At 42.6% G+C, this 288,358-nt stretch overlaps 5 protein-coding genes and 1 pseudogene across 8 annotated transcripts; 3 read left to right on the top strand and 3 right to left on the bottom strand.

The window, feature by feature from the left end:
• Positions 1-93,838: 93,838 nt before the first annotated feature.
• LOC128583236 (leucine-rich repeat-containing protein 37B-like) lies at positions 93,839-169,688 on the bottom strand. Of its 2 annotated transcripts, XM_053587325.1 has the most exons (8): positions 169,526-169,688; positions 121,953-122,024; positions 121,179-121,259; positions 109,089-109,160; positions 108,282-108,356; positions 103,837-103,955; positions 101,900-101,997; positions 93,839-93,977 (listed from the first exon to the last, which is right to left on the bottom strand). In XM_053587325.1, exons 1-8 carry the CDS (start codon positions 169,663-169,665, stop codon positions 93,906-93,908), a joined length of 729 nt encoding a protein of 242 aa, XP_053443300.1. In that variant the 5' UTR covers positions 169,666-169,688; the 3' UTR covers positions 93,839-93,905. The 2 variants fall into 2 exon arrangements, with proteins under 2 accessions (XP_053443300.1, XP_053443301.1); XM_053587326.1 differs by lacking the exons at positions 121,179-121,259; positions 121,953-122,024.
• Positions 132,103-137,080, top strand: LOC128583238 (RAD52 motif-containing protein 1-like). 2 transcript variants are annotated; one of them, XM_053587331.1, is made up of 3 exons: positions 132,103-132,198; positions 133,140-133,238; positions 135,078-137,066. In XM_053587331.1, exons 1-3 carry the CDS (start codon positions 132,141-132,143, stop codon positions 135,167-135,169), a joined length of 249 nt encoding a protein of 82 aa, XP_053443306.1. In that variant the 5' UTR covers positions 132,103-132,140; the 3' UTR covers positions 135,170-137,066. The 2 variants fall into 2 exon arrangements, 1 of the variants encoding a protein (XP_053443306.1); XR_008379432.1 differs by lacking the exon at positions 132,103-132,198 and having other exon boundaries at positions 132,586-133,238; positions 133,895-137,080.
• On the bottom strand, positions 132,130-140,055 carry LOC128583235 (BEN domain-containing protein 6-like; annotated as a pseudogene).
• Positions 169,689-178,409: 8,721 nt separating the features above from the next.
• LOC128583237 (LHFPL tetraspan subfamily member 7 protein-like) lies at positions 178,410-184,537 on the top strand. Of its 2 annotated transcripts, none has more exons than XM_053587328.1 (3): positions 178,410-180,716; positions 181,589-181,727; positions 184,352-184,537. In XM_053587328.1, exons 1-3 carry the CDS (start codon positions 180,516-180,518, stop codon positions 184,504-184,506), a joined length of 495 nt encoding a protein of 164 aa, XP_053443303.1. In that variant the 5' UTR covers positions 178,410-180,515; the 3' UTR covers positions 184,507-184,537. The 2 variants fall into 2 exon arrangements, with proteins under 2 accessions (XP_053443303.1, XP_053443302.1); XM_053587327.1 differs by having other exon boundaries at positions 183,675-184,537.
• A 6,523-nt stretch (positions 184,538-191,060) lies between these two features.
• On the bottom strand, positions 191,061-200,316 carry LOC128584840 (small G protein signaling modulator 2-like). Its single transcript, XM_053590059.1, has 3 exons — positions 200,210-200,316; positions 197,429-197,525; positions 191,061-192,332 (listed from the first exon to the last, which is right to left on the bottom strand). The coding sequence occupies exons 1-3, from the start codon at positions 200,285-200,287 to the stop codon at positions 192,244-192,246; spliced, it is 264 nt and encodes an 87-aa protein (XP_053446034.1). The 5' UTR covers positions 200,288-200,316; the 3' UTR covers positions 191,061-192,243.
• A 13,999-nt stretch (positions 200,317-214,315) lies between these two features.
• LOC128584488 (tetratricopeptide repeat protein 28-like) lies at positions 214,316-260,073 on the top strand. The gene is given in 11 exon segments (XM_053589412.1): positions 214,316-214,361; positions 214,485-214,674; positions 230,246-230,390; positions 242,125-242,304; positions 245,149-245,869; positions 247,030-247,154; positions 249,423-249,654; positions 250,253-250,329; positions 252,683-252,812; positions 255,605-255,712; positions 256,683-260,073. Coding segments are annotated over 11 exon segments (3,585 nt in total). The 3' UTR covers positions 258,314-260,073.
• The last annotated feature ends 28,285 nt before the right edge of the window (positions 260,074-288,358 follow it).

The following is a 288,358-nucleotide window of genomic DNA, read 5'->3' as shown; positions in this document are numbered from 1 at the left end:
TATTTTGGAAAATACCCATGGATAGAGTACACTGGCAGTTCATTGAGAGTTACTCTCTGACTCTGCTGAATTTGGAAGTTGTTGTGAGTTCTTCTCGAAGTAGATTTGAAATATAAATTAACATTAATATTCTGTATAGTGTCCGATTACATCCACCTGTAGGATTGCAGCCTAAAGGACTGAAATGATATTCAAAGTGGTTAGTGACTGACTGTGCTTTCTATTTTTATTATAGAAAATTTTAAAACAACATATTATATAAAGAGCAAATAATAGTTAAATATCTTTGGAATATATATGCAAAGCAATGATTTTTAAGACTACATATTTGAATTGAGAACAGCGCCTGAGATAATGTCAGCTTAAAATACCATTACTGTCAAGCTGGAAAAACTATAGATACTTACAGATTTTGATACAGACATATAGATATAAATATGTAAAAATGTAGAATCAGGTATAGATATAGTATAGATATATATTTAGATCAGTGACAGGAAGAAAGTATATTAACAGATTTTTTTTCAGTAAGTCTATGGATAATTTCTATTTTTCTTTATACATTTTACATTTTCAGATGCCCTTGTATATGTATATTAATCTGGTGAAAAGTTAAGTAAGTTAAACCCTAATTTTTTATGGTATTTGTTTTTTTTTTTTTTTGTAGAGACAGGGTCTCACTTTATGGCCCTCGGTAGAGTGCCGTGGCCTCACACAGCTCACAGCAACCTCCAACTCCTGGGCTTAAGCGATTCTCTTGCCTCAGCCTCCCGAGTAGCTGGGACTACAGGCGCCCGCCATAACGTCCGGCTATTTTTTGGTTGCAGTTTGGCCAGGGCTGGGTTTGAACCCATCACCCTCAGTATATGGGGCCGGCGCCTTACTGACTGAGCCACAGGTGCCACCCAGGGTATTTGTTTTTTTAAATACCATCCACATTACAGCCTCACTATGTCTTCACACATTTGAGTGAATTCTATTTTAATTGTTTGGGTATTTGAAATATAGTTTTATTTTACGGGGTACAGCCAAGAACTTTAAAAGCTATGGTTATATACGAGGTCACAATAAACCTCCCAGTGGGGTTTATAATACAGAGTTGGACTCTGTTTTTGATTTTTGATCACTGATCACTTTCCTTGTCTCTATTTTTCTATATCTTTCCAAAACAATAATAATAATAAAAAAATAAGACACAACGAACAAGCAAAAGCCCATTAATTCCCTGAGCAGTAGCAGAAGGTTCAAAGCCTGTCGCCCCCCAGTTTACATAAAGGATAATTTTTTAAGACTTTTCCTCTAGCCACTGTGCATAAAGGCTCAACACATTCTCTCTCCTCAAGCCAAATAGATTGTTTTAAGTGCTTTTCCTTCCATCCTCAAATCCCTCTTTATGTGAATAAGAAATCCCCTCTTCAGGTGTATTTGTCTGAAAAATATCTGAATAAGTCCTCTAAGTAATGGCAAAATAAATATTTTTCTGCATGTAAATGTATCTAGACACACAAATACACACATAAATATACCCATATATAATTATATAGTACAAGATACATATGAACAATATATTATTTTGCATATAATAGGTCTAGCTATTTACATCTACCAAAATGTCATTTTACATATGGCAGTGCTTTATACCCAAAGTAGAAATGAGATTCAGGTAGGTTGGCAAATAAAATTAGATAATATTTTACGCCTTTAAATCTAGTAGCACTGAATGATTATTTCCATGGAATTTTGAATGGGAGTTTTGGAGCCTGTGATTACATACATATGAAGTTACCTCAGTTCAGAATTATCATTAATGGTATCTAATTTCTATCCACAGGCTGAGAAAAGCCCAGGGCATTCAGACTACAGAGAGCTGATAATAAATATAAATTTAAGTTTCAATTTAAACTTTTAGTCAGCTTAAAATATTAATATAAATCAATCAGATAAATCTAAATTACCCAAATGCAATAATTTTAGGGAAGTGACAAGCATCTAAATAGTATTATTTTAATCCCTGAATATAAATAGATATTTTTTACCATCTTTGATGTGGCAGAATTGGGGGACAAAAAATGTAATGACATGTTTGTACATTGCAAAATTTATTGTAGATGTAGCACAAACAAATGGCAATATATCCCTTAGCATCATGCTGAAAACAAACCCCACATGCTTGGAAACATTTACCTTTATGTAATCATCAATTTAGAACAGACAGTAATTATTTTACCTGACGTTAAATGGAAATACGTTGATATTTCAAATAACTTTTGTTTCTGATCATGAAAACACAATTAAATCCCAATTTATAGTAAATTTGACTATCATTTTATATTTATAAAATATTTTATATTTATAGAATTAACACTACCTTGTTCAATAATGTGACATTTTTATTGCTTTATCAATAAAACGCTATGTCCAATTCCTTATGTTCAACTCCATGACATTGGCGATATCTGTATCAATACCCAGCATATCTCCAACATTAAATCAATTCAGTTGGTTAAAAAACTCTATTAAATAGACTTCAAGGGGAAAAAAAAATAAAGGAAAAGCAAAATAAAGACACTAACCATCTACGTGGATTGTTTTCTTTTTCAATCTATGCTATGTAATCTTGTTAGGGGCTGCAATGCCGCCTGGAAATTCCTCTGTGGCTATTTTGCCACACCTTTCTCCTTTTCTTTAGAAAGGCAGTTATGTATATTTTCACTTCCCTTAAATCTACAGTTCTACTAAGACCACTGGTTACGTTCTGGAGATGACTTTATTATCTATAAACTTAAGACTAGGATTGCATATGCACTCTCCCCCCCAAATTCAACTACTGAATCTAAAAAATTACCTATGGTTTCTCTCATTCTCTTTTTACTCGCCCTTAAAATATAATATAAATGATTTTCTAACTCTAAAGGTAATTCTTTTACCACGCCACCAAAATCTGTCTTTTTACCCAGAGGGGTCATAGTCTATGTGCTTCTAATCTGCCTTCTGCATCTTCAACTTCTATTCTATAAACATTTAAATATACTCATATCTGTGATATTTGCATATTTTCTTGTAATTCTAGACCTTTCCAAATTTCTTCAAAATGTTGACTTTCCTTGTGCCCCTATTTCACTTCTACACATGCCACAGCTCACTGCGATCTGTCCTCTGTTCTTCTGATTTTTCTCATGAGACTAAGACTGTGATATTACAAACATCTTTACTTTTGACAAATGCAATGCGCACTTTTCTTTTTATTTCATAAATTCCCTAGGTCATTTGGCACTGAATCCTTCCTTCTTGAAATACTCTTACTAAGACTTCCAGAACATAATACACTCTGAGTTTCTCTCTTTTAACCCTGATCCATTTTATCAAGTGTTTCATGCAATCTTTTTTCTTCTCTTACATATGATAACCACTCAGGGTTTTTACATATCCTCTCCTCACTCGATTCCTGTCAATGCTGATGATTCCACCATCTAGACAGCAAAACACCACTTCTCTAATGAGGTTCAGATTCTTATGTCCAGCCGAATGCAATCAGCTTAAAAATTATGAGTCTGTACAATTAGAAAAAAGACCATTTTTTTTTTTGTTTGTTTTGGCGGGGGCTGGGTTTGAACCCACCACCTCTGGCATATGGGGCTGGCACCCTACTCCTTTGAGCCACAGGTGCCACCAAAGACCATTGTTTTTTATAAAAGGTTAAAACCTGGAGGGTGGCCACCCTGACATGCTGGGAAGTGGCCTCCAGCAGAAACTAAAAGGTGGGAAATTGATATGAGAAGAGGGTGGGATAGGAATTTATGCGGAATGGCTTGGTCAAACATGCATATTCCACAGTTTACAAGAGACGCTATGAATGTTCTTGAGATAGAGTCACAGATATGCATATGAGCAAACATGGATGTCACATGTGCCCCATGTCCACTTGGAGTGAAGACCTAACAATTAAATGTATGACAATTAATTTGTCAAAGGTGAGGCAGGGACACAGTGCCACTCAGGTACGCAGGCTCTGTTAACTGGCCAGAACCAGTCTATGGTCTTTCTACCAGATGAAAGTTACTGAAATCAATCTCATCAGAGCTGCAGTTAGGACTTGTGGAATTGGGGGACTAGGTCAGTTAGTGAGCAGCTGGTGGAGCATGAGGTGTGATTGTTTTAATTCTGTTCACCTCCAGACCAGCGTTTGTTTAGCTGTTAGAACAAAAGAAATTCCTGTGGCAGTTAGAACATAGCTTGTTCTTAAGGGTAGGGGTGTCTGACGTAATCAGGGCCTGGCAGGGGGCTGGGTCCTGTTTGTAATTTGTATCTCACTGTAACAAGGAGTCTGTTCCATCAGCCTTAAGACCTTTATTTTAACATTAATCCCGTCAATGGTTGTGTGTAAGCCACTGCAGGAAGTGGGTGTAATGAAATGTATCTCACTTCCGCTCACACCATAGTCAGGAACTCAAGTTTTTAAGGTTTTCCTGAGGTTGCTTTTTAGCCATGTACTCCATTTAGTTGGCTGGAAGGCTTAGTATTTTGTTTTTAGTTCTGACCGTTTTTAGTTTTAGCACATGTATTCACTAGGTTTCCATTTTTTTGCCTTCACAAAAATAAAAAAGGCTTAAAATTTAATAGCAATGTTAGATAAGGACTAGAAATAAAAACCTTGTAAAGAACGAACAAACATAAATGCAGTCAGAAAAGGAATCAATTGCTACATCGAAATATTATGCAATAATAATAATAATGATGATGATACAAAGAAACTAACACTCACGTTGTCAAATAAGAGTATGTCTATGACAGAATGCTTTGACTCTGAGATTCAGTCATCAGTATTTTCACGCTCTTAGAGAATACGGAATAGTGTAGTGTTTCCAACATATAAAGCGAGTTAAAATAAGTTTCTCAAAGCTGATTTGTCAAAATAGGAGTATCAGTTTCCTCCAGTTATAAGAGTGACCAAACTGCTTTGAATTGAGGAAAGAAAGGCAGTCATTCTTTGTGATGAAAACGTCTGTGAAGGAGGATGTCACCTCCTACATACAAGGGGAGGGGAGGGAAGCACATGGCTGACTGTCTACTCAGATCAGAGGGGAGTGATTGTCAGGAAGGTCGGCCCTGCCCTTTTATGGGCTTCACTATGTGCTAAGAAAGGGGATGTGTTGGCTTGTGTCATTGCTGAGGAAGGAATAGTCAGGCAGAGAAGTTGCAAGAATGAGCTCACTTTAGTTCCCAGTTCCTCTAAGGGAAAAGGATAAGCCTATTCAATTCCACAAGTCTCTAAATACAGAAAAACTTCTAGAAGAAGGGTATTTATTCCAGCATTTTATGTAAGAAATGGGTCACAGGCATCTTGGACTCTCAGGCCTACAAATTCCTCCTCTCTGGCCTCTGTAGTAGCTGACAGCACCATCCTTTCAGCTGGTATGGCCAAAACCTTGCGGTTACTCTTTTCTGCTCTTTTTCACTTACACTGTTCTCGTTCATCAGCAAAGCCCTCAGTCTTAACTTCAATAGATTAACCTGATTTCCCCCGTATTTTTCACCACTAATATACCAGGTCACGTTCCTCTGAGCTCCCTCCATTATGCATGGAACAAGGTCAATGCTTAGGGAATATTTCTTAAATGATAAATTGAAAATTATACATGCACATATTCATAGAAAGATTACATTAAAATGCTTCTATTTCACTTCCAATTAAAAAATAATTTAAAAGGGCCCATTACTTACCTGAACTTAAGGGCTCTTTTAACTGTATAGGTTTCCCCTCTTGACAACTCTTATTTCTGGCAGTAGAATTTTGTTTATTCTTCTTGGCTTCTTTAAAATATTATCTTTTCTAAGAAGTGTACTTATATTCTTTCAAGAAAATGCTATTTCTCCCTTCTTAAATTTCGTGTACAATCCAGCTTTATTTCTCTGTGGAGCTTAAAATATTTTTTCCTGACATTTGAGTTATTGTTCCAAATATGTATTTTTCCCCTATCAGATTATACACTCCTTGAAGACATCTCCTTTTAAATATTAAGACACAGTAGGTTCTGCTATTGTCATAAAACAATCCTTAGTCTACCCTGCCATTGAGTTAATGTGCTTATAATGTGATGGTTTTAACAAAACAATTATTGCACATATGAACTATATGTGTAGCATTTATGTCATATTTAATTTCCACTTTTATCCCCAATTGGTATTTTATATAAATGAATGAAAAATTAAACATATAAATAAAAGAAATAGTAATTCAATGAAAAGTGAAGCATTTCTGACTCAGTAAACAATAGGACAATAACATGAGATTTTTCATGTTAAAGAAGATGCATTTTAAACATTCACATTTAGAAAAAGAGAAAATACAAGATTTAGCTTCATATCCTAATGCTGATATTTCATTACCTGTGCAACTATAATTGGCTTATTTAAAGAAACCACATTATAATCACATTAACTCACTTCAGGGGGTTTAATATAACAATACCCTTCCCTGCTGTGTCTTATTGCTTAAGTGAAGTTGCAATTTGGTTTTCCTGCTGACTGTTCAATTGTATTTTCTTGACAAAGATAGATAGTAACTTACATCAAATTATACTTGTTTATCTAAGAAGAACATTGATCAATACCATATGATCTGAGGCCAGCTACCTCTTTTTCCCTAGTCACACTGCATTTGAGGAAGAACAAAGATATCTGGCACTTTTTTTACTGGCTCAATTCAATTTGCCACATATTAGGGAGCTCTGAGGAGCTGCGCTTCCTGCATCATGTGAGATTTTAAACATGCTCTCTTGATGGGCAATGATATTTGCCTCCAAGTTTGCATATTGGAAAAGAGATGACATTCATTAGTCATAATGAATAACTAGGTAAGGAGGTAGGGAATGTGGTGTTAATTGTCATTTATAGTTTTAGATATTACATTCTAGAGAGTAAGACTCTCATTGGGCTGTTTCAACAAAGAACTCCACATTTTGTGCTATATAATGTGACATTATGCCCCCAAATTACAACATTATATCTGATTTCTTGGTCACCTCACCAGCCAAACCAATTTCTCTATGTGAATAAAGCACTCTCCACTTTACCCCAGTTTCATAATTTCTTGATAATAATTTAATGCCGTATTCCCCATCTTATTGTTCTGAATGATAAAATCCTTGAAATCCAGAAGCTCAACGCTGTCCATGTACAGAATTTCTTTCCTGACAGGTCTTTTATTTCATGAATTGTCCTCTGGCTGATCTCTGCACCAAGGCCTCACCTTCCTGTACTCTGATTACACACCTCTCACAAGAGGATGCCACACAACTCGCTTCAGTCACTCCCTAGCTGAAAGGAGCAGTCCATTTTCCCTTCTGCCATGTTGTGCCCCTGGCCTGCAATGCTCTTCTCCACGGCAGTGTAATGTTCTCACCATGTGGGGGAGACCTGTGGGTCCATCTCACTTTGGATCATCATTCGGCCTCCACGCTGTCCGACACGCCTCATCATAAACCTGGGGATATCTTGGGCACCCTTCTCCGTGGTTCCCCAAACTCACCTGACTCCCAGGTTTTCTCTTTCCACCCATTCGGAAGATGACTTAGTGATTTTATTCCAGAGAGAACGGGGGTGAGGGCACTGGCCCTCTCCCTTCCCTCCCAGCCCTGGCTGCGGTTTTCTTTGCAGCCCGGTTTGACTTACTCTATTCATTTTCCCGCCTAAGTCAATGGTGTCTCTTCATCTTACTGAAAATAAAGTTTTCACCTGCACGACAATTGATTTCATTTTTGTGCATCCCCTGAAAGATTTGGTTTCATTTATTAACTATTTTTTACCAGCACCTGCAAATTCACCCATCATATTGACTTTTAAAATGTGTACCAGCATGTACATATTCTGAAGGATTTTTAGTGTTTAAACCAAACCCTCTCGTTCTACGTATGCTTTCTTGTCTCTCCCCTTTCTTCTTCATTTCCTTCTACCCCCAACGTGTCTTCTCTTCACACTGCCACTCATTCCTGGAGGCAGCCTGTTGTCCAGGATGTTTTCCCTGGAAAGCCTGAGAGCTCAGGCTCTTTAATTCCGATTTCACCCTGGTTGGCATCAGCGTTGCTCACTAACTGGCGTCAGGTCTTCCTCCTTCTGTACCGTGGGACATTGAACTTGCTCGCCTCTTTAAATGTAGGTGTATTTTGTCCGGCCACAGAGATGCACCCCATAACCATCAGTGATCACCTGTCCTTATCACTAGGAACTCTGCGCCATTTGCACTAAGTCTCATGGGTTTCCTCTGCTGAAATCCAGACCTGTGACTCTTTGGGGGTGACTAGAGTCACCTCCACCAAATGCTGAAATTTTACATCACATTGAAACTCTTAAAAAAAAAAATAACAAGACTCTGGACATGTAACATGGACAACATGGAGGAGTCATCAGGTTCTGTGTCCTCAGGTCAGGACAGTTTTCAGGGTTCCCTTGCCCAGCTCCAGAGTTGCCCTGAGGCTAGAGACAGAATTTCCCTTTAGGGAATTTTTCTTTATATTGTAACCCTGCATGGCTTTCTTTTTTTTTTTTTTTAATTTTTTAGTTCCACTTCCCCACTTTCCTACCCTGCCCAGTGCACACATTTAGTATTGAGGTCACTTTCATATAACCTGTCAGTGCAAAGACTACTTCTGAGAAACCTAAACTAAAATAAATAGTGTGGAATTACTGTGTGTCACACCCAGCTGAGGAAGCTCAGCTCATTTGTATTATGTCACCTACTATCTTCCTCTGCCCTGGCAACTGGCAATATTCCAGATACCGACTGTACTGTTGGCCTGAGGCCAGGAGTGTGGGCATGGTGGATCGTGGAGTGTGGGGATGGTGGATGGTGGAGTGTGGGGATGGTGGATGGTGGAGTGTGAGGATGGTGGATCGTGGAGTGTGGGCATGGTGGATCGTGGAGTGTGGGGATGGTGGATCGTAGAGTGTGGGGATGGTGGATCGTGGAGTGTGGGGATGGTGCAGTGTGGCCCACAGTGCAGTCGTGAGAACAAAATGAAACTTTGATTTTTAAAAGTGCCAAGTTAGCAGTGTTAGTACAGCTGATCTAGCCTGTCTTTTTTCCGTGAACATGAATTCACACTCAGTTTATATCAGCGTGTACAGGAACAGGATAGGTTATGTTATGCTGTGGCAATAGTTTCCAAACCCCAATGGATTTCAATGGAAGAGGTTCACTTTTGCACTGTGTGGGTCTCTTCACTCCTGCATTTACCCCGTGAGAGGAGCGAAACATGAAATTTGCTTGTGGCTCTGGCAGAGAGAAGCTCCAGAGACTATAACAAATACTTTACAGTAAATACAATAGTTATTTATTGACAATACATTTGTTAAATGAATGCATATTGAGCCTTGAAGAGGTAGGTGTGACTAATCGTCAGGACTCATTGGGCAAAACTATCCACTTGGCTCCACTGACGACAGTGAGGGGAGGAAGTTCAGTCCAACTATGACCCAGTGAGACTGAGAGAGAGAATTATCCAAAGATTAGCACTTGGATGGTATAGTTTCCAACTTATCAACATCTAGGTTCTATCCAAACTGCTCCTTGGACCTGTGATCACTTCAGACTTAACACTTACATCTTTTGTATGAATAATGACACAAAAAATTAAAAATAAAAGCAAAATCATATATTGAAAAGAAATATCTGTCACCCATATACTGGACAAAGGGTTTGTAACAGTAATACATAGAAAGCTTGAATAATTAAGTAGGATTAAAAAAAAAAAATGGCCCGATGAGAAATGAGACAAAGTTATATAAAACACACAAGCCTCAGAAAAGGAAATCTGAATCTCAAAATTCACTCATGAAAATAAATTGAATATACACAGCCTCCTGAGTGATCAGGGAAGTCCAACTTAACCCCATAATAAAATGTGAATTTTATAGCCATCAAAATAAAAAATACAACTACATCCAATAAATTCAAATGTTAGGAAACAAGAACTTGTAACTTTGCTGGTGAGTTCACAAATCAGTTTAACTGTTTGAAAAGCAGTTTTGTCATAGCTAATGAATGTGAAGTTGTGTGTACTTTATATGTCCAGATCATCTGTGCAAAGAGAATACTTAGAAGCACATCTATGGCCACACTGTATGTGATAGAGTATGTGGTAAAAAATAATATGCCTTACTAGGGGCATATATAAGTGGCTTATTCATTCAATAAAATATTATAGAGCAAGCAAGTTACATCAGCTAGATTACCCATATCACCGCCAATGTTGAATATGGATGTAACTCACGCACGCAATGTTGACAGAAGAAAACAGGTACCAGATGGAGACATATGTATATATACAACGTATATACATATACGTGCCTATATAATAAAACTTTTAAAAATAAAAAAGTGTTATTTATGAAATTGCCAATTTAAGGTAAAAGTATAGAAGTTGTCTATAATATGATTTTCCTACTTCAGGATGGTGGTTACTGAGGCTGGAGAGAGGGTGCGTGAAGCAGGACAGTGGAGCAGCCTCTGAAAGAGCTGAGGATCTTGCCTTCTAATATTTCTTGCATCTTGTAATTACTCTCCTTAAATATGACTGGGTCTACCCAGAAAATGATGGCCACTTCCATCTCGAGTTCCTCTCACTGTCCCATTTGCTTGTCCCGAGTAATCAGGGGGCACCTTGTGAACTGTCCTATGCCAAGGAATTAATGAGGCCTCAAAGCCTGCAAGGCTGATTGTCAGGCATTAGCCTTTGAGAAACTGAATCCTCAGGACAAGTGCAAGTGTGAGCCTGGAAGCCAGTCTTCCCTGAGTTGGGTCATCAGAAAAGACCACAGCCCCAACTGGCACCGTGAAGTTGGCTTGGAAAGGATGGGGGTGGGAGAGGGGAGCCAAGGCACATCTGTGCAGATCCCTGCTCCACAGAAACTCTGAAACAATGAATGTCTCTTGTCTTCAAACACTACATTTGAGGGTAACTTGTAAGCAGCAAATGCTAACTAAGAGGAAGGGTGGATGAATAACTGAAAATGTCTGCAGCTTGAAAACATCAGCAGATGTCAACCACGGCGCTAGCTTAATTCTGTTTCTTCATTTGATTTTCCCGGACTCTGTGGATGTGCCCCAAGCTGGTAGCAAGATGGCTAAGACAGCTGCGGCCTCACCGTGCGTGACTCACGTCCAGCCAGACCTGTCCAGGGAAATACAACAGCAGCTGCACAGGCAATCAGAAAGGTGTCAGACTTTGAAAAAATCAATTGTACCAGATGAAATTAATCTTAATAATGTTTGTTTAACTCAATGTATTTAAAATACTATTATCCCAGCATGTAATGGACATAAATTACTGAGCTATTTTATATCTCCTTTTGTATGCTAAATGCACACATACATAAGTACATATTTTCAAAATTCAACACTTGTGAAAATACAATCACATATCAAATACTGTATATTTGATGTTTTTTTCAATGGTGAAATTGGTTAGAGGGGTATCAGGTTTCTAATTTAAATTATTACTAATTAAAATTAAGTTAAAATAGACGTTTTTATTTTTTAGCTTTACTACCCACATTGAAAGTACATAATAAGTCCATGTAGCCAGTGTCCATCACTCCAGACAGTCTGAGTTCAGAGAATATTTCTTCTGAGATAGATAGAACTTTTGTATTCATTCCTCCAAGTTCAGTTCCAGAAATTTCTCTTCGTGTTTTTGTTTGTTTTGTTTTGTTTCGTTTTTGAGAATTTGGTTCTTATATCCTTTTCTAAACCTATCTTTATAAAGGAGGAAGACATTTTACTTTAGAAAAACTGTTCTCAACCATCTCTGCATATTAGATTGACCTGGAGAGTGTTTTTTTTTTAAATATTCCCGTGTTTCATTCTCAAACTCAGATGTTATGATGGAGTTGATTGGTGCTAAGTCCTAAACAGGAATTTTTAAGGGCTCCTGGAAAAAGAGGGATTAGAAATATAAGATTTATAATTAAAACATAATTTCTGAAATGAGTTCTGGGCTTTGCATTTTTTTTTTTTTATTTCCACACGATTCTAATGCAAAGTCAATGAAGGGAATAGTGGTGAGAATAAAACAGCAGCCCTGAAGACTGTGCTCGGGAGACTTCCCCGAGCCACAGAGCTTTGTGGGGAGGAGAGATAAATTGCTAAGACAGAAGATACAACTCCGCTAGAAGGGAGAAAGGAATTCTGTATGGACAACCTTCTCCACTACCCTGTCTGGGGTTTCTTTCTAGCGCTAAGGTTTGTCTTTTGTCTCTCTTGTAGCTGTGACATTGCTGACCCCTTCCATGGTGTGACTCTCTGGGTTCTGTTTAGCCGCCAGCTTCTTCTGTAACTGTCACTTTACTCCACCCTTCACCATCTTATGTGTGACTTCCATCTACCACTCCTGTCTCCAAAAAGCATGATCTGTAATACTCTACCTCCTGCATTTTAGAAGAATACTTGGTAATAATCTTGATTCATTGTATTTCATCTGCTGTACTTGTTTTTCACATGAATTTTTGCTACTCGGTGTTAATATAAAATTTTTATTGCATTTGTGCTATAGAAGTTACTGTATATTGTAACAGACTAATTTATATTCAACAGTATTGTTATGATATTTAGCTACTCAAAGAAATATTTCCTTTGTTTCTTTTTAAATCCAGAGCTGTGAAATTTACTCCTGACTATAATGGTGCCACTTTAATGTACTTAAATGATAAATACAAAACCACAGTGCCTGAAAACCTATTAGGGTTTAAGGGGAAAAAAAGTGGTCTTTTGTTCTTAATGTACTAGAATTCAGGAGTTTTGGGGTTTGGGTTTTTTGTTGTTTTTTTTTTTTTTTTTTTTTTTTTGTTTGCTTGTTTGGTTTTTGCAGTTTTTGGCCAGGGCGGGTTTGAACCCGCCACCTCCAGTGTATGGGGCCAACACTCTACTCCTCTGAGCCACTGGCACCGCCCACGGGTTTATTTATTTATTTTTTTAATTATAACTGATGAAATTGTTAATGGCCAAAAACCCCACAGTGGGAGGCGCCTGGGGCTCAGTGAGTAGGGCGCTGGCCCCATATACCGAGTGTAGCGGGTTCAAACCTGGCCTTGGCCAAACTGCAATAACAACAACAAAAATAGCCAGGCATTGTGGTGGATGCCTGTAGTCCCAGCTACTCGGGAGGCTGAAGCAAGAGGATCACCTAAGCCTAAGAGCTGGGGTGGTTGTTGTGAGCCGTGTGACCCCCATGGCACTCTACCTAGGGCAGTAAAGTGAGACTCTGTCTCTACAAAAAAATAAATTAATTAATTAAATAAAATCCAGTTTTGTTTCATGAACTGATCTCTCTTTTCTGAAATAGTCTCTGATGAGATAGAAAGACTTTAAAGGAATTTGTGAAAAAAATACTTAGCTGTCAGTGAAACAGAGAGTAAATGTTCGTAGAATTTTGTCAGAAGGATTTGACAGAGTGAATGGTGTAAATTTTCCAGAATGGGAGATATTATTTGTTAACTCACTAGATTATTTAAAATAACATTCTGTAAGATCACTCTCTCTTAAAATTATTTACATTTCATTATTCATTAATTTGACTTCTAGCATTAGTCTGATGAAATAAGCAAAAATACAGTAAAACCGTTATGCCCCAAGATATTATTTAGAATAGTCCCTATAGTGAGCTTTAGAAACATTCTGCATTTCCACCAATAAAGACTATTTATGTATGACGGATTATTGTACAAATGTTCAACTTATGTTTCTGAAAAATTGTAAACAAAAATATTTTTGTTACATTATTAAGTGAAAAAATAAAATTATGAAACATGCCAAAGATAATCAATCTAAAATTATTAATCTTTTTATAAAGAATTTAAGAAATATCTTTTTACAATTTTTTTTTTTTACTGAACTATCTGACAAGAAGAAAAGGTATCCTTTGCTTGTGTCTAAGACCTCAGTTGGCTTAGAATATAAAGTATTGTAACTCATAAGCCATCTCTGAGGTATCTTTGATCATTATTTTGGGGTATAAGACAAAGGAATGAAAAAGGTGGGCCAGGGAGGAGGCAGACTTGATTCTACTGGCTGCTGCTGCTAAAGAGTTTCTGTTTCTTCTGAATTATCTTTTATTTTGTGCAATGCTTGGTCTGGAACAGCCAGTTATAGTGTAAACATACAAAGCCCTACCACAGATGGGATGTAAAAATGGATATTTGATAACAACCAATATTTTAGACTATTTTTATATGTATTTACTTTGAGAAACGTTGGATTTGGCAACAGAAAAGGTAAGGAAGTTTGTAGAGCAGATTTGAAGGGTATGTACATTTTCCTAGCCGACATATATATTTGGCTAGACATATGGTTCTCAAGAGGAACCGTAGGAATGGAAACTGCAAAGATAGTTCAATGCCGTACTTCAGAATAGCCTAAATGTAACACTTACATTCAGATGGATGGATCCCTGAACGATTTGTACTGATAAACAGGGATTCATCAGTATGTAATATGTACCTCGTCATATATGTAGTTTATAGCGTTTAGTACAATAGACTACTGTGGAAGGCTGACACCACAGCATCTATTTTGTAGGCCAAGTGCTATTTCCGGTACTAACAGACTTAAGTTTCTATTTCCCTGCAAACGCCAGGCCTCTTCTCGTAAATCACATGAGCGAAACTTGGAAACTTGCCGTTGGGAACTTATCTCCACCAAGGCCAGGTTGCTTGGATACCTGGTGTAAACCTCCTCCTTCACCTACCCTTATATACCCTGGAAGAACTCTGCAATAAACGAGACTTGATCAGACTCCTGTCTTGTCTCCATTCTTCGCGCCCCTTGTCCGTTTTTCATTCTCACCCCCTCCTCCAGGTATCCCTGTCGACTGACCCGCAGGCCCGGTCAGACTACTATCATAGTAGTGACAGAAATGAAGGAATAAGATCAGGAGGACTTGTCAAGTAATTGTTACCAAGTGCTAAAATGTAAAGAGAAGAATAAAGTTGCAAAACTTTCACTTGTGTGATTGCTATTTCCAGGAGGAGTCAACAGGGAAGAACAGTCTGGGAGCAAGAAACTGACGTGAAATTGCTGAGTACATTAAGAGTTTTTCATTAAACATTCGGGGGCCTGCTAAATTAGGCACTTCTTGGAAAATAGAGTAAGGGACAAAGTGATTCATCTTAATAATGGTTATTGTAGTTTGTTTGTTTTGTAGAGACATGAGTCTCACTGTACCGCCCTCGGGTAGAGTGCCATGGCATTACACGGCTCACAGCAACCTCTAACTCTTGGGCTTACGCGATTCTCTTGCCTCAGCCTCCCAAGCAGCTGGGACTACAGGTGCCCGCCACAACGCCCGGCTATCTTTTTTTGTTGTTGCAATTTGGCCGGGGCTGGGTTTGAACCCGCCACCCTCGGCATATGGGGCCAGCGCCCTACTCACTGAGCCACAGGCACCGCCCAATAATGGTAATTGTAAAAAGGTCAAGTTACAAGGCTTAAATCACTCAGAGTTTAGCATTTTTAAGAACCATAATATGTAGTCTAAGTAAGTATTTTGCATTTGTTTACTTTGGAATCTATAATGAGTGTTTATGTTTATTTTTTTATCATTCCAAAAGTTGTTAAAAAATATATTTCTTTGAGAAATGCAAATGCTATAAAAGCAATACTTATTTGAGGTAAAATAGCAGATTTGTTCTTAAAACATCTACACATATAAATTGTAATGAATAAAGATAATACCCACAGTACATAATTTAATATTCAAAAACTAATGTAAATATCTAATGATTTACTGAAAATAAGAATAAAGCTCAAAAAGCCTGACAAATAACCCCATTAGAAATGGACAATGGGCGTGAACGAACATTTTTTTAAAGGAGACATGCAAACAGCTATAAAGTGTATTAAAACTGGTCAATGTCACTAACCATCAAAAATGAAAATTAAAGCCATGATGAGGTATCATCTTACACCAGTCAAAAAGGCTATTTTAAAATGACAAAAAATTACAGATGTTGATGAAGTTGTGCAGAAGAGGGAATGCTTATACACTCTTGGTAGGAATGTAAATTAGTACAACCTCTATGGAAAACATTATTGAGATTTCTCAAAGAATTAAAAATTGACTTACCATTCCATCCAGAAATGCCACTAGTGGGTATCTAACCAAAGAAAAAGAAATATTTATGCCAAAGCCTACTCAAATGTTGTAGCAGCACTGTTCACAGTAGTAAAAATATGAAATCAATTTGTACCTATCAATGAATTCATGATTGGAGAGAGAAAATGCGTAATTTAACTCTGGTGCTTAACACCTGCAATCCTGGTGCTATACACCTGCAATCCCAGCACTTTGGGAGGCGGAGGTGAGAAGAATACTGTGACCAGGAGTTTGAGACCAGCCTGGGCAACATAGAAAGAGGATGCATCTTTACATTTTTTTTTTTAAATGGCTGTGTCAGAAAAATTGATCATGACTTCCAGGTTTAAAAAATAAATGTGGTATGTGTATACATGTGTGTATAGACACACACACACACACAGAAACACACACAGTGGAAGACTGTTCAGCCATGAAGAAGAATGAGATCTTATCTTTTACAGCAACATCAATGGAACTGAAGGCAATTCTAATAAGTGAAACAACTCAGAATAAAAAAGTCAAACACTGCATATGTATGTGAGAGCTAAATAATGTGTACATTTGGACATAGGGTGTGGGATGGTGAACCTTTGAGGCTTGGAGGGGTGGGACAGCGGGAAAGAGGAAGAGGGATAAGAAATTACTTAATGGGTACAATGGACATTATTTGGGTGATGGCTACACAAAAACCTCAGACATGACCACTGCACAATATAACCATATAACAAAACTACCCTTGTAACAATTAAATTTACACAAATAAAAAATAAAACAAAAGGTCAAAAAATGTAGTATATTCATGCAATAGCACACTATTCAGCAAGAAAACGAAGAAATTCTTGACATATATAACAATAAGGATGAATTTCAGAATAATCATGCTTAGTGAAAGATGCATCTTAAAATAGGGTAGATAGTGTGGGATTCCATTCATATAAAATCCTGGAAAGTACATGGTGGAAGGACATAGACAAGTGGTTGACATGTGAATCACTATCAGCGGAAGCAGATAAGCCTCGGGGTATTAGCTCAGGGAGGGAGGCAGAATTATAAATACGCATACATAAACGTTCGTGGGTAATAGACATGTTAGTATCACAATCATCATATTTTATAGGTGTATGATAAATAAGTCGCAACCTATCAGACTCTATGTTTTAGCTATGAGCAGTTAATTATATGTCAATTTCATTTCAGTAGAGCAGTTAGAAAGTCATAAAACATATGTACTTAAATTCATGGTATTTGGAACAGTTTACAGAGTGACTGTGTATAATTCTATTCTATGAAGAAAAACTAACATGACAACTTGATAGGATTGGAAGAAAATAACATGGCCTAACATGGAATGAGGTCAAGGGTACAGTCAGTGTAGAAAATCTGTACATCAAGCCCTGTATTCCTTCTCCAGGAATTAAACACTTGAGAGGCTCTTTGTGCATATGTGCATATACAGTCAACACAAAAATGAATTGTTTACAATAAATCCAATATTCCTTGTAGGGCGCTTTTAGACACTTGATTCCAATAGTTTGTAAAAAATAAAAATAAAAAAAGGAGATACTATGTGATGTATTTTACTGCCAGTAATAGCTTAATTACTATAAGATACATGATATAATATATATATATTATGTATAGTATTTACAACATCTTTTAGCACAGGTTAAAGGCATGAATTCCAGAGATGATTCTACAATGAACTTAAAGATACAAGTACACACAGTTTACATCCACACTGAGCTCTGACAGAGGAGAGAAGCTTCGAGGAATATAAGATTCAGTATATTTCAGGGAATAGTTCTAGTACTTTATTACTTTATATATATATATATCTTTCAATAAAAATTATATGTCATATAAATCAAGGTTATAAGTGGCCATACAAATATTCTCAGTAAAGTACCTCTCAAATGCAAATTTAAGGCCATGTAAGTTTACCAAGTTACCAAGATAAAGTCTTGCAAAATATGCATATGTAAATAATGAAATCATTTGGTTTGCTAGAGTTTTGATAATTACAAGTGAATTAAATTACTGTCATTTCTTGTTCTAAAATGAAATTTGTATCTGGTTTTATTTTTGTGTTGTCCTTATTAAATTATTATTTCTTGCTATCACCAGGTAATTATGAAATCATATTAATTTGTTATTATTTTTCTAAATTCACATTAGTCACAGTTAGAAGACGAAGACATGTTTAGATTTGTTTTTGGTAGTTGTACTACTAATTCATTCTACTAAAACTGTCTTTTAAAATTAAAAAATAAGCATATTTAAAGGAAATTAAATTAAAAAATAATCCAAAACACTGACATTCCATTTTTACTGATTTTGATTCACAATATTTATATACATATTTTTCCCTGGATCAGTAACAAGCCATCTATAAGGAATTCATGCAATTTAGACTATCAAATCCACAAGGTAAAACAGGGAGACAAATAATTAAAATCATAAACTATATGTTTGTCCTTAACTAATGTATGCAGCAAATGATTGAGAATATAACCCTGGTGAATTGTTGATGACCATACCTGTAACTTGACAGATTTCCATATAAAAAGTAGCTCTGATACTTTAGTTTTTACTAAGCTCATCAATAGGTACTTTAAGAAAAATTTGAGAGTACATATTTAATTGTAAGATTGATACAATCTATATTTTGTTTGAAAAATACTGGCATTATAAAATTTAAAAAGATAAATCACCTGAATCTATTTATAAGGTGTTCCTACGGAAATTAACTTCAACACTGTTTTTTGTTGTTTTTGTTTGTTTGTTTTTGTTGTTTTCTGTTTCTCTGGGACAGAGTTTGTGGATAATAAAATGAGTATAACCAGGGAGAAAATGCTATGATATATCAAAGGCCAGGCACCTCCAGAACTCAGGAGACCCATGGTGACAGCCAGCTCAGGGTCCCTGAAGAGGACAATCAAGCTTGTACAATTTTCTAAGTACCCTGACAGCACACTCTGTGTCTATGTATGTTCAGGGTCTCTGAGGTAAGAACAAAGAACTAATTCTGACAACAGGGAGATTCAAAGCGAAACTCTTCTGCTCTTCTTAATCTGGTTCTTCGCTTTTAGCCAAATAAATATTAACTTGGTACTTACCATTTGCACAGCTCTCAAAAATCCCAGATTAAAAGTACAGAACAATGGAATTCTCAAAACTTCATAAGCATAAATGAAATAGTTGATAGTTATTTAAACTAAATATTTTTCGTCCAAATGCTTGTTTTGAATTAAAAGCCTTAGATTCATTCACCTTTGGACGCACATCCATAATATTAAGTTACCAGTGTAGGAATTCGCACAAAGTGTTAGTTTTACACCAAATTTCCTATTTCACTTCAAATTCCATTTTATTTAAAATGGAGGAATTTTAATTTGTTCATTTAAAATAGATAAAATTAGAAAATTTGTTTATATTCTCTACTTAATTTGGCTTTGAACCCTTTAAATACTTTTAAGTTTCTCATTAGATTGTGAGCAAATTCACCATCAATGCTACTGTAGATAATAAGTTCATCTATGAATAACATGTCTCACTGTGCTGGGATCCTGTCACGTTTAATACTAACCTAAATATATTGGGGCTCTGACCTTCAATGTTCTTGCAGCATTTAGAAAACTTGCAAATTTCCTACACCATGGCTAACTAACAAGATGGATCCAAAGAACAAAAGGAATAGGGAAGCCAGTCACTTTCATCTTCATGCAAATTTTCCTATTTGCACAAAATTTAACCAGGATTAGCAACAACACTGATTCTCAATTAACACTGGAAAATGATGTCTGGAAAAGAAGTTAAACAGAAAGAGAAGAATAAAAAAGAAATAATATGATATTTTTTTCACATAGAAAAATTATTCAGATCCTACAACTGGAGGAGATACTTTGTTTCCAGAAATAAAGAGTATAATAGGCTTTGTTTTAAACCATGAAATTGCATTCTAAACCATTTCTTTTACTTGAAGTAATGAAACTTTTGTTGTTGAATGGTTATCAGATATGTGGGGTGTCACATTTTGGAACACTACTCACTGATTGGTTTATACATGCATTTTATATCCTTTACTGTATTACAGACACATCATGGAAAAACATCACATCTCTTACATTTTTATTATCCCAGCCCCAGTGTGCCTGATGGGAGCATAATGCCTCCTGCACTGTAGCTACTCCAGGCCTCATCAATAGTCCCCCTGAAGTTGAACTTTGATTGCTTTGATTTCAATACTTTCAAACTTTGGATGAGGTAAGGAAAGACCATCCCTTAACTTTTGAGAACTGGGTAAGGTCCATGCCTTTTCCCACCAATAAACTATAGGCAGGTAATGAAAACAGGTGAAAGCAGCCTGAGTCCACAGTTGGGTTCCTTGACAAATCTGTCATCTGCCTGAAGTGACCCAGCAGAAAACTAGTTATACACAGGGTGTTAGTGGACTGGGTCCTCAAGGAGCCTGTGTAAGCAATTTGGAATCCAGGAGCTCTGCCAATAGGCACCTTCAATTACGTCCAGGGGAGTTAGCCTTTGTGATATCTCTTTAAGGCAAGCCTGGGCTGTTTCCAAAGTTAAAATATGCTTGTAATTGATTTCTCTGTGGCTGCATAGCAGAGTTTGGGAGGGACGTGGAGAAGTCTGCAAACAAGGAGAAAAAGGAAGTGACCACAGAAAATTGGGATCCTGACACTCCGCTAAGAAACTTAAATGCTGGGCAGCACCTGTGGCTCAGTGAGTAGGGCGCCAGCCCCATATGCTGAGGGTGGTGGGTTCAAACCCAGCCCTGCCCAAACTGCAACCAAAAATAGCTGGGCGTTGTGGTGGGTGCCTGTAGTCCCAGGTGCTTGGGAGGCTGAGGCAAGAGAATCACGTAAGCCCAAGAGTTAGAGGTTGTGATGCCACAGCACTCTACCCGAGGGCGGTACAGTGAGACTCGGTCTCTACAAAAAAAAAAAAAAAAAAAAGAAACTTAAATGCTCCTTATTACCTAATGGATAATGGCTACCTTTTCCACTCACTTGAAGAGCCATGTATGTTTCTCGCCAATTCCACTATATGGATACAGTCAAGTGGAAGAGAATTAGTGTCCCTAACACTAATTAAGTATTGTCACATATTTATATAGATGCTGCATTCTCATATATGAACTTTGGTACAATAATTGGGTGAACCACATGTCATATTTACACACAACCTCAGAATATTCTTTTTTAACAATAGTTCTGACAAAATTAAACACCTCTAGCCTTTCATTTACCCCCATAGAAAGTACTATATGCATAGTAGATGAGTTAATTTACTGTAAATATGTAGATGCCTAGGATATTAAGAAAATCATCCCATAGAAACTCAGAAGAGAGATGTGAATTCAAACTAAATTTCATCCAACTTGAGCATCCGTTCTCAAAAATAGAAGAGAAGTCCAATGTCCGTCCCCTTGACTGGCCTTTAAGCCTACACAGGAAACTCTTTGTAGGGTTTACCACATATGGTCACCGAGGCTGCATTTTTCCTTGATGCTGAAGCTTCATATTTTTATTTTGGTGTGGTTTTGATTATTGATAAGGACTCCATGTGAGATGAGCTCTCAACAATTTTTGTATTGTGTATACAATATTTCTGACTACAGGCAAATGATGATAGCAGATCTCTAGAATGCAAACACCTTGTGAATCTGAAACTTTACACCCATTGAACAACAACTCCCCATTTCCTCCTCTCTTCATTTCCAGGAAACCAGCATTTAACTCTCTTTCCATGAATTTTATTTTTTTAGATGTATTTATTAGTGGAATCATGCAGTGTTAGTCCTTCTGTGATAAACCCAAATAACAAAGTGGGCAAAGAACTTGAATAGAATGAAAGTTCTTCCTAAGAAGATTTACAAATTACCAACATGTTTATGAAAATATATTTGACATTAATAATAATCAGGAAGATCAAATCAAAGCCACATTAAAAATAGTTACACATCTGTTTGGATGGCGATTTTTTTTTTTTTTTTTTTTTTTTTAGAATTAAAGGTGGGAGGTCAGGGCTCCATTGCCCATTTGTGGGATTCTGAAAATGGCACCAAGTGTTTGTTCCACTCTGCTTTTATTGGAGTCTATTTGCCCAGAAGGTAAGATGAGGGAGGGAACAAAGACACCAGCAGTTTCTCTGAGTGAGCCTATCAGCTCCTATTGTTATTATTTAAGGGTCTGAGTAGCCTTGAGAAATCTGAAATCTGAGCCTTGTATTGGGAGAGCCTCCTACTTGAGATCACACACACAGATTTCTAGGGAGGGGTTAAACTCCACTAGTTCCTTGTGGAGTAAAACACCACTGGCATTAATCCGTGAGGAATTGGTGAGAGGGAGGCATTTTTCTGCCATCATCACCATAGAGGATCTTCCTCTGCAATAAGGGATATAAGTTTTTCTGCCCATATCTCAGGGCTCAAGCTACTCCCTTCATCTCTGCCCCAGGCAAATGCAAATCTCCACAATGGGTATCTGCTTTGCCTACTTACTAGGTAGGAAATAGCCCAGTTCTTTCTAGGTCTTTACCATAGCCTCTTCTAAGGCCATTTTTTCCTCAGAGTGCTCACAGACCCAGCAGGGGTGTTTGTAAGCTGTATCCCCAACAGGCTAGAACTTCAGAGAAGGCAGGAAGCCTGCTAGCAACGGCTAGATTAAAGGTAAACTAGCTGATTCACCCAGCTTAGTTTGTAATTTTCCTCTTTTTCTGGGGGTAGGATGGTGATCTCATCTATAGGTATTTATGTACTGGTAAGGATGTGGGGAAGTTGGAGGCCTTATTTACTATAAGTGGGAATGTAAAGTGGAGTAGCCATTATGAAAAATACTGTGGAAGTTCCTCCAAAAATTAAAAATAGAACCAAGACATGACCCAACAATCCTATCTCTAGGTCGTTATCCATAAGAATAAACAGAATCTGAAAGAGATATCTGTTCTCCCATGTTCACTGAAGCATTATTCACAAGGCCACATATCAAAACAACCTAAATGCCAAATGATAGATGAATGAATGAAGAAAACGTGTTTTATACATGCAGTAAAATATTATTCAGACTTAAATAAAATCTTGCCATTTGTGAGAACATAGGTAAGCCTGGGGATATAAGTCAGTCGCTGAAATGGATTTTAAGTCCTGTCTTTGCAGCCTCAGCCAGCAGGCTATGCTGGTCCTGAGTTGCCTCCTTCCCAAGTTCACCCACAAGTAACCTTTCCTATCTCTCTAGGGCATGGGCCTTACCCATCATCCACCACAGGGGCATCCTTGTCCATCCCCTTAAATGTCCTGCCACCTGCATGGAAGTGCTCCCTTCCATAAACTTGAGCTCCTTAGTTACTTTCAGTCCTACAGAGTTCAGTATGAAAGGAGAGTCAAGTTTCTTCCACTTTTTCATCAAAAAGCCTTATTTCTCTCCTTGTCTCCAGCAAGTAAGTGGTTTTATTCCCTCAATGAGCCTGGATTCTAAAATCAGTAAGGTTTATTTAAAAGCTGTCTTCAGGATGACTCACCAGGCACTCACTTTATTCCTTCTGGCTCTGAATCATAAAAGTTCTTTATTCCTAGAGAGGAATAGCAAAGCTCTTCAACTTGAGCAGGTGTGTCCTGCAGGATAGTATGGGGTGGGCTCTCTGTTTTATGCCTCATATGATTTTGCACACAGAAAAATGCCCCAATATTCTGTGTGGAACGAACATACAGGAAATTGTTAAATACTTGTGATGTCCGAAATAAGGTTCAGAGCTAAACTATTCCTTTAATCCACCATGCTGGCCCTAGGGGAATTGTGGAGTATCTCATTGAAAGCACCTTTTTATCACTGTCCTTCAGAATGCTGGCTGATCCCTGCTAGATTCTATCTTAATCGGCTAACACCAAATATGCTGCTCATTATTTTCCCTTTGTTTTCACATCACTTCCTATTTGTGAAGCTTGATTCTATTTTCCGTGCTGTATTATTTATGACAGTTTATAAAATCGTTCTTGTATCCCAGGTTTCCTCCAGTAAGCATCCTTTCTGGTTTGTTCACTGGGGCCATTTCTTCTTGGCATTCACTTCTTAAGCAGCCTGTCTCCAGATTTATCCTCGACAGTGAATGTTAAGGTTCAATCATTTGGACTCTGCTTATTCTCTCCTGTATATCAGTGTCATGTTAATTCTTGCCACAGATATGTTTAGCTCATTTGTATTTGATAGAAACAAACTTTTTCCCAACTCCAAAAGCCATAACTCAAATTTTAGTTTTAAGTACTTTTTCCTTAAACAGCTAATTCAACCTAACATTAAGATAAAGTAAACAATCTGACAAATTGGTCAGTCCAAGGACTTGCAGAGGAGTTTCAGGCTGGCTGTGTGTAGAGCGAGGCAGAACTGAGGTGTTGCATGACAACAAAAGCTCATGACTTTCAAGGAAGCACTGGGACCAAGAAATGCCTTCCACAGGATTAAAGCAAATTGCCTCAGCTTCAGATATCGTGGTCTCCAGCTATTTCACCCAATTTCCATGCGTACTGATCTTCAGTTTCTACTCATGATATGTTAACCTGTCAGGGCTGCCATAGCAAAATAACGCCATAGACTTAAAAAAACAGTTAAATATCTTAAATGACAGAAATGTTCTTCCTCCAATTTCTGAGGCTGAGCAGTCCATGACAAAGGTGTTGGCTGATAGAGTCTCTGGGGAAGCTCTTCTTCCTATCTTGCAGACTGTCCCCGCCTCACTGTGTCCCTACATGACACAAAGAGACATCTGTCTCTTCCTGTTAAAGGGGCATCATTTCCACTGGAACAGGCTCCATCCTTACTTCATCCTAATCACCTTCTTGAAGGTCCTGTCTCCATTATAGCCACACAAGAGGATTAGATTTCAACCTATAAATTTTGGAGGGAAATGATGGAGGCCAAAGCACTTGGCTAGCTCTCTGACACATTCCCTAATCAGCTGGTAAAACTTCTCAGTGAACTGCCGATTCTCATTATGAGCTGCTTTCCACATCTTCCATTCTGAATCAGACAAGTAACCCCAGGTTTTTTCTTTTTTTATTTTTTTTTATTCACATATCACTCGTGTTTGTATAACTAGAATGTGATTCTTCTAAACCTTGTGTTGCACTAGGCGTGCCAGTTAAGGCAACATAGATTATCCATAGGGATCCTTATATTTAAGGAAGAAAAATTCAGATTGTGGGATATAGGCCATGTCATCAATCTGTCTCTTCATCAACCAAAAAGAAGGAAAACTAAACTATTTTATTTAATTTATTATCAAGGTGAGGTTAGATGTAAAGGAGAAAAAATGTTTATGGAGTATATTTATGCTTCAAGAAATTCTGTGTATGTTGAATGGAGCCAAATATAGCTGTGGTTTTGAGGCATGATATCTGATTTTGAGAGAGAGACGACTACTTACGCAGTTGAGTATAGATGTACTGATTTATTTCGTTCTGTATGCCTATTTTTGTTTCAATAGCATACTCTCTCAATTACTGTAGCTTCATAATACATATTGAAATAGAAAATGTGATGCTTCAGCTCACCTCTTCTTTCTCGAGATCCCTTTGGGTATTTGAGGTTCTTTCATAGCTCCATACAAATTTTATGATTTTTTTTTCTATTTCTGTAAAAACTGTCACTGGGAATTTGATAGGGATTGCATTGAATTTGTAGGTCACTGTGGGAGGTATGGACATGTTTAAGATATTAATTTATCCAATCTGTGAATAGAGATTCTTTTCCATTTATCTATTTATTTAACATTCTTCATCAATGTTGTAAAATTTCTGGATTCAAGTCTTTATCCTCTTTGGTTAAATTTAGTCCTAAGTATTTTAGTCTTTTTGTTGCTATTTTGAATGAGATTTTATTTTTACATTTCCTTTTTGAAAAGTTTAAGTACAATAATATGGTTGATTTTTGTATGTTAATTTTGGATCCTAAAGCTTTATTGAATTTACTTAATAATTTCTACATTTCTGTCTTAGGTCTTTGGTTTTCTATGTACATAATCACACAATATGCGAACAGAGGTAATTACACTTCTTTCTTTCAACCTTAGATGACTTTTATTCTTTTTTCTTTCTGTCTAAGTGCTCTGACTGGGACTTCTAGAGTTATGTTGAAAAAAATTAGCCAGAGTGAGCGTTCTTGCCTTGTACTAGATCTCAGAGGAAAGCTTTCAGTTTTTCTCTATCAATTATGTTAGCTTCTGGGCTTTTCATATATAACCTTTATCATGTGGAGGTACAATCCCTTTATAAGTATTTTGTTGAGAGTTTTAATTTTGAATGGGTGTTGAACTTTGTTAACTTTTTGTGGCTATTGAGATGACCTTTTTTTTTTTTTCATTTAATTGACATGTTGTATTTCATTGATTAATTTACCTGTTGGGAACTCCTTCACATCTTTCACAAAATTTCTGCTTGGTCAGGGTGTGGGCTATTCAATCTGTTTAATAACATTTTAGAAGAGATTTTTGCTTCTATGTTTATCAGGATAAACCTGTATTTTTCTTTTCTCTAATATCTTTGCCTGATTTTCGATGTCAGGGTAATGCTGGCTTCATACAGTAAATTTGGGATTGTTCTCTCTTCTATTTTTTTAGAGGAGTTTTAGAAGTATTGGCATTAATTCTTACTAAATGTTTGGTAGATTTACCTGTGAAGTCAGGGTCTTACACTTTTCCTTAATGAGACAGGTTTGATTTCTCCTTTATTGTTATTGTGTGTCCAGGCTTTCTATTTGTTTCTGATTTAAATTTGGTAGGTTGCATATTTCTAAGAATTTATCCATTTTTCTATGTTATCCAATTTATTGAGATATATTTTTTCATAATAGTCTTATAATCCTTTTTCTGCCTTTATTTATTTGAGTCTTCTCTTTCTTAATCTAGCTAAGAGGTTATTAATTTTTTCTTTCAAAAATATATCTTTATTTTGTGAATTTTTTTACTTGTTCTTGATTTGATTTGCTTATCCTCTAAGTCTTATTATTTCTTCCCTTTTGCTTATTTTTGGTTCAGTTTATTGCTCTTTTTCTAGTTCCCTGAGGTATAAACTTGGGTTGCTTATTTGAGATCTTCATTCTTTCTCTTTTAATACAGGTTCTGGCATGTTGTGTTTCCATTTTTGTTTATTTTGAGGTACTTTGTAATTCCTTTTTGATTTTCCATTTGATTCAATGGTTGCTCAAAAACGTGTTGTTTGATGGATGCATACTTATTACCATCTTTTATTTTCTTGCTGTTAAAATCGATCTTGTTGTATTGCTGTAGGGAAGGATACTTGAAATGGTTTCTATCTTGCTAAATTTATTAAGTCTTGTTTTGTGGACTAACATATGATCTATCCTAGATAATGTTCTGTGCGTGCTTGAGAAAAAAGTATATTATATTCTTTTGTTAAGTAGATAGTTCTATATATATGAATGTCTCCAAAATTTCCATACATTGGGAAAATGGGAAATTGTAGCCAAATGTATGTGTATTTACAAAATATTCACTGAAAAATTTTACATTATATTTACAAGATATTCTCTACATGATGGCCACATCTTTATAAAAATGTGGCCTTTAGTGTTGTGGAAGTAAGTTGTTTATTGATTTTCTGTAACCATAAACGAGGACATGGTAAATTCTACCAATTACATTTTATGGCTTAAACCTGCAAGTGCAAGGCTTGCACACTAAATCTCAGAAATGTTTGGTAGAATTTTCTACTCTCAGCCACAGACACTGGGCTGGCAGCCCTTGGTCACTAGGAAATGAATTGTTGATTCCTTATGAGGCAGTTTAAAAGTTTCACACCCATCAGTTGAGGATTGTCTCCTGAGTCCAATATTTGGCTCTTCAGAGAGTTGTGCGTTAGCCATATTGGGATAGGTAATTGTGAGATTTGTACACTGTTTACTGATTCTTTTTCTGTGTGTTTTCTCCAATGAACCCGGTTCTATCCGGACTGGTGAAATGTGTCTTGTTTGGACACTGCTATCGTTTTTGTAACAAAGCCTAGTATCCACCACCAGGTTGGGAAATAAATCATTATAAGTATTTTAGAGCTAAATGAGATCATTCTATTTTGTTGGCTTTTTTTTTTTTGTCAAATCTGATTTGTTGCCTCTGGTGTCATACTTTTTATCTCCTTTAGTTTTTAAAATGTTATTTTAAAATGTTTCTATTACAAATAGAAAAATCTTGTGTCTAATTTTGATATGAGATTCTGAGCTTTTTCTATCTTTTCTCTGTTAGCTTTAAAATGTGGTGCACGGTTTCATGGAATGTTTGAAGAAATTGAATGGGGGCTACCCATTTTTCTTACAACTTTGTGGGAAAATTTTTATAAGAATTTTGAAGGGTGGCTTTTTTGGAGAGTAATTACCTTTGTTGCTGCTACTTGGTGAGCATTTTAAATCAGAACCTTTGATGTTTTCAGACCAATGTAGTTAGTGATTAGTGAGGATTTGAAAGAAAACCTTTCGAAATGTTGATTTTTTTGTTTGAAGATTCCCAGGGAATGTGCATTAATAGTATCTTCCCTCATTAATTCAATACCAAGTTCATGACAGATTATTGTTTTTCAAAATTGAGTTTATTTCCCATTTATCCTTACACTGACTGAGACGGTAACCCTTCAAGGTCCTAAATTTATGCAAGTACTTAGCCTTATGCTGGGGCATTTTATTAGATTTCATTTTTTTTTCCTTTTTCTATGTCACCCTTGGTAGAGTGCTGTGCTATCACAGCTCATAGCAACCTCAAACTCTTGGGCTTTAGAGATTCTCTTGCCTCAGCCTCCCTAGTAGCTGGGACTACAGACACCTGCCACAACACCCGGCTATTTTTTGGCTGTAGTTGTCCTTGTCATTTTTAGCAGGCCTGGGCTGGGTTTGAACCCACCAGCCCCAGTGTACGTGGCCGGCACCCTGACCACTGACCTACGGGCACTGAGTCTTTCTAATATTGACAAAACTCTAGGCTCTAGATTCTGTTCTTAATATCCTGTGAAATTCTTGAATTAGATGCTTAAGGTGTTTAGGTTTTGACCCAAACATGGCTTTGGCTTCTGTAGGAGACCGAGCCCCAGGCTGTAAGCTGCCACCGGTTCTTGAGGGAGGCACTGGAAAGGAGGTGATCTCCCAGCCTGCATGGAGATGTTTTGCTGCCGGGAGACAAGTCCTCCTGCAGCTGTAGGTGTTAATGAGATAAGATCTGTCAATCGTTAGCAAGTATGTGTTATATTTTGAACACTTGGTGCACAGGGTGGGAGTCAAGCTGGGGGTGGGGGGAGAGCTCGTAGCAATTACTAACATGATCCTAAAGGCCACAGCAGCAATGACTCGGGGCTTTCCTAGAAATAGGGGAAGTCTACCTCTTGCAGGCATGCACCTTCAATCCGTGTCCTGGCTATTTTATTTGAGTGGTGACGGATAGGAATTAGGAATCTAAACGATTCCTAAATTTCCTATAGTCACTTTTTTCTGGGTTCTATGGACTCATTATTGTGAATGTTCAACAATTCACTTAATTACAAATACATGTATACTTATATATCTACATATATTTATATATTTTAATTATTTCAGATTTGTCAATAAGAATAATTCATATATTTGTTCAACTATACTTCTGTAAATATGTCATACAAATATCATACCTAAATGTTTCAAACATTTTCAAAATGGTTTCTTTCTACAGATGAAACACAATGCTTATTTATTTTGTCTACTAATTCAGATATCACCTTTCGTAATCTGAAATTTACTGACTTTTAGATTACTTCTTTAAAAGTGTCACTAGATTTTCTAAATTCTATACAATTGAAAATATGCATTTCAATTCTGCCAATAGTATAATAATAAATACCATAGATTGTTAAGAAGCATAAAATCCTAACTTCACAGTGGGAGTGTGATGAGTGTGAAATATGAACCCTAATGTCTCAGAATAACATCTGCTTTTCTCTCCTCACATGTTTGGCCTACAATAAAATAAGGAAAATTAATAGTAAGCTCTGCAATAAAATTTAATTAATTATTCACGTCACACTTCTTTAAATTATGTAAAATTTTAAATGTGTTATAGCAAAGTTAATGTTTATGTCTATAGTTTATAAAATAAAGTAGTAATAGGGGAAAAACGTGAAGCAGTAACAGTGTCCTGTTTAGATTACTGCTATTTAGATTGTTCACATACATTTAAAATGTGTAGTTTAACTCAAAATTCTTGAAAGAATTAAGTACAAAGAATTTTTTAAAAATTAAGTAAACGGTGTCACAGTGTCTTACGCTGTGAGGAAATCCTTCACTGAACTCTGGGGAGTCCAGGAATGGAATAAATAGGACTATTGTCACATTGACCCCTGTTTTTCTTCAAATAAAATGGCTGACACTATTTATATCATGGTAATTACGCTTTATATGATGACATTAGTATTTTGTTTCATCTTTTGTGAGTCATCTTCAAAATGACAGAGCCATTTATCACTTTTACTAGGTAGGCATAAAGTTTGAAAATCACTCTGCCTGAAGATGAGTAAAGTGAAAAGGGAGATAGATTTTAGGAACTCTTGTGAGAGAGTTTTGGAATTCCAAGTGCTTATTTGTTGTGTAGGGTTTGCCCATAGTCAAATCTGGAAAAGACTGCTGGGAAGGCACATGAGTGAAATGTTAGCGCTTTATATATAAACAACAACAACAGAAAGGGAGCTGCAACAGGCAGAATGTGTCACCAGAAGGTCAACACGTTGTGATATCATATTAAGTGCGTGTGGTTGGGTGGAGAGGTATGTCTACTGGTACAGGGAGAAAAACTTGAGAATCTAAAGGCAGGAGATTTTAAACTTCAAAGAAGCAAGCATGCAGGCAATGCCATTTGGAAATTATTATATCTCAGCTCAAATTCAGGGAGGGGCTCCCGTCTCTGAAGGAAAAGATAGAACTGATATCAGGTCTAGGGTAGACGTGCACAACACAGGTTACCGTGGTGGAGATGTGTGGTCAGGGATACAGAACCATGTCCAGTGAACCACTGTGCACGGTGGGGATTACGGGAAAGGGCAAAAGTTTAATAATTAGAATTGGGACATAAAGACAGAACTGCAGTAACGTTACCTATGTGAATACTAACATATTAATCTATCTGATTGCTGATTTTTATCATTAGTGTCTAATCATTAGAGTGTAGCAATGCTGTTACAACATAGAGAAGAAAGGGCAATATATCCGAGTGACAGGCCAGATACAGGGTGGAGCAGCGTGCAGGAGAACCAGGGAACAGCCCAGCTCCTGCCTGTGGGGAGGAGGCAGCTCTTACTCCACTTCAGGAGATTGTTTGCATGTAGGCTGCATGGATCCACTGATATTTATTTTCTCACTTTCTGAAGAAGATAGATATCTTTATTTTTTGTTTTGTTTTTCATAACTCTTAAAACAATCTAATTTTGGAAATCAATTTTTGCTATTTTTTTCCATGTTAAATTTTCTTCCACCCAGTCCCCATTTCTTTTACTCTAACCTAGAGGTCATTACCTTGCTTTTATTTAAGGTTAGGGATGTTTCACTGATGGCAGGTATAAGAAAAGGGTCTTATTCCACAAATGGGAGACAAGTGGACATAGATGTGGGCAATGCAGCATCCTCTGTGATTTCCTGCACACCGGCCTCAGGCCTTACAAAGACAGGCAGAGGAAGAGCCCGCCTATGTCATGCTTTATTGGGATGCTATTCCTGTGAACAGCAAAAACTCTTAAACTGGCTTAAATAACAAGGAGTCCTCTTGGCCAATCACAGCTCTGACTCCAACTCGCTGAGATTCTCTTTCCTCCTTATTTCGGCTTCATCATCAGTCAGCTTTCTCTGTGGTTGTAAGATGACTATTCAGGGCAGTTCAGACAACATGACCCCCCACATTCACATCTTAGAGGAAAGAGGAATTGGGAGTCTCAGATGTCACCAAGGCTGCACTGGCAAAAGTCTTTACATCATTTGTTGACTGAACATGGCTTAAATCAGTAAAAAGCTAAGCCAAACACAGGTGAGAGGAATGAATAGACTAGTCAAGCTACACTGTGTAGAACAAAAGTTAATTCCCGAAATCTCCCTGCCTGCAATGCCGGGCATGTGGAGAGGTTGGGATGTTTCTTCAATAGATACAGCAGGTCCATGCTGTATGAAGCAGGTGACACATGGCTGACTTTTACAGCCCTTGTTCAGCTGTAAACATAGTGACTACTTGATAAAGGTGATATTTTCTGTATCTCAGAAGTCTTTGAAGCCTTGAAGCTATCCCAGAACTCAGGAGGCTTTCTTCTGTGCTCTCAGGCCCCATGTGACCTGGACTCCATTAAGTGCTTTCTGGTTAGACTCACTGAAAATCCATCAGCTCTTCTGGACTTCCAGTAACCAGGTCAAAGAGTTGCTCCCTTGTCCTATTTGTGAAGAAACAGACCTCAATTTCCATGTCAGGAAGAAAGCAGTTTAAGAAGATAACCATGAGATTAAATTTAACAAAACTGAGTAACTTCTGAGTCTCCAACATATTGTTTCAGCACCAGGTAATGACATCCATCATAATGACTCTGGACCCTATATTTGTGCTGTATTAATATATATTACACATGTTGACTGATTGCTCCATAATAATTTCTTTGTATTTCATTTTTATTTTTTTTTTGTACTTGTGTTTGTAAATTTTTATCTTTCAACCTAGACTTAAGCAGGTTTGGAGAATAGTTGTTTCCTCATCAATTTCCTTCACAGAGGACTCTTCCTTTGGTAAAGATGCAACAATCTTGGTGCACAGAATAGCAGCATATGTGATTGGTGCTATATTTAAAAAATGGGGTTCAGTCTGAGAATCACCCAGAAAGCATCTTCCCTTCCTGCTCTAACCTTTAACCTTCCAACATGTGAAGCTTGAACCAAGAGCCGTTTATGTCAACATCAGTATTTTTTTCTCTCTACATATAATGTGATCTTTTTAATTTTCCTTCAAGAGTTGGATAAGAGTGCATTTTGTGTTGTTGTGTTTGTTTTTGTTTTTTGTTTGTTTGGGAGTTTTTTGCAGTTTTTGGCCGGGCGGGTTTGAACCTGCCACATGGAGCTGGCGCCCTACTCCTTTGAGCCACAGACGCCACCCCATTTTGTGTATTATAAGTGTAAGAGTCTTTGTTGCCATTTTTTTCTCCTACACTTAACCTAGGACAGGAAGAAACAGAACCATGAGATTTTATTTAGTATTATTCCGTTTCAGCATTACTAATGGCAGAGATTTTAAATCTTCAGAAAGAGAATGTGCAAACCTAAATTTTTTTGTTTTATTTTGTTTTAGTGGAAGTGGGAGGTTATAATTTTTCTAAAAAGTGCAAATTTTTCTAAAAATTATTCACTTTATCTTAAAACAATACATGAGTAAAGAAGCTTGCAGACACTTGAAGCCTAATAAGCTAATTCCCTTGTTTACAGTTTGACTTGGAGGCTCCGAAATGCATAACAACAGTGATGTTGGATACAGAAATAATGTCAGGACTTTCTCTATGATGTCTAAGTTAATTTATATTTCATAGGTCTAAAAAGACAAATAAAAGTTTATACACTAAAGAAGATTTTAAAAGCCCAAAATAATAGCACACTTCATCAGTTCAGAACTGCCCTGCTGTGGTTTTAAATGAATTATTCTTTCACTTTGCCTTTAATCGCATAAAATTTGAATCGGTAAATAAACCACCATCAGAAATAATATATATTTGTTAACAAATATAATTCAAAAATGTCAGATGCTTTGTAAGATTAAATAAAATGCTAAGGAAATATGAAATAGATTTATTTCCCCCAGCAGAAATGGGAATAACTAATACAAATCACTAATAGGAATTTTTCAGCTTTCCTGAGCAAGGTATTAAAGTAGGCGTTTTACAGAAATTATCTACTTTTATTCTCTCCACAAGATCACGAAGCAGGTAGGATTCCTCCATAGCCCTGTTTAGGCATATTTATTTTCTGGGGAGACACATTTTATTTTATACAGAGACATTCTTTGTGGAGTTAACAATATGATAAACCACTAAGGGTAGAGTCACAAATAAGATCTTTGACCGTTAACACATTGCAGTATGATAAATATTTGATGGAATGGTGACCTCTATACTTTTTCATGGCTGATTAGGGTACGGAAATAAAGGGTAATAATTAATTACATTAATCAATTCATAGGATAATTTTAGTGTCTGTGGTGGTACAGAGAGGAGACAAGCAGCTTACAGAGAAAAGACCTTATTGGAGAAGAAGCAGCGGTAAGATGGGAATCTGATGAATCTTTTGCTCTGTGGGGTCTAACAAGAAACTTCATCCTGTACCATCACAAGATCCTCACTACGCTGTGCAATTTTTTTGTTAAGGCCTGAGGGTATTGAATCTATTTGCTGGGTAGAACATTAACAACAGAGATTGAGCAAATTCGTATTCTAAACCAAATCTATGTTTACATTTACTGCCCTCTGTTTTTACCGGCACCATGGATCTCCCCACTATAGATGAGGAAAGTGGTTCTTTGAGAGGTTTCACCATTTGCTCCAGGTTATTGAGTTGCTGAATGGTAGAGGGGTGATTTTCATGAAGGTCCTGTGACTCCTCTTAATTATCAGGTGATGCTGTCATTGGGAGTCTGGACTGAGATCAAAGTCTCCTCATGTGATTCCCTCCAGGCTGGTAGTTTTTTTTTTTTTTTTTTTTTTTTTACAGATGATGAAACTGAATCTTAACGAGGTTAAATAACTAGCACAAAGTGACTTAGTAAATGTAGGTAAGGCTGAGAATTCGAGTCATATCTGCCCAATTACAAAGCCTCTGAACTTTCCTGTGTCCATATTCATACAGACATGCTCAGGCTTTTCTTAATGATCCCGCAGTTTTTCTCCCTGAGGGGGTGTTCCTTGTAATTTTGATCTGAATGATTTGCTTTGGCGACTTAAAAATTAGACCCAACTTACTGCTTTTTTAGTAGGATTTGGAGAGTGCAATGAATTTAAATATGTGCCTTTATTCTGTCTTCTTTAACTGGAAAGACCTTTATTAAGTTTTTTAGTAACAATAACTATTAAGTATGTTTTTTTAAATTTTGATATTCTCTTAATCACTGTTGCTTATGAATCTAAACAACATTTTTTAAACATAGAAAATGTTAAAAACAGAGGGTCCAAAATGTATACTCATTTTTCTAAGACAGGAAAAAACTGTAGTAAAATTGTAATATTTGATTATACTAATGACAAAAGAGCATTTGATTACCTCTTTGTAATTGCAGAAGTCAAATGTGCCTTGAGTATTACCATGTTAACACAGTTTTCTCCTTTCTTAAAACGTGTTTACATTTTTCAGCACCCAATGTATAAGCAATTTGCTTATATTTGATAATAAGAGAAGGGAAATAAAATTGCTTAATATGAGACATGCAAGTGCTCTTTTTGACAAGTTGTTTTCTTATTTGGATTAGTAATGGCCATAATAAGATACATTCTTTTAGAATCCTATTTACATTTTAATATAAATATTTAATCATTTGGTTGAATTAGAAGAGGTATGAACTGCTCTAACCTAAATTAAGAAAAATCCCTCATAATCTTTCAAATTTCCGAATGATGCAATATTTTTTGAAGAGTAAAAATAGCTCATGGATGAAAATAACCACTGTCATCCGTTCTCTTGTCTACACATGGTTTATGAGACATTAGAGAGAAAGCACTCGAGGTGGCCACAGTCTGTTTTGTTTTCCCCTTCCTCCTCCCCACCACTTCTCCCTCTATATCTCTTTGTACCATTTTGTTTTTTAGATATATATTTTCACATCTGAATGTGAGTGCATGTAAAATGTAAGAAGAAACTTAATGTTACAGGGATTTTAAACTTCTTGACAAAAAACAGCTGTTCATGTTGGAAGATATTTTATTGCAAAAACAACATTCAAAAGCAGCAGCAGGCACCCAATAGTTTTAAAGCTGGCAGGACAGTACTGTGAGCATATTTAACAGCTGTGGTCAATGTCAATTATATAAATGGTAAAAGGATACACTTGAAATTTACATAGGCCAAACTGACCTCATGGTGGGGGAAAATGACATAAATAATTGCTTATGGGATTTTTGATTTCTTATATGAAATGCTCTGGAAAATTCTTAATGTAAAGACAAAGCATTTTCCATCAGAGTATAATTAATAGAGATGGAATAGAAATTGAGAATTTGACACTAAAGAAGCCGATAATGGAATTGCCATTTCCTGAACACAAAGTGATATTATAAGTCTGACACACAATTTCCCCTAAGTCACCTGAAAATGAAAGCTGAAAATCTGTGTTTATAATGCTAACCATATTGATGAAAATTAAAAACTTCAGTTGACATTCTGAGTGTTTGTAAATATTTTGGGACTTTTTATGGAGCAAATGGGACCCATTACTTGTAAATTTTTCTTTAAGTTTTAAATTTTCATCTGAGTCTACTCTAAAACATTTCATTAAATTATTAAAAAGTTAATCATTCAGCTTTCTAAAACATACATACATAACATAGCCCCAGTCTCTTATTTAGCCTCAGAATTAGTCATATTTCCTTAATGGGTATAATAAACAAAAACGTGTTTTTCAAGGATATACTCAGTTTATAGGCAAAGGCGTTTTCAAACTAAAAAGTCGCCCATCTCCAGAGACTGATAAATATTATATCCGGACATATTTAGACCCGTTTCCCAAAGCCTTCCTGCCTCCTGCCATCTTTAGCCGGGCTGCAGCGAACTCATTAGAGCAATGGAAAATTGTCCTTGGTGGCGGGGAGGGGTGAGAGGGAGAAGTTGTATATTAATGCTTTAGGGTTAATTTAAATCCTACAGGCTTGTTAGGTAAACAAATGATGATTATGCTCAAAACAGCATTAGACTGTTCAGATGTATTAATCAATTGCCAGAGCAAAGGTTGATTGTCAAGCTTTATTAGAACAAAAGAATTTTAAAGAATTCTTAGTATTTTTAGCAAGCAAATGATTTCAGACTTTCAGGTTTTATGTAGTTAATTGCACTTTAAAAAGATTTAGAGCTTAAAAATGATAGAGTAACATGAAAGAAATCTGAGAGTTTCACAGGAAATTCATTTTTTTTTTTTTTTTTTGAGAAAAAGTCTCAATCTGTTGCCCAGGCTAGAATGCCCCTGGTGTCAAGGGGCTCACAGCAACCTCAAACTTTGGATTCAAGTAATCCTTCTGCCTCAGCTTCCTGAGTAGCTAAGACTTTGGGTGCCCGCTATAATGCATAGCTATGTTTTTTTTTTCTATTTTTAGTGGAGTCAGGGTCTCATTCTTGCTCAGGCTGGTCTTGAGCTCCTGAGCTCAAGGGATCCTCCTGCCTCCACCTCCCAGAGTGCTAGGTTTATAGGTGTGAGCCACTGCACCTGGCTAAAATGAAATATTTTCAGATGAGAAAAATGAGTCACTAGTCTACACAATATTAGCCCGGATTGATTGAGTGCTACCAGGCTTTTCTTCTGAAAATCTTCTGTTTATGTCTTTTGCATACTTTTAATGGGGTAACTGGATTTTTCCTTGCTGATTTGTTTGAGATCTTTGTAGATTCTGGATATTCGCCTGTTATCAGATGCATAGCTTGCCAATATTTTTCTCCCATTCTGTAGGTTGTCTATTTGCTCTGTTGATTATTTTTAGCTCTGCAGAAGCTTTTTAATTCAATCAAGTCCCACTTAATTTTTGTGTTGCTGTAATTACCACCAAGATGTTTGCCCAGAAGAGTTTTTCTAATATTTTCTTCTAGAGTTCTTATGGTTTTATGCTTTACATTTAAATCTTTTATCTATCTTGAATTATTATGAGTCATGAGGGATATGAATCCTGTTTCAATCTTCTGCATGTGGATATATAATTTTCCAAGGATCATTTATTAAATGGAGATTCTTTTCCCCAGTGTATATTGTGGTGTGCTTGGTCAAAGATCAGTTGGCTGTATGTGGAAGGCTTTATTCCTGGGTTCTCTGTTCTATTCCATTGACCTAGATCTCATTTTTGTGACACTATCAGGTTGCTTTGGTTACCACAGCCTTGGAGTACAGTTTGAAGTCTGGTAATACGATGCATCAAGATTTGCTCCTTTGTTTAAGATTAATTTGGCTATTCAGGTTACTTTCTAGTTTTGAACAAAGCACATGTATTTTTTTCTAGATATGTGATATATAATGTTGGTATTTAATGGGGACTGCATTAAATATGTAAATCATGCTAGGTCATAAAGAAATTTTAACAATACTGGTTCTACCAAACTGTGAGTATGATATATTTTTTATTTGTTTGTGTTGTCTGCAATTTCTCTCAGTGTTCCATAGATCTGTTTGTAAAGATCTTTCACCTCATTTTCAAGTTCTTTTATCCACTTGCCCTGTTAGCATTTGCCTTCAGCCTCTCACAAACACTTACCCTTGCCTGATTTTCTAATTCACTTATGATCAACTTACAATAGAAAGCATTATATATCAATGCCTTAGACTCCCATGCGACAAGGCTGGCATTAAAAAAAATGTTAACTACTTTATCAGGAATGAGATCTGGTAACCAATGATACTTTCTTTTTTTTTTTTTTTTTTTTTTTTGTAGAGACAGAGTCTCACTTTATGGCCCTTGGTAGAGTGCCGTGGCCTCATACAGCTCACAGCAACCTCCAACTCCTGGGCTTAAGCGATTCTCTTGCCTCAGCCTCCCGAGTAGCTGTGGTAACCAATGATACTTTCACATCTCAATTGTCTCTAAAAAATTATCTTCTAATATTATTTCTTGAATACTTCCCCAAAAGGTTTTTTTTTCCAGAAAATCCATACACATCCTCACATATTTGTAATTGGATATCTAAAAAGCTATCCCCATTGCAAGTTGAAATAATACGAAAGTATGTAATTTTATATCTTATATAAATATTGTCATTTTATATTAATATTATTATTATTATCGAGACTAAATCTCACTCTGTTGCCCTGATTAGAGTGCCGTGGTGTCATTGTAGCTCATGGCAACTTCAAGCTCTTGGGTTCAAGCAATCTTTTTGCCTTAGCCTCCCTAGCAGCTGGGACTACAGGCATGTGCCACCAGCCCCAGATAGTTTTTTTCTATTTTTAGTAGAGACGGGATCTCACTCTTGCTTAGGCTGCTCTTAAATTCCTGTGCTTGGCCAATCTGCCCACCACAGCTTTCCAGAATGTTAAAATTGTAGGTGTGAGCTACTGTGCCCAACTTATTTTTATTATTATTATTAGCAACAGAGTCTCATTCTGCAACCAAGGTTGACATGCAGTGAGAAGACCATAGCTCACTGCAACCTCGAATGGACACCTGGGCTTAGGCAATCTTCTTCTCACCGCAGCAGCTTGAGTACAGGTGCACTCTACCAGGTCTGGCTAATTTTTTAATTTTTATTGAGAAAGGCTGGTCTTCAGCATCTAATGACCTCAGGTAATTCTCCTGTCTCCTCTCAAATTTCTGGGATTACAGGGGTGACCCACTGTGCTTGGCCAATACTGCCATTTTAAAAAGAAACCATTAGGTCACTCTTGTATGCTAAGATTCCATTGGAACTGAGACACCATATTGATCTGATGCCAGTCATCCATTTGAAAATATAAATAAGCAAGATAACAAATTTGCCATCATTTCCTTTTCTCCTAAACACACATGTTCATTCCATTCTCTGCATTCAGAATTTACTCAATATATTATATATTTATGCTTGAGAATGTTGTTTGATCATCTTACCATACTTGCTTGCATTAACAATACGTGTATTTAAATTTAAATAATTTTTAAAACTTCACCCTACAATGGGGTCAATGTATTAAAGACAGTAAATTGCATTTTTGTTACAATTATTATTAATTCATTTTTTATTATTACAACATAAATATGCAGGGGTTTCCATTTATAATTATTACATATAAAGCAAATTTAGAAGACAGGCAATCCATCCCGAAATGTTAAGCATTTTGGCTTAATTTTTAGTGAGATTATATACCTAAAAGGGAATATTACCATTAAATAAAAAATTAAGTGGTATCATTTCTGTTTCTATTTTTGTTTTACAGACATAAGTTTGGGGAAAATAAATTTTCACAGAGCAAATTGATGTAAACTGAAGAAATTTTGAAACAGCAATACTACAAATTCCTTGAACTCCTACAGAGTTATAGTCTAAATACCATTTTGTGATATAACATTGAAAAGTATTTTTATTGATCTATTCATATACAACTCACTTATTTTTCCTTCATATTTAAAAGCAAAAGATTTTGAATCTACTAGATTTGCAAACTAATGTGTTGTCCATTTCCCTTCTTAATGATTTAAAAGATGCCGAAGTGTTTGAGTCCCATCGAATGACTATTATCTTTTTAATTAAAGTAACCAAAAGTTCTGGAGGTATAGAAGTTTCATTAATATACTGAGTGCAGTATTTTTTGATAAAATGCTTTTATCTTAACATGTGCTTTATATATACTTTTGAATATATTTAAACATTTGATTATTGATATATTTTATCTGCAACTTTGGTTGATTTTGTTAAACAATGTCTGTTTCATAACTTAAATAGCAAAGATTTTCTCCTTGGCAAACACTCTGCTAAATTAGAGTAGGTTTCCACCAAGAAAAATATGACTTCACATTTCAATACAAATATATTTTTGAGTTATATTGACTTTTTAGTTTTATTGCTGCCATGGATGAATGAAAGACTAGCTCAATAAAATCAAGGAGTCTTACCATGAATTTGCAGCCCGAATGGAAAGAAGTAATGCTTTTATCACTATTTCTTACCAATGCTTGGCTTTGCTGTCCTAAGTCTCCACAATGATGCACTTTTTTGACAGTAACTGGAGAGGGCTGGCATGGGGTGGGGAGACGAGAGGGACAAATGAACATTTTCATAATCCATAGGTTACACCCTACAAGATATTTGAATTCATAAAATCCAAATACTAGCCAAATTACATCATTTCTAAAATTGTTTCAAATTATTATTATTATATATATTTAGCCAGTGTCTCACTCTGTTGCCCTGGGTAGAATGCCATGGCATCATTGCTCACAGAAATCTCAAAGTCTTGGGGTCAAGTGATCCTCTTGCCTTCGCCTCCCATGTAGCTAGGACTATAGGCACCTGCCAAAACACCCATCTAGTTTTTCTATTTTTAGTAGAGATGGGTCTCACTCTTGCTGAAGATGGTCTTGAACTCCTCAGCTCAAGCAATCCACTGGCCTCAGCCTCCCAGAGTTCTAGGATTATAGGCAAGGGCCAGTGCACCCAGCCCATTTCAGAATTTTAAATAATTTTCCAATTATTAAAATTGGGAAATATATAAAGCCAAATATATGATTTGTTTTAGTTTTATATAGCTTATATTGCTAATACTAATACTAATACTATGGATTTTTCTATAGTTTGTTGATCTACAGGATTTAATATCCTGGGACAATAAAATTTAGTAAGATTTGAAATTCGTGAGAGGTAGGGATGGAGACTTGTGACAGGAAATGTTGCTAAGAAGAATATGTCTGCTCCTTCTACCAAAAATCTTCTCAGGAAGGCAAGTTTCAGGAAAATGTCTATATGTGCTCAATATTTGAAATTTGATTCTCGTAAAACCATCCATATCCATGTATATGCTGGAAAATGTTTGTGAGCCCTGCGGATTATATATCTCATCTTGAAGACTGCTGTTTCACACTACAGATTACACATGTCAATCTATCTAGGAACCAGACAGGTAACAAAATCGTATTAAGCAGATGAAAGAGGGGCTCTGATGAATTCAAAAGGACTTTCCTTAGCAAAAAAGTGCATACCATTGCTATTCAGGAAGGCGAACCCAATGTTGGAATTGGATTTTTCAGGATAAGGTCGAATTTCAGGGTTTTCCCCCTTAATATTAAATGTTCTAATTTATATTGTTGGGAATGTGCCCAGTATTTGCTTGACACACTAAGTAGGTTAAATGAAACACATCTGCACGCCAGGGCTACCTCAGCGTCATCAGTTGGTCTGCCCTGATCTTGTTATCTCCATGTTTTCTGCTGTCTGCTTCGGTTTGTACCTTCATTTTGGTATTAATATTCCAATACTTTGCTGAGACTGGTCCTGTTAGGGCTGTAAGACCTTGTTTATTCTTCACACTTCTCTCTGAGGTTGAAATACCTCGACTCTCCTTCACCTTTATTGAAATCTAAGCATAAATGGATAGATCCTTGGGATAATGAAGTTTGTAAATGTTTGTATTCAGGGTAATATATTATGTGAGATCCTCCTCTAATTTCTATCATCTATTAAGTTGAAATACTTGTTTCTCCTTAATGGCACATGAAGACGTTCTAAGTAATGCCTGAGCTTGCCTTGCCTTTGCACTTACTGTGAGTGCTCAGAAATGGCCCAGCTTCCACAGGCACGTTGCCTTTTTTAGAACTGGCCATCATTACCCTTTTATTTTTTCTGTGTCCATCTGGCCAATGTTGCTGTGGACGTCAAAAGCAACATCTTAAAAGATAAGACGTTAACTTATCTCTTAAGTTACCTCTCATTTAGACGTTCTTTATTAATTCAGATGTCTCTCCTGTGTCCCATGCATTTTATTTAATTATTGTCAACTATGCATTTGTATTTTAGATTCCCCTTAAAATAACTGTTGTATTTTTATTACTTGTCAACCTTATGCTTATTTTCCAATACTATATTTCAACCTACATATTTACTGTATAGTCTATTTTTTTCCATTTTGTTTCTCTTCTTTTCTTCCTTTATTCCTTTTGAATATTTGTTTCCTAATTCTTTTTTTTTTTTTTTTTTTGGCCGGGGCAGGGTTTGAACCCACCACCTCTGGCATATGGGACCGGTGCCCTACTGCTTGAGCCACAGGCGCCGCCCTGTTTCCTAATTCAAGCTCTCCCTTTCCTGAAAACCTATATCATGAAGTTTATATTGAAAAATTGGTTGTATTTTTAAATTATTATTGATTGCTTTTTGTGCTTTTTGTTCAACTAGGTTTTAAATATTCTGTAACAAAAGCCCGTTACAAAATTTGACTATCAATTTGCCTTAGAAATTGTCAGTGACTGGCCCATTGTTTGAGTCATTCTGGCATCACAAATAGATGTAAAAGGAGTAAACATTATCTATTAAGTGACAGAGTAGGGACTTAATGCTTGCTTTACAAAGCTATTTCAGTGCAGAAATCTTGTGAGAGTAATTAGAATTGATTTATTAACTAATTGACTTCTAAGTTACTTCTCTTTAATTTGTGACATATTTTCTTCTCATCCTTCTTTGAATAGTTTTTGGAATATCTGGTCTTTTTCAATATCATTTACATCCTGTAAATCACATTCTAAATACTATTTAAAAACTGGGGAAGTAAAAATAAAGCTAACTCATGACTTAGGAGAGATGAAATGGTCTATAAAATGGTCAAAGAAGAAAAAAGTAGCAATCTTTAAATCTCTAATATTTAACAATTCTACAAAAGTCTCTTTTCAGAAAAGAAGCTTTCATAAAAAAAAAAAAAAAGTGAATCAGAAAAGTAAGCTTTGGTTCCTTCAGTGTTAGGTAGAGATAAGTTTCAGTATGTTTTGGAATAAATTTCATCTAATCTGTGATCCTTTATGCACTTTTCTTTTTTTTTTTTTTTTTTGTAGAGACAGAGTCTCACTTTATGGCCCTCGGTAGAGTGCCGTGGCCTCACACAGCTCACAGCAACCTCCAACTCCTGGGCTTAAGTAATTCTCTTGCCTCAGCCTCCCGAGCAGCTGGGACTACAGGTGCCTGCCACAACGCCCGGCTATGCACTTTTCTTTTTTAAACTATCAAATATCTACCGGGATCCTCACTAATATGTTTGTACTCATGTTGATAATGTCAGTGAAATTTTTCTAACTTTGTATTCTTTTTTTTGAAAATTCACAGCCAATACATCTTTAGGGAACAGTGATGACAGGCATGATCTTTAAACTTGTTTTACCCTAATTTACACTTAAAAACAAACCCCTTGTTTAGATCCACCGAGGTGTCCATTCAACTGCATAATCGCACAGGGCACTTAGAAGGCAGCACACAGAAAGTAATCTGCTTTTATATTCGTCCTACAATTAAATTCCCACTTAAGATTCAAGTTTTATAAAGTAACTACAAAATTTGATGGAGAAAATTATTTTAATGCATAAACTATTGCTAGATAAATAGAACTGGAAACTTCTTTCAGCTACAGGATGAAGAACTTGGAAGAAACTTACAGTTGCATGTTCTTTTCAGGATTACAATGAACTAATCAATTATGATTAATACGCTGATATTCCCATTCCCTATGAACCTATCTATGAATGTCTAGGTTCTAATACCTGGTGTCAGTGGTTGGAGGCCAGAATATATCACTCCAAAATATGACCACAGTAGAGTTCAGAACATACCCCACCAGGATATGCCACTTTGGTATGTTAATTATTGTGAGCAGAAAGTGCTTGAAAAACAAAGAGAGGGACTTTCTCTGAACTCCCTTATCTAGCTAAAGATAGATCTCTGCAAAAGACTTAGTTGTTATACATTCCCTTCTGACTATTTCAACACCAGGAGAGAAAGACTCTTATCAGAGTAAACTAGAAGTCAACAGCACACCCCAACTTGGTCACAAACTATATTTTTCATCTCTCCCTAAAAGGACTTTTTATTGGAATTTCTCTGCCCGTTTCTTAGACTTGGGAAATCAAAGATTGAATTCACTGACCACCAGGAGTAAGCAACAGGACAGATTTTATTGACAGATAAGAAGGACAGCAAAGCCTACACACAGGAGAGAGATGCTGATTTGGGCTGTCCAGGAGGTTTCATATGCTTTCTCCTTCCTGTAGGCAGTGAGTGGTTGGAGAAATAGAACGTAGGTCTAAGATTTGTCACAGCCATTGGCTCCAGAGGCCTGTGGGCTGAAGTTAATTTTAAAATTGCCATTGTATAGAAATACAGTCTTGTTTGGGGCATTCTCCTCCTCCTGGGGAGTGGCGGGTTAGAAGGAACAGCGATCGAACTTGTTTGTGAGCCTGTTTAGGCCCAGAAAATGGAGTGTGTTTCCAGACCTAGGTGAAGGGTATTCCATCCGAGTCATTCATTTTTCCTACAGATCATTTACTGTCACCTAAATGCGCTACCTCCCCTACCCCTTCTCTTATTAAGATGATATATAAGCTCTCAAATCTTACTAATTTGGGTGGCTATTTAATTTTTTCCAGTGATGTCACATGCATGTGGTATGAAAAATTAATACACGTATGTTTTCTTCTGTTAATTTGCCTTTCGTCAGTTAATTTCATGGACCCAACTATGGAGCCCAAGAAGGTAGCAGGAAAGTCTTCCTTCCCTGTACAATCTCGCCAATAAAGCTCATTTCTCAATGCGTGATTTCATCTGTTAGTCGAATAAGCTATTAACTATGAAATACATTTTACTATTAATATCACAACTTTTGGGTCTCATATTGTCTTCAGCTCAGACTGCTCTCTCTTGTATATTTACACTCCGTTTGGTAATTTGTTAATGATTAAGATTTTGATCGGTTAGTTTCTGGATGTCAAAATTTTTACTTTCCTTTAATGAAACAAGTTTTATGTTGCAGAAAAATATTTCCCACGTGAAAGCTTACTCAAGCATATTTTGCATCTGTATATCAATGGCTCCTCTGGTTTAAATTGAAAGAGCAGACTTTTTGAAAATAAAAAATACAAGCGTATGCTATAAAGAAGTTGAATAGCTGAGCCATAATGGATTAGTAATGAGTCATTAGTGACTAAGGTGAAGACAAAATTGCTGTAAAGTAATAAATGACTTTGCGGCACACGCAGCATTCGGCAAGAACCAAATGTCAATGGGAATCCAGGTGCCAAGGTTTCCTGTGAGTTTATAAACTATTTAGGAGAATGCAAACAATTTACACCTTATACTGGAAAATACAACTGCAAGCTTAAATCTCCAATTCTCATTAAACCTAAGCTACTTAGTTGGTAGAGAGGATAGCGTAAACAGTTACTACTGTGCAGCATGCTGATTTGCTCTCAGTACGCTACACAAAAATCAGACTATAATGATATTCTAAAACACCTGCTAGCAGAACTTCTTATTCCTTTGAAAGTGATTCTCTTTTCCAAAAGGTTATGCAGAGACCTTGAATGCTCTGACAGGGCCATGCATGTCTTATTCTGAGAGGCTTAAGAAATATTTGTTAAAAGTAAGAGTCTTTTTCCATTTTACAGCCAGTATAGCAACAGTTCTGTTTAGTTAGAAAGGATGTAAGCTGTGGACTTGGAGCAGGGATCTGGAGGATTCCTGCTGGGCCAGGCATGGCTTTTTATTTTTTGCACAGCTTGGACGACTGGGGGATCTGGGCAAGGGGGGAAAGGAAATAAACTGGGAAGTGGAGAGGCACTCAGAACCCAGAGAAGCAACTTCTTAGTATGGAAATATTTAAATCACCAGTACTGGCTTCCCATGGCCTGCTGGCTGAATATCAGTCCTGATTGAATAAACAATGGTATCTTCAGCAAGGCTATTGACATTTGCCTATTAGAATTTTTTCTAGTAGTCAGGATGCCCACGTGACACTGTCACCAGATGCCTTTAATGAGGCTGGTATCTTTTATTTTTAATAGACATTTCCTGTTCCATTCACAGATTAGAACATAAAGCCTCAGTCAAATTACGTCACAATTTACAGCAAGTGGCAGGGCAGAGATTGAGCACATACCATTGTGGTTATACCCAGTGCTGTCAAGTTCCCCCTGCTGAAGAACCTGGTATCAGGACTCCACATCCAAGTGAAACTTTGGAAAGTACTAGAGGGCCATTGAGGTATGGGGAGGGAGGAACAAAATGTTCTTGTTACATCCCAAGTTTGTAACATTTCATTCTTTGTAATTCTAAAAATGAAAATTCACCTACTTTATCTAATAAAATATATTGTGTTTATATTTAAATGTGAAATATATTTAAACAAGAGTTGGTTAGGCAACTGCTCAGGGGAAATAGGTTCTCTGGATAAAGAGGCTCCCTAGTGAATAAAAGTGAGACGTCAGATAACAGGAAGGTCTGGGAAGTCTGTTGCAGAGCTGGCCTGCCCCAGTGGAAATCCAGGCCTCCTCGGGGGTTGAACATTGGCTGACTGGACAGTCGATCTCTCTGAGCCTCTGTTCCCTCATCTGTAATATTGGTATGTTTTTCTTTACTCAGTTGCTATGATCATTTACTGATATGATTATATTTTACATTTGGAGCTTGGCACAATGACTAGCAAAAAAAAAAAACATAAAAAGAAGAAGTATGACATAAATGTTAATTCTTATATTGCTATTTTTACTGAGGGAAAAGTGAAAGGCTTATCTTCCTAACCTTAGCAGTAGCTATGGAGCTTTCTGTAGAGTGGGTATTTGATAAATGCTGTTGGATGGTTAACCAATGAGTGATACCATGAAAGCAATTTAGAAGAAACACAACTTGACAGTCCCTCTTTTCTGTTTATGGTGAGACATTCCAATTATAGTAAATTTCCATTAGAGTCAAGGTCATCTGATTTTTAATTTCTTATCCCTATAGGTGTTTATGTTTAGATTTCCTTGCACAGCAATCTGGAAAATAATAAATTTCAATTCTGTAGAAAAATATAAGTGATAATAACTTAATACACAATAAATTCTAGATTTACGTTATATGCTTGTCCCTGTAGAGCACATAAAAACAAAATGTAATGTTGTGATAACATGGTTCTATAGTACAACACGGTGGAAATAAACTAAGGGCTAACTCAGTTAAATCATAGCATGCAGTGATGTTTAGTATTTGTTTTTTTTTTTTTTTTTTGTAGAGACAGAGTCTCACTGTACCGCCTTCGGGTAGAGTGCCATGACATCACACTGCTCACAGCAACCTGTAACTCTTGGGCTTACGCGATTCTCTTGCCTCAGCCTCCCAAGCAGCTGGGACTACAGGCGCCCACCACAATACCCAGCTATTTTTTTGTTGCAGTTTGGCCGGGGCTGGGTTTGAACCCATCACCCTCGGCATATGGGGCTGGCGCCCTACTCCATGAGCCACAATATTGTATAATTCAACCAGAGCTATGGGAAACTATGAAATTTAAGACATGCCTTCAGTCTTTAAGAGTTCCATTCTAAGTTACCCCGTATGTTTATTTATCTTAAATTAATTTAATTAATCTGCAAACATTTGCTGGAGACATGCCAGGTACCCTGAGAGGCACTATTTATACAGTTACAGAACTGGACTGCAAAACTAAATGTTTGCTTTCAAGGAACCCCCAGTCCAGTGAAGAAGATAAACATCTGAGTAACTAATTAAAATAAAATGTGCTACATATTACAAGAGTGAGATGGAACAGAATGTGTTAGATCATTAAGACAAATTGAATGTGATGGGTAAGGTGTTCAGTAGGAGTACAAACGTGAGGAAGTTAAGGCCCTGAAAGCTGTTTTCAAATCCCAAACTGTGTGTTACAGAAAATTATATTAAGATAATTGCAAGTCAGATGGGGATGAAAATCTTCAATGAATCAGAACAGATTTTAAAGATTGTCATTACTTTTAAGTACAAAAGAAGGAACAGGGCCATTTGATACTTTAACCATTTTTAATTTGTTTAACTTGGAATTATTCTTTTTGACTCTCCATCTGACAAATAAATTGTGCCTGTTCTTAATAGTGTGCTATGAATCACAGACACTCAGTGGGAAAGGATCTCCAGTGTTATTTGAAAGGACTTTCCATTACTCACTGTCTGAAAGGTATTTCTAGACCCTGGGCTCTGGTCTCTGAAGCTTGGTCTTCCTCCCTCTGTTTGGACGCTCCCACAGACTGGGCTGCTCATTTCTGGATCTTTTATATTTAGCAAAAAAGTGTCTCTCTCTTATTCTCCTTCTTTCCTCCATAGTTTCACGATCTATTTGGTACCCTTTTCATGAAACAGCTCTTCAAAAACTGTACATATTACTGTTGTATTCACAAAGTCCTTTTTCATAGCCCAAGCATCCACAATTTCTTCAACTATGTCTCACATGGTACAGTTTCTAGAACTTTGACCATTTGAGGAAATTACAACCATTATTAATGTTTTTATCTTGTAGCATGGATGGATTTAAAACTCTTCACAGCTGAGGTATCAGTTCACACCTGCTGAGAGCTTCCCTTAGTAAGGCAGCTGAAGTGCCCTTTGTCCCCAGCCCTTTTCTTCATTTCCATCAGTTTTATATTTTCTGTTAGAATTTGTATTTTCCTTATCATGACTTGGCCTCTTTAAGTAAAATTCTCAGTCTTTTCTAATTATGATTATGGTGACTTTAGTTTTTGACCATCAAAATTGTCAGTCTATTGGAAAGAAAGAGGTGTAAACTCAGCTGTGTCCATGTTACCTCTCTGGACCTCGATTTCCCTTTTTGTAAAATGGGAAGATTTGATTAGGTAAATTCTTCCGCCTGCTTTGGCTCTGAAATTCCGATTCCAAGGTCCTGTGGTCTCATTGGAGCAACTGAGGACATCCGAGGTAACTAGTCTCTTTGCTTACTGCGCAGTGTTCTGCAATTAAGCAACAACGAAGGTGATTCCAACCTGAAGTCGGTTATTTGGTCATTGTTTCTGGCTGGGATTCAGCAAGGTAAATTATAGCTCCAGGAAAAAGCAGTGGGGGGAAGAGAGAGGTCAACATGACCTTGGGAAGAGGAGCACAGCAGCAGTTCTTCTCACATGAAGGAGAGAAAAAGGACCAATAAATACTTCTTAAAGTAATAGATACCGAAGAAAGGGGTCGCTGGTAAGAAATGGGTCATTGCCGCTAGCCCTTGCCTTTCATTATTCTGTTCATGACATCAATGTAGCCTCATAAATTACTTTCCAAAGCCGAAAGTGTTTTCTTTGAAAAGAGATTCATCATCTATGATTCTGATTCCCTGTACTGAAATGAACAGAAGCAATTGCATACCTTGTGATAATGCTGAATAAAAATTACTTTTTTGAGACCATAACCTTTTCCAAACAGTATAATAATTGAAATGCTGTCCTGCTACATGACAATTGTGAGACTATCTCTTTCTTTTCTATTCCCTATAAGATCTCAAAAATCTCTCAGTGATACAATGAATAAATAAGTGTAGTACCTGAGGGTCACGTTCCCTCCTCTGAGCAGACCAACAAATCTCAACTGTGCAGGTCCTCAGGAATAATATGCTATGTATTATTTGGCAATTTAATGAATTCTTGGTTATGTATACCTTCCAAGAACTTTTCCATGAAAGATTATAAACACATGTACATACAAATGCGTAAATAAACACATACAAAGGATATATATACATACATTGCACAGATATATGTGTGTGAATGCGCCCACATACATAGTAAAAGTAAATTTATTGTTTCCAGTGCTGTTCTATGAATTATATAATAACTCAATCTTCACAATTCGCAGTATTATCGCATGTTATAATGGTGCAGTATTATCACCATTTGATAGATATGAATTCTGACATGCCAAGAAATAAAGTGAGTTAGCCGAAGTTACACAGTAAGGGGATGGAGGAGATGAATGGACTTTGGAAACATTACTCTTATATTATTACTTTGATATGGTCACATAGATACTTTCCATAAATCTGCATACTGAATATTCACATCCTACGTAAGTACTGTGAAATTACTAAAGTTCACCAATCCTAATGTTGGCTTAGTAACATTACATTGAATCATTTGAAGTTGGGTAGTAGACAGGTAGAAAATGGTGGAGGCAATTAGTTCCCACCAAATCTAAAAACTTGTAGTTGAAACTAAAAATTAATCATATCCTATTTCTTCTATCCTATATCTGTTTTTCACCACCCCATGGCTATACCCGTAATGCATAGACAGTGGGATCAAACAAAGTTACCAAATAGTCTTTCTATTTATATGAATAGGAATATTTGAAGGGTCTAATAGAGAGTAAAATACAATTCATCTTTTTTTTTTTTTTTGAGACAGAGTCTCTGTCACCCTTGGTAGAGTGCCCTGGCATCACAGCTCACAGCAACCTCAAACTCCTGGGCTTAAGCGATTCTCTTGCCTCAGCCTCCCACATAGCTGGGACTACAGGAGCCAGCCATAATGCCTGGCTATTTTTAGAGACAGGGTCTCACTCTGGCTCAGTCTGGTCTCAAAGCCATGAGCTCAGGCAATCTACCCACCTCAGCCTCCCAAGTGCTGGGATTACAGGCGTAAGCCACCGTGCCTGGCCTAAAATAAAATTCTTAATTCTCCTTAGAAGTCACATTCAGTTTTATTTTATTTTTCTGTGAAGAAGGTAGAGAGTGTGAGTGTAGGAGTGAAGAAGAGTTATATTGTTCCAAACTTGAGATAAGGAGGACAGTGATAAAGGGAAGTGACCTGGCAAATCTATTCACATAGTAAGTCATCTCAAGCTGAAGTGGTCATCTAGATCTTTTTTTCTATTAAGAGTACAAATAGTTGCTAGCAAAATTGAAGTGTATTGTCATAAATAACTCCTCTAATGAACTTCATCTCTCTATACTATGTTACCTTTTCATCTCCTAGGACCTCAGAAAAGATGTCTAGCTGCTGATGAAAGTACGCAAATAAACAGGAGTGCCCTGATGAGCTCATTGCTATGTTATTCTATTTCAACAAGTACAGGAATGTAGCTCAGGCCAATGGAAAGTGTGATCTCTGGCAGAATTGCCCAACAGTAGAATTTTTAAAACTGCTTTGAATGTTGTAACATCACTGGGAGCTGGAGTGCAGTCAGGAAACTTGGACGAAACTGTGGGGATAGAACATAGACTTTGAAGAAAACGCTGACCATTTGTCACCTTGCATACTCACGTGACATTTCACAGTCTCAACCTTGCTTTCTACTGAATGTTACTCCATGCTCTTCTCCCGCCATCTTACTATTGTCCAATCACTTTTACTCTCAAATTCTCAACTCATCAAACTCACCAACTCTGTTAGTGACTCATGGATGTCACATATATTAGTCTGCATGCTGAGAACACACTCTTCCCTTGCCTGACTGGTAAGGTGGGATTTTACTGTGTCGGTTTTCATAAGTGGAAACTGCTTTTTCCAGAGTTCTCTTCCCTGCAGAGTGCCAAATTAGAAATGAACAGAAGGGCTATTTGGGCTGAGATGTGGAAGACAGAGAGGAGCATTAGATGCAAAATGTTCGCATATGGACAGCTGGAGCAGGGGAGCTGCGTGCAGGTGCTGTTGTAGTTCACGCAGTTTGCTCTTATGAAACTTGGGTAGGATTTATCTTGTGAGCGAGGAGCAGCACTCCAGCCTAAAGTTCTTTCAGCAGCTGCCAGATCCTCCTCTGGTTCCTTCCGCTCCTCAGCCAGGTGCACGTTGAACTCCATGACAAGGGTCCCAATGTATTCTGGAGGTCTTTCAGTCATCGATGTTGGCAGCTCGAAGGCAGTGAGAGACGGTGCAAGTTACAATCCGTCCTCTTGGTCCTCCCCCACATCACACCCGTCTTCCCTTCCCAACTTTCTGTCCTGCTGAGTTCAGACCTCCAGCACCAGATGCAAAGATGCAAGGCTTCCATAGACTTTTTATTCAGCTCTGACTATGAGGTTAGCTCAAATCTCTGTAAGAGATACCTGTCTATTTCCTCAAGTGAGGGAAGACCCACCCTTAGGGTCTTTCCAGGGTTCACGTAGATCTGGAATGTGCCTCTTACTTTTCTTGTTTACTCCATCTTAATATCTTTTTTATCTTTTCTTTTTTTCCCTTTATTTCTTCTTCTTTTTTATCTTTTCAAGAACTTATCATTATTTATATTTATTTGATTAATCTTCTTGCTTCTTGCTTTTTTGTCTCCTTCAATGTGGATTCCACAGGGCAAGCAGTTATGTCTGTCCTCTTTGGCACTTGACATCTGACATCTGTCACAATGGTACACAGGGAACGTATTGTGAATATTTTTGTATGTATGAAAGAATAAAAATTAAATGGATGGATACCTTTTGTGAAAGGTAGCTTTGACACCTTTGTCAATAAAGAAATCATGAAGAGGCTATGGCTGGCTGACCAGACAGGGGATGACTGAAATTCACAAAGACCTTCAGTAGAGAATGGTGAAAAATAAGGGGGAATGATAGAAAAAAAAAAAAAAAAAACAATGAACAAACAAAGACCAAATAAGACAATTTGACTCCTCCACAAAGAAGATGAAAGAAAAGGGAGAATCAAGATGACAGATTTCTCACAGGTGACCAGGAGAACGGTGACACTTCAGTAGTTTAAAGATGAAGAACAGACTTTAGGAAAGAAGATGTCGAGTTTGAAGTTTCCAATTCAGATGGAAGTTTCTGGATGATGACACACTAATTTAGATGTATCAGACAGTGGTATTACTTGAAGCTATGACAATAGTTAAAATTTATACAGGTAGATTGTAAATGTGAATTAAGAAGAGGGCCGGCGGATCCTTCACTATTTGTGATGGGAAGAGAGTAGGCAAAACTACAAAGCTTAAGAGATGGGAAAGGATTTTCCTTTCTTTAAGTATGAAGTGACCTTCTCTCGTATCAGATAACGGCCCTAACTTTACAAGCAGACAGGGTACAATTCATTCCTCTGAGCCAGAAGGAGAACATTGTCTATTTTCTAGCCTTTTCCCTCAGCTCTACCATCAAAATGTACATTGTAATACTCCAAACTTCCTTCAGTAAGAACAAACCTGGGTGACAAATTATTTGCCTTGCCTATCAGGAGTATGGCATTGTTTGCATTGAGTAGTAGCTCTCACTTGGGGGCGATGTTGCTTCCCAGCGTACAGGGTGAGCCTTGGAGACACTTTTAACCACTGCTGGGATCTGGTGGGTAGGTGTCAAGATGTTGCTAAAAATTCTACAATGAACAAGACAACAGCCTTCACCTCCCAAAAGGATTTTCCATCCTCAAATGTCTATAGCAATGAGGCTGAGAATCACTGACCTAGAAAAACATTTTACAAATAACATTTTTATAGCACAATTTAAGTAAGTAACGTGGAACATTAACAGATTTTATGCATGCAGTGGAACACACAGGTACATAAAAAACTGCGAGGCCAAATTGGCTGCTTAAAAAAATTGAAAAGATTTATTTACTTCATTGTGCCTCAGAGTCTCATCCGTATGAGTGACCATTTTAAATCTCTTACATGGCATTTTGCTTGTACTGTTTTCCATACTTAACTGCCTTTGGAGACTATTTCTGATCAAATACATTGAGGAACTATTGTTCTGCAAAAATAGTTGGCAAACAATAATTTGAACTCTCAGCATGGAATTTTAGAATGGAAGAGACACAATAATAACAAATGTACTGATAGATGAGCAGGTAGACCTATCATCTAATTTCAGGTCTGACTGGTTAATTCATCTAAGACTAAGGAGCAGCTAGTTGTGCAGAACTTTAACCTGGTGCCAATTTATGTAAAAAACAAAAACTTTAAATGAAAACATTTAACTTTGAGAATGTATTATAAGTTTAAAATACAATGTCTTTGCTGCAGTTTTCATAGAGAATCAACCTAAGAAATACATAACATATAAAATATAAATCAAACCATAGAATTTATACCAAGTATAGTACTTTTTTCAAAACATGTAAATTAAATACACTATTCTATTTAAAGTTAAAAGGTTTAAGATTATATCAAAAATAATATACTAAAAAAAAGCTTAAATTGTGTCTTAAATTTACTTGGCATCTCCATTAACTTATGATTTGTTTAATCACTGGCCAACTCACTGACCAGATATGAAGGTATTTTTGATTCATTTTGACATCTGGGGTAAAACAGAAATCCAATGTCCCTTGATGTCCACGGGGAGCTTGCTAGTATGAAACTCATAGTTACTAAAATCCAGGGTCGCTCAAGTCCTCTATATAAAATGGCATAGTACTTGCATGTAGCATGCACAGGCTTCTATATACACTTTCACACTGTGGTTGCAGCATTATTTCACCTGCACTACTTTTGTTTTTTTTTGCAGTTTTGTCTGGGGCTGGGTTTGAACCTGCCACCTCTGGCATATGGGGCCAGCACCCTGCTTCTTTGAGCCACAGGCACCACCCACACCAGCACTACTTTTTAAAAGCAAACCATCTCATTTGGAGAATATTGTTATCTCTCAGGCTTTGTTTCTACTTAGGAAAATAGTGGTGGACCATTGACTGGCAACTAACTATATCAACGCATTTGGAGATTTTTGAATTTTGAGACAAATTTAGATTATTCTGAGAATTGTAAGTGATAAATATTTATGAAAAGGAAAAATCAGGAAATAATTCAAAGAGTACAGCAGTAAGTGATGATATTGCTAAAGTGTCTGGAAAATAGATATAAGGAAGACTAAAGAAATAGTTGGCTTATAGAAGAATCCTAAGGAATGAGTTACGGAAGATTCCTTTTGAACCAAAAACAGAACATATAAAATTATTCTTAAATTGTACTAAGTGGAAACATTAAATAAAAAGATGTTATTATACACTTGAATCATTTCTGAAGTTGGCACTGTTATGAGGCACTTGAGGACAACTGTGTAAACCCTTAGGCACGATGAGTTCTATTTAATCATGGATAAAATAAAATATTCATTTTTATTTATATACAAATTTCCATGATTTTAATACATATTTCTGTAAATATTATAAAGGTAGTTAAATAAGAAACATGTAGCAAGGGCAAAATAAAAACATAGGAGAAGGCTTTGCAGGAATTGACAAGGGCTTTTGTGTCCAGGAGGATCAGATACTGTTCGTAGAGGAGTGACTATGGCTCGTTGCCAGGACGCCAGTGTCTGAGGTCCTATAACTTCATTTTACATGTAGCTTTATACGAACCTGATATGCAGCGGAGGTAATTATTTACTTGACAGACTAAAATTAACAAAACTAAGAAGACTGATTCATAAAACCCCTCTACCAACATACAGATTGACAATATGTTAATCCACATACATGGAAATTTTCACGTTGGCTTAATGACATGTTCTTTCTCAATAATTAAAGTTTATTTATTTATTTATTTTTTTAGATGAAGTTTCACTTTGTTCCCCCCCAGTACAGTGCCATAGCGTCATAGCTCACAGCCACCTCTAACTCTTGGACTCAAGCGAGCCTCTTGCCTCAGTCTCCCGAGTACCTGGGACCACAGGCGCCCACCACTACGCCCGCTTATTTCTTTAGAGACGAGGTCTCGCTCTGGCTTAGGGGGGTCTTGAACCTGTAAGCTCAGGCAATCCACCCATCTCGGCCTTCCAAGTGCTGGGGTTACAGGCATCAATAATTGAAGGTTTGATAAATAAAAAAACTAATAAAGTGAATTAGTATAGTAGGCAAATTGGCCAGTTTATACTTTAATAACACACAATAGGCCAGTTTATACTTTAATAACACACTAAACCTTACAATCTCAGTGGCTTAACATAAGAAAAGTTAATATTTCTATTGGACAGGTGGAGGAGTATATATGAGACTCAATTCATCCTGAAAGTGACACACACCACTTTTGCTCAAAACAAGGGCCCACGTAGTTGTTGGCATTACCTAATCACAAGATTGTGCAAAATGTGGAGCTGCATTCAAATATTTGGTGAGTTATTGATGACTTTGCCCTGGTTAGATCAGGCATGGTTTAAGATAGTCTTGCAACACCTAAACTTTCTGTGTACTTTGGTAATGATCTAAAAGCTTTAAAGTGGGGCCAACTTTCTAAAAAAGCTTTATGCTGAGGGCAGTGGTGCACACCTATAATCCTAGCACTCTGGGAGGCAAAGGCAGGGGATCCCTTGAGCTCAGGAGTTCAAGACCAGTGTGAGTAAGAACAAGACACCATCTCTACTAAAATCAGAAAAATCAGCTGGGCACTGTGACGGTGCCTGTAGTCCCAGCTATTTGGGAGGCTGAGGTAGGAGGTTTGATTGAATTTAGGAGTTTGAGGTTGCTGTGAGCTAAGCTGAAGCCAGGACACTCCGGCCTGGGTAACAGAGCGTGACTCTTGTACAAAAAGGAAAAAAGTGGACTTGGTGGACATTTATTTTGCAGTTTCACTTTTTCAGTGATTCAAATCTGACCACTTCATTTATGTGGATATTCCATTTAATATGTTAACACTTACAAACAACTTACACTGATGACATTTGAATTGGTAGTCACTCTGTATCTTTAAGATAACTTATCATCTCTAATTTTATTATTAATCAATAGTAATTTATAATAATTTATATTAGTGTTAGATTAATAATAATTGATTATAATTTTATTTGTAAGGAAGAGTACAGCATTTAGGATACAATATGCACATATATTATCTTTCAAAATACATTATTTTAACTGATTAATTCAATGCTTTCAAAAATACTGTTAAATCTTCAAGGAAATTGGCCCATGTAATTCCTTCTTTCAGTGTTTTCAAGATACAGCTTAGAAGGCCACCAAATAATGTGATTTATGTATTGTTAAATACATACTCACAAATTTTTATAAATTTTTTCCTTTAGTAGAAAAATGAATAGAATAAGTAAATAAATAATTAGAATTAACTCACATATCCATCTGGAGAAAAGTCTTTATATCATAACATATATAGTTTATCCATAGAACTGACTATGGAGGGGCCCTTGGCAAGGATGTGTTATAGCTCCATGATATATGTGCTGCTGATGGTATGTCTAAAGCAAGAAGGCTGACCATGGCCTATATACCAGGATTTATTTTTATTTAGGCAATCAAATAAATACATACATAACATATGTTAAAACAGTCACCAACCTTTGTATCCTGTGGATAAAATTGATTTGATTAACATGTTCTGTAATATTTATATTTTCTATGTAAGGAATATATACATCAATTTATAACCTGAAATGCCGTTAAGCTGTATGTAAAGAGGCAACTGATACATGTAACTGGTGAGGAATTAGGTATCATTTCTTCAGTGCAAATTCGAGTAAAGTCTTACAATTCAAAGTCAAATAACTCCATGAAACTTGACCAAATAAAACCTCTGTTTGTCCTAGGATTGCACTCTGCCTTCCATGCCTTAGTTATCTATTACTGTATAAGAAATGACCTCAACAGTTAGTAGCTTAAACAAAATTTATTATCTCATTATTACTGTGGGTCAGGAATTCAGAAGCAGATTAGCTGGGTGCTTCTGGACAAGGTCGGCCATGAGTCCAAGGACACGGTCTCAGCAGGGACTCCAGTCTCATCTGAAAATTCCTCTGGAAGCAGCTCTGCTTCCAAGCTCACTCCCGTGACTGCTGGCAGGCTGGGGCTCCTCAGCGCTTACTGGCCACCTGAGGCTCTTGCAGGCTTTTACGGTGTACGTTTGTAACGGCAGCTGGCTCTCCTGGAGCAAGTCATCCTGGAGAGAGGAAGTACATAGACAGAGCTGGAGATTTTTGTTACTTCATCTTGGAAGCGGGGCACCATCATTCTGATGATGCTATGGCTGGGATTTCTCTCTGCTGAGTCCTTGGTGTTGGAGATTCGAGGAATACATCCAAAGGCCATGCGAATAAGTGAAAGGACAGATGTCATTGATGGATAGATAGATGAGCAAAAGTGGGGGACAGAACCTATGGCAATGAAGGGGGACCCGAGTGGTTAGCCCTTTTGGGTCTTCTGTCTAAAGGGTTAGATAATGCTGTCCCTCTCCTGCAGACAGAGGGTTTTGGGGGGATGGAATGCATGTCTGTAATAGGGCACAACCATTTGGTGCCAGGGGCCTGTGGGCAGAAGTTAATTTTAAAACTGCCATACCACCTAATGGGCACAATGTAAGGGGATAGGTCACACCTCCTGGGTGCGAACACAACTACAACAGGACCTTACTTAACAAATGCAAACATTGTAACCTAATTGTCTGTACCCTCTTGTTAATCTGAAATAAAAAATGAATAAATTCTGCGATAGTCAGTCCTTGCTCCAGGCAAGCTCTCCTCTGCTCCGGGAGGGGCAGCCCAGATGAGACACCAGTTAGGCTGCCTTTTTATGACATTGTTGGTATCCAGAGAATGTGGTCTGCAAAGAGATTGGGGTCTAGACCTGAGCCTACGCTGGCCTAGAAAAATGGGGGTCCTCTGTCCAGCCCTGAGTGGGAGAACGCACACAGCCATAAATTTTGTTTAAATATTGTTAGAGAATATATTAAACTAGTATAGTCAGGGAGGGTGCTATACAACGATGTGAAGAGACAGATCCCTGGGGGCCTCCCTCAGTCTCCCAGCACCTCTCCCTGGCCCAGCTTCCTTCACACTGATGACAATGACCTTCTCATAATTCAGGTACAAACTAGTTCACGGGTTTACCATCCCCCTCTACTAGAATATGAGTGGCATGAGGGTAGATGTTTTCTCTTGTTTTGTCCAAATAATATATGGTTTAAGTAAAATGCTCAGCAAATATCTTTCATTGATTGAATGCTTCAGGGTAAGTACATATTCATGGTACATTTTGGGGGGAGTTGGTTGTAGCAGAAATTTAAAATTTTTATTTGCTTCGATTCATATTTTCATCATTTTACTTAGTTATTACTTTACTCAAAAGCTTATATTTGAATAAAAAGTTTTATCTATCACTTGGGTAAATCAGTTCAGAAGTTTTTGTTTGTTCCTTTTAGGGAACAGAAGAAAAGACATGGGGAAATCTACACCGTCCATGTGTGCAAATAGAAAAATCAGACTGTACAATACTGAAAATATGCAACAGATACACAGATATTCGTTATGTATTAAAATACTTTGAAAAGTGTATATATGTATACATTTTAGCTCTAGCTCAAAGCTGTTTCTGAGAAGGCAGGAAAAAAACCATCTTCATATTTGTTGGACTGTGCATTTTCAGCCAAAGAGCAATTACAGTTCTTAATATCACTAAGCACATTATAATTCTGAGAAGAAATATTGGTGAAAGTTGTAATTTAAATTGTAGTAAAAACTCTGAAAAGTCAGCATTATACAAACTGCTGAAAATTCAAAACCTAAGTGGTTGACTAAACAACTGGTTTAGGGGAAGAATAGAATAACGTGCTAAATAAAGAAGACAGAGTGCTGATAATTTAATTCTTCCAAGAACACACACTGAAGTTATTTTACACATTTCTAAAGGGTGGAGAATGCTTTGGCATTTATTGAGAAGAACCCTTTGGTTTCCAGTCTGATAGAGAGTGGAGATGCTGCAGGTGGAGGCACCTGCCCGGTCTGCACTCTCTGCTCGGTGTCTGGCTCTGCTTTGAAGTATTTTAAATATCCTTCCTGATATTACCCATTTGTTTACATTTAATTAAGGAGCATAAATTTGAGCCTGTTTTTTGCTTTTGTCTTACACATTTGATTAAACTTTTTTTGTATACTTATCAGCTTTTATTTTAAGGACTCAAGCGGTATCACAATTCCTTTTATTTATATTTTAGTTTTCTTTTGTCCTTGACTAAGGTTCTCCTCACTTTCCTGTAGCACATAGCTTCATCTGAGACTCCTCAGGGTCTACTCTCTATCAACTTTTGCTACCTGCATAAATAACCCAGTCTCCCGGCCTCCATGGCCTTCTGTGTGTTTCCGGTGTTGTTTTTTAAATCATTTGGATGGTGTTAGTTGGGCTTTTTCAGTAGTGATTCTGCCTTTATACAATATTGTGGTATAAATGAAGGCTTAGCATTCAAACTTCCTTGCTTTAAAACTTTTTTCTTAATCAAATTCACTGATTCAAATCAGATAATAATTTCACTTAATAAAACACTGTCAAATGGTTCCCATTTGTAACTTGGAGGAAGAGTTTAAGAGTTTATTGCCCTGGATTCAAAGATGTTATTATTATTTTATTTCCTTTTATTTTTGTCCTCTTCATTTCTTCCTTCCTTCCTTTCCTTTCTTCCTTTCCTTTCCTTTCTTTCTTTCGATGGGAGTCTTTCTATTCTGCTCAGGCTGGTCTCTGACTCCCGAGTTCAGGCAATCTACTGTCTCAGACTCCCAAAGTACTAGGATTACAGGCATGAGCCACCATGCCCAGCAGTGTTCCAAGATATTTACCATCAGCCCCTATCCACCTTTTCATTTTCTTACCTTTTTAGATATATCCTCAAAGTAGACATCTCTTCATGAATTAAATTGACTATATTTTTACTTCTGTTATTTTTCTTATTATTAAACTTACTTCCATGCGTTCATTTATTCATATAGTCAACAAAATATTGTTGATGTATAACAAAGGACACTGTATTCTACCTTGCAGAAAAATTTGTTGATAAAGACTTTGGTGAAAGAGGCAGAGACATATTAACAGGTCTCTAAAAATCAAAGGTGGTGAGTATTATTTTATAGGGGAGAGTATGGAGGAATAGTTACATTAAGTTATTAAAGAAAAGTTACTTATAGAGACAGAATTTGAAAAAAATCACAAATCAAAATCAAAATTGGTGAAGAAATACTAACCATTAAACCAGTGGGCCCCAATCTCTTTGGCACCAGAGAGGGGTTTCATGCAAGAAAGATTTTCTACAGACTCAGGAGAGGGGGGTGGTTTTGAGATGAGTCTGTAAGCAATGAATTTAGTATGGACTCTGTGCTAATAATAATCTGTATGTGCAGCCAGTCTCCAGTGCTGGCATCACTACCTCCGCTCCACCCCAGTCATCAGGATTTATACTCTCAGAGGAGCATGGATCCCGCACACATGCAGTTGACAGTAGGGTTCTCGCTCCTATGAGAACGTAATGCCAGTGCCAGTCTGACCTGAGGTGAGTGCGGGCAGTGATGTAAGTGATGGGGAGTGGCTGTAAATACTGATGAAGCTTCACTCGCCCTCCCACTGCTGACCATCTGCTGTGTGGCTCCCAGGCCACTGACAAGAACCAATCTGGCCCAGGGGTTGGGGATTGCAGCATTAAAAAACATGTTATGTATTAAGAACATTCTATGCTCAGGGTCTCAGGATTTGACATATGACATTAATTCTGTTCTTGTAAAACTTATAGCTCTTCAGTAGTTGAGGCAGACACATAATAAGGCAATCACAAAATTGTAACATTGCAACTCCAACAGAGTAAGATGCCTGGGGATAATTTACATAGTGCTATGCCATGAGAGGAAAAACCAGTTACTGGGTACCTCAGGGAAGTTTTTCCTGAGAAAATTAAACTTTAGTATAACAAAATGGAAAGTAAACAGATAGATGCACAGAACTTAGATTTAAGACAGAGGAAGGGACATATAAAGGTCCCTTGGTAAAGGCTGAGTAAGATTCATTTGCACAACTGAAAGAAGACAGGTGCGGTGGGATATAGAAAGTCAAAATAATGTAAGATAATGCTAGGTTTTATTAATGTTCTTGTTAAAAATCTTGAGCATTTTAGGTAAAGATCTTGACCTGATTTACTTGGCGTGTGAACCAATGACCCTGGGGGCGGTAGATGAGAGTGGAGGAGAGGGCGCCTCAGTAGAGCTGCACTACGGGTGTCCACATGCAGAGTTACAGCGATGGGCTCCAGGGAGGAGAACGGGGAGATGAAGAAAAGAGGGTGCACTCTAGAGATTCCTAAGAGGTAGGATCATCAGAACAGCGGATGGAGATGTGTCAACAATGGTGTCTAGTATTCCATCTTGAGAAAGGAATGGAATGCTAGTATTATTCAGAGATGAGTACCTCTTAAAGAGAATCAGATTTGCTGAAAGGGAAAAGAGTTTCATTTTAGATGCTTGGGTAAAGAATTGATTTTCTCTGAATTACAGAACACTTATAATTCCTGGAATGGAAAGCGGTGGGGACACTCAAGTTAAGAGGCAAAAGGGGATTAGTAATGGCTTAGAATAGAGGATGCTAAAGTGCCCATTTTTCAAGAGTCCAAAAATCATGGGGTGTTTACGAGGAATAACTTGAAGGGTGGTGACATGCATTTCAGGAAACAGTGGTATTTGGGAATCCTGAGTTTATGCAGCAAAAAGCACAGAGGCAAAGGGAGTTTTCTGGTTTTTGTCCAACAGCATGGATGTGGAATTTAAAAAGGAACAGGAATAGTTCAGACAGCTAAAAACTCTCGAAATTTTAGTCAGAAAGTGGAATATTAAATTCAAATTTCAACTGTGGAAAATATTAGGGTGACATGAAGGTCTAAGATTTGGCAATGGATGAAAGTAGGTGGCATCTATTATTTGACAAGGGCCCTGGATTTTTCCAGCTCTATGACTTTGGGCAAGTGACACAAATTCTTGGCACTTCTGTTTTCTGTTTGTAAAATGGGGATAATGCCAAGAGCCGTCTTATACTTATATATTTAAAATTAATTAACACATAAAGCACATGTATAATAAACTGCTAGAACACAGTGTATTCTTCACAATTTTTTTAATACGTATAATACACTTTTAATTTGATTTGAATTAGAGGGAAATTTTTTATTCCTGTAACTTAGAAGCATAAAATAATAAAGCCATTTAAATGGATATTTCTTTTGTAAATCTTTCTTTGAGAAGTTACAAAATAGCAATCCTGTACTCCCAACAAAAGCATCTTCTCAGTTGGACTAGATTTCTAATGGCTTTAAATAACAAGATCATTTATGTTGTAGAACTATTTATATGGACTATCTCTATATTTTCAGACTATGTTTTCATAATGCTGCTTATTTTCATTTTAACTAAATTTCTATTAGAAGTTAGAGGTTATTTGACATTTTTAATACTAAAAACTTCTTTGGTGGGAGCACAAACAGGCCAGCATTAAGTAGCTTCTTGACCTATGCAGAGTGAGCAGGGCACTCTGTAAATAAAGTGGAAATAAGATGTGCCACATGTTAAACAACTTACAGTTTTAAACTATCTGCCACAGGTATTATCACATATAATCATCATACAAAACAGATAAGCTTGGGGAAACCCCTGCATGTAAGGCATTAGTTCAGTATTAGGTGGCCAGTAGGTAGTGGGCATCACACTTACACTTAGGTGTTTAATTTCAACATGTGATCTAATTGTCACTAGATTTGGCTTTATTTCTTTAGTGGAGGTTAGGTATCATTTAGACAAGACAATTTTTATCACATCTTAAAAAAGATCTCCAAGAAGCACTTGTGTCTCACAAGTGTTCTTTGGGGGAAATAAAGGCTGTGTTGGGAAGACATGGTGTGTATATCCATAAACGTCACAGTCCAGAAATTAGAGAAGTGGAAATTGATATTTTTAGAAGTGCCCTTGTGGCAGATCAAATTCGTAAAGACTGTAAAGTAGTTGTCATAACACACTTATCAGGAAGGCATGAAGTGATGACAAGTATGGGAACAGAATATTGGTAGTGTAACATAAATTAGGGGGAGAAATTATGTTAAAACATGAAGTACAGAGAATAAATGCTTACACAGACATGCCATATCCAAAATGAAAAATAAAATTGCTTTGGTAGCTTATTTTGGTAATCATTATGATACTACTTTCAGTCCCCTGTGGGATAGACAGGTATAAATATACATTCATTCTTATGCTAATTTCTAAGTTAAAACAGGTTTTATAGTTTCTAATCTAGTAAATGAGGTGGTGGCTTAAAATAAATAAGCATGTTTAGATATCAGTAGTGACTTTCAAATTAAGTACACAATATGACTGTACTTGGCTGTCTCATGAATGCTTGGCCATTCTGTTATCTAATAGATAAATGTTAGATGTATGGAGTAACTACTGCTGCATACCCAACTGCTACAAACCAGTGTCTTAACATAAAAACAATTTTTTCTTACGCATCTGTGGATTTTCTGATACAGGCTATCCTGGCCTGGGAGGCCCTATTCTAAGCCATGGAGCCGGTTTGCCTTACTGGAGTAACTCTACTTTAGTTCATTCTGGATGTAATAGTTAATTTTATCTATCAACTTGACTGGGCCACAAGGCGTCCAACAATTTGGTCAAACATTGCTCTGGGTGTGTCTGTGAGGGTGTTTTTGGATGAGAGTAACACTTCATCCGTAGATCCGTGAAGGCAGATTGCCTCCCTAACATGTGTGAGTCTCCCCTAGCCAGGGAAGGTCTGATAAGAAGGCTGACTGACCCTCCCTCAAGTAGGAAAGAATTCTGCTGCCTGACTGCCTTGAGCTGAAACTTCTTTTTCTGTCTTTGACTCAAGAAAATCATTGGCTTTTCTTAATTCCCTAGCCTGCTGACTCTTGGACTGGAACTACGCCATAAGCTCTCCTCAGTATCCACCTTGCTAATTGTAGATCTTAGAATGTACTAGCTTCCATAATCTTGTAAGCCAATTCCTTGTATTAAAATCTATCTGTCACTCTTTCTTTCCGCACATTAAGACACACACACACACACACACACACACACACACACATGCACATTTTGGTTTTGCTTCTCTGGAGAACCCAGAGAATCTTTTCTCAAGGGGATGGCACGGGAATAAAGGATATCAGCAATAAGCAAACCCATAGATTTTCTTATGTCCTAACCACAGTGATATTTCCATCTACGTTCTGTTAGTTAGAATAATCGTATGCTCATCCCCAAGTCAAGGGGCAGGGGAAGACACTGTAGGCATGAGGTGGCCAAGACCAGAGTCAAGATTTGAGGTAATCCATTTACTACTGCAATAGAGTCAAAATTTTACTGTGGGGACCCTCATAAACTTCATTTAACTTTTTTGTATTAATTTCTACACTAATCTGTGAAATGTTTTCTTTATGTAATATTTAAAGATCAGACAAATTAGAAAATCTCAAGGTGAATGCCACGTTCCTCTTCAGAATTTAGTGGTACTAGTCTGTAGTGCTAAGCATGTATTTCTTATTGTGTATCAAATAAATATCTTTTGAATAGATTTTAGTTTCAATTCACTATTTAACATTTACTTCTTAATTTTGAACAGGCAAAATTTATTTGGTATTTCTCTCTTACCTTAAAATATTTCATAACTTATTTCTTCTGGGTGTGGTAGGCCTTTGCCCCTGATGTCACACCAACAACTATATTAGGTTACGTAAAAAAAGGGACTGTGCAGTTGTGCTGAAGATTAGACATCAATTGGCTTTAAAATAGGAAGATTTTGGGTAGGTTCAGTGGCTCATGCCTGTAATCCTAGCACTCTGGGAGATCGAGGCAGGAGGTTTCCTTGAACTCAGGAGTTGAGATCAGCCTGAGCAACAGTGAAACCTTGTTGCTATTAAAGATAGAAAAATTACCAAATTAGCTGAGTGTTGTGGCAGACACCTGTAGTCCCAACTCCTGAGGAGGCTGAGGCTGGACAGTCACTTGAACCCAAGAGTTTGAGGTTGATGTGAGCAAGGGAAAAGCTCTGGCAGTCTTCCAAGGCTAAAACTTTGTCATAAAAATAAAATAAAATATTTAAAAAATAATAAAATAGAACTATCATTTTAAATTATCTAATGCATAATGGGATTACAGGGGCCCTAAAAGAAGAATAAATGTCCCTGTGATGTGGGAAAGGGCATATCAGAGAGATCTGAAGCATGAGAAGGACTCCATCTGGACACTACTGGCTTGAAAACAGAGGGAGTCACGTGGAATGAAAAGAAAATGAATTCTGCCAATAAACTACCTATCTGTCTAAACCTGAGACTGAATTGCAGTCCTCCTGGCACACTTATTTCAACACACTGATTTTTGCTTTCCTAGAATTGTGAAATTCTAATGAGATAATGTGTACAAATGCACTTGGTAAGGTATACTACATAAAACATAATGTCAATGTGACTTATGATTGTTACTAGACTCCTGCCAATAAAAACATTAATGTTTACATTTTTTAAGTTAATTCAGAATGGTTTCTATAATCCATACTAATTAGGTTTCATAATTGAATATAGCTTTCTCAAACAGGTAAATGGATCAATGAATGCCTACTTGCATAGTTAAAGGTATATGTATTTTTATTTTTATAAAAATAATTGTTTTCTGAGGAAGATTTAAAATATATTTTGAAAAGTTCTTTTCTGCAGAAATGATACTGTAGGATTAATATCAACACAAATATGTCAACTCATTAAAAGCTACAGTGTAACTTATATACTTTTTAAATGCAAACTTACTCAAGCAGCAAATTCAAAGTGACAAGGTGCTTTCTGTCATATATGTGGCATTATTAATTTTGTAGCCTTTCCAGGAGATGCTAAAAATAGTATGTCATTAAGTTATTGCTTTGCATGGAGTTTTCTGAGGCCTATGTGCTTATAAGTCTCAGCCCACAAGGAAAAAGGTGGAGTCATTACAAAGCTCATTAGAGTGAACACAATAGATTTTGCCTTGGGCAGTGCAATTATTGGTCCATAACTTCTTATTAGCTATTTATATTACTACTGTTTTATTTTAGCAGTTTGATGCTTATCCTTTGATCTGGTAATTCTCTTTTTGCATCTGCATCTTCTTATAATTTTTTGGCAAGCAAATTGACATAGTAATGATGCAACCCAATCAATCTGCATACAATTAAGGAATTTCACAGTTATCTATGTCCATTATGAGTCCCATCCTAGTTGTTTATTTTCTCTGAGGGATCACAGTCCTAAGTTGGCAATTATCCAATGTCTGAAACTTATTTCACATATTTTTATTTCTTGGTTTCTAAGTGTTTCTCTTAGAAGGGTCAGGCCCATAAACTAGAGTTATAGCTAGAAGTTGAAATACTATTGATCTCATTTAAAAGATGATAATGATAATTTATCAGATATTAATAGAAGGACACAGTATACACAAAAAAACATGGAAATGTAACAATTTCAAAAGAACATAATAATTCCCCAGCAAAAAATATCAACAACAACAACAACAACAAAAAATAGATAAAGCCTGGAAAAATAGTTAAAATATATGAAAACAAAGATGTTCAGTTAGAGATAAGAGAATTCCAAAGTCAAGAATACAAGAAAATAAGAAAACCAATTTGGTATGTGAGTGAGAAATTTACCAAAGAGGTAGGTATCATAAAAAAGAACCAAACAGAAATTCTGAACTGAAGAGTTATTTAAAGAAATAGAAATTTGAAATTTGAAAAGTTCAAAAATAGAGAAAAAATAAATAAAGCAGAAAAAACACCTTAATGTTTGAGGACAGAACTTTTGAAATAAACTAGTCAAGAAAAAGTAAAGAAAAAAGAATACAATAGAATGATCAAGGCCTTTGTAACATATGGAACCCCATAAAGCTAACAGACATACAAATATATGTATTCCTAAAGGTAAAAAGAGAATGGATTTAAAAGGGAGAAGGATTCCAAAACTTCTTTAATGAAGATAGATGAAAACTTCCCAAATACAGCAAGAGATTTGGATATCTACATGTAGTAAACCCAGAAATTTCCAAACAGATTCAATGCGTAAAGTTCTTCTCTGAGGCACATTATACTCAAACTATTTAAAGTTAATTAAAAATTTAAAAAATCTAACAACATTAAGAGAAAAGATTCTATTCACATATAAACAAGTCTTATGAGAATAACAGCAGACTTGTTAGCAGAACCCTTACAGACCAGAGAAAATGTAATAATACATTCAGAGTTCTGAAAAAAACAAACAAACATAACACAAACGTCCACCTAAGGATATTATACCCAGCAAAATTATCTTTCATAAATAAAGGAGAAATAAAGGATTTCACAGACAAGGAATCCATTACCACTAGACCAGGCTTACAAGATGTGCCCAAGAAAGTTGAAAACCTGGAAACGAAAAGACAACAGTTATCACCATGAAAACATATGAAAGTACAAAAGTATAAAACTCACTGGTAAATCAAACACGCAAATGAGTGGGGGGAAACATAAGACTCAGATGGTATCAGCACTGAAAATCACCAGACAATAGAGAAAAATAAAGGAAAAAAGAATAAACAAAACAACCAGAAAACAATAAACAATATGACACAAAAGAAAACTCCACCTGTCAGTAGTAACCTTCAGGGTAGACAGATTAAAGTATCCACTTAGGAGTCAGGTACTGGCTTAATGTAATTAAAGATAAAATGCTGTCTACATGGAATAAACTTTAACAATAAAAACACATATAGACTGTACATAAAGGGATGGAAAAACACACCCCTTCCAAATAAAAAAAGAAAGCAAGCAGATGTACTTAATATTTTAAAAAAGACTTTAAACATGAGAAAGTAAAAAAAGAAAAAGAAGGTCATTGTATAATGAGAATGAGATCGATTCAGCAAGAAGATATAACAATACATGCACATAACACTTGGAGTGCCTTGATTCATAAAAAAATATGCTAGATATGAAGTAATAGATACACTCAAATATAATAACAGTGGGAACTTCAACAGCTCACTCTTAGCATTAGACCAAATGGACCTAGTAGACACTTACAGAACATTGTGTTCAACAACTGCAAAATATGCAGTCTTCTCATCAGTACATAGAACATTATCCAGTACTGACCATATTCTAGGCTACAAAACAAGTCTCAATAAACTTTAAAACCTCAAAATCTCATCAAATATCCTCTCAGACCACAAAGGAATAACACTAGATATAGAGATACATTTTAGGGATAATAGAACCAGTGTAGATTTATCCTAACAAGCCCAAAGCCAAAGCCTTCACAGTATAAAGGATATCCACCAGACCTTTAATTGCTAGGTAAAAAAATTATGCACTCTTCAGATGAAGGTAAAATTAAGACACTCTCTTAACATATCATCTATAATATTTAGCAGAATAATTTTTTTATTCTTGGAGATTCATTGAGGGTACAAAGAACCAGGTTACATTGATTTTATTTGTTAGGTACTGTCCCTCTTTACTTTTTCTTCATTAAATCATGACTGTGTACATTAATGTATTTATGGGTTATAATGTGCTGAATTGATAAACAGTATGGAGTGCTTACATCAAACTAATTAACATGACCATCACCTCATTTATTTATTTATTGTGGTTAAAACTAACTCTACATGTGAGGAAGCAGAAAATCATCACCCACATCAAGGATGAAAACATGAATAGCAAGGAAAAATCCAGATGGCAGCTTTGTTGAAACTGGCAGACAAGGACTTCAAAATAGCAATCATGCTAAGTAATTTATCACTTAAAATGAACATAATGGTGAAGGTCTGTGGAATTTGAGATGATAGACAAAATCTCTTTTAGAACCACCAAGCAGAAATCTTAGAAATAAAAAAATATATATCTGAAACAAAATTATGGTATGGGATGATACGTCAGATAGGGCATCTCAGAGAAAAGAATCAATGTACTTGAAGACCTATTAATAGAAACTATTGAATCTGAAGTACAGAGTGATGGTTAATTGAGGTGTCAACATGACTGGATTTAGGGTGTACCTATTAAAAGATAGTGGGTAAATGGGTGGTGCCTGTGGCTCAAAAGAGTAGGGCGCTAATCCCATATACTGGAGGTGGTGGGTTCAAACCCAGGCCTGGCCAAAAACTGCAAAAACTGCAAAAAAAAAAAAAAAAAAAAAAAAAAGATAGCTGGTAAAGTATTGTTTCTGGGTGTGTCTATGAGGGAATTACCAGAAGAGACTAACATGTGAGTTGGTGGACCAGATGGAGAAGAGATGCCGTCAGTGCAATGGACACTACCCAGCGGGTTGAGGGACTGGATAGAACAAACGAGCAGAGAAGAGGTGAATTTTCTACCTCTCTCCCTTCTCTCTCTTCTGGAGCTTGACCAACTTTCTTCTCCTGCCCTAGGACATCAGAACTCCAGGCTTTCTGGCCTTTGAACTCTGGTACTTGTAACAGCAGCCTTTTGTGTTCCCAAGTCTTCAGCTGCAGACTAAGAGCCACCACATCAACTTCCCAGGGCCTCTGGACTTGCATTGAATCACTCTACAGTCCTCCTTGGTTATCTTGTTTGTAGATGTCCTATCATAGGACTTCTCAGACTCCATCATTATATGAGTCAATCCCCCTAATAAGTCCGCTCTCATCTCTCTACTTACCTATCCTATTAATTCTGCCTTTGGTAAAATTCACAAATATGGATTTTGGTATGGAAAGTGAGTCTAGAGGGATGGAATTTTAAGGATGAGATTTCTTAATTGATTTTTGTTTCTCAGGAATTGCTTCTCTAATATGACCAGATTAAAAGTTCTAAGGATTCTGCATTTAATAATGTAGAGAATACTAATAGACCATACCACGAATTCCCTGTAGAGATACAAACAACACCTACACTAAAAACATCTAATAAGAAGCAAGGAACTTGATGATTCCGTATATGGTAGAAGTACTTTCAAACATTTATGAGAAAATAACAATATAATGATGTTAGTTAGCTGTTTATGCTAGATAAAGTGATAAAAGAAAAGGATGAGCTGAGGGATTCAAATTTCCTTCCACATAAATAGCCTATGATGCTGTATCAAGGCCACATATAGACTTCCAGATCCCCACATACAGCTACTCAACTGAATTCAAACTTCACAGAACAAATCCGCTTATTAAAGATTTTGTTCTGTAAAATTGGACTCAGTAAAAAAGCCATACTCATGGACCAAGAGGACCACATGAGGCTCCAAGGCTGCAGGTTTCCAAACCTTGAAGAGCTTCCAAGGGAGAATCTTCTTTCTTATAGTCACAGGGTTGAAATTGCTAAATGTTAAACAGGCACTTATCCATTTGGCTGAATTACAAGGAAAGTTAATCTGTCAGCCTCACAGGTTGTCTACTGTTAAAGTGAGAGCATTTGTTGGAGAAGTCCTTGTTACATACATTGGGATGTGCATGTGTGGAAAGGTGCTGATGGGGCTGGGGACTTAGACCTCCTACGTTCTGGTGATTCTGTTCTGCCAACTGAATAGAATTCCAGTAACTTGAAAACTAATATGAGAAGCCTAAAGTATGTAGGATCCTACAAGAACGATTGAAAATGGATAAAAAAAATATTTTTTTAAATTTTTATTTATTTATTTATTTATTTTTATTGTTGGAGATTCATTGAGGGTACAATAAGCCAGGTTACACTGATTGCAATTGTTAGGTAAAGTCCCTCTTGCAATCATGTTTTGCCCCCATAAAGTGTGACACACACCAAGGCCCCACCCCCCTCCCTCCGTCCCTCTTTCTGCTTCCCCCCCCCATAACCTTAATTGTCATTAATTGTCCTCATATCAAAATTGAGTACATAGGACACTGGCTATAAATGTCAAAACTTTTTAAAAACCTTTATTCACATGTCCATGAAAAACAAAAATTCCAAGTTGGATAAATACAATGAAAACCATGCCAGGTCACTCACTGTGAAATTACTAAAACTCAGATATAAAGACAATAACTTGAAAACATACAATTAAAAAAAAATAGAGTGAGGGGATGCCAGAAGGAAGGAACATAGACATGGAGCTGATTTCTCGGCAGACATAAAGGGAGGCAGAGAGCAATTAATTAAAACATTAAAAGTGCTGCGAAAGGAACCTGCATACCCATACAAAAACATGGAAGCTAAACAACCTTATGCTGAAGGATAGATGGGTTATAGATGAGATTAAGAAGGAAATCATCAAATTTTTGAAACAAAACAACAATCAAGACATGAATTATCAGAACCTCTGGGATACTTCAAAGGCAGTCCTCAGAGGGAAATTTATAGCACTGCAAGCCTTCCTCAAGAAAACGGAAAGAGAGGAACCTGCATACCCATAACTTAATGGGACATCTCAAGCAACTGGAGAAGGAAGAACACTCCAACCCCAAACCCAGCAGAAGAAAAGAAATAACCAAAATCGGAGCAGAATTAAATGAAACTGAAAACAAAAGAATTATCCAACAGATCAATAAATCCAAAAGTTGGTTTTTTGAAAAGATCAATAAAATAGATAAACCTTTGGCTAACCTAACCAGGAAAAAAAAGAGTAAAATCTCTAATTTAATCAATCAGAAATGATAATGATGAAATAACAACAGAGCCCTCAGAAATTAAAAAAATCCTTAATGAATACTACAAGAAACTCAACTCTCAGAAATATGAAAATCTGAAAGAAATTGACCAATACCTGGAAGTACGCCACCTACCAAGACTTAGCCAGAATGAAGTGGAAGTGTTGAACAGGCCTATATCAAGTTCTGAAATAGCATCAACTATACAAAATCTCCCTAAAAAGAAAAGCTCAGGACCAGATGGCTTTACATCAGAATTCTACCAAACCTTTAAAGAAGAACTAGTTAGTACCTATATTACCGAACCTCTTCCAAAATATAGAAAAAGAAGGAATATTACCCAACACATTCTACGAAGCAAACATCACCTTGATCCCCAAATCAGGGAAAGACCCAACAAGAAAAGAAAATTATACACCAATATCACTAATGAATATTAATGCTAAAATACTCAATAAGATCCTAACAAACAGAATCCAACAACACATCAAAAAAATTATACATGACGACCAAGTGGGATTTATCCCAGGGTTTCAAGGCTGGTTCAATATATGTAAATCTATGAATGTAATTCAGTACACAAGCAAATTAAAAAATAAGAACGATATGATTCTTTCAATTGATGCAGAAAAAACTTTTGATAATATCCAGCATCCCTTCATGATCAGAACACTAAAGAAAATCGGTATAGAAAGAACATTTCTTAAACTGATAGAGGCCATCTACAGCAAACCCGTAGCCAATATCGTATTGAATGGAGTTAAATTGAAACCATTTCCACTTAGATCAGGAACCAGGCAAGGTTGCCCATTGTCTCCACTGCTCTTTAATATTGTAATGGAAGTTTTAGCCATTGCAATTAGGGACAAAAAGGGGATCAAATGTATCCACATAGGGTCAGAAGAGATCAAACTTTCACTCTTTGCAGATGATATGATCGTATATCTGGAAAACACTAGTGATTCTACTACAAAACTTCTGGAAGTGATCAAGGAATATAGCAATGTCTCAGGCTATAAAATCAACACCTATATATCTGTAGCCTTTATATATACCAACAATAACCAAGCCGAAAAAACAGTCAAGGACTCTATTCCTTTCACAGTAGTGCCAAAGAAGATGAAATATTTGGGAGTATACCTAACAAAGGACGTGAAAGATCTCTACAAAGAGAACTATGAAACTTTAAGAAAAGAAATAGCTGAAAATGTTAACAAATGGAAAAACATACCATGCTCATGGCTGGGAAGAATCAACATTGTTAAAATGTCTATACTGCCCAAAGCAATATATAATTTTAATGCAATTCCTATTAAAGCTCCATTGTCATATTTTAAAGATCTTGAAAAAATAATACTTTGTTTTATATGGAATCAGAAAAAAACTTGAATAGCCAAAACATTACTCAGCAATAAAAACACAGCAGGAGGAATCATGCTACCAGACCTGAGACTGTACTATAAATCGATAGTGACCAAAACAGCATGGTATTGGCACAAAAACAGAGAAGTAGATGTCTGGAACAGAATAGAGAACTGAGAGATGAATCCAGCTACTTACCGTTATTTGATCTTTGACAACCCAATTAAAAACATCCAGTGGGGAAAATATTTTTTGTTTAATAAATGATGCTGGGTGAACTGGCTGACAACCTGGAGAAGATTGAAACTGGACCCACACCTTTCACCATTAACTAAGATAGACTCTCACTGGATCAAAGATTTAAACTTAAGACATGAAACTATAAAAATACTTGAAGAAAGTACAGGGAAAACTCTTGAAGGAATTGGCCTGGGTGAATGTTTTATGAGGAGGACTTCCCCAGGCAATTGAAGCAGTATCAAAAATACACTACTGGGACCTGATCAAACTAAAAAGCTTCTGCACAGCCAAGAACATAGTAAGCAAAGCAAGCAGACAGCCCTCAGGATGGGAGAAAATATTTGAGGGTTATACCTCTGATAAAGGTTTAATAACCAGAATCCACAGAGAACTCAAATGTATTAGCAAGAAAAGAACACGTGATCACCTCTCAGGGTGGGCAAGGGACTTGAAGAGAAACTTCTCTAAAGAAGACAGACGCACAATCTACAGACATATGAAAAAATGCTCATCATCCTTAATCATCAGAGAAATGCAAATCAAAATTACTTTGAGATATCACCTAACCCTAGTAAGAGTAGCCCACATAACAAAATCCCAAAACCAGAGATGTTGGCGTGAATGTGGAGAAAAGGGCACACTTCTACACTGCTGGTGGGAATGCACACTAATACGTTCCTTCTGGAAGGATGTTTGGAGAATACTTAGAGATCTAAAAATAGACCTGCCATTTGATCCTATAATTCCTTTACTAGGTTTATACCCAGAAGACCAAAAATCACAATATAATAAAGACATCTGTACCAGAATGTTTATTGCAGCCCAATTCATAATTTCTAAATCACGGAAGAAGCCCAAGTGCCCATTGACCCACGAATGGACTAGCAAATTGTGGTACATGTATACCATGGAATATTATGCAGCCTTAAAGAAAGATGGAGACTTTACCTCTTTCATGTTTACATGGATGGAGCTGGAACATATTCTTCTTAGCAAAGTATCTCAGGAATGGAAGAAAAAGTATCCATTGTACTCAGCCCAACTATGAAGCTAAATTATAGCTTTCACATGAAGGCTATAACCCAACTATAGCATAAGAATATGTGGAAAGGGCCAAGGGAGGGGAAGGGAGGGGGAAGGTTAAGGTGGATGGAGGGTAATGGGTGGGGCCACACCTATGGTGCATCTTAGGATGGGTACAGGTGAAACTTGTAAAGGCAAAATACAAATGTCTACATACAATAACTAAGAAAATGCCATGAAGTTTACGTTGAACAGTTTGATGAGAATATTTCAGATTGTATATGAAACCAGCACATTGTACCCATTGATTGCACTAATGTACACAGCTATGATTTAACAATTAAAAAATAAAGAAAGAAAGAAAAAAAAAGAGTTTGAGGTTGGGGCTAGGCGCAGTGGCTCATAACTGTAATCCTAGCACTCTGGAAGGCTGAAGGGGGTGGATTGCCTGAGCTCAGGAGTTTGAGACCACCCTGAACCAGAGCGAGACCCAGTCTCTGAAAACAGCCGGGCATTGTGGTGGATGCCTGTAGTCCCAGGTACTCAGGAGGCTGAGGCAGGAGGATCACTTGAGCCCAAGAGTTTGAGGATGCTGTGAGCTGTGATGCCATGGCACTCTACCTAGAGCAACAGAATGAGAAAAAAATAAAATAAAATAAAAGTGCTGCCAAAAAGAGAAATCAAGAAAACAAACACAAATTCATTTACCTTCAATGTTATTTATTTATTTATTTTTTTTTTGTAGAGACAGAGTCTCACTTTATGGCCCTCGGTAGAGTGCCGTGGCCTCACACAGCTCACAGCAACCTCCAAATCCTGGGCTTCAGCGATTCTCTTGCCTCAGCCTCCCGAGTAGCTGGGACTACAGGCGCCCGCCACAACGCCCGGCTATTTTACCTTCAATGTTATTAACAGTGAAAATATCTTTCAAAAATGAAGGCAAAATAAAGTAACTTTAGATAAACAAAACCCCCCCAAAATGGTTGCTAACTGATTGCAATAGTAAAAGACATTATGGGATGTGAGTCAGGTTGGAGAAAATGAACTGGAAACAATTCCGATCTATAAGTCCTCGTATTTTACGTGATTGATATGGAACTAATTCGAGATGGGTTAGAAGGTAAGGAAGCACTGTAATCCTTAAAGTAATTACTGCAAAACTGATTGAAAGAGTTAATAAAATTTCATATAGGAGGGAACATGGAATGCTATGAACAATCTATTTTGTTTTTTAAGGAGGGCAGAAAGGGAGGAACAATAATACAGAACAGGCATGGCATTTGAAGACAAATAACAAAGACAATTAATCACAAACACCTGTAAGTGTGTTAGATACAAGTAGACTTACTCCAACTAAGAGTCAGATCGTCAAATTAGTTGGGGCAGACTCATTTACACACAGTTTACAAGAGATGGGTTTTAAACATGAAATTTCAGGAAAGACAAAAGTAACATGAGAAAAGATACACAGTTTAACACAGCCGGTGTGGCCATGCTAAGACCAGATGAAGGCAGAATCGGGACATGTGCTAATCCCTGGTGTCACCTCATTCTCAGTGATATCACCCAATTTAGGGAGAGTATCTACAGATGTTAATTTTGTATATACCTCATATAGAAAGGTTTGTTGAACCTCATAAAAAGAGTTTCAACAAAACATGGCAGGATTAAAGAAATTCCCAATCATCTCTGGAGGAACACACTGTACAATTTTATTCACCAACATTTGTAGAAGAATAAAAATCTTATCTGAGTGAAATCTTCATAGCAGGTGCCCTGGGTGGGGGTATAGTCTAAAATGACAAACTATGTTTTCTCAAGATGATGAAAACATGTTTTGGCTACGCTCTGTAGTTTAGTGGTTAGGCTGCTGGCCACATACACCGCAGCTGGTGGGTTTGAACCTGGCCTAGGCCTGGTAAACAACAACGACAACTACAACAACAACCAAAAAAATAGCTGGGCATTGTGTTAGGCGCCTGTAGTCCCAGCTGCTTGGGAGGCTGAGGCAAGAGAATAGATTAAACCCAAGAGTTGGAGGTTGCTGTAAACTGTGATGCCATGGCACTCTACCAAGGACAACATAGTGAGACTCTGTCTCAAAAAAAAAAAAAAAATATATATATATATATGTTTTTGTCTTTATTAGGATAGTAGATTTGTAGGTCTGCAATTGTATCAAACTTCCTGGGATATACACTTAAATTTACACATTTTATTGCTTGTAAATTCCATATCAACAAAACATCAAACCTCTGCCCAGAGCTCTATAAAATACCTTTTGTTTCTCTCCACATCTGTTGGATTATCTGTATCTTTACGCGTATTATTTCCCATATTGGAATTGTGGAATCCTGCCTGACTTTTCATTTACCTTTACAACTTTGAGTGCCTTGCTTAATTTAAATAATTAAAACACATGAATCAAGCAAATAAAAATAAACTATAAATATTAAATCCGACATTTGAAATCTGACCAACGTTATGTGTATTTTAGGGCAAGGTTGGCAAACTCTGGCCTGGAAGCTAAACTAGACTTTTTACACATAAAAACCACTGAAGGTGGTTGAGAATAAATCACTTAAGTGGTTGAGAAAAAAACCCCTTACGTGGTTGAGAAAAAAGAAAAACTGTATGATATTAAAAATTATAGGAGATTTCAACTTCAGTGCCAACACCTAATGCTTTATTAGAACACAGGATAGTTGAGGGATGAGAGGAAGTGCTCTGTGCCAGCACTGAGCGTGACGGGATTGATATAGTGAGACTGATATTGCATAAATGTGCAGAATTTTTAGAGGTGAAATTTGAAAATTCTGCTGCCAGTGCTGAGACACAGCCCAGGATTCTAGACGGTACCAAGCCCTCAGGCCCTCTGTAACAACACCTACTGCAGAATAATTGGAATAACAAAATAATTCCTGATCACGAGTTACAAAAATAACCAGCTATTTTATGAGGCACAAAGTGCAGATGAGGGTATGTCCAGCATTAGTAAGAGCAGTGTAAGTGATTATATAGGCTACGAGAGTGGATACAGTTTGGAAGCCTCAGAGATAAGGAGATAGCTGGTTTCTGCCTACACAGTTTCAGCAGCTTTGCAAAGATGTGATTTATAAATACTTCATTATTTAAAGAAATTACAGCATTACTAAACTCAAAGTGCCACCTACACTGCGTGCACAGTTTTCTATTCATAGTGTTTGAAGCATTAGCTGCCAAAGCTCTCGAATAAATTATTATGGAATTAGAGCTTGCAGAGATAAGTTACTGCCTCTCATATGCACAGTACTTGTAGCAAGAAAATGCCATATTTGGAGTCAATCTCATGCAGAGTCCAAAAGCTATGTACATTTACAATGGCATAAGGACACACTAACAGCCTTATTAATGGTTTACAGAAAGAAGGTGGAGAAGGTAGAATGGGTAATAATTTAAAGGAAGATGGCGTCTTCCGTCATCTGTACTTCTGGGCCTGTTTTTGCTCTCATATCTACTTATAAGAGTACAAGCAGGTCTTCCTTGCTTGAGGAAAAAGTCATTATTTCATTATTTATTAAGAAGGGAATAAAGTTATTATTAGTTACATAAAAGCTCATAGTTGGAAGATGTTGACATCTGCACAGTAAACTTTGTTATATTTTTGCAGAGTAGGCTGAAAGGAGCTTTACAATCAGGATCAGCTAGCTATAATTAATATAATTACTATAACTCTAACCGGAAAATAATAAACCCATTGGAAATTGCTTAATCAAAAGGAAAATTTGTGATTATAATAGCATAGCAAGGCGATTTATAATTTACGAGGGACTTGTGTGGCCAGAACTCAGGAACACCAATAGAACCACCAACGTGATCGCCACCAGGGTTTTCTCTTTAACTATCAATTTGGCCGTTTCCTTGTTCAGTCTTTCTGCTGATCGACTTCTTCTCATAGCTGAAGGAGACTGCCATTAGGTTGCAAGTTTAGAATCCTCTATCCTGGAAGTATGCCACAATAAAGATAAAGGTCTGCAATCCTTGCTAAGATACTCTTTGGCCCTGTTTGTGCTAGTCTGGTACCATCTGTAGCCCAACCTCAGCATGTCCTGGAACCTTGCTACTTTGTCCAGAAGGGACAGTCTCACTGTTCTAATCTGACAGGAACTCACTAATCAGAAAAAGTTCACAAAGTATTCATTGTCTAAAAAAAAAAAAAAAAAAAGAAAGAAAGAAAGAAAAAATTCCCCATCCACAAAATAACAGTGTGTGCTTGCCCTGTGTAAAATAAGTAGTACAGTCCCTGGCCCCGAACTCCTAAAACTCTTGTAATTTTCTGAGTGACAGGAAGACTAGGAGAATCTTTGTCTTAATGTTTGATCTTTGACCCCAATTCTTGACTCAGACCTCCTAAATCCCTTGGAATTTCCTGAGTGATGGGAGTGTCTTGGTGACTCTTGGTGGGCTTCTAGATGGGGGCTGGTCAACGGAGAAACCAGCCATGATTGGAAACTTAAAGCTCTCCCATTGGGAGAGAAAGAGAGGCTAGAAATAGAGTTGGTAATCACTCATATCTATATGATGCAAACCAGCCTCCATAAAAATCCCTGAGTGACAAGGATCAGAGAAATGCCAAAATGGCAAACAGATGAGCACACAGAGAGGGTGGTCACCCCAAACTTCACCAGGACAGAAGCTTCTGAGTTTAGGACCACTCCAAACCTTCAAACCTTGCTGGATCTTTTTATCTGGCTGTTCATCTGTATTATTTTCTTTATTTTTTATATATTTTTAATTAAATCATAACTGTACATATTTGTGGGGTACAAGATGATGATTTGATATACAATGTGAAATGCTTAAATCATCAAATTTTTTTTATCATATTTGTTATTAATATGCCAGTAAATGTTTCCCTACATTCTGTGAGCTGTGAGAGGAGGTCATTCTGGGAACTCTGAATGATAGCTGGTTGGTCAGCGTGTAGATCAAGACCTACTTTTTGTGTTTAGGGGGCGGTCTTATGGGAATGATCCCTCATGTGTGGGATATGACACTATCTCCAGGAATGCAGAGTTAGAATTGAATTGTGGTGCCCAAGACTGGCACCCCTGGGAGCCCCCAGGGTCAGAAGCGTCCCGAGGAGTGGTGTGTGAAGGAGAGTGCACCGCTCTTTCCCTGTCTTTATAGAAGATTGGTGTGACTTTATAGAATTGCTTAGGAAAAAAAAATGAAATTTTGTATGTTTGATAAATATTTGTAACTTTATGCTGCCAATCATATGAATTTCCATTTAATATTCATAAAATGTATTTCTTGAGGTTCTTGGTGAAGGCTAAGATCATCCCACACACTATAAAAACTAAAATTGGGCTATGTGCTTACATTCAGAGTTGCCCTAACACGTGTAATCAGAATGGATCAGACGTAATCTAACTGGGCTAGTGAGGGATGCGGACCAGTGATGTGAATCCAAGTGTAGAGTTACCACATGTGGAACAAACCCATTTTGGTGGGGGACAACAGCAGCCCAGGCAATGGTGTTAGAGACCTCCTGGCTAGCAGTGGTGTTAGAGACCTTCTCCCGGCCAGCAGTGGTGTTAGAGACTTCTCCCGGCCAGCAGTGGTGTTAGAGACCTTCTTCCAGACAGCAGTGGTGTTAGAGACCTCCTCCCGGCCAGCAGTGGTGTTAGAGTCCTTCTCCCAGACAGCAGTGGTGTTAGAGACCTTCTCCCGGACAGCAGTGGTGTTAGAGACCTTCTCCCGGCCAGCGGTGGTGTTAGAGACTTCTCCCGGCCAGCGGTGGTGTTAGAGACCTTCTCCCAGACAGCAGTGGTGTTAGAGACCTTCTCCCAGACAGCAGTGGTGTTAGAGTCCTTCTCCCAGCCAGCAGTGGTGTTAGAGTCCTTCTCCCAGGCAGCAGTGGTGTTAGAGACCTTCTCCCAGACAGCAGTGGTGCTGGTGGTACATGTGGCAGCCTTCTCTATTCATTAAACCAGGTTCAGCGATATTGGTTATTACCTGGGTCTTACGTCCACTTGTTTCAAAGCCTGGCTCTTCACACCTCTAGTGCTTTTTCTGTACTCTTCAAATGTAATGTGTATTTTTAGTAACGTGTTTTTCTTTTTTTTTTAATAAATAGAAAAATAAAACGAACATAAATACATAGTAATGTGTTTTTCTGCTTACAAAGAAAAGATTTAGACCCATTTGTGTTGGTATCTGTTGTTCATCTAATATAAATTATAAATCAAATTTATTTATAATTTAATATCTAATCTAATTATAAATTATAACCTAATTATGATTTACAATTATAAATAGAGTATAATTCATAATATAATCTAATGAATTATAATTCATTATTGTTATCTAATTATAATTTATAATTATAAAAATTCTCATAAATGCAGTTCATTAACATTGCCTGTTTGCCTTTCATCTACAGGGCTCACTGTGCTAGGCCAGGAAGCTGGAGAAACATTCTGAGAATAATAAGATAATGAGTTTAATAGCAAACAAGTCCATATCATTTTAAAGTAGCATTTAGATGCTTTTGTCAGAATTCACTGCAAGAAATGCTGAAGATTTATGCTTTTAATTTTGTGTGAATTTTACCTCAAAAACAACAGCAATGACAAAAATATTGAAAAAATATTGAACTCTGGTTAATAATATGAATGTTGAAGTCTGAGTAGGGACATATACTGGTTGTCTGCAAATTTCTTTGAGATGCATCAACAAAAAAATTAAGTGAACTGGTGGCCAGAGGGATGTTTCTACTAACCTAGATGACTAGATATGTGATAAATTAAATGTGGTAAAATATTAATTGATTAACTGACAATGTGCAGGCGAACGTTTACTGTAAAATTACTTCAAATTTTCTGTATGTTTTAAAACTGTTCCATTAAAATGTTGGAAAAAATTAACACATGGTAAATCAGTACCACCTAATATGCAGACTACATTCTCTGTTAATATTTCAATGCACTTGAACTTTTGGAAGAATCTCTGTTCTCACTATGTGCATAATATTTTACATTGGTTTAAATTTATTTAACTGTGAGGATTCTAGTTCAAAGTACACTTTGATCCATATTTATAGTGAGTAATCTTAATCATTCCTTTCAGGTTTTATTTTTTTATTTTATTTTATTTTATTTTATTTTATTTTATTTTATTTTATTTTATTTTATTTTATTGAGACAGAGTCTCATTATGTTGTCCTTGGTAGAGTGCTGTGGTGTCACAGCTCACAGCAACCTCAAACTCTTGGGCTCAAGCAATTCTCTTGCCTCAGCCTCCCAAGTAGCTGGGACTACAGGCGCCTGCCACAATGCCCGGCTATTTTTTGGTTGTAGTTGTCATTGTTGTTTGGCAGGCGCAGGCTTAGTTTGAACCCACCAGCTCCAGTGTATGCGGCTGGTGGCCTAGCTGCTGAGCTACAGGTACAGAGCCTTCTTTCAGGTTTTAAATTCTACTATAAGTAGACATGTATTTTAAAAAATGGAAGAGCAAAATTCTGAAATATAAGGTATCTGTACACTCATTACACAAATATATTTGTGTAGATTTTTTAAGAATTTTGTTTTAACACCTGCTCTTTTAATAGTTGAAGAGACTAGAGCAAACATATGAGAAACATTTATTACCTTTGTCATTTAAGTGATTCAGCTAGAAATCTTGCTTTTTAAAATCCAAATTTATCACTTGCACCTGAACCTTATCATGACAAATATTCATTTTTATCCTTCAGATTATTCATGGACCTACTTCATGGGTATTTTATGCCCTATTGATTTTCTCAGCGAGCACACCATTGCACATGTACTTCATAACACAGAGCTATTGGATTCTACTGTCTCCATAGTTTAGGGACTGAGATGTTTATCTAGTCCTGCTACCTAATAAACACCACTATGAATAATGCCACTTAAAAGATATAAGGAGAATAAAACTTACTTCAAGAAATAGGAAATAGGTCATTTTGTTGAATGGTTAAGATAGGTAACTTTTCTGAGTCCCAATTTTTTTAACCTTAAAAGCTTTTTAAGAGGCTTAAAATAAAATACCAGTAGCACCTCATCTGGAACATGTTAATTCGTTACATTTAAGTGATAACTGCTATTACTATATTGTTAGCATTTTTTTTTTTTTTTTTTGGAGACAGAGTCTCATTCTGTTGTCCAGGCTGGAGTGCAATGGCCCTATCATAGCTCAGTGGGGCCTTAAACTCCTGGATTAAATCCTCCTACCTTAGCATCCAAAGTAAATAGGTCTAAGGTCTTCTGCCACCATGCCTGGCTGATTTTTCCTATTGTTTTTGTAGAGACAGGATCTTGCTCTGTTTGCCCAGGTTAGTCTGGAACTCCTGGACTCAACTGATACTCCCATCTTGGCCTCCAAATTTGCTGGGGCTACAGGCGTGATTCATCATGCCCAGCCATTTTTAGCATATTGATAGACTAAAATGTGCCTCCCTCTGATTTTGTCCTCTAATTCATGGGAAGTTTCAGTATTTTCTCATGCATTTTTTACATTATTTCTGTCTTTATTAAGCCTTTTATATTGATAATGCAGCAGTGATATCTTTAGCTCAGGCAAGTTCTAATATCAAAATGAAATCTTTTTAGTATAAATGAGAGCTTTTTCACTTAAGAATCTAAGATAATAAACTTCATTCATGTTTTGTACTCTTTGGTAAGGCAGCATTTTTTTTTTTTCACATCATTACTGGTCTAGTGACTATGGTACTCCCATTGTGTAGAACAAGGCCTTAAAGTAATTAAAATTATTGATGTCTGCCAATAATTTGTAAAATCCTCACTTTCCATCCGTATTTACTATATTTTTTTCAATGCAAAAGAACATGTGGTGTGTTAACTTTGCTGTCCTTCCTATCTAACAGAATTTCCCTTCCAGCCCACTTTGTGGTTGTCAACTGGTACGTGGCAAGTAAGTTCCAGCCCCACAGATGGATCAGTAGTGGCAACCACACAATTGCTGAGTTTTGCAACACAGGTGCTTGGATTGGCTTTGCCTGCCCCTGCCAGCCATATACAGATTTTTGGCAGATCCCTACAGTGGTGAAAATTTGGAGAGAGTGAGCACATACTCATTCAGCTGGCACTCGTCCTCCTCTAGACTGGGTCCCGTGGTTGAGCCAGATCCACTGCTAGCTTGCCTTTCAGTTTCTGAATCACTGCAAGATTCTTGACCCATCTCTTCAAGTTGGGAAGAAACTTTGCTTTCATTATACATGAAATGTATTTCCATACCTTTAGTATGGGGATAGCATGTTCCTTCATGCAATGTTATTACCGTTCAAGGAATGGAAACCAAGAATACTTCAAGACAATACTTCGACTTCTCCATCTAAAATAAAATGTTTCTACAATAAAATTAAAGCACATTACAAAATGGTTTGCTGGCGGCGCCTGTGGCTCAGTGACTAGGGCGCCGGTCCCATATGCAGAGGGTGGTGGGTTCAAACCCAGCCCCCACCAAAGTGCAATAAAAAAAAAAAAATAGCCGGGCGTTGTGGCGGGTGCCTGTAGTCCCAGCTGCTCGGGAGGCTGAGGCAAGAGAATTGCCTAAGCCCAAGAGTTAGAGGTTGCTGTGAGCCATGTGACGCCACCGCACTCTACCCAAGGGCGGTATAGTGAGACTCTGTCTCTACAAAAAAAAAAAATAATAAATAATAAAAAAAAAATGGTTTGCTTTGATAAAAAAACATATTTTTGCTATCAGTTTTTGAGCCACGCTTTGTTTTCTGACTATATCTTTGTCCTTCCTATTTTAAGATCTATCCAGAGAGAGTGATTACTGTTTATAAGCAAGAGTGTATATGAAAATACTGCTTGTGAGTGTAGTACAGCATAAGTGCATTCAAAAGTTTGTTTTTAGTGATATTTATAATAGTTTCCAGAAATCTTAACATGAATTACACATAGACTCACTCTTGAGGAACTTATGGGAGAGCTAATGAGAATGTCAGCTGAGACCTTCTATTAAAAACTATGAATAAAATCAAATGTTACTGCTGGGATAAGGCATTGTTGCTCACAAGGGTCAGGGGAAGCTACAAAAAAAAAACTGGCACAGTTTTAGGGCATCCTGGGTGTGTAGTGTTCACTAGGAAAGTGTGCGAATGTGAGTAGTTAGGGCAAAGGGAAACAGAACAGCAATTTTGTTTGGAAGATGAGATTTGCGTATGCTTGTTGAGATTAACTAGAGCTGTAGTTGAAGAGATAGTCTTGGATCAGAATCGAAGATGGAATAATTTATCCTAAGAAATACGGGGCTTATCTTCATATAAGCAATGTAAATTATAAGCATGTCTAGAGAAGAACATTTGAATTATTCCCTCAACTAACAAATTTGTTCGCATGTGACTTCCCCATCTCATCTCAGCGCACCCTCGTATGCTCAGTTAATCAAAACCAAAACCACAAATGCTCCTTTTCTGCGCCTTCCATAGTCAACACATTAAAAATACATGATGGTTTTACCTCCAAAGCATATTCCAGTCTCTTACCTGAACCTTTCTACTCCGAATCTCTTTATAGCCACAATCATTTAAGCCAAAACTTATTTTTTTTTGGGGGGGGGGTTTGGACTATTTCAATAACCTCTTTATTGGTCTCCCTGCTTCTACTAGGAGGACGGCTTTTCCCAGGAACCCCTTTGTCACATGGAAGGTGGAGAGATATTTCAAAATCTAAATCACATCATTTCATTCCCACACTCATTATCTTCCTACTAGTTCTTCATTGAATTTAGAATAAAATGTAAAGGTCTAATGGTCATACAAGAGCCTACAGGATTCACCATCTCCACTGGATATTCTTACACTTTCTTTTTTTTTTTTTTTTTGTAGAGACAGAGTCTCACTTTATGGCCCTCGGTAGAGTGCCGTGGCCTCACCCAGCTCACAGCAACCTCCAACTCCTGGGCTTAAGCAATTCTCTTGCCTCAGCCTCCCGAGTAGCTGGGACCACAGGCGCCCACCACAACGCCCGGCTATTTTTTGGTTGCAGTTTGGCCAGGGCCGGGTTTGAACCCGCCACCCTCGGTATATGGGGCCGGCGCCCTACCGACTGAGCCACAGGCGCCGCCCTATTCTTACACTTTCTAAACTCAAATCTTTTCTTCAAACACAATAACCTTACTTTTGATTTGGGGTTTCTGCACTATCCCCCAGTGCTCTCCTTCAGATCTTTGCCTGATGGTCTCATTATTGCCATTTTCATCTCAGAACTCATTGTCACTAACTCTTGACCACCCAACCTGAAGTGAGCCTCCAGACATGCACTATAACAGTGCTCTTCTAAGTAGGATATTTCTGAGTGCTGTAGCTGGAAATAGAAATAAGGAGTTTGAGCCAGAATGTAAAACAAGGTACTTCTTTCTTTAGTGAGCAAGTCTTGGTGTATAACAAAAAATCCTATGTAGAGTGTCTATGTGTAACAGTCATACCTTCTTTATTCAGAAACAACAGAAGTAAGTATGGTGAGGGTGGATCTATCTTGATCAAAAACCAGATCTGAGACTGATAAAGACTCTGTCTGGGCATGATGTTTTGAAATTTTGCCTTTTGTTATTCCCTCCCTGTATATCTTAACAATGGAAAGACAAAGGGAGTTTTTACGGGTAATGGCCTAAAGGAATGATGGTTGGGTAAGGTTATAAAGCCAAAGGTGCTAGTTTTCCTTTATTTTATGAGATGGGGAAATGGGATAGGCCTCAGGCCATTCCTAAATTCCATTTTATTTTCTAACAACCTAAGAAATACGAAGATATATTCAGATATTGTTGAAGCAAATTATAAGTGACCATGTTAACATTTTGTTATAGAAATTAGAAATAAATAGCATTTGCATTTAAGAAACCCTACTGTTTATTTTTCTTTTCTGTAAAAGAATCAATGTCTTGGTTGATAACCCAGAGTTCTATATCACGGGAATGGAAGAACCATTCTGGCCTAGAAATGTGAAGGGTGAGTGTTCCTGGTCATTGGAGAACTTTGGTAGAGATCTTATCCTGTGTAAAATTTTGAGTAGCACTGTCTTCATGGGTCCTCTAGCACTATTCATCAGTAAAATGCTGCTCCAGGTAGTTGAAGGTATTAATATGTTGAATGGAATTATTTAGGATTATCCCTTCTAATGCTGGACAAAAGCAGCAGTATTTGTTGTTGTTGCATTATTTTCTCCTGGTAATAGTTAAGCAATGATGCTTGGATGCTTTTGGATGCTTTTTAAAACTAAATTTTATTATGTTACGGGATAGGCAATATTCAATATGGGACAGGCAATATAAAAGGCGCTCAAACGCATAACACAGAGCATGAGAAATCATTCTCAGCCCCACATCTGCTTCTCAGCTATCCAATCCCTTCCCTAGAGGAATTCACCGTTTTACTTTCTAAATGTGCACTCCAAAGATAAACAATGCATATTCAAACATAGATACCATACATACTGTTTTTTACATAGAAATAATAATGCATCTATAATATTATAAACATTAATCTGTCTTGATTTTAACAATCTCAGAGATTTTTCCATATCAGCACAAACTGCATCTAACTGTTGTATTCTATTCTATTTTATGAATAAAGAAAATTAACTTATTTGCTAGTGGTGGACATTTAGATTGTTTTCTAATCTTTTTAATAAAGAAGGATTTTTAAAGTCTCTCAGCCTTCCTCAGATATGTGTACTTCTTTAAAATTTTTTCCCTTGAGAAATAATGCTTTTTAAATTCACACACGAAAAGCTTTATTTAATATAATTTTTCTTGAATTATATTTTTTGTTATTTTTTTTTCATCCTGCCAATTCAGTTCTCAGATCTTAACATGACTGTTGTATTGGATTTCCTTTTAAATCTTTCCAAATTATTTTATGTCTATTTTTACTTTTGTTTCTTTTTTAATTTCAGTAAATTTAGGTGGTACAAGTGGTTTTCTATTACATGGATGAATTGCATAGTGCTGAAGCCTGGGCCTTTAGTATATCCATCAACCGAATGGTGTGCATAGGACCCAATAGCACTGTACACACTGTGTTTTCACCCCTCAGCTCCCTTCCTCCCTCCCCACTCTGAGTCTCCAATGTTGGTTATGTCACTCTGTGTGACCATGCATACCCATGACTTTGCTCCATTTATACACAAGAACATGTGGTATTTGATTTTCTGAGTCGGTTTGCTTGGGATAGTGATTTCCAGTTCCATGTAAGTTGCAGCAAAATGTATTCCTAGTAATCTTGAATGATCTTTTGTATTTCTATGGTATCAATTTTAATCTTTGTTTTCATTTCTGATTAAGATCATTTGAATCCTCTCTCTTCTTTTTTTTTTAATTTTTGTTAATTTAGCTAGTGCTGTTTTCAATTTTATTTATCTCTCCAAAGAACTTTTTGTTTCATCGATCCTCTGTATTTACTATTCTTTGTTTTAATTTCATTTGGTTCTGCTCCAATCTTTGCTCTTCCTTATTTTCTTCTATCTTTGGTTGTGGCTATTCTTGTTTTTGTGGTTTCTTGTTATTGTTCTGTTTAGTTCATTTTTTCAGTGCTGTCATGTCCTCATTTCCATCCACGATTGTCCTCATTTGTGTTACTCCTAATCCAGGCTACATAACCAAGAAGTTATTTTCTCCCTTCTACTCCTCTCTCCTGTGCTCTGCTAATTCATGCATTGTCTGTGAGCTAAGACATACTATCCAAATTCTTGCATTTGTACTTCAACGTACTAATTTATGTTGTATTTTGTTCCATTTTTTTCTAATTAAATGATAATACATTTGGTCGTAATTTTTATCTGTTTCTTCAAATAATTTTTCTTTTCATAAGTCTTTTATGACTCTTCTTTATTTTTTTTGTTTTCTTCCTTTGTATTCTAGTATTTTCCTGTAAACATAGTGCTGCTTTCTTAATTTGACTTGAGTTCTGGAACCAATACTATATAGAAAAATTGTGTAAGAAAGGAACTTTCTTTAAGGAATTAAGACATCATTTCCTTTCTTTGTCATGGACATAAATTATTATATTCAAAAGGCATTCAATTTTTAATTATAGCATTTAAAATGTCTTAGCTTAGCCATCCCTACTTGTTATCTTGACTTTCATCAAGCAATGCTATTTTAAAATAATACAAAGATGTGCAAGTGGTGACTTGAACATGTCTAAGCAAAAAGAGTTGATTGATTCTAATTCAAGGTTAACACCATGTCTCCTGACCCTCCATTAAAAAAAAAAAAGCTACACAATTCAATGAATAAAAAAGTCTTTAAATTCAACTGGACATAAAAACATATTATGACTAAATATGTCAGGATTATTACCCACAGTACAAGGAAGTAAAATCCTCAGTAGAGTTCTAGTTGAACAAACTATATTGATGTCATTCGGTAAAAATAACTTCAGAGTTCTTATAGTACTATCTGATTATGCTACCAGACACTGGCATGTCACTTTTAGTAGAACAATTATTACCAATTTTTGATGACCAGCTAATAGCCCTGTAGCGGAGTTCCTTACACTATAACTGTGACACTTACCATTGAGATTCTGGTGAAACATTTCCAACGCACTGATTTTTTTCTATCAGTTTTAAAGATATACAGTTTATTATTTTTTTTTTTTTCAGGATAAGACTTTCTGGGTCAGAATCACACATAATTCCAACCTATACTTCTTTATATTTTTAAGACTTAAAAATTCGATACCACGCAGGTCAGTACCATTTGTGCTCTGTCATTTAAACTAATTGCATTCTCGGTACTGCAAACTGAGTTAGGCAAAGAGAGAGCAGATCTCTGAAGATAAATCCCAATGACCATGCTCATGTGAGTCTGAAATAACATTAAATAGAACAGATAAACACGAACTAACATGAAATGGAGCATTGCTTAGATAATTTTCTGTCTATCACACCTATCTTGCAGAAGAAAGTCTCTGGAATCAAGAAAAATAGCTTTTCTGTGGCAGAGCTCTCCACAATTTCTTAGACCTTATAAGATGTTGAATTTTCACATTGATAAATTAAAACTATATTTAAATATAATCTGTTTCTTTTCCTTTTACTTTTGTCTGGAGAATTTGACCAGAATTTTCTGCCAAAAATTATCTCAATGTTTATATAATACTGTGTCAGCATAGACTGATAGAAAAATAACACCTTTAAAAAGCATGACAATAACCCAAAATTATATGCTTCTGAAATTCTTTTAGTTCAAAAATAATGGGACATCTTTAGACTACTTATTAATATATGATAACTTATTTTCAAAGAATTACTGGAATTTCTGACATTTATAAAACTGTAACTGTGAGTCATAAAGAATAAATTGAAATAAGAAAACCAATATTAAATTTAAAAAAGTTATTAGATTACAATTTTGGTGATAATAATAATGGATTAGATATAGAAGACAAATATTGAAAAGAAACAAGCACAGAAGAAACATTTCTCAAATTTTTGAGGAAAGGAATATTCTGAGGAATTTTGAGGAAAGGATATTTCTGAGGAAAGGAATAATAAATAATTAAAATGAAGCTAAAGTATGACCGATTTAGGTAATAGTGCTCACTGGGGTTAGATGATTATCTCAGGGTTGTTTTGGTTTGCATTTCTCGAATAATTAGGCACAATGAGCACTTTTTCATATCTGTCTTCTTTAGAAGAGGTTCTATTCCTGTCTCTTGCCCATTGATATATGGGATTGTTGGCTTTTTTCTTTTCTTTTTTTTTTATTAAATCATAGCTGTGTATATCAATATGATCATGGGGCACCATACACTTGTTTCATAGAATATTTGACACATTTTCATCTCATTAGTTGACATAGCCCTCCTGGCATTATCCTAGTTACTTTGTCAAGACATTTACATTCCACATTTGCCAAGTCTCACATGTACCTTTGTAAGATGCACCACATGTGTGATCCTTTCAATCCCCCTCCCTCTACCCACCTCCCCCCTCCCTCCCCACGCTTGCCCCCTTCTGCCTGTTCTTAGGTTGAAACTTGGTTATAGCTTCATGTAAAGGTCCTAAGTTAGATTCATAGTAGGGGTGAATACATTGGATATTTTTTCTTCTATTCTTGAGACACTTTACTGAGAAGAATACGTTCCAGCTCCATCCATGTAAACATGAAGGAGGTGAGGTCTCCATCCTTCTTCAAGGCTGCATAGTATTCCATGGTGTACATATACCACAATTTGTTAATCCTTTCGTGGATCGACGGGCACTTGGGTTTCTTCCATGACTTAGCAATTATGAATAGGGCTGCAATAAAGATTCTGGTAACAAATCTTTGTTATGATGTGGTTTTGGGTCTTCTGGGTATATGCCCAGCAGAGGAATTACAGGATTGAATGGCAGATCTATTTTTAGATCTCTAAGCGTTCTCCATATATCTTTCCAAAAGGAATGTATTAGTTTGCATTCCCACCAGCAGTGCAAAAGTGTTCCCTTTTCTCCACATCCACGCCATCATCTCTGGTCTTGAGATTTTGTGATATAGGCTAGTCTCACTGGAGTTAGATGATATCTCAAAGTAGTTTTGATTTGCATTTCTCTGATGATTAAAGATGATGAGCATTTTTTCATATGTCTGAAGGCCGCTCGCCTTTCTTCTTCGGAGAAGTTTCTTTTCAATTCTCTTGCCCAGCCTGTGATGGTATCCCTTGTTCTTTTCTTGCTAATGCGTTTGAGTTCTCTGTGGATTCTGGTTATAAAACCTTTGTCAGAGACATAACCAGCAAATATCTTCTCCCATTCTGTGGGCTGTTTGCTTGCTTTACTTACTGTGTTCTTGGCAGTGCAGAAACTTTTTAGTTTGATCAAGTCCCAAAAGTGTATTTTTGAAGCTGCTTCAATCACCCGGGGGGTCCTTCTCATAAAAAAATCACCCAACCCAATTTCTTCAAGGGTTTTCCCTGCACTCTCTTCTAGTATTTTTATAGTTTCATGTCTTAAGTTTAGGTCTTTAATCCAGTAAGAGTCTATCTTGGTTAGTGATGAAAGGTGTGGATCGAGTTTCAGTCTTCTACAGGTTGCCAGCCAGTTCACCCAGCACCATTTGTTAAATAGGGAATCTTTTCCCCACTGGATGTTTTTAATTGGCTTGTCAAAGATTAAATAACGGTAAGTAGCTGGGTTCATCTCTTGGTTCTCTATTCTGTTCCAGACATCTACTTCTCTGTTTTTGTGCCAATACCATGCTGTTTTGATCACTATCGATTTGTAGTATAGTCTGAGGTCTGGTAGCGTAATTCCTCCTGCTTTGTTTCTATTTTTGAGTAATGTCTTGGCTATTCGAGGTTTTTTTCTGATTCCATATAAAACGAAGTATTGTTTTTTCAAGATCTTTAAAGTATGACAGTGGAACTTTAATAGGGATTGCACTGAAGGTATATATTGCTTTGGGTAGTATGGACATTTTAACAATGTTGATTCTTCCCAGCCATGAGCATGGTATGTTTTTCCATTTATTAAAATTCTCGGCTATCTCTTTTCTTAGAGTTTCATAGTTCTCTTTATATAGATCTTTCACATCCTTTGTTAGATAAACTTCCAAATATTTCATCTTCTTTGGCACTACTGTGAATGGGATAGAGTCCTTAACTGTTTTTTCAGCTTGACTATTGTTTGTACATATAAAGGCTACCGATTTATGAATGTTGATTCTGTAACCTGATTTTGTAACCTGCTGTATTCCTTGATCACTTCTAAGAGTTTTGTCATCTCTACACCGTCTCTATCTCAAGAGTGCAGGTATTATTCAAACTTTCTCTTGTATCTGTGCTGGGGGAGAGGGGAATGCGTGAAGTTGTTTTATGTAAAGCACACAGTGGTACTGGGATTTAGTTTTTAGAAAAGTGACACTTGGACTGTGCTGTGCAAATAAGTACAAATCTCCTGAGGAAATATATACACTCACAGATACACCCATAATCAGTACACATAGACTTACTCCTGGATAACTTCCAACCCTCATGCAAACAAACCCAGGCCATCCAAATGGCACAGTTGCTTCCAGAGACTTTACCTGACATTCAGCTATTCAGTAGACCATCTGTTTCTTGCACCACACCCCCAGTCCTTGTCTCCAGCAGGAAGCTGGAACCAGGGTGGCTGTCCAGACAGAAGCAACCAAGAGTATCTCACTTTCTCCTCACTTAGATTTTTCCTCAGCGAGGGAGCAATCCCAGAAAAACACATAGTTTTCCTTTGTTCTTGGGTCCACCTGAAATTAGAGAAAGAAGACTTAGGGGATCAGGGGTCTTTTTTCCCTCAGTGATGTTAGAAAATTGTGGCGGAGGCAATGGCCCCAAAATATAAAGCATAGAGGATGCTTATGTAAAGACAGGATATTTTCATGAAAGATTTCTGAAGTCTATTTTCATTGTCAAATACAAAATTCCTTTTTAAGAACGACTACTTACAAAAAAAAAAAAAAAAGACTACTAAATACTGGAAGAAAGAAGATGTTACCTTCACAAAAGAGGGGACCCTCCTCGTCTGACCTGTGTGGTGACAGTAACTGACCGGCCAATAAAGGCTCCTCCACCAGGCCCTCAAGGGGCTTTCCCTGCTCTTCCATCCTCATACCACCTTTGTGGCAGCTGCTGTGGCTGGGTGGTGACACTCTGCCTTCATTTGGAAGGTGTTTATGGGCCAGATAATCCTTGGATAATAGTGTCTACCCAAGGACTGGTTGTAAAGCAGCTTCTAGAAGCAGATAAATAATAGAAATTGGCCTCTTTTGTCCCAGCCCCTGGGACAACAGGCATCTGGGGACCTCGCTGCATCTGGCCTGACCCTCAGTCCATCCATGCTGACCTATGTCTTTCCAGTTTGGGTCAGAGGACTGGAGCCTGACTCCTATTCCCTGCCTCTCAACACCTTCCACTACAGAAAGGGCCTGGTGTGTCATAGTAGATGGAGAACATGACAAGACAAGAAAGAAGTCCCTGAGACACCTCAGAGATGTCCATGAGGTGCTCATTCTGGCCATGGCACCTAATCATCCTCACTTGGAAGGAGCAAAAAACTCACACCAGGATGGCTGGGCTGCGGCTGGACTCAGGTGATGAGGCCACACAGCTTCGCTTGAACTTACAACCCTGAAATCGTCTTCCTCCCAAGTCCATGTCATCCTCACGTGGCCTGGGTGCTCCTGTTACTTCCTTCTGTCCATCTTTGTCTTTTCCTTTTAAGGTCCAGCTCATGGTCCTGAGACCGCTTCCTCCCATGGAATCCACTAGGCAGCTGTTTCTGGATTCCTAGAGCCCTTTGTCTTCATCTCACTAATTTTAATATTTAGTCACTGACATCTGGCTCCCCCTCAAGTACCACTGGGAAACGGCTGTCTAGTGATTAAGGACTTCTAGGACAGTCTATTGATGAGAAGCACGTTTATGGTGGTGAGAGACGGATGACACTTTTCAACAGAGCTGTCCTTTTTGTTTTGTTGAGGGAAAAAATTCACAACTCCAGGGTAATCAAATTCTATGGAAATACAAAGTATTTCACACAGCTATTCAAGGTTCAAAGGGGTCCTCAAGCCATAATTTTCCTCATTTTATATGTATGTTTTCTTGAACAAATGCTTTAGTTTGCAACGGTGTTCCGAGGAACCAAAAACCTACATTAACTGGCAGGTTCAACGGGGACTTGATTGTGGGCTTTTCTGTCACCCATGGGTGAATTTATCTTTACTTGCAGTACACAATGAACCATGCCCACCTTTTAGGAAGGGAGCCACGTGTTCACCCTGACATTCAGACCCAGAAGAAGCCCTCTCATTTCTTTGCAAAGTGATGGCCCCAGGACACAGCAACCAGAGTTGGTAAAGGCATGGGAGACATATTTTCCATGTGGAAATGTAATTTCCTATTTTCAGCAACACTGTCTGAAATGGAATATTGGGCATCAATTGGGACAGTTGGTCTGAAATTGCCCCAACTCTGCCAGGAGGTTCCTTCTTCCTTATCTACTGACTAGAACTGAGTGTGGCATATGGCTCCACTGGGGGCTCACTTCAGAAGGAAGGATCCCTGCCCAGCACTCCTTGCTTTTGAGATAGGTGAAGATTAAATCTGAGGTTTCATGTAATGAAAAAAGCTCTGGGAACATGTAATGAAAAGGGACACCAGATTCCTGCCAATGAGGAATCGATGAGGTTAATCTGTGGTGCCTGCTTCCCCACTCACTTGGTGTGCAACTCTGTGTAATTCATACACATTCTCAAGCCCTCTTTTTTCATAATTCAAATAAAGATTATCTGGATTCATTTAAGGATTAAGGATTCTTTTATTTGATCAATCAAAATTCTGAGACGGGAACATAAAAACCCCTCATAATTGAGATTTATAATTAAATTATTTGACTCGTAAAAGGAATCCCAAGACACAGTTTGTCCATTTAGAACCTCAGGACCGTTTTTCTATATGGCAAAACTATGTCTTTCTTGTTTATAAAGAAATTCTTGGCATACAACAAACTGCACATATTTAAAGTATACAATTTAATCCATTTTGATATACTTACTGTGGCATAAGTAAGGATATATTTGGTCTCTGTCTCCAGCTGTTATCATGGAGATTCAAAAATCCTTATAATTTCCTGTATAATAGCATTTCTTTTTATATTAACAAGGAAATTCAATGTGATCCCCTAGATACTTTCTGGGTGACAATAAAAGACCAACCACATGAACAGAGGATGGTAACTTTGGGCCACACTGACCTCCAAGAAGAGGGAGGGGCAAGAGACTGGCTTCAGTCCTGTGGACAATGTTTGAATTAGTCATGCCTACATGATGAAACTCCAATAAAAACTCTGAGCCCAAAGCTCAGTGGAACTCCCGGGTTTGTGAATAACTGATGGCTGTGAAGGAATTATCTATCCTATGACTCCACAAGGTTAGGGCATGAAAGCTCTGAGTTCAGGACCCTACCAGATCTCACCTATGTGTGAGATTGTGGTAAAATTGTAATTGCAAGTATAGGGCTTTCCTCGGTTCTATGAACTATATCTAGCAAACTACTGAAACTGAGGGGTATGGGAACCCCCAAATACAGGGTCACTCTGTTTGACATTTGGGCTGCCTAAGGGACCCCGAATTGCATCTGGTGTCTGATTTAAGATCAGTGTGGATAACATTGCCCTTATCTTGTGGTATCTAATGCTAACTCTGGGTGGCTGGTGGCAAAAATGTCATAATGTGCTGCAATAGCATCCAGCTGGGAGGGGGGATAAATGACTTCGTGTCACAGATGTGGGATTTTCTGGAACAACTTTGACTCATTGAAACACATGGTTTAGGAATAGAAAGGATGAAAGGCTGTGGAATGAGCATTCTTTGATTCCTGGGTGGCCACAAGGTCATGCATGGTATAGAACAGCAGCTATGTTGCAACCAATTATAAAGCTAAAAGTTACCAGTTATCTACTTACAATAAACTAACTGGTCTTTTACCAAGCAGACAACAGCATACGATGGGGGAAAGAAGGCCTATTCAATAAATGCTGCTAGGAAAACTGGATAGCCATATGCAAAAGAATGAAATAGGAAGCCCGTCTCTCACTACTCACAAAAATTAATTCAGGATGGCTAAAAGATTCAGATCATTTAAGGAAAGAAACTGTAAGAATTCTAGAGGACAAGGTAGAGAAAACTCTTTTCAATATCAGCCTAGGCAAAGAATTTATGAAAAATATACCAATAGCAATCTTGGCAACAATTAAAATTAATACATGGAATTTGATTAAACTAAAATGCTTCTGCACAGCTAAGGAAACAATCAACAGAGCAAATAGACAACCTACAGAATGGAAGAAGCTACATGAGGCAATAAAGGGCTCATAAACAAAAATTTACAAAGAACTCAAGCAAGTCAGCAAGAAAAAACAAACAACCCTATCAAAAAGAGGGCAAAGACATGAATAGAAGCTTCTCAAAAGAAGAAAGACAAATGGCAAAAAAAAAAAAAAAAAAAGAAAGAAAGAAAAAAATGCTCAACATCACTAATCATCAAGGAAATGAAATTAGAATCACAATGAGATTTCAGCTTATCCTGATGAGAATGGCTTTTATTAAAAAGTCCAAAACCAGTAGATGCTGACGTGGATGCAGAGAGAAAGGAGCACATACACATTGTAGGTGGGACTGCAAATTAGCACATCCTCTAATAGAAAACTGTATGGCAATTCCTCAAACAACTAGAAATAGACCTACCATTCAATCCAGCAATCATGCTATTGGGTATTTACTCAAAGGAAAAGAGGACTTTTCGCCAAAAGACATCTCACTCAAATGTTTATTGCAGCACAATTCACAATTGCAAAGATGTAGAATCAACTCGTGTCCATCAGTCTGAGTATATTAATAAAATGTGGTATATGTATACCACAGACTACTACTCAGCAATAAAAAAATATGAATTCGGGTGGCGCCTGTGGCTCAGTGAGTAGGGCGCCGGCCCCATATGCCGAGGGTGGCGGGTTCAAACCCAGCTCCGGCCAAACTGCAACAAAAAAATAGCCAGGCGTTGTGGCGGGTTCCTGTAGTCCCAGCTGCTCGGGAGGCTGAGGCAAGAGAATTGCATAAGCCCAAGAGTTAGAGGTTGCTGTGAGCCGTGTGACGCCACAGCACTCTACCTGAGGGCGGTACAGTGAGACTCTGTCTCTACAAAAAAAAAATATATATATATGAATTCATACCTTTTACAATAATCTGAGTGCAACTGGAGACCATTCTCCAAGTGAAGCATCTCAAGAATGAAAAAAGAAATACCACATGTATTCACTATTAAATTGGAACTAACCAATGGGCACACACATAAAGGAGAGTAAAATTCAGTGGAAATCAACGAGGGAAGTGGGAAGGAGGGCAGGTCAAAAACCTGCCTAATGGGTATTATGAACCCTCTGAGTGATGGGCATACCTTTAACTGTGACTCAAATATTAAAAAAAGGATTTATGTAACCTAAAACATTTATACATCCTTAAAATGTTTTAATTTAAAAAAAAAAAGTTACCAATGGAATTTAGAGATGATAGATTTAACTTCCAGAAAATTTGTTCACTAGATGCATAGGGATATATAAAATAATACGTAAAACACAGAATCCTTCTGTTAGTGCTACCTGTAATAACTAAAATATAATTTTAAAAGAGAGTGTGAGGTCAGATCTTGATGGCCAGGCCAAGCTCATATTTTGGTCCACCTGAGCTATGGCCACTAGCTTCAAAGATGCTTCAATTTTTCCCAAAGGAAAAATTATGTTGGGACAATAGATAGTACCTCTAAGATCCTTGGTCACAAAGAAAGGAGTCTTTGTGGGGTTAGGGGGAGAAAAGCCAAGAGACTATTGAGGGAGTACAGGGCGAAGGAATTGTCTCATGTTGTGAATCAGAATTGCCATCTTCCTAAAGAGTTCTTATGGAAATGGATGGTAAGACTAATTTAGGGCCAGTAGCTCTGGGCTTGAATGTCTTTTTTTTTTTTTTTAATTGAATCATAGCTGTATACATTAATGCTATTATGGGCTACAACATGCTGGTTTTATATACTATTTGAAATATTTTCATCAAACTAATTAACATAGCCTTCACCACATTTTCTTACTTATTGTGTTAAGATATTTATACTCTACACTTAGTAAATTTAACATGTACCCTTGTGAAATGCACCGTAGTTGTGTTCCCACTGATTCCCCTCCCTCCACCCATCCTTCCCCGCAAAGGGCTGATTCTCTTGCCTCAGCTCCCCAAGTAGCTGGGAGGCTAAGGCACCAGCCACAATGCCCCCCTATTTTTTGGTTGTAGTTGTCATTGTTGTTTGGTGGGTCCAGGCTGGATTCGAACCCACCAGCTCTGGTGTATGTGGCTGGTGCCTTAGCCGCTTGAGCTATAGGCACCGAGCCACAACTAGTCGAGTTTTTATAAAATTGATTAACCAATTGTAAATACAAGGCCCAATCAGCAAACCCAACATAAGGAGGATTAGAGACCTGGCCAGACTACTTATCAAAGTTGTTAGCCAGGAATTCCAATCAAATAATTACCCCTGATTTATTTGCATAAAAATAAGAGGCTTCTCCTAGGGCTGCACATAAACCTCTTTGACTTCAAGGGAGATACAGTTAAATTATAGCCTGGGCTATGAAGACAGTTTGCCTAACCAGTCACATCTCCTAAAGTAAACGGTGGGGCTAGCTGGGTCCAAGAGAAAAGGTTTTTGTTGTTGTTGTTGTTGTTAGTGATGGGGGGGGTGTCTTGCTCGCCTAACCCTATGTAGTAGACATAACCAACAATGAGAAGCTAAATCAGGTTGAGTTATATTCAAAAGACGTTGCATACCATTTAACATACTTAACAGGAAGCAAAAGGGAGTTTTTTGTGGGTTCTTTGTAGGGCAAAGGGCCTTTTAGGTCTGGATTAAAGAAATTGAACAGTGGGTCTTTCAGTCGTGCCAGTGTCCCCACTGGTCTTGGGTGGGTCTCCTGGGTGGCACAATTGACTGTATTGGGCCAGCATGTATAGAGCTAGAGTTTCCAAGTCTATTTTTGTCTCCTGATTCACTCAATTGGCCTCTGTACCTGGATTTTTACATTCCCAGCATTCCCCAAACTGGCCTTTACTACAAGACCTTGTTCTACGTGCTGTGGCATCCTGGGTGGCGTTAAGGTTAAAAGCACTGGATTGTAATCTCCTTTCCATCCAGCCACATGCAGTAGGAAGGGGAAGCAGCAAGGATGCAGGAAAGGAAAACATCTCTATCGAGATTGCAACAGTCTTAGCTTGATAAGGTTTTCTCCTGGGACCACTGTCCAGTGGGCTCCGCTGTCTCCTTTGGTCTTCTTCACCCGTGTTTATTGCATCCATTCTGACAAACTCTCCACTCTCACAGCCATCAGGGTAGTGAGGATGACGGTGAAGGGGCCCTTCCACTTCGAGGGGAGGCCTTCTTTCTGGAATGACTTAACCTACACTCAATCTCCAGGCTGAAAGGCATTTTTGGAGTCCTTTGCAGGCCCTCTGGGGTCCCGTAAGTATCTTAAATTGGGGGTGGATGTCCCTTTGGATCTGAGAGAGAGACTGGAGATACTTTAAAGAGTATGGTTAGTTATTTCTGCTGAGGTTCATGCACACGGGGGCAGAGGGGGAGGTCTCCCATACATGATTTCATAAGGAGTAAAACCTGCTCTGTATGGAGTATACCTTGCTCTGAGAGTTGCTAAGGGCAGGTGCTCTGTCCACTTTCCACCAGTCTCATCAATACGTTTGGTTAAAGTTACTTTTAGGGTCCGGTTCATTCTTCCGACTTGTCCTGAGCTTTGGGGATGGTAGGCACAATGTGTACCTAGGGCTTTACTAATTACTTGGGTCAAAGCAGAAGCAAAAACTGGCCCATTATCTGAGCCAATTGAAAAAGGTAGCCCATATCTAGGACTAATCTCATTCAGAAGCATTTTTGCAGTGGTTAAAGCAGTTTCATTTATGGGGGGAAAGCTTCTACCCACCCTGAGAATGTATCTACCTACTAGCACCAGGAGATATTTATATCTCTTACTACCTGGATGGAGTTCAGAAAAGTCAATTTCCCAAGCGTCTCCAGGCATGTGCCCCCTGAGGCAAATTCCCATTGGAAGCTTTGGTCCTAATTTGGTGTTGACCTTCTCACAGGTGACGCACCAGGGTAGTGTTGACTGGGCTAACATTGAAAGTCCCCTAAATGCATATCTAAGTTGCGATAACTCTTGCATTTTCTTCTCTAAAAGGCCAGACTGCATAAGCATGGCAGTTTTTTCTTTCTTTTTCACCTCATCGATTTTTTCTTGAATTTCTGCATCTAACAAATTTTCCAGGAAATAGAGCTTCCTCAGTTTATTTTTGTAAGCTGAATTGCTGGGTCCAGGTTCAAGAGGCTGAGCCTTTGTATTGTTTTTCATATGACTTAGGGGCTTCTCTCCTTCCTGCACATTTGAGAAAAGCAGTTTAATGAATGGCAATAATGTCGATTCTACATCTTCTAGATTTCCCTCTGAGAAATAAGGCAATATGTAATTAAGGGCACTAATGACATCGCTTTCATCACTGAAGTCCATCTGGTCGCTCGTGAAGCCTGACAAGCCGATGCCATTTTTATTTGCGGATACCTCTGGCTCAATGGTCAGCTCGGTGCTCGTGTGCTTCTTCCGGGCCTGTAATACCTTCATGAGCGCTCCCTCCGCATTTCCTACACTTGCTTCTTCAACTGTCAAAAAAGAAGAGACTGTTTTTGACGATGGAAGGCTGATGGCATAGCTTTTTGCCAATCCACAGCCATATATCCCAGTCAAAGAAATTAGGAGTCAGCAAACAGAAGAGTGCCACGTAGAGAGGAAAAAAGAAACCCCAGTTTAAACCTATACAATGGAATAATAAAAGGAGAAAAAATATCTTTGGGAAATGTGGCTACCTACTCAGAACATTCCATAATGTGACATACAGTTACTCTACTTGGGGTTATTCCACTGGTCCCCCAAATCCACTCGCCCAGCACTCAGTAAACACCCAAGATGGGAGACCCTTGCTCCCTGCTCCTGGCTGAACCAGCCCTTCTGCAGCCCAGACTGTCCTGCCTCAGATGCAGAGGGGGCATGCTTGTAGATGACTCTGATGAAAGACAGTTCCCTGAGGGGACCAAGAGAAGAGATGCTAATGTGGAGGCCCCAATCCTATTGCTAAGACGTCCTTATCTGGACATGGCCTTGTCATCTCCCCACCCAGTTCCTCTTCTTGGCCCCTGCTCTCATGTATCCTAGCCCGGATAATAGGAGGTTCTGCACAGAAAAAACACGAGGTAGATTCTGGTTCTTTCCTCAATTTGGGCTGGGATCTGGGATGGAGGTTAAGAGGTTTTTAATTTCCAGATTATATGCTTATGTGGCGTGTTCAATAAATCTAAGGAATAACAGCAATTTTAGATAAACATTACTTGACTTCCTAAAATGCAGAAAGGAAAAGCAACTTTTGTCAGACGCCCACTTTGCTTTCGTTTCATTTCTATAATTCCCAGCTTTACTTGTGGAACCATCCAAAGCTTCCAACTGCATGAAAAACAAGTGTACCATCGTGTAGCTGGGTTCCTGTCCAGAATTAAAAGTTTCGGTGGTAGTGGTTAAGGGTCAGAGGAGTTGGTAAGCATCATGAGAAATGAGGAACATGGGCTATGGAGAACCCAAATTTGGGGACAGAGGGCCTGAGAATAGGCTACAGCACTTAACGCCTCTGATCTTGTTTTTCCTCATCTGTAACACAAGATTAAAAATGTTTCTTCTGCCTACTTTCAGGGAAGAAGAGACTAATACAATATAATATAATATGTGAAAAATTGTTTTGGAAAGTATGCAACTTTAGTATCACGGGTAGAGATCTGTATTCAAATTGTCTGGACATGAAAGCAGTCACATTTTGATGAAGTTAGTGCTAATAAACGTAATATGAGAAAAACACTTAAAAAAGCACCCGAGTGTTTGTTCTGTGGATATAAAAGCTTTAGATTTAGAGCAAGTTCAGAGTTGGAAAGTCTAAGAATGGAAAAGCCCTCTGTTTCTTTAGAAGGGCCAGGTAGCAATTTCTGGTTATGTAACCGGAAACTCTCAGGCTCCAAATATCACTTATACTCTCCGTAAAAATAAACAAAGCAAAACCCGATCTATACCTGTCCTATAAGGAAAAGAGCTCTTGAGACCTAATGGATATAAAACCAGTTACAAACTTTGAGGAGCTGTATAGACAAGTTATTGGTGGGGGGTAAAACACCAAGCAGAGACACAGTACAGAGTATGTGGCCGCTAATGTTATACTCTCTCCTTCCGTTCCTTCCTCTCTGTCCTTTATGGATGTGGAACAGTTACATTATTAAATTATGTAATAATAACTGTGAACCTGACTTTCAGCCAGGGAGTAGTTCAGAAATACAGGGAGTTTAACTCTGAACGAATAAGTAAGAATAAAGCAATTCCATCATTAGCTTAAAAATTCTCAAATTAAAAACTTAAAAAACAAAATAAAAATTAAAAAAATTTATCATTAAGCAATTTAAACTCACAACAATCTTCTGTGCTGTTTCCTATACATGCATCACAATGTAGCTTCACTGTCTTGCAGACAACCTCAATATTATTTTTAAATTGGCAGAGGCAGCAGGCCATATGGCTAGGTAAGATCCTATAAATGGAAACACAGAGAATTAAATTAATGGTAAAGGGATGACTTCAGTTGGTAGAAGAGGGAGGTTGAAACTACCGCAGGGCTAGGCAAAAAGAGTTCTTGAGGCATATGGCCTGGTCAGTTGTTGGGTAGGAACCAGAAAGCCAAAAGGAAAGGAGACAGAGAGATGGGTGAACACAGCAGTGGTTATGGTATGCCTAGAGTAAACGTGATAGAGATTAGAGGTGCCAGGTATGGTAGCTTTCACCTGTAATTCCAGCTACAGGGGAGGCTAAAGCAGGAGGATTGCTTGGTGCTAGGGTTTGAGACCAGCCTGGGCAACATAGCAAGACCCTGCCCCTACAAAAAATTTTTTTTAATTAGCTGGGCATTGTGGTGTGCACCCGTGGTTGCAGCCACTCAGGAGAGTAAGGTGGGAGGATTGCTTGAGGCCAGAACTTTGAGACCAGCCTAGGCAAGATAGCAAGACCTCATCTCTAAAAATAATAAATTTTAAAAAAAAGGAATTAGAATTGGGTGACACTGATTTGTAGTTTCATTCAGAAATTATCTTCTCCCATAGAAGACAGAAGAAGAAAATCTGTCTCACTTTGGGTTGAGAGGACACAGGAGGCAGACTTCTAAGAAGAGTCTGGAGGCCCCAAACTTCTAGAATTCCTTTCTCAATTACTGTTCGGAGTGGTAAATATTAGAAATTACTCTGGGCATAAATGATAGCTTAGTTTAAACCACTTTATAATGTAATAATGATTACATTGGCCAAATGTGGACAATTTGAGCCTTCAAAATAATAATGATGATAATAAGGTACAACATAATTACTATAAAGAAGAATCCATGAATTCACAGAAGAAGAATCCATGAATTCACAAAAGGAAAAGAGGGCCAGCTCTTCTTTAATATTAATAGAATAATGCCAGCTATGTAGAAGGAATGATATAATTAGAAAAGTGTCATTTTGCAAACACAATAATAATGGATTTGGATAGTGATTATCACTGATGCACAGTTGGTTGGTTTGTTTGTTTTTTAAGACAGAGCCTCAAGCTGTCGCCCTGGGTAGAGTGCCATGGCGTCACAGATCACAGCAACCTCCAACTGCTGGGCTTAAGCGATTCTCTTGCCTCACTGATGCACAGTTGGGTAAAAACATGTTTTGAAAGCAGGATCTTCACTGATCTCAAAGCATCACCCCGGAGATTATTTATACTTATTATTGTTTCTCCTTGGACTTTTGTCTAAGATCAAATGTATTTATACATATTAACAATGGAAAAAATAACTTTATAATGGAGAGCTCTAGAAGATATCACTCTGTAATCAAGTGATCAAACTTAGCATTATGGGCCATCTGAAGTCATGAGGTAGGAAGAACACATCGTCTATTTATTAATAGTATTCTTCCTCAAAATGTTTTACCTGAATCTAATCATGAGGAAATAGACAAATCCGGATTGTGGGAGAATTTATAAAACAACCCTGTTAGACTCTTTAATGCATGAAAGACCAAGAAAAAGTAGACAAATGTTTTAGACTAAAGGAAACAGAGACATAACGAGCAATGCCTGATCTCTGATTGATCCTGGATCAAAACAAAAAAGATTTAAAGATTATTATTAGATTCTGGCCAAGATGTAATAACAAGGACATTGCACCGCTGGCCAGAAACAACCAAAATACCAGATAAAAGAAACAAAACAACAGTTTTAAAGACACTGGACATCAGGCAATGAAGGACAGTGATTCTCCGTAAGATGTGAAATAAATGAAGTGAGCCCCGTGACTGCCCTAGCTTACTTCTTTGAGAGAGTTTCCAGGTCATGGTGCTAGGAAAGGAAACTGGTGGACTCTTTGATTAAGGAAATGGAGCTGAGAGTCTGGGAAAACCAAGGTGGCTAGAAGTCTCAAAGCAGAGTACTAGAGAGAAAAGAGGCGCACAGAACATGAACTCTGGAGACACACAGAGGGAGCTCTTGAGTGTTCAGCAAAGTACTGATTGGTGCACGTGTATGAGGAAACTACTTGAGGCTAGGAAAAGAACCACCCAAAAGTATCAGAAAATAATTAGATGTCGCTCAAGATTAGGAAGACTGCCTGTTAGCATAAGCTAGATAGGACCATCTCACGATCCATGGGGCAACACGTACCAAGATCCAATAGAAAATTACCAAACATGAAAAGAAGCAAGAAAATGTGACCCATATTAAAGAAACAAAGCAATCAATAAGAACCAACTCAGAACCTACATGGATAGAATGAGCAGGCAAGGACATTAAAATTGTTATTTCAAAAACTTAAAACTTCCCAAAATGAAACACAAGGAAAACAAAATAAAACATGAATAGAGCATCAATGAGCTATGCAACAATATTCTGGGCCATAAAACAAATTTTAATAAATTCAAAAGAATTCAAGTCATTCAATATGTGTTCTCTGATCATAATGGAATTAAATTAGAAACCAACAGAAAGATCTGAAAAATCGCCAAATATTTGGAAACTAAACAATACCTACTGTTTCCTTTCCTTTTCTTCCTTTATTTTTCTTTTTGAGACAGGGTCTCACTCACACAGGCTAGTGTGTGGTGGCATCTTTATAGCTTGCCGTAACCTCAAATTACAATTTACAAAACCTGTGCTGTAACCTCAAATTACAAATTACAAAACCTGGGCTAAAATACTTTTAATAGCATGAAAAGACAGGCCAGGCACAGTGGCTCACGCCTGTAATCCTAGCACTCCGGGAGGACAAGGTGAGTGGATCGCTTGAGCTCAGGAGTTTAAAACCAGCTTGGGCAAGAGCAAGACCCCGTCTTTACTAAAAGTTGAAAAAGTAGCTGGGTATGGTGGTGGGTACACAGCTACTTGGGAGGCTGAGGTAAGAGGATCAGCAGATCCTTATATTTCAGTTTTCTGGTTTTGAGCCCAGGAGTTTGAGGTTGCTATGATTTATAACACCATGGCAATCAACCCAGGGTGACAGTGTGAGACTCCTGTCTCAATAAATAAATACATACATACCTACATACATACATACATACACACATACATAAAATTTAAAAAGAATGAAAAGACAAACCACAACCTGAGAAAAGAGAAAAGATAGTTACTAAACACATACCTGAAAGACTTGTATCTAGAGTACAAAAAGTACTCTTAAAACTAAACAAGAAGATAAATATCAATTAAAATACAGGATCAGATTTGAACAGATAATTCAGTACAGAAGATATTTACACATGAATAGATATTCAACAGCATTAACTATTACAGAAATGCAAATTAAAACCACAATGAGATTCCACTATACATCTACTAGTAGATTTTTCAAGAAAACTGAAATAAGGATCCGCTGAATACCTGTAGCAACTGCAACTTTCACATTGCTGGTGGGAATACAAAATAGTACAGCCGCTTTAGGAAAGAAGTTAGCAGTTTCTTAAAAAGTTAAATATGTCCTTAGGATGTGATACAGTAGTCCCACCCTAGGTACTTACCTGAAAGAAATGAAAACGTATTTCACACAAAGACATGAGTATGAGTGTTCTTAGCAGTTTTCATAATTGCCAAAAAATTGAAAACAACCCAATTGTTCATAAATTGGTGAAAGGATAAGCTGATATAGCCATACGACACTGTCCCTTGCTATCTGTGGGGAACTGGTTCAGGACTCTGCAGATACCAAAATCTGTGAATGCTATAATATTTGCATATAATCTCTAGTATACTTGAAATCACCTCTAGATTACTCTTAGAATATTATGTAACACAGTGTAAAGGCCATGTACATGGTTGCTATACTGTATTTTAACACATATTAGTTTTTATAGTTTATTCTCCCCCCACCCCCCGACCCCACCCCAAATATTTACCATCTGTGCTTGGCTGAAGCTGTGAATGAGGAGAGGACTAACTGCACTGACAGATACAACATGAATAGTAATATAATATCAGAACAATGATGCTAAGTGAAAGAAGCTTCACACAAAAGGGTTACATACTACATCTGATTTCATTTCTAAGACAGTCGGGAAAAGGCAAAACTATGCGGATGTAAATCAGATTGTGGTTGCCAGGGGCTGATGGTGGGAGGAGGGGACCGACTGCAGAGGAACATGAGAGGCTTTTTTTAGGGCGCCAGAAACATTCTATTTGGGGAATGTGATGGTGGTTACATAATTATACATTTGTCAAAATTCATTGGTGCACCTAAAAAGAGTGAGTTTTACTGCATAAAAATTATACCTCACAAAAACTGACTTAAGAAAATATAAACCCAAAAAAAGTACTAAGTGAAAATAAAGCTAAGAAAAAAATAACTTACAGTTTTTCCAATTCAAGAGTTGTCATGAGGATGTTCTCGACTGTTGTAAGTGGGGCTTGTGTTGTTCCCATGTCTCTGAAGGAGAAAGTCCGAAGAGTCAAGATATTAACCCCAATAGAAAAATTCTGTACTTAAAAAGATATTTCAAGGACATGTCAGCACTTCAATTTTTGTTTCTATATAAAACAAGCCAGCTCAACAGTTTATTTGTCAAAGAAGATGATTACAGAGCTTTTACTGAAGAAATGTAATTATCTTCATTTGCAGCATCAAATTAATGACATCAAATAATGGAATGTATACACTTTTTAACATTTATCTTCCCATTTTCTTATTGGATTCACCTCCCTGGATTACTTTATTTATTTATTTATTTTTTTTACGGGGGAGGTGTTTTTTTTTTTTGCAGTTTTTGGCTGGGCTGGGTTTGAACCCGCCACCTCCGGCATATGGGGCTGGCGCCCACTCCTTTGAGCCACAGGCACCGCCCTTTATTTTTTATTTTTAAAATAGAAGCATCTATTCTTTTTTGCTTTCTGGGATAAATCATATTCCTACATGCATCTATATATATTATATTTATCTACATTCCTCAATACTACTGTTCTCTTTCCCTGCTGGCTGTCTTGCCCATTCATTACACATCCATTCTTAATCTCTTTTCTTTGCCAATAACCTTTTTTTAATAACCAGTTAAAGTTTAAATTATGACTTTTTAGCCTAAATTCAACATACTTAATCTTTGATGAAAATAAAAAATAACAGCAGAAATAATCTCATGATTCATGAGATGACCGCAATACTTACAGATATTTTAATGCTGGCAATTTATAAAGATATGAATCTTCAACAGTTGTCAGAGGATTACGATTGAGAATTCTGAAAAATGCAATTGAATTAAAATTACCTGCATTTCAATGTACATGTAACTCCACAAAGAGTTTATAGTCGTTTTTTAGTATGAAACTTGTAGGTAAAAAAATGAAAACATTTTCTTTTTTTTTTTTTGGCCGGGGCTGGGTTTGAACCCGCCACCTCTGGCATATGGGACCGGCGCCCTACCTGCTGAGCCACAGGCGCCGCCCTGAAAACATTTTCTGTTTTTCCCTTAAATCATCCTAAGACTCTGCCAAGCACTTTTCCTTTGGGAACTACCCAGGTTTATTATGCCATTTATCCTCCATAATCTGAGGTGTTTGTCTTTCATCTTTTGAAAAATTTTTTTAAATCCGTGGTTTAATTTATCTGATTAAGAAAATAATGGACCAAATCCTTGGCTTTAGAGCTAAAGAAAAAGGGATAAATCTGAGAGAAGGGAATTCTTGTCACACACTTGCACTGATAGTTTTGTATCACATCACAGCCTTTGTTACTGTGCTTGTAATCACCTGGGCACTCATCAGTCTCCTGGACTGTCAGCCCCTGAGAGTGGGGACTGCCGCACCCCCGGCATCTAGTCGTGGTGAGGTGGCGCTGTCCGCGTTGTAAAACGCATGGTTAGGTGGTCTGTGCTCCCCGGAGCGATACCCCCAGCCCCCCTGGTATGCGACAGCAGCGCAGAAGTTGCCTAGCATACTTTTTGATGAACGTAATGACTCACGAGGTGCGGCATAAAGCCTAAGAAACCTTTGCCCTGAAACCTGTTTGTTAAGTTGAATGCCTGATTGTTGTAAGAAACCAAGAATAAACATAATGACTTACTGATCCATAATCACACATAGCCGATGGAGACTCAATGTCTCCAGGGGAACGATGCAGGAGCACGCTCCCACCATAAATGTCAGTGAATTGAGACAATGCATTGAGACAATGCAGGAACAGCAAACAAGATGCTCCATCTAGATATGTACTTACACCACCCACAGCCACCCACGACTTAAAACTTTCCACATACCTTTACATTTCATATATTTCCTAGTACTATAATCACTTACATAATTTACACATATATGAAATCTTTTAATCACATTAGAAGTAAATAATTTGTGAATTATTACTAATACTAGTAGTTATAAAGAAAGAATTTTCACGTTTTAAAACTCTAACCTTTAAAGCATTTACTTAGATAAGGGGAAGTGAAAGACACAACTGATAACCAGCAGCCTTTGTTCCCCCTCGCGGGCAGAACCCCTTGCGGACAGGATATTGTTTAAGTGAGATGGTCAAATACTCACATCTACAAGGTTAGATATTAACTTGTAAAGCTCAGCAAGTTGTAAAAATACCTTTTGTAATTTGTAATGCTTTGTCAAAAATGTATAAAAACCAATCTTAAAATTCAGTAAAGTACAGCTGCTTTCTTCATCACTCGTGGTGTGTGGCAGTCTGTCATTTCATCCTGCGTCGACCTTTCAATCAACCTGCTCCGTTCGCCCTGAGCACCCTCAGACTGAGGCCCATCGACTGGCGGTCCGCAACAGGGGACCACAACTTAGTGACATTGTCATACCTGTGCCTGGCATGGTGCCTGAAATTTACTAGATATTTAATCAATGTTTGTTGAAAAAATCATTTTATTTAAATATCAGTAAAACGAATAAATTAATTTTGACGCAAATTTGTATTCCAAAATGCTGGAACAGATTTTCTTTTCCATTCTTAAAACAAACAAACAAAACAAAAGAGAGAAATAGCAAGAAAGAAAAGAAAATCTGCCTTTAGGTTAACTCTACTCAACAATTATTAGCGTACTTCTGCAGAATATTATAAAAATAACAATTATATAGCTAATATCTATTGGGCTGCCGGTCGTTTGTGATCAGCATTTTACATTTAGTCCTCAGAATAAGCTTACGTGGTAAATATTATCTTTTATAAATGAGGAAACCGAGGCACAGAGAGTTTATATAACTTGTCCTAGACCACTAAGCTAGTTAGAAGCAAAGCTGAAATTTAAAGTTAGTTCTGATTTGCAAAGCCTGTGTTTATCTTCTCTGAAGAAAAAAGGTTTAAAATAGCTGTTACTTTAACCTTAATTCTGTGACAACTAAATATAAAATAACTTTCTAAACTTCATGTATTCATCTGGGAGAACCTCTTGAGAATGACATTTCTCTTTTTACTCCTTTTCCCAATCACTTCCCGTGATTAAATATTTAATTAACCCATGGCCATGGAGACTTTAGAGATTTAAAACCATATTGTAGGCTGGGCATGGTCGCTCACACCTATAATCTTAGCACTATGGGAGGCCAAGGTGAGTGGATTGCCTGAGCTCACAGGTTCACAGGTTCAAGACCAGCTTGAGCCAGAGCAAGACCCTGCCTCTAAAAAAAAAGAAAAAAAAAAAAAAGCTTGGCGTTGTGGAGGGCACCTGTAGTCCCAGCTACTCGGGAGGCAAGTACTCTTGTCTGAGACAAGAGAATCGCTTGAGCCCGAGAGTTTGAGGTTGCTGTGAGCAATGACACCAGGCAACAATACTGAGGGTGACAAAGTGAGACTCTGTCTAAAAAAAAAAAGGGAACAAAACCATGTTGTAGGTGACAGCAGTGAAAATGGTGGAGTAAAGACATCTGAAAATTCATCCCTTCATAAAAACAACAACAAAAAAAAATATGGCCAAAATGTCCAGAATCAATGTTTTCAGAACTCTAGAAATTTAATCAAAGTCACAATGCAGCAACCCAAGGAGTGTTTATTTAGGAAAAATGGCTAAATTTCAGTAAAAACAGTGAGATTTGTGTTGTTTTAGCTTACCCTAGACCATCTTTTGCTCCCAGCTCAGTAGTAGCCTTAAAAATAGTACACATCTGGGTGGCGCCTGTGGCTCAGTGGGCAGGGCACCAGCCCCATATACCGAGGGTGACGGGTTCAAACCCGGCCCCAGACAAATTGCAACAAAAAAATAACCGGGCATTGTGGCGGGCGCCTGTAGTCCCAGCTACTTGGGAGGCTGAGGCATGAGAATGGCCTAAGCCCAGGAGCTGGAGGTTGCTGTGAGCTGTGTGACACCACAGCACTCTACCAAGGACAATAAAGTGAGACTCAACAACAACAACAAAAAGTAGCCCACATCTCTAGTACCAGAGGGAGCAAAATGGAGCCAGAGCTCTTTCGAAGCCACAATTCCAATGAACTGTCATTATTTGACCTGTTTGTTACATGGAAGACCTTCCTGGAAAGGCTTGCTTCTATTTAACCTAAAAGGGTGTTTGTGGAAGATAATTATAAGAAGTGTCTTAACATGGCAGCTACATGAGGCGATGGGTAAAAGTTGGCACCTTTTACCAATAGATGGCTTGGCACCTGCAGCTCAAGCGGCTAAGGCACCAGCCACATACACCAGAGCTGGCGGGTTCAAATCCAGCCTGAGCCTGCTAAACAAGAATGACAACTACAACCAAAAAATAGCTGGGTGTTGTGGCGGGCGCCTGTAGTCCCAGCTACTTGGGAGGCTGAGGCAAGAGAATCGCTTGGGCCCAGCAGTTGGAGGTTGCTGTGAGCTGTGATGCCACGGCACTCTACCCGGGGTGACAGCTTGAGGCTCTGTCTCAAAAACCAACAAACAAAACTTAATAGAAAAGGCCTAGGAATGAGATATCCATAGGAACTCTGAAATACTCCAACATTTCCTTGTTAAACTGGAAGACCATGAGTCACATTCCTTGAAATCTGGAAGGTCATATACATATTTAGGACTGTGAGCATTGTCAGGAAACATCAGAGAAGTCCCTAACCTCTCATCCATGTCTGATTCTGAGGTTCTGCACAAAACAGGCAATGAAAGCTAAGGCAGAGCTATAAAACCATCTTGCTGAGTGCTGAAGGTACGCCCTAACACGCACACAAGCCCCTTGGGAAAATCTCGGAGACTTACTGGTTCTAGACTTTTAAGGAAATCTCTGTTCATTCATCAGCAGACTAACCTAACCTAGTAGAGATTTCAGTGGCCACACATGACAACAAATACAAGCCTTTACCAAATTAGTTCCAAAAAGTCACTAAATAAATTAATAATAACTACTATAATAAGCAGCAGTACACACCAAACCCTGGGGGCAGGGACCTGATTTCTAGAATTGTTACATTATACGTAGTATTATTTAAAATATCCAATTTTCAACACAATTTATAAGGGACACAAAGAAACCATGCACAGGGGTGGGTGTGGGGGTTGGAAATCAGTAGATACTGTCCCTGAGGAAGTCAAGATATTGGGCTTACTAGACAAGAATTTAATTCAACTATTTGAAATATGTTCAAAGACATAGGGAAAACATTTAGTTCTATAGATTAAAGCAGATCATGATCAAGGATGGGTACACAGAAGCCTAAACAAATACTAAACGAGAAACTTTGTCTTTTTGGGCCATGTGGTCCAAACATCCATCCTGAGCATAATTGTCCTCAGGATGGGGTTTATACAAAAAGAGATGTAACAGGAAATTTATTAGCCACCTTAGGACAAATCACTAAAGAGACTAAAATAAGGTGACACAACAAAAGTCTCTAAATTCCTTAGCTTAAGTGATTAAGTTTCTAAATTCCTTGGCCTTTTTGTTACAAGCCTGCAACTAAAACCTCAAAATATAGTAGCACAACACAGATCAATTAATTTTGTAGCCTTGCCTTTAACATTTTGATTTTTACCTTCATGTTGTCTAGAAGGTTTAAAAGCCTCCATGAGTACCTGTCCACCTCCAGTCCCATCTGGCCTAAAACACTTCATGGATGTAAGTCCTTTTGGCTCTTCAGTTCTCTTGGCCATTAGGGTCCCACCAAGGGCCTAGATGGAACCAGGGCAGGGGCCATACCATCCCAGCTGTTGGAGCCTAACATAGCCACAAAGACAAAAGACTTTGTCTTTCCTCCAAAGACAAAGACACAAAGGGTCTAGTTACCCACACCCCCTCAGAAATTCACAGCAAAGGACCCTAACATTCTGGGCAAGCTGTAGAATTTGCCTACCAGCTACCCTACACCCCTGTATTTGAAAGAGTTCTCTAACTGCCCCTGAGCACTGCCCAGGTGAGTCACCCTTCCCTTCTAACAAACCTGGCCCGAACATCCAGTCTTGCTCTCGGGATGGGACAAAATAAGAGTCTGGCCATCAATGGTGCCTCTGGTGGATCTGGGCCAAAAGGGAAGAATTGTGAACCAAAATAAAATCTTAAGCCGGGGGGTGGGGGTGGGGGCACAGATCTTGGCCAAAGGGAGAAATTGTGAACCAAAATAAAATACTTAAACCAGGCGTGCTGGCTTAAGAATTTTTTTTTCAAGTTTCAAATATTTTGTCTTCTTATTCATACAGTATGAAGTTCTCTAAAGATCCCACAACGTGATGTACCATGCAGAAGAGAAACTAAACATTCAACATAAACCACCGCTCCCCTACCCAACCCACACACAAACTAAAAAAACAAAGAAAGAAAAGGAAACAAACCCATTCCCCAGTAAGGAAATAACGTCTGCACTATTTTTCTGTAACGCCAGCCAAGATATGCACAAGCAAGAGAAATAGAAAGCATTTGCTAAAATATTTGTAACAAATACTAATGTACAAAAAAGTCACAAAGACTAGGTTCCCCCTTGAAGCAGAGCACATGGCAGTTGACACTGGAACAGATTAAACCACTGGCTGAGATTATAAACCAGAGGAAGATGTTACATGAAGTGGAGATTTTCAGTTTGAATATTAACATTTCCAAAGTTTGGCAACATCGTCTTTTAAAATTATGCAAATTATGTAAACAAGAGGTACATTTTAAATTGATCTACATGCAAAATTCCATGTCATGCAAGGACACCAAGCACCGGGATTTTTCTCTCACAGGCAGAGCCCACGATGTGCAGCACTCAGTTGAAGGAACAGCCATGGCAGGAGGTGCACTCAGCTTAAGATTCAGTCACCTCTGGGCGGCACCTGTGGCTCAGCTGGTAGGGCACCGGCCCCATATGGCCAGGGTGGTGGGTTCAAACCTGGCCCCGGCCAAACTGCAAGAACAAAAAAAAATAGCCGGGCATTGTGGTGGGCGCCTAAAGTCCCAGCTACTTGGGAGGCTGAGGCAAGAGAATCGCTTAAGCCCAGGAGTTGGAGGTTGCTGTGAGCTGTGTGACGCCACGGCACTCTACCAGGGTGATAAAGTGAGACTCTGTCTCTACCAAAAAAAAAAAAAAAAAAAAGATTCAGTCAACTCGATTCAACCTGCCCTTTTCCACTCATGATTATAAAACCAGTTTTTACAGAAAAACTATATCAGGAAATACTGTCATACGAAGCTAACCAAAATGTTTTTCTTCCAGCCAATAGTACCTTTGCAGAAAAGGGAAGGGATAACATCAAGTGGTAGAACAGGATATACTACTTTTATATCACACACATCTATTAAGTTATTACCCATTACCAATTGTATGGGCAAATCAAGGAAAACTGTTATGCATTCTCTATGCCTTACAGTAAAGAGAGGTACAAATTTGAATAGAATTTTGCTCTTCTGTGACATATAATTAGCAAGATTTCTCCCATTTTAATCACAAATATATATGGGTGTTTAGTACATATAGGCACATTTAATGTCCCCAGTTTTTATTTGTTGCAAGTCTTTTGAAACATAAAGGGAAATTCATGGTTCAAACACAAGTTTAATGACAAATTATCCATTTAATGAAACAAATGGATATCCTAAGCAGTTACACGATTATTTCAGGTATTCTTCATTAAGTAAGGCATATAATAAATCATGACTGCCTAAGCTAGCTTCTGGCCTTTATGTATAAAATCACAACTGGTAACTTACCCTTACTCAGGGACATTCAATAAATGCAATGACTCCTAGATGTAAAGTAACAGAATGAAGCAGCCATAAGCACTGTGCAGTTATCACATGCACACAAGAACTAGCTCTTGGCAGTAGCGCTGAACTATACTTTCTCCTCAAGGAGAGGCATATTAAAAGCTGCTCAGCAGTGAGACGTAGTCCCTGGAAATATATTCTTAAGTATAAATAAAGTTACAGACTCCTTTGTTACAAAAATGTAATTAAGGTAAATAATAAGACATTAACAAATGCTTTGTCAATCTCTCAAAGGAGAAAGCACAGGAAAAGGAAAACAGCTGGCCTAACACCGGGCTCAAATTGTACAATCTCCTATCTATATATAAAACTGTGTGAAATAAAAACACAAACAAACAAACAAACAAAAAAAAACTGTGTGAAATAAAAGTAAGGATGTTTTATGTTCTGCTTGGCACTTTTACTCTATTTTGTTTCTGAATCAAAGTATATTAAATTAAAGCCAACCTACTACATACATAGAAAGCTACATATAAATATTTACATATGTATATATACTTTCTTCTTATAAAACATGAAGAAAAATAAATTAAAAAGCCAACCCCTTCCCTTTCTCCACCACATTGATATGCTCTTTTCATGCTGCTGTTCTTCAGACTTTAAAGTGCTACACTGAGTCATTCAGAGAGTAAGTTCAATAACACTTGGTTGGCTTCATGAGGCTCATGTTGGAAAACGTGGCTTCACAGAGAAAAATACTTCCATTTAAATACACAGAGAGCATTGCTGGGCATCTTGAGCAGATCTTCAGAGATGGATGAGAAAGCAAAAGTGTTGAGTGGTACTCTTTAAAAAGAGTCACACAACGGGCGGCGCCTGTGGCTCAGTGAGCAGGGCGCCGGCCCCATATGCCCAGGGTGGCGGGTTCAAACCCAGCCCTGGCCAAACTGCAACAAAAATAGCCGGGCGTTGTGGCGGGCACCTGTAGTCCCAGCTGCTCGGGAGGCTGAGGCAAGAGAATCGGGTAAGCCCAAGAGTTAGAGGTTGCTGTGAGCCATGTGACGCCAGGGCAATTTACCCAAGGGCAGGATAGTGAGACTCTGTCTCTACTAAATAAATAAATAAATAAATAATCCTGACCCCAAGCACTAGCAGAGTAGTTTCTCCTTCCTCTTCCACACCCTACCCTCTGGGGATCTTTGACCCAAGTAAAAAGTCATTTAAAAAAAAAGAGCCACACATCTACCACCATCTCTTTGTGGATGTCTAGGCCACCTACAACAGCACAGAATTCTTCAAAGGATATTCTTCCATCTCCATCCTTATCTGCATTTATTATGGTTTTGTCTACGATTTGCTGTAACTGTGTCTCTTTCAGATTGTTCCCCACCATCATCTTCAACACCTGCAAGAGTTCCCCATTGGAAATACAGGCATCCTTATCCACGTCTTAGATAGGAAAAGCAAACCTTAACTTCTGCCCCTTATCTCCTTTGACACTCAACTGAGAGACTCCCTCGATAAATTCTTTGAAATCTACTTCTCCATTCCCATCTGTGTCGAATCTATTACTCGCTGTACTAAAGAATTCTGTTGTAACTCAGGCAGAGACACGAACTCTTCCACACTCAAAGAACCAAACTTGTCCAAATCAAGCTTCTTAAATCTTTTTCCTAACGTTTTAATTTCATCTGCACCAAAGTTTGAGCACATTTCCAAAGAATAACTTGCCTCATTTCCCATTTTGCTCGGCGGGTCGGAGGCCCGCTGACCTGGAGAAGTGTCGGCGCTGAGACGGGCTCCAGGCCAAGCAGGCCCAGCTGCGGCCCCCGTGTGGCCTGCGGGGAGGGGGTGGCGGTTGGGGGAGGGGAGGAGGCGTTGCAGGGCCCACGCGGCCTGGTGACTGGGCACGCGAGGGACCCGGCAGGGCGGGGTGGAAGAAATGAAGGTCGAGATTCACAGACCGAGAGCGCGGGAGGAAGAGACGGCGACAGGGAGGAGAGGCAGACAGGCAGAAAAGAGGGGGAGAGGGCTGGGTGGCCGGGGCTGCAGCCGCACGCTCACGCTGGAGGCTCTTGCTGACCCGCAAGCTCAGGCGCGAACAAGGCGGACGGCGGGAGAGGGAGGGGAGGGCCGAGCGCAGCAGCGCGCCGGGCGGAGGTGGGGGGCGCGCGCGGGCCGGCGGCGGGGGCGGGGCTTCCGGGAGCTCCGTTCATCCGGAACCCGCGTGCCCGGCTCGGCTGCGGCAGGTGAGGCCTTCTAAGGAGCTGTGGTTTGTAAGGTTTTATTTTAGTTCACAACTCCCCTTTTGGCCGAGATCCGCCAGAGGCAGCATCGATGGTCAAACTCTTACTCTGTTATATTGGTCGCCAGTGAAAGGTGTAAGCGGAGATGAGATGACACCACAGCACTCTACCAGGGGGTGACAAAGTAAGATTCTGTCTCAAAAAAATAATAATAATAACTAAAAATAAAATCTTAAGGCTCCCCCCTCCAGCTGACTAATTGGACCCCCCTCTTGGCCAAAGGGCTGAGTTGCTAGCGCTAAGAGGGGAAGTCAGAAATGCCTCATCAAGCCCCCTCCCTTCTGGGAGACTCCTTAACAGGCCTGAGGCTATAGAGGACAAACCTGTAGGTCCTCTGCTTACTTAACAGTTCACTGGAGTCTAGGTATTTGGCAGACCTGTTGTCTCTAATTAACAGATGTCCTTAACTTAAAGGATCCCAAGCCTTTAGCCCCGGGGTCCTCAAACTGCGGCCCGCGGGCCACATGAGGCCATGTGATTGTATTTGTTCCTGTTTTGTATTTTTACTTCAAAATAAAGTTTGTGCAGTGTGCATAGGAATTTGTTCATAGTTTTTTTTTTTTTTTTGAACTATAGTCTGGCCCTCCAACGGTCTGACGGACAGTGAATTGGCCTCCTGTTTAAAAAGTTTGAGGACGCCTGCTTTAGACAAAGCTTCATTTCTTTAACCAATTACAAATCAAAGAGTTTTAAGACCCACCTATAACCTGTAAACCTCCATTTTGAGATGTCCCACCTTTTTAGGCCAAACCAACTTACACCCTGCCTTGTATTGATTTATGACTTTACATGCAACACCTGTCTCCCTGAATTGAATAGAATCCAGTCACAGTGAGTCCACTTGCTCAAGGTTTCTTGGGCATGGGTCCAGGCCATGGTCCTCAAATTCAGTTCTTAGAATAGACCTCTTCAAATTATTTTACAGAGTTTGCCTTCTCTTCTGTCGACAATGTTCAGTGAAGGTGGTGAGTTCAAGACATTTGTACTGATTCCATCTAAATCTCTTGGTGGAGGGAACTAATGAATCTGGTTCTTTGGTGTGAGGGCAAAAGAAAAACAGACCCTTGTGTTCTTCCTCTATGCAAGGCATCAGTAAATTAACAAGGGAAGAGAAGAGGTCCCTATAAGACCAGCCTCTGTAGAAACTGTTAATCAGTTCCACACACACCCTAAACCCCTCCCTCTAACCCAAAATGAATGGTGTGAAATTAGACTTCCAAACCTCAAGACAGGTGGACAGTCTTTTCCAAAGTCAAGTTTAGAAGAGGATCTTCACCTTGAGTCTGAAATTTCCTTCAGGCCATAGATCATATATACCTACCATGATCTGCTTGTGTCACAGAGAAATTATTGAATTTTGAGCTGAAAGAAAATAAAACCTACATAGCTTTTTTTTTTTTTTTTGAGACAAAGTCTTGCTTTGTTGCCCTTTGTAGAGTACCATAGCAAGACAGCTCATAGCAACCTCAAATACTTGGTCTCAAGTGATCCTCTTTCCTCAGCCTCCCAAGTAGCTGGGACTACAGGTGTCCACCACAACCCCTGGCTATTTTTTTCTTTTTTAGAGACAGGGTCTCATTCTTGCTCAAGCTAGTCTCGGACTCCTGAGCTCAAGAAATCCACCTGCCTCAGCCTCCTAGAGTTCTAGGACTACAGGTGTGAGCTACTGTGCCTGGCCCCTCTACATTACTTGTTGAAGGGTAGTCAGGAAAGCAAGTATATGGAATTAGGCTAAAGTAATGTATTTTCTCTCTGAACATTTTTTGCACTATAGCTTAACATGAACACCATTTTCCCCCACAGTGCAAAGATGCCCACAGATCATTCTTCATAGGTATATATTTTTTAAAAAAATAAGGTATGGGGTGTCAGGGAGAGACGTGCCCTATGGCAGATTTTCTGGAATTCTTTCTGCTTTATTTATTATTATTATTTTTGGCAGGTTTTTTGGCCGGGGGCTGGGTTTGAACCCGCCACCTCCGGCATATGGGACAAGCGCCCTACTCCTTTGAGCCACAGGCACCACACTGGTTTAAAAGAAAAGAAACTGACTCTGGGTGGCACCAGTGGCTCAGTGCGTAGGGCACCGGCCTCATATACCAAGGGTGGTGGGTTCAAACCCAGCCCCGGCCAAACTGCAACAAAAATAAAGAGCCAGGCGTTGTGGCGTGCGCCCGTCGTCTCAGCTACTTGGGAGGCTGAGGCAAGACAATCGCCTAAACTCAGAAGTTGGAGGTTGCTGTGAGCAGTGTGACACCACAGCACTCTACCGAGGGCAATAAAGTAAGACTCTGTCTCTACCAAAAAAATAAATAAATAAATAAATAAATAAAAAACTAAAAGAAACTGACTCCGAGAAAACATGTTTCCCCTTTTGCACCCTGGAGGACTTTGTGTTACGCTTCATCCTTTGTGGCTAGACGCTGTATACATTTCAGCGGTTAGAAACTCTGTACATGAGTAGGAATCAAAGTTATATTCAAACGTAGGATTTCAAGGACAATTCACATATCAAAGCAGCATTGTTGGGGCTCCCAAGACAATGCTAATTTGAGCATTACTTGCTTGACATCTTTTATCACCCATTCCAAAGATCGTTTCTAGGGAAAGCAGAGCATGTCATATGGAAGTTACACAAGTCTCCTGGCCTCTTTGTACCTTAGTTTCCTCACCTGAAAATATTGGATTGGTCCTTCCTGTGAAATATAAATATAACTTTAAAAAAAAATTAAAAAAGAAAAATTGGATAGATCTTAAGATATGCTATTCAGAGTTCATAATGAGCTGATACCTAGTTAACTGATAACTGAATGATGCTTTTACACATAGCTTTTTATGTGTTCATCTATTTAACTTACACCTTGTGTAAAAATTGCATTCCATGCCACGCCTGAAACGTTCGGAAGCTCAGTTCAGTGATTAAATTGCAACCAAGATTTCTACAAAAAACAACAAGAAAAAGGAAAGACATAAGCCGATAAAGAAGAAGAAAAGATATTCTTTCAGAGCATTCATCATTTGGCAGTGATTCTAACTTCTATATGACAAAACATAACCTCAGTACTTTCTCTGTACACGAAGGAAATTTTGCCGTAGAAGATATTGGCTTATGATTTATACTTTATTGCATTTACTATACATGCAATGTGTAGATACGAAACAGTGAATGCTCAGCCAATACTTGTGTTGAGAGATCTTTATTTCTCTATGACAGAGTTTTGCAACTTCAGTGCTATTGATATATTAGCTGTATAATTCTTTGGGGGATTTGTCCTGTACATTGTAGGTCAACAACATTCCTGGCTTCTGCCCACCAGGTGTCAGTAACATACCCACAGTTGTGACAACTGAAAATGTCTCCAGGCATTGCCAAATGTCGTCTGGGTACAAAATCCCACTAGTTGAGACCATTGTTCTATTATGATCCCCTCTGATCTGTGTAATAATTCTCACACTAATAATTTTGTGTGTAATAATTCTCACACTAATCTTTGCTAGAGATTAAATGAATTTGCTATAAATTTTAGTAACTTTCTACTAGTAAAATTTTAATCATATTTCAAAGTGAATAGCAGAGGGTTTATAAGTTTAATAAAAGTTCCAAATGTAATGAAGTTCTATTTGTAACTTACACATACTGCAGAAATGGTAGTGATTCAAAGGTACGTCTTTCAATAAATTGGATTTTATTGCAGGATAAATCTCTAGAAAAAGTAAAAGAAGACACTGCCTTGATTTGATACCAAATTAGTGGGAACAACTAGTAGAATTTAGAATGATAATAATGAATATGTAGCTTTTGTCTACATTCTAAACTTTTGGACTTGTATTTGAACTTTCCATAGCCCCCTAATGCTCCCTGTATTTCATGATTTTCACCAATAAAATATACAACTGTAGATCTTAAAAGATTTTGGATGTAATCTTTCCCTGGGCAGCAGGAGACTTGACTAAACAACCTTTTGTAGCCTCATCAAATTCTAGATTAGAAGCTTCAAGTTTTTATTTTTCTATATAATTTCTAATATGAAAAGGAATAACCTCACATTTTACACCTTTCTGGTTTAATTCTGTTTTTCTAAGCTAGTTCAATACCAAAAGAGATAAAAGATATCCTTTCACATCCTTTGAAAGGAAGTTACCCTTCTAATTAATACATAACTTTGAACTAATTCAGAATTATACCATATTAATAGAAATTCATTTTGGTTTTATATTGCCTTAATATTCCATGAAAGCAATTTTTTCGGTGGTACAGTGATGGGACGTAGCAAAAGGCAACACGGAACTGGATTTTTATTTGAAAACACCCCTTAACTATAGTTGACTATTTCACTTGACTCCAGTTTATCCCTCGCTCTTCACCTGGCTGTTGTCACTCTGTGCTGACTGGTATCTCTTCCTTCTAAACCAGTGGTTGTCAACCTGTGGGTCGCGACCCACAGGAACTGTGTATTAAAGGGCCACGGCATGAGGAAGGTTGAGAACCATTGTTCTAAACTATCCTGCACACAATTGACCAGATGAACTCTCTAGAAGTGATTCTCAAAGACCAGCATATGGGAATTTATGAAAGATGCAAATCCTTGGCCTTACTCTAAACTGACTGAATCAGTAGCTGTGGAGTTGTAGTCCAGAACCAAGGCCTAACAAGACCTCCAAGTGCTTGTGGTGCAGACTTAAGATGGGCGTAAAGCATGGTGGTATAGCATGGTTCCCTGCGATGGCTTTTGCTTGGCATTCAAAGCCCTAGAAAGTCTGGCTCCAGTCTCCTACTCTCTCTCCTTGCACTCTACAGTTACTCAAAGCATTCCTCAAATACTTTGCTGTATTTTGCCTTTCTCCCATTTCCCTTTTCCAAGTTTGGACTATTTCCCCCCAAATCTGTCTAAGGAAATCTGTCTAAGGATATCTGATGGCGTTCTGATAGATCCTGTTCTAGCAGCATTGCTCTAGGAACATCTTCTCTGATCCAAACTCAAGTCTTTTCTCCTTCTTCTGTGCTCCAGAAGCAGTTTGTCCCTCTTAGTGCCCATAGCTATGTCTTCTTTCCAATGTAGTTATTTTTGCTCCCATTTCTTTTAAGTATAAACTCCTTGAAAGCAGGGATTAGGTCTTGCTCATCTGCAAGCCCACTGTGTTTAAAATTGACACATGAGAATACAGTAGAACCTCTCTAAGCTGATCACTTGCTGGACTATAACAAACCAGGCAACTACAGTGGTGGTCGGCATAAGGAACTTCCATCGAGCACATGTGGCGCATGTCTGGTCTGTGAAAATGAGGTAAAATTATGGAGGTGGTCAACCATGGAGGTTCTGCTGTATTTATAAAATGAGTGAAAAGCTGAGAACGAGGAGAAGAAGAAAAAAAATGTTTTAAAAGAAATGCAATTTTATTACTTTGTATCCTTCTTCTGGGCCTTTGCAACCAGCCCTTTGTCATCCTCTTAGTGCTTGTCTCGTTATGGTTGATGCTTACATGTTTGTTTCCCCTGTGAAATGTTAAGTTCTTAGAAGGGTAGGAATCCTGTCTTACTCATCTCTCTGACTCTAATATTAGGCAAAGTGGTTGGCATATTCTCTTTGTTTTTTTAATTGGTTGGCATTTTTTAAATGAATGAGAATATATCCTAACATGAAAGATTAGCTTACAAAATATGCATATGTCATTGTGGAAGTAAGGAAGGGCCTACTCCATTGAGCAATTACGTCATTTACTTTTTTCCCCAAATGTGGCAGAGGTGCCTAAGAAGACCAGTACAAAGGTGGTCATGCCTTTAAGGCCTAGAAGGTTAGATCATTCAAAGGACTATTTTTAGTGTCATGTACCTACTTCCCTTAAGTCTTCTACATTTGAAAGAAGAATCTATTTGCTAAAGAGCAACATTAGTGAGCTTAATAAAGATTAATGATGTACACACTTCTTGACCACACTTCTTTGCCGTGGGCAAAGGATAAAACTCAGACTTTCATAGCAAGGGATATAGTATCTTCTTATCTTTAAAAAGATAGAAATAAATACTATGCAAATATTCCCTCCTTAGCAATAAGGCAGGAGAAATTTTCATTTTGTAATTTGGGAAGAATTAGGAGCATTGGTAATATGCTTATTCATTGTAAACATTTCTAGCTATACCATTTAACCATAATTTAAACAACTTTTTTTTTTCTTTTTGAGGCAAAGTCTCATTCTGTTGCATCAGGCCAGAGTGCCATGGTGTCAGCCTAGCTCACAGCAACCTCAGACTCCTGAGCTCCAAGCTATCCTCCTACCTCAGCCTCCCGAGTAGCTGGGACTATAAGCACCCACCATAATGTTTGGATAATTTTTCTATTTTTTAATAGATACAGGGTCTCACTCTCAATGAGGCTCGAACACATGAGCTCAAGGGATCCTCCTACCCTGGACTCCCAGAGTGCCAGGATTACAGGTGTGAGCCACTGCACCTGTCCTTAAACAACTATTTTCAATAAGAGTATAGTAATTTCTGCTATGAAATCCTCACTGCCAGCCTATTCTCTTAAATATATATATTTACTATATGATTAAATTAAATCATATCTATATGATTTTAATATCATGTTCTTATATTAAATATTTAATATTCTTTAATATTTTATATTCTTAAATATATTTATTCTTTATAATTCATCTGCTTATTTAATAGTTAAATGTTAATTTAATTCAGATTAAATTATCAAAAAATTCTGGATTAATGGCATTCAAACTAGTGTAGATGGTCTATATTTTCCTTTCCTTTCCTTTGAGCAACAACTTAAAGTTTAATTCTTCTCATGCTACTAAACCAACTTTTTCAAATCCTTCTTCTTTCTTTTTTTTTGCATTTTTTTCAGCGGGGCTGGGTTTGAACCCACCACCGCCGGCACGTAGGGCTGGCACTCTACTCCTTCGAGCCACAGGCGCCACCCAAATTTAGCCTTTTTCTGAAGGCTAAATAGTAATATTTTAGGCTTTGTAGGTCACATATGGTCTCTGTTGCATATTCTTGTCTTTCTTTTTCTTTTACAGACCCTTTAAAAATGTAAAAGCCATTCTTAACTTACAGGCTGTAAATAAAAACAGACTGTGGATTAGATTTGCTCTATGGGTTGTAGACTAAATATAAATATAAGCAGATGATATATAAAACTTATAAAACAAGGTTCAATGGGTGTCAATAATTGCTCAGATGTTATTACCACTTTTTCCTTATAAGCAAAGTTTTTTTCTATCTGTATCTTATCTATATGATTTTAAAAACTAAAAATGCACAGAGATGGGCTAGAGACGGGCTAAAACGCTACACGGATTTAGAGAACTGCAGCATTTTATTGCTGAAAGAAGTTTTAGAGATTATCTAATTTGAACCCCTGATTCACTTTACAGATAATATCACTAAAAGCTCATAAATAAATATGATTAAATACTGGAGGGATAGCAGGCCTTCAAATGAATCTTTATGTAATTCGGTCAAATGATTTTCACTGAGAATTCTGAAAAAGGATAAGGTTATTTGTTATTTCTTTTTTAAGATTTTATTATTGTTTCGGGTTAATCTGAGGGCACAACGAAATAGGTTACAATGTTTGCATTAGTTAGGTAGAGTTCCTCTTATAATTGTGTACTGCCCCCAAGAAGTGTGCCATACACTCGAACTTTGGGCCCATTGAGTGTGAGCACCTCCATCCTCCTCCTTCCCCTCTCCCTGCTCCCTCTTTCCCCATCCCAGACCTTGAATTGATTTGAGTTTTTCTCTTATGTGGGAATGTATCAGATTATCTACTGGCCTCATGTTAGTATTGAGTACATTGGATTCTTGCTTCTCTACTCTGTGATACTTTACTAAGAAGAATGTGTTTCAATTCCATCCAGATTAATACAAAAGATGTAATGTCCCCATCTTTTTTAATGGCTGAATAGTATTCCATGGTATACATATACCACAGTTTGGTATATCCATTCCTGGTTGGTGGCATTTAGATTGTTTTCACATTTTGCCAATTGTAAATTGAGCTGCGATAAACAACATAGTACAAATGGCTTGAAGATAGAATGATGTTTTTTTTTCTTCTGAATACATGACTAACAGTGGGATTTGAGGAATCAAATGGGAGATCTAATTTGAGTTCTTTGAGGATTCTCCATACTTCTTTCCAAAGAGGTAGAATTAGTTTGCAGTCCCACCAACAGTGTAAAGGAAGAGGTTATTTCTAAATAAAAATGCAAACAATTTGCCATATCGGACTAACTCCTATCTGTGGAGGAAACCTGGGTAATGGTGCCAATTGAATACACTCATTCTTATTTAATTTCAAGGTGGCAACATCTGCTTTGTTTTCATTCAAACCTTTCTTCACATTTTCCTTTTGTGTCCGATCTCTACACACACACACCCCTACCCACTATTCCCACCAAATCGTATATTTAATACCTACTCTCTAGATCACAAAATACCTGTTAGAACCCAACTCTTGTTCTAATTTAAAACCAGCAGAACTGCCATTTCCTCATCTCTTTCCCCCCAATTTTTTTTTTGTTGTTGTTGTTGTTGTTGCTTTTTTTGAGACAGAGCCTCAAGCTGTCATCCTGGGTAGAGTGCTGTGGCGTCACAGCTCACAGCAACCTCCAACTCCTGGACTTAAGAGATTCTCTTGCCTCAGTCTCCCAAGTAGCTGGGAGAACAGGTGCCCGCAACAACACCCAGTTACTTTTTGGTGGTAGTTGTCATTGTTGTTTGGCAGGCCCAGGCTGGATTTGAACCTGCCAGCTCGGGTGTATGTGTCGGGCGCCTTAGCCTCTTGAGCTACAGGCACCGAGCTCCAAATGTTATTATTAAAGCCCCACATGGACCTATGTCAGGCTACAAGTGAAGTCATTAGGCTTTTCCCCCCATTTAAAAAATGTTGTTGTTTTTTTTTTTTTTGAGAAATACAATGTGCATAAAATGCATATAACTTAAATGTTCAGTTTAAATAATTGTAAAGCAGGTACCCATGTAATATCATCACGTCAAGAAAGAGTACCATGAGCATCCAGAAGCTCGTGTGGCCCTTTCCAATCACGACCCTCTCTCTGACCTCTGAAGATAACCACTATCTTAACTTTTATAGTAATTTCCTTGTTTTCAAAATATAGTTTTACCTGTTATATGTCAGTCATACACAACATACTTTAGTTTTGCGTCTTCCTGAACTTTATATAAATGGAATCATATTACAAGGGGACAAACTTTCATGGAAAATAAAATGACATCTCTATTTTCAAAAATGAAAACTCAGAGATCACCTATACAAGTTGAACTGATGACACACAAACTACTGTATTTTTCCAAAATAACTTATGTATCTAAATTGACTGCTTTAATAAATTAATAAGAAAATGATAAAAACAATTGAAAAGGAAAATGGATAAAGGACAGAAAACTCAGAAGAAACACAAATGTTCACCAACTTTTAACAAATAAAGGTATTTAAATTCAAGAGTAATCAGAAAAATTCAGACAGGACCCTTTTTGTTCACCCATCATATCAGCAAAGAGTTGGAGAATACTCAGTGGCAAAATGCTATCATATTCTGTTGAGTATAGTATAAGTTGGCACAACTTTTTTGAGGACAATTAAAATTTAATACCTACATTGTCCTCATATCAACCATTCCATTTCTAGATATCTGTTCTATAGAAATATTTGCCCAAGTTTACAAAGAAGCAGCAATGTACCTAACAAGAAAACTGGACATAGGAGGGTGTCACCTGTGGCTCATTGAGTAGGGTACCGGCCCCATAAACCGAGGGCGAAAGGTTCGAGCCTGGCCCCCACCAAAATGCACCAAACTGCAACAAAAAAATAGCTAGGCGTTGTGGCGGGCGCCTATAGTCCCAGCTACTCGGGAGGCTGAGGCAAGAGAATCGCCTAAGCCCAGGAGTTGGAGGTTGCTGTGAGCTGTGATGTCAGGGCACTCTACCGAGGGTGACACAGTGAGACTCTGTCTCTAAAAAAAAAAAAGAAAAGAAAACTGGACATAATCTAAACATCCATCCATAGGGGAATTATTAAATAATTCATGCCACATCCATAGTACGGAATCCATAATATGGAATGATGCAAGAGTTTAAATGAATGGGGTAACCCTCTAAGTGCTGTGAAAGAAAAATCTAACATGTATCATGAAGTGAAAGAATCAAGTTGTAAGATGTTACCATTTCTATAAAACAAAAAACGTAAGGCCACACAAAAAATTCATTTTGCTATATGTAAATATGTATGTAGGCAAATACTGGGGAAAGGTCTGGAAGGATATGCACCAAACTTAGGGGTAGTGGTTACCTCAGGGACCAGGCATCAGGGCACAAGGAGGGTTTCCATTATACCTGTTATTTAGTTTTTATATATTAAGAGTATAATGTGTATTACTTACATAATAAAAATACATTTAAATTGCCTCTTTCTTTTAAAGAGAGCCCAACAAATTTAATTTTAAAATAATCATAGAATTATAATCAACAGACATTGATTTGAGATGTGGAGGAAGAAATACCTTTCCTTAGAAGCCTTGACCTCAAAATTCTGGACCAGGAAGGATCTTACAATGCAGCTAAGTTTTTGTACTCATATCTGGAGAGAGTATACTCACAGTTTCTCAGTCCAACGGTATGATTTCCATACATTCTCATCAATGTAAGAAATAGCATTTCCTTGGAAATTTCTGTGAAGAAACACAGGAGATATTCGAATACAGAAAATACTTCCAGTTTTCTCATTTCCAGAGCTATGAGCTTCCTAGTTTGCACAATTAATCAAGAAATAATGTGGGGATTCCTGGAGATTCCAGGTGTCTCTGCAGCAGCCTCTGTCACCCTGTGACCTGCAGGTACTGGGACATCTCGGGAGCTGGGAAATGATGCACAGCCAGAAAGAAGAAGGCGGCACCGAGGATTCTGAGCAGCGTTTGTCTCTGCAGTTGGGCTCTGAGCTACGGCCTCCTCTTCAGCTGTTCCCTTTCCTGGGGATCCTAAGTGTCTCTGCAGCAGCCTCTGTCACTCTGATTCTGCAGAGAATTGACCTGCAGGACACCGGGACATCCCGGAAGCTGGGAAATGCCCAGAGCTGTCTGAGCAGCTGTCTGCCTGCAGCGCCCAGCATCCCCCCTCGTGGTAACATTCAAAAGGTCCTCAGGGAAGATACCAAAGTAGTGTTGACATTCAAGGACATGTCTGTTGAATTCTTTATGGAAGAGTGGGCCTGCTTGGACCCTGCTCAGCAGCATTTGTATGGGGAAGTCATGTTAGAGACCTACAGAAACCTGTTCTTCCTGGGTCTTACTGTCTCTAAGCCAGAACTCATCCCCTGTCTGGGGCAAAGCAAAGAACCCTGGAAGGTGAAGACACACCAGACACTAGTCAAGCACCCAGCTCTATATACTCATCATACTGAAGACCGTTTTCAAGAGTGGGGCACAAATATTTTATTTCCAGAGATGATCCTGACCAGATATCAAAGCTATGGCTCCGAGAATTTAAACTTAACAAAATATTGGGAAAGTGTGTATAAGTGTGATGAGCAGAAAGTAAGTTACAGTGGACTTCACCAATGATTAACAGCTACCTATGGCAAAGTATTCCAATGTAGTAACTCTTTGAACACCTTCAGACAATTGTTAAATCTCAATGGACAAATAATGATATATACCTTAGAGAAAACTTTTACTTGTAAAAGCTATAGGAAAGCCTCTAACTTCTGGTCACTTGTTACAGAACATAAGATCACTCATATTGGAAAAAACAGTCCAATGCAAAGAAGGTAGCCAAGTTTTTCAGTCTCGCTCAAGATTCGATACTGGAGAGAAACGACATGTGTGAAAATGATGGCAAATGTCTTAGCCACAGTTCAAAATATCGTAAGCATGAGAATTTTGATACTGGAGGAAGAACCTGCAGCTATAAGGAATGTGACAAACTTACCAAGCAACACTCACACGTTTCTGGACGAGAAAAAGAATTGATTCTGCAGAGAAACCTTTCAAATGTGAAGAATGTGGCATAACCTTTAACCAGCACTCTCTCCTCTTTAGACATCAAAGAATTCATTCTGGAGATAAATCCTACAAATGTCAGGAATGTGGCAGAGCCTTTAACAAGTACTGAAACCTTTCTGTACATCAAAGAATTCATTCTGAAGAGAAACCCTATGGATGTGAAGAATGTGACAAAGCCTTTAAACACCACTCACACCTTTCTAGACATCAAAGAATTCACTCTGGAGAGAAACCCTACAAAGGTCAAGAATGTGGAAAATCCTTTAAGTACTACACAAGCTTTTCTAGACATCAAAGAATTCACTCTGGAGGGAAACCCTACAAATGTCAAGAGTGTAGCAAAGCCTTTAACTGTGACTCAAACCTTTCTGTACTTCAAAGAATTTACTTTGGACATAAAACTTACAAATTTAGAGAATGCACTAAAGCCTTTTTCCTTAGTTAAACTCATAGTGAACATAACAGAATTTCTTGTGGAGAGAAACTCCACAAATGTGAAGAAGGGGGCAAGGCATTTACACTGTACTCGACCCTTTCTGTTCATCAAAGTAGTCATTCTTGAAAGAAACTACAGTGGTCAAAATGTGGCATAGACTTTCATTAGTTTGTGAACATTTCTAGACATTGAAGAATTTATTCTGGAGAAAAACCTTTTAAATATGGACAGTGTGGCAAAATCTAACTCAAAATCAATCCTCACTGTACATAGAGGAAATCACACAGAGAGAAACCCTCCATTTGAAGACTGTGGCAGTGCCTTGACCTGGTGTTGATAGCATGCTAAGCATAGAAGAATTCAAACTGGAGAGTAAGCCTACAAATGTGAACAGTGTGGCAATGACCTTAACCAGAGCTCAAACCTTAACATACGAACATTCATATTGGAGAGAAATCTTCCAAATATCGATAATGTGGCAAAGGTTTTCAGTGGTCCTCAGTCTTATTAAACATCACAGAAACCATAGGAGGGAAAATGGAAACGATGTGAAGATGTGGCAGAGCCTCATGCCAGTATGCACTGTTTTCTGTACACAATAGAATTCATGTGGAAGAGAAAGTCTAAAAAGAAAAAGGAAAAAAAAACCCCAAGACTTCAGCCAGGCACAGTGACTCATAGCACTCTGGGAGGCCAGGATGGGTGGATTGCTTGAGCTCACAAGTTCGACACCAGCCTGAGCAAAAATCAAGACCCCTGTCTCTACTAAAAATAGAAAACTGAGGCAAGAGGATCACTTGAACCCAAGAGTTGCAGGTTGCTATAAGCTATAGCACCATGGCACTCTACCAAGGGTGACAGCTTGATACTTTGTCTCAAAAAAGAACAATCCAAGACTTCAGATGAAAGGACCTGATTGGGTTGTGGGGAGAGGTATGAATGGTCCCCTATCATTGAAGGTAAGTGGATGTACCTGAATTGCCTCGCCACCCAGAATTGGTCATATTCTCCATTAGTTGGGTCGTGGTCTTCGTACTTCTTTCCAGTGTTTGTGTGGCATATAATAAAAAAAAAATGGCCATCTATAATAATTCATTTGCAAATCTTACTTGATTTTGAAGCTATAGGATGCATCAACTGTTAGCTGGGATTCCTGGAGTTTAGTTTTTAATTCTAATAGCAAAACACTTCAAAGTCTACTTTAAGATCCTAAGAAGGACCTTTAATGCAAAATCTTAACAGCTTCAGGAGCTTTCTCACCTTGAAGAAAGGGAAAACGAAGATATTGTGGCACTTCAGAAGCAAAGCCTGACGTCCTTCTGTGCTTTAGAGGTGCTGCTGCCGTTCTATGAGTGCAGGAGCCTTGGAGCTGGCGGCAGAAGAGCCTGTACATAACCTGGAGGAAGGTCTGTTTTCAGTCGGGGAAGTATCTCTCTTTTTTCTTAGTTTCTGAAACTTATCATTTTAGATACCTATCAGCCCCCCACCCCTGCCCCCCCCGCTAAGCTACTAAAGTCCTGGGCAGAGTTTTTCTCCCTTATTATATAGGTTTTTGTTTTAGGCAATTCCTGATAGAGCCTTTAAGTTAACAATTTTAGAGCTGACTTCCTACCAAAAAGCTGAGGAGGAGGAGGAGGGAGATAATGTTTTTCTAGTTTTTGGTGAAGACCTTGCTTTGTGTTAAAATATTCCTTCAGATACAGATCTCTTGTGACCTTCTGTTGTCTCAGCAAAATCATCATCTGAAGATTAAAAAAAAAAAAAAAACTCCTGTGTAAACGTTCCGTCCGTTTCCTACTCATGGAAGGGCTTGAGTCAAAAAAAGAGTCACATATGGATACCTAGTTAGGGTATTAAGTTGGTACTGATACTAAATTTTTCTATAATCCATGGCCCCCAAGCTTAGGGCTGTGACTTAAGAGAGAGAGAGGTGGAATAGAGCAGGTGCCTGTGGTGACAGCCAGGGTCGAGCCAGACCATCTGCACTACCACCAAACCCTTGATGGGTAGGGTCTATAGTGGTGTAGCCTCAACTGGTCAATTTGAAATCTGTGGGTGGTATAGAATTGTACCAAGTTCCTGGCTTGTATCTCCCTTCTAGTTCTTCAGGAACTTCCAGCTTAGACAGAAGCAGTAAAACAAACAAACAAAAAAAAAAAAAAAACGAGCCCTGCCAGTATGTGCTTACAACAGTGCCATTCATTCAGCCATAGGCTTGTATTCTGTCTGCCCTAATCACTAAGATAGCGATCTAAGAATCATGAATGTATTTTCATTTTTTAAACACTTAATAACCAATTATCATTCAAATAAGCATTTAAAAACCATTTGTTTTGGTTGGATTTAGGACCATTATCATTCCTTATGAAAAGGAAGATAGCTCAGAGGCTTGCTATTCAGAAAGCTTTGTCAGATGCATTACAGAAACTATTGATTGTGGTTTTAGGTAAGACTTCTTTAAATTTAATTTTTCTCATTCATGTGTATGTGTGTATCTGTATGTGTTTATCTATTTTTTGGGAGGCAGAGTTTAACTCAATTGTCCAAGCTAGAATATAGTGGCATCATCATAGCTGACTACAACCTAAACTCCTGGGTTCAAGTGATCCTCCTGCTACAGCCCAGCTAATCTGTTTTGTAGAGATGGTGTCTTACTCTTGCTTAGGTATGTCTTGAAGTCCTGGCCTCAATCAGTCCTCCCACATCAACCTCCCAGAGGACTACAGGCGTGAGCCAGTAAGCTTAGATATTTTTATAATTTTAAATAATACTTATTTTTTTTTGAGACAGACTCTCACTTTGTCACCCTTGGTAGAGTGCAGTGGTGTCACAGCTCACAGCAACCTCAAATTCTTGGGCTTAAGCGATTCTCTTCCCTTCACCTCCCAAGTATCTGGGATTACAGGTGCCAGCCACAATGCCTGGCTATTTTTTTGTTTGTTGGTTTTTGTTTAGCAGGCCCTAGCTGCGTTTAAACCCACCAGCCCTGGTACATGTGGCCAGCACCCTAACCACTGAGCTACAGGCACCAAGCCAAAATCTGTTGTTGTTGTCTTTTTCTGTTTGTTTGTTTGTTTGTTTGTTTTATTTTGTTTTATTTAGCAGGTCCAGGCTGAGTTCAAACCCACCAACACCGGTACAGGGGGCCAGCACTCTAACCATTGAGCTATAGGTACCCAGCCAATTTTAAATAATTTTTAAAAATAGAGACAAGATCTCACTATGCTGCCCAGGGTAGTCTCAAACTCCTGGCCTCAACCAATATTCTTGCCTCAGCCTCCCAAAGTACTGGGATTTTGAAAAGTTAAGTGGATGAAAATATGGATATCTAAAACACTCCATCTTATGTTCTTATTCACTAAATTCTTCTACGGAAATGGTCTCAGATTTGTTCTCTGTGACATCTGTGAGAAAAATGACAGCAAATATTATTGTACGCATTTTGTAGGTGTAGAATGACTTGCCTCAGTTCACATAGAAAGTCTTTGATCCAGGTATTCTTTCTCAATTGTTTGCCTAGCATGCAGAATACTGATTATGAGATTTTTTTTTTTTTTTTTGAGATAGAGTCTCAAGCTGTTGCCCTGGGTAGAGTGCCGTGGTGTCGTAACTCATAGCAACCTCCAACTCTTGGGCTTAAGTGGACCTCTTGCCTCAGTTCTTCTATTTTTAGTGGAGACAGCCTCATTTTTGCTCAGGCTGTTCATGAACTCGTGAACTCAAGCAATCCACCTGCCTTGGCCTCCCAGGGTGCTAGGATTACAGGCATGAGCCACCAAGCCCAGCCTGACTATAAGCTTTGAACACCTGGGTTCAAGTTCTAACTCAATCTCTTCAAGATTTTTTATGTAATTTAGGTTTTATAACCAGAGAGATTTGAAGATGGTTAATATTTCTAAGCTACAGTCATTTTCTCTGCAAAATGAAGTTAGTAATTCAACCTACCATATGGGAGATAATTGTATGAGTAAGTGAGGTGACAAATGCAAAAACTCAGAACTATGCTTACGTAGTAAACAGACAAAATATGTTAACTATTATCAGTGTTGTTTTCTACCTGAATAAATAGATAAATGAATTCTGTTGAAGAGAAAGTTTATTAGATTATGTTTTTTGAATCAAGAATTCAGTTTCAGCTTTCATTTCCGGCATTGATATTGGGTGAATGTGATTCCTATGTAGTACACATAATTGGCTGCTTTCCTGTGAGCTGTGAAAGTGGTTGTGCTATTGAATGGCACTGATTGTGTCCCTGTTGAGTTCTACAGCATTGTGACTGTTACAGGAAACTTGATGAACAGGAAGTGCCTGAACAGAATTGCTGTCTGCTTCGTAGCCCTGAAGGGTCAGAGACTGAAAAATCAGAGATGGCCCTGATAAGTCTCAGCCTTCCAACCTGGGCAGCCCTTCTACTGGAAGTCTTACTTCCCTGCTCAGCAGGTAGACTGTTTTAAAAGAGATGGCCCTGATAAGTCTCAGCCTTCCAACTGTCAAGTCTGAGTAATAACCTTCAAGCACCAGACTAGATGTTTGTGTTGTTTATCTCTCCCTAGTATGCAAAGATATCCCTCATACATACACAAAATCCTTAGACCAAAAGCCTATGGCTTTAGTTTGCCTTGAAGGAATTTGTATTGTCTACAATATATAGGCCAGTTTCTACCAATAAAATGTTCAAATGCTGTCTATCTGCGAAGCTTTGTATATTGTATTTGGTGGAATTTTGGTTCCCGGGGAGTCAATACTTGTCTCTTGCTTCTAATATGTCTACAGGGGTCTCTATCCCAGGTTTGAACTCACTTTGACCCTCATTTTGACCCCCATTTAATGCCTTACTATTTAATCATATGATGATTGAACTTTTTTATTTTGAGACTGAGTCTCACTCTGTTGTCCAGGCTATTGGAATCAGCCTAGCTTATAACAACTTCAAACTCCTGGTTTCAAATGATCCTCCTGCCTCAGCTGCCTAAGGAGTTGGGACTACAAGTACTGCCACAATGCCGGCTGGGTTGTTTTTTTTTTTTTTTATTTTTGTCTTTAGTAGAAACAGGGTCTCACTCTTGCTCAGGCTGGACATGAACTCCTGAGCTCAAGTGATCCTTCCACCTCAGCTTTCTAGAGTGCTAGGATTACAGGGATGAGCCACCATGCCCAGGCATGATTGAACATTTTTGTTTTCACATTTTTTATTTCCTATAAATTGTAAATTCCTTAGTTCCTGCCTGTAAGATCATAAAGTTTTTTGGACCAAACACAGTTGATACTTCATACATATTTTTAATAAATGGTTATTGTTGTGCCCAAGTCACAAGATCCCCCACATAAATCACCCGGAGACCAAGTCTTTATTTATAAGCTTGAGCCTGGGCTCCTTGGTCCTGGTGCAGCAGGAGAGCAGAGAAACCCTGATCTCGAAAAGGAGGGAGGATTTTAAGGGTACAGAAAGGATAGAAAAAGGAGGGGGTGTGAGGTGAGCTGCTGGGGCGAGCTAATAGGGGTCTAGGGGACTGAGCAGTATTTGTCCTTGGGTGTCTGGGAGAGTGTTGCTATCACTCGGAGCAGACATTATGCAAGGGCACAGATCATGGGGCAAGGACAGGGGGGCAGGGAAGGGAGCAGGTTGCCTAATGCCTTTGGTATGCAGCTGCAAAATGAAGACTGAGGGACAAGATGAAGTTAGTTTTAACAAAATGGAGTTAACTTGGTCGTTACAGTTATGTTAAAAATTAAAATGTGAGATGAGGAAATTTCCAGGAAAATGCCCTTATTTTCTGCTTTTAGAAATCAAAAGAATGTCTCATTATGGTGTTGGCCCTTTCCCCATAATTGCATTTTTTTTAATGATGCATTTTTCAAGCTCCTCCTCATATGGCAAGCAATGCATAACTGTATGTGAAGTCCCTTAATTAGGGACTAAGTTGCTAAAGTAATTTCTAAAGTTATCATTATTTACTATGTATGAGATTTTTTTTTAAGGAGCCAAAAATGTGTTTTGTGTCAGGGGAACTTAATTTGGGGCTAGGTTTTTGATTATTTAACTTGCTCCAGAGTTGCAAAGTGTTTTGTTTTGAAGAAGGGAGTGAAAGAGAAAGTGGTTGAAGTCTGAAAAAGTATTTGAAGTTTTATTCTATTTAAGGCAAATTATTATAATTCTATTTAAATAAAACCAGTAAAGAAAATGTCAAACTTTAAGAATACTAGTTTCTTCCCAGCTACTCGGGAGGCTGAGGTAAGAGAATCGCTTAACCCAAGAGTTTGAGGTTGCTGTGATGCCACGGCACTCTACTGAGGGCCACATAGTAAGACTCTGACTCAAAAAAAAAAAAAAAAAAAAAAAGAATACTCATTTCCTGTGAAATGTGAGAGGAAGGAAGAAAGTCAGCACCAATTTCAGAAATCTGATTCTAACAACAGGTCATCTCTAAATGAGGTAAATCTTGGAATCACCTCCAACTTTAAAACCATTACTGTGCACCAAGTCATATGCTAGATTCTGGGAAAAAGACGAAGTACTATTTTATCTCCAAGTGAGAGAGACAAACCTCTCTCCTGTGTCTGCACCCATATTAGAATTCTAACAGTCCTCACTTCTGCTCTCCAAACTTCAAATAAGGGGTTAGAGCCAGGAGCCAGGACTTTAGTAAAAGCACCAGAAATATTCTCAGAGTTCCACATTTTCCTAAGAGTGATACACACTGAAGAGTTGTGAAATAAGTCACTTGGGTTCTGTTATAGTAGTATTTGAAGATAATAATTTAACATGCTGACTTTAACACACTATGTGTCTTTCTCCATGTGTGCGTACAGGATAGACCTTCTAGATTATTGACTGTGTTTGCCCATTGCTGACCTAAAGGGCTATTCACTTGCAGCAATACCTTCTCTGCTAAGTTGAATTGCTCAACTCTTAAAACCCTTCCTACAGAAATTTCAGAGTCATCTCTGATTCCATGGCAGCCCCCACATGATAGAGTGGTGAATTAATTGTCAAACATGGAAGAAAGGATACTGAAAGTTGAGCAGAAATGGCAACATTTTGGAGTAAATATCCAATGGAACAAATGTGTGTTCTGCCTGCCGCCCTAACTGGTGCTCATTTTTTTTTATCTTTTCAGTGGGATTTATTTACGTTTAAGTAAAAGTAGCAAATGTTACATAAGTTATTTCTTTAAGAACATTTAATTTATACAACTACATTGTTATCAAGCAACATTTATGGAATGTGCCCTGGATCTGGGATATTGAACTTTGTAACTATTGTAGCATTCTCTTTTCCAAGTTTAAACATGACCTTGTGCAGTGAAGAAGCATGGCTTCTCATTGTAGAGTTATCATGTATGACAACCTGACCTGCAGGAAGGCTTTGGGTGTTTAATCTTCTATTGATTTACAAAATGATTTGTGTGTGTGATTATTCAACCCATATGATTGTTTCAACTCATTTTTCTTCTGCTGTGATTAAAATAAATCAGCTAAAACTAAGCTGTTTAGCAACATAGTCAACCAAATAGATATGACGTTATATCTTCTATAGGATGTCTTAGGCGATATTGATGTTTTATATTACACATATGTAGTTAATATACTTTGGGCAATAAAAAGTTAAAACATGTCTGGTAAACAAACAAAAAGAAAATTCTGAAAATCAATGCATTGTTTTAATAATCCCCCAAACCTGGATTTGTGTGTGTGTGTGTGTGTGTGTGTGTGTGTTAGAGTAGAGTCATATTAAAATATAAAAATCTTGACACCTGCAAGATTTTTTTCATATTCCTATTTTATACATTTTTAGATAATGGAATAATTCTATAATTTTATTGCTAAAATCTTACTACTTGTTAGTCATGATTATCAGATTTTCATTATTATCTGAATTTGCTGCTCTCATATTTGTGAACATCGATTATTTCACTGTTTACTTTTCCAAACATGTACTTACACTAAGATTCAAAAACTCTAAAGAGGAGTCATTGATAATAATAAATGTATAATGATCAGTTGGGACAATGAATAATCTTAAAGATTGAAATTTTTGTTGCTATGATAAGGATTCTGACTATCCAGTTAAGTTAGCTGTACAGAGTAGTATGGGGGGATCAGGAAATGCATGTTTCCAAAAAATGATATTGCACGCTTATTTGATTGGGAGAAATTCTCTGGTCTGATGCATCACTGGTATTTAGGAGGGATTCTACCTACATGCAGCTTCTTCAGCGAGCTTGTTGGTCCCTCAGGGAGCCCAGTGATGATACGATGTCTTACAGCTTGTCACTGCAGATGTCTGTCTCTGCTCACTGCCAGAAGGGTTGCAGATTCTCCACAAAATCCAATGCTAGATTTAGAACTGAAGGAGCTTTGTTACAGATACCTGTAATACCAAAATAATCTACTTAATATCCTGAGAGTTAGGATTTTTGCTTAAATTTGGCTTCTTGGTACAGTTGTTTAGCTTTTGCCCTATCATACTCCTAATTGAAACATCATCCATATTGGTAAATAATTGTTTTGTTACTCCTATGATTTCTTGAACTTCATTCTGATTCATAGCTGGTTTTACGGCTTTGTCCCTTGAAGTACAGGATTTTGTTCCCGTCAGGCTGTGTGTGGCCATATATTCATTTGTGTATAGCACTTGCATTAAGTCATTAATAAACTTCTGAGGCTTGCTCTTATTACAACGGGCAATCTGCCATTTCTCAATCTTGAACTGCTTCTTATCAGCCTGATGCTCTTCCTCAGCCTTCAAGGAAACTGGTGAACTGCAATTAGAATTAGAGTTACTGCATGTTGAAGTAAATGAATCTGGGGAGGAGTTGTTTGTTGCTCTCCAGGGGGTGGATGCAGACGTAGACGTGGTTCCTACACCTTTAAGCAGGGCTTCTGCCATACCAACCAGCTCTGCAAACTGGGTGACTGCCTGTGGTAACACTTGAAGCATGACCAAAGACTGTCCAAGTCCGCTGTTTTCTTTTCGTGTTTGTTAGTTTTCTTTCAGGCTTTTTATTTTGGTGCACAATTCCTCCTTAGACAGTTCTGCTAAGGGCTCTTCATCCTCACTGGAGATCTCACCGGGCAGAAAGGCATTTCCCGAATATGGGTCTCTCGGTCCTTTATCCAGGTCATTATTTGCATGTTCTGAGTTCATTGTCTCTGTCCTTTTCCTCTTTCTTTTTCTAAAAGCTTGAGTATTGGCAATTTCATCTGTTGGAAAGATCATCTGCATTTTCTCAATTTGTTATCAAAGATTTTCTGAGATGGTAGGAGGAAGGAATGTCCATGATGTAGATGATGCTATTCTGCACGTGGCCCAAAAGTTAATGTTTTCCCGGGCTGCCTGTTCCAAAGCCCCAGCCTCGGGGCTGGGCGCAGGGAGGTGGGAGGTAGGGGGAGCACCGCCAGGAGGCTCCCGCCAGTGCCTCGCCGTTCCCCCTGGCTCCGTGGCACCCCCTGACGCCGTACTCCCCAGCAGTTCGGCCTAGTAAGGCTGGACAGGCGAAGGCCCCCAGGTGTCCACGAAGCGAAGAGGTGCCTGGCCAGTGCACCTGAGGACAGTGCGGACAGGCCGGCGGCCCCGCGGGAGGGCACTGGGCGCTGGGCGCTCACTCCCGAGCGCAGCCCGCGGCCGCCGCCGCAGGTGCCGCAGCTGCCGCAGGCATGTCCGCGCACCCCGCAGCAGCCTCCTGGCCGTGCTGTCCAACTGGTGATCATTTTGCAGGTCAATTGTGTTTCTTGGAAGCAGTACTGCTGGGGGGAAGAAGAATATCTCTGGGATTTCAGCTTGGAGGAAGACGAGTTCAGGCTGCCAGAACTGAACTAGCACTTCTGAATGTGCCAAGAGGCGAGGCCCTGTGACGTCCTTGGGAAGCTCCGGGGCGCCCCTACCATAATGGGCTGCTGGAGTCCTGAGGCTACCCTAGTCTGTGGCCGAAATCTTGCTCTGCTAAGGGCGGGAGGGATGTTCTGGTGTGAGACAGTTGTATCTCTGTGGGGAGGGGGTTTGGGCTCAGGGACTGTGGGCAACAGCTCACCCTGACCGCATGGAGCCAGCCCCAGCATAATAAAGGTTGCTGCGTAAACAAAGGTTGTCGTAGATAAAGGGTGGGGGCGGGGCACACAGTTGCCGTGGGTGCTAGCGCTGCGGAGCTGCCATAAGAGTTCCGACTCTCATTGGCACCGGAGCCTCTGGACATTATGTCCCTACTGCGACTGTGGACCCCACGGGTCCTTCTCACGGAGCAATTGTTGTGGCTGCTGATACTGGCAGCTGCTATTTGGAGGTGGCCCCCTGACAGGGTCCAGCCTACCTCCGAATCCCCAGGGCCGAAAGAGCCCTGGTCTTCCCTCTCTTCCGATCTCTCACCCGAATCCCCTCATGTGCCTACACCCCCAGCAGATCCTGGGGACTTTGATTACCTGGGGTCTTCTGCTCCTTCCCACTTGGTGGCTTCACCTCAGGAGTTGCCTGAGAATTTGGCTCCATTCCAGGACACTGATTCAGCTCAAGAGCTACCTCAAGGGCCAGATAGGGTTACTATTCTACGTCGTCGGCTTCTGAGGAATAAGCTAAGGAGACGACGAAGCCCTCCAGAGGTGGTTCCAACGCCCGGTTGGGATCAGAACCCAGTCCTAACTCTGCCTCCTCAACTCATAAGCAAGATTCAAACTGTAAGTCCAGATGAGGTTACAGCTCAGTGTCCATTCGTGGACACGAATTCAGCTCAAGAGGTACTTCAAGCGGCAGATAGGCTTACTATTCCATGTCGTCGGCTTCTGAGGAATAAGCTAAGGAGACGACGAAGCCCTCCAGAGGTGGTTCCAACGCCCGGTTGGGATCAGAACCCAGTCCTAACTCTGCCTCCTCAACTCATAAGCAAGATTCAAACTGTAAGTCCAGATGAGGTTACAGCTCAGTGTCCATTCGTGGACACGGATTCAGCTCAAGAGGTACTTCAAGCGGCAGATAGGCTTACTATTCCATGTCGTCGGCTTCTGAGGAATAAGCTAAGGAGACGACGAAGCCCTCCAGAGGTGGTTCCAACGCCCGGTTGGGATCAGAACCCAGTCCTAACTCTGCCTCCTCAACTCATAAGCAAGATTCAAACTGTAAGTCCAGATGAGGTTACAGCTCAGTGTCCATTCGTGGACACGAATTCAGCTCAAGAGGTACTTCAAGCGGCAGATAGGCTTACTATTCCATGTCGTCGGCTTCTGAGGAATAAGCTAAGGAGACGACGAAGCCCTCCAGAGGTGGTTCCAACGCCCGGTTGGGATCAGAACCCAGTCCTAACTCTGCCTCCTCAACTCATAAGCAAGATTCAAACTGTAAGTCCAGATGAGGTTACAGCTCAGTGTCCATTCGTGGACACGAATTCAGCTCAAGAGGTACTTCAAGCGGCAGATAGGCTTACTATTCCATGTCGTCGGCTTCTGAGGAATAAGCTAAGGAGACGACGAAGCCCTCCAGAGGTGGTTCCAACGCCCGGTTGGGATCAGAACCCAGTCCTAACTCTGCCTCCTCAACTCATAAGCAAGATTCAAACTGTAAGTCCAGATGAGGTTACAGCTCAGTGTCCATTCGTGGACACGAATTCAGCTCAAGAGGTACTTCAAGCGGCAGATAGGCTTACTATTCCATGTCGTCGGCTTCTGAGGAATAAGCTAAGGAGACGACGAAGCCCTCCAGAGGTGGTTCCAACGCCCGGTTGGGATCAGAACCCAGTCCTAACTCTGCCTCCTCAACTCATAAGCAAGATTCAAACTGTAAGTCCAGATGAGGTTACAGCTCAGTGTCCATTCGTGGACACGAATTCAGCTCAAGAGGTACTTCAAGCGGCAGATAGGCTTACTATTCCATGTCGTCGGCTTCTGAGGAATAAGCTAAGGAGACGACGAAGCCCTCCAGAGGTGGTTCCAACGCCCGGTTGGGATCAGAACCCAGTCCTAACTCTGCCTCCTCAACTCATAAGCAAGATTCAAACTGTAAGTCCAGATGAGGTTACAGCTCAGTGTCCATTCGTGGACACGGATTCAGCTCAAGAGGTACTTCAAGCGGCAGATAGGCTTACTATTCCATGTCGTCGGCTTCTGAGGAATAAGCTAAGGAGACGACGAAGCCCTCCAGAGGTGGTTCCAACGCCCGGTTGGGATCAGAACCCAGTCCTAACTCTGCCTCCTCAACTCATAAGCAAGATTCAAACTGTAAGTCCAGATGAGGTTACAGCTCAGTGTCCATTCGTGGACACGGATTCAGCTCAAGAGGTACTTCAAGCGGCAGATAGGCTTACTATTCCATGTCGTCGGCTTCTGAGGAATAAGCTAAGGAGACGACGAAGCCCTCCAGAGGTGGTTCCAACGCCCGGTTGGGATCAGAACCCTGTCCTAACTCTGCGTCCTCAACTCATAAGGAAGATTCAAACTGTAAGTCCAGATGAGGTTATAGCTCACCAGGCATTTGAAATACTTGTTCCACCTCTAGATAGTCACAGTTCAAAACCAACAACATTCATTGTTTCACCAAAGAACCTGAAGGAAGATCTAGCTCAACATCCACAGGTCACTAAAGTTGTTGGAGCTCTAGACCAATTTGAATCAAAATCTCGGTCTTACAAACAAATTCTGCAGAATGACGATTATACAGATCAAAGTATGGATTTACTTTACCCTGGCAGCATACCTCTGGGATTTGTGAGAAACCCAGAGGTGGCTCAAGAGGCCCGTGCACAAGGTGAACTTTCTCAGGAGGAGACCCCAACTCAACATCTAGAACATCCTGAGGAGGAGAAACCTTCTGCCACCCCACAAGAGACCCCAACTGAGTCTCCAGGCTCTCCTGCAGAGGCTGGACATTGCCCCAGTGAGGAAGAGCAGCCACCTCAGCCTTTTGTGTCTCCGGGGGAGATTGAACCTTCTCAAATACAGCAGGAGGCCACAGTTCAAACTCCAGAGTCCCCTATGGAGAGCATAGCTCAAACTCTACATAATCATGAGCTGACAGGTAAACCTCTGGATGTGGAGGTTTCCATAACTTCAGAGCCTGTGACAGAGGCTGAATCTCCTTCAGCCCAGCAGGAGACTCCAACTCAGCCTCCAGAGCATCCTGAGGAGGTGAAACCACTAGCCATCCAGGAGGAGACCCCAACTCAGTGCCGATACTTTTGTAGGAAGGCTGAGCCTTCCCCCAGTGAGCAGGAGCAGCCACCTCAGCCTTTTCTGTCTCCTGGGGAGACTGAACTTTCTCAAATCCAGCAGGAGGTCAAAGCTCAAGCTCCAGAGTCCCTGATGGAGAATATAGCTCAAACTCCACCTAATCATGAGGTGAGAGTTCCACGTCCAGGTGAGGATCAACCTCATCTTTATTACTTGCCCAATGTTACAGTTAAACCTCCAGATGTGGAGGTTACCATAACTTCAGAGCCTACCAAAGAGGACGAATCTTCTTTAACCAAGCAGGAGACACCAATTCAGCCTCCAGAGCATCTTGAGGAAGCAAAACCTTCTGCCACCCGGGAGGAGAACCCAATTCAACCTCCAGAGCATCCTGAGGAGGGGAAACATTCTGCCACCCAGGAGGAGAACCCAACTCAGCCTCCAGAGCATCCTGAGGAGGCAAAACCTTCTGCCACCCAGGAGGAGAACCCAATTCAGCCGGAACAGCATCCTGAGGAGGTGAAACCTTCTGCCACCCAGGAGGAAACCCCAACTGAGTCTCCAAGAATTGCAGCAGGGGCTGCACCTTGCCCCAGTGAGGAAGAGCAGCCACCTCAGCCTTTTGTGTCTACGGGGGAGATTGAACCTTCTCAAATACAGCAGGAGGCCACAGTTCAAACTCCAGAGGACCCTATGGAGAGTATAACTCAAACTCTAAATAATCATGAGTTAACAGGTAAACCTCAGGATGTGGAGGTTTCCATAACTTCAGAGCCTGTGACGGAGGCTGATTCTTCTTCAGCCCAGCAAGAGACCCCAACTCAGCCTCCAGAGCATCCTGAGGAGGTGAAACCACCTGCCATCCAGGAGGAGACACCAACTGAGTGCCTATGCTTTTGTGGGGAGGCTGAGCCTTACCCCAGGGAGCAGGAGCAGCCACCTCAGCCTTTTGTGTCTCCTGGGGAGACGGAACCTTCTCAAATCCAGCAGGAGGTCACAGCTCAAGCTCCAGAGTCCCCCATGGAGAATATAGCTCAAACTCCACATAATCATAAGGTGATATTTCAAGCTCTAGGTGAGGATCAACCTCATCTTTATTACTTGCCCAATGTTACAGTTAAACCTGCAGATGTGGAGGTTACCATAACTTCAGAGCCTACCAAAGAGGCCGAATCTTCTATAACCCAGCAGGAGACCCCAACTCAGCCTCCAGAGCATCCTGAGGAGGCACAACCTTCTGCCACTCAGGAGGAGAAACCAATTCAGTCTCCAGAGCATCCTGAGGAGGGGAAACCTTCTGCCACCCAGGAGGAGAACCCAACTCAGCCTCCAGAGCATGCTGAGGAGGTGAAACCTTCTGCCACCCAGGAGGAGACCCCAACTCACCCTCTAGAACATCCAGAGGAGGGTAAACCTTCTGCCACTCAGGAAGAGACCCCAACTGAGTCTCCAGGCTTTCCTGCAGAGGGTGGACCTTGCCGCAGTGAGGAAGAGCAGCCACCTCAGCCTTTTGTGTCTCCGGGGGAGATTGACCATTCTCAAATACAGCAGGAGGCCACAGCTCAAACTACACAGTCCCCTATGGAGAGTATAGCTCAAACTCTACCTAATCATGAGGTGACAGGTAAACCTCCGGATGTGGAGGTTTCCATAACCTCAGAGCCTGTGATGGAGGCAGAATCTTCTTCAGCCCAGCAGGAGACTCCAACTCAGCCTCCAGAGCATCCTGAGGAGGTGAAACCACCTGCCATCCAGGAGAAGACCCCAACTGAGTGCCCATGCTTTTGTGGGGAGGCTGAGCCTTCCCCCAGTAAGCAGGAGCAGCCACCTCAGCCTTTTGTGTCTCCTGGGGAGACTGAACCTTCTCAAATCCAGCAGAAGGTCAGAGCTCAAGCTCCAGAGTCACCGATGGAGAATATAGCTCAAACTTCACCTAAACATGAGGTGAGAGTTCCACGTCCAGGTGAGGATCAACCACATCTTTATTACTTGCCCAATGTTACAGTTAAACCTCCAGATGTGGAGGTTACCATAACTTCAAGGCCTACCAAAAAGGCCGAACTTTCTTTAACCAAGGAGGAGACCCCAACTCAGCCTCCAGAGCATCCTGAGGAGGCAAAACCTTCTGCCACCCAGGAGGAGAAACCAATTCAGTCTCCAGAGCATCCTGAGGAGGGGAAACCGTCTGCCACCCAGGAGGAGAACCCAACTCAGCCTCCAGAGCATGCTGAGGAGGTGAAACCTTCTGCCACCCAGGAGGAGACCCCAACTCACCCTCTAGAACATCCAGAGGAGGGTAAACCTTCTGCCACTCAGGAAGAGACCCCAACTGAGTCTCCAGGCTTTCCTGCAGAGGGTGGACCTTGCCGCAGTGAGGAAGAGCAGCCACCTCAGCCTTTTGTGTCTCCGGGGGAGATTGACCATTCTCAAATACAGCAGGAGGCCACAGCTCAAACTACACAGTCCCCTATGGAGAGTGTAGCTCAAACTCTACCTAATCATGAGGTGACAGGTAAACCTCCGGATGTGGAGGTTTCCATAACCTCAGAGCCTGTGATGGAGGCAGAATCTTCTTCAGCCCAGCAGGAGACTCCAAGTCAGCCTCCAGAGCATCCTGAGGAGGTGAAACCACCTGCCATCCAGGAGAAGACCCCAACTGAGTGCCCATGCTTTTGTGGGGAGGCTGAGCCTTCCCCCAGTAAGCAGGAGCAGCCACCTCAGCCTTTTGTGTCTCCTGGGGAGACTGAACCTTCTCAAATCCAACAGAAGGTCAGAGCTCAAGCTCCAGAGTCACCGATGGAGAATATAGCTCAAACTTCACCTAAACATGAGGTGAGAGTTCCACGTCCAGGTGAGGATCAACCACATCTTTATTACTTGCCCAATGTTACAGTTAAACCTCCAGATGTGGAGGTTACCATAACTTCAGAGCCTACCAAAAAGGCCGAACTTTCTTTAACCAAGGAGGAGACCCCAACTCAGCCTCCAGAGCATCCTGAGGAGGCAAAACCTTCTGCCACCCAGGAGGAGAAACCAATTCAGTCTCCAGAGCATCCTGAGGAGGGGAAACCGTCTGCCACCCAGGAGGAGAACCCAACTCAGCCTCCAGAGCATGCTGAGGAGGTGAAACCTTCTGCCACCCAGGAGGAGACCCCAACTCACCCTCTAGAACATCCAGAGGAGGGTAAACCTTCTGCCACTCAGGAAGAGACCCCAACTGAGTCTCCAGGCTTTCCTGCAGAGGGTGGACCTTGCCGCAGTGAGGAAGAGCAGCCACCTCAGCCTTTTGTGTCTCCGGGGGAGATTGACCATTCTCAAATACAGCAGGAGGCCACAGCTCAAACTACACAGTCCCCTACGGAGAGTATAGCTCAAACTCTACCTAATCATGAGGTGACAGGTAAACCTCCGGATGTGGAGGTTTCCATAACCTCAGAGCCTGTGATGGAGGCAGAATCTTCTTCAGCCCAGCAGGAGACTCCAACTCAGCCTCCAGAGCATCCTGAGGAGGTGAAACCACCTGCCATCCAGGAGAAGACCCCAACTGAGTGCCCATGCTTTTGTGGGGAGGCTGAGCCTTCCCCCAGTAAGCAGGAGCAGCCACCTCAGCCTTTTGTGTCTCCTGGGGAGACTGAACCTTCTCAAATCCAGCAGAAGGTCAGAGCTCAAGCTCCAGAGTCACCGATGGAGAATATAGCTCAAACTTCACCTAAACATGAGGTGAGAGTTCCACGTCCAGGTGAGGATCAACCACATCTTTATTACTTGCCCAATGTTACACTTAAACCACCAGATGTGGAGGTTACCATAACTTCAGAGCCTACCAAAAAGGCCGAACTTTCTTTAACCAAGGAGGAGACCCCAACTCAGCCTCCAGAGCATCCTGAGGAGGCAAAAACTTCTGCCACCCAGGAGGAGAAACCAATTCAGTCTCCAGAGCATCCTGAGGAGGGGAAACCGTCTGCCACCCAGGAGGAGAACCCAACTCAGCCTCCAGAGCATGCTGAGGAGGTGAAACCTTCTGCCACCCAGGAGGAGACCCCAACTCACCCTCTAGAACATCCAGAGGAGGGTAAACCTTCTGCCACTCAGGAAGAGACCCCAACTGAGTCTCCAGGCTTTCCTGCAGAGGGTGGACCGTGCCGCAGTGAGGAAGAGCAGCCACCTCAGCCTTTTGTGTCTCCGGGGGAGATTGACCATTCTCAAATACAGCAGGAGGCCACAGCTCAAACTACACAGTCCCCTATGGAGAGTATAGCTCAAACTCTACCTAATCATGAGGTGACAGGTAAACCTCCGGATGTGGAGGTTTCCATAACCTCAGAGCCTGTGATGGAGGCAGAATCTTCTTCAGCCCAGCAGGAGACTCCAACTCAGCCTCCAGAGCATCCTGAGGAGGTGAAACCACCTGCCATCCAGGAGAAGACCCCAACTGAGTGCCCGTGCTTTTGTGGGGAGGCTGAGCCTTCCCCCAGTAAGCAGGAGCAGCCACCTCAGCCTTTTGTGTCTCCTGGGGAGACTGAACCTTCTCAAATCCAGCAGAAGGTCAGAGCTAAAGCTCCAGAGTCACCGATGGAGAATATAGCTCAAACTTCACCTAAACATGAGGTGAGAGTTCCACGTCCAGGTGAGGATACACCACATCTTTATTACTTGCCCAATGTTACAGTTAAACCTCCAGATGTGGAGGTTACCATAACTTCAGAGCCTACCAAAAAGGCCGAACTTTCTTTAACCAAGGAGGAGACCCCAACTCAGCCTCCAGAGCATCCTGAGGAGGCAAAACCTTCTGCCACCCAGGAGGAGAAACCAATTCAGTCTCCAGAGCATCCTGAGGAGGGGAAACCGTCTGCCACCCAGGAGGAGAACCCAACTCAGCCTCCAGAGCATGCTGAGGAGGTGAAACCTTCTGCCACCCAGGAGGAGACCCCAACTCACCCTCTAAAACATCCAGAGGAGGGTAAACCTTCTGCCACTCAGGAAGAGACCCCAACTGAGTCTCCAGGCTTTCCTGCAGAGGGTGGACCTTGCCGCAGTGAGGAAGAGCAGCCACCTCAGCCTTTTGTGTCTCCGAGGGAGATTGACCATTCTCAAATACAGCAGGAGGCCACAGCTCAAACTACACAGTCCCCTATGGAGAGTATAGCTCAAACTCTACCTAATCATGAGGTGACAGGTAAACCTCCGGATGTGGAGGTTTCCATAACCTCAGAGCCTGTGATGGAGGCAGAATCTTCTTCAGCCCAGCAGGAGACTCCAACTCAGCCTCCAGAGCATCCTGAGGAGGTGAAACCACCTGCCATCCAGGAGAAGACCCCAACTGAGTGCCCATGCTTTTGTGGGGAGGCTGAGCCTTCCCCCAGTAAGCAGGAGCAGCCACCTCAGCCTTTTGTGTCTCCTGGGGAGACTGAACCTTCTCAAATCCAGCAGAAGGTCAGAGCTCAAGCTCCAGAGTCACCGATGGAGAATATAGCTCAAACTTCACCTAAACATGAGGTGAGAGTTCCACGTCCAGGTGAGGATCAACCACATCTTTATTACTTGCCCAATGTTACAGTTAAACCTCCAGATGTGGAGGTTACCATAACTTCAGAGCCTACCAAAAAGGCCGAACTTTCTTTAACCAAGGAGGAGACCCCAACTCAGCCTCCAGAGCATCCTGAGGAGGCAAAACCTTCTGCCACCCAGGAGGAGAAACCAATTCAGTCTCCAGAGCATCCTGAGGAGGGGAAACCGTCTGCCACCCAGGAGGAGAACCCAACTCAGCCTCCAGAGCATGCTGAGGAGGTGAAACCTTCTGCCACCCAGGAGGAGACCCCAACTCACCCTCTAGAACATCCAGAGGAGGGTAAACCTTCTGCCACTCAGGAAGAGACCCCAACTGAGTCTCCAGGCTTTCCTGCAGAGGGTGGACCTTGCCGCAGTGAGGAAGAGCAGCCACCTCAGCCTTTTGTGTCTCCGGGGGAGATTGACCATTCTCAAATACAGCAGGAGGCCACAGCTCAAACTACACAGTCCCCTATGGAGAGTGTAGCTCAAACTCTACCTAATCATGAGGTGACAGGTAAACCTCCGGATGTGGAGGTTTCCATAACCTCAGAGCCTGTGATGGAGGCAGAATCTTCTTCAGCCCAGCAGGAGACTCCAAGTCAGCCTCCAGAGCATCCTGAGGAGGTGAAACCACCTGCCATCCAGGAGAAGACCCCAACTGAGTGCCCATGCTTTTGTGGGGAGGCTGAGCCTTCCCCCAGTAAGCAGGAGCAGCCACCTCAGCCTTTTGTGTCTCCTGGGGAGACTGAACCTTCTCAAATCCAGCAGAAGGTCAGAGCTCAAGCTCCAGAGTCACCGATGGAGAATATAGCTCAAACTTCACCTAAACATGAGGTGAGAGTTCCACGTCCAGGTGAGGATCAACCACATCTTTATTACTTGCCCAATGTTACAGTTAAACCTCCAGATGTGGAGGTTACCATAACTTCAGAGCCTACCAAAAAGGCCGAACTTTCTTTAACCAAGGAGGAGACCCCAACTCAGCCTCCAGAGTATCCTGAGGAGGCAAAACCTTCTGCCACCCAGGAGGAGAAACCAATTCAGCCTCCAGAGCATCCTGAGGAGGGGAAACCTTCTGCCACCCAGGAGGAGAACCCAACTCAGCCTCCAGAGCATGCTGAGGAGGTGAAACCTTCTGCCACCCAGGAGGACACCCCAACTCACCCTCTAGAACATCCAGAGGAGGGTAAACCTTCTGCCACTCAGGAAGAGACCCCAACTGAGTCTCCAGGCTTTCCTGCAGAGGGTGGACCTTGCCGCAGTGAGGAAGAGCAGCCACCTCAGCCTTTTGTGTCTCCGGGGGAGATTGACCATTCTCAAATACAGCAGGAGGCCACAGCTCAAACTACACAGTCCCCTATGGAGAGTGTAGCTCAAACTCTACCTAATCATGAGGTGACAGGTAAACCTCCGGATGTGGAGGTTTCCATAACCTCAGAGCCTGTGATGGAGGCAGAATCTTCTTCAGCCCAGCAGGAGACTCCAACTCAGCCTCCAGAGCATCCTGAGCAGGTGAAACCACCTGCCATCCAGGAGAAGACCCCAACTGAGTGCCCATGCTTTTGTGGGGAGGCTGAGCCTTCCCCCAGTGAGCAGGAGCAGCCACCTCAGCCTTTTGTGTCTCCTGGGGAGACTGAACCTTCTCAAATCCAGCAGAAGGTCAGAGCTCAAGCTCCAGAGTCACCGATGGAGAATATAGCTCAAACTTCACCTAAACATGAGGTGAGAGTTCCACGTCCAGGTGAGGATCAACCACATCTTTATTACTTGCCCAAAGTTACAGTTAATCCTCCAGATGTGGAGGTTACCATAACTTCAGAGCCTACCAAAAAGGCCGAACTTTCTTTAACCAAGGAGGAGACCCCAACTCAGCCTCCAGAGCATCCTGAGGAGGCAAAACCTTCTGCCACCCAGGAGGAGAAACCAATTCAGTCTCCAGAGCATCCTGAGGAGGGGAAACCGTCTGCCACCCAGGAGGAGAACCCAACTCAGCCTCCAGAGCATGCTGAGGAGGTGAAACCTTCTGCCACCCAGGAGGAGACCCCAACTCACCCTCTAGAACATCCAGAGGAGGGTAAACCTTCTGCCACTCAGGAAGAGACCCCAACTGAGTCTCCAGGCTTTCCTGCAGAGGGTGGACCTTGCCGCAGTGAGGAAGAGCAGCCACCTCAGCCTTTTGTGTCTCCGGGGGAGATTGACCATTCTCAAATACAGCAGGAGGCCACAGCTCAAACTACACAGTCCCCTATGGAGAGTATAGCTCAAACTCTACCTAATCATGAGGTGACAGGTAAACCTCCGGATGTGGAGGTTTCCATAACCTCAGAGCCTGTGATGGAGGCAGAATCTTCTTCAGCCCAGCAGGAGACTCCAACTCAGCCTCCAGAGCATCCTGAGGAGGTGAAACCACCTGCCATCCAGGAGAAGACCCCAACTGAGTGCCCATGCTTTTGTGGGGAGGCTGAGCCTTCCCCCAGTAAGCAGGAGCAGCCACCTCAGCCTTTTGTGTCTCCTGGGGAGACTGAACCTTCTCAAATCCAGCAGAAGGTCAGAGCTCAAGCTCCAGAGTCACCGATGGAGAATATAGCTCAAACTTCACCTAAACATGAGGTGAGAGTTCCACGTCCAGGTGAGGATCAACCACATCTTTATTACTTGCCCAATGTTACAGTTAAACCTCCAGATGTGGAGGTTACCATAACTTCAGAGCCTACCAAAAAGGCCGAACTTTCTTTAACCAAGGAGGAGACCCCAACTCAGCCTCCAGAGCATCCTGAGGAGGCAAAACCTTCTGCCACCCAGGAGGAGAAACCAATTCAGTCTCCAGAGCATCCTGAGGAGGGGAAACCGTCTGCCACCCAGGAGGAGAACCCAACTCAGCCTCCAGAGCATGCTGAGGAGGTGAAACCTTCTGCCACCCAGGAGGAGACCCCAACTCACCCTCTAGAACATCCAGAGGAGGGTAAACCTTCTGCCACTCAGGAAGAGACCCCAACTGAGTCTCCAGGCTTTCCTGCAGAGGGTGGACCTTGCCGCAGTGAGGAAGAGCAGCCACCTCAGCCTTTTGTGTCTCCGGGGGAGATTGACCATTCTCAAATACAGCAGGAGGCCACAGCTCAAACTACACAGTCCCCTATGGAGAGTGTAGCTCAAACTCTACCTAATCATGAGGTGACAGGTAAACCTCCGGATGTGGAGGTTTCCATAACCTCAGAGCCTGTGATGGAGGCAGAATCTTCTTCAGCCCAGCAGGAGACTCCAAGTCAGCCTCCAGAGCATCCTGAGGAGGTGAAACCACCTGCCATCCAGGAGAAGACCCCAACTGAGTGCCCATGCTTTTGTGGGGAGGCTGAGCCTTCCCCCAGTAAGCAGGAGCAGCCACCTCAGCCTTTTGTGTCTCCTGGGGAGACTGAACCTTCTCAAATCCAGCAGAAGGTCAGAGCTCAAGCTCCAGAGTCACCGATGGAGAATATAGCTCAAACTTCACCTAAACATGAGGTGAGAGTTCCACGTCCAGGTGAGGATCAACCACATCTTTATTACTTGCCCAATGTTACAGTTAAACCTCCAGATGTGGAGGTTACCATAACTTCAGAGCCTACCAAAAAGGCCGAACTTTCTTTAACCAAGGAGGAGACCCCAACTCAGCCTCCAGAGTATCCTGAGGAGGCAAAACCTTCTGCCACCCAGGAGGAGAAACCAATTCAGCCTCCAGAGCATCCTGAGGAGGGGAAACCTTCTGCCACCCAGGAGGAGAACCCAACTCAGCCTCCAGAGCATGCTGAGGAGGTGAAACCTTCTGCCACCCAGGAGGAGACCCCAACTCACCCTCTAGAACATCCAGAGGAGGGTAAACCTTCTGCCACTCAGGAAGAGACCCCAACTGAGTCTCCAGGCTTTCCTGCAGAGGGTGGACCTTGCCGCAGTGAGGAAGAGCAGCCACCTCAGCCTTTTGTGTCTCCGGGGGAGATTGACCATTCTCAAATACAGCAGGAGGCCACAGCTCAAACTACACAGTCCCCTATGGAGAGTGTAGCTCAAACTCTACCTAATCATGAGGTGACAGGTAAACCTCCGGATGTGGAGGTTTCCATAACCTCAGAGCCTGTGATGGAGGCAGAATCTTCTTCAGCCCAGCAGGAGACTCCAACTCAGCCTCCAGAGCATCCTGAGCAGGTGAAACCACCTGCCATCCAGGAGAAGACCCCAACTGAGTGCCCATGCTTTTGTGGGGAGGCTGAGCCTTCCCCCAGTAAGCAGGAGCAGCCACCTCAGCCTTTTGTGTCTCCTGGGGAGACTGAACCTTCTCAAATCCAGCAGAAGGTCAGAGCTCAAGCTCCAGAGTCACCGATGGAGAATATAGCTCAAACTTCACCTAAACATGAGGTGAGAGTTCCACGTCCAGGTGAGGATCAACCACATCTTTATTACTTGCCCAATGTTACAGTTAAACCTCCAGATGTGGAGGTTACCATAACTTCAGAGCCTACCAAAAAGGCCGAACTTTCTTTAACCAAGGAGGAGACCCCAACTCAGCCTCCAGAGCATCCTGAGGAGGCAAAACCTTCTGCCACCCAGGAGGAGAAACCAATTCAGCCTCCAGAGCATCCTGAGGAGGGGAAACCTTCTGCCACCCAGGAGGAGAACCCAACTCAGCCTCCAGAGCATGCTGAGGAGGTGAAACCTTCTGCCACCCAGGAGGAGACCCCAACTCACCCTCTAGAACATCCAGAGGAGGGTAAACCTTCTGCCACTCAGGAAGAGACCCCAACTGAGTCTCCAGGCTTTCCTGCAGAGGGTGGACCTTGCCGCAGTGAGGAAGAGCAGCCACCTCAGCCTTTTGTGTCTCCGGGGGAGATTGACCATTCTCAAATACAGCAGGAGGCCACAGCTCAAACTACACAGTCCCCTATGGAGAGTGTAGCTCAAACTCTACCTAATCATGAGGTGACAGGTAAACCTCCGGATGTGGAGGTTTCCATAACCTCAGAGCCTGTGATGGAGGCAGAATCTTCTTCAGCCCAGCAGGAGACTCCAACTCAGCCTCCAGAGCATCCTGAGCAGGTGAAACCACCTGCCATCCAGGAGAAGACCCCAACTGAGTGCCCATGCTTTTGTGGGGAGGCTGAGCCTTCCCCCAGTGAGCAGGAGCAGCCACCTCAGCCTTTTGTGTCTCCTGGGGAGACTGAACCTTCTCAAATCCAGCAGAAGGTCAGAGCTCAAGCTCCAGAGTCACCGATGGAGAATATAGCTCAAACTTCACCTAAACATGAGGTGAGAGTTCCACGTCCAGGTGAGGATCAACCACATCTTTATTACTTGCCCAAAGTTACAGTTAATCCTCCAGATGTGGAGGTTACCATAACTTCAGAGCCTACCAAAAAGGCCGAACTTTCTTTAACCAAGGAGTAGACCCCAACTCAGCCTCCAGAGCATCCTGAGGAGGCAAAACCTTCTGCCACCCAGGAGGAGAAACCAATTCAGTCTCCAGAGCATCCTGAGGAGGGGAAACCGTCTGCCACCCAGGAGGAGAACCCAACTCAGCCTCCAGAGCATGCTGAGGAGGTGAAACCTTCTGCCACCCAGGAGGAGACCCCAACTCACCCTCTAGAACATCCAGAGGAGGGTAAACCTTCTGCCACTCAGGAAGAGACCCCAACTGAGTCTCCAGGCTTTCCTGCAGAGGGTGGACCTTGCCGCAGTGAGGAAGAGCAGCCACCTCAGCCTTTTGTGTCTCCGGGGGAGATTGACCATTCTCAAATACAGCAGGAGGCCACAGCTCAAACTACACAGTCCCCTATGGAGAGTATAGCTCAAACTCTACCTAATCATGAGGTGACAGGTAAACCTCCGGGTGTGGAGGTTTACATAACTTCAGAGCCTGTGACGGAGGCTGAATCTTCTTCAGCCCAGCAGGAGACTCCAACTCAGCCTCCAGAGCATCCTGAGGAGGTGAATCCACCAGCCATCCAGGAGGAGACCCCAACTCAGTGCCGATGCTTTTGTGGGGAGGCTGAGCCTTCCCCCAGTGAGCAGGAGCAGCCACCTCAGGCTTTTCTGTCTCCTGGGGAGAGTGAACTTTCTCAAATCCAGCAGGAGGTCACAGCTGAAGCTCCAGAGTCCCTGATGGAGAATATAGCTCAAACTCCACCTAATCATGAGTTGACAGTTTCACCTCCAGGTGAGGATCAACCTCATCTTTATTACTTGCCCAATGTTACAGTTAAACCTCCAGATGTGGAGGTTACCATAACTTCAGAGCCTACCAAAGAGGCCGAATCTTCTATAACCCAGCAGGAGACCCCAACTCAGCCTCCAGAGCATCCTGAGGAGGCACAACCTTCTGCCACCCAGGAGGAGACACCAACTCGGCCTCCAGAGCATGCTGAGGAGGTGAAACCTTCCGCCACCCAGGAGGAGACCCCAACTCACCCTCTAGAACATCCAGAGGAGGATAAACCTTCTGCCACTCAGGAAGAGACCCCAACTGAGTCTCCAGGCTTTCCTGCAGAGGGTGGACCTTGCCGCAGTGAGGAAGAGCAGCCACCTCAGCCTTTTGTGTCTCCGGGGGAGATTGACCATTCTCAAATACAGCAGGAGGCCACAGCTCAAACTACACAGTCCCCTATGGAGAGTATAGCTCAAACTCTACCTAATCATGAGGTGACAGGTAAACCTCCGGATGTGGAGGTTTCCATAACCTCAGAGCCTGTGATGGAGGCAGAATCTTCTTCAGCCCAGCAGGAGACTCCAACTCAGCCTCCAGAGCATCCTGAGGACGTGAAACCACCTGCCATCCAGGAGAAGACCCCAACTGAGTGCCCATGCTATTGTGGGGAGGCTGAGCCTTCCCCCAGTAAGCAGGAGCAGCCACCTCAGTCTTTTGTGTCTCCTGGCGAGACTGAACCTTCTCAAATGCAGCAGGAGGTAACAGCTCAAGCTCCAGATTCCCCCATGGAGTATATGGCTCAAACTCCACCTAATCATGAGGTGACAGTTCCACCTCCAGATGAGGATCAACCTCATCTTTATTACTTGCCCAATGTTACAGTTAAACCTCCAGATGTGGAGGTGACAATTCCAGATCCTGAGGTGACACTTCCGCATCCTGAGGTGACACTTTCGCATCCTGAAGTGACACTTCCACATCTTGAGGTTGCGGCGACACTTCCACATTCTGAAGTCACAGTTGCGCATCCTGAGGTGACACTTCAGCATCTTGATGTGACACTTCCACATCTAGACCAGATGGAGACTCGGCAGACAAACCCAGCTGAGGTCACAGTTAAGCTTTTGGACCTGGAACTTACCATGACTTCAGAACAAACTAGAGAGGTTAAACCTTCTCCAACCATGCAAGAGACTCCAACTCAACCTCTAGAGGTACCAAGGGATGTAGTAGCTGCAGCCTATTATGAAACAACAGTTCCAACACCGGGTCAGGATCAAGCCCAGCATACACGGTCCCCTGGTGTCACGATCACAGTTTTACCTTTGAGCCTGGAATTTGTTGTAACTTTAGCAACTACATCAGAGGTTGAACATCCTGTGGCTCAGGAGACGATGGCAGCTTCCCATCCAGACCAGATTCAGACTCAGCCTCCAATCCCGACTGAAGTTACAATTCAAATATCCGAGTCAGACATTACCGTAACTCAAAATTCGTTGCCAAATTACAACATGGAACAAGAGATTGCCAATATCAACACCGACATGAACACCAGCATATGTGAGCTCTGTACCTGCAGAGATGAGACACTGTCGTGTGTTGGTCTCAGCCCAGAGAAGAGACTCGCCGAGTGCCTGTGCAGGAGCCTGAAGCCTATAATGGCACCTTCACCGTCTTGTAAGTCACTTATCCTCATTCGTTCTCTGCATCCTGCCTCACATGGCAGCCTTTTCCTTGAGACACTTGTGGGCTTTCTTCATTGGTTGACTTTCTGCTTTTACCTTTTACTTGTCAGATTTTCCTTATCCTCATTCTCCTTTGTACTATTGTGCCCCTTCTCCAAACTTTTACCTGTGATTACTCTTTACTTCTTTATCCATTTCTCTTTAGTCCCATCATATCATTGCTTACCTCTTCTCTTCTGAGTTTGCTTCACTCTCTTCACAGAAGCATATTCCTCTGGGTGGCACCTGTGGCTCAAGGAGTAGGGTGCCAACCTCATATACCAAGGGTGGCAAGTTCAAAGCCAGCCCCGGCCAAAAAAAAACAACAACCCAGGTCTGTCATTTATTAGTTTTGTGACCTTGGGCAAGTCATTCCACTCTGTGGCTCAATTTCCTCATCTTTAATATGGGGATTGTGATACTTACCATTTCATAGGATTGTTGTGAGATTTAGGGGTGGGAGTACATGTAATACTTACATGTGTATCAGTGCCTAGCATATATATGAATGTTAACTATTATTATCATTATTCAGTCCCTTAATTATGTCCAGGCCTCATCTTTGTACCTGGTTTCCTGTATGTAGTGCCCATTTTGTGCCCAACTCAGGGAAGAGTATGACATTATCTCTAGAATATGAAAATGATAGGTAGGAAGAAAAGAAATAGGCATCAAAAGGGAGGTGGTTTATAATTAAGTCCTAAAGAGATATAGAGACCATAGATTCTGTAATTCACCAGAATCTATAATCATTGACCTATGGAGGTCAGGGAAAGCTCCCTGGATAAGCTGAAACTTTGCCTGGGGCTTAAAAAGCATCTATAATCTGTTAAAGAGAAACATTGGGAGTAAAGCCTAGGCAACGGCATGGCTGCAGGAATGATGGGGATTTAGAAGACCAGTCTTGCTTCCAAGAATTGGGTTAGGAAGCAGTGGAAAACGTGATTATGAAAAACCTTGAACATCAGATATGGGAGTTTGAAAGTTATATGCAATGAGGTATGGAGAGCCATGGAAAGTTTTTAAGCAAGAGAAAGAAATGATTAAGCGCCGTGCCTCAGTCGGTAAGGCGCCGGCCCCATATACCGAGGGTGGCGGGTTCAAACCCGGCCCCGGCCAAACTGCAACCAAAAAATAGCCGGGCATTGTGGCGGGCGCCTGTAGTCCCAGCTACACGGGAGGCTGAGGCAAGAGAATCGCTTAAGCCCAGGAGTTGGAGGTTGCTGTGAGCTGTGTGAGGCCACGGCACTCTACCGAGGGCCATAAAGTGAGACTCTGTCTCTACAAAAAAAAAAAAAGACAAAAGGATTATTTTAGAATCCATACATAGCATGCTCTAGAGGGGGAAGCTTAACTCTGGGAGACCAAATGGTAAGCTTGTCTAGCAAAATTTAGAAGTAAAGTGAGAAAGGACTAAAGCTGAGTGCTTGTGATAGAAGTGGGAATAAAGTCCCGGGGATACTACAAAGGAAGGACAGGATTTAGTGACCAACTAATGAGTTGGGAGAGGATGTGTATAGGGAAGGGAGAAATCAAATGTGACTCCATGGTTTCTGTCCTGCATGATGAAGATAATGATGGTTGTGGAATACTATGCAGCCTTAAAGAAAGATGGAGACTTTACCTCTTTCATGCTTACATGGATGGAGCTGGAAAATGTTCTTCTTAGTAAAGTATCTCAAGAATGGAAGAAAAAGTATCCAATGTACTCAGCCCTACTATGAAACTAATTTATGGCTTTCACATGAAAGCTATAGAGGGAAGGGGGAAAGGGAGGGGGGAGTTGGGCAGAGGCAGGGTGATTGGTGGGATTACACCTGCGTTGTGTCTTACAAGGGTATATGTGAAACTTAGTAAATGTAGAATGTAAATGTCTTAACAGAATAACTAAGAAAATGCCAGGAAGGCTATGTTGACCAATGTGATGAAAATGTGTCAAACGGTCTATAAAACCAGTGTATGGTGCCCCGTGATCGCATTAATGTACACAGCTATGATTTAATAATAAAAAAAAAAGACAATGATGGTGGTATATAACAAGTGCAGCACTCAGAGCCAGTTTGAGGGAGAGAAGATCAGTTTGGGCATTTTTTTAAATTTCTGAGCATTAAACAACCAGAAAGCTTCTGGTTAAATGGAAATGTGCATTAGGCAGACGACTGTCTTATTTCTACCCCTGCCCCCAACTGGGAAAAATACACCTATAAAGTAAATAGGTAAAATTATTGCTGAGGGGCGGCGCCTGTAGCTCAGTGAGTAGGGCCCTGGTCACATACACCCGGGCTGGCAGGTTCGATTCCGACCCGGGCCAGCTAAACAACAATGATAACTGCAACCAAAAAATAGCCAGGCATTGTTATGGGTGCCTGTAGCCGCAGCTACACGGGAGGCTAAGGCAAGAGAATTGCTTAAACCCAAGAGCCAAGAGTTTGAGGTTGCTGTGAGCTGTGATGCCACAGCACTCTACCCAGGGCAACATAGTGAGATACTGCCTCAAAAAAAAAATTTGTTGCTGAGGAATAGGGAACAGTGTTAAAGGTAAAGATTTAAAGTTATCCACAGAGCTGAAACTGATTGTAAGGCATTTAACAGTTTGCTTTCAAACATGTCATTCATGGATATATTTACACTTTTTAAAAAAAAGTCATGGAAATACATGTGTGTATATATGTGTATATGTGTGCATGTATATATATGATATATGATAATTTATTATTTTTTATTTCTTCATGGGTTTTCCCTGCACTCTCTTCTAGTATTTTTATAGTTTCATGTCTTAAGTTTAAATCTTTAACCCAGTGAGAATCTATCTTAGTTAATGGTGAAAGGTGTGGGTCCAGTTTCAGTCTTCTACAGGTTGCCAGCCAGTTCACCCAGCACCATTTGTTAAATAGGGAGTCTTTTCCCCGCTGAATGTTTTTAATTGGCTTGTCAAACATCAAATAACAGTAAGTAGCTGGATTCATCTCTTGGTTCTCTATTCTGTTCCAGACATCTACTTCTCTGCTTTTGTGCCAAAACATGCTGTTTTGATCACTATCGATTTATAGTAAAGTCTCAGGTCTGGTAGAGTGATTCCTCCTGCTGTGTTTTTATTTCTGAGTAATGTCTTGGCTATTCGAGGTTTTTTCTGATCCCATATAAAATGAAGTATTATTTTTTCAAGATCTTTAAAGTATGATAGTGGAGCTTTAATAGGGATTGCACTAAAATTGTATTTTGCTTCCGGTAGTATGGACATTTTAACAATGTTGATTCTTCCCAGCCATGAGCATGGCATGTTTTTCCATTTGTTAACATTTTCAGCTATTTATTTTCTTAGAGTTTCATAGTTCTCTTTGTAGAGATCTTTCACATCCTTTGTTAGATAAACTCCCAAATATTTCATCTTCTTTGGCAGTACTGTGAATGGAATATAGACCTTAACTGTTTTTTCAGCTTGACTATTGTTGGTATATATAAAGGCTACCGATTTATGAATATTGATTTTGTAACCTGAGACACTGCTGTATTCCTTGATCACTTCTGAAAGTTTTGTAGTAGAATCCCTGGTGTTTTCCAGATATACAATCATATCATCTGTGAAGAGCAAACGTTGATATATGATAATTTAGACACATAAGTGATTTTATCCATTTATTCATTCATAACTGATATCATCTTCCAAGAGATTGCACAGACAGGAAGTTAAGCTTCTGAGGAGATGCCTTATTATTTGTGCCCATAGCCCCACATTCTTTCTTTCTTTCTTTTTCTTTTTAGACTTTCTCTTCCACACGAATTCTATTGTGTACAGAAAACAGTGCATACTGGCATGAGGCTCTGCCACATCTTCACATCGTTTCCGTTTTTTCTCCTATGGTTTCTCTTATGTTTAATGAGACTGAGGACCACTGAAAACCTTTGCCACATTATCGATATTTGGAAGATTTCTCTCCAATATGAATGTTCGTATGTTAAGGTTTGAGCTCTGGTTAAGGTCATTGCCACACTGTTCACATTTGTAGGATTACTCTCCAGTTTGAATTCTTCTATGCTTAGCATGCTATCAACACCAGGTCAAGGCACTGCCGCAGTCTTCAAATGGAGGGTTTCTCTCTGTGTGATTTCCTCTGTGTACAGTGAGGATTGAATTTGAGTTAGATTTTGCCACACTGTCCATATTTAAAAGGTTTTCCTCCAGAATAAATTCTTAAATGTCTAGAAATGTTCACAAACTAATGAAAGTCTATGCCACATTTTGACCACTGTAGTTTCTTTCAAGAATGACTACTTTGATGAACAGAAAGGGTCGAGTACAGTGTAAATGCCTTGCCCCCTTCTTCACATTTGTGGAGTTTCTCTCCACAAGAAATTCTGTTATGTTCACTATGAGTTTAACTAAGGAAAAAGGCTTTAGTGCATTCTCTAAATTTGTAAGTTTTATGTCCAAAGTAAATTCTTTGAAGTACAGAAAGGTTTGAGTCACAGTTAAAGGCTTTGCCACACTCTCGACATTTGTAGGGTTTCCCTCCAGAGTGAATTCTTTGATGTCTAGAAAAGCTTGTGTAGTACTTAAAGGATTTTCCACATTCTTGACCTTTGTAGGGTTTCTCTCCAGAGTGAATTCTTTGATGTCTAGAAAGGTGTGAGTGGTGTTTAAAGGCTTTGCCACATTCTTCACATCCGTAGGGTTTCTCTTCAGAATGAATTCTTTGATGTACAGAAAGGTTTGAGTACTTGTTAAAGGCTTTGCCACATTGCTGACATTTGTAGGGTTTATCTCCAGAATGAATTCTTTGATGTCTACAGAGGAGAGAGTGCTGGTTAAAGGTTATGCCACATTCTTCACATTTGAAAGGAATGCAGAATCAATTCTTTTTCTCGTCCAGAAACATGTGAGTGTTGCTTGGTAAGTTTGTCACATTCCTTATAGTTGCAGGTTTTTCCTCCAGTATCAAAATTCTCATGGTTACGATATTTTGAACTGTGGCTAAGACATTTGCCATCATTTTCACACGTGTCCAGTTTCTCTCCAGTATCGAATCTTGAGCAAGACTGAAAAACTTGGCTACCTTCTTTGCATTTGGACTGTTTTTTCCAATATGAGTGATCTTATGTTCTGTAACATGTGACCAGAAGTTAGAGGCTTTCCTATAGCTTTTACAAGTAAAAGTTTTCTCTAAGGTATATATCGTTATTTGTCCATTGAGATTTAACAATTGTCTGAAGGTGTTCAAAGAGTTACTACATTGGAATACTTTGCCATAGGTAGCTGTTAATCATTGGTGAAGTCCACTGTAACTTACTTTCTGCTCATCACACTTATACACACTTTCCCAATATTTTGTTAAGTTTAAATTCTCGGAGCCATAGCTTTGATATCTGGTCAGGATCATCTCTGGAAATAAAATATTTGTGCCCCACTCTTGAAAACGGTCTCCAGTATAATGAGTATATAGAGCTGGGTGCTTGACTAGTGTCTGGTGTGTCTTCGCCTTCCAGGGTTCTTTGCTTTGCTCCAGACAGGGGATGAGTTCTGGCTTAGAGACAGTAAGACCCAGGAAGAACAGGTTTCTGTAGGTCTCTAACATGACTTCCCCATACAAATGCTGCTGAGCAGGGTCCAAGCAGGCCGACTCTTCCATAGAGAATTCAACAGACATGTCCTTGAATGTCAACACTCCTTTGGATTCTTCCCTGAGGACCTTTTGAATGTCACCACGAGGGAGGGACGCTGGGCGCTGCAGGCAGACAGCTGCTCAGACAGCTCTGGGCATTTCCCAGCTTCCGGGATGTCCCGGTGTCCTGCAGGTCAATTCTCTGCAGAAGCAGAGTGACAGAGGCTGCTGCAGAGACACTTAGGATCCCCAGGAAAGGGAACAGCTGAAGAGGAGGCCGTAGCTCAGAGCCCAACTCCAGAGACAAACGCTGCTCAGAATCCTCGGTGCCGCCTTCTTCTTTCTGGCTGTGCATCACTTCCCAGCTCCCGAGATGTCCCAGTACCTGCAGGTCACAGGGTGACAGAGGCTGCTGCAGAGACACCTGGAATCTCCAGGAATCCCCACATTATTTCTTGATTAATTGTGCAAACTAGGAAGCTCATAGCTCTGGAAATTAGAAAACTGGAAGTATTTTCTGTATTTGAATATCGCCTGTGTTTCTTCACAGAAATTTCCAAGGAAATGCTATTTCTTACATTGATGAGAATGTATAGAAATCATACTGTTGGAGTGAGAAACTGTGAGTATACTCTCTCCAGATATGAGTACAAAAACTTAGCTGCATTGTAAGATCCTTCCTGGTCCAGAATTTTGAGGTCAACGCTTCTAAGGAAAGGTGTTTCTTCCTCCACATCTCAAATCAATGTCTGTTGATTATAATTCTATGATTATTTTAAAATTAAATTTGTTGGGCTCTCTTTAAAAGAAAGAGGCAATTTAAATGTATTTTTATTATGTAAGTAATACACATTATACTCTTAATATATAAAAACAAAATAACAGGTATAATGGAAACCCTCCTTGTGCCCTGATGCCTGGTCCCTGAGGTAACCACTACCCCTAAGTATGGTGCATATCCTTCCAGACCTTTCCCAAGTATTTGCCTACATACATATTTACATATAGCAAAATGAATTTTTTGTGTGGCCTTACGTTTTTTGTTTTATAGAAATGGTAACATCTTACAACTTGATTCTTTCACTTCATGATACATGTTAGATTTTTCTTTCACAGCACTTAGAGGGTTACCCCATTCATTTAAACTCTTGCATCATTCCATATTATGGATTCCATACTATGGATGTGGCATGAATTATTTAATAATTCCCTTATGGATGGATGTTTAGATTATGTCCAGTTTTCTTTTCTTTTTCTTTTTTTTTTAGACAGAGTCTCACTGTGTCACCCTCGGTAGAGTACCCTGACATCACAGCTCACAGCAACCTCCAACTCCTGGGCTTAGGCGATTCTCTTGCCTCAGCCTCCCGAGTAGCTGGGACTATAGGCGCCCGCCACAATGCCTGGCTATTTTTTTGTTGCAGTTTGGTGCAATTTGGTGGGGGCCAGGCTCGAGCCTGTCGCCCTCGGTATATGGGGCCGGCACCCTACTCACTGAGCCACAGGCAACACCCTCCTATGTCCAGTTTTCTTTTTAGGTACATTGCTGCTTCTTTGTAAACTTGGGCAAATATTTCTGTAGAACAGATATCTAGAAATGGAATGGTTGATATGAGGACAATGTAGGTATTAAATTTTAATTGTCCTCAAAAAAGTTGTGCCAACTTATACTATACTCAACCGAATATGACAGCCTTTTTCCACTGAGTATTCTCCAACTCTTTGCTGATATGATGGGTGAACAAAAAGGGTCTTTTCTGATTACTCTCGAATTTAAATACCTTTATTTGTTAAAAGTTGGTGAACATTTGTGTTTCTTCTGAGTTTTCTGTCCTTTATCCATTTTCCTTTTGAATTATTTTCATCATTTTCTTATTAATTTATTAAAGCAGTCAATTTAGATACATAAGTTATTTTGGAAAAATACAGTAGTTTGTGTGTCATCAGTTCAACTTGTATAGGCGATCTCTGAGTTTTCATTTTTGAAAATAGAGATGTCATTTTATTTTCCATGAAAGTTTGTCCCCTTGTAATATGATTCCATTTCTATAAAGTTCAGGAAGAGGCAAACTAAAGTATGTTGTGTGTGACTGACATGTAACAGGTGAAACTATATTTTGAAAACAAGGAAATTACTATAAAAGTTAAGATAGTGGTTATCTTCAGAGGTCAGAGAGAGGGTTGTGATTGGAAAGGGCCACACGAGCTTCTGGATGCTCATGGTACTCTTTCTTGACGTGATGATATTACATGGGTACCTGCTTTACAATTATTTAAACTGAACATTTAAGTTATATGCATTTTATGCGCATTGTATTTCTCAAAAAAAAAAAAACAAAAACAAAAACAAAAAACATTTTTTAAATGCGGGGAAAAGCCTAATGACTTCACTTGTAGCCTGACATAGGTCCATGTGGGGCTTTAATAATAACATTTGGGGCTCGGTGCCTGTAGCTCAAGCGGCTAAGGCGCCAGACACATACACCAGAGCTGGCAGGTTCAAATCCACCCTGGGCCTGCCAAACAACAATGACAACTACAACCAAAAAATAACTGGGTGTTGTGGCGGGCACCTGTAGTCCCAGCTACTTGGGAGACTGAGGCAAGAGAATCTCTTAAGCCCAGGAGTTGGAGGTTGCTGTGAGCTGTGATGCCACAGCACTCTACCCAGGATGACAGCTTGAGGCTCTGTCTCAAAAAAAGCAACAACAACAACAACAAAAAAAAAAATTGGGGGGAAAGAGACGAGGAAATGGCAGTTCTGCTGGTCTTGATTAGAACGAGAGTTGGGTTCTAACAGGGTTGTTGTGATCTAGAGAGTAGGCATTAAATATAAAATTTGGTGGGAATAGTGGGTAGGGGTGTGTGTGTGTAGAGATTTGGACACAAAAAGGAAAATGTGAAAAAAGGTTTGAATGAAAACAAAGCAGATGTTGCCACCTTGAAATTAAATAAGAATGAGTGTATTCAATTGGCACCATTACCCAGGTTTCCTCCACAGATAGGAGTTAGTCCGATATGGCAAATTGTTTGCATTTTTATTTAGAAATAACCTCTTCCTTTACACTGTTGGTGGGACTGCAAACTAATTCTACCTCTTTGGAAAGAAGTATGGAGAATCCTCAAAGAACTCAAATTAGATCTCCCATTTGATTCCTCAATCCCACTATTAGTCATGTATCCAGAAGAAAAAAAAAATCATTCTATCATAAAGACATTTGTACTAGGTTGTTTATCGCAGCTCAATTTACAATTGGCCAAATTTGGAAACAACCTAAATGCCACCAACCCAGGAATGGATATACCAAACTGTGGTATATGTATACCATGGAATACTATTCAGCCATTAAAAAAGATGGGGACATTACATCTTTTGTATTAATCTGGATGGAATTGAAACACATTCTTCTTAGTAAAGTATCAGAGTGGAGAAGCAGGAATCCAATGTCCTCAATACTAACATGAGGCCAGTAGATAATCTGATACATTCCCACATAAGAGAAAAACTCAAATCAATTCAAGGTCTGGGATGGGGAAAGAGGGAGCAGGGAGAGGGGAAGGAGGAGGATGGAGGTGCTCCCACTCAATGGGCCCAAAGTTCGAGTGCATGGCACACTTCTTGGGGGCAGTACACAATTATAAGAGGAACTCTACCTAACTAATGCAAACATTGTAACCTATTTCTTTGTGCCCTCAGATTAACCCGAAACAATAATAAAATCTTAAAAAAGAAATAACAAATAACCTTATCCTTTTTCAGAATTCTCAGTGAAAATCATTTGACCGAATTACATAAAGATTCATTTGAAGGCCTGCTATCCCTCCAGTATTTAATCATATTTATTTATGAGCTTTTAGTGATATTATCTGTAAAGTGAATCAGGGGTTCAAATTAGATAATCTCTAAAACTTCTTTCAGCAATAAAATGCTGCAGTTCTCTAAATCCGTGTAGCGTTTTAGCCCGTCTCTAGCCCATCTCTGTGCATTTTTAGTTTTTAAAATCATATAGATAAGATACGGATAGAAAAAAACTTTGCTTATAAGGAAAAAGTGGTAATAACATCTGAGCAATTATTGACACCCATTGAACCTCGTTTTATAAGTTTTATATATCATCTGCTTATATTTATATTTAGTCTACAACCCATAGAGCAAATCTAATCCACAGTCTGTTTTTATTTACAGCCTGTAAGTTAAGAATGGCTTTTACATTTTTAAAGGGTCTGTAAAAGAAAAAGAAAGACAAGAATATGCAACAGAGACCATATGTGACCTACAAAGCCTAAAGTATTACTATTTAGCCTTCAGAAAAAGGCTAAATTTGGGTGGCGCCTGTGGCTCGAAGGAGTAGAGTGCCAGCCCTAGGTGCCGGAGGTGGTGGGTTCAAACCCAGCCCCGGCGAAAAAAAATGCAAACAAAAAAAAAAGAAAGAAAGAAAGAAAAAGGATTTGAAAAAGTTGGTTTAGTAGCATGAGAAGAATTAAACTGTAAGTTGTTGCTCAAAGGAAAGGAAAGGAAAATATAGACCATCTACACTAGTTTGAATACCATTAATCCAGAAGTTTTTGATAATTTAATCTGAATTAAATTAACATTTAACTATTAAATAAGCAGATGAATTATAAAGAATAAATACATTTAAGAATATAAAATATTAAAGAATATTAAATATTTAATATAAGAACATGATATTAAAATCATATAGAAATGATTTAATTTAATCATATATTAAATATATATATTTAAGAGAATAGGCTGGCAGTGAGGATTTCATAGCAGAAATTACTATACTCTTATTGAAAATAGTTGTTTAAGGACAGGTGCAGTGGCTCACACCTGTAATCCTGGCACTCTGGGAGTCCAGGGTAGGAGGATCCCTTGAGCTCATGTGTTCGAGTGCAGCCTAATTGAGAGTGAGACTCCCTGGGGAATCTTCCCTGGCAAGGGGAAGGAAGGAGGCGCCAATGTCTAGGGATGAAGGCATGTTTGTCCAAGAGCCTTGATGGATTAGTAGCAAGAAAGCCAGGCCAGGGGAGAAGGCTTGTCCAAATGTCCTGGTTACTGATTAGCCAAATCTCAGAGATTCTCTCTGCAAGGGGGGAATCAGAGGGGCAATTAACCCATTTGAAAGAAAGGTCAAGATAAATACTTCTCTAATCCTGCAGTTTAAAAAGATAGCAAGTTGGGTTTCTGGAGCCTTCACTGGCTTACTGGAGAGCAACCCCAGAGGATGGGACATGAAAAGGAAGGGCTAGAACAAGAGAGGCACTAATATTTATAGAACCCTTACTATAGAATCATAGGGATCCATCCACCAGCCCCCTAGAAGAGGAATTGTGACCCTCCCCCTTCCCTAAGCCCATTTTGTCCAGGGAGGAAATCTGGTCTCAGATAGGTTAAGTGCTTTCCCAAGGTCACGAAGAAGCTGCAAAGAAAAAGCTTTTTCTTCATGCAACAGGTACAGCCTTTTCCTTGCAAAAGGTAATGGCTGCTCCGGGCTAGAGAAAGTTCAGGCCTGACCGGCAGGAAGCCCTGACCGGCAGGAAGCCCTGTGACCTAGCGCCTGCGGAGGTCACAGGCAAGCCGGCTCCAGGACAGAGAGCAGGGTTTCAGGGCGCGGTGCCCCTGCTCCCAGACGACTGTGTGCCAGTAGGGTGTGAAAAGGTCAGGCTGGGGTGGGGGTCAATGGGCAGCTTCCCTTCCCAGGGGCCCACCCGTGTCCCCGGGCGGCGCTGCCACCCAGGCGGGGACCACGCCGGCCTGCCTGCACGCAGGCCACTGCCTGAATCCCAGCCGGGCGCCTCTGCCCACAGAAGACCAGCGCAGCGGAGCGCAGGCCTGATCCCGAGGACGCGGCCACAGCCCAGGCGTCGGGGACTCCAATCGCTGCCCTTCTCATGCCCCCGGTTGTCCCTGTGCTCCCTTCTCCCGGGGCTCAGTCTCGCTCGTCGCACTAACGCCCCACTGTCCACCTCCGGGGCCTTCAACCCGCACAGATGTCTAGATCCTAGCAGCGCCAAGCTGGGTATCCCAGATCCCCAGCGATCCCTCAGCTCCCGGCCACCAGATCTGCTTTTGGAATCCACTCTCAAGGATCAGACCGGCGTAGGAGAGACGGGGATCCTCTCGCTCCCCGCCCGGAATCACTCTACGCCGTCACTCCTGGCTGGGGATCCAGGGGGACCCCAGGCCGCCGCCGCCTGATCCCCTTCTTGGATCGACTCTCTAGTCGCCAGCCAGATGGCGCGGGATCCATTGGATGCCCTGTGCGGGATCTTCCCGCGGGATCCATTCCCAAGTCTCGGGAAACAGATTCTCTGACTTGCAACCAGAATCCTCCCTCCCAGCGGATCCAGAGCCCAGAGAGATCCTCCGGGTCCCCGCCTCTTCCCTGGCCAACTTTGCCAACTTTTCTCTCGGGGCCCCGGCCGAGCAGAAACTTGGCAGCCTTCCCCCTCGGCTGCCTCCCCTGACTCCTGGTGGGTCAGGACTGGGGGCAACTGGCCAGCCCCCACCCCCGGCGACCGCTGAGCAACCTACCCTGCAGCCGTTTCCGGCCCGCGCCGCGCCGCGCCGCCACCTGCCCGCAGCCCGCGGCACCTGCCCGCGCCGCCAGCGGCCCTGCGCAGCCCAGCCTGCTGGGGGCGGGGCCTGGTGCAGGGACGCGCCCCCGTCGCCATGGGAACTGCGGCGGCGGCGCCTGCGCGGAGGGGCTCCGGATGGAGCACTGCTCATAGGACCCGAGCCACTGCCTGGCGCCTGGGCCTGGGGACTGTCCGGCGGGTCAGAGGTCGGGAGTCTTCCCGGGACACACCAGCCGGAAGCTCTCTCGCCCCTCGAATCCCGACCCTGGTGTGTCCGACTAGGAACGTCACTTAACGGTCCCCGGAGTATCCGCAGGCACCATCTAGGTCTGCGCCCCGCAAAGCCTAAGGCAGCCCGGCGCTTGGTAAAGTCTGATCCAGCGAATCGCCGGGGCTGCGGGCGCCTGCCCGGGAGCGGCAAGGTCTGCGCGAGGCGTTGGCGCCCCCTCGCGGCAAGCACAGGCGCCTACCGTGTGAGAAGCCTCCTGCTGTTGTGCTAGGGTAAGGGTTGTGGGGTCATGGCTATAGAGACTTGCGGACGAGTTGACAGAATCATAGGTCACCCCTGGAACAGAAAATGCCTGTTCTGATATCCTTTACAAATTTCATTCAACAGATCTTTATTAAGCACTTACTGTACATCGGGTGCTGGAGACATAGCGGTGAAGCTGCTGGCAAGATCCAGGCTTTGTGAAGCTTACAAATATTGAAAAAAACAGGGCGGCGCCTGAGGCTCAGTGAGCAGGGCGCCGGCCCCATATACCGAGGGTGGCGGGTTCAAACCCAGCCCCGGCCAAACTACAACAAAAAAATAGCTGGGCGTTGTGGCGGGCGCCTGTAGTCCCAGCTGCTCGGGAGGCTGAGGCAAGAGAATTGCCTAAGCCCAGGAGTTGGAGGTTGCTGTGAGCTGTGGCCATGGCACTCTACTGACGGCAATAAAGTGAAACTCTGTCTCTACAAAAAAAAAAAAAAAAGAAAGAAAAGAAAAGAAAAAAACAATTGCATGAGTAAATGGAATTGCATTTGTGACATGTCCTCCTAAGGAAGATGTGCAAAGCATGAATAACCAGAGGCCCTAAAATCATATGTGCCTTTATTGTAAGTCGGCTGGATTTCACTAAAGAGAGAGAAAAAAAACTTCACATTGTGTGGCTTCAGAATTGACAGGAGCCCTTTTGCCTCATCTTTCTCCTAAGTTGTTGAGGTATGTTGTGTGTGTGTGTGTGGCACAAGGGCGGCTCCCGTTGCACATCCTTTTCCACCACAACCTTTTTGAAGTTGGGATCTCCACCCCCATTTTATCAACAGCCTGAGGCTCCCTAGCAGACTCTCCCATAGTGATGAAATCCAGAAATGGTGGGGGTGGTGAGGCAGAGGCTTCATCAAGTCTTTTATGTTTTAGGACGGTCTCCTTTATCATCTGGATATCTTGAGCATAATAATGGATAGGACCAAACCCAGTGGCTTTTACCTATGACTGCCACTTCCAAGAGAAGTCTGTGAGGTCAGGAACGAATTGAAAATTAAAATCCCTCAAATCCACCTTAAGTGGTGCTTTTATATGGTACCTGTATGTTAGTTACATGAGCAAAGATAAATCATTTATTGTCTGCTCTTCTCTCTAGAACTTCTCAAGGAGAGACTTTTGTCTCTTATTCACTCCCCTGATTTCCAGTGCCTAGAGCAGAGCTCCACACACAGTAGGTGATGGATGAATAGATGCTGGGTGCATGAATAACCTGCTGCTCCTTCTCCTCCCTAACTTTAGAGCAGGGGTGTCCAACCTGTGGCCCCTGAGCCGCACACTGATCTCGTGAGGACTTTTTTTGCTTGTCTGTGGTATTGCAAAGTATGCCGGACCTTTTTCTTTTGCTAATCAGCTCTCCCTAGTGCTTGTGTATATACTGTATGGCCAGAGAAGAAGTTCCAATGTGTAATAGAGAAAAGACAAGGTTGGACGCACCTGCTAGAGAACTTCTTATCTCTGGTGGGAAAATTCCCATGAACAAGAATAAGTGGGCTGAAGGTTCTGCTTAACTAAATATTCCATGTTTCTCAGACAACTGAGTTTTCTGTCATGGCACTTTCTATCTCAGAACATAAACACTGAAGGGAATTAGTCATCCTTCCACCTCTCCCTAAGGCCCATTCCTCACCCTTGCAAGGCCCCCAAACCCAGATGTGTCCCCAGCCTTGACCACCTGCCCAAAAAGATATCCTCCAGCCCAGTCCAGTGTTTCAGCTTTTCCATCCCTCTCCAGCTTTGGGTGGGTGTGTGTGTCCAGAAGTGCCAAACTACAACTCCCAGCGTCCTCCTGGCCCCAGAAAGGGTGGTTCTTCCTAGTTCAGCTTGGCCTTAGCGGGCTCCCCCTGCATTCCTGTGTGCTCCCTCTCAGTGATTGTACCCTGATCAAAGAGGTGTCAGGTTGTACACTGTTTCTACAGCCACTACCCCCGCCCCTCCTGTCAGCTCTGGATTTTCTCTTCCTGAGGACAGAAGGCAATGCCACCACCCAGAGCCCTTCCCAAACCTCTTTTCTATGCCCTTCTGTCCCCTTCTCCAGGAAATCTGTCCTGATTAGACTGCCTGTTCTCAGAATCTTTGGCAGCTCTGCCCAGTAGAATTTTCTGCAGTGATAGAGGTGTTCTATGTCTGCACAGTCCAACATTGCCCACAAATGACTATGGAGCACTGGAAATGAGGTCAGCGGAACTGAGGAAATAAATCTTAAATTTTGTTTCATTTTAATTAATTTAAATAGTCACATGCCGCCATAGCTACTGTATTGAATTGTACAGCTCCACAACCCACACGCTCCTTGGCAGAGACCACGTTTATGCATTTCTTTTCTTTTTTCTTTTCTTTTTTTTTGCAGTTTTTGGCCGGGGCTGGGTTTGAACCCACCACCTCTAGCATATGGGGCTGGCGCCCTACTCCTTTGAGCCACAGGTGCTGCCCGTTTATGCATTTTTGTTGGTGCATATTTATCCATTTTGTTTTTCCTGTAATTTACCTGGTTCATGAGAGGGAGAGCCAGTATATTTGAAATGTTTTCCCTCAACACAAATCCTTTGCCCACGCCATGCCCTCTGCTAATAATACTTTGCCCTGGGGCGGCACCTGTGGCTCAGTGGGTAGGGCGCCGGCCCCATATACCGAGGGTGGCGGGTTCAAACCCGGCCCCGGCCAAACTGCAACCAAAAAATAGCTGGGCGTTGTGGTCTTGTAGTCCCAGCTACTCGGGACGCTGAGGCAAGAGAATCACTTAAGCCCAGGAGTTGGAGGTTGCTGTGAGCTGTGTGAGGCCACTGCACTCTACCGAGGGCCATAAAGTGAGACTCTCTCTCTCTACAAAAAAAAAAAAAGAATACTTTGCCCTCTGCCTGTCCACCATCTGGTTAACAACTACATGTCCCTCAGACCTTAGATTCTTCCTCTGAAACACCATCCCTGACTACCAAGACTGATTAGGTGTCACAGCCTCTTAGTCTTGTGCACCCCCCTCCTCCATTAAACTCTGATTATACTGAGTATAATTTCACAATTACTTCTCTCTCACTTTCTAGGTCCTTGAGGGCAGAGACTAGCATAGTACCCGAAACCCAGTTGACAATATTCATGGCAATCAATGTTAAAAAAGTGTTTTCACATGATAGGACCTAGTGCCTGATTCAGTAATGATACTAATGAAAGTACTTAGCTTGTGCTGTCTTGTTAAATACCACAACACCTGTGAAAGATGCTGCACTATTATCTCCCTTTTATAGATGAAGGATCAGAAGCTCAGAGAGGTTAAGAAAGTTGCTCAAGGTCACACAGCTAGTATCTCAGTCTGATCCCTGGAAAACAGAGCCTAAGGCAATATGTGCTAATGCTTTCTTGGAGATGTAATCCCAGCCCAGCAAGGGTAAAGGGAGAGAAAAGAAAGGAGAGAAATACAAGACATGCCTTAGTGGGCTGGCCACAGTGTCTCCACAAAACACTGCTGGAGTTCCTCCATTCACGGTGTCTCTGGATAAGCCATGTGAAACAGACCACTGCAGAAATGAAGGGAAAACAGACTATTGCAGAGATGAAAAGTGTCATGGGCTGATACCTCTCACCACTTGTTCACCATTAGTCATGGTTGGGCCCAGCTGCTTCTCACAGCTGGGTTGCGTTGCCTTCACCTCCAGGAAGCCACAGGGATAGCCAGTTCCATGCACAGCTTCACCTGAGCCTGTAAGAGGAGGTTCTAAAGCTCCCTCCTTCAAAGGGTCCAGGCAGGTCAGCTTGGTTGACACCCGAGGGTGTTGGGAGCCTGAGCCATGATGCAGGCCACCTCGCTTCAGGCCTAGCTGGCCATGCGGCTGCAGCAACTGATCCAGAATGCCTGCAAGGGGAGGGGAGGGGAGGGGAGGCTGGATTGTGTCCAATGCTGCTGGGAGGCCAGGAAGGCCACAGCTGGGCACAGCTGAGTGGTGCACCAGTAAACCTGACACAGCTAGTAAACCTCAAAACTGACATGTGGTTTAGGCTGAATCCAAATCCCTTCAACAACAAATAGCGATTGAAAGGAGAAAAAATAAATGAATGATGGAATAAGTGGGAGGAAAAATTAATAAATGAATGATGGAATGAGTGGGAGGAAACCGTGACAGTCATCACTCCAGATGCCCTCATTTTACAGGTGGAGAAACTGAGGCCCAGAGAGGCAGAGATGCCCCAAACCAGGGCACACCGAATGTAGGTGGAAGAGCTGGGACTTGAGCCTGTGTCTGAGGCTTCACTCAAGTTTTCTGCATGTAACTTGCTGGAGCCTCCTGCTTCTGACAGCACCAGCTCAAGTCATACCACCATTTCCTGAACATTGTTCTCACCAGCCCCGCATCCATTCCCCCTCCTCTGCTAACAGCACCTCAGTTTTCTTCCTGGGAATGACCCCATTCCCCACACTCAGTCCATGTGGTTTAGGGAGGTGAGCCTCATGGCATTCCTATGCTACCAGAATTCCCAAACCTCAAGCCCCAATGCTATGCCCCAGGACCTAGGTCAGGCCAATCAGAACATCCCATTTTCTTGGACGCATGATTGGTCCATGGCTGAGCATGTGATCCACATCTGACAGAGTTCATCACAGCACTTGCTGTAACTGCAAAGAAGAGCAACCCTTTCTTTTCTCTAGGGTTGCTGAGTCTAGGAATGTCAGCCTGGAGCCACTGATGGCCAACACAGTTAGAAAGGATCTGCCTAAGAATAAAGCCAACCAAGCAAAACACAGAGCAGAGAGAGAGATCCTGAAGATATTGCTTATTTACCTGGATCCTGCTGTGCCTGAATCCAGTCATATCAGAGAATGTTCAGTTATGTGAGCCAATAATTTTTCATTTCTCCTTGAGCCAGTTTGAGCTGCACTTCATCTCTTGCAGTAAAAGACAAGACAAGCACCTGGTCTGTGCCAAGTATTATGTGGATGGATGCTGGGAATAAAGACGTTTAAGATACAGTGTCTGACTCTGGGAGTTCCATAGCAGGAGAAGCTTCAAGAAACTGGGTATAGGCGAAACTTACTAAATGCAGAATACAAATGCCTACTTATAGTAACTAAAAAAATGCCATGAAGGCTACGTTGAACAGTTTGATGAGAATTTTTCAGATTGTATATGAAACCATCACGTTGTACCCCTTGATTGTACTGATGTACACAGCTATGATTTAACAATAAAAATAAATAAATTAAAAAAAAAAAAAGAAAGAAATGCAAAGGTAGACTCAGCGCCTGAGGCTCAGTGGCTAGGGCACCAGCCACATACACCAGAGCTGGCGGGTTCGAACCCAGCCTGGGCCTGCCAAACAACAATGACAACTACAACCAAAAAATAGCCGGGTGTTGTGCTGGGCGCCTATATCCCAGCTACTTGGGAGAGTCGCTTAAGCCCAAGACTTGGAGGTTGCTGTGAGCTGTGACGCTACAGCACTCTACCTAGGGCAACATAGTGAGACTCTGTCTCAAAAAAAGAAACAAACAAAAGAAATGCAAAGATACGTGCACGCAGTTCCCTGGACTAGAATTACCAGGGCGAAAGGTAGCGGAGAGAGTGGCAAAGTTTTCTCCAGCTGGTGCTTAATTGTAGCTCAGTTAATCCCTTTGTGTGACTTCTGCCCGGAAAACACAGTCTCCTCACCCCGTCCCCATTTGGGGCTGGCTTTTCCTTCTTTGCCCACCCAGAGTGAAAGGCTGGATTTAAGGAACTGGAAAGGACACAGGCACACACCCTCAGAACAGCTTATCACACACGCCCGGCTTTGTTCCGCAACCTGAATGTTTCCTCCAAAGGGAAAATAACCTTTTATGAGGTCACAGACTTGGGTCTAAGGCCGGAGCCTGAGCAGGAGTGTCCACATTGGAGGGTCCTGACCTGAAGTGCGGGGAGTCTGGAGGGGAGAGTGATCTGCGCTCAGGATGGGGGAGGAGAGGAAACTGGAACAGCTCCAGGGGATAGTTCAAGGTCCATAATGGGCTGGGGGGGGGCGGTCCATGAGCTCTGAAATTACAATAGTGTGTGTGTATGTGTGCACTGTGCGTTCTAATCTGCATAGGGAAAGCAAACATAGTTTTAAATCGTATTTTCAAAGGAAAGCACCACCTCCAAAAAATTAAGTCCCACGGGTCTAGGACATAGATTTAGTTCTGTACATGGGGAAACTGAGGCTCGGAGCCATCATAGAATTTGTTCCAAGGAGACACAGCCAACTTGTGACAAAGGCTGGAAGACAACCAGAATTGGACTGGCTGTGTAAGGGAGGCTCACACGAGAGGTGCAAGTCAATGTCCTCCCCAGGCCCAGCTTGGCCGTCTGTGGGTCTCAGCCTGGACAACACCTGGACCCCCCAGATTGGATCCAGTGCCCTTTCTCCATGCCTGCCCCCAGCATCACCCGGGCTTTCCTGTGGTCTGGAGCTGTGCCTGTATACATCTGTCCATACATCCAGACACGCACATACCTGCATACGACAGGCATATACCTGGACGTACCTGCTGATCAAAAGGCAGCAAAAGCACACAACTCAAGCTAGACTCATACCATGTCACACTCAGAGTCTCCCCCTCCCCTGGTGAACCCGTTCCTCCTGCAGGTGCCCCAGCTGGCGTAATGGTGGCTCCGCGGTCCCCTGTGCCCAGGTCAGACCCTAGAGGCGCGCTTGCCTCCCTGCTTTCCCTCCTGCCCGGAGCCACCCCGTCAGTACGTCTGGTCAACTTGACCTTTGTCCTTCACAATAGATTCAGAATCGGACCCCCTTTCCCTTGCCTGCCTTTCCTGCACCCTACTCTGATCCAGCCTTGTGGCTCACCTGACTTGACAAGGAGCTTTCTGAATGCTTCTCTCCAGCCTTCCCTTCTACCTGTTCCCCACCCAGGAGCCCGTCTTGTTCTGTCGCCCAGGCTGGAGTGGTGTTATCATACTCACTGCAGCCTCAAACTCCTGGGCTCAAGCGATCCTCTAGTCTCCTGAGTAGGTGGGACTACAGGTGTGCACCACCATGCCTGGCTAACTTTTAAAATGGTATTTTGTGTAGCGATGGGGGATTTTATTTTGTGTATGTTGTCCAGGCTCTCTCAACTCCTGGTCTCAAGTGATCCTCTCACCATGGCGTCTCAAAGTGCTGGAGTTGTAGGCATGAGCCACTGTGCTTGACGCAGAGTGCTCTCTCTAAAACTTAGGACAGGTCTCGTCATACCCCTGCCCACGACTGTCTACAGATTCTCCATCTCACTCAGAAATGAAAAGCCAAAGCCTGCAAGGCCCCCCGCTCTCTCAGTCCTCATCTTTTCCAGCCTCTGCCATGCCAAGCACCAGGGCCTTTGTACCTGCTCCATCTTCGGCCTGAAATATTCCTCCCTCCCTGACACCCCACCCTCAGGTCCCTGCTCAAAGTTCACCTTTTCTGTGGTTTTCCATGACCACTTCCCAATCACTCACTCTCTGCCTCCGTGCTTCATTTTTCTCTAGAGCACCATTAACATCCAGCATGTAATATACTGACTTGTTTATCTCCTTGCTGACTCTGTCCTTTGCTAGAAGGTAAGTTCCAGGAGGAGGGACTTTGTCTGTTTTCCTCACTGCCAAATCCCTAGCACCTAAAACAGTGCCTGGAACATAGTAGATACTCAGTAAGCATTTGTTGGATGGATGGATGGATGGACATATTGTTCTATCCTGTTTGTCTGTCTTGCCCACAAAACTCTAAACTCCTTGAAGTCAGGGACTACGTTCTGGTCATCACTGTATTCCCAGGGGTGGAGGGTTAAGGAGTCACACTGGGCTGGGCACGTCAAAGTAGAAGAAATGAATGATCAATCTGGTCTTTTAAAAACTGAGAACATGGAAGCCCAAGTCCCTATAGCAGCCACTTCTAAACTGAGTCACAGTTCTCCTCCTAAGATTCTGCCTGTAGCTGAATATGACTCTTCTAGAATCATCCATGCCCCCTAGACAGAGCGGGTGAGAGAGCTGACCATGTCGTAACCTTGGAAAGCCCTGAGAAACCACTGGAGTATTTGGCTTTTATTTTATTTTTTTTTTATTGGTATTTGGCTTTTAAATTAAACTTTAATACCACTTTGGGCTTAGGGCCCAGAGTTGGAGCCTGATTCCCTGAGTCCCAGCTCCACCACTTACTTCCTGAGCCTCAGTTTTATCATCTGTAAAATGGGAATGAGAATAACAGAATCTGCACTCATCAGGTGGCCATGAGGATTACATGCAAGAGGCACTGAAAGTGCTTAGAATGGGGCCTGTGAATGCTCAGGAATTGCTGACTGCTACTAAAAGTTAAGTACTGAGCAGGAGGAGAAAAGATTCCGTTCCTTTCAAGCTTCCCTTAGGTGGATTCCAGCTAATTGGAGCTTGGCCGGATGTGGTTTCAGGTTATTGCGCCTCATTTAGGTTTCTGGGCACCTGGACTGTTGGCATGATTTTCCCAGGTGACATTGAGCATTATCTAAAGAACAAAACTCCTTTCAAGGTCAGAAATGCCTAGAGGGCCACTGGTGTAGCCTGAGAGAGGCAAAACCACCAGCCTAGGTGTATTCAGCTATCCCCAGCTTCCTGGCTGGAATTACACCCCTCGGGATGCTACCAGCCCAAAGGAGAGGCTGATTTGAGTATAGAAGGGGAAAAAACAACAAAAACCATCCTCTCTCACTCAAGGGAGCACATCTCACTTGCTGGCAAGCAGCCAGGATGTTTTTCTAATCCCAGAGTAAAAAGCCCATGCAACTTGACCCTGACCTACCTTCTCAGGCTTATCTCTGCCCCTCTCCCTGCAACACACTTGCATTTTATTCCCCAGAACTATCACAACTCCCACTCCCATTTTCCAGAGAGTGTTAAATGGTGAGTATTCCCATTTTCTTAGCTCACACAGCTGGGAAGGGGACTATTCAGGCCTCTCTGCCTCTTTCCACCACATCACTCTGCTTGGTGATTCAGCCCAATACTCTCTGCCCCCAGAGATTTATAATCTTCTTGTACATATGGAGAAACTGAGGCCCAGGGCAATCTGGAACTTGTACCAGGTCCCACAGCTGGTAAATAAATAGTACAGGGCTGGTTGGCCTCCAAACCAAGAATTCTTGCCACATTTAAAGTGCTGGCCAGGCTTAGATTGATAAAGTGAAACCCAAGGTATATAACCCAGTGGTCTGGGAAGTCTGAGTGGATGCTCTTGGCATAGTTGGCAGGTAGCTGCTTTTGACCCCGGGAGTCTTTGGGCAGGCTTACCCCTCCAGGCCTCCCTTCCAGCCATCAATGACAGGCTTGCTGTTATCAAACTGCCTTCTAAGCTCAGACATGTCATTGGTGAACTGAATATTTATATCCTCCCCAAAATTTATGTGATGAAATCCTAACTCCTATGTGATGAAATCCTAACTCCTCCCCAAAATTTATGTGATGAAATCCTAACCCCTAAGGTTGCCCTTGGGCTCTGCCTATAGGAACCCGGACCAGGACGGGTGGAATAGGTATACTCATGACAACACAAACCCTAAAAACATTATGCTTAATGCCAGAAGTAGAAACCAAAGGTAAAACCTGAAGTCATACCATTTACATACGTGAGAAGTGCACATGTATTATACAACACCAATTTTGCAAAAATACCCCCAAACGCACATAAAAGAATTAACAGTGGTATTGGGCCGTGTGTGGTAGCTCACACCTGTAATCCTAGCACTCTGGGAGGCCAAAGCAGATGGATGGCTTGAGTTTAGGAGTTGGAGACCAACCTGAGTAAGATCAAAATCTCATCTCTACTAAAAATAGGAAAAAAAAACAAAACTAGCTAGGTGTAGTGGCACATGCCTGTGGTCCCAGTTCCTAGGGAGGCTGAGGCAAGAGGATTGGTCAAGCCCAAGAGTTTCAGGTTGCTGTGAGCTATGATGCCACAGCACTCTACCCAGGACAACAGAGTTAGACTCCGTCTCAAAAATAAAAAAAAGTCTTATTGATTAAGAGGCATTAGCTGTTGGACAGGGTGGCTGCTAGAAACAGCATTATGTGTGAATTTTAAAAAGGCATGCTCCCCCAAACCCCAGTAGAAGCATCCCTTTTGGGTAGAGAAGGCTTGATGGGCAGAAAGAATGAATGAATGAATGAAACATGAGAGGTGCCTTGTTGGACCAGTGATGATGATTTACCATGCAGAAGGTGGAGATCTGTTCAAAGGTCTGTAAGTGCTAACATTTATTCTATTCTACTTCCAGAAATTGTTAGGGCAAAGGGTCTCCCCCACCCAACTCCAGGCTCAAGGGGGAAGGGGGGGCTAATGTCCTAGGGTCTGTCCCTAGCAGCAGATTCCTGGCTGGGGTCAGGGGGATCTGCCAGTCCCTGTTTCACCTCTTGCCCTGGTGGTCTCTATTACTAATCTTGCTGGTTGAAACCTAGGTCAACAATACTCCCTAATGGTGAGCAGCGTGTGGGCAGCTCTGGGGCTGTCCCTTACCTGCATCTCAGCCCTCAGCCTCATCTCCCCTGCGTGGTTCCAGACACACACTTTCTCCTTTGGTGTCCTCACCTACTGCTCTTCGCCTCAAGGTGACAGCTGGAACCAGAGCTGTGTGACCTTCAGGTCCCTCAAGGATATTTCTGACTTTCCTTGGAAGGTGAGACCTGGGTTCACTGATTCCTGAGTCCTCTGGGGGCACAGTCCAACGCATCATGGGAGGGAAGCTCAGTGAATGGGATGTGAAGGGCCTTTCCTTGCTACCTGGGTGTCCCAGTGTCTGTGAACTCACCCTTAGTCTCTCCTATGAACTGAGACAGGTTCTCAAACCTGACAGCCTTTAAGAAACACCTGTAGATCTTTGCAAAAATGCCAAGTTCTGGGCTCCACCTGCATTCGCAAGGCAGTCACCTGCCCATACAGCACCTCTGTGCATAGGAAATAGCACCCCTTCTTCAGGACACTATACTGCCATCTGCTGGGAAATAGCTGTAATCAGTATGCAAATCTATGATAACCCCAAAGGTATCTCCTAGAGTTGCTCAGTGTACAACCTGTGCACACCTACCTGGCCACTGCTCTAAGCACTGTTAGGTTTAGAAATGAAAGCTAAGTCCCTGTTGTGATGCATGTTACCAAGAGCAACAATGGGGAAAATGGGTAAGGACTCCTAGTTTGGTACCTCTAAGGAAGAATGTATAGCCTTCAAAACTGATCATTGCAAAGGTGGTGTAACAACACCCACCAGGTGCCTTTCCTGGTGATCCTGACATGTAGCAGGTACTAAAGTTATGGTGTGGTAGCCAATCAGTCTGGATCTTAATTCTGGCTCTACCATTTAACTTGCTGTGTGTCCTTAGGCAAATGATGACAATTTCATGGACCTCTGTTTATATGTAAAATGGTTATAATAATAGAATAGACCTCATGGGGACATTGTGAGGACTCAGATGCTGGTCATTTAAGAAGCAGCAGCAGCATCCACTGGCCCCTGTCCCAGCAAAAACCCTTCCTCTTATTTCTCCCTGGCAGGTCTCAGCTGTGATGCTTCTCGGAGGCTGGCTGCTATTGGTCTTCAATGCAATTCTCCTCCTGTCCTGGGCCCTGGCCCCCAAAGGGCTGTGCCCAAGCAGGGTCAGTGGCCCAATGCCAGGGGTGCAGGCAGTGGCAGGTAAATACACCGGCACATATTTAAGTGCTGTAGACATATGGAATGAATGAGTGAATGAATGAATGAGCCTATGAACAGAGTCTGGACTTCTGGGTCAGACCTCAGAGATAAATCCGAGGATTGTCAACTATCTTGGTCCTGTAACAAGCCAGAAATTGAGGGAAAGAAGAGATGGCATCCCTAATGCCACCCATTCATGCCCTTACCCAACTCAGTCCTAATAATCTGTCCCCCTTGGGCCACCATGGTTGGGCAGGCATGTTGTGCACTACACAAAGATGCACATCCAAGAGCTCAGGAGATGCTCAAGCCTTGGCCATGCTGTACTTACTAGACTGTGAGCCTCAGGTGCTTTTCTCTAACTCACACATAGCTTTCGGATGCGGTGGCCTAAGTCTTGATTGCAACCCTCATTCAATTAATTCTCTCACCTGGATTATAGCAATACTCCACACGGGGCTCCCTGCTGCCACCCTTTCCCCCTGGAGTCTGTCTGCCACACGCTGGAAACTGAAATCGGATCATGCTAGTCAGCTCAACTTATCCACCCTCCAGTGGCTTCCCATCACCCTGAGAATAAAATCTAAACTCTTTTACCTGGCCTAAGATGGCTCACATGATCCTGCCCCCATTCCCTCTCCATCCGCATCTCCCCTACTCTGCCAGGCTCAGTGTGTTCCAGCCGTCCTGGTTTGCTCTGTTGTTCACACACCCCATTTTTGCTTCCTCTGCCTGGAGTTCTCTTTCTCCAGATCTTCTCATATCTCACACCCCACTTCATTAAGGGCACTGCTCAGATATCACTGCCTCCACGGGGGGCTTCCGTGACCTCTAGTGAAGGGAGCTTCCCTCTCCTTATAATCTCCATCCTTTTACCTTGCTTTATCTATTTTTGCAGCACATCTTACTTACCTGAAATATCTTATCTACCTACTTGAATTTTGTCCACTCTTTTCCACTAAATGTCAGCTCCGTGAGAGTAAGGACATGTCTATGTGCCTTCTTATCACCAGGGCCTAGCACAGTGCTCCACACATCTTAGATATCCAGTAATTCCAAGTCACTGGAATTTGCTGAGTCAATGGGTAGAGATACGGTCCTTGCTCTAGGCTCTAGTGTCTAGTTGGCAGGGCTTGGGAGGATTAGGTGGTTACAACTCACTGGATATTTGGAACAATGTGGATGAGCGCAGGGTGGTAAGAAAAACTCCAGGAGGCATCTGACTCAGTGCATGCAGCATGTTGAGGCACGCTTCCTCAAGGAGGTATCTCTTGACCTGAGTGTGGAAGGATGGGTAGAAGTTAACCAGAGGACAAGGGCATTTCAGGTAATGGGAAGATCAGGGGCAAAGGCAGGGAGACAAGAGGGCAAGACATACACAGGGAACTGAAAGTGGGCCAGTGTGGCTGGAGACACCCGGGGAGGCTGTGGGGCATCCGACTCTTCTGTACCACCAGGAGTGCCTTGAGGCACGGAGGTGTCTGGTTCACTTCATTAGTATCATTAATGCCCACTACAGCACCGCTACAATTTTGAAGAATGAATGGATGAACTGATGGATGGATAGATGGATATTTTAGCACATGGATGGTGGGTGGATAGGGAAGATGGGTAGATTAGAAAATCACTGGATACATGGAAGATTAAGTGGGGGTCAAGTGGCTAAGTAGGCAGATGGATTAATGACCGGATAGGTGGGATGGAGGAATGGGGAGAAGTGGGTAAGATTATGGTTGAATGAATAGATGAGTGGATAGACAGGAGGGTAGAAGGGTAGCTGAGTGAGTGAGTGGATTGAAGGAGCGATGAGCCCCTAAATAAGTGAATGAATGGATGGGGAGGTGGTAGAGGGGTTGCTAGTGGGTGGATGAGTGAATCCTGGGATGGAAGGTTAGCCTGGTGCCCTTTGATTGACAACATAGTGGCTTTCCTTCCTGTCATTTTCAGCCACTGCCACCATTGCGGGCCTGCTGGTTTTCCCAGTCAGCCTGGCTTCCCCACTCGCCAAAGCAGTCTGTGAAGGCTCCTCTGTGTACCATGGTGGAAGGTGCCAACCAGGCTGGGGCTATGTGATTGCCATCTTCAGTGCAGTCCTGGCCAGCCTCCTGCCTGTGATCAGCTGGCCTCGTGTGACCATGACCAGCATCCAGGGGATGACCATCTTCTTCTCCAGCGACACAGAGAGAATCATCCTTATGCCGGAAATGAACAAATAAAAATCTCCCAGGAGAAGCAAAAAGAGTGCTAGATCTAGAGTTGTATGAAATGGTCACATAGCTAGTCTCAAATCCAAGCTCTACTGCTTCCTTGTGGTGTGACCTCAGGCAAGACCCTTCACCTCTCTGGACCCTAGTTTTTCCTTCTATAAAATCAAAGTTGAAATAATGCCTACCTCACGAGGTTGCTCTGAGAATTAACTCCAGTTTCTTTATATAAATAAAGCACTTCGCACCATGTCTGGCACACAACACTCAATAAATGTTAGCTACTATTATTATAATCTCTACCTCACAGGGTTGTGGTGGGAGTTAAATGTATTTATAAAAAGTGTCTAGGCCAATTCTGAGTATGTGGTTGTCACTTAAATACTAAATATTTTATTTTATTATTTTACTTTCTTTTAGATAGAGTCTTGCTCTGTTGCCCTGGGCTAGAGTCCAGTGGCATCATCACAGCTCACCGCAACCTCAAACTCCTGGGTTCAAGTGATCCTCCTGCCTCAGCCTCCTCAGTAAGGATTCAGCTGGGACTAAAGGCGTGTGTCATCATGTCTGGCTAATTATTAAATCTTTTAATGGGAATGTACACTTTCTCTTTATCTTCCTTTCCTTTTTATAATGCCCCCTTTTTCTTGGAAAATTTGAAAATTATTCATTTCCCCATCAATTAGTAAGTGTCTATAAGTACAAGACTTTGTGTCAGTGTTGGGATGGGGGATTGAGGAAGTTAAGGGCAAATAATCACAATGATGTGGAAACTTTTAGTTGGGGCACATGAAGCTCTTTACAGCCCAGTTCCAGCCACTCTCTTCAGCCTCTTTCTTGTCACCACCCAACCCCTGTGCCACTCCCTTCAGCCACAATGCACTGAGCTTTGGGAGGCCTCTCGATACCTCCGTATCTTTGCACGTGCTGCTTCCTCTGCCAAGGATGCTGCAGTCCACCTGTTAGTTTTGCCTGTCCTGACCCACTGCCCTCCTTTAGAAGTCCCAGTCTTCCCTGGGGGTTATTCTCTAGCCACAGGGTCTTTAAGGTGGACAAATGAACCCTCCAGGACATTCAGTCCTGGTCAGAATGATTGATTCATGGGCCCTATAGAAGCCTGCATGCCGGCATGGAGGAGAGCAGAACCATGAGATGGACCTCTAAGGACTGCATTTGAATACCTGGATCCAGCCATTCCTGAACTCTTCCTTGCAGGAGACAGGGTCATAGGCAGCTCCAGGCTGACCTCACCCTAGCTTAACTGCCCCAGAAGAAAGAGTCAACTTCCTTTTCCTCTTCTGGTACATACTCATATAAGGAGGAGTCTGATTGGCCAGCACTGGGCATGTGCCCATCACTGACACTGACTGGGAGAGGCATGCTGGCAGTCTCACTAGAAGGCCCATAATTATAGTGGAGTAGGTAGAGTTTCCTAAAGGGTGGGGGAAGGTGGTTGCTGGTACCAGAATTGAGGAAGGATGCTAAGCAGACAGAAGCAGTCAGTGGCCAGCTCTCTCTTTAAGGGAGGCTTTATTGTCCCTATTTCACAGAAGTGAAAATTGAGGCTCAGAGGTAAAGTCACTTGCCCTAGGCTGCACAGCAGATCAGTGGAAGAGCTGGGATGTGCACCCAGCAAAATAGCACCTGGATTTGCTCGCTCTGCCCCACACAACCAGCTCACCTTCATCAAACTCTTTTTGGCTTCAAATGCTCACCCAAGAATATCCATAAACACCCCCCGCCCCAGGAGTGATTCTATTACTCTGAAGACATACAAATAACAGAGAATGCACCTTGTATTTATCTTTCAGAAAGAATAATAAGCAAAAACAGAGTTTAAAAAAATTTTTTTGGTAAAGTAATAGAATAGCCAGAAAGCCACCACACAGCGTTCAAATGGATTACAAATGCAGCAGTTTATTTGGAATATCATTAGAAGCACCTCAGTGCAAATCAGTCTCATGAGGGACTGTTCCTTGAGCCCTAGGAAGTTTCCAGAACAAAGAACAGCAAGTGGAAGCCACCAAGTAGCAGCCCAAACTAAGGGCATGGTCACCTGTTGGCATTTGGTATGTGCTGCTTCCTCTCCTGTAATGGCCCCCGTGTTCCTTAATTTTCCATTTGAACTGTTTCAGCAATGCCAAAAGGTGTGATTCTCTACCCCATAAAGCAAAATCATTTACAGAAAGACTCCATCTTTATTTGGTAGTAGACAGAGACATTTCTCTATTATCTTCTTTTCATTAAAACAAGGGACACCTGTTGTTTGAAAGGAGCCCTGTACCTACAAAGTCTAGAAATCATCGTGCTCACAAATCTGAAAAAAAAAAAAAAAAAAAAAAAGGCCAGGAAGATAGTGGAGGCTTCTTCTACCACATCCTAATGTAATGGAAAGTGTCCAGAACCGCACGCTCCTGTTACTGGAATTGTGCTAGGCTGACAGTCAGAAATGGATTATCAAGTTGGCACTTTAAAGAACCTCAAATTGTGTTCCTCTGGGGCAGTGTTTTTCAACCTTTTTTTTATCTTATAGCACACTTGAACCCTTAGTTAAACTTCCATGGCACACTTAAATTATGTTGATCCAAAAAAAGAGTAAAAAAAGAGAACACACTTATTGTGGTTTGAACTCCTTTCAAAAATAATTTAATGATCTTTAAAAATTTTTGAGGCACATCTAAGAAGCTTTCATAGCACACCAGCGGGCCGTGGCACACTAGTGGAAAATCACTGCTCTACAGTCTGTATCTGTCCTGGGAGCAAGCTGTTAATGTACCCAGTGGCTTGAAAGTAACGAAAAAAGGAGACCTGGGGGCCCTTTCCTGACTCAGCAGAATCAGAGACTCTGCAAACTGCAGACTCAGCATGGATGCTCCTCTTGCCAAGAATTGATGGCCTAATCACACCTAACTCCAGTGTTTCTTCAAGACTAGCCTTACAGGGCTCAGCGCTCACCCCCTTCTGAGTTCTCTGTAGTTTCAAAGACTCACTTTCTCTTAAGTTTCACAGATTCACCAGAATGGGTGGCACCAGTGCCTCAGTGAGTAGGGAGCCGGCCCCATATACCAAGGGTGGCGGGTTCAAACCCAGCCCTGACCAAACTGCAACCAAAAAATAGCCAGGCGTTGTAGTGGGCACCTGTCGTCCCAGCTAGGGAGGCTGAGGCAAGACAATTGCCTAAGCCCAAGAGTTGGAAGTCGCTGTGAGCTGTGATACCAGGACACTTTACCGAGGGCCACAGAGTGAGACTCTGTCTCTTAAAAAAAAAAAAAAAGACAAAGACTCACCAGAAAACCTGAGATGGGAACTGTGGGGAAATGGGTTTCCAACGCTGTCCCCAGGGTTGCCGAGGGACCAGGGTTCCCCAGAAAAGGGGGCTTAGAACTAAATCCAGAACCAATGGAAGCGTCGTTATCCCATTTCATGGACGTGAAAACTAAGGCCACACAGCCATCGATAGCAGATCTGGAATCCCAAATCATGGCTCACCAAACATGTGGACAAGGATAAACAACATTTTAGTCAGTGCAGTGAGAAAGTCATTTTTATTTTAATTCTCCTTTAAGTCCTCCAAGAAGAAAGCCTCCTTGATTAATGGGTCTAATGTCTGTCAAACTCAAAAGAGTATCTGATAAGAAGAGAAGAAAATCTCCTTCTAGACACCTATAGTCCCAGCACTTTTCCAAGCTGACAGGGGAGGATCGCTTGAGGCCAAGAATTTGAGTCCAGCCTGGGCAAGATAGTGAGATTCCATCTCTATAAAAAAATAATAAAAACTAGCCAGGGGCAGTTGCACCTGTAGTCCCAGCAATGTGGGAGGCAGAGGCAGGAGGATGGCTTAAGCCCAGGAGTTTGAGGTTACAGTGAGTATCACTGCACTCCAGCCTGAGTGACAAAGTAAGACTCTTGTCTCTTAACAACCAAAAACATAAAAACCAACCCAAACTAAATTGCTTCCCACCACTGTTCCTGACTACACCCTCACCTCCCCTCCCCCTGGACTCCTGGGAGAGAAGGAGAGAAGGGAAGAAAGGCGATGAAAGAATATGGCTTACCATGGTTTCCACCCATTCTGCAATGGAAGGCGAGGGCCCCCCAAACTCTTTGTAGGAAAGGGCTTCTCAACTGCCCCATGACCCCCCTGTAAGCCAAAGGGAAAGCTCTAGTCTAGGCGAAAAGAAAGTAGATGGCTTAGAAGGGCCTTCCCCCTGCTGTCTTTTCCAAATGAAAACCAGCACAATTGGCTTGGTGCCTGTAGCACAGTGGTTACGGCGCCAGCCACATACACCAAGGCTGGTGGGTTCAAACCCGGCCCTGGGCCAGCTAATCAACAATGACAACTGCAACAAAAATTAGCTGGGCGTTGTGGCGGGCGCCTGTAGTCCCAGCTACTTGGGAGGCTGAGGCAAGAGAATCGCTTAAGCCCAGGAGTTGGAGCTTGCTGTGAGCTGTGATGCCACGGCACTCGACCGAGGGTAACATAATGAGACTATCTCAAAAAAACAAAAAAGAAAAGAAAATCAGCACAATTCAGGTAGAAAATGTGGGCACAAGACTCTATTCAAGTGCTCTTTGCTACAAGGAGAAGCAGAAGCAGGGGGAGAAGGAAGAGCAGGAAGAGGGAGGCAGTGGCGGCCACGATGCAGACGGCACCCGGGCACAGGACCGAGACCGCTCGATCCCCACTAGGTCAGGACAGTATGCCTCGTGAGTCAAGATGTATCTTCTCACGTCTACTTCAGATGCACGTGCTTAGGAAAGTCTGGACAAAAAGCAAAAATGTTCTCCTGGGATTTTTCCCTATAAAATACATTGTCAATAACCAGAGGCCAACAGTGCATGTAACCGGCCATTTGTGCACACACAACAGGTGCTCTGACGTTCCCCGGGTCTGGCAGTACCAGGTGGCTGTAAGCCATAGTGGAATCCTCCAGAAGGAGGGCCACATGAACCGAGTTAAGGATGAAGTCAGAGAAATGAGACTGGGGACCTCAAAGCACAGTCGGAACACCAGGACCCGTCTTTCTTCTGAGAAACTTCCCTCAGGAAGAAGCAAACCTTCCAACTAAGAGAGCCCCCAAATGGGCTGGATAAAGGACAAAGGCAAATCCCACTGGGCTGCTTCTGTGAGTGGCTTCACACTCAGCTCTGCTGGGAATCTTCCAAGAAAGCAGTGATGGGGCACATCCAGGTACCTGATGTCATCTGTACATCTCTGCTACTTTGTAGGCATAATTTGGAAATCTAACTTTCTCTATATACAACCTGAAGTTTTGATGGGTGCTCATTAGATTAAATCAAGCTTTAATTTTGTAGTTGAAAACCAGACATTTCCATCAGGGTGGCCATATTTAGAAACTTCTGGAGGTGAAGATCCATACACAGGTCCCCATTGCCTGATGACTCTGGTTCTGAATGGCAGCCATGAGTCAGAACCAGAGATGCCTAGCAGACGGGTGTATGGTCTGTGGGGTGAAAGAGGTGAAAGGTGAGCTAGCTCAGCAGTCAGGATGCAGAGAGGCTACTTACGGGTATGCTCCCATGTCACATGACTGACTGACTGGGGACCCCCGTGGTACACTAGACCTTGGGGGATGTGGAAGACAGTTTACAAAAGTGGCCTCAATTATTTCCCTGCTTGTATCCATGCTCCTTTTCAATGTAATGTTTCAAAGCCCCCTATTAGGAAGTGGAATCTTTTTTTCCACCTCTAATTGTAGGCTCAGTTATGTGACTTGCTCTGACCAACAGAATGTGGCAGTCATGACTTTATGCCAGCGAGGCTGGGCTGGTAAGAGGCAGCGCCTGCTTCTGCTTCCTTTCATGCCATTTGTCATCAAAGCCATGCAAACAGGCCAAAGCTACCCTGCAGGAGGATGACAGTCACATGATCTAGTTTCTTCCACTGGCCCAGCCAACAGCCATCAGAAATGGAGATGCCTATCTGTCCATCAGCTGACCACAGATGCATGAAGGAGTCTGTCTGAGACCAGAAGAACCTCCTAACTGAACCTAGCCCAGACTTTTGACCCATAGAATCATGAGGTAAATAAATGGCTATTTTAAACCACTATGTTTTGGGTGGTTTGTTATGCAGCATCCCTGTGGTAACAACTGACTGATACAAGGGATGTGGCGTGATTCACCTTTCTGGGGAAAGGCCAGACAACTGTCATGAGAAGCTGACCCCCATCTGGGGTCACTAAGGTGGAAGAGAAGGAACACGGTCTTCAGAAGCAAACATTTCTTTCTTCCCAATTAAAAAAAAATTAAGAAAAACCCCTAATAATGAAACAACAACCACAACAAAAAAAGCAGATTGACATTATTTCTCTGTTTATATATATTTCTCTCTATATAGACACAACTCTTCAGCAAACATTTACAAGATATATGGGGCACGTTGGGAAAAAAGAGGGCACTCCATACACAGAACAATTCCCACGCATCCAATTCCAGGACACAGACACACAACATATACAAAAATCTGAATAAGCACGATAAACAAAATATATATGAATTATTCCAAATCACAATCACAGATGCTCTCCAGACACCACAGAAGGCAGAGAAGACATCTTGTGCTGTACTTTAAGACTAGTCTGTTAAAAAAATGAAGAAAGAATCAGAAGGTCTGAGACTTGGGTCTTGCTAAAATAACATCCTCTGTAGAGAACTGCTGAGTGGCAAAATAGGACTTTCATCCCGAGGGGCCTTTTGCACCTTTCTTCCTATCTGGGGAAGCTGGGGGGCCGGGAGGGCAGATGTAACTGTAACAGTAGCAAGAACATTGACCACGTCCCTTTCGCTTTGCTGAGGTGGAACGAGAGGTGGGACTGGTGAGATTACTGTAGCTTCAAGTCTCCCGGGGAGGGAGTTCTCTTCGAGCAAGGCCCCACATGGCCTCTGCCCACCTGCACCTCTCAGGAGAGGCTGGGGGTTCAGACGAAGCTGCAGTTGCTGCAGCAGAGAGAAAGCTTGACAAGCACACAGGGCAGGGATGCCTTCCATCCTGGTTTGCTCTGGGTGGAGGACTGCCCCTCTGCAAACACCTCAGGAGACTGCATTTCCTATCTCGTCCCCGCTCCAAAGTCCCACGTGACATTCTTTCAGCACCCTAGAGGGTCTATTGGGAAAGACCCTTCCCCCCTGGTGTCCACCATTTCCTCCTATTCTGGGTCCATTCTCAGAACAGAGGAATTGTCAAGACTGCTCTATTAAAGGGAGAGGAAGGCAGAAAGAGTAAACTAGTTCATGTGCAGTCTGTTTGTGGATTGGTGACTCTGTGTGAAGATGTGGAGGTGGCCGTTCCCAGATTTAGCTGTTCCCTGGCCCCGGTTCATCAGCAGGTGTTTCCTAAGGAAAACACATACCACACTCTACGCTGGCTGACCTCTGCCTTCCTTTTCCTTCTAGGTCCTGAGTAAGCTTAGAGAAAAGCCAGCCTCCTTGATCAAGAGGCTTTCACCAAACACATGCCTTTCCGAGACTCAGTATGTGGAAGAAGAGGCAAGGTCCTCCCTTGGACAAAGGCAGCAGGATGTGGATTCTGCCCTGACCTCTTTGGGCAGGACCCAAAGACAGTGGGGAGGGAGGTACATTTGTAGCCTTCCTCTAAGCCAGTGGTTCTCAAATAGGGGCAACTGTGCCCTGCAGGGGACATCTGGCAATGTCTGGAGACGTTTTTTTTTTTTTTTTTTGTCACAACCAGGGTAGGGATAGGGAATGGTGCAACTGGCATCTTATAGGTAGAGGTCAGAGGTGCTGCTCAACATCCTACAATACACAGGACAATCCCTCTCAAAATAATCACCTGCCCCAAATGTCAGTAATACTGATGGGGAGAGACCCTGCTCAGAGCCAGTCTGTGGCCATGTTCTGGAACATCTCCCAAGGGCCCTTTCAGAGTGCAGAGAGTCCCATAGACTTCTTCTACACCAATTTCAAAGCAAAAATTCCCTCCCAAAGTCTCATCTGACAAGACAGCTCGGAAAGATGGAGAAAGAAGAAAAGGACATCCTTTTGGAGACCAGGAACGGCACCAACAACCCCCAGCTCCCACAAGGGAGAAATGCCAGACGTTTCCAGGCAATCTTTGGTCAAACACCGGAAAGTTTAAGGCTGAACTGAAGGGATACCCCGCGACCCCATCCGCCCAGCAGCCAAAGTCAGGTTAGTTTCTCTTGCACAGAACTCAGTGCACTTGAACAGACGCCAGGCCCTGGCTTCAGGGATAGCCTCTGGCAGGGAAGAAAAGAGGGCAGGGGATGGGCAGGGGGTGGCTCGCTGGCACTGCCCGGGCGAGGTGCTCCTCACTTGTTCTCAATCAGAGTCTGCACTTTGTACACCAGGTCCCGGGCCAGCTTCAGGACTTGCTTGGTGTTGTGTCGCTCGGCCATTTCTGAAAGAGGAGAAGGTGAAATATCATGAGCCTCCTTCTGTGTGCAGCCTGGGGATACATTTCTAGCCCCTGGGGAGGGTATCTGGAAGCAGAGACTTTGGAGGAGGCCTGTACCTCCAGATCCCACTTTCCTCATCTGTAAAATGGGGATTGTCAGAAGAGCAGCTACATCTCAAGGTCACTGTGGGGATCAAATGAGGTTGGTTCACAAAACGTGCTTAAAAAAACATGACATCATTCCTCCCCTCTACTACAAACGGAACTTGTGAAAGCAATGCCAGGCACACAGCAGATGCATAAAGATACAAAAAAAGAGGAGGTAATAATGAGAGTAAAGGAGAAAGGAGGAGAGAGAAGGATGAAAAAGCAAAATAACAACAATAATAATAATAATTTTATCAAGAGTCACACAAACTGCAGACCTGTAAACCAGAGAAATTCTAAATTTAAACATTAATCTTAAAGAAATTATTTTGTAGAGGGGGGAAAAAGCCCAAAACAGAACAACTAAGATTGTGGGTGCTGAGATACTTTAGAGTGCTACAGTGAACTCACAGGGGCACTGTGGAATATGTAAGTTTTGAGGGGAACACAGAAACACTCCACCTTTATTGAGCACCACATCAACTGCTAGCTGGGGTGAGTTCACAAAGGGCATGACATTCCTATCAATTCCTTTGCATTTTTGCAAGCTAGATTTTCAGTGGTCACTATGATAAAAAGCAAGCACTACGTGAAAATCGATATGGAGCAGAAAACGAAGGTGGTAGTATTCAATCGGCTACCGAGGCTTGAGAAGTTATACAAACCTAACACGTGCGCACACCCCATTAGTAAGTAATCGTACTTATAGAAGAATAAAAGTGTTATTTTCCTTCAATGTATGTCTGTTTTCAAATGCCATTAAGTTGTTAGGACATATAAATACTTATTAAGAGGTTTGGACCTAACTGTTTACTAAATGCAACCTTTGACCTGAGGTGCTGTAAACATTTTATAGAGACACTAGGGATGCCAGGAATTGAGCAAGTTTGGGAACCTCTACACTAGTGATTTTCAACCGGTGTGCCACAGAACACTAGCATGCCATGAGAGGATCTTAGGCATGCCGCAAACATTTTTCAAGATCATTAATTAAATTACCTTTTTTTTTTTTTTTTGACTGGGGCTGTTTCAACCCACCACCTTCCGTATTTGGGGCCAGCGCCCTACTCCTTTGAGCCACAGGTGCTGCCCTAATTAAATTACTTTTGAAAGAAGTTCAAAGCATAGTAAGCATGTCCTTTTCTAATTCTTTGTTTGGATCAACATAATTTAAGTATGCTGTGGAAGTTTAAGTATAGGTTCAAGTGTGCTGTGAGATAAAAAAGGGTTGAAAAACACTGCTCTACACTAATATATGAATAGCCTTGGGTGCTCAATTACACCTTCAAACTGAAAACAACCTAGATGCTAATGATAAGAGATGGTTCAGTAAGCTATGGGACAGTTACGAGAGGTATATTCTATAGTCTTAAAAAGTTATCGTATGGACTCTGTCTCAAAAGAAAATTATTATATGGAAGACAATTTTTGAAATAGTAAAAAAATTGTAATAATAGTAAAAAAATAAGCTACATACATTTGGATTCTGTGATGGTAAAAACATAAAAATATACATGACTGTGGTTTCTGGGAATGGATCCTAGAGTAGAAAAAGGTCCTTAGTAAAAAATCAGGTGAAGTCGAAATAAAACCTGTAGTTTAGTGAATAGTAATGTGCCAATAGTAATTTCTTAATATTGACAAATATTCCAGGATTGTGTAAAATGCTAACAGTCGGCAAGGCTAGGCAAAGGGTATCATTAACTCTCTGTACTATTTTAAATCTAAAACAGTTCTAAATCTAAAATTTTAGTAGATAAGGAAAATCCAAAATTATTTCAGAACAAAAAGTTTACTTAAAGTAAGAACCCTCATAACGCATCAAAAGTGCCATCAAAAGCGTGGTGGCTCACGCCTACAATCTTAGCATTGTGGGAGGCTTAGGCAGGTGGATTGCTTGAACTCAGAGGAGTTTCAGATCAGCCTTAGCAAGAGTGAGATCCTACTAAAATAGAAAAACTAGCCAGGCATTGTGGCTACTGGGAGGCTAAGGTAAGAGGATTGCTCAAGCCCAGGAGTATGAGGTTGCTGTGAGCTATGATGCCACAGCCCTCTATCCAGGGCAACACAGAGACTCTGTCAAAAAAAAAAAAAGTGACATCACAGGTGGCCTTTTTCTTCTTTTGGTTTTTCTATAACCTTTTTCATTTTTTAAAAATGTATTTAATGCGGGCGCCTTTAGTCCCAGCTACTCGGGAGGCTGAGGCAAGAGAATCGCGTAAGCCCAAGAGCTAGAGGTTGCTGTGAGCCGTGTGACGCCACGGAGCTCTACCAAGGGCGGTACAGTGAGACTCTGTCTCTACAACAACAAAAAAAAAAAAAAAAAATGTATTTAATGGAAGGTTTTTTTTTTTTTTTTTGTAGAGACAGAATCTCACTGTACCGCCCTCGGTTAGAGTGCCGTGGCGTCGCACGGCTCACAGCAACCTCTAACTCTTGGGTTTATGTGATTCTCTTGCCTCAGCCTCCCAAGAAGCTGGGACTACAGGCACCCGCCACAACACCTGGCTATTTTTTGGTTGCAGTTTGGCCGGGGCTGGGCTTGAACCCGCCACCCTCGGCATGTGGGGCCGGCGCCCTCCCCACTGAGCCACAGGCGCCACCCTTAAAAATATATTTAAAATAGAGACAACAGTAGCAATAGCTTTCACTTATGGGGCCCCTCCCATGAGCCACGTGGTGCAACTTACCCATGTTGTCTCATTTAATCCTTTGGGCATCCCTGGGAGGGAAGTGGTGTTAGCAACATTTTATCTCTGAAGGGGCCCAGAGATGTAAAGTCATTTGGACGGGGTCACACAGCTCCTGAATGGCAGAGCTGAGATCAGAATTCACATTTGTCTGGTTTCAAAGGCTGTCCCCTTCTCATGCTTTTCCTATACATATCAACCCTCTGAAGCAGACGCTGCTACCCCATTTCACAGATGAGGAAGTGTGTGTTTAGAGAGAATGAAAATGTATTGTCCATTGGCACAGATGGTTAGTGGCAGGGCCAGGCTTTGTCCCTGAGCTTATTTCAATACCCATGATCCCTCTGCCAGATGCCTGAGAAAAACATTTTCAGCATTACATATATCAACTTATCCTTTTGAGAATAGTCAAATAGTCAATAAGAAGTGAGAAGAACCCTTATCATCCCCTTCACCATGAATCAATTTCAGCAACTGTCCAACCCTCATGAATGGGGCCATACAGAAGCGTGCACCCACCACAAGACAACCTAGTCATGCAGGTACCATTAAAGAATTTGATGATATCTGTGAAATCCATGTTGTTTTCCAAAATGATGTCTCAGTAGACTTCCACCAGAGCCAGTGCGATGAAAAGGACATAGTGGGTGGATGAGACATGTTTGGCTGCCCAGATAGTCTCCCAGACAGAGAAGACATCATCATAAACGAGTTCTATGGAAACACAACACACATGCATGGGGAGAGAGTCAGCAACAGGGCCCATGGTGCTGCCCTCCCTTGTGAAAATCATTCTGGGAAAATCCCAGGCCAGCTCTGATTTGTGCTTCTGTGCTGGTGCAACGGATAGAGCCCAGGCCAGGTCCAAGAGACCTGGACTCTGTCATTTGACAGAAGCCTCAGATTTACCCATCTGTAGAATGGGTTCTGTAAAGCAGGTGGGTTCTAAGTTCCTTCCAGCTCTGATACTCTGTGAGCAGAGGAACTTGGCGCGTCCAGGTTTGATTTACACAGACCTGTCCCTGCCCTGCCCTTTGACCAGAGTTCACCCCTAACCCACATCTCCATCTCCATTAGCACCTATGGAAGTGTCTCTAAACCTTGTCTCCCAAGCACATAGGCAGAGCTGGTGCTGCCTCTGATTCTAGTAAAGAGACAGAACAGAGCAGGGGTTAAAAGCAAGGCTTCCCATGTCCAGTAAACTCCTGTGAATCCTTCCTCCAGTACTCGCTAGCCAGGGGACCTCGGGCTAGTTACTTCTCTATTTCCCTCTTTCTTTCCTCACCTGGAAGGTGAGTGAAGCTGATAGTAGCAGAGAACCAAAGAGGTAATACATATAAATGGCTAAGCACAGTGTCCATCAACTAATAAACCCCTTCATATATATTAGATGTTATTATTATTACCTTCCCCTACGTTTGCACAATGGCAACAGCGTGCTGTGTGATATGCATCACTTCCAAGTCATGTTTGAAATGCGTACAGAATAACCCCTGCCCGGTGGGCTTTACAAGTCCCGGTCCCTGATAAGCATCATTACAGAAAGGAAGGGAAGAGGCTTTGGGAGTAGACAAAGGTGTATTCAGATCCTGGCTCTCCCAGTCCTAGCTCTGAATGTCATTCTTCTCAACAGCACTTTCCTCATTGGTCAAATTTGGATTTTTTTTTTAATTTCAGATTAATAGGAAGGTACAAACGATTAGGTTACAATGCTTGCGTTGTTAAGTAAGGTCCCTGTTATAGTTGTGTCCTGCCCCCAGGAGTTGTGTCATACACCTTACATTGTGCCCACTGGGTGGGAGCTCACTGGTCTCCCTCCCCCTCCCTTCTTCCCCTTCCCTTCCTTTCTCCCCCAGCTTGAATTGAGGTTTTCTCTTGTGTGGGCATGTATTAGTTCATCCACTGTCTTCATATCAGTATTTGATTACACTGGATTCTTGCTCCTCCATTCTTGTTATACTTTACTAAGAAGAATGTATTTCCATTCCATCCAGGTTAATACAAAAGCTGTAAAGTCCCCATCTTCTTTTATGGCTAAATACTATTCCATGGTATACATATACCACAGTTTGTTAACCCATTCACAGTCAAATTGGGATCTTAACAGCACCTACGGCAGAGTGAATAGACTGTCAGAGCTCCACACACGTGTGCCACTTTCCTCTGCTGCCTTTGCCCCAGCACCCTTCAGGCACACCTCTACTATGTCTTTTCCCGTTCAGTTCTGCTATAAATAGTCTAGAAATAAAACCTCCAGTGTACCTCGCTTAAAATCCAGCAGGAACCAGCGATAGCAGAAGTAAAAGTGAGTGTAGTCCCCATTCTGATGCATCAGCTCAAATAGCTCTGAGTCCAGGATCTGTTGGAAGAAGGAAAGGGCAGCATCAGCCTCCTGAGAAAAAAAGTTGGAGCAGAGGGGACGGTTGAATAATAGTGGCACATCTGCACAACATATACCAGTGGGGTTAAAAACATGGGCAAAAGATCTGAGCAGACATTTCTCCAAAAAAGATTTATAAATGGCTAACAAGCACACCAAAGATGCTTAACATCATCAGTCATTAAGGAAATACAAATCAAAACCACAACAACATACCCACTTCATACTCATAAGCATGGTTAAAATCAAAATGATAGACAGTAACAGGTGTTGGCAAGGATTCAGAGAAACTGGAACCTCATGCCCTGCTCCTGGGAATGCAAAATGGTGCACCTGCTGTGGAAAGCAGTCTGGCAGCTCCTCAGAAAGTTGAACATGAAATTTCCATGTCACTCAACTCCTAGGTATAACCCCAAGAGAAATAAAACATAGATTCACATAAAATTTGTACATGAATAAATGTGGGTAGCAGCATCATTTGTAACAGCCAAAAACGGAAGCAATTTGAATGTCCATCGACAGATGAATGGATACACAAGAAGTGGTATATTCGTATGATTTAATTCAATATGACCTGGTAATAAAAAGGAAAAAAATTCTAATATATGGAACAATGTGGATGAACCTTGAAAACATTACACTAAGTGAAAGAAGCCAGTCACAAAAGGCCATATATTGTATGGTTTCATTTACATGAAATGTTTAGAAAAGCTAAATCTGTATAAAGACAGAAAGTAGACAGCGGCTTCCAGGGTTTGAGGAGAGAGAGGAAGCGGGGAGTGACTGCTCATGGGTAAAGAGCTTCCTTGGTGGGTAATGAAGATGTTCTGAAATTGGTGATGTGTGCATAACTCTATGAATATACTAAATACCACCGAATTGTACACTTTACAAGGATGAATCGTATGATATCTGACTTATATTGCAAAAGAATTATTATTTTAAAAAAGGTGGTGGAAGAATGTCTCCAGCTAACAGATATGCTGTTAAGTGAAAAGATAAAAACAGCAGGTTCGAAATAGTATGCACAAAAATAAGGGGGAAATATGTGGAGTTAAGATTCTAATTATGGAAAAAATAGCCGTATAAAATGGCAAAATATATAATAGAACAGGTAATTCATCAGAATAGTAGTCCAAATAAACAAAAAAAAAGAAAAAAGAAAAGATATTCAGTTCTACTGTTAATCAAGAAAAACGCAAATAAAATCCCAACAGGATGTTCTAATCACACCCAAGATACTGGTGAAAATTAAGATGTGTGACAATATCAAGTGATGATGGATTGTGTCAAAAAACCCTTCCAACACTGCTCTTGAGCACAGAAACTGGTACAGTCACTTTGGAGGCTGAGCGAGCTGTGTCTGCTGAAGATGCGCACGCTCTCTCTGACCAGCAGTTCCACTCCAGGGACCTGCCCTCTTGCAACACTCTTGCATGTATTCACAGAGAAATGCACACAAGTATTTCAGTACAGCACTGACCAAAAACAAAACCCCAAAATTCCCCAAAGCAAAAACAAAACAAAACAAAATGAAAACAACCTAAATGATCACCAACAGGATAGTGGATTCAAATAAAATGTGATATAAAGTGTTACACTCTTGAAGTGCATGACTGTACTTCCAGGAATTAATTGCACTGTTGGGAGTGAGCATCGCAAACCTGTTACTGAGTATAAAAACAAGCTGCAGAAGAATTTATACCATTTACAACTATTCATGTAAGTAGAGGAACTTGAGAAACAATATGTAGTATTAGATGTTATTTAGGATTATATGTGTATGCTTTAAAGAATTTTAAATAATGCATTTTAGTGATAAATGTCACATTCTAGAAAGTGCTTACCCCTAGGACGACAAAAGTAGGGGAATGCCTACATGAAGGCTGAGAAATAAATCTGTAATTAACGTTCTATTTCTTGGGCAGGTGCAGGTGCAAACGTGGGTATTCATTATATTACTCTTTCTACTTTTCTCAGGTCAAAAGGATTTAGTAACTTTTTTTTTTAACTCTACCAAGGAATCTTTCAGAGCTAATGTGATTAAGGATGTAGCTCCACTGCTTGTTCGTAGATCATTACGGGTCCCTATTATTTACTTGGGTTAATACATTTCCATTCCTTCCGCTCACAGGGGTGAATGTCTCAATTCATCTGGGAGCAGATACACTATAGATGCTAAAGAGCTAGCATTTTTTATAGCACTTCTCAAACTTGAGCTTGCATCGAAATCACCTATGGAGCCTCAAATGGCATGGATTCCTTGGCCCAACTCTCAGAAATTCTAATTCAGTGGGAGACCTTGCCTAGTAATTTGCATTTCTAAAAGTTCTGAGGTGAGGCTGATAATGCTGCTCATGGACTAGACTCTGAGAGGCATTGCCAGACATTGGGCTAAGATCTATAAATGCATTAGTTTGTTTCATTTCCCTTGTAAGTGTAAAAATTTACTGGGAATCACATAAATAAGAAAATAAGCCACTTTTACAGATGAGAACGCTGAGGCTCAGGGACATAAAAGCCTATGAGGCTGGACAGCTAGTGAGTAGCCGAAATAGGACTCAAACCTATTGAGTTGGCTCCAAATTGCTCACTCTTAAGCCACTAAGATACACTTACTGTTTCTCCAAAAAGTCCAAACAGGACTAGATACTGGCTCATACCTGGATCAGTGACCTCATGTTTGCAAAGTGCGTGTCCATGGCGCCTCCATGGGGGAAGTTCTGGTTCATCCTCTTCATGAGCTCTGTGAAGCAGCTGAAGGCGAGGGCTTCTTTTTGCCTTTTTATTTTTTTTATTTTTAATTTTATTAAATCATAACTGTATACAATGATATGATTATGGGGCATCATACACTCACTTCATATACCATTTGACACATTTTTATCACAGTGGTTAACATAGCCTTTTCGGCGTTATCTCAGTTACTGTGCCAAAACATTTACATTCTACATTTACCAAGTTTCGCAAATACCCCTGTAATATGCACCACAGGTGTGATCCCACCGATTCCCCTCCCTCTACCCACCCACCCCCCTTTCCCACTTCCCCCTATTGTTAAGTTGTAGCTGGGTTATAGCTTTCATGTGAGAGTCCCAAATTAGTTTCATAGTAGGGCTGTGTACATTGGGTACTTTTTCTTCCATTCTTGGGATACTTTACTAAGAAGAATATGTTCCAGCTCCATCCATGTAAACATGAAAGAGGTAAAGTCTCCATCTTTCTTTAAGGCTGCATAGTATTCCATGGTATACATATACCACAATTTATTAATCCATTCGTGGATCGATGGGCACTTGGGCTTTTTCCATGACTTAGCTATTATGAATTGGGCTGCAATAAACATTCTGGTACAAATATCTTTGTTATGTTGTGATTTTTGGTCTTCTGGGTATATGCCCAGCAGAGGAATTACAGGATTGAATGGCAGATCTATTTTTAGATCTCTGAGTGTTCTCCATATATCTTTCCAAAAGGAATGTATTAATTTGCATTCCCACCAGCAGTGCAGAAGTGTTCCCTTTTCTCCGCATCCACGCCAACATCTCTGGTCTTGAGATTTTGTGATATAGGCTAGTCTCATTGGAGTTAGATGATATCTCAAAGTAGTTTTGATTTGCATTTCTCTGATGATTAAAGATGATGAGCATTTTTTCATATGTCTGAAGGCCGTGCGCCTGTCTTCTTCAGAGAAGTTTCTCTTCAAATCCCTTGCCCAGCCTGCGATGGGATCCCTTGTTTTTTTCTTGCTGATGCGTTTGAGTTCTCTGTGGATTCTGGTTATTAAACCTTTGTCAGAGTTATACCCTGCAAATATCTTCTCCCATTCTGAGGGCTGTCTGCTTGCTCTGCTTACTGTGTTCTTAGCTGTGCAGAAGCTTTTTAGTTTGATCAAGTTCCAGTAGTGTATTTTTGAAGCTGCTTCAATTGCCCGGGGAGTTCTCCTCATGAAATACTCACCCAGACCAATTTCTTCAAGGGTTTTCCCTGCATTCTCCTCTAGTATTTTTATAGTTTCATGTCTTAAGTTTAAATCTGTAATCCAATGAGAGTCTATCTTAGTTAATGGTGAAAGGTGTGGGTCCAATTTCAGTCTTCTGCAGGTTGCCAGCCAGTTCTCCCAGCACCATTTGTTAAATAGGGAATCTTTTCCCCACTGAATGTTTTTAATTGGCTTGTCAAAAATCAAATAGCGGTAAGTAGCTGGATTCATCTCTTGGTTCTCTATTCTGTTCCAGATTGTGCCTCGGATTCTTTAGAGGAATTATCCACAATGTCATGAAAGCTCTGATTTGGCTCCTAGATGACTTGGGCGACCCCTGCTGGCAGCCTGTGAAATCAGGCGTGCCCACCACTAAACCAAAAGACAGACCCTCACTCCTAGATCCTGTATAAATGCCCTGTAGACTGTGTGGTCTGTGGGTGGTAGGGTATAAACATGGCTGTGAAGGCATGGAGTTTACTCTTATTGTTATTATTTTCTTTATTATTGTTATTTAAATGGAGGTATTAGAATGCAGGGGATGTATCCTGCTAGCTAATAACCATTTAAGTTGCATTTGGGAGCTTTCAGGACTTGACAACAGCTTTTCAAAACCTCAGGCTGTTAAACCCCCTACTGGGTTAATGTGGCAGAAAAAGACAAGAACGACACCAGCCAATGACTTTTTGTACAGTGCTGTATCTTGAGCATCTGGAAGAGAGAAAGGGAAACAGATTCTTTCAGAAAATCCAATTAGAGAGAGAAGGAAATATGCTTTGCTGAGAGAGAGGGAGGGAGGGAGGGAGAGAACAGGTTCTCCCCAGAGGTAAAAGTCTCAATATTGACAAAGGAAAATCCTATATTACTTTGACTTAGCTCAGAAAACCAGTGTTTCTAGATGTCTTCTCAGGAAACAAACAGTGCAGGTGAACAGGAAATTGTTTTCACCCACAATTCAATTTAGACAATAACAAATATGATGGTTTTAAAAACATCATGAGAGGGAATACAAAAGCTTTTCGTGATTCCTTCTAGAAGCATGGGAGCCACATTCTCCCTCTGACTTGTTTATCGATTTTGAATGAACTGGGGAATCTGGAGTGATTTGGGAAATCACCCTTCACTTTTAGGGACCACATCCTGTATGAAAAATAACCCCTACCCTTAGCTGTACAGAAGCTTTTCAGTTTAATGAAGTCCCATAACTAGTACAACCTTTCTGGAAGGAAGTATGGAGAAACCTCAAAGCACTCAAGCTAGACCTCCCATTTGATCCTGCAATCCCATTACTGGGCATCTACCCAGAAGGAAAGAAATCCTTTTATCATAAGGACACTTGTACTAGACTGTTTATTGCAGCTCAATTTACAATCGCCAAAATGTGGAAACAGCCTAAATGCCCACCAACCCAGGAATGGATTAACAAGCTGTGGTATATGTATACCATGGAATACTATTCAGCCATTAAAAAAAATGGAGACTTTACATCCTTCGTATTAACCTGGATGGACATGGAAGACATTATTCTTAGTAAAGCATCACAAGAATGGAGAAGCATGAATCCTATGTACTCGATTTTGATATGAGGACAATTAATGACAATTATGGTTATGGGGGGGGAAACAGAAAGAGGGAAGGAGGGAGGTGGGTGGGGCCTTGGTGTGTGTCACACTTTATGGGGGCAAGACATGATTTCAAGAGGGACTTTACCTAACAATTGCAATCAGTGTAACCTGGCTTCTTGTACCCTCAATGAATCCCCAACAATAAAAAAAAAAGAGAGAGAGAGAAAAAAAAGAAAAATAACCCCTACCCTAGTTGTTGCTTAGCATTTCATCACACCTTGACTTTGTCTGTTAATCTGTTACGTTGTCTCTTGTCCAGACCAAATACACTCTTGTGTATTAATAGCTCTTTGTGACACTATTTGTATAGCTCTTTGTGACGTTATTTGTATAGAAATTTTAAACATGTACAATTTACCTAGATTTAGAGGATTATAAATAAAACAACCTCCCCCTCCAGTTTTCCTCATTAAGGGGATCATATTGTATTAGAATATGCATTTCATTATGACATATTAGGTTTTATTGTGTTTATAACAACTCCAAGGGGGGGCATTCTCACAGCACTCGTGGAGGTCTAGCTGTGGGACTCCTGTTATAGGCAGGCATCTCTTTTTCATTCGTTAAAGGGGTCATTTGGCTTTTCAATATAACTTGTATTAGTGCAATTATAGGAAACAAAAATCTTTAAACACTGAACCAGACAGGTTGTTCTTTAACAGCTGGAGAAAGACTTGCCCATACCCCATACACTCTACCTTCGTGTAGCTGAAACCCCTTTCTGTATAAATGCACATAAATAATATATTGCACATACACTGTATATGCAAATGCTCCTCCCAGAGACGTTCTTTTCTCTGAGTGGACAAAGGAAATGGACCTCGTGGTGATCTTTGAAGACCATTTACAGTTATAACAGCCTATGTTTTCTACAAGAACACACAGTCATATAAAATTTAAAAGCATGCCTCGAATATGGGTGCTGATGCCGCTAAGGAGAGCTGAGGTAATGGAAATGCCCCTGTGATCGTTGAATTTCTTAGCCCCCGATTACCTTTGGAAAATGTGTCTGGGTCAGGCAGCTTTCTGAGCCCATGGAGGCGGGATGGTGACATGGGAAGGCACCGGCTGGGATTCAGCTCACCTGTCTCCCAGGCCCAATTCTGCTGCTTATTATCTGTGGGACCCTGCACAAGTGCCTGAACGCCTCTGGGTCTCCCTTCAGGCCTCTTTAACGAAGATGAGGTGATCTTCCTCCTAGCTGTGCTACAAGGATTAATAATAATATGCTAGAAGGATCCTGGGACTCAGTAATTGACTTCAGTTGTCATTAATAACACGCCTCAACTCTATTACTCTTGGATTTGGAATTAGGGAGGCCTAATTCCAGATCAGGATGGGTACTTTATTTCACATGCCCTGTGAAAGGGCTCACAGCTACTTACCTATAGAATGCTTTGTCCCCACATGCCCTTGCTGTCACACACACACTCATTTACCACACTCTTAACTACCACACTCTAGTAAGTGCTCTCACAAATATGCACACTCACTGCTTCGCTCTGTGCATACATGTACACACACCCACACATCCCAGGCTGAAGTGAGCCCTTATACAGTCCCCAGCCAGGTGGGGAAAGGAACAGCCAAGTGCCATGGATTTGGGACTAGCTTCCAAAGTTTTAGTGTTCTCTGGTGCTTTAGAAATCTGACCCCAAGCTAACTCTGCTTAAAAAAAAAAAAAAAAATTGTTACTCTAACAATCCCTCCTTTCTCTGATAACCTCATAGAAAGTTCAAGATTCTAGGAAGGAAATGGAAGAAAGGTGTTTTATAATTGCTGAAAAACCACTGTTTACTTAAAGTTGCATGTTTTGTTTTTCCAGTGACTAATTTGGTTCTCCTGGGAGGGGACAGAAGCTAACCTGTGTGGTGGGATTTTTTGCAGTAAAACCATTTCCCACTGTATTGAGGGTATGGGGTGCTGTGGGCTGGAGTACATCTCCCCAGGTTTGGGTGATGAGGGCAGGAACCCTCAGGAGTCCTTGTGCAGCCACTCAGCCTGTGCTGAGCTCTGCTGTAGCCAAGGCCCTGTTCTAGACCTTGTAAGGGTCAGAAACATGAGGCCGCCCCTGCCTCCACCCCTGTCCAACAAGGAGCAAGGAGGAACAGACCATAAGGCTCCTGATGTCTGGAACACAGGAATTCTTCACCTAGCAGGTGCTGCCGGAGATGCTCAGAGAAGGAGGCATACAGGAGAAGGCATTTGAGCTCATCTTTGAGGGAATAGCATAATTTCCATGTGTGTAGGCAGGTTAGGGGTGATGGAGAGGGGGAGTCCAGGTCAAGGGCATGGCCAAAGCAAAGCAGGAACGTGGCCCATTGCAAAGTATATTCACAGAATAGAGAGTGCCTGGTTTGGATGGAGCAGTCTGTCCCAGCTGGTGGTGGGAGATAAGGTGTGTAAGCTCACCTGACACTAGATGACAGCAGTCTTGACACCTGCTCTGCACTGTCTTCTGGGTGCTGGTTTTTGGAAGACAAATCTGACGATATTTATGTATTTTATCTGAATGCTACATCTGTGGTTTTGCTTTATTATGAAGCATTTAAATTCCTCTTCCTATTAACCTGACTGTGGTCGTGTTCAATAGCCAGAGTTTGTCCCATCATTGTCAAGGAGAAGAAAGCATTATACTCACTTGGGGCTTTGGGCTGGAAGCTGCTAAGGGTAAGGAGGTAGGCCTGCCTCCTCGCCACTCACTTGCTGGTATTACAAGGGGCTAGGAGACAGGACTGTTCCTGCCTGGCTGTGTGGCTTTGGGAACTCTGGGTCTGGCAGATGGTTAAAATGGAATCTTGTTTTCTATAGGCCCTTTACAGGTACCTGTAGCTTGTTGAACCTGGGCAGACACACGTCTGGTCCTCCGTTTTTCTTCTTATCCCTTGGCATCGGGTGTGCGCCTCGACTGGCTTCTCCAGGGGCCCTTGTTGGACAGAGATGAAGACAAGCCATCCCTGCTCACCCCCCGGGACTACATTTGGTCCACAGGAAGCATTCTTGCATCCTTGCCACTGATGAACTCCAGGAGCATAGGCTATTCCTCTAGCCTTGCCCATCTAGCAGGGAAGGAGCAGAGTGGGACAATGAGACCCCACTCAGCATGGGGCCGGAGGCTTCAGTCCTGCATGTCTCTCTCCTGACTTCAGGGTAGACGTTTCTAAGCTCTCTGAGTAGTACCTCCATGAAAATACCTCCTGTAAGATGGTCAATCTCACTACTCTCCCGGAAGGGCTGGGATGGGGACTCACTCTATGGTGGTAACACTCTCCAAAGAAATCTCTCCACCAGTCTTATCACACCCTCCTTTTCTGAGCCCTGATGGAGATGGGGACCTAAAAGCCCTAAGGCAGGTTCTCAAAGCCATTGTCTGTGTGCGTCTGGACCTGGGAGGTGATGCAGAGTGCATGCTTCTTTAGTGTCTGATAGTCATCGTGCTGACACCTCAGTTAGAGGTCCCACTCCTGTGTACACACACATGTACAGGCAGACACACATGAATGTATGTAAACATGCACATCGGTCATGCAGGCCGTCTGTTTAGACAGCAGTTTTAGTGCTCACTTTGTGGGAAGATAGAGGGGTTTCTACTTTTTCACTTGGTTTCCTTTAGATTCAATTTTAAATACAGTCGTGTATATAACAATATATTTTTTAAAAAACTCTTTTTTATTGTTTTGGGAGTTTTTTTCAGTTTTTTTTTTTTTGGCCGGGGCTGGGTTTGAACCCACCACCTCTGGCATATGGGGCTGGTGCCCTACCCTTTTGAGCCACAGGTGCCGCCCTTAACAATATTTTAGTCAACAATGAACTGCATACACCGAAGAGTCCCATAAGATTATAATACTGTATTTTACTACACCTATTCTATGTTTAGATACACCATTGTATTAAATACCATTGTATTACAGCTGCCTACAGTAATGGTAATTGATGTTAGAGTGGGTTTGAGAGCCACTTTGTCGGGGGGATCTCCATTGCCAATGCTTTCTCATCGAAGCTTTCAAAAATAGACACCACGTAATGGGGCCTTCCAATCGATGACAGTCTTCGTGCACACAGACTACTGAGCTAATGGAAGTGAAACCTTCTTATTTGTTTGATCATAGTGTTTACTGAGAGAAGAAAAGCTAGAAAAAATACCCATGTTCCTTTTTTTAACACTTAAGTGCAGACTAGATAATTCTAGGCCATGAGATACGCAGGGTACACACAAAGTGCTTTCGAGTTAAAATTGCACAGTTCTGAATCCCAAAGGCCAGAAGGCTTTCTTTCATCCAAATGATCTTAAGAAAGCACATTTGAGGAGGAATTGTATTCTTTTATCAGTTTAACAACAAAAGTCCCCATCAGAGCTTATTGATCATTCATACTGTGTTTGTGTGTGTGCACGCTCGTAGATTCTTGGCAGGTAAATGTAATTATTTGCCTTCAGACCAACAGAATGTTTGTTCTATAAATAGCAACTGTTAAATATAGTATGGATTATAGTCTTGAGAAGATACAGAGAAAAAGTGATTTCTAGAGTGACATACAGGTGCAAGAAATCAAATCTTGTTTCATCCAAATATCAGCAGAGAGACCAGTGAATTGGTGGCCGCGATTGGATTTCTGAGAAGAAGCTATCAATACCCCTTAGCTAGTGTCAACAGTGACTGCTGGAGGGCCCCACTGCTAGCGTGAGTTTGAACCAGCAGCCTTGACTTCAGAGTCTGTGCTTGCTGTACCACGTTTCCTCTGGTCGTGAGGTCTGGACTAGGATATGAGGCGGCTCACTGGAAGGAGTTTTCTGAGGAGAATGGCATTCACAGTGTCCCTGCCCTCACAGGGACAACACATCTCTCTGGTGTGCAGCTTGCACTCTTCCTGCCCGCTGACTGCCTCCGGCCGCACTCCTGCATGGCCTACAAGTTTGAATGATGCTGGAGAGGCCGGGCGCAGTGGCTCATGCGTGTAATCCCGGCACTCCGGGAGGCTGAGGCAGGTGGCTCCCTTAAGCTCAGAAGTTTAAGACCAGCCTGAGCAAGAGTGAGACCCTGTCTCTACTAAAAATAGAAAAAGCAGCTGGGCATTGTGGCAAGCACATGTAGTCCCAGCTACTCAGGAGGCTGAGGCAGGAAGATCACTTGAATCCAGGTTGCTGTGAGCTTGGCTGATGCCTCAGCACTCTAACCAGGGCGACAGAGTGAGATTCTGTCTCAAAAAAAAAGAAGAAGAATGATGCTGGAGCAACTTGGCAGCTGCGGCACTGACTTAGTGTAGCAAGGCCACACAGGTCCCTGAGGATGCTTCTCGGCTTCTTCTCCCTCTCCCCTCAACAACAATCCTCTCAAAAGCATTGATAGTCTCAAGAGGAGGGTTTCTAATAAAATTATGGGGGTGAAATCCAAGGAAATCCATGTAATTCAAGGGCGAGCTTGGATTAGAAAAGCAAGGCTGGGGGAGCCCCAGGCGGCAGAAGGCACCTGATTCTCCTCACTGCTCAGTGGCTTCAGTTAGCACCTCCAGCAGTGTGTAAAATGCTCTCTGCTCCTAGTCCTAATGTGAGAAAACAGCCACCTTATGTGGCTCATGTGCGTGTCACCCACAGCCTATAGAACTAGCCACAGGAAGTCATATTTAGCTCTCCCTGAATGCCAGTGCTCAAATTTTGGGGAAGAGAATCTGGTAGGCTTAGCTTAGGTCAGAAATCCACCTCTGGTACAGTCAGCAATGTTGGGGAAGAGAGTCATGGGGCATAAACTCAGCACTCATCCCTGTGATCCTGTGGGTCTGGGAGGGAATTTCTAGAACTAGAATCTGTATGACCAGGGCAACTTCCCCGAAGCTGTCTACTACACCGCCCCCTTCTCCCCATCCCCAAACATGTAGCCAGTTTTCCTTCTTTAAAGACGTACATCAGCTTCTGTTTCTTGGGTTCTTCTATGTGAGACAACCCATGGAGTAGGATGCCTCCCCCACTTTCCTTGCTGTCCCTGAAAATAAGCCCCAGGCTCTTTTCATCTTAAAGGTTTACTAATCACTATGAAAAGACCAGACAGGGAGTAGTAAGTAATTCACATGGGAAAGGTTCAAAGGTCTCAGACAACCTAAGTTCCTGAAGTCTCATGTCTTTAGTTTCTGGCATTCTGTTGCTAAGTGGCTTTTGGAAAAAAATGGGCCCTTTCAGCCATCAGCAGACTGACCACACAAAACCCAATAAATGCCCATGGTGTTTGTCATCTGTCATCTCTTCATGTCTCCAAGACATTCTCTGCTTCCTGGTTGTAGAGTCTCCACGCAATGTGCTGGCACAGTTAGACCTGGCCTTTTGGAATCATTTAGGTGGCACCGAATGATTATATGTAGTAGCAGCAAGTGAATTCGCTCCTGCTTCCTCAAGTTTTGCCAATTGTAGAGGAATCCTTGCTTTGAAAGGAGTATTTTGCTGCCTTTTGATGTGCTCCCACTGGTGTGGGGCTGGTGCTGTAGGAGCCACCTCACTACCCTGTGCAGGGGACACTGAAGACAGAGTTGCCCATAGTTTCCAGCTTCAGGGTTGCTAGTAGTCGTTCTTCAACAAATAACTGGTTATCAGTGCACAAGAAGCCTGGAGATTGGTGGTGGTGGTGGAGATGAAAAAAGAATGAGTTAGCAAAAGGATGTTGAGACATAAATGAAAGTGTGATTTGTGGAATTTCAGTTGCACTGTCAGGGGGATGACAGAGAGCGTGTTCTTGGAGAGATCAGGAGGCCACACTTGCAAATGAAAATCCTGTCTGGAGTCTCTTGCCAAGCCCTGTCCCCCAAAACAGGATGAGCCCTGGCACAGCTCCGAGGTGCTTGATTCATGGGCCGTTTCCATCTCTCTGGGGGCTGCGTGGGAACAGCATTTTGGAGCCTGCGTCTGGTGACGGCACGATTTATATTCCCCAGAGCAGGCAGGAGTTGGGCTTTTCAGAGCATTCCTGGAGCAGATGCTGGCCAGGCAGGTGGCACCGTGAAGAAGCTTCTGTCTGCTCCCTCTCTAACACTCCCCTCTCAGCCCTCGCCAGGAAATATACTTCCCTGTTCCACAGTTAGGCCAACCTTTGGTTGTCTCTGTTCTCCGTGACCGTGGTGATCTAAATCTCAACCTTCCACCCAACCTCAGGCAAGGGACTGGAGCGGGGTCCAGCCAGAACTCTGGCTGATGGGCAAGTGCCAAATCAGGGGCCTAGAACAAGAAGGAGGAAAGGGTCAGGGGAGTGAAGTCTGATCCAGAATCCTTAGGCCCAGAGAGCCGTGAGGGAAGGAGAACTAGAGCATGCCAGTCAAGCCCAGAGGCAGGACCGTGGGTCCAGAGCTGGGTAAATAGGACTAGACCATGAGCAGAAGGGAGATAAGGAGAGGCGCGATCTTAAGTTTGGCACCTCCCTAGCTGGCTAGTGCTGGGCAGCTGGAGAGTCAGGAGTGCCCCGCTTTTCACTCCTCACACCTTGCCGCCAGGCTCACATCCCCTCTTCCTCTCGAGGTACCCTCCCAGCAGAGTCATGACTACCAGTTTTGTCTGCAAGGCCAGCACTTCTCTCTTCTTCCTTCCCTGCTTCAGAAGGTGGCCATGAGATTAGTGGGCAGACTCAGACCATGTGTCCAAGTGCTCCAGGGTCACTTTCTGCACAGCCACTCTTTGTTTATTCATTCATATTCTCATATTCATTCCCTCTTTCTCATTTTATTTTATTTTATTTTAAGGCAGAGTCTCACTCTGTCACCCAGGCTAGAGTGTCATGGCGTCAGCCTAGCTCACAGCAAACTCAGAGTCCTAGGCTTAAGTGATCCTCTTGCCTCAGCCTCCTGAGTAGCTGGAACTACAGGCGCCTGTCACAATGCCAGGCTAATCTTTCTATTTTTAGTACAGACAGGGTCTCACTCTTGCTCAGGCTGGTCGTGAACTCCTGAGCTCAAGTGATCCTCCTGCTTCAGGGGTGACAGGCATGAGCCACCACACCCAGTCCTCTTCCTCTCTCTCTCTCTCTCTCTCCTTAATCCAGCACCAATTATTCATTCATTGTATATATACACATACAAATCCCACTATGTAATATTTTCTTTTTTGTGTCTTGCAGAGATTAGCATGCCTGTCTAGCACCTTTTCTGAACTTTTCAGGGGCAGAGGCTGTCTTCATTTGAAGTAATCCCCACCCAGCTAAGGTTTTCCAGTATGTTTTAGATAGGTTGATCAGCCTAATGGCCAGATAAATAAATGAGTGGCACCTCATTTATCTTACTTTTCTAACTCCCTCCCAGAATTTATTATCTAATTTTTTAAATTAACATACACTATGTATGTCAGTATCAAAGTAGGAACACAAAACCACACAGTAATTTCCGCAGAGATAGGTTAAGGTAAAGAATTATTAACTGTAATGGAAATCAGAGTGAAAGGGATTGGCTAGTAAGAAGTAAAGAGGCGTCTAAAGAGTATAATAATGTCATACTAGGTAGTAAGTACCTTGAAGGTAGGTATAATGTGACCCTCGTCTGTTTATCCCCACTCCGTAACCATGCTGAAGCAAAGTGAATCGAATCAGAGCTGGTGGTGACCAGATGGGTATAATGTGGGGGACATCTCTAGAAAGTCATCCTGAGAAATGGGTACTGGGGAGTGATTGTGCTATGTGGACCGTACTTGGGATCCCTACTACATAGACGAGGCTTGTTTTGTAAATGGGAGATTCCTTTATCTCTGACATCGCCTGTTTGTTTTCTCCTTCAGTGTTAATACTTTGAAGGGTCAGGAAATAGGGAACAACCCTATTCAGCAGGAGATTCTGAGGGCTCACTCTGCAGCTGACAGTCAGAGTGGAACTGCAAGATAATGGAGCTGATACTGGTCCCAGCCAATTCTTCTCCCCTTTGCAAAGTGCTGAATGACAAGCAGATTTCTCAGCTCCAAGCAGGCAGTCTCATTCAGAGGGTAAATGTGTCCCTGGATAGAGGAGCTTGTTGAATGATACTTACCAGGGTCTCTGTGAAGGGCCCTCAGCTCCCAAGGGAGCATTTCAAACCTTCATCTGCTCTCCTGTTCAGCTGACAACCATGGGGCGGTGAGAGGAATAAAAGCTCTCCAGCAGGATGGAAGCCCTGGTGATTTGTTTAGATGCTAGAAGTTTCTTGATTTCTCTTGCTTCCTGTATTCGGCCCCTCCCTCTTGTATGCAAACCCCAGACAGAGAAGCACGGAGTTTGTGCTGGGAGGGCTGGGAGGTCAGCAAGTGCTGCAGGCCCCACCACCCAATGCTCCTGGGCCGAGTTTCTTGGCTTCTCCACACCTCCATCTCCTCATATACTATGGTGACAATAAAAGCTACCTCACAGGATTATCACAGAGATAAAATTAAACCTATATAAAGACACTTTGCACATTTTAAAATGCTCTGCAGCATAAGCCACTCATTTATTCAGTAATTCCTTTTGGTACACCTGCTGCATACCAGGTACTATACTGTCTGAAGGGCCAATTCCAGACTGTGCAAGCCGGGAAGAAAAGCAGGCTACTAGCCAGGACTTTCCCAGCCATCAGTGTGGTTCTGACATGATTTCCAGCTGTGTTTGTCTGGGTTCTCCAGAGAGACAGAATGTGTAGAAGATAGACACACACACAAATAGAATGTATCTGTATATGCCAAATATATATAAACAGGGTATGTTAATATGTATGTGTTTATATAAAGAGATAAATAGATTTATTATGAAGAATTGGCTCACACAGTTATGGAGGCTGAGAAGTCCCAGCAGCAGCAGCAGCTAGAGAACAAGGAAAGCCAATGCTGTAAGTTCCGGTTCAATTCCAAGTGTGAAGGCAGAAGCCTGATGGGACAGAGAGAGTGAATTTTCTCTTACTCCCCTTTTTGGTTCTCTTCAGGCCTTCAGTGGATTGGTGGCTGAGGTGCACCCAACCTGGGGTACAATCCGCTTTACCCAGTCTACCAACCCAAATATTAATCTCATCCAGAAATGCCCTCACAAACACACCCAGAATGATGTTTAAGCAAACATCTCCCCCACCCTGCGGGCCAGTCAAATGACATCAAATTAGCTGTCACACCATGGCTGGTGTTCACATGGAGCATGTAAATGTTTGTAGCGGCTTTACGTTGTGTTCTTATTTGGCCTCCAGAATGACCCAGTGAGGGGCTTATTACCCTTCTCTGTCCCAGGCATCACCAGGTTGACCATATGAAACAGGCCATATTTGCCTTCAACCCAAATCTCCATGCACTGAGACTCCCCTGTCAGTGACAGGAAGCCCACTCCTCTCCAGAGTCCCACTTGCCTCGTGCATGAGAGGACTACGAGCCTGTCTTTTGCCTCCTGTGCCTTGGTGTTCCCCACTTTGTACACTGGTCCTTAGTCAGCAGGGAGGTTTAAAAGAAATTTTTCCTCATTGCCCATAGAAATAACTATCTGTGGACTAGGTATCATTCAGCAAAGTCAAAACGTAATCTCGAAGCCAAGATTAGAGATGTAGAGATGTGCCTTTGCCAGGCCTCAGCCAGTTGTGAGGTATGGGGTCGGCCGACGGGGATGGCCTCTCATGGACGTGTTTGCCCTGGCCTGGCTTGCCGTGTCTCCTCAGAGAACAGTGCATGTCTTTTACATTTAATAAGCCTTTTGTCATTTTAACCTTGCAGATGAATCTAGGCATTTTGGGTATTTTGGTTTACTTAAAACCCGTTGTGAGATGTTGTATTAAAATCTGTCATAGGGGAAATATGAATTTATTAATTCAAAAGCAGTTGCATCCTCATGCTGAGCTTGGAAAATGGGCCAAATCAATAGCATTTCTCCAGCTCGCACTTCGGACAATGCCCACTCTGCCTGGCCCTGCAGCTACTTATGAGTGTGTCTGTCTCATCTGGAAAATGACTTTTTAGGCTGCAAGTCCCCCATGCCTAGGGTGGTACCTGGCACAGTTCAGCTGCCTAGTTACTTTTCTGGAATGGACTGTACTTGTTCTGGGAGGGTTGTCACACAGCTGTACTCCCCTCAGCTCTGTTCTGGGAAGAAGGCTCCGTCGGCCCATCACAACCAGCATGTCACCTCGTGTGTGTCATGCCTGTGTGACACCGGGAATGCATTACTTACTCAGACGCAGCTCCTGCCTGTAGAAAGTTCACAGCAAGTGAGGGCTGATGGGCCATGAATACCCATCAGAGTTCACCTCGAGAAGTGCTGGAGGAGCGAGGTTTAAGAAGAGAGCCTCAGGGACACTGACGAGGGTGAGGAGGGAGGAGGGCAATGCCAGCCTCGGTAGGAGGGATTCACTGTGTAGCAACATGGCTCAGTACCTCTGAGGGGATTTCCCTAGCTCAGCACTTCTGTGCTCTGAGAGGCTTTTTCTGCAATTTTTCCTGTAGGGCCTGTGCCAGCAGCGAGACAGAGAGCGAAGCTGGAGACATCATGGACCAGCAATTTGAAGAGATGAACAACAAACTCAACTCAGTCACTGACCCCACTGGCTTTCTGCGGATGGTTCGCCGCAATAACCTCTTTAACAGGTGCGAGTAGGGCTCCTTCCCTGGCCCTGTGCAGGGCAGGATCCTCTGAGTACAAATAATGTGCTTTTGCGGAAGCTCCTTCCAGCTGGTTAGGCATCTGGCTCATGTCACGCGTTTACAGAAGCAAGTGTGATGCTTCCACAGCCCTGTGCTTGTCAGGGCCTCTGCTTCACAGCAGCACCTCCAGCTCAAGTGAAAAGACAGTGACAGGCTTGATGTGACAATCCCCATTTGGCTAGGATGGGAGGCCCAGGGGAGGGTTGGCTGCTTCTCCGCATATCCTCAGAGCTGACTTCCTGAACACCCAGCAGAAGCCAGACAGAGTAGCCTCACGTCCTTCTTTGCCACTTTCTGCAAGTAATTCGCAAGCCAGGCACCTGCATTGGCTTCCTGGTCTGACCTTCGGGGAGTCCATCTCAGGAATGGAGATGGCAGCATTGCTGGAGGAAGAAACCAGGCTAAGAAAGCACTCATCCAGACCTAGGTCCACCCTATACCCCAAGGCCTCAGTTCCTTACTGCTGTCCCAAGTAGGCCTTAATGGTGTTAGGATGAGGTGGGGTTTAAATTACCAAGCCAGCGTGCCCCTTCATCATTTTATCAGAACTGATACCCAAGCTGGGTCCATGTAAACTGGGGCAGGTGGTCAGAGTTGAGAGGCACCTGTCCCACTGTCATCTGGTTGCCTGGCAACAACCTGGGAGTACATTTTGATAGACCTCTCCAGAAAGACATCAGGTCCCTGCCACAGTCCAAGGGCCTCCCTTTAAAGGGCATCTGGTTGACCCTGGAACATAGGAGGGAAGTGACTGTGCACCGGGTAGGAGGCAGCCTCTGCTTGGCACCCCTACTGTGCTGGGCGTTGTGTGCTCTGTCTGTTCCTACTCCAGGCCCTGGTTTCCTCTCATTATTGTGCTGTCAGGGTGATAAACGTGTGTTTACTTTCCCAGAGCAGCGCTAAGGAGGAAGAGAGCCAAAGGGTGGGGACTTAGAAACTGGCAGCTTGATAGAGAGGAGGCCAAAACTTCAAGCTGGTTCAGCCCCGGTTCCGACTTCCCTACCACCTTTGCAGGCGTCCCTCCTGGCTTCAGGTTTCATGTAGGGACATGCCATAGTCTGAGAGGTCTGGAAATGGGCCTGGACGCACATCCCTTCTCTACCAGTGTCTTGGCCATTGAGGTTATGTTCAACTCAGCCAGGTGATGTTATTCATGGTTATAAACTAGAAGAGCTCAGGGCATGGCCTTCGGCTCTGTTGCTTAGTAGCTATATGACACTGGGCAGGCAATTTCACCACTTCATCCTCAGTTTCCTAATCTCTGAAATGGGGACAGACTTCCCACCCTGTAGGTTTCCTTTAATGTGGGAATTAAAGGAGCTAATATATATAGATAAGGCATATACTTAAAAGCCACTGGTGGCCTTCTACAGTTTTGAGTAAAGTAGAAGAGCAATTACTGAACTTGAATTCTTAAGATAACGTGGGTAGATAAACTTTGGAAGGGGTGAAACATGTATGTGCTTGTGCAGCAAGAGGTGGCCACCCTGGATTGCACCTCTCCCACCCTGTATCCAGCCCTACCTCTCATCCTTCACGTGAGGGAGCTGCCAAGATAGACCATCTGGCATCCATGGGGACCTGATAATGGGTGCTCCAGTAGTCAAGAGCCAGTGCCCCAGGGACCTCAGGCACTACAGAAAGAAAGGGGCGGGCCAGATGTATCTGGAACCTTAGCTTACTTACCACCCTGGGCCCAAGATGGGGTACATTTTGGATGGTGGGGTTGTTCATTCGGGGAAGATGTTTTTTTTTTTTTTTAATTTATTTATTTTTATTGTTAAATCAAAGCTGTGTACATTAGTGCAATCAAGGGGTACAATGTGCGGGTTTCATATACAATCTGAAATATTCTCATCAAACTGTTCAACGTAGCCTTCATGGCATTTTCTAGTTACTGTATGTAGGCATTTGCATTCTGCATTTAGTAAGTTTCGCCTGTACCAATTCTAAGATGCACCGTAGGTGTGGCCCCACACATTACCCTCCCTCCACCAAAACCTCCCCCATCCCTTCCCCTTCCTTGTGGGGAAGACATTTTATGTCCTTTCAGGCAGCTCTGAGATAGGTCCTGTGAGCACAATACTATGCATTAATTTGTTGGTTCATTTAAACAGTACAACCTGTGCCCCCCAGCCAGGCTGAGTATTAGTCCCAGCCCTGGGTACCTGATGGGGAGCAGCAAGGCTTACAGCACTGGACCCTGGGCCCAGCTGACCAGCCACTCAGCACCTGGCTCCCTTGGTAAGGTGTGACCCAGCCACTCAGCTTGGGCCCTCAGTAGTACCTGTACGAAAGCAAAGGAGTCAGAAGGGATCTGTGCAGACCCTTCCAATTCTGGACTTCTAGAAGATACCAGGGGCAGGTTGGATGAGGGAAACAGCCTGCATTCTTTCCACCTCAGTGTAGTGAGCCCTTAAGGGCCAGAAGAGTTTGCCACGCTGTGTGTTCTCTGCTGCCTTCCTGACCAGCCCCGGAAGAGGGAGCTCTGGACTCCATCCACAAGGGAGCAGAGCTACAGATGAGGACATCACAGAGGCAAATAGCGCAAGCTCTCACAGACTTCCAGGGCAGCCTCACGTCTTACAGATGAGCATACACATGCCAGGAGGATGGACACCTGCCCGTGAGCAGATGCCAAAGCTGGATTTCATTTCCGGACACACCTCCACCTGCCCTGCCAGTCTGTCCCTGCCCTGCTGTGGAGTCTCAGGCCTCCCTTTCTGCCCCTTCCATGCCTAGAGATCTGTGCTAAGGAGTGTGCAGAATGGCTGAACAGAAGCTTTTCTGTAAACTCCTGTGAGTGATTAGCATTTGCAGAGCACTTATCCCCTGGAGCCCACAGAGGTGAAGTGGGAGCAGCCATGTGTGCAGGGCCTGTGTGCTGGAGCAGTACGGGCTCCTATTCCAGGGCTCTCCAGCTTACTGATTTCATGGATTCCGTGGCCCCCTTGTTCCTGGGCAGTTTGCAGACAGATTTGTCAATGAGGCTGCCAAGGCTAAAGCAAGTCAAGTGAGACTTGGCTTCAGATTTTTCTTTCTTGCCACTTTAGGAATTGGTCTTTGTTCTGCTATTGTTTTTGAGGTCTCTGCAGCCACTATTTTTCTTCTCACCTATGCAGTTTTGTAGAAAACACATGTGCATTTTGAACTCAGGGCAGGCACCACCATTGAATGAAAAACAAGGACACTTCTCTCACTGGTGTCCTGAGTCTGGTTGGTGTGGGCCCCAGAGGGCAGGCCAGCATCCCTAGACTCTAGAAGTGATGCTGAGGGCTGGTGGGCCAACAGGTGCATGTACAGAGTGGGAGGTATCCGTGGGAATGTATGTATGTGTTTGTGTTCGGAGTGTGCATTGGCTGTGTATGTATGGGGTGTGTGTGGTGTGTTCGTGTCGGGTGGGGGGGGCAGTCAGCAGATCACATTTGCTGTTAAAAAGAGGAGGAAGGACAGCTCAGGATTTTGACTATATCCTGGTTCCCAGGCCCTAGGGCAGTGCCTTGACATTAACGTTTGCCTATCCAGGATCATGTAGGACAGTACCCCAGGGAAATATCCTGACTTCTGTTGCCACCACTTGTGTAATATGCATCCTAGATTGAATTTTCTACATTATGGCTGTGTGAGTGACATGATATGGAGGGGGCTTTCCTGTTGCCCAGAGAGCAATGACCAGAGCCAAAACAAAGGACAAAGAAATGTTAAGCATCCCCACTCTACAGAGAGGTGCACAAGGGACCAGAGCCCTGCCTTAGGTCTCTGCAGCTTCCTCTAGCACCTGCCACACACTCCCTGCTCTCACAAAGACTGGGCAGGGAATCAGGTGAAAATCTTCCACCTGGTCAGGGTTCCCTCCCACAGAGAATCACTCACAAAACAGGATCTGCAAAAAGGGGAGGGAGCCATCATAGCCTACGGGGCCAGTTTCCCATGACGGTGGGATGGGAGAGCAGAAAGAGGGGTGCTCAGGTGAGATGGGCCAGCCACAGCTTGCTCTGCATGCCCGTGTGTGTGCTTGTCCTGCTGGGGCTTCATCGGGCTCAGCCCCTTACCTATTCCCTAGCCAGGAGGCTGTCTGCTGGCAGAGGACTGCACCAGCAAGACACAGGGTGTGCAGGCAGAGCTGGCCACGTCATCAGGGGGGTGGAGGGAATCCCAGAGGGTCAGGCCCTGACAGTGGGGAGAGAGGGGTGCCTCCAGAGCCTGCCCTGTGTGTGTATCTGCATGGATGTGTGGTTGTGGTTTTGTATAAACATCCTCATGGGCCCTGCCTCAGGGATGTACTGAAGTGTGCTCAGGTGGTGCTACAAAAGTTCAGTGTAGCCTGGGAGGCCCTGTGCGTGTGGATACCCTGCTGGTCCTTGGATTCCTATGTTTGGGGACCTTTCTTTGGCAAGCCACATGGTACGGGGGAGAAATCTTGGACCTTGTTTGGAAACCTGCCTTGACCCTTTATTGGTGGGTGGCCTTCATCGGAAAGTGAGGGTAAATAATGCCTCCTGATGGAGCTGTTACCCGGATGTATTAAGGGTGCAGTGCGTTTGATGATGGCCAGGTAGATCCTGCTGTATAGTGAGCAGCTTATTTCTCTGCCCATCTTGGGTCTGAGGTTGACATGGCACCAAAGGCTCTGTTTCGGGAGTAAATCAACTACTCCAGAGATAAAATCTCCACCCAGAAAACTGACTGGATAGCTCCATGCTTCTTCCTGCTACAAACTCTCTCGAGTTGCAGACTGAATAAATGCAGAATCATGACCAGTCAGACATCAGCTGCAGCCACAGCCCTAGCTTTGAACCCCTGAGGTTCCATACCCAGCTTTCTGGACAGTATCATGCCATCCCTGTCCCCAGCTGTTTGTTGTGGCCCCATGGCTCCTGGCTCAAACAGCTCTGACCTGGACCAGCCCCTGCCCATTCACCTCACTGTGGTTGTCCTGATCACAGGCCTTCCCTGCCAGTCGCTCTAACTGTTGGTTCTAGTCACCAGGCCTCAGGCAGGAGCTCCTGTCCTGTCTCTGCCTGTCCTAATACAGCTTCTGGAGGCACCAGGCTTCCCTACTCCCAGGTCAGCAAACCCCTGGTGTGCCCACATGCATACACTGTTTCACATTCTGTGCTTTCCAGGCAGCACCAATATAAATGAGGAGCAGGTATGAAATTAGATGACCTCTATCAGAAATTACTTTCAAAGCAGATCCATCAGGTAGTGACAAGTTTATTCAAAACAGAAAAGGAGTCCCAACAGATTGACTGCAAATAACAAGTTAGCCAAGATATGTTAAGGCACAATTTCATTTATAAGTAGTTTTCCTTAACATTTGTTTATTGGTTCACTGTCTTTGTTCCAGAAATAATTTAAGACAGTTTACCAGAATTTACATGAATGCCACAAGATCGTATAAAAAAATTCATGGGTGAGAAATGTAGAGGTAGAAGAGAGGGAGTGAAGTTTATACACACAACCCAGCAACATGAAGCATTGCTAGAGATGGCCGCAGACTGGACTCTTGAGTTTTCCCAGGAGTAAAAGTAGAGAGGTCAGCTTCCTGCCTGATTTCCTAGTTCTGGCCCAGACCCCTGAATCAGAATCTTTGGTTTAATAAAGCCCCCAGGGGCTTCTTGTGAAAAGTGAAGTTTGGGCAGGGCTGCTGCACCTTTACCCCCACACCCCACCAGTGCAGTTTCTGATGGGATGCAGAGCACTAACCCCCAGCCCATACTGCCCCGGCATTTGCCACATCTGTGGTGGCACCTCCAACCCCAGTAATCTTTTGCCCCAAACATAATTCACCACTAAGACCTGCATGTTCAACCCAGTGACATTTCTGGTCTCCTTCCCTTCTGTCTGTTCCCATTGCCATGGCTGTTCCTTGAGCACTCACTTTTGCCATGAAATTATTTAATGTAATCCCAGGGATAGCCTCACAAGGCTGCTGATGCTCAGCAAGGTTAATCGCCCAAGTCTCCCCACTTGTAAGAGACAGGGTGAGATCTGGCCCTCGCTGGGTATGACCTGATCCCCCACACTGACCCCGTTACCAACCTCTTGAGGTATGCAATGGTCATCACTGCCTTCCCCTCTGTCTGGACTGCAGATCTTCTGACATCACTCTCTGCATGGGAGTCAAGTTGAAGTGTAGAGCTTGGCATTTGAGTCCTTCATAATTCCACCTTGCCGTCCTTTCCATCTCCTGTGACATTGTCCCCACCCCCTCTGTCCTAACCCACAGGAACCTTGGACCTGCCCTTTCACACCTTAGAGCAGTGGTTCTCAACCTTCCTAATGCCTCCTAACGCCACGACCCTTTAATATAGTTCTTCATGTGGTGGTGACCCCCAACCATAAAATTATTTTCATTGCTACTTCATAATTGTAATTTTGCTACTGTTATGAATCGTAACGTAACTATCTGATACGCCGGATGTATTTTCATTGTTACAAAGGGGTCATGACCCACAGGTTGAGAACTGCTGCCTTAGAGGCTTTGGTTGGGCATGAGGACATGGCCAAAGAGAGCTTCCCCCCTGAAGTGCCGTCTCAAACACAGCGTCTTTTATGAATCCATCTTGGCTTGCCCTGACTGGGAATAGTTTCTCCTTTCTCTGCAGTTTCCCGGTGCTTGATCTGTTGGGTAGGGAGCCACTGCCGTTTGCTTTGTATTCATTACCTGTGTGTGTGCCCTTTCACTGCCCAGGCTGCACACTTGCCCAGGCCAGGTCATGTGTGCTCACTCTGGGTCCCCAAAGTGCCTAGGACAATGCCTGTCATTAAGTAGATGCAGGTATTTGCTCCCTTACAGGAAGATGGAAGGACAGATGAAACAGACATCAAATAACCATAATAACAGCAATACAAAGACAACGATGGTTTCAGGAAGTGTATATTGGTTAGTTGCCGAACACCCAGTGTGGTGGTGAGTGCTTTATGTGCGTTAGCTGTGGAGTTACTAATGACACTGAGTCATCGAGAAGTAAATTAGTTGCCCCGTGTCCCACAGCTAGAAAAGGTCAGAGGCAGCTTTAGGATCCAGGCCTGTCAGACTCCAAAGACAGTGCTCCACCTCCCCGCACACACCTATCTAACTCTCTTGCCAAGTGATCCACCTGGCCTTTGCCTGGACTCCCTCAGAAACAGGCAGCTTACTACATCCTGTCTTTGGACAACTGTGATTAATCCAACTCTGGGGGTTCTTTGTGAACTATTGAATAGGACCCAGAGGTCTGTTGTGGGGGGGACTGGCTTGGACCCACAAATTGCCTGAGGGTACAGAACCCTTTGGAAAGGGGTTTGCTGTAGTGTGGGCATGCATCAGCTGGGCAGGCTACACACACAGAATTATTGTCTCTTCTTCCCTGCCTTGAGCACGTGTTGAGCCTGCCCCTCAGGCCTCTTCTGACCTCTGACTGGGGGCAGGAGGAAGAGCCTGTGTAAGGGTGGCCTGGGCATCAGGTTCTTCCACGGTGACCATCTGCAGGCTTAACTGCAGAGCCTTATGCATGGGACAGCAAAGAACAGATGGCCATAGCAAAGTGCCCCAAGTGGGTAGAGACCAGGCATCACCCCCTGCTGCTGTGGCTCCTTCAGGAGGAGAGCCCCTCTTGGTGGAGGTGTGTGTGTCACAGCCCTTAGCTTAGGCAGGAACCCTACCACGACCCTAATGTGTCCACAAGAGTTCAAGATCAAGGGGAGAGAGGCCACTTGCATCACCAGTCTTATCCCTAGGCTTGAGAGGAGCCAGGTGCCACTGGGAGAGCAGGGTTGCTGCCAGAGTCTGCCCAGCCTGTGGCTCTTCTCCTGAGGAGGAGACAGGCGCTTGGTAATTAAGAAGGTGAACAGGCAGAAAGTGCCAGCAGCTTACTGAATAAGTACTTAAAATGTAGCATTTGACAGGTTCACCTCCCAGAGGAGACAACCTTTTGTATAAGGATGTTCAAGGAGGGAAGTCACTGAATGGTTTCAGAATCCTTTTTTTTTAATTGAATTTGAGGCATTTCTGGCTAATTGAATATAATGGATTTGCCAATTAATTTTTCTCTTGGTACTTTAAAACTCAAGTTCAAATTTCAGGCCAGCTCCTATCTCTCAGAAGATGCAGCTCAGTTCAGGGCCCCAGAGGTGGTTTTGGAACATCCTGGTCAGGGCTGAGTCGGGGACAGTCCCAATAGGCCAGGGCTTCGCTGTCTGCAAGTGCAGTCCTCGCTGGTGAGGCCGGAGGCGCCATCTGAGTGAGTGTGACAATGAGTGAGGGTCGGAGGCAGGGTCCCCCAGGGGCAGCTGAGTGCAGGTGTGAGCTGAGTGAAAGTGTGTGATAAAGACATCCTGAGAAGGCGAGGACCACTGTCTGATCAGAGGAGAAATGGCAGGGCTGGGGAAAGGCAGCCAGGCCCTGAATGAACCACGACCGTGGAGGAAGCTGTTCTTCTCTCCTTCTTTCTCCCTGTACACCTGGGGGCAGGCTCTGCTCACAGATGGCCCCTGGAAACATGCTTTGGGTAGTGTCTGTTGGTCAAGCTAGAGGGCACAAGTGAGGTGAGGGTCCAGGGCCTGATGCTGAACACCACTAGACCTTGGGCTCCCTGGAGAACAGAGGCCTCCCCAGGCTGCACACGTCCTGCTACCTGTCTGCGCAGGGCACTAGGACCCTACCCCGGACAGTACTGCCTGACCTAGGCTTACTTATCAGTTTCAGTGGTGGGCCTGGGAGTAAAGAGGATTTAAATGACATATACACACTACAGCCCAACTCTGGGCTACCTGAGAAGATGCCCCATATCCGTTCCCTACCTACCCCACCCTTCCCCTTATCCTCAGTATGTTATGGCCAAATGTGCCCTGGGTGAATGTTCCTGGCCCATGTCTAGATAGATCAAGAAGGACCCAAGCTCCTGGTTGGGAATTGAGCCCCTGAGGACCTGGAAGGCACAGGGAGGAGGAAAAGACACTCAAAGAAGGCCTTGGCTCTGGGGCCTGTGTCCAAGCTTATTCAAGCATGTGTGTACAAGCAGCTGTCAGGCTTTGCTTGGTTTTCATTAGATTGTGAATGCCAGGAGGGCAAGCACCAAACTTCCCTGTTCATTGTATCTCCCCTGCAGCTGGCCCAGGCTAGCCATCTGGACAGCCCTCAGTGAGCAGGCGATGAATGGGCGACTGAAAATCATCATTTCTCCTTGGTGCTGTGGGGAACAAAGCCTTCCCTGGGTTAGCTTGCCCCTTTTTTTCACAGGCACCCTTCCTAGCTGCCTCTCCTCAGACCAAGAGTCTGCCTCTCCCAGGCCACCTGCCTGTGGATTAATGTACACATAGTAGCCACCCCCGCCCAGCCTGTGGTTTCAGAGTACTGGTCTCTGAGAGTACCCGAGACTGCCCCATGCTCTGGTGTGCTGGTTCCTCCCTCTAAGCCTCCTGAGCAGCCTTCCTACAGAGACAGGCTGGCTGCTGCCCCCCTACTTGGGTAGAGCCCACTTCTCAGTCTCGCCTGAGGGAAAATGGAGCCTGCTCCCCTTGTTTCCATCTGCTAACACCGTATAGACACTTTCTTTTTTTTTTTTTTTTTCCTTTGGAGACAGAGTTTCACTTTGTCACCCTGGGTAGAGTACCGTTGCATCATAGCTCACAGCAACCTCCAACTCCTGGGCTTAGGCAATTCTCTTGCCTCAGCCTCCCAAGTAGCTGGGACTACAAGCGCCTGCCACAACGCCCAGCTATTTTTTTTTGTTTGTTTGTTTTTGTAGAGACAGAGTCTCACTTTATGGCCCTCGGTAGAGTGCCGTGGCCTCACACAGCTCACAGCAACCTCCAACTGTTGGGCTTACCCGATTCTCTTGCCTCAGCCTCCCGAGTAGCTGGGACTACAGGCGCCTGCCACAACGCCCGGGTATTTTTTTTTTTTTTGGTTGCAGTTTGGCCGGGGCCGGGTTTGAACCCGCCACCCTCGGTATATGGGGCCAGCGCCCTACCAACTGAGCCACAGGCACCGCCCGTATAGACACTTTCTTACGGACAGTGCAGTGCTGTGTTTGGCACCTGGGGTGTGGGATGACCTGATTCCTCAAGCCCAGGTTGCTGCAGAAATACTGCCTTGGAAACCAGTTCAGGGGGCGCAGAGCAGAGGAGGTTGAGGTGAGCTCTTGCCCCAGAAGGCAGGGCATGCCGGCTTTGCAGGGAAGGAGCCATCCCAGCTTCCTGAAAGAGTTCATTTGGCTCGAGTAAAGGTGGTTGGTTTCGCTTTCACCAGTATGAAAACCCGAGAAAGCAACGTGTGTGTTGGGGTGAGGAGACTCTCCTGCTCCTATCTGCACTGTGAACTAACACCCCTCTCTAAGCCGAGCCCGGATGGGAGGCAGGGGACCTGAAGCCCACCTGGGCAGGCATAGCCTTGGTGTGGGCTGCCCACCAGCCGCAATACAGCTGTCTTCTGCGGCTGCAAATCAATCCGCCCCTGCCTCAGGAACAGATCGCTTCATCCTCCCTGAAGGGGAGATTCAACAGCAAGTGCAGCCCAGACCAGCTAGTGTTTGTCATCATTCCAGAGACAGGAACCACACCCCTGCTGCCTCTGCCCCCTCGGGGCTCTTCACATTATCATCTTTATGTGCAGAGACCAAGCACTGGCCTCAGTTCTCCTACCTCACCACACAGACTGCATGCTGCGAGAAAATGAATATTTCTGCAGAAGTAAATTAATAAATATCATCTGAGGAATGAGCTAATGAAAACAGTGCTGTGTGCAAAGATCTCTGCTGAGAGCTAGGCTGTCAATTAGCCCAACTGGGTCCCACCGTCAGCGGACTGGCCGGGAGGAGAGGCATCTAGCGCCACCTGCCGGAGTTCCGGGGAGGTGCCGCTGGGAAGCCTGGGAGGGGGTGCCTGTGGTCAGCACCACCTTCAGGAACTTGGTGGCTGGCAAAGTGCAGCAAAAACGGTCTATGAACCAAGTGTATGGTGCCCCATGATCATATTAATATACACAGCTATGATAAATAAATAAATAAATACCCATCCTGACCAAGTGGGAGGCCTGACCCATGGCTGCCTTGTGGCTTTGTGCAGATCTCTTGCCCTCTCTGAACCTTGATTCCCCCTCTGTGAAGAAGGAGCAAACCTGTTAAGTGAGACAGATGTGCAGGACTGGCTGTGTCCTCTCCTCTAGGCCAAATTCCTAAATGGGCAGCACAGCCCCTGGGGTGGCTCACATTCCCACCACATAGGATGCATGTTTCCACCCCCCTTTCAAAGCTCCCAATCTAGTAAGTACTTGGAAAGCACTATCCTCTCATCTCAGAGTCCAGGGAGCTGAGGCAGCCTCTGTGAGCAATCTGCCCGCCTGGGACTCAGAGCCCAGGGACCTGCTGCCATCTACCTGGGACTCAGAGGCCCTAAACTGCACTTCACCACGGGGGCACGTACAGCTGTGCCAACTTTCAAGGGGCTCACCCTTACCAGCTCACAGCAATCTACACAAGGCAGCTATGGCAGTAAGGACTGTAGAGGTGAGAAAACCTCAGGCCTACCAGTACAGAAAGGGGTAGTGTCCTGGAGTATGAGTCCCAGCCTGAGCCCCTCCCCATGCCTGCACCTCTGGGAGACTCCCAGAATCCACGGACTATCAGTCCCTCTTGACATTGATAGTGCCCCCTATTTCTCTGTCCCTGGGCCTGCCACTGCTAGAACAGCTTTCCAATGGGGATTAGCCACATGCTGCTGCTGTTGAGGCAGAGTGAGGCTGGACCACCAGTGTGAAGAAGCTGGAGACAGATGCTGCCTGGACTGTTGCAAAAGAACAGGTGTGTGCAGACAGGCAGGGGAGCCATCGCCAGGGGCTAAGTAGGTAGCAGCACGTGCCTCTGGCCCTGGAAGAAGGTCTTGTATGGATTTTACTTTGACCTTAAATTATGGTTTCAGGTTGGTTGGTTTTTTGTTTGTTTGTTGTTTTATAATATAACCACTAACGGACTATTTCCGGGCTTTTATCTTCATTTTGAAAGGGATATCCCTTATGATAGGTGCCCTTCACTGACGAGCAGCCCAGATCAGAGGGGTGTTCCCAGGGGGCTTTCTGCCTGACCTGTGCAGGAGGCCTTGCGGGCTGGTGGCTAATCCCCATTGAAAAGCTGTTCTAGGAGATGTTGCTACAGAGATAGTTGGTCTGTGAGTTTCCAGGCCATAAGAGGGGCAGAAGTCAGCAAGCGTCAGTGGAGCACAGGCAGCCTGGAAGCCTGGAAAGAGCAGAACAAGGTCAAATGTCAGGCAGGGAGGCTTTGCTGAGGTTTAGTGGTGGGCTTCCACTGACAAGGGTGCCTGCCCTGTCCATCCCATCAGGGTCTGGTTCTCGAATAATCTACACTGCCTGGAAACATACCACATGGTCAGAGAGGGTCTCCTAGGAAACCTCCCGAGATCAAACAAGTACCTTTAACAGCTGCATGTTTACCAGCTCTGGCCAAGACTTCTGATTGGCTTCCCAACTGAAGTTGGCCTTTAGTGAGGCTAACATAAAGTCTGATCATAGCTGCTCTGTGCAGCACAGTCCTGGGAGGATGGGGGAAAGCTCTCAGAGAGAGATGTGGACATAGATGGGCTTCTTTTGCTCTTCTCCTAGAAAGGACCTGGGAGCATACTGGGAAAAGCTTGATCAGGCAAGCCTGGTTGTCTAAAGAGGCAACCGGGCCTGCTTCTATCCACAGATAACCCCAGACCCTCCAACCTGGCCACTGGGCCCACTTTCTTCTCCAGCCCTCATCCCTGACCCTCTGTCCACATGCCCCTCACATGCACTGCCCCAGTCTCCATTTCCCAAAGTTGTGCCTTTGCTCATGTTGTTCCTCTGCTTAGAATGTCCACCAGGCAGGCTAACTCCAAATCCTCTCTGGTGGCCCAGATCAAATGGTGCTTCTCCACAAAGTCTTTCCTTAGCTCCAGTGACCAGCATTTGGCGTCAGGGACTTGTACGTCTGTGCTCCTCACCTCTGTTGGCACCTGCTGCAGGGATCCACAGCCTGGCCCCTTGTGGACCACTGTGCCTGGCACATTACGGGCAGTTTCACATGTGAGATGGTTAATGCTGCTGGACCCCTCTAGGTACCTCTAACCCTCCCAGCTTTCAGTGAAAAGACACACTCTGTCTGTCTAGCTGAGCCTCCCAGGCCTCAGCTGGTTCTCGACACTGTGCAGCCATCCCCTCCGATCCTCATACTCCTGCCTGAGGCAGCGTCACCCCTTCTTACAGACCACAAAGCAACACCCAGATTCGAACCCTGCTGACATTCCACCACCTCCCTCCAGACATTTTCTTTGAATTGGTGTCAGACTTCAGCCCTTCCTGGAACTTCCTTGTGCTGCTCAGCACCGGCAACAGAGGTGCCCACCCCGGCCTCCAGGGACTGCCCAGGCCGACATTTTGTGTTCCTCAGAGAGGGGTCAAATGGGTTGGGGGTTAGGTTCTGATTGGTTGGACTAAGTAGCCAAGCTTTAGACCAACCAGAAGGAGCCCCTGTGTCTCCCTGGGCAGCCAGGACTATCATAGTCTCCTTATACCCCAGTGGGAAGCTGCGAAGAGCTTCCAGAGCTGGGTGCTCTTCCTCCAGAAGGGGCCTTTTTCGATCTGAGCAAGAGGGACCTGGGGTGTGTGGAGCACCCCTCTCAGTTGCTGTGAAGATCTGGGGCTACAGCATTGTCTGGGGACATGGCACTCTTTGGACACCTTCGGCGGGATTGATGTGACCCAGGTACCTCAGGTGGGGGTACCTGAGCCCACAGTCCCAGTGCTGTCGCCATTGTGAAGCTCTTGCACAGGAACAAGACACTGGGGGCTCCTGCTGCCCTGCCTGCTGTCTGCGTGGCACTGTGGGCTCTTTAGAGGCACACTCCCTGTCTGCTGACAATGTGCACGTGCGCACGTGTGTGTGTGTGTGTGTTAACAAACAGTGCTGTGACAGACACTGTGTGTCACACCAGAGCATCTCCTCTGGAGAGCAATTTGGTAATCTCTCCTTCAGGGGAGAATTGCTCTTTGCAGTGTATTCCACGGAATTAAGTGAGCCTCTGAGTGTCACTCCAGGGTTATCTGTGCTTCACTGGCTCTGATGGCAAAGGCACTCTGCAGCCCCCATCACTTGTAATTACACATTTACAGAGTGAGCAAGACCAAGAAGCAGACAAGAGCAGCTTCTCCAGCCCTCCGAGTCCTGCTGTTCTGTTCTCCACTCCCAGGCAGCAGGCTAGGGGGCGAGGATGCTCAGAGCTTGGCTCGGCAAGGCCCTAGAATTTAGGTCAAGTGGGACATTGTGGAGATCATGCTGAAGCATGGAGGGCTGTGGGTAGAAGCCATACCTGGAAAGCATCAACAAATCTTTCAAATCATTTCTTTTGATGTCACAGCTCCTGGGCTGGCCTAGGAGGGAAAGCAGCCTTCTGGTGTTTTCTTAGGCAACAATCAAGGTGCTGTTCCTACCAACAGCCCAGAGTTCCTACTGGAGCTCAGCAGTATATCTAGTTTAAGGGACCGTCTTTGGGGTCTTAGAATACATAGCAGAAACTCCAAAACTGTGCACAGTGTCTAAATCAAGGTTAAGAGGTCTCTGAGTGTCTAATCATCGTGCAGAGAGACTGGCCGGGCCAATAGGGCAGGTGCTGAGAGGACACAGGTGGTCAGCCTCACAGCTACATTGGAAACAGGATTCCCCTGCCTGTGCCTCTTCTCTGCTCACCTGTGCATTTTGTCCTCTGTAGGTCTCCAAAGAATATCCCATGCCTGATAGACAGCCAGTGCTCAGGAAACATTTTCTAAATGAATGGATGGGTGGATGCTCTCATCCTATGTTGGAAGTATGAAAATTAGAGTCCTTGGGGAAAATGCCTCTTATTTAATAAAACTATACCTAAAAACATTGGAACAGAAATTGAAAAGCAAAACAAAACAACGTAGCCAACCACCCATGGACTGACCCACTGGGCAGGGACTGCCCAGCCAGCAGCTCCCAGCACCCCCACCTGACAAGCTGTGGGGCCAGGGGCCTCCAAGGCTTTGCTGTGCTAGGGCTCAGGTGGGTGCCCATCAGCTGCTCTGAGCCCAGGCTGGGGCCAACACACTCTTTGTCTTGTCTGAGGCTCCCCTGCCATAAATTAGTTGGCACTGGGGCACCATCCTCACCAGCATGGTGGCTGCACTGATTCCTAATGGTTCTCATGTTTGCCTGCACACAGTCACTCCACACAGGACATAATTAAATCCTTTGAAAAGCACTCTGGGACATTTGATTATGTACAAAAACTCCATAGACATGTAAGCTGTTATGTGCAGCTGGTTTACTCTGTGGTTTCTGATGGTGCTCACTCTGCTACGAAAATTACCTTGAAGGGAAGAGCGGGGAGGCCGGTGGCAGCACTGCTGCGGAGCCTCATGCCCCACTGTCCGTGGGGCAGCACAGCTGAGAACAATGGTGGTGAGCCCTTCCCCCACCCTGCCTCCTGCCCACACAGGCCCTAATTGATCCCTCTGCCCTTCTCTCCCCAGGAGCTGCCAGAGCATGACAAGCCTGTGCAGTCATGCTGTGTCGCCGACCCAGGATGGGACCTCCTCTCTTCCCAGGAGGCAGAGCTCGTTCACTAAGCCCCCTCTCCATGCCCTGTATGACCTGCTCATAGCGCCCATGGAAGGGGTAAGTGCCTCCCAGGGGCATGAGGCTCCTTGGTGTCAGAACACGTCATTTACCAGGCAGTGCCCCCGAGTACCCCCTTAGATACACAGCTGGGCTCCCAGGACAACTGGAGGCTTTCCAGAACACATGACTTCTCTGTCTAGCTTCTCAGCATTTGAAAGCTAAAGTGGATGCATGTTCTTGGCTGGCTGCTGGTTAGTGAATGAGGCCTTGAGCTTCCAATTGGCAAACCTGGGTTCAAGTCCTAGCTCTGCTCCTTACAAGAGAGGTAAATTTGGCTTCGGTTATGTCATGTACAAAATGAAAGGGTGCTCCCTTCGTGCCTGTTCAGTGCAGTGATCTAGGGGCTCAGGGAGGTGCAGTCACCAGCAGGACCAAGCATGGACCCCTCGTGCCCGAGGCCAAGGCTGCCCTGCCCACCCAGCAGATGTCACGGGGGACATGGCCGTGGCCCTGCTGTTTCCAGGGGGCATCTTCCCCTCTTGCATCCACACCCTTCTGGGTCTCAGTGCTTCTCCTTCTCTCATTCTACCTTCCTCTTTCTCTTGGCCTCAGACGATATCAGGAATCACTGACGTCATCTTTTGAGTCCAGTGCTAAAGGTAGCCTTGCATGAGCTGCCTCACACAGATTTTCTGTGGTATTTCACCTGCTCTGGTCTTTGCACATCGCTTTTTAATTCGCTAACTATGTGGGAAAGGCTGAAGGGCTCAGGATCTTTATGAATCCCAATGGGGAGCCCATCAGGTGCCCGTGCACTGTCAAGAACTCCCAGCAGGCCTGAAGCAGGCATGGGGGCAGCTCACATCTCAGCTGGAGTGTGGCCCTTCCTCTGCAATCGCTCTCACTGGTGTTGGGGTGACCCCTGAGTGGCTCTTCCACTCCAGCCACCCTGCCTTTCCTTGCCTGGCCTTCCAGGGCTGTGTCGCTGCTTGCCTGGTCTCCGTAAGGAGGCTGCGCTGCCTGCCAGTGCTCTGGACTTCCCCTGGCTCCGGGAGATGGGTGTGGTATAAAGTGCAAAGCTTCAGGGAGCTGGCAGAGGGGGACCCTAGTGAAGCTGCCTCCCCACCTGGAGTATCTGTTTCCTCATTGGAAAATGAGGATAATCACCTTCATGGGTGTCAGAGTAAAGCAGGCAAGGATGAGATAACAGTGGAAAGCACCTGAGGTAGCAGCAGTAAACGTACACCCGGCGAGCTGCGGCCGCTGTCCCCAGACACCTCCTCTAAGTGTGGAGTCACTGCCACTGCCCCTCGGAGCCTTCCCTGCACTCCTGGGCCTCCTGGATCTGATCACACCATACACAGAGGCCTGGCCCAGTCCTCCCCTCTCCTGCAATGCCAGTCCTTAGATTCACCAGCCATCCTTCCCTTCTTAGGATTATTATCCTCTCCTGTGTCCTTTTAATGAGGTGACCAAAACTGCAGCAAGCTCTCCACCTCAGAGCTTCTCAGCTGCCCTGATAACTTACCCTGATTTATGTGCCATACCTTGGAGGAAGAAATACATACCTAGACCCTGAGGCTGCTTTTTTCATGTTTCCTTTACTGCCACTGACTGTCATGCAGACCATTTTGGTGACTTACTTCCAGCCTTCCCTCCTCCTCACCCTGAGGTCTGCATTTCCCACGGATCCCATGCCGCTGAAGGTTAGTTGGGCCCTCCATTCTTCACCCATTGGGCCTTCCGAGTCCCTATGTGTTTCTCCTTTTGCATTCAGGTCTCCAGATTACTCCTCTGTCAATGTTGAATTGTCAGGTGGGGGCCTAGCAGGGAGACTGGCTATGTCTGTCACCTCCAGCCCTGGTAAGCCTCAGGCCATCTGGACCTGCCCCTCCTGCCCAGCTCATGTTGCCTCCTCTTGGAGCCTTCCTGAACCCTTCATCTCTCTCTGCACCGCCGGACCCCTTACCTACCAGATGTCTTTTACAGTACCCGATAGAGTCAGTTCTGCCGTGTACACCTCCTCCATGGAGTCAGCCAACAATGGATTGAGAATATTCAGGAAAAAAAATACCACAAAGTTCCAAAAAGCAAAACTTGAATTTGCCACATTCTGAGTACTACACCGAATCCACAGGAGTGCAGTACTGTGCAGGCATTGCATTAAATATTGCAAGAAATCTAGAGATTTAAAGTGTGCAGGAGGGCACACTTTAAATGCGAAGGTTATATTTAAACACCGTGCAAAGGTTATATTTAAACACCGTGCCATTTTATATCAGAGACTTGAGCATTCGAGGATTTTGGTATCTGTGGAGGTTCTGGAACCAATCCCCATCCGATACTGAGGGCAACTGCATTTGACTGGACGCAGAACACGCCTCTCATCCTCTACCTTGCCTCCCATGCCACACTTCTGAGGCAAGGACTGACACTCATCTCTGTGCCCCCAGCAGCTGGTCTGGGGCCAGGTACCCCTTAGCACTCAGTAGGGTTTATGGAAGGGTATGTGGTCCAAAGCTGCTTTTGCATTTTGGGTCTAGTTTGGCCTAGAAAGCAGAAGCCCCAAGAAAGAAATCAGCTAACAAGCTTTTTGTGGCCCCTTTTGGGTGGAGCCTGGGCACTTTCAGCAAGGAGAACCAGAAAGAAGGGGCCAGGTCTGCCCTTGAAGAGCTTTAGATCTAGTGAACTGTCTCTACCCCCGACCCCAGTGCCCATCAGCCAGCAGGGTTATTTCAGGGTGGGGTCATAGCCCCGTTGATATGGGTCCATGTCAGGTGAAGGGAGCGACTCGGGCTCTGTGGTTGAGGCAGAAGTCCGCTTGGTGGACACCACCAAGAGGAAGCCAAGGGCTGAGGGCTGGAGGCGGCCCTGCCCTGATCCACCCTGGGGCTTCCACCCAGGAGAGAACTGCTGCAGTGCCACAGGTCATCCTGGCAGGGGATCCTCTGAATTTATAAAATCTGCACCATGTTTTTTAGACAGTTTTTCTCCCTGAGGACTTTCCCCTATGACTCAAAAAATAAAAATATGCCATCGGCATTGGTGGTAGCTGGCACCTGGACAACCTGATTTTCCCTCAGTGGTTTTAGGAAGTGGGAAGGTTTATGGACTTGAGTCTCAAACAGGTTAGAACAACGATCAGAATCATGTCTTTATAAACTAGGAAAAGGAAAAAGCCCTGCCACCAGATGTGTGACAGCTTCTTAAAGGCCACCGGTAGCACCCTCTGCGTCCACTCCTTCAGGAGCTGGCTGTGTGGGCTCAGGTGCTGGCCAGGCACCTGCTATCGGGGCTGCAGTCTTACCTGGAAACAAGGCCTTCAGTTAGAAAGTTCGTCCTTATTACCTGATAGCCAGAAATATTCTGTCATGAATTTGGTGTTTGAACATAGTGAGGAAGTTTGGCTGCTTCACACGAGACATAGGGGAAACCTTTTTAAAGCCACTGAAGTAAATTATCACAGCAAGAGCTATTCTTTGGCAAACTGAAACGATCTATTGTGTTTCATTAGAAACACTTAACTGAAAAGTTGGAACCTAATTTCAGAGTCCTGTCCATCCCTAGTTTTATCCATTTATTCAACAAATACTTACTGACATGTGCCAGGCATACAACTATCCTGAACACAAGAGGAGACAGCCCAGAAGCTGGGCCAGGGGCCCCCTGTCTTCTGTCTGATCACTCACCAGCTGTGCTAATTGGGGGTGAGCAGGCCAGCACCAGAGGCTGGTAGGCTGCACAGAGTTGTGACAGGTCAGCCTGGGTAGATGCCTTGGTCACCCCTCCTCAGCAGGCCACCCAAGTGGAGAAGGAGGCCTGGATTATTGCCTTCCTTTTCACTGCAAGCAGCTGCACCCAGTAGGGGGCGACATGACACCATCAAACAGCCCCCAGACCCTGCCCCTGTCAGTTGCCAGGCAGAGCCAGACCTGTCTCCACCTTTTCAGTAAGAATACAAATCAAAACCGAAGGTCCACAATTATGAATCACTGACACTTCAAGACTAAAACGATTAGCCTCTTCACATGGGGCATGTAATTATTTAAGCAACTGCCCTTGTTTAGCCGCAGTCCTGTTGCTAAGGGACTAGGTCAGACAGTATGAAAAGTAGAACAGAATAATATTTTACTGTAGGCCTTGCACCAATGTTTGATTTAATTTGGCTTAAGGGGAGCACTGTCGTGGCTTTTTCCAGGAATCATGCTGTCCTTTGCTGTCAGGATGGGGGCAAGCACGTGCACTTATCTTTGAAGAGAGCCTAGTTACATCTGCACATGAGCCATCATCAAACATTAGGTCAAATCCTATCTGATACCTAAAGGAGAAAATGTCACCAAAGAAAAGTTGCAAATGTTTAGTGTGAAAGGGACTAGAATGTGTTTGCATCTGTGGCATTAGTTTTAATCTAATTAGAACAAAGGGTGGTAATCTGTGCCTCTGACCTGGGATCTCCCTGATTGTTGAAAGGACAGATCGTGGACCAACCTGGCCCCACAACCTGAGAGTCTGCAGCAGGGCCCTCTCCCTCAGCCACATGCATGTGGCAAGGCCCTGTGGGGCTGCTATAGGCAAAGCTCCTTGTGTACCTGTCAGCTTGCAGGTGGGACCTTTGTCCAAAGGCAGAAGCTGCCATAATCAAGGAATCAGCTTTGCAGTAGGAAATTCCCTAGGTTTGGTCAAATCACTCTTCAAAATTCCAGACTTGGAGACCTTTTGGGATCCTGGGAGTCTAGACTTATTCTGCTTACAGAGTCTCTGCCATCCTTATCTTTCTTATTTACCTTTATTTAAATTACCTATTTCATTTCGTTAAAGTATTAAAAACCAAAATTATAGGACGGTAGCAAGAGTGAATTATTTGATCAGAAAGAAAAGCATTACTCATTCACCTCTACTCATGATTAATCCAGCTGTGGAGTAATCTGTTTAAGATGCTAGAAGCTTACTCAATACTTGATATCCATGGCAATTTGGTGAACTGCCTTCTTCAACACTGGAGTAGGGGAATTCACCTAAGACTTCTCATCTAAGGTGGAAATGGAGACTAACTCTGCCGAGAGCTCAACCATGAGGATAGCTTAGCTTTAGCCTAATTGTGACTGTGATTACTGCCCTGGGAAAAAGGACTCTCTTGGTGCTTTGTAAAATGTCCCTTGCAAAATCAAGTAACATTATATTACTGTCAACTTATCCTATGACAAATGCAAAAGGAATGAGACTGACCAATTTGGTGCTGTTTTTTTTTGGGGGGGGGTTGCAGTTTTTGGCTGGGGCTGGGTTTGAACCCGCTACCTCCAGTATGTGGGGTCGGCGCCCTACTCTTTCAGCCACAGGCACGGCCCATGCATGTTTTCTATTTTCTAAACAAATTGGTGGTCTTGGAGATTGCAGGGCAAATGCAGGACATTTTCGGGGCACAAATAGATTTCTATTTGCTATAGAAAAAGTCAGAGCTAGGGTCTAGAATATGGGGTGGAGGATGGGGCCCTTGAGACTGGCAGCCCCACTGCCAGGCTGTCTAATTGATTTCTGATTGAGACAGCTGTAGTAATATTGAAATGAGGACAGATGTCACCCAAGGACTGATTAGGAGGAGGAAAAATGGAGGCAATTGCTGGCAAGCTATCTTTATGACTGCAACTGATGGTGAGAACACCTTGAATAATTGGTGGGTTCTGGCAGGTAAATGGTGTCCTCACTGCTGTTAGGCCAGTGTCATCTGAGTGCGGGCTCTATCCTAGCTGATGGTTCAGCAACCAGCCATCTCAGCCTCACCATGGCAGGTTCTGGGCAGGCCCAGGTATTTCTGCCACTGAGGATGGAAGTCTCGGTTTTACCAGGTCAGCCGAGATAGAGAGAGGTTCCCACACTACAGAGGGTCCTGTGGCTCTAGCAGTCCCTCTGAGCTGAATTTGGCTAAGGTCGGACCCTGGGTATCAGTAGTCCCCTCTGGCTTTTGCTGGCCATTGTTGGTCATGCTTCTCCAACACCCACATCCCACCCTTCCCTTCCTGGGTTCTTTAGACAAACCAGTGGGCTGTTATTTGGTTGACCAGTTGAATATGTTGAATTTTTACTTCCTAATTTTTAGCTGGAATGCAATGTCTATGATCTTAGTAGGTTTCGGTCATGGCCTGAGGGTTATTTCCAGTAGGTAATGTGAAATTTGTTAAAACTGTATATATCCACCCATGACAACAAAGTTTCTTGGAAGTATCACAGAAAATGTTCCTCCTCTGCCTTAAACAGTTCTTTTTGATCAATTCACTCAATCAAAAATATGAGTCAGCAAAAACTCCAAAGCCCTGAACATACACAGTTATGGGGTGTTCCGATTCCCAGCAGTTCTATGCTGCTGGAATCCTTGTTATATACAGTAAAGTCCAGTTCACCCCAAATCTAATCAGCCCCAAATCTTGTGGACCCAGGATTTTTCTTTCCTTCTTCCTTGATGATCAGGGATTTCCATTCCTCTGGCTTATGAAGCTGTGAAGCCCTGAGAGGCCTGTTGTGTCTTCCCGACAAAGGACACTTTTCATGCAGTGTATTGTGGAGGCTGCTTATTGATCCTATGAACCTTGGCGATGCACAGGGAACACATATTTCCTTTTCTTTCTTTTTTTTTTTAGACACTGTCTCACTCTAATTGCTCTGGGTAGAGTGCCCTGGCATCATAGCTCACAGCATCCTCAAACTCCTGGGTTCTAGTGATCCTCTTGCCTCAGCCTCCCAAGAAGCCAGGACTATAGATACCCACCACCATGCCAGCTAGTTTTTCTATTTTTAGTAGGCTGGTGTCAAACTCCTGAGCTGAAGCAATCTGCCAGCCTCGGCCTCCCAGAGTGCTAGGATTACTGTCATGAATCACCATGCCTGGCCAGAATACATAGTTTTTAAGCTGAAGATCAGGACCTGTGCAATATAACATCTGATATCGGTGCTTTCTGGATGGCACGACACCTCTGGTAACCAGGGATGCATATGGAAGAGTCCTACTGACCAAAATGGTCATTGAGTCGAAACCTTCAGGATCCATGGGGGTTGCTGGGAGAAGTACAGGCTTACAAATTTGACTTCAGGGTGGTGGCTCAGTAAGCGGCTGTGGATGGCAGTGAAGGTAAAATGAAGATGAGGTAAGGCGGATGTGGTGACATCTGTCTTTCTTAATCCCTGGGTTACAATTCACACCTGGATGCTCCAGAGAGGCATTTTGTGTGTGTGTGTGTGTGGGGGGTGTTTTAGCCATATGTTTATAAAACCAAAGGGAATGAGTTGTGCTAGAAAATAATGAAGGCTATGTCAACTTATTCCAGCCACCTGAGACAGCTGTAAGTTCATATTTGACCCTTATGTCTAGAGTGCCAACTGGGCATCAGGTGCGGTAAGAGGTGTTCGACATGCTGCCACAGCTCCCACGGTGTCACAGGCCTGGAAGTAGTGGGCATTAGCTCTGTCCTATGGGTTTGGAAACTGAGGTGCAAGGAAGCAAATGTCTTGTGGGAGTGCTCAGAGGCCCTGCCCCCATGCCAGCTTAGCCTTCCTTCTTTGTAACCACACGCCACCCACCTACCAACTCCACATCCCTGGGAGCACCCTGGCACAGCAGACTCACCCAGACTTCATAGCACAGGCCTCTCCTTAGAATCCATGTCCCTTTCCTCCAGAATATGCCTTCCCTTCCTTGCCTGCTGGACAAGGTCTTCCATTCTTCTAGGACCATCAGGAGACAGGAACCACCCAGTAGGCTAACCAGGGAAGTTCAATATATAGAATTATCACCTATGAGAAGAGAGAGTACCTATAAGATACAAGGAACTATATGGTTCTCTAGGGCTGAGGGAGTGTGCTCAGGTGAGGATGAATACTGGAGGAGGTGGGGCTCAGCCCACAGGACAGAGACACGTTCACTGCCTGGCCCGGCCAGAGGCAGTCTGGATTGCTGGGCAGGCAGCGGGCCCCTATCTGATGCAGATGGGAATGCAGCAGTTGGCAAGGGCATGCTACACCCATGGGAGTGGGGGTGCCTGCAGAAGCAGGAGGCCTCTGGAGCATGGGGTTTCCACGTAGGCAAGGCTGTGGGAGGTGATTGCTGGGCCAAGACTGCAAGGTGCTGGAGGGACAGCGTTCTGAGCCCATGTTTGGACAGATCCACTGATATCCTCACACCCAGTGCTGACCCCCAGCTAGAAGCAGAGCCCCTTCATCCTCAGTGCCCTGTCCTGACAAAGCTCAGCACTGTGCCCACTCACTGGGAGAAATGGCTGAAGGAATGCCACCTGTTGCAGGGGGATCATGATGGGGCCCCTGGAGCTAAGAGGTGACAGACTGATGGCAGCCCCACAAAGTCACTTCCAGTGTGCTCACTACTCACCCATCAAAAGGAACAACCCTGCCCCAGGGCAAAGGTTGCACCTTAAAGGTACCCTTATCATTCCTGGGCCACGGGGCAGCCCTGCAGCACTGTAGATGGTGGCCTCCCTGCTGGAGAACTTTGTCTTTCCTGCTTCTCTCACCCAGCTTGGCACACAGTAAGTTCTCAAGTCATATTTGCTGCCTGGACCCAACACCACAGTCAGGGTTGTGCCCCATAGGTGAGAGTGAGGGGTGGTGCCCTTGAGGATTGTATAGGTCCTAGTATACCTGGCCTCTTCATCTTATTCTGCTTCAAAAGACCCAATTTCTAGAAACTTTGGAGGTCAAAAAACCTGAGCCTTTGATACAATTTATTGGACTCTGTTACAGTTGCTGCTGTAAGGCCAATGCCTGAGCCATTTTATCTTTCAAAACCCAAGACTTAAGAACCAGAAGATACTGTCTTCTGGGCTGACAGCCCCAGGCCCAGAGTAGCATTTCCTTGAACATCCCTCCTTTGTCATCTAACCGACAATATGTAATGTGGATAGAGACATCGTTTTCTTTTCCCTTTTCAAGTTCACATTGGATAACAGCTAATCTTGCTGTGCAAGGGCAGCGCTCCTCCAGGGGCAGAACTCAGAAGTCAGCGTGCAGGCGTCTTCTCCAGCATGTCCAGTCAGTCTGCCCACTGCCTTTTAACCAGAGCTATCAGTCTGCCATCTGACCCATCTCGCCACAAGCCCGCATCTTTGAGAGAGCAGCTGTGGCTGTCACCTACCTCTTTTCACGCTGCCTGGACAGGAGTCCCATTTGGGGGTCCTCACCCAGGTTTGTATGCACATGCCAGGCTTGGTACCAGCCAGTGGGCACTATCCCAGTCCTAGAAATTGGGATATGAGTTTCAGAGAGCAGCCTCCCAATCTCCCAGGCTTTGGCTTTAGACTATGTCCTCTCCTTACCCACCAAGGTCGCTAGCAAGTCTCCTTGTCCTCTCACAGCATGCATTGCCTTGGTCTGAGTTACTCAGCACAGCCTCCTACAGTGCAGGCTGCCTCCCAGTGCGTCATGGGGCTCAGCTGGAGAAGGCCTGGCAGGTCCCTGCAGCCTGGGAGGACACTTTCTGGCCTGACTTTCAGGCCCTCTATGGTCTAGCTCCTGTGTCTTTCCCAGAATTCTCGGGCTGGGCCTTCCCCAACCAGGACAGCCTCTTGGGAAGGGCAGAGCCGTGAGCTCAGGTAGGCACTCCCACCCTCGGGGCTGAAATTCCCCCTGCTGCGGTGCTGTTAATATCCAACATTATTGATTGTCACTCAATAATGGCTTCCTATGTATATTTTATTTCTTTAAGCACAGAGACTGTCCTAAACTTACAGTACTTCCTATAGTCTACTGTGGGCACCAGTGGCTAGTTGGAAAACCAAGGCCTGGTTGTGAGAGTGACTTCCAGCAGCAGGGCCACAAGAGATGACCCCCACTGCCCTTCATGGAGTGTCAGAGAAAACACACAAGCTACCTTCAGGGACATATGCTCACTGGTCTTTAGGCTTGTGCCTCAGATTGGAAGGTTTTGTGGGTAGTTAGTGGAGTTCCCGTAAGGACACACTGCCAATGCCGTCTCTAAGCTGGCTCCAGCCTGTTTAGTTCCCTTTTCTTGCCCAGCTTCCCCTTGGTTCCCACATTTAGGTGCTTCCATGACCAGTCTTGTCTACAGAGGCAGGTGTCCCAGTGAAGGCAGTGGCCTGTGGGATGACATCTGACAGAGACCTGGGTGGCAGGAGCCCTGGAGGATGTACAGAGCTGGCATCTTGCCACAACAAGGCCTGGTGACTCCAGAACCATTGAGGGTGGGTCAAGTTTTTTACATGGCAGGTGGCTCAAGCCCTATGTTACCCACATCTCAGGCAGCACGGCTCTCACTGAGCAGTGGGTGATTATCACTGTCACAGCCCTTGACCCTATCATTGAGGTCAGGATGTCATCAGCTCTGCCACTGGGCTGGTTTCACTTCCCTGGCACACTCCAGTGGGTGGTGGCACTGCCTCCAGAGCAGCCCCCCAGAGCCATCTCTACCCACAGGTAATCAGATGGCCCAAGGAGGGGGATGCAGGCACCTGGGCCTGCAGCTCTCCTCACCTCCCTGTACTAACCCAGAATCATCCACAGACAGCATGGTGGGAGGGGGCCTGTGACACCCGTTTCTTCCTTCCTAGACTGTATACTAGTTCATTTATCCCTTCTTGGGAAATACTGTAACTCTTAAAGCAAATGAGAAACAAATTGGGCTGATGATTTTTATTTGTGCTTTATTCAAATGCAGCTAGAATTTTTTAAATAAAGAAAACAAACAAACAAACAAACAAACATAAGGGGCTGTAGAGACTGAACATCCTGCCAGGCATGTGTCACTTTGGGTTAGCCGAGTGCCTCTGCCACCCTCAGCCAGGTGCCCGCGGCAGCTTGTCAGATGTGTCAGGCGAGCACATTTGCTTCCCCCGGCACAGCAGTGCCCTGGTGGGTATCTCGCTTGTCACCACCCCTCAGCAGACAGGGACTAGGCCCTGCCCTGTGGCATCCAGTACACGCGGGTTCTGGGACCTGACCTTCTTCCCCTGCAGGCTCTGGGCTGCAACAGCAGCTTCTGCTTCATCTCTTTGTCGCTCCTGCTCAGCGCGTGCTCAGACCCGTGTTACAGCTGTTGGTGCTGAGCTTGCTGAGATGCACGTGGCCTCAGGCTCCCTCGGCAGTGCTTTTAGAAAGAGATGAGAATGAGTGCATGTCTGTCTGTGTGGCTCTGCGTGTACCCCTCCCTCCTGGCCTCGTACCACACCTCTCAGGAGGGCTAAGTGTCACATTGGACCCCCTAACATCTCCAGAGGGAGCAAATAGGGACAGCAGCTGCAGGCCCAGGGCTAAGGAGCCACTGTCCTCAGAGGAGAAGCACCAAGGTCACAAAAGGTTCTAGAGCCCAGCCCCTCCCTAACTTCCCCAAGCCTGCCATCCTTACTCTGTTTATCTAGTCTCTGGTCCATCGTTGCCTGTTGTGAGAAGGCTTGCTCCCACCCTGCGCCCAGAGCCTGCACCGACGCCTCAGGGCACACCACAGCTGCAGAGCTCTTTCTGGGACTGCTGCTCTTTGCATACATTCCCCGCCTCCTATACAGACAGACCCAACTGGGTCTGCCTGTGGCTTTACAGGCCATCTGCGTTTGTGACCAGTGACTCTGTTCTCCCACCCAGCTCCAAATCACGAACAGACTTTGAGGAACTTTCCTCTAAGCTTCTCCTGGGGGACCCCTGCCCCATGCTCCATGCTCCCTGTGTGACCTCAGGCCTTGCCCACTCATTTTCATGTCTTTCTCTCTGTTTCTGAAGATGTCCTGGGCTCAGAAGCCTTTGCCCTGGCCTGTGTCAACCTCTCCATGTTCCTCTACAGGGCCTGATGCACGCCAGTGGCCCTGTCGGCCGGCACCGGCAACTGACCTTGGTCCTGGAGGGGGAGCTCTACCTCATCCCCTTTGCCCTCCTGAAGGGAAGCTCCTCCATCGAGTACCTCTATGAGCGCTTCGGCCTTCTCGCTGTCTCCTCCATCCGCTCCCTCAGTCCGCAGTCCAAGGTAACGCTCACGCACATTTGGGGGTGCCATGCTTTTGGGTTCTTGGAACATACTCTGGCCAGACTGGGCTGCATTACTAGGCATAGGTGTGATCTCCTCAAAAGTGTGGATTTCATGTTTTCTTCAAGGTAGGGTGACTTTAGAGTAGATCTGTCCAAAGGCAGGGGATAGTCCTCATGACCCCCGGCAGTTCTTAGCTACTTCAGGAAGCCATGATTTTGGATACTTTTCTCTAAGTTTCTTTGCTGTGACATCAGGGTCATGAGCTGCTTAGAGGCACAAAGCCAGGCCTGGGGCCGGACTGACGGAGGAAACTGATCACCCACTGCTCACTCATGATGCCCAGTGAGGCATGGCAGATGCCACACTGCTTACCCCAGTCCTCCAGCTGACCACTGCTAGGTACCAGGTACTGTCCACAGTCAGAGATGGGAGACAGAGGAGAGTGGTGTCATGTGGAAAAGAGCCCAGTGTGCCATGCAGGGCCTCAGTCTCATTCAGCAAGAAGAGTCAGTGTGGAAAGAGTGCAAATCAGGAGAGCAGCAGTCCATCACCCATAACGTTGGTGTGGAAAGAGAGTGCAAATCAGGAGGTCTGCCTGTGGCTTTATAGGCCATCTGCCTTTGTGACCAGTGACTCCATTCTCCCACCCAGCTCCAAATCATGCACAGACTTTGAGAAACTTTCCTCTAAGCTTCTCCTGATGGGGTGATGGACTGCTGATGGATGGGCAGTCCATCACCCATAAAGTCAATGTGGAAAGAGAGTGCAAATCCGTCCATCACCCATAAAGTCAGTGTGGAGAGAGTGCAAATCAGGAGGGCAGCAGTCCATCACCCATAACGTCAATGTGGAAAGAGCGTGCAAATCAGGAGGGCAGCAGTCCATCACCCATAAAGTCAGTGTGGAAAGAGAGTGCAAATCAGGAGGGCAGCAGTCCATCACCCATAAAGTCAGTGTGGAAAGAGAGTGCAAATCAGGAGGGTAGCAGTCCATCACCCATAACGTCAGTGTGGAAAGAGAGTGCAAATCAGAAGGGCAACAGTCCATCACCCATAAAGTCAGTGTGTAAAGAGAGTACAAATCAGGAAGGCAGCAGTCCATCACCCATAACGTCAGTGTGTAAAGAGAGTGCAAATCAGGAGGGCAGGAGTCCATCACCCATAAAGTCAGTGTGGAAAGAGTGCAAATCAGGAGGGCAGCAGTCCATCACCCATAAAGTCAGTGTGGAAAGAGAGTACAAATCAGGAGGGCAGCAGTCCATCACCCATGAAGTCGGTGTGGTAATAGAGTGCAAATCAGGAGGGCAGAAGTCCATCACTCATAAAGTCATGTGCTCTCCTCGCGGCATCTGTGGCCCTTTCCATCTGATTGGAGAGTCTTATAAACCACCCCTGAATCCTCTTCACTTCTTCAAACTCTCACAGGCCAAGTTAGGAAGCAAGGTCCAGGGCCACAGGCAAGGGCAGCCCTGTGGCACCTGTCTTGCCTCTTTGTTTACCATGGTCACTGTCATGGTCTAACTGGGATCAGTTTCTGCCCCACAGGTTTTTGGAGGTTTTGATTTTGAGCACTTTTGTTGCTTCATAGTACTTTTCTCATGAGAGAGAGTTGGTTCCAAATGAAAGAAATTATTTTCTCTGAGTTTCTCTAGTTTCCATGCCTGACTCCATGAATCCCAGAGTGTAGCAAGCTGACCTTCTAGACCAGCGGTTCTCAACCTTCCTAATGCCGCAACCCTTTTATACAGTTCCTTATGTTGTGGTGACCCCCAAGCATAAAATTATTTTTGTTGCTACTTCATGTGTGCAAAAATATGTGTTTTTCAAAAATATGTGTTTTCCGATGGTCTTAGGGAACCCCTGTGAAAGGGTCGTTGACCCCCAAAGGGGTTGCGACCCACTGGTTGAGAACCGCTGTTCTAGACCCTGCTGCCACCCAGAAGCTCCCTAGCACTCTGGACATCGTAGATTGCCAGCCTTCAGAAGGCTTCTGTTTGGATGCCCACTGTAAATTAGCTATTTGCCGACTCAGTCAGCAGTTTGGAGAGTATCATCTGTCTGCTGACAGGCACCTAGTATTTCTCTTACCCAGAGTTTAAGGTGTCACTGAGCAGGGGCATCAAAACCTTACTTTGAAATAACTTGATACTTGACATTTCTCAAAATGTATGAAAATTCATCATGGGGGAAAATCGGAACCTTATTGCTTCTTTATGCTGATCTTATAATTCAGGGATATTTTGTATTTTGCAGCACATAAAGTGTAAACAATCATCTTTTTAGTACATAGGCTTCCAAAAGACTGACTTTGTCCCTGTCTCCTCTGAGAGTGACTTGCTTTTTTGCACAATTTAACAAAGTTTGCTGTGAGCTATGATGACTCCACGGCACTCTACCCGGGGTGACAGAGTGAGAATCTTGTCTCACAAAAAGTAAATAAATAAACAAACAAAGTCACTTCTTAAAGCCCCTGACTTATCAGGAGTGAGTTTTTCTCTTTCTTGGGGGCAATGCAGTTGCAGGGCAGGCTGGCCATCCACAGCTTCTGCATGTTCTGTCACCACAGGGCCTCCTCCTCCAGCTCTCCTAGGACTTGACAACAGAAGTGTCCCTCCTGTTGTCCTCCCTGATTGTTTTCAAAAACAGCTTGTAGTAGCAAGTGTGAGTCTCAGTAAGTCAGGCACCTGTGTCAAAAAGATGCAGAGCAATTCGAGTGAGTGAAGTTACTGGGAGGCAGGTGAGGCTGAGCAAGACATGGGAAATAGCAGCGAGCTGGTGGCCCTGTGCTTGGGCAGCCTGGCTGTTCTATCTGATGGGTGCTCTGCTTGTTGTCCCTTCCTAGTCCCACCTGAGAAAGAACCCACCCACCTACTCCAGCTCCACGTCCATGGCAGCTATCATTGGCAACCCCAAACTCCCATCAGCAGTGATGGACAGGTGGCTGTGGGTGCCAATGCCATCAGCTGAGGAGGAAGCCTACATGGTGTCTGAGCTGCTGGGCTGACAGCCCCTGGTGGGCAGTGTGGCCACCAAGGAGAGGGTCATGAGTGCCCTGATCCAGGCGGAGTGCGTCCACTTCGCTACCCACATCTCTTGGAAGCTATCATCCCTGGTCCTCACACCCAATGTAGATGGCAACCCTGCCAGCAGCAAAAGTTCATTTGGCCACCCTTACACCATCCCTGAGTCCCTGCGGGTGCAGGACAATGCCAGCGACGGGGAAAGCACCTCGGACTGCCCACCCCTGCAGGAGCTGCTACTCACGGCTGCCGATGTCTTAGACCTGCGGCTGCCCGTGAAGCTGGTGGTGCTTGGCTCCTCTCAGGAGTCCAACAGCAAAGTCACAGCTGACGGCGTTATCGCGCTTACACGGGCCTTCCTAGCCGCTGGCGCACAGTGTGTCCTGGTGTCTCTGTGGCCTGTGCCGGTGGCTGCCTCCAAAATGTTTATCCATGCCTTCTACTCATCCCTGCTGAATGGCCTGAAAACCAGTGCCGCCCTGGGGGAGGCCATGAAGGTGGTGCAGAGCAGCAAAGCCTTCTCACACCCCTCCAACTGGGCAGGTAGTGGATGGCTGCCAGCATCCTTACAGCCTCACAGCCCCCAGACGTTATTCCACAGGTGGGGTTGGGGAGGGCATAGCAGGGACAGCCACAGGAGATTCAGGGAGAGAGCCCTGTGTGCTGAGTCTCTTACCTTCCCTCAAACGAGTTTTTCCCTACTGTGGTATTAAGGTCGTGTTTTAGACCAAGGAGTAGCGGAACTATTCACCATGAGTCAATGTAAAACTCCTCCCGACATGACACCCTCATTTAAACTCCAGCTGTAGAACAGAGGTGTGTGGTAGAAAGACTAGACTTGGTCATCAGAAGACTTAGGATTGATCTAGCTCCATGTCTTGGCTGTGTGGCCTGAGATAAGTTACTTACCCTCTCTGAACTGCCGTGTCCTGAGCAGTAGCAGGGAGATGATGATGTTGGTACTGTTAATACTGCCCTAAGCACATCTGAGAGGATCAGTAAGGAGTGAACTGACAGTGACTTGTGAGGCCTGCATGTTCTGAAGACCAATAGCACATGCTGTTAGTGGGCCTTCCTGCAGGGGGCTCAAAGGTCTAGGAAAGGAAGGGACATGTTTCTATGACAACTGATCCCAGGAGATCAGAGAAGGCAGGCACCCAGCCCGTGTTCAGAGCTGCCTCTCAGCTCTCTGCGACACCCTGCTTCCATGAAGTCCCCATGGGGGACTTAATGCAGGAGACTCTAGGACTCTGTTTGCTGCTTAGAACTGGAAGGAAGCTACCTCCTCCCTGCCTTCCTCCTCCGTTCGTCCTATGGAGGAGATGAGCACACACACCGTGGTCTCCCCTATAAGACCTAGGGACAGACAGACACAGACTTCAGGGAAGACAAGGCAGGTCATTCTTTGGGGTAGTGGGCTGAGCCAGGGATTTGGGACCTCTTCCCACCATAACTCACAGTGGCTGGAAGGAAGGAAGCTATTCTCTGCATAAAAGCATGTTGGGCTCACCTGCACAGCTGAACAATATCCATTCTTGAAAGGGTTTAAAAGGAGCCTCATCACCATCTAGTGAGTCAGATGCCCCCTTCTGGTCCCTGAGCGGCTTTCCTGCCTGGTTAACCCTAAGGCATGAGCTGTAGAAACTGGGCAGGGCCGGGGTCTCCGGCTGCCCCGCTGAGGTGCCCTCCCATGCTCTCCGCAGGGTTCCTGCTCATTGGGAATGATGTCAAGCTGAACAGTCCCTCGTCGCTCATTGGCCAGGCCCTCACAGAGATCTTGCAGCACCCAGAGCGCGCGCGTGATGCCTTGCGAGTGCTACTGCACCTGGTAAGGGGCCAGCAGGCCACACCTGGAGTGACTGTCGGAGAAGGGGCCAGCAGGCCACACCTGGAGTGACCCGTGAGAGGAACGCGCTGGGGGTTCCTCTGGCACTGGGCCGTGAGCAGGTGGAGGACACCCCAACTGGGACTGTCTCTAGCCCATTGCTGACTGGCTTCCGCAGACATCCCCTGGTTTGAGGATTGGGCACTCTATGTACAGTGTCATACAGGTGGCAGCAGCAGTCCTCACTGGAACCCACACCCTAGCTGCCACAGGCCATGTGGTTTTGAGCAAGTCACTTTGGTTCTCCAAGCTTTAGTTTCCTCATCTGGAATGGAGACAATAAAATGTTTATTAACATTTCAAGGTCATTGTGAGGACTTGAGAAAATATAAGTACCTGGCACACAGTAGAGTCCCATTAGCTGAGACATGTTATTATTTTATAATCAGATGACACCAGTCCTCCCCTAAACTCAATTGGAAGAAGAGTCCAAGTCTGAACATGCCTTGGCCAGCCTTGCTCCAGGACTGTGGAGCCCAGGCAGCAGGCAGTTGGAGGCCCCACGTCCTCATCTATACATTTAAAAGTTATAAATTGAGCCAAGAAACAGTAACCTAAAACTCACTCTGTCTTTCCATCTTGATAACAACCTGGAGAGCAGTTTCAAATAACTTAGACTTCTGTGCCAGAGAGCCCAGCCCTCAGCTGGCCACAGTACATCCAAGCTCTGTCCAAATCTGACTGGTTGCTGCACATCCTGGCTCCATCCCTGCTCAAGACACATGTAGAGGACCCAGGGCAGGGTCCCACACAGAGCCTGGAAGTGGGCTAGGGCCTGGGTTCCAGGTGGACATTTCCCTTAGCCTTGCAAATTTCTTGCCTCATGGGGAAGGCCCATGCAAGGCCTTCTAGACCTCTCGTGCCCAGGCTGGGTGGTAGCTCCCAATGCACTTTCAGTGACAGACGAGTCATGCACGTGTCTTAAGCCCAGGTTCTGCCTGAAGGAGATTTCCTCCGGGCTGAAGAAATCAACAGGTGAACACAAAAGAACACCCTGACCTGCATCCCTCCCACAGCTCTCAAGCCAGGCTTGAGGTCACGCTTGTGGACAGTGTTAAGCTGACCTCACTGATGTTACTCTGTGTTTGCAAACTGCACAGAGCCTTTAATTGCTCAGGACTAGGCTCCTTCTCAGACTGCTTTCCTTGGGCATCCTCTACTCATTAGGCTTCCTTTCCCCAGTCCAGGTTCAGCTGCCCCCACGCAGCACTCAGGCATGTCTCAGGGCTATTCTCTTCTTCTTTACCTTTGTCTTCTAGAGTGGGTGGGTCAAGTTCACCTGCACCTACTTTCTTCTAACTACTCCTGGGTCTCCTTGGCTGTGCTGGGCAGCGTGTCTCCAAGGCCATTCTTGCCTGAGGGACAGCCCAGGGGGCTGGTCACCTGTCATGCCCAGGAAGGCTCTTTCCTCTTGGCTAGTATGAGTGCACACTTCCTCCTGCCTGGACACCTGGCCCCACTATCCCTGTGTTTCACTGTAAGGAAAGCCTGGGGTGACATTTAGACAACTCTCATTCCCCTCCAGGGAGAGCACATGCCACAGGCCATTCAGTGGCTCAGGATGGACAGAGTTTCCCCTACAGAGAGGCCTGTGGGGAGGCCCCGTGACAGCTGTGTGCAGCACTGTTGAAGTGCTCCCTCGGGTGGAGTTAATGTAGTAGTTACTTGAGTTAATTCAGCCCACAAGTGCCAGACAGAAGATGGGGATTGGAGACTAGGGGGCGGACACTTTATGGTGGAGGGGGAGGAGGTGTAGGCTCCAGAGGGGGAGTCAGGGGCTGGGGGAAGAAAGACATTGCCAGCTGAGGCCCTGGCATGGGCATGTTTGGTGGCCATGTCTTGAAAAGCCTGGGGTTCATCTTCGTGAGTGGGAACCATTATGTGGTTTGAGGCAGGCACCTGACCTGAGATTTGTTTGCAGACGAATCCCTTCAGTGTCTGGAGTGAAGAGCCTAGAGTGAGGGCCATGGCTTAGGGCAGGTCCAGCATCCTTCAGTCACATCAGCCCTCGCTAGTTTGGATTATACAATCTGTCCTGTCTGCACACCCCTTTGTGAGAGGTCCCAGTGCTATGTCCCAGGCCTGGGCATGTATGTGGGTTGCCTGGGGGTAGCAACAGTCAGCTGCTTCACCCCTGGGGCTCTGTGTGCCCTTAAGGCCACACAGGGAGAAACCAGGGCCAGCCCAGTCAATGTCCCATTGCCCCACCAGGTGGAGAAGTCCTTGCAGCACATCCAGAATGGGCAACACAATGCCATGTACACATCCCAGCAGAGCGTGGAGAACAAAGTGGGTGGCATCCCTGGCTGGCAGGCTCTCCTCACTGCCGTGGGCTTCCGACTGGATCCCCCGGCCAGCGGCCTGCCGGCGGCTGTCTTCTTCCCAACCTCTGACCCGGGTGACCGGCTGCAGCAGTGCAGCAGCACCATCCAATCCCTGCTGGGTGAGCGGGGCAGCAGGGCTGCGGGGGCGGGGGGGGGGCCTCTGCGGCCAGGCTGACAAGCAGCTGTGGCCCCTGCATTCTTGAGGACACTGCAACTCACTGCTAGGAGAGTATCCTGAGCAGTGGCGAGGGGTCCTGGGCACAGGCTTCTGATCTAGAGGAAACAAGAGCACCTGATCTTTCTGGCCAGTCATCTGCCCAAGCTCAGCCCTTTCTCAAAGACATGTGGCTGCATTGGCTGCAGTTGATACTGCCACCAGCAGCTGTGGCTCTGACAAAGCCATGTGGCCAACAACCCAGAGGGAATCAAGGTGCTCGACTCAGAGAGAGCTGTGCTACCTGAGATGTGAGGCAGGGTCCTGGGAATATGACCAGAGAGGACTGTGGCGGGATCAGGACTTACCTGTCCTGCCACCTGCCTTCCTCCGAGACCGCACTATTCTTTTCTAAATCATATATGAATCCATATGTCTGGCTGTGCTGAACTTTTGAAAAAAGCTACCAATGCTGAGCATTTGGGGCTCTTCCCCTGGGATAGTGGCAGGACTGTGGGTGCAGAGACCCCTTAATAACTTCCACTTCCCTCTCCTTGACTTAGGTCTACCCAATCCTGCCCTTCCAGCCCTCTGCAAACTCATCACTGCCTCGGAGACGGGCGAGCAGCTCATTAGCCGGGTAAGTCAAACCTGGACAGCTGAACCCAGGCCTGAGGGCCGGAAAGGCAGAATGGCTTGGCCTTAAATAGAAGCCTGCAAGTAAATGCAGTCACACTGCCTTTGTGATTAGAAGGAAAAAGCGAGGGCTGGGAATGAGAGAACAGCCCTCCCTGGCAGTCAGGCACAGAGAACCAAGTTCTCCCAGTGTTCTGAGTGCCAAGCCCCAGAGCACTGAGGGCCTTCAGAGGATGCTTCTGGGTTCCCTGTCACCTGTAGTGTCAGGGTATCTTTCTGATCTCTCCATTCAGTGGTCTCCTGTACCTTGTCATCCCCACTCCCACTTTTTCAGCTGACTGGCAAGCGTTACAGCCACCTGCCCCAAGCCAGCAGGTGCAAGGCTAGCCCACCAGGTTGGCTGCAGGTGTCCAATACTCACTGTCTTATCAAAGCTTGTACCGTGCTGGAAACAAAATAGTCACTGAGGCTCAGCAGTGTACACAAAGTCGTCTGTAGTGCAATATACTGTTCAGCAGTGTTTTAAAGATGTGTTTTCCCTTAGGGAAATGTAGGTCTAGTTCTGGAATTGGGAAGAGTCTAATGCTTAGCATCATGTAGGCGCTTCGCGTACTCCTTGGTAACTCAATACTGACTATTGAGGGTCTGGAATAAGCCCTGGGGGCAGCCTCAACAGGGGTGCTTCTGTGCCTTAAAGAGCACAGAGAAATTTCACGATTCATGTTAGACTCCAATAATTTGAAAAAGCAATAGGCATTGTTATTAGAGATATTTTTCAGCAGATTTCATTTTAAGCAGACATTTATTTCTATGTGGAAATAGAGCTGCTCCATCCTGGATTAACCTTTGCAATTCTGAATGGTGCCTGGAGCCTACTCTGACCTGGAGCTGTTTCTGCCTGGATTTATAACCTAGAACCCCACTCAGTGACCTGCCCCTTTCGTTGAGTTCCTGCTCATTTTGTAATAAGTGTGTTATACCTCTTGTTGCATAGCTTCAGGAAGACACTTCCAGAACCATCTCCTTTTGAAAACACCCTGAACTGCAGAAGTCTATAGGACCATGTTCTACAAAAAGAGGAAGCAAGCATTATATTTGTAGAGCTAGGTTGAAAACCCAGTCACTTAATTTCTTGCTTTTGGTAGAGCACAGGGACTTTCTGTCTGACACAGGGCCCCGGAAGGGTGCTGAGGCTGCCTCCAGGCTGAGCAGCTGGTGGGCCCTTTCACGGATCCCTCTCAACCAGGGTCTTTGGTTTACAGAGTGGCCTATAAACCACCGCCCTGTGCCCCTTCCTGCTTGAGCCTCTGCTGGCAAAAAAGGGCAGAGCCTGGCTTACCCAACCCTGAGCCCCTCGTGTGGCCCCATGCACAGCTGGCCTGGGTGTGGCTGTTCATTCTCCTGTGTCCCCTGCTGCCTCTTGCTACTCTCCCCTCCCGGTCAGAGCCTCAGGCCTAGTGCGGCACTTTCTGAAGCAGTGATCAGCTTGCGTTGCTTAACAGCCTGTGCTTGAGTTCTAAACTGTTTTCTTTCTCTCTCTTTTTCTTATAATCTGCTGGCCGAAGGCTGTTAAAAATATGGTTGGAATGGGAGTACTACTTTAAGTAGCAGCTGTTGTCAGGTGAGCCCCTCAACCCGCCCACGCCCCAGGCCCGCTGCGCACTCTGAGCTTGGTGTGCGATGCTCTAAGGGAGCCACAGGGGCTGCGAAGCTCCAGGAGGGCCCAGGCCCTCCCTCTGCTCTGCTCCCCATCCTGCTCCACCTTCTTGCATTCTTGATTTGACCTTTTAAGTGCACCGGCATGACAGGGGCAGAACCAACTTTAAATGAGCAACACCCTGGGAACCTGCACCAGACCCCTGAGTAGAGGTTAGAGACCAGGAAGTGTGAAACACCACAGACCCCCACATGGGCCACATGGGATCTTCCTTGAGCGCTGAAGCACCGAGGGTTCCTCTTCACCATTTATTTCAAGATCCTAAAGATGACTTAAACAACTAAGTAAAAATCGAGGGAGGTGACCAGTCCCCGAACATACCCCTTTCTACTCCACAACCCCTGATGTGAGGCTGGAAGCAGAACCCTTGACCGTGACATTCCAGCCCTGGAGGACACGTAGCCTCTCCCGCCCTGCACAGCCTCTGGTCCCACTGACCTGTGAGCTTCCCACAGAGAGGCCAGCAGGACGCTGGGCATGAAAGCACCTTCAAAAGAATCTCAAATCCCATACATGGCAAAGGGTTGTTAGTGATGACAACGATGAGCAACATAGGAATGACTTGGGGTCGAGTCCTGAGGTGGGCTGGAGGGAAGGAGACACAGGGCGGACGGTGCTGATGTCTGCCCTCCTTCCTCAGCTCCACCAGGTGCTGGTTCAGCTCCAGGCCGGCGAGAAGGAGCAGGACTCTGCCTCAGCCCCCATTCAGGTCTCCATCAGCGTCCAGCTATGGCGGCTACCGGGATGTCACGAATTCTTAGCAGCTCTAGGTAGGACAGAGCATCTTGGATTTAATGAGTTTATGTAATTCTGGTTTTCTAAAATCTTGTTTTCCTCTGGTTTCTTTTGGGTGAAGTTGATAGACCCTTAGGGAACTTATCTCAATATTTTATTAGATATTTTATTATTTTAAAATACAGTAGAGGCTCGGCGCCTGTGGCTCAAGCTGCGAAGGTGCCAGCCACATACACCTTAGCTGGCAGGTTTGAATCCAGCCTGGGCCGGCCAAACAACAATGACGGCTGCAACCAAAAAATAGCCCTGCCTTATGGTGGGCACCTATGGTCCCAGCTGCTTGGGAGGCGGAGGCAGGAGAATTGCTTAAGCCCAGGAGTTTGAGGTTACTGTGAGCTGTGATTTCACAGTACTCTACCCAGGGCGACAGCTTGAGGCTCTGTCTCAAAAAAAAAAAAAATAAATAAATAAAATAAAATAAAAGACAGTAGAACCTCTGTAAGTCAACCACCCAAGGGATTGTAACAAGCTGGTCAATACAGAGGTGGTCAGCATCAGGAACTAGGCCTGCTGTACTGACTCGTACATGGGGGCCATGTCTGCTCCATGAAAATTAGGTCAACTTAAGGAGCTGGTCAACTAAGGAGGTTCTACTCTAGTAAACTCAAAGATTCTAGTGCTTTTGCATGATTCTCAAATGGCCCTCCAGCTTTGTCTCATTTCCTCCCTCCTCCCACCCTCCCCCCCTCCCCCCCAAGGATGTCATCTCTTTCATTTGCACACAATGCCCTAATATCAGTCTGCTAAATTCCAGCTTTGTTGGCAGTCAAGAATCATTAGGAACTAAAGAAAACTAAAACTAAAAATAAAATAATATTTTAAATATCAGTTTCCATCATTGGCTGCAGGAAACTGGAAGGAAAACAATAGTATGGAAACTACCTCTGATTGACCACAGGCACCTAGAAATGCACACAGCAGGGTCCTGGGCCAGTCCAGGACACTCACTTGCCCTTTTTCATCATTTGTGACATGCTGTCACAGTGTCTAACATATTACTCCAGCAGGTACGTTTGCTGATAGAACACAAGAGGCTGTCTGTGAGCCTCTCTTCTTTCCACTTATGTGCCTGGTGACTTGCTTTCTTTAGAACACTGTTATATATCGGGCAAGTTCTAGGCACCAGAGATGCAACAGTGAGCAAAAGATAAAAAGCCCTGCCCTCCTAGAGTTTGCATTCCAGTGGGAGAACGTGAACAAACTCAATACCTCCAGTCCCCAGGGGAGCACCCTGGTATGAAGGAGCCTGAGACAGGCAGAAACTGGGGTGGAAGGGAGCCAGGGCAGGCCTCGGGGGCACTGCAGGTATTTACGGGAAGGGCCAATGGGAGGAAGTAGCCATGTGTGGAGCCAGGGGACTGGGCCTGGTGGTAGGGAGAGGAAGCAGAGGGCAGATCCTGTGGGCTGAAGCCGGAGGAAGGCCTCTGGAGTTTAACTTGAAGGAAGTGGACAGCCGTGGGACTAGGGCACAGTCTGACTTCACTGTTACAGGGAGGAGCCATCAGACATGGCAGGGCAGTAAGTCCTTAAGAAGGAATTTTTCTTCCCACTTGTAAAGCCTCTGTATTCAGTGTTGGGCCGTCTTGTCTGACCTGGCCATGTGACCTTTCCCAGCCCCCTTCAGCTTTGGGCTGGGCTCCGTTTGTTTTCAGACACCTTGTATCTTTCGAAGGTAAAGGGGGAGCCCACAAAGCCCCAAGGGAGTCTGCATCCCCCTCAGTTAGACACTTCACATCATTTACAAGTGGTACTACTTGCTTTTTGCTTTTCTCCCTATGGATTGAAAGCATAATCTTTATGGTATAAACATAGTAAATTTATACCTAAATAATTGTGGCCAGTAGCAAATGGAGGCAAGCGTGAGAGGCCAGGTTCTATCTTCCCTTCTGTGACAGGCTTCTTGAGGCCAGGGACACAGGTTAAGTCAACAAGAAGACAAAGCTGAGACCTTTCTTTATAAATGAAGGGCCTGAGCCTCCCTAGGGTGGTGGCCCTTTTCTGGACCCGGGCCTGTCACTGGGCACGGAGTCTGGGTCTGGCTTCTCCCCAGCGAGACGCACTTGTGGGTACCTCTGTGATGTCTCTTAATAAGTCTAAGTGCTGTGTCAACAGCTCGTTAGCTGGCTATCTACTCAGAAAGCTCCGTGCTCTTTGTCATACCCCCTCTGAGTCTCATTAGAATCAGGGAGAGGCACCCCGGGGCTTTGGCAGAGGTAGAGCAGAGTCCCTGAACAGTGGTTCATCCAAGAACAGAGATTCTCCATGGTCAGAGCTCCCTTCAAACCCCATGGTGACAGACACTGAACACAGACATTGTCCTTGCCCTTGACACTTTCCACCTTCCCATGCACCGGCTTTGAGGTCCTAATGCTGAATGAAGTGGCCAGTTATTTTGTCTTGGACAGTCTTTAAGTAAACTGTTCCTTTGTGAAAGAATGGGGGAAAAAAAAGTATTAGTAAGCCTGCGTTCTGGTTCCCAGCTCTCAAGAATATAGCCCAGAGTGCTCCTTGAAGGGACAAGCAGAGCCAGGCGGGGGGTCTGCACACAGCACCCGGGGGCTGTGCTGAATGGTTGTTGGGGGCGAGGTAACCTGGCCTTCTGCATGCACGTGACTGACACATGGAAACAGGGAGAAGCCCCAGACTAGGGGCTTACTGATGGCCTTGCGGGTGTTCCCATGACATTGTACAAGCTGCAGCTCGGGTCACGTTCAGGATGTGGAATCTTCCGTAAGGAAGCAGATGTTTATATTTTTCGCTCCTCCAGGTTTTGATCTCTGTGAAGTTGGTCAGGAGGAAGTAATCCTAAAAACCGGGAAGCAAGCCAACTGCTGGACCGTGCACTTCGCTCTGCAGGCCTTGCTGTCTCTCTTCGGTAAGGCCGCCCTTAGCGCCAGCCTCCGACCCCTCCAGGAAAGGGGAAGAGACTGGGGTAAACATTTTTGTGTGTATGTGTTAGGTACTGTTCAAGAGTAGTAAACAAAAACTCTTTTGGAACTTAAAATCAATAGGGCAGACAGACAGTCAAAACGTGTATGGTATGTGCGGGGGGATTGGCAGTTCCTATGAAGAAAACTAAAGCAGGGTAAGGCACTAGAAAGTGAGGGGGTTGTAGCAGAGCAGACAGGACATGGTCACTCTGTGCCTGTCCCTCCGCGGGGCCTGACAGAAGCAGGTGCCCAGGTCACACAGGCCTTGGGGGAGGCTTCAGGACTTGGGGGCACACCCAGCTTGACTGATGTTCTCAAGGAAAGAGCTGGCTGCTTTGTGAAGGGTAAATGTTGGCTCCAATGGGGACCATGGTTTGCAGGCAGAACCAACAGGATTTACCGAAGGATGTGTGTCACGACTGAAAGGCTCGAAGGGACACCGATTTTTGGAACAATTGCCAGAGTGAGATTGCCTTTGGCTGAAGTCAGGGTAGTGGCAGAAGAAGTGGGTTTGAGTCCCCCTCAGACATGGTTACCATTGAAATATCTACTTGACACATTCACAGGCAGCTGGTTGTATGGTTTGGAGTTCAGGGGAGGCGGAGGGAGAAACATGCACAGAACCATCCAGGAGTGCGTGCAGGTCAGAGGGGAAGAGGACTATGTCCTGAGGGCATTCCGTGGTTCAAAGGTTACGATAATGAGAAGGGGTCTGAGAAGGAGTGGTCGATGCGGACAGAACCGAGCAGTGGACACTGCCCTTGGTAGCAGGGCCTCACTGGGGACCTTTATAAGAATGGATGGGGACAAAGCCTGAGTGGAGTAGCATCTGTGCCTATAAGGATGTTTGTGATTTTTTAAAGAAAAATTAAAACCAGATCGAATTCTAACTGTCCCACTCTGTTTTGTGCTTAGATTCTACGGAGCTACCCAAGCGCCTCAGCCTCGACAGCTCCTCCTCCCTGGAGTCTCTGGCTTCAGCTCAGTCTGTTTCCAACGCCCTGCCCTTGGGCTACCAGCACCCTCCCTTCTCTCCCACCGGTGCGGACAGCATCGCCTCAGATGCCATTTCTGTATACAGTCTGAGCTCTATCACCTCCTCCATGAGCTTTGTCTCCAAACCTGAGGTGGGGTCAGAGGGCGGAGGCCCCAGAGGATGGCAGGACCATGACCGGTCCAAGGGTGCTTACCCACAGCGATCCACCCTGCCTCGGAGCCAGATGTCTCCCCAGACCCGCCCTGCAGGCAACAAAGAGGAAGAAGAATACGAAGGGTTTTCCATCCTCAGTACTGAGCCTTTGGCAGCCTACCAAGAAAACAGGACAACTCGCTTCTCATCAGATCACAAGCAATCTAGAGTCGGGACAGCTGGAGCTGTGAAAGTTTCGGTAAGCTCCAAAGGGAGCATAAGCACTCCAAATTCTCCAGTTAAAATGACTCTGATTCCCAGCCCAAACTCACCCTTCCAAAAGGTTGGAAAACTAGCAAGTTCAGATACAGGAGAATCGGACCAGTCTAGCACAGAAACAGATAGTACCGTGAAATCTCAAGAAGAAAGCAACCCAAAGCTGGATCCACAAGAGTTGGCCCAGAAGATTCTAGAGGAGACGCAGAGTCATCTCATTGCAGTGGAACGTCTTCAGAGGAGTGGCAGTCAGGTGAACAAGAGTAACAATCCAGAAGACGGCATCTCGGTGCCAAATAGTGCTGCCGTCTTCAGAGCATCAGAGACAAGTGCGTTCAGTAAGCCTATCCTCTCCCATCAGAAGAGTCAGCTGTCACCAGTCAGTGTTAAACCAAAGCCCCCAGCCAGGAGCTCATCCCTGCCCAAGGTGAGCTCCGGATACAGCAGCCCCACCACCTCCGAGACGTCTATCAGAGACAGCCTGAGCCAGCTCAGTGGCGGGCCATCACCTGGCTCTGACTCCCAGACTTCACTGATGGACCAGCCCCTCTTCAAACTGAAGTATCCCAGCTCTCCTTACAGCGCTCACATTTCCAAATCACCAAGGAATATGTCCCCAAGCTCAGGCCATCAGTCTCCTGCCGGCAGTGCTCCGTCCCCAGCTCTCTCCTACTCCTCAGCTGGTTCTGCTCGTTCGAGTCCAGCTGATGCTCCTGACATAGACAAACTGAAAATGGCAGCCATTGATGAAAAGGTGCAGGCTGTCCATAACCTGAAGATGTTTTGGCAAAACACACCCCAACATTCTCCGGGACCAGTGAAAATCTTCCGTGGGACCCCTGGAACGATGACTTCCAAAAGAGATGTCCTCAGTCTGTTAAATTTGTCACCAAGGCACGCCAAGAAGGAGGAAGGAGTTGATAAGCTTGAACTGAAGGAGTTGTCTCTGCAGCAACCCGAGGAAGCACCACAAAAAGCCCGTCCCAATGGACACTGGCACACTGAGACCACCACACTGAGCACGCTGCCGCTGCCCACCGGCCCTCCTGCCGGGGCCCCTGCACGTCCTTTGAGACTTCCCTCTGGAAACGGCTACAAGTTCCTGTCCCCAGGAAGATTTTTCCCTTCTTCCAAATGCTAAAGCATCTTTTATACCAACTGAGTCAGAGTGGAAAAGCCCATAGAAAAGGGCTTGGTATTCCCTTCAGCCTGTTCCCTTATCTGGGTACAGTCACCCCACAAGGCCACCAGCGCCACCTCACCATGGTGTGCTCCCTGGGTGAGGAGCAGCCCTACCGTGCCCAAAGGCCAACACACGCACAGACACACACAGACACACACGTGTGCACACACAGACACAAAGACACACATAGGCACACACACACTGGTGACTTCTCTGGACATCTGGGCCAGAGTCACCAAAAGCCAGGACTTCCGTAGGGTCAGTACAGGAGGCTCATGGAATTTTCTACACACACTTCACCAAATGTTTACCTTTGAACTCACTGTTTCTCATCTTTGATATAATTCTTCAACAGGATTTTGTACAAAAATGGTCATAGTTCTGGGGTGGGGAGAGGAAAGGGAGCACATATTTTGCTAAGAGGTGTATATTCTGTACCTTTTATACACAGAAATACAAATAGAGCTTTTTTTTTTAAGGCTTTCAGGTGCTGGTTGGGGGCGGGATATATAAAATCCCCCTAAGTTGAATTCTACACAAAAGCGTTATATTAGCCTGAACCAGAATAATGGTTTAAAAAATGCCAATGATTTGTAATTAAATTGAAGCAATGTCATTTCGTGACAGTGTGACATCACAGCAGTGATGCAATAACTAACAGTGAAACCGAGCTTCCATCCTCAGCTGCTCTGCTCCACTGAGCTCTGCAAACGCCCTCCGGGCCCCACTACCAACCAAACTTGAATTTTCTTAAAAAATGTATGTAACTCGTATCCAGGCATTTTAGAACTATGGAATTGTGATTTAAAATGCAACTTTGTGCTTTTAAAACATTACTGACCTTTTTTGTACGTGGATAAACAACTTGGTTTTATTATCAACAGTGCTTGGCATTTATAGATATTATTTTTAAAAGCTCAAAAAGTTTTTTAAAACATCAAATTTTGAATAATCATCAATAAGTAATTATCAAGTTTGGAGGGAAAGGTTGAAATTACTATTTCCTTATAAGCAAAAAGAAAAAAAAAAAAAAGTCCCATGGCTAACTAGATTTAACCAGAATCTAGCTTTTTAGGTCCTATGCCCTTTCATTAGCTCTTAATTTTATGCTCTTTCCCCAGCTCCAGGCCCCTACGCCCTCTTCTGTCTAAACCCACTGCCAGTTTCCCACAGTCCCAGCACCCACCTCCGTGAGCTACACCCTCCTCTTCCTCATGGCTGTCATGCTCCTGCTGTCTGAAGGACAAGTCCCCTCCTCCGCCATGGAAGACTAATGTCAGTATTCTGACAAGTGAGGGGTCTTTTGCTGGGATATACATCTGAATTATTATAAACAAGGAAAGATATTTATCACAGGAAATGAAGCTGGACTTTCCCTACAGCTATGACAATATACTTAAATTGTTGCCAGCTTGGGGCAAGGCAAGCAAATAGTCTAATTAGAGGTAACCATTAATTTATTTTAATAAAAAAGTGAAATGCTAAAAATCATATTAGTACTAAGTTTAGTTGGAGAATTTAAATAAGTGGGGGTTTTTTTGTTGTTGTTTTGTGTTTTTAGAGACAGGGTCTCACTCAGTCACCCAGGATAGAGTGCAGCTGTGTCATCATAGCTCACTGCAGTCTCAAAACTCCTGGGCTCAAGTGATCCTCCTGCCTCAGATTTCTGAGTAGTTGGGACTATAGGCATATGCCACCATGCCTGGCTAATTTTCAAATACTTTTTATAGGGATAAGGTATGACTTATCCCTATAAAAAGGGATAAGGTATGACTTATCCCTATAAAAAGGGATAAGGATAGTGTCACCCAGGCTGGTCTTAAACTCCTGGGCTCAAGCTGTCCTCCTGCTTGAGGACAGCTTGAGGACAGCTAGTCCCTCCTGGGACTATAGGCATATGCCACCATGCCTGGCTAATTTTCAATTTTTTATAGGGATAAGGTCTGACTTATCCCTATAAAAAGGGATAAGGATAATGTCACCCAGGCTGGTCTTAAACTCCTGGGCTCAAGCTGTCCTCCTGCTTCAGCCTCCCATAGCGTTGGCATTACAGGCATGAGCCACCACACCTGGCCTCCATAAGTATTGTTTAGGTTTTATTAAAATCCTACTACCCTCACTGTGAGGTTATATTACACAAAGGTGGGCAGCCACCTAGCCCAGGAGAGCAGCAACACATGGGGTGAGCATGAGGGGCCTAGCAGGACTTATGTCAAGACCCCCAGATGGAGTTTTAACCTTGGGTAGGACCTCACTTTGTAAGCACAGACTGACCACTTCATCTGCTCCTCAGTGTATTCCTCTGAAAAGAAAGGATACCATTTATTCAATTTGTGTTATTCTCCTAAGCTACATGATAGAGGTTTCTCATTTAAACCAACAGCCTTATTGACAAAAACAAACAATAAGGATGTCATAGTCTAACCCTGATCCCAAAACTAAAACCAGAAATATTTTATAAAGAAACAAGAATTGTAAGACTGTCTTTATGTTAGTAGGGGGAAAATGATAATAGTAATACTGTAGCAAATGAAAGCCAAATTTACAGCACTGTGCATTTAGCTAAATCAGGTCCTCAGCAGTAAAAAGTAACCTCAAATTTCTAGATCCATATGCGAATGGTTAGGCTGTCCCTTTCTCAGCAAAGCTCTCACAGCCTCTTTCCCAAGTGCCAAGGATCCCTGGAGTAAAAGCCTGGGGTCCCTATTTGCCCACCTCTCGCCGACATCCTCCACCACGTGGACCGCTTCCTGTGGTTACCAAGCCAGCTAGGAGGACTTGTGGACTCTAACCTGGTTTAGTCCTAAGTACATTGTTGTTTAGGTTTCATATTAAAGAGCCAAATGGTATATGTGATTTTTTTTTTGTCCTAGATCTAAGTTTCACTGAAGGGAAAAGGAAGGTGATAAAATGATAGGACGAATCTAAAGATCACGACGGAGTCGCCACTTCTTTATGTTACTGTAAGTCTTGGTGTTTCTGAGTGAAATGGATGTGAAATCGTAAAATCGGGGTCAATTTTTCAGGCTACCCTGAAAAAAGTATGCTCTTAAAATTATGAGAGATTGTATAACTCACAAATATTTCTTTGGGGTTGGCGAGTATGACCCACAGGCTAAGAATGGATTTCACCTTTCCAAATGGTTACGTAAGGATCGACGTAATATTCTTAATTTTGCCTCTTGGCTCTTACAGCCTAAAATACCTAGTACCTGGCCTTTTAAGGAAAAGTTTGTTGACTCCTGGCATGGATGACAGACAACATAATCATTCCTGTTTTTTTTCTACAATCTAGGAAGAGAGAATGTAGTGGCTACATTGGCTGGTGTGCCTGGGAACCCTGAGCATTGAGGGTCACCTGGATGAAAGCAAATGACCCCTGCATAGCCACGGGCTCCTTGCCCCTTTGGGGAAGAGTCAGTGGATGTGGGGAATACTTACAAAAACAATTTATGCTCTCCATTTGAGTAGATACATCTCCTTTTAGTTCCAGAAACTGGACTGCCCTACCCTACTCTGCCCAAGTCAGACGCGGGTACACAGAAGACAAGCAGTACCAGTCTGTGGTAGAGACCTCAGGGTGCCACAGACCAAGGGGGTATGAACTATTCAGATGCTCTGATAGTTTTTAACTAAGTCAAAATGCCGAGAGAAGATACTTCTAAAACTTAATGTTTTGATCATTTTGATTAATTAATAAGCAGCAAAATGAAATAGTTCTCACCCCCATCCCATTTTTTAAATCTCGTGGTCCACACTGATCCTTGCTGGGTTTCACCAGGAGGTGCCACCCACACTATCCTGACCATGACCATGCTCTCGTCTGTCCCAGTGACTGTCCAGTCGGGCAAGCACTGAGTGACTGTCCAGTCGGGCAAGCACTGTAGTAAGTCCCTGGTCCATGCACGTCCCCTCGTCTCCCAGCCACGCACACTTGCAGACCCATAAGGAGAAGTGTAGCCTTGATAATTTTCGTTCAGGTTGGACAAATATCATGCAATAATCTGGTTTGCTTTTAATAAGTAGGCAAAAAGTAAAAATTGTATAATTTTCATCACATATTTTGTTGTTTTATCTAAAATGAGTGTACATGTGGTTTGTGAACTGGGCCTTGTTTGTTCCGGATCCTTTAGAGATGTTCCGGGTCGGGACACCTGTTGTCCCCTGTCCTCTCCTCAGAAACCTTCCCCACTCGGCATTCACGTTCCTTATATGCAGCGTTACCCATCTTTGGCCTATGTGGACTTTTTTGTAAATTACCCGGTTTCCAGATGGCATTAAACTTCTTATATTATGAAATTTACCATGTAAAAAGAACTTCATATTTTTATTGAGATTGCTAAGGCACTTGGCCTTCTTCCTTTGTGATTTCAGTGTCTATTAAAGCATGAATTCCCTCAGTTTTAAGTGCTGTTATCTGAATCACTTTCTACACACATTTCGCACTAGGTTTCTACACAGATTTCCTAGGTTTCTTTGCCATACACAGAGTGGTGATGTGTCGGTAATGAGCTGGTATCTTTGTCTGGAGTTCTGTCTGCATCTGTAAACCATAGCCTCACAAACACCAGCTGGAGAACCCGAGAAGGTGCACCGCAGAGCTGTGCTGCTTTCTCTGGGGCACTGAGCACCTGTTGGGAGGAGATGATTTAGATGGCTAAACCCTGATAGGGGGAGGGCCAGAAAATTCTACAGCTGGATAATTGTTTAGACCATATCTAAAGAAACTTCCAAGGAAGTATTCCAGAAAGAAAGAAAAAGCAATCCTCTATGTAAAAGTGTGAGAAGCATGAAGGAATAGAGAAGACCTAGGCTAATGTGAATACGTTAAATCAAATATTGACGGTAAGACAAGAGTAATGTTTGATTTGGGTAATAATAAAAATACCTCTTATAAGGGTGCATGTGAAATTTACTAAATGTAGAATATAAATGTCTTAACACAATAACTAAGAAAATACCGTGAAGGCTATGTTAACCAGTTAGATGAAAATATTTCAAATTGTATATAAAACCAGCATATTGTACCCCACGATTGCATTAATGTACACAGCTATGATTTAATAATAAAAAATAATAATACCTAGGTCATCATATGTAAAACAGTAGAATGACATAAGTTTAGGAAGACAGTGTAGATTATTTTTGGAATAAGTTAATATGTGCAATCAGACACACACAAGTAGAAGTAGGGAGTTATATTTCCAAACTAGTTAGTGGAAGAAAAATACATTAATTTTTTAAAAACCTTGATCAAGCTAAAGGAATAGAAAAAGGAACAAAAGCAACCTTTAAAAGGCAGGACAAATATAAAATAAGATGAAAGAAATAACATTATCAGTAATCATCATCATGCCAGTGACCTAAACAAAAGGCAGCTGTCCTGTCCGGAAAGGCAGTGTGCCGTGCGCTCTTTAGAAAGCTGCACACTATTGGAAAATCCACCATCATCAGCAAGAGACCCACCAAAGCACAGGGGCCTCCAATGGTTGGAAGCAAAAGATCATCAAAATACATATTAAAGGGCACTAATGAAGAAAGATCATTTCCTAATGATAAACTTAGCAAAAAGGCAAAATTCTAAATTTGTGTGCAGCTAACTAGATAGCCTCAAAATTCATAAAGAAGAAAATGGCAAAACTACAAGTTTGGAAAAATACACCGTCACCATGAGAGATTTTAAGCCACTACTCTCAGTGATCGGTAGATCAAGCAGACAGAAGATGAGAAAGCATTTGGGGAGCTTAAACAATTCAGGGGACAGGCTTATGAGTGGAGTTATAGAGGACCTGGTCTCCGGTAGTGAATCCACCTTCTCACGTACACTTGCACTGTTTTATGGAAATAGACTGCGTACAGGTCAGAATGCAATACAGTTAAGTTCAACATCAAACCAAATCACTTAGATGTTTTAAAATTCACTAGCATACGAACCATGGAAAAACTCATAACGAAATGAGAAGATGCTACATAACAAAATCGGTAGATGGCCCCAGAGCCACCTTGGGAGGTTCTGCAGTTTACCTTTATTAATGACAAAATTGTTTCTTAATTTGTTCCACATAAGCCTAGAAGTTTGCACAGTGGACTCCAAACAAATCTCACTTTTACCCAATAAAGTAAAATATAGATTTATTTTTATTTCTGCCTACCTACTATTTTAAGGAAAAGTATAAATTATGATAGCTTAAAAATAAATTTATAATTTCATAAAAATTAATGGAATTCAGTGTTTTAAAGAAAATTTTATATTTATAGTTTATATTTGAGAGTATTATTCAAATTAAGTGACTGCAAGAACCCCAATCATCAAGGAAAGACACAGGTCCTACGCAGCAGTGCTGTGACGTTAGGGTGCTGGCGGACGTTAGGAAAGAATAAAAACTGCTAAGCTAAAGTACCAAAAAGTTAGAAAAGAGAGAAAAAACGGAAAGGTCAGACACAAAAGAAAGTAGAAGGTCAACTTGGACAAAATTTGCCAAAAAGGCAAATCAAATATACTGATTTCTGGGAAGGGTGATGGTATGTGGTAGGGGACAGAAAGGGACAAGGGAGAGAAGGAAAGGGGACAAAAGGGAAGATGCAGCTGAAACTGAAACATCAGAAAACACTATGAACAATGCTCATGCCAATCTATGTGACGATGCAAAGTGACACCTTACGTGGTTTAGGCTTACGTTCATAACTGGGGTATCTAGAAATGCAGAGACGGGGGCCACACCTGCAGGGCAGGGGTACTGCCCTGACATCAGGTGATGGATTAAAACACCAACACGCTGTAACGTACAATTTTACTTATTTTTCACAAGAAATTTAAGAACAAGTGAAAAGTATTGTCAGTAACCATATAATAATGGATTAGATAAACTTTTAGAAAAAGATGGTAAAGTTCTGAAGAAAAAGATAAAATGCAAAATTGGTGGAAAAGAAGTTACAAGAAACTTAAATCGGTGGTTACAACTCCTTATCCTTACCCAACTTTACAATTCAGATTTTAAAAGTTTTAGGGGCCAGTTAATTGCTTAGAAAATATAAAAATAACAAATGATATCCAAATCATTTCATGATGCTATTCTCAATTCTAAAGCCAACAGAAAAAAGAAAATGCAAGGCCCATTTCATTTCTGGACCTAGACATAAAAATCCTAAATAAAATATTGGCCATCGAATCTCTGAATTGTTAAAACTAAGAAAACAAATCTGAAAGTGTGTCTATACACACAACTGAGGTTTACACACAACTGGCCTTCCTAAGGGGCTGGAGCTCCGGCCCTAAAGGGGCATCATCGATAACACTGGTGTACGGAAAGCCAGTAAGCACTGAACTGGGGACAGTGAATGACGTCTACAGTTTCACAAGAAGCAAAGTCTATTATACTTCTATTATGCAGCGAAATGTCAATGTAAAGGGAATTCCGAGCAATTCTACCATTTCTGAAGAAACAATGTAAAAACTATATCCTGCTATTACTGTTAAAATAGACCTTTATTTTAGTACAACAATCTATAGATGAAATATGAATGTTAAGGAAGCACATGCAAGGATTTATAAGCACAGTAATGTCCCTATTACCTTGGGAAATACAATTTATGTTCTGAGCTGCTGCTAAAGAATTTGCATATTCAGCTGTGGGAGACATGTTTTGTCAGATGCTTCCTTAGAAGGAGAGAATGGTCCTTGATGAAGAGTAAGGACTGATACTTGCTGGGTTTCACCAGGAGAGCAGGTGCCACCTACACTATCCAGACCATACTCTCAACCACCCCAGGGCAAGCACTGTAGTAAGCCCCTGGTCTGTGCATGTCCCTTCGCCATGGGCTTCAGGACCTCAGCTGACAGCTGATGCAGAAAAGTACAAGCAGACAGCACTTGCTACTACAGCTACTTTTTAATATTGTGATCCTAATGCTTTATTTATAGTCACTTTGTTTTGTAGTTTTAAACCTCAGGCATTTTGGGACAGGGTCACAGTTGGTATCTTTGTCAAACCAAAGCCTTTCTGCAACTTTGCAACAAGCACGCCCACTTACTGCCTCTAATGCTACTAAATAATGGCAGACAGCAGGGGACTGACAGGCTAATGCTACAACCACTCCAGCAAATGAGGCCAAACATCTGGATCCAAAGACATTAAAAGGACATGCTGGCCTTAGGAAACATTTTGTTTCTAAAATCAATTTCATCCAATCTCAAGATATTTATTAGATTTGCATCCATTGTGCATTTGGGCTTCAGGGAATAATAATCATCTTAAGTAAATAAATATTCTCAATACATTTGTAGTAAACGAAAAGTTTTTAAATTCCAAAATAATTTTAAATTCCAGGAGTAGAACTCAAAGTCCCTCCTTTTAGTTAACTGGGACAGGTAAATGAATGTCACTTCTTATTTGCCTGGCAGCACTTTGCCAAAAGTCCAACTTTCCTTTTCATATATGGAGATTTTTGAAGTATAGGGATTTTCTTTTTGAACAAAAAATGCAGAAGTAAAAGAAAATCGATGTATGATCAAGAAAAAAAAGGAAGTTCTTATCTATCATTTCAAAAGGAATTCATTCCACAAATATTTGCTATGAGTTTATGTTGTGATAAACAAAATTGTACTCAATAAAAAATACACAAGCAGAAAGTGAAAACACATGTTAAAAAGTCCACAAAATAAACCTTGTGCACTTCACTTAGATGCCATTTTCTCTTGAGATACAATTCAAACAACTCGATGAAAGAAAGGAAATGCCAACCTATGTGCCCCCACCCCTCCACCCTCCACCCCTCATAAGAATTGCCCTCGACCAACCCTGATGGCTGAGACAGCAAACCTGAGTGGGGGTGTGTGTGTGTGTTTAGAGATGGGGTCCTGCTCTGTTGCCCAGGCTGGAGTGCCCTGGTGGGATCATAGGTCACTGTGGCTTTGAACCCCTGGGCTCAAGTGATTCTCTCACCTCAGACTCCCAAGTAGCTTGGACAGCAGATGCCCACCACTGTGCCCAGCTGGTGGTTGTGTTTTCTACTGAAGGACTCTACTCTCCTGGCTGTGGCTGACTGGACAAGAATAGGTCCCAGGCTACATGGGCAGCTGACGGGGTGGGAGGACAGAGCCTCAGGAGAGGACCTGTGAACGGGCAATCAGATCCCTATTTTCATGAATTCAATCCAGAAAGTCTTGACAAGATCAGGTCTTTGCAGGTAAAGAGCCCAAAGCTGATGATGAAGACTGAGGTCAGCACAGCCCCATGCAGGTGAGTTGCAAAGGTGCGAATGCTGGGAATAAGCATTTGGGGGGCAGCCGCGTGGAAGAGAAAACAAATGCAAAGATACCAGGAGAGAGACCAAGACGGTCACTGACACAGCCAAGTTCCAGGCCAAACATACCCAAGGCAGTCTAAAACAATGACAAAGCTGGAGATGTTGCACCACCAGAAATTAAGCTGTATTATAAAGCTATGATCATTAAGTCTGGGTGGGTTTGGTACCCAGGCAGAAAAATAGATGAATGAACATGATAGGAAGTCCAGAGACAGACCCACACATATGTGGCCCCCTGGTTTATGATGAGTACGACACTGCAGCACACCACGGAGAGAAGGGAATAAACCTGTAAATCAATGAGGCTGGGTTAACTGGATACACGTATTTTTAAAAATTAATCTTGATCTCTAGTTTACATTATTCCACACGTAAAAATTAATTCTTAGTGGATTGTATATTTAATGTAAAAGATAAGACAAAAGGCAGGAAATCCAGGGAAAATATTTAGAAGAAAACACAAGAGACTATTATCATAAACTTAAAGTAGGCAAACTTTTCTTAAATAGGACCAAAGAGTAGCACCCATAAAGAAAATATTTGGTAAATTGGACTACCAACTACAGAATAAGTTACTGATGGTGTATTCACACGTGGAATACTTCAGGGCAAGTACATGTAACAGGGATGAATAAAAATAAATAAACAACTAAAATGTTGAGCAAAAGAAACCAGAAAGAATATATTCACCATGTCCCCATCTATATGTAGCTCAAAAACTAGCAAACCAAACGTATGGTGTTAGAAGACGCTGTACACGCGCTCCTGGCGGGGAGACCAAGGGCTTGCTTTCCTGTACGGGTTTGCTCCGTAAAAATGCATCATGTTGTCACCAGCCGCGCCCTCCTGTCTGTGCGTGTTGTACGTCACTGTGTGTGTGCATTTACTTAAAACCAAACACCTGGTTTTCCTCCCCAGTTCCTGTTCCCTCTGAAGTCTTCTGTATCTCATGAATGACAACTTTATCCTCACAGGTGTTCAGGACAAAACCCATGGCCTGCCGCGCCAGTGGCACATCTTTCAGCTCAGACACGGGCGGGCCTGTAGGCTACTCGCCTGCCCTGAGGGCCGCCTGGACACCCGCAGTGGTCTCCCTGCTAGTCTCCTGCTCCCCTCCTGCCACCAGGCAGCCACTGTAGCTGTTTTAAAACACACAGAGGGAGGGTGATTGGTGAGATTACATCTGCGGTGCATCTTACAAGGGTACATGTGAAACTTTGTGAATGCAGAATATGATTGTCTTAACACAATAACTAAGAAAATGCCAGGAAGGCTATGCTAACCAGTGTGATGAAAATGTGTCAAACGGTCTATAAAACCAGTGTATGGTGCCCCATGATCGCATTAATGTACACAGCTATGATTTAATAATAAAAGAAAAAAGATTTCAGGCGGCGCCTGTGGCTCAGTGAGTAGGGCCGGCCCCATATGCCGAGGGTGGCGGGTTCAAACCCAGCCCCGGCCAAACTGTAACAAAAAAATAGCCGGGCGTTGTGGCGGGCGCCTGTAGTCCCAGCTACTCGGGAGGCTGAGGCAAGAGAATCGCATAAGCCCAAGAGTTAGAGGTTGCTGTGAGCTGTGACGCCACAGCACTCTACCAGAGGGCAGTACAGTGAGACTCTGTCTCTACAAAAAAAAAAAAAAAAAAAAAAGATTTCTTAAATAAGACACAAGAAAACACAAACCATAAAGGAAATTAACTTCTGTGTATCGAACAGCCCCTCCTCATGCCTTACCAGACCACTCAGAACTAAAAGCATCAGGTGCTTCTGAATAAGGGTGGGTATCTGGGCAGAGGCAGGAGCCATGGTGGCCCTGGGAGGGACGTTGCAATGTGGTTTAGGGGCACAGAAGGTGGTGCAGGATGTCAGAGCACATGCAGGGTGAGTGTGCACGTGGAGGAGTGTGACAATGGCCCTGTGTGAGGTGCCAGGGCTGGGAAGGGGCAGCCATCCAGGGTAGTGACGGTGGTCATAGGGACTGACCAAACCCATCCATATATAAGGATCAGAGTAGTGAGGCTGCTGGAGAAGGAGTTACAAATCCAGATAACTAGAATGAGCCCAGTGTGGGACTGGGCTGGAACTGGGGGTATTGTTGTGCACGTGAGGTTTACATCACTTGCTCTTTAACTTCACCAGAAATTTAATGAGTGCTCAAAGAATGACTGGGATGTATCAAAAGGGCACAGATGACAATCTGAAGGGGCTCCTACTGATCAAGTCAAGTACGATTTGCGTATCAAAATAAGTAGTGCTAGTAACAAATTATAACCCAGCGAGTAACAGGAAACTCTAAGTCAGGTGTCCTCAAACTTTTTAAACAGGGGGCCAATTCACTGTCCCTCAGTTTTTTAAAAAAAAAAACTATGAACAAATTCCTATGCACACTGCACACATCTTATTTTGAAGTAAAAAACAAAACGGGAACAAACACAATTCACACGGCCTCATGTGGCCTGCGGCCAGCAGTTCGAGGATCCCTGCTCTAAGTCTAACTGACATGAACAGATGGGTAAGTTGAAAGGTTGGTGAGGAGCAGGATGGCGTCCACCTCCCTGCTGGCCTGCCCACGCACTCCTCCACCCTCTGGAACCTCCTAAGGACGTTTCTCGTTGCTGCTTCATGCTTTTATCTCCACACTCCCGTCATCTGTGCCATTTCCTTGAACAAGTTTTCCTCTTGATTAAGGGTCATATTTTCCTATTTCATTGCACCCCTGGAAATTATTTATTAGATGCTAGACATCGTAACTTTTAGATTATAGGGTGCAGGTTTGGGGGGGGTTGTATGCCTTTAAATAGTTTTGTACTTTGTTCTGGGACGTGGTTAAGTTAGAGTTTGATCCTTTCAGGGCTGGCCTTTATGCTTTGTTAGGTCGGGCCGCAGCAGCCTCAGGTGCAGGGAGGTCAACCCCTCCGGGGAGGCGGCACCTGCTGGCAACTCTCTGCCCAACGTCCTCCTGTACTGGATTATGCTGCCTGCCCCTCTGCAGTGGTTCTTGCCCAACCTCAGCTGGTTTCTAAGCCTGCCCATCATTCCAGGAGATTCTCTGCAAATCTCCAGAGCTCTCTGCCACTTTTTCTTTTCTGGGACTCTGCCCTGTAAGTTCCTATCATGCTGACTCCTCAAGTCCTCAGCCCTCAGACTGTGTTGGCTGGTTCTCTCTCCCAGGGCTGAGGCCTGCACACCTTGCAGGGCGGCAAGCTGGGGCAACCTCAGGGCTGCTCACCCTAAGTGGCCTTATCCGACGTGGTCTGTGATCAGCCTCACAGCAGTGGCCACGACCTGTCTCCAGGGACACTTCTCAGTAGGGTGGTACAAAGTGGCATAGCCCAGCACGCTTCTCACTGGCAAACTCTTGTCCACACCAGTGACAAGGGGCATCTACTCTCCTTACTTGGAGATTTGGCCTGTGGTCCACACCCTGTTCTTTCTAGAGCAGTGGTTTTCAACCTGTGGGTCACAACCCACAGGAACTGTATTAAAGGGCCGCAGCACTAGGAAGGTTGAGAACCACTGTTCTAGAGGCTTCCACCAGCTGGCCCAGACCTCAGGGAATTATTAAGTGACTCCTCCCACAAAACCCTAATGTCACTGTTACTCTTTAGAATTAATCATCATTATTTTTTTTTTTTTTTTTTTTTTTTGTAGAGACAGAGTCTCACTGTACCGCCCTTGGGCAGAGTGCCGTGGCGTCACACGGCTCACAGCAACCTCCAACTCCTGGGCTTACGCGATTCTCTTGCCTCAGCCTCCCGAGCAGCTGGGACTACAGGCGCCCGCCACAACGCCCGGCCATTTTTCTGCTGCAGTTTGGCCGGGGCTGGGTTTGAACCCGCCACCCTCGGCATATGGGGCCGGCGCCCTACTCACTGAGCCACAGGCGCCGCCCAATCATCATTATTTTTATATGACTGAGGAGGCTTTGGCATGACTTCCAGAAATATATCTGGGGAGTCCCTGGGATCCTTAAGAACAAAAATTAGGTTGGGTGGCGCCTGTGGCTCAGTTGGTAAGGCGCCAGCCCCATATACCAAGGGTGGCGGGTTCAAACCCGGCCCCGGCCAAACTGCAACCAAAAAATAGCCGGGCGTTGTGGCGGGCGCCTGTAGTCCCAGCTACTCGGGAGGCTGAGGCAAGAGAATCGCTTAAGCCCAGGAGTTGGAGGTTGCTGTGAGCTGTGTGAGGCCACAGCACTCTACCGAGGGCCATAAAGTGAGACTCTGTCTCTACAAAAAAAAAAAAAAAATTAGGTACTAAGTTACTGAGAGGAAAACTCACCACAGCCAAGTCCCGCTGGTCCCAGCACTGCAGTAAGTGCTGGGCATTTGTCATGAGCTTGGGAATCAGAAGGTTACTGAACATTTGCTACTGATTACTTTGGGATTTTCTTATTTAGCTTTTTCCCCTCTCCCTTGCTGTGCTCTGAACTCTAGGCAGAAGATTTTATGTTTATTGTACAATGAACTGATAAAAGGAAATGGTGGAACTGAGAGGGCTTTCTGTTAACATGACTCATAAACTTTAATGGTTTATTACCCTGAAAGACATCCAATTACCACAGCTTTAATATCTTGCTAATCTTATATTAAAAAGTTTTGGTAAGGGGCAAAATGCCAATGAGTGGTACTTTCCATTTTCTGAAAATGAAGCTGAACGATACAATTATATCTAATGAGATATGAAAGTAATTTTGTTACTTCTTCAGGATTTGAATATGGTTAACAGATATACAAATACTTCCCTACTTTTATTTTTTAGATAAGCTTAGCTTAGACTTTCTCTTTCAGAGCATACCATGTGGTAGTTCGCTGGAAAGAGCGTTCAGCGTGACCTATGGACACTCAGGCTATGCCAGACCCCTAATCCAGAAACCCCCTGGATTCGCTGGCCCAGCCTCCCAAGGTCACGGAAAGCAGAAATTTTACACCTGTGAGAAATTTCCCTGAGTTGACCATGAGAAAGGAAAGAGATTAACACTGTCTTCTAAAATAATAATCTACTCCTGTGAATCAATTGTAGATTGTCAACAAATGCTTATGTAGACTGACAATTCGAACCAAATAGAGATGTAACCTTATGTCTCATTTTTACTATGTATCAATCCCCTAATTCCCTTATAAGAATTATGCCTAAAAATTGACAATGGAAAACTATTAGATTTGCTGGTAAAACTTATCCAGAACAATCAAGCACAAAGTCAAGGGTCCAGAGGTTGGATTTATCAGACCTAAATGAAAGAAATGTGCCAGATCCCTCAGTATTCCCTGCAAGTAAATGAGAACTAAGACCAGGCACAGCGGTTCATCTCTGTGAACTCGGGAGGGCTGAGAAGAGAGGATCACTTGGGTCCAGGAGTGCACGGTCATCCTGAGCAACATAGCAAGAGCATTGCTTAAAAAAAAAAAAAATCTGGGCATGGTAGTGCTCACTGTATTATCACCTACTCAGGAATCCGAAGCAGCTGGAGGATCACTTGAGCCCAGGAATCTGAGGTTGCACGGAGCTATAATAGGGCCACTGCACTCCACCATGGGGGACAGAGCAAGAGACTGTTTCTTAAAAAATAACGAAAACCTAATTTTGGACAGATTTCGAGATTAAGTTTTTAACATTGTCATACTGGCCTATAGAATCGGCATCTTTTACTAGCCCCTAACAGAAAATTGTTTCTCATTTTGATGAAGAAATTCATGTTAAACATTTGAAGTTTTGCATTATAAACATCCAGACTCCTTAAAACAAAGAAACCAAAATAAACATTTTATGGTGGAAAAGTTTCACTGAGCTGCTTTTATTTATTTTTTTTTTTCCCAAGACAGAGTCTCTCTCTGTCACCCAGGGTAGAAGGCCATGACATCATCATAGCTCACAGCAACCTCAAACTCCTGGGCTCAAGTGTTCTCCTGCCCCCAGTTCCCAAGTAGCTGGGACTATAGGCACCTGCCACAATGCCTGACTATTTTTTTTTTTTTTTTATAGATGGGGGTATTGCTCTGGCTCCAGCTGGTCTCACACTCCCGAGCTCAAGCAATCCACCTGCTTGGGCCTTCCAGAGTGCTCAGATTACAGGTGTGAGCCCCCGTGCCCGGCCTGAATTGCTGTCTCACTGAACTAGATGTCATGAAACTGGGTTTAATTTTCCACTAAAAATTGAACTTTCAGTAGAGTGAAGTACGTTGGTGTACATGCTCTTCTTTAGGATTAACTCTGTTAAAAATAAGTATATTTTCTCTTTTTAAGTGATGTATAAAATTATAGATAGGAGAAAATTGGCCAGGTGCAATGGTTCACACCTGTAATCCTAGCACTCTGGGAGGCCATGGTGGGAAGATCACTTGAGCTCAGGAGTTGCAGACCAGCTTAAGCAAGAGTATGACCCTATCACTACTAAAAACAGACAAATTAGCCAGGAGTCGTGCTGAGCACTTGTAGTCCCAGCTACCCAGGAGGCTGAGGCAAGAGGATCACTTAACCCAAGAGTTTGAGGTTGCTGATGCCAAAGCACTCTAGGCTGGGCAACAGAGTGAGACTCTTTCTGAAGAAAAAAAAGAGAGAGAGAGAAAGAGAGACAGAAAGAGAGAAAGAGAAAATCATCCCAACCCCTATCACCATGTACATAAAACTATCTTTAACATTTGCTGAGTATCCTACAAGCATTTTTATTGTGATAAAAAAATAGTTTACCATTTTAATATTTTTTTCTTTTTTTATTTTGGGGGATTCATTGAGGGTACAAGAAACCAGGTTACACTGATTGCAATTGTTAGGTGAAGTCCCTCTTGCAATCGTGTCTTGCCCCCCCAAAGGTGTGTTACACACCAAGGCCCCACCCCTGTCCCTCCTTCCCTCTCTCTGCTCTTCCTTTCCCCACCCCTCCCACCTTCTTTCTCTCTCTGCTCTCCCCTTCCCCCACCCCCACCATGTCCTTAATTATCATTAATTGTCCTCATATCAAAATTGAGTACATAGGATTCATGCTTCTCCATTCTTGTGATGCTTTACTAAGAATAATGTCTTCCACTTCCATCCAGGTTAATACGAAGGATGTAAAGTCTCCATTTCTTTTAATAGCTGAATAGTATTCCATGGTATACAGATACCACAGCTTGTCAATCCATTCCTGGGTTGGTGGGCATTTAGGCTGTTTCCACATTTTGGCGATTGTAAATTGTGTTGTGATAAACAGTCTAGTACAAGTGTTCTTCTGATAAAAGGATTTTTTTCCTTCTGGGTAGATGCCCAGTAATGGGATTGCAGGATCAAATGGGAGGTCTAGCTTGAGTGCTTTGAGGTTTCTCCCTACTTCCTTCCAGAAAGGTTGTACTAGTTTGCAGTCCCACCAGCAGTGTAAAAGTGTTCCCTTCTCTCCACATCCACGCCAGCATCTGCAGTTTTGAGGTTTTGTGATGTGGGCCAATCTCACTGGGGTTAGATGGTATCTCAGGGTGGTTTTGATTTGCGTTTCTCTAATAATTAGGGATGATGAACATTTTTTCATGTGTTTGTTAGCCATTCGTCTGTCTTCTTTAGAGAAGGTTCTATTCATGTCTCTTGCCCATTGATATATGGGATTGTTGGCTTTTTTCATGTGGATTGATTTGAGTTCTCTATAGATCCTAGCTATCAAGCTTTTGTCTGATTGAAAATATGCAAATATCCTTTCCCACTGTGTAGGTTGTCTCTTTGCTTTGGTTATTGTCTCCTTAGCTGTACAGAAGCTTTTCAGTTTAATGAAGTCCCATTTGTTGATTTTTGTTGTTGCAATTGCCACAGCAGTCTTCTTCATGAAGTCTTTCCCCAGGCCAATATCTTCCAGTGTTTTTCCTATGCTTTCTTTGAGGATTTTTATTGTTTCATGCCTTAAGTTTAAGTCCTTTATCCATCTTGAATCAATTTTTGTGAGTGGAGAAAGGTGTGGGTCCAGTTTCAGTCTTTTACATGTAGACATCCAGTTCTCCCAACACCATTTATTGAATAGGGAGTCTTTCCCCCAAGGTATGTTCTTGTTTGGTTTATCGAAGATTAGGTGGTTGTAAGATGTTAGTTTCATTTCCTGGTTTTCTATTCGATTCCAAATGTCTGTGTCTCTATTTTTGTGCCAGTACCATGCTGTCTGACCACTATGGCTTTGGAGTACAGACTATAATCTGGTATGGTGATAGCCCCGGCTTAATTTTTATTACTAAGAACTGCCTTAGCCATACAGGTTTTTTTCTGGTTCCATACAAAACGCAGAATCATTTTTTCCAAATCTTGAAAGTACGATGTTGGTATTTTGATAGGAATGGCATTGAATAGGTAGATTTATTGGGGAAGTATAGACATTTTAACAATGTTGATTCTTCCCATCCATGAGCATGGTATGTTCTTCCATTTGTTAATATCCTCTGCTATTTCCTTTCTTGGGATTTCATAATTTTCTTTATAGAGGTCCTTCACCTCCTTCGTTAGGTATATTCCTAGGTATTTCATTTTCTTTGGGGCTATGATGAAGGGAGTTGTGTCCTTAATTAGCTTCTCATCTTGACTGCTATTGGCGTATACAAAGGCTACTGACTTGTGGACATTGATTTTATATCCTGAGACATTACTGTATTTTTTGATGACTTACAGGAGTCTTGTGGTTGAGTCTTTGGGGTTCTCTAAGTATAAGATCATGTCATCAGCAAAGAGGGAGAGTTTGACCTCCTCTGCTCCCATTTGGATTCCCTTTATTTCCTTCTCTTGCCTGATTGTATTGGCTAGAACTTCCAGTACTATGTTCAATAGTAGTGGTGACAGAGGAAAACCTTGTCTGGTTCCAGTTCTAAGAAGAAAAGCTTTCAGTTTTACTCCATTCAGTAAACTATTAGCTGTGGGTTTGTCATAGATAGCGTCAATCAGTTTTAGAAATGTGCCACCTATGCCTATACTCTTCAGTGTTCTAATTAGAAAAGGATGCTGGATTTTATCAAATGCTTTTTCTGCATCTATTGAGAGAATCATATGGTCTTTATTTTTGCTTCTGTTAATGTGGTGGATAATGTTTATGGATTGCGTATGTTAAACCAGCCTCGCATCCCTGGGATGAAACCTACTTGATCATATTGACTTTTTTGATGATAAGCTGTAATCTATTGGCTGGGATTTTGTTGAGAGTTTTCCCGTCTGTATTCATTAGTGAAATTGGTCTGAAATTCTCCTTTTTAGTTGGGTCTTTTCCTGGTTTTGGTATCAGAGTGATGTTTGCTTTGTAGAATGTGTTGGGGAAGATTCCTTCCCTCTCAATTTTTTGGAATAATTTCTGCAGTATGGAATAAGCTCTTCCTTGAAGGTTTGATAGAATTCTGGAGTGAAGCCATCTGGACCAGGGCATTTTTTTTGTTGGAAGCTTTTTTATTGTTTCTTTAATCTCAGTGCTTGAAATTGGTCTGTTCAGGAGCTCTATTTCTTCCTGGCTAAGTCTAGGGAGAGGGTGTGATTCCAAATATTGATCCATTTTCTTCACATTGTCAAATTTCTGGGCATAGAGTTTCTGGTAGTATTCAGAGATGATCTCTTGTATCTCTGTGGGATCAGTTGTTATTTCCCCTTTATCATTTCTGATTGAGGTTACTAGAGATTTTACTTTTCTATTTCTAGTTAGACTGGCCAATGGTTTATCTATTTTATTTATTTTTTCAAAAACCCAACTCCTTATTTCATTAATTTTCTGAATGATTCTTTTGTTTTCAATGTCATTGATCTCTGATTTAATTTTGGATATTTCTTTTCTTCTACTGGGTTTAGGCTTAGATTGTTCTTCTTTTCCCAATTCTATAGATGGCTTGTGAGTTTGTTGAGGTGCTCTCTTTCTCTTTTTCATATGTAGGCATCTAAAGCAATAAAAATTTTCCTCTCGGGACTGCTTTTGCTGTATCCCACAGGTTTTGGTAGCTTGTGTCATCGTTGTTGTTATGCTCAAGGAAGTTAATGATTTCCTGTTTTATTCCTTCCTGCACCCAATTGTCATTCAACAGAAGGTTGATTAATTTCCATGCCTTTGTGTGAGGTTGAATGTTTTTGCTGGAGTTGAGTTCCACCCTTAGTGCATTGTGGTCTGAGAAGATACAAGGTAAAATTTCAATTTCTTTGTTTCTATTGAGATTTGCTTTGTGTCCTAGGATATGATCAATGTTGGAGAATGTTCCATGTGCCAATGAGAAGAATGTATATTCTTTAGCTTTGGGAGGGAGTGCTCTATATTCATCTATCAAGCACAGTTATTCTGGAGCGTCATTTAAGTTCCTTATATCTTTGTTTAATTTCTGTTTAGAGGATCTGTCCAGCTCTGTGACAGGAGTGTTAGAATCTTCTGCTATTATTGTCTTATAAGATATCATATTGCTCAAACAAGGTAAGGTCTGTTTCAAGAATCTGGGAGCATTTAAATTGGGTGCATAAATATTTAGAATTGAAACATCTTCTTGTTGTATTTTTCCCTTGACCAATATAAAATGACCATCTTTGTCTTTTTTGACTTTAGTTGCTTTAAATCCACATGTATCCGAAAATAAGATTGCAAGTCCTCTTTTCTTATGAATTCTGTTTGCCTGAAAAATCGTCTTCCAAACCTTAACTTGGAGTTTTAATTTGTCTTTTGAAGCTAGGCATGTTTCCTGCAGACAGCAAATGGATGGCTTTTGTTTTTTAATCTAGTCAGCCAATCTATGTCTCTTCAGTGGAGAATTCAAGACATTAACATTTACTGAGATAATTGATAAGTGTGGTAGTGTTCTATTCATCTTATTTTGTGAGAGTCCATTGCTTAGTTTTATCTTTTGCATCATTGTGGAAGTTAGTTTGTGTCCTTTAACTTCTGAGTTCTTACTTTGCTACTGATTTATTGTGCTGGTCAGTGTGTAGAACAGGTTGAAGTATTTCCTGTAGAGCTGGACTTGTGGAGAATTTCCTCAATGTTTTGAGGAAATGATTTGATTTCTCCATCAATTTTAAAGCTTAGCTTAGCATGATATAGAATTCTGGGCTGGATATTGTTCTGTTTAAGTAGATTAAAGGTAGATGACCATTGTCTTCTTGCTTGGAAAGTTTCATTAGAGAAGTCTGTGGTCACCCTGATGGATTTGCCCCTGTAGGTCAACTGGCACTAACTCCTGGAAGCTTGCAGAATCTTTTCTTTTGTCTTGACTTTGGACAGGCTCATCACAATGTGTCTTGGAGAAGCTCGGTTAGAGTTGAGGGAACCTGGGGTCCAATAAATCTGAATGGAGTGTGTAAGAATCTTTGGTGATACTTGAGAAATTTTCATTTATAATATTCTCTAGTGTGGCTTCCATTCCCCTGGGGGATTCTTCTTCCCCTTCTGGGATACCTATTACTCATATGTTTGAATGCTTCATAAAGTCTCATAATTCTGTCAGTGAATGTTTGCTTTCTCTCTCTTCTTTTCTGCCTCTTTAACTATCTGAGTTATCTCAAGAGCTTTGTCTTCTACCTCTGAGATTCTTTCTTCTGCATGGTCTAATCTGTTGTTGATACTTTCTATTGCATCTTTAAATTCCCTAATTGACTGCTTCAGTTCCTTCGGCTCTGCTATATCCTTTCTATAATCTTCATATCATTCATCTGTCATTTGATTCTGTTTTTGGATTTCCTTTTGGTTATTTTCCACTTTGTCAGCAGTTTCCTTCATTGTTTCCAGCATTTCCTTCATTGTTTTCATCATCTGTATTCTAAATTTCATTTCTGTCATTTCTAACATTTCTTTATAGGTGGAATCCTCTGCAGTAGTTACCTCACGGTCCCTTGGGGGGGGTTGCTCTCGACTGGTTCTTCATATTGCCAGGAGTTTTCTGCGGATTGTTCCTCATGAATGATTTCTTCTATCTGTTTCCTTGCCCTAATTTTCCTTTCACTTGCTCTTGCTCTTTAAATTGCCGTGCCTCTGGCCTAGGGTTTCGATGAGTCCTTTTGGTACAGGACCAGAACGATGAGAAGTTAGAAGAGCAAGAAGGGAAAAAAGAAAGAGAAGAAAAAAGAGAAAGGAGAGGGGTGGGTAAAAGGGAATATTGACAAAAACAAGAGAGGCACAGAAAGAGGGAGACAGAGCAATATAGGTGTACAGTAGGGTACTTTGACCCAACCTTAAAAAAACCCCAACCTCTGGGGGCGCCAGGTTGAGTGGTTCCCTTGAGGTCAGCAGCTCTTTGCTAGCCTGTTCAGACACAGTACCCCACCTACACCAAGTAGAGAGGAAAGACAAAAGTGCTATAAGCCAAACGAAAAAAAGCAAACAGAAAACATTATGGGATAAAATTGGGGTAGAAACCAAATAATATGGGTAGAAACACTAGCAAAAATAAAGTTCTAGTTGTTGAAAAAGGCAACAATGGGAAATTATATTTAAACTAGAAAAATGAAGAAAAAATAGAAAGAACAAAAAAAGAAAAATCTATAGGGAAAATGTTAAAATTAAAAAACAAAATAACAACAACAACAAAAACCCAAAAACAATGTAGTGTATATATGTGTGTGTGTATATATATATATATATAGTGTATATATGTGTGTGTGTGTATATATATATATTGCTCAATTTTGTCTGGGCAACAGGTGATATTCTGGGGTATGAGATGTTAATCACAATGCTGATATGACAGGAGGCCTCTGTTGATTTCTCAAACCCAGCAAGGTGGAGAACCTAAATCTCTCCTAACCCCTCTTAAAAGGCACTTTAAACTGCTAAACTTGGCTGAAGAGAAGATTTTCCAGGAAAGCACTTGTTGCTGGGATCACTCCTGAAGTGGCTATGCACTTACCCAGTGTGCTAAAACTGGTCTCACTCTGTGCCCCTGAAGGCCAAAGCTGTAAGGTATCTTAGTCCCTGCCTCTAGGCTGCTCAGTCACTAGATTACTTGCTCCCACCCAATCCTTGCTCTGGGACCCTGAGGGCAGAGCTTGCTGGGGCACTTCTCCCACAATGGGTCCGCAGGGCTGCAGCCGAACACTATTAGCTCTGTCAGGCTCAGCTGCTCATTCTGGGGCCCCAGACAACCCCAAAGTCCTCTGCACTCCCACCCAAGCTCTCCCAAGGCAGTTCAACTGAGTGCCAAGACCAGAAAAAAAACAAAACAGCTCATAGGCAAGGCACCTTCAGTTTGCAATCTCACTGCTGCACTTACAACTGCCAGCGAGATTAGACCAAATGCGTGCAAACACTTGCCAGTTCTCCACGGCTTCTGTCCTTCTCATGGGGTCCAGAAGTCCCCCCACTGACCCCTGTGTCCTCAAAGGGATGTTCATGGGCAGATTCCACCAGCCAGAGATGCCCGGAGTCCTGTCTCCCCAGACTCACAGTGCCCAGTTGCAAAGAATCTGCTACCCCACCACAATATTGCTCTGGAACCCATTTTAATAATGTTTAAGTACATAATTCAGTGACATAAGTACATGCAGTGTTACATAACCATCACCACTCTGAATTTCTAGATTTTTTCATCAGCCCAAAGAGAAACTCAGAACCTATTTGTTATGAGTTGAATTGTATCCCACACAACAAAAGAGATGTTTAAGTTCTAACCTCCACTACTACATTATGTGACCTTACTTGTAAATAGAGTCTTTGTAGATGTAATCAAGTTAAGATGGAGTCACCAGAGGCTGGACTGAAGCCAGCTTTCCACAGAGGCTCCCATTCAGAAGGAGAGTTAAAGGACAGGAATTTAGCAAGTAACCTGGTGGATTAGAGCTGCGCCAAGAGAGAAGGTTGAAGAATGCACATCAACCCTGCTGAGGCAAGCTGCGATCCCAAGGATACAAACAAAAGGTACAAAATCCATCACCAAGCAGACAGGAGTCCACTCCCCCATGAGAATGGCATGGAATACCCCATAAACAAATGAGCAGAGTTCAAAAGTCCTCCCACTATACTCCACGGGAAAGACCCTCTAAAAACTGGACCTACTTCCCCTACTATAGTGCCATGGTGCTCTCCTGACAGGCATAAAACTGTGTAAAACTGTATATATTCTCTACCTGCAATTCTGAGCTCCCTGCACTCTCCTCCATTCTCACTCTGAGGTCTGGAGGCCTGTCCCCCAGGAGTCCAGACTCTTGGGTGATTTCTCAAGGGGTGTGGACAGGGCCTGGACTTCAGCTGGTCAGTGCTGATTCTGCAGCATGGGAATGAGGAAAGGACGGTCAGCTGAGAGGGAACCACACCAGAGCAGTGGTGCCCCAAGGCGCAGAGCAGCAGCCGTTTTTGGCAACAATAGGGCTCACCCCTGGATATCCTGAAGTCACACCCCCTGTCTCTCTGGGCAACCAGAGGAGGCCAGGCATCTTCTCAGGTGGCAGCCAATGGCTAAACACAGGCCCCATGAGTAGGGTTTGCCTGAGGCGGTACCAACCTGGGTGGAGCGCAGGGACTATAAAACCCACATGCAGTACTGCAGACTCCCATGGAGGGGCTGACCCAGAGGACTGCTTTACTGAGCCTAAGATGCAACCGGCCCTCAGGGGATCATCAGCCTAGACAAAGGAGGGCAGGAGGTTAGAACTGACAGCTAACCTTGCTGTGAATACAAACTATGGGGCAACAGCAAAGACAGGGCCTGAAGCGCAGGTTCTGTGAACTCAAAACAGCTTCTCTTCTGCAGGAGAATTTAGCAGGGACAGAAACAAATTTCACAAAGTTGTTCTCTTTGGGCAGCAACATCAATCAGGGACGGGGCTGAAACTGAGTGAACACCCTCCCAGCCTCCATCAAGCACCCGAGGTTGTCAGGCCTCACCTCCCCTTGCTGGACAGAGGCAGAGAGCAGCAGCCTGGCTGAGCAGATATAGATTTCCTTGTGATTCAGGCAGGTGCAAACCCCTGGAGTATCTGCTCACTGGAGGTAACTGGGTGACAGCCCTGTGGGGTTATCAGTGACAGGGGGTGACAGAGGTACAAAGTGGGAAAGGAGGCATCAACCCTCCCAGACTAATCTATTTGCTGGGTGGGCCCTCCTGACTTCATGGAGCACCGAAGCAAGTCATATTTGAGTTGTCAGCAGACCCCTGTGACCTAGTTGCCAGAGACCTTCTAAACTCTTCCACCTGAGACAGGTGCTGACGGAGACAATTCATTTGGACCATTTCAACTGAGCCAATTGCCCAAGGACTATCCAAGTGGTGCCCTGGATGTGTGGTTGTAGGAAGGTTTGATTTTCCTTTTCCAGTTGTTACCTGTGGGGGGCCGGATGACTTAATTGCTGGTATTTCTCCACAGCTGAGACTTCAACCCAGAGTAACTGTATCACTAGGGTTGGACAGAGACCAGCTGAAAACAAGACAGAGCCACTTAGCCCCACCACACCAAACAGGTCCCTAGTTTCTCAGGCTGCAGCAGTGTTTGGATCCTCAGCAAAGCTCCAGGGGAAAAGTCAAATGGTTTAAAATAATCATAGTGTGGAATCAGTGGAAAACTCTGGTAACATGAATAACAAGAGTAGATCAATGCCCCCAAGGAAAGATAGCAGATGTAACTGAAGATCCTATTCATAAACAGCTGGCTGAGATGTCAGAAGTCGAATTCAAAATTGGATTGCAAACAAGAGTAATAGAATGGATGAAAATTTCAAATTAGAAATTCGAGGAGCAATTCAAAAGTCAGAATTAGAAATTTGAGGAGAAATTCAAACGTTGTCTCCAGAATTCAACAAATTTAAAGACAAAACCACCAAAGATTTTGACACATTGAAGCAAGAATTTGCAGTCCTCAAAGATCTGAAAAATACAGTAGTATCCCTCAGTAACAGAGTGGAGCAAGCAGAAGAAAGGATTTCTGACATTGAAGACAAAGCTTTTGAATGCTCCCAAACTCTCAAAGAGGAAGAGAAATGGAGAGAAAAAACAGACCATTCTCTCAAAGAGCTCTGGGATAATCTGAAGAATGCTAATATCTGCCTCATTGAAATCCCTGAAAGCAATGAAGTGGCTTTGCAAGGCACAGAGACCCTTCTCCATGAAACTATGAAGGAGAATTTTCCAGACATACCAAGAGATTCAGACAGCAGACAGTTTCAGAAATCCAGCACGACTCAACCCAAATAAGACATCCCCCAGGCACATCATAATTAACTTCACTAAAGTTAATATGAAGGAGAAAATTCTGAAAGCAGCCAGACGTAAGAAAAACATTACCTACAAAGGGAAGAATATTAGAATGACTGCAGATCTCTCTGCTGAAACTTTTCAAGCCAGAAGGAGGTGGTTATCAACTTTTAATCTCCTAAAACAAAATAACTTTCAATCCCAAATTCTATATCCAGCTAAACTGAATTTCATTTATGATAAAAAAAAATTAAATACTTTAATGACATTCACAGGTTAAAGAAATTTGCCATAACCAAACCAGCTTTTCAGGATATTCTCAGACCTATCCTCCATAATGACCAGCTCAATCCTCTACCACAAAAGTAAACTCACTCAGAAACTTTTGATCAAATTCCAACTTTCACAGTGGCAAAACGATTAACAATATCCACTGGACTTTCGAAACACTCGATACCCCAAATTTTACCAGACTTATCAATATTCTCCATTAATGGTAATGGCTTAAACTGTCCTCTAAAGAGGCACAGGTTGGCTGACTGGATACAAAACTCAGGCAGGATATTTACTGCATACAAGAATCACATCTTACCTTAAAAGATAAATATAGACTCAGGGTGAAAGGATGGTTGTCCATATTTCAGGCAAATGCTAATCAGAAAAAAGCAGGTGTTGCAATTCTATTTACAGGTACACTAGGCTTTAAACCAACAAAAGTAATGAAGGATAAGACTGGTCACTTCATATTTGTTAAGGGTAATATTCAATATGATGAGATTTCAATTATTAATATTTATGCACCAAACAACAATGCACCTCAATTTATAAGAGAAACTCTAACAGATATGAGCAACTTGATTTCCTCCATTCCATAATAGTCAAGAGATTTCAATACTCCTTTGGCAGTGTTGGATAGATCCTCCAATAAGAAGCAGAGCAAAGAAATTTTAGATTTAAATCTAACCATCCAACATTTGGATTTAGCAGACATATACAGAACATTTCATCCCAACAAAACTGAATACACATACTTCTCATCAGCCCACAGAACATACTCCAAAATCAATCACATCTTAGGTTACAAGTCTAACCTCAGTAAATTTAAAGGAATAGAAATTATTCCTTGTATCTTCTTGGACCACTATGAAATAAAAGTTGAACTCAGTAACAACAGGAATCTGCATACTCATACAAAAACATGGAAGTTAAATAACCTTACGCTGAATGATAGCTGGGTCATAGATGAGATTAAGAAAGAAATCGCCAATTTTTTGGAACAAAACGACAATGAAGACAGGAATTATCAGAACCTCTGGGATCCTGCAAAGGCAGTCCTACAAGGGAAATTTATAGCACTGAAAGCCTTCCTCAAGAGACAGAAAGAGAGGAAGTTAACAACTTAATGGGATATCTCAAGCAACTGGAAAAGGAAGAACATTCCAACCCCAAACCCAGTAGAAGAAAAGAAATAACCAAAATTAGAGCAGAATTAAATGAAATTGAAAACCAAAGAATTATACAACAGATCAATGAAACAAAAAGTTGGTTTTTTGAAAAGGTCAGTAAAATAGATAAACCTTTGGCTAACCTAAACAGGAAAAAAAAGAGTAAAATCTCTTATTTCATCAATCAGAAATGACAAAGACGAAATAACAACAGACTCCTCAGAAATTCAAAAAACCCATAGTGAATATTACAAGAAACTTTATTCTCAGAAATATGAAAATCTGATGGAAATTGACCAATACTTGGAAGCACATCACCTTCCAAGACTTAGCCAGAATCAAGTGGAAATGTTGAACAGGCCTATATCAAGTTCTGAAATAGCATCAACCACACAAAAATCTTCCTAAAAAGAAAAACCCGGGACCAGATGGCTTCACATCAGAATTCTACAACACTTTTAAAGAGGAACTAGTACCTATATTACTCAACCTGTTCCAAAGTATAGAAAAGAAGGAATACTACCCAATACGTTCTATGAAGCAAACATCACCCTGATCCCCCACCAGGAAAAGACCCAACAAGAAAAGAAAATTATAGACCAATATCACTAAGATGCAAAAATATTCAACAAGATCCTAACAAACAGAATCCAGCAACACATCAAATAAATTATACATCATGACCAAGTCGGTTTTATCCCAGGGTGTCAAGGCTGGTTCAATACATATAAATCTATAAATATAATTCAGCACATAAACAAATTAAAAAACAAAGATTCTCTCAATTGATGCATAAAAAGCTTTTGATAATATCCAGCATCCCTTCATGATCAGAACACTTAAGAAAATTGGTATAGAAAGGACATTTCTTAAACTGATAGAGGCCATCTACAGCAAAACCACAGCCAATATCGTATTGAACGGAGTTAAATTGAAATCATTTCCACTCAGGTCAGGAACCAGACAAGGTTGCCCATTGTCTCCATTGCTCTTTAACATTGTAATGGAAGTTTTAGCCAACGCAATTAGGGAAGAAAAGGCAATCAAGGGTATCCATATGAGGTCAGAAGAGATCAAACTTTCGCTCTTTGCAGAAGATATCATTGTATATCTGGAAAACACCAGGTATTCTACTATAAAACTCTTAGAAGTGATCAACGAATACAGCAACGTCTTAGGTAACAAAATCGGCATTCCTAAATCGGTAGCCTTTATATATACCAACAATAGTCAAGCTGAAAAAACACTTAAGGACTTTATTCCATTCACAGTAGTGCCGAAGAAAATGAAATATTTGGGAGTTTATCTAACAAAGATCTCTATAAAGAGAACTATGAAACTCTAAGAAAACAAATTGCTGAAAATGTTAACAAATGGAAAATCATACCATGCTCATGGCTGGGAAGAATCAACATTGTTAAAATGTCCATATTACCCAAAGCAATATACAATTTTAATGCAATCCCTATTAAAGCTCCACTGTCATACTTTAAAGATCTTGAAAAAAATAATACTTCATTTTATATGGAATCAGAAAAAACCTCAAATAGCCAAGACATTACTCAGAAATAAAAACAAAGCAGGAGGAATCAGACTACCAGATCTCAGACTATACTATAAATTGATAGTGATCAAAGCAGCATGGTACTGGCACAAAAACAGAGAGGTAGATGTCTGGAACAGAATAGAGAACCAAGAGATGAACCCAACTACTTACTGTTATTTGGTCTTCGACAAGCCAATTAAAAACGTTCAGTGGGGAAAAGATTCCCTATTTAACAAATGGTGCTGGGTGAACTGGCTGGCAACCTGTAGAAGACTGAAACTGGACCCACACCTTTCACCATTAACTATGATATACTCTCACTGGATTAAAGATTTAAACTTAAGACATGAAAATACTAGAAGAGAGTGCTGGGAAAACTCTTGAAGAATTCAGTCTGGTTGAATATTTTATGAGAAAGACCCCCCCAACAATTGAAGAAGCTTCAATACACCACTGGGACCTGATCAAACTAAAATGCTTCTGCACAGCCAAGAACATAGTAAGTAAAGCAAGCAGACAGCCCTCAGAATGGGAGAAGATATTTGCAGGTTATGTCTCTGACAAAGGTTTAATAACCAGAATCCACAGAGAACTCAAATGTATAAGCAAGAAAAGAACAAGTCATCCCATTGCTGGCTGGACAAGGGACTTGAAGAGAAACTTCTCTGAAGAAGACAGGCACACAGCCTACAGACATATGAAAAAATGCTCATCATCTTTAATCATCAGAGAAATGCAAATCAAAACTACTTTGAGATATCATCTATCTCCAGTAAGATCAGCCCATATCATAAAATCCCAAGACCAGAGATGTTGGCGTGTATGTGTAGAAAAGGGAATACTTCTACACTGCTGGTGGGAATGCAAATTAATACATTCCTTTTGGAAAGATGTTTGGAGAACACTTAGAGATCTAAAAATAGATCTGCCATTAAATCCTGTAATTCCTCTACTAAGTATATACCCAGAGGACCAAAAATCACATTATAACCAAGATATTTGTACCAGAATGTTTATTGCAGCCCAATCCATAATTACTAAGTCATGGAAAAAACCCAAGTGCCCATCGATCCACAAATGGATTAATAAATTGTGGTATATGTGCACCATGGAATATTATGCAGCCTTAAAGAAAGAAGGAGACTTTACCTCTTTCTTGTTTACATGGATGGAGCTGGAACATATTCTTCTTAGTAACGTATCTCAAGAATGGAGGAAAAAGTATCCAATGTACTCAGCCCTACTATGAAACTAATTTATGGCTTTCATATGGAAGCTATAACCCAGTTATAACCTAAGAATATGGGGAAGAGGGAGAGGGAGGGGAGGGAGGGGGGAGGATGGGCGGAGGGAGAGTGATTGGTGGGATTACACCTATGGTGCATCTTACAGGGGTATATGTGAAACTTAGTAAATTTAGAATATAAATGTCTTAACACAATAACTAAGAAAATGCCAGGAAGGCTATGTTAACCAGTGTGATGAAAATGTGTCAAACGGTCTATAAAACCAGTGTATGGTGCCCCATGATCGCAATAATGTACACAGCTATGATTTAATTTAAAAAAATAAAAGATGGAGTCACCAAGTTGGGCCCTAAGCTGAGTGGTGTATAAAAAGGAAATCTG

The sequence above is a fragment of the Nycticebus coucang genome, chromosome 4, assembly GCF_027406575.1.
Source record: "Nycticebus coucang isolate mNycCou1 chromosome 4, mNycCou1.pri, whole genome shotgun sequence".
NCBI classification, from domain to species: Eukaryota; Metazoa; Chordata; class Mammalia; order Primates; family Lorisidae; genus Nycticebus; species Nycticebus coucang.
Note: the sequence above shows the minus strand (reverse complement) of the source record. Positions and strands in the feature narration are given on the sequence as shown.

Coding starts and splice junctions, on each gene's coding strand:
- LOC128583237 (XM_053587327.1), top strand. CDS start 180,516: ATGGTGAGCAGCGTGTGGGCAGCTCTGGGGCTGTCCCTTACCTGCATC. Junction 180,717..181,588: donor TTTCTGACTTTCCTTGGAAG/GTGAGACCTGGG, acceptor TCTCCCTGGCAG/GTCTCAGCTGTGATGCTTCT. Junction 181,728..183,674: donor AGGGGTGCAGGCAGTGGCAG/GTAAATACACCG, acceptor TGTCATTTTCAG/CCACTGCCACCATTGCGGGC.
- LOC128584840 (XM_053590059.1), bottom strand. CDS start 200,287: ATGAAGAGGATGAACCAGAACTTCCCCCATGGAGGCGCCATGGACACG. Junction 197,526..200,209: donor ACATGAGGTCACTGATCCAG/GTATGAGCCAGT, acceptor TTCTTCCAACAG/ATCCTGGACTCAGAGCTATT. Junction 192,333..197,428: donor CCTGCTGGATTTTAAGCGAG/GTACACTGGAGG, acceptor CTCCTCTTTCAG/AAATGGCCGAGCGACACAAC.
- LOC128583238 (XM_053587331.1), top strand. CDS start 132,141: ATGAGTGCAGGAGCCTTGGAGCTGGCGGCAGAAGAGCCTGTACATAAC. Junction 132,199..133,139: donor TGTACATAACCTGGAGGAAG/GTCTGTTTTCAG, acceptor GGTTGGATTTAG/GACCATTATCATTCCTTATG. Junction 133,239..135,077: donor ACTATTGATTGTGGTTTTAG/GTAAGACTTCTT, acceptor TGACTGTTACAG/GAAACTTGATGAACAGGAAG.
- LOC128583236 (XM_053587325.1), bottom strand. CDS start 169,665: ATGGCGACGGGGGCGCGTCCCTGCACCAGGCCCCGCCCCCAGCAGGCT. Junction 121,260..121,952: donor CTACCATTTCTGCAGTATGT/GTAAGTTACAAA, acceptor TGTTTTTTGTAG/AAATCTTGGTTGCAATTTAA. Junction 103,956..108,281: donor ACTCTTGAATTGGAAAAACT/GTAAGTTATTTT, acceptor TTCCATTTATAG/GATCTTACCTAGCCATATGG.